The 275,232-nt window shown below is 38.8% G+C and overlaps 3 protein-coding genes and 1 long non-coding RNA gene across 14 annotated transcripts; 1 reads left to right on the top strand and 3 right to left on the bottom strand.

Moving 5' to 3' along the window:
* Positions 1 to 666: 666 nt before the first annotated feature.
* FOXN2 (forkhead box N2) lies at positions 667 to 42,470 on the bottom strand. Its single transcript, XM_014057008.2, has 6 exons — positions 42,317 to 42,470; positions 27,743 to 28,293; positions 14,635 to 14,759; positions 10,033 to 10,097; positions 8,909 to 8,977; positions 667 to 7,046 (listed from the first exon to the last, which is right to left on the bottom strand). Exons 2-6 carry the CDS (start codon positions 28,277 to 28,279, stop codon positions 6,520 to 6,522), a joined length of 1,323 nt encoding a protein of 440 aa, XP_013912483.2. The 5' UTR covers positions 28,280 to 28,293; positions 42,317 to 42,470; the 3' UTR covers positions 667 to 6,519.
* Positions 42,471 to 95,846: 53,376 nt separating this feature from the next.
* LOC106541526 (uncharacterized) lies at positions 95,847 to 97,781 on the bottom strand. The gene is made up of 2 exons (XR_001312975.2): positions 97,327 to 97,781; positions 95,847 to 95,974 (listed from the first exon to the last, which is right to left on the bottom strand). It is a non-coding gene; the product is annotated as an uncharacterized LOC106541526 (long non-coding RNA).
* A 425-nt stretch (positions 97,782 to 98,206) lies between these two features.
* FBXO11 (F-box protein 11) lies at positions 98,207 to 170,937 on the top strand. 2 transcript variants are annotated; one of them, XM_014057006.2, is made up of 23 exons: positions 98,207 to 98,708; positions 146,702 to 146,829; positions 147,027 to 147,108; positions 148,939 to 149,080; positions 150,364 to 150,493; positions 152,118 to 152,201; positions 152,288 to 152,420; positions 157,943 to 158,049; positions 158,142 to 158,253; positions 158,845 to 158,951; positions 159,048 to 159,185; positions 161,444 to 161,661; positions 162,231 to 162,316; positions 162,400 to 162,494; positions 163,554 to 163,676; positions 163,753 to 163,838; positions 165,650 to 165,726; positions 165,816 to 165,959; positions 166,703 to 166,813; positions 167,898 to 168,005; positions 169,264 to 169,372; positions 169,459 to 169,557; positions 169,642 to 170,937. In XM_014057006.2, exons 1-23 carry the CDS (start codon positions 98,471 to 98,473, stop codon positions 169,769 to 169,771), a joined length of 2,787 nt encoding a protein of 928 aa, XP_013912481.2. In that variant the 5' UTR covers positions 98,207 to 98,470; the 3' UTR covers positions 169,772 to 170,937. The 2 variants fall into 2 exon arrangements, with proteins under 2 accessions (XP_013912481.2, XP_013912480.2); XM_014057005.2 differs by having other exon boundaries at positions 98,208 to 98,708; positions 148,936 to 149,080.
* MSH6 (mutS homolog 6) lies at positions 170,907 to 198,848 on the bottom strand. Of its 10 annotated transcripts, none has more exons than XM_087717565.1 (10): positions 198,412 to 198,815; positions 192,023 to 192,225; positions 187,906 to 188,081; positions 184,748 to 187,298; positions 180,768 to 181,030; positions 178,975 to 179,092; positions 177,235 to 177,324; positions 174,309 to 174,463; positions 171,490 to 171,689; positions 170,907 to 171,066 (listed from the first exon to the last, which is right to left on the bottom strand). In XM_087717565.1, exons 1-10 carry the CDS (start codon positions 198,561 to 198,563, stop codon positions 170,991 to 170,993), a joined length of 3,984 nt encoding a protein of 1,327 aa, XP_087573691.1. In that variant the 5' UTR covers positions 198,564 to 198,815; the 3' UTR covers positions 170,907 to 170,990. The 10 variants fall into 10 exon arrangements, with proteins under 10 accessions (XP_087573691.1, XP_087573692.1, XP_087573694.1 ...); XM_087717566.1 differs by having other exon boundaries at positions 184,748 to 187,295; positions 198,412 to 198,813; XM_087717568.1 differs by lacking the exons at positions 178,975 to 179,092; positions 180,768 to 181,030 and having other exon boundaries at positions 198,412 to 198,829.
* Between the last annotated feature and the right edge of the window lie 76,384 nt (positions 198,849 to 275,232).

Here is a 275,232-nt window from a genome sequence, read left to right on the forward strand (position 1 = left end):
CCAAATAAAGAAGCTGCAAACTGTTCCAATTCAAAGTTGGGCTTTTCTAAGGAAGGCTGCCTGCACTTCTCACGGAAGCTATAATTTAGCTCCAGAATATGAAATGGAGAAAGATTTGCACAATACTGACATCAGCTTCTACCTCAAGAACAGGTGGGTCTCCCGCAGAAAGCCCTCCATGCTAATTTTTAGGAGCTGAAGAGGATCAGATAATATTCCACCATCACCTCTTTTTCCCCTGAAGCTAAACTAATTTTCTGAAAGGAATTTACCATTTTTTAAAAAACAAATTAAAGGTAAGATTACACTTTGCATCTGAAACAAAGCATGTCCATCATATCTACTTCTCCTTGACTATTATGTACACAATCACTGGCCAAGGGCCACAATCTGCATACACTTCCTCACAGGTAGTAGACAACATTATAAGAGCCAAGGTGGCGCAGTGGTTAAATGCAGCACTGCAGGCTACTGCTAGATCAGCAGGTCAGCGGTTCAAATCTCACCGGCTCAGGGTTGACTCAGCCTTCCATCCTTCCGAGGTGGGTAAAATGAGGACCCAGATTGTTGGGGGCAATATGCTGACTCTCTGTAAACCGCTTAGAGAGGCCTGAAAGGCCTATGAAGTGGTATATAAGTCTACTGCTATAGTCTACTGCTATTATAGAATGCATCAATGCAGCCTGACCAAGAGCAAATGATTCCATGTTAATAGGGCACAGACTGGCTGGCCTAGGGATGTTCTCTGTGCAGCAAGTATATGTCACACATATCAGTTCCACACTATTAAATCATTGCAACCATCCTTAGCCTTTTGTTTCCTCCCAAGAGATATAGCTATGCTGACAAAGACTGCTACGAGTTTGTAGGACCAGCACAGCTAATCTAGCACATCCTGAGACACATGCAATGGTGCTAAATTATCCTATTTCCCTTTCTTCTGAAATGTACAAAGCCATTAATATATCTGTAGCTGTCCCAAATTCCCAACGTTGGTTCCTTGTTTTTAGAAGCTAATGCATCAGGAAGGATTCTAGGTTCCTAGTTTTCTATGTGCAAGAATTATTTCATGAAGCCAAACTTAAGAGTAGATAACTCTATTGCCCTTCTCTATTGAACATCCAGAGGGTGCAGATACATGCTCCATTCACATCACAGTTACTTCACAATAATAGATCTCTAACCTTGCTGTTCAGAACCCTGACCATTCCCATTTGTTCTGGGCTGACCCTAGAGCGCACACATTTTAGAATGGAGAGAGATGCATAACTGCAATAAAAGCGTCCCAATTTACTAATCAAATATCCTAGCACCATCTGGATGTGTTTCAGACATACTAGAGCTAGGTAACCTTAAGCAAAGAAAATGAGGACTTCTCTGCAAAGATATGAAAACACTTATTTCTCTTTGAAAATTAGAACAGTAAGTTCAGCGTGGATTTTGGCCATAGGAAGACACATATTTTTTGTGAATACGGCTAGTAAAGGCAAAATAATAATAATAATGCAGCTTTTCCCCATATCCACAAGAACTTGGATATGGCAGTTCCCTTCTTCATGGAATTTCCACAATGAATTTAGAGATGAATCGAATCTAACACATTACAACATTGTTCTACCCATTCTAGAGAAAGTACATGTGTAAATCCCTGCTTTAAATCTCTTCAAAATGGGAGGAGGTGGGGCAAGATGTCATATTTTTGCATCTCAAAAAGCACCATGCATATAGTAAACAAGCATATAAGGAGGAAAAATCTAAACCTCTCTCCGATATGCTATTTGCTACCTGCATATATATTACTTCCCATTTATAGGCAGAAATTGTACAATCAGAGGACTTCCCAAAGTCATGTTATGTAAGGTAACTAAGATTGCAAGCATCTACAATCGTAGCTCTTTAAATCTGGACTTTCTGAAGCATCTGTTCTCACCAAATGCTTTTATTGCTCTGCCTTTGGACTTGAAGACCAATAGGGAAAGTGCTACCAATATTAATGATCACTATACATTTTTCTATCATAGAGGTGACACTAGACTTTTTCGCAATGGGAGGACACTGAAAAACAATTGTGCACAAATCAACTTTTATCTGGAGAAAAGAGATTGCAAACAAGACTTTTAACAGGTCAAATGTAAGACGACAAACCTGAGCAAAGGAGCTCTTAGGGAAAGTAGCCTCAAGCATGAAAATCTGGCCAATATGTATTGAGAACTGAAGTCAACTTTTCTCAACTTTCAAGAGATAAGACCCAAAGAAACACATTTCTTTATAACCATATTACCTGCATTGCTATGGAAACAAATTTCACATCACGCAAGTTATTAAACACACATTTTGGACAAATGTTAAATGGGACATCTCTGCACAACATACAGGACTTAAAATGTGCCTCGACACTTAATATACAGGCTTGCTTATAAATTTGTGAGTGGTGACTTTATATTAAATCCCCATGCTGTAGGTGCTCTCTGGATCATGTATATAGTACAATATTCTTCACTTATCCACATGTTACCACATAGAAAACCCTATTTCATAGGAAGGATATATGATTAGAACCATTCAAAAGGTCAGATGATAATTTTGCTTACTATGAATTGATGTAAAAGTCTTCAACTCCTGTGATTTCTAAGGTGAGATTTTTGTGACTCAATTCTACCCAGTAACAACCTGATTGCTGCACAATTATACAATATTTTATTTTCTATTTATTGACTGCTTCTTTTAATTAACGTAGGTATCTTTTGGAAGAAAATACCATACTTCTCAAGCATACAAAGAGCCTTAAATAACCCTGACTGGCATGTTTGCAGGGCATTCTAGGCTTCCACATGCTCTATTTTACAAATGTAAAACCTAGTAACACTGTGAGTTATTTTTTATAGTAGTCATACAAATGGAAGACCCTATTCAAAGAAGGGCAAATATTATTTGACAGCAAATAAAAACAATATACTGAAAGGAACTTTTAATCCATCGGTCTTTTTCCAATCAATTCTCAATCACCATGCTGTGTGGAACTCGCAATATTGATTAATGACATTTTTAAAAAAGAGGTTGTTGTACAAAATCTATCAGACTTGGAAGTAGACCCTACATTACTCCTTCCTTAGCAAAACCTAATCAGCAGGTATTTCAAAAGTGATTCTGGCAAGCAGGCAGTTTTTCACCAATCCAGGAGAATTTCTGGATTGAAGAGCTGAAGCAGGCAATATACAGAATGAGCACCATTTGTGTTTAAACTTGACATCAAAGAAAGTTGTCTACAAACAGGTGAGCGTGCAAACATCCATGCATTAGATTTTTGTTTCTGTCTATAAAATAACAATGTGATTTACAAGGTTGACTCACTTATAGGTTGCTATCGTTTTAACAAAAAAAAAATTCTGAAATACTAAAAACTACATAATTTTCACAAACTTAAGGCCTACACCAGGAGAATCTCTGCTGATATTATTCTAATAGCACTGTCCTGGGTGTGCTGGGACTGCAAATCTCAAATTTTCCATTGTTCATGGTGCCTGGGAATTCTGTGACTTACAGTTACACTACAGCGGGATGTTGCCAAATTAAGGGAAGCTGTAACAGTAGCAGCATTCAACAAAGTAGGGCTGTGCGGTGCTTTGCATTCTAAGGCAAAAGAGCATATTGGAGCACAAGGGGTGTGAACACTACATCTCTCTGCTTTTTTTGCTAGCTCAAAATACCTGCCTGGTATTTATGGCTGGGAAATCTCAGGAAATGATAAATGTGACTTAAGGGATTGTAGATAGGTGCTATGTGATTCTCCCCTTAAGCTCCAAAGGACCATTTTGCCTTTAAATCTAAAACCCTACACAAGCCTACAATAAACCTCAAGGGGGGGATCGCTCCTTTTAGTTCTGGAGCTGTTATAATCAGTCCAGTTAGGATCACTGGAACCTGGCTAAGGCATTGAACTCCTACAGAACATTTAACAAAAATTACAGTGACAGAGTTTTTAGCAGATATAAAGAGACAGTATGCAAGAAAAGGCAGTGAAGTTAAGTCCCAGACATTTACATCTTTGACACTTTTGTCAAAGCAGCTCTATGTCATCAGTAGAAATGTAATGTACAACTCACAAGAATGCAAAATGCAGAGAGGTAATAGGCAGATTTGCTTAAAGGGCCACTAGTGGACTCTCTTCCCTTCATTCTCAAAAGCATGGAAAATGTGCAGATGAAATGCCATTTGTCAAGCTGCTTTCCAAACAAGTTATACTTTGATCATTATGCACAGGACACAACAGCCCCAGCCTGTAGCATGCAAACAATTCTTCCACAAGTGACCACTGAAAAGTAATGTAATTGCATTAATAGACTGCAGCCAAAGATGGCTGTGCCGGCTTGGAGATTCCTATTTTTCTGAGTTAAGCTCATTGTTTCCAGTGCTGTTTGTTCCAACCAGAGACGCTTGCCACATGACTCCAAACTCATCAATATGGCTGACGGTAACAACAAAAAGATATCTGGATGATAGTTTGGCCCTGTACTTCAGACTAACTATTCCACAGGCAAATGTCTTCTCTTATGGCCCCCAGAATTGAGAAGATGCAGAACTGTTTCTGAATAAATGCCTAGGAGAGACAGAAATCCACAATTTTAGAAGTCCACATCTGGATACATTTCCAGATTTTGAATTCCCCAGTACAGTGCACAAGGTAATTCTCATATTACATGGCCCACGCATTGTATATATTATGTTCTGTGCAACTGTCACGCTATATCTGGATTTATCTAAGAGTTCAACAAGGGAGATTATATTATTGCTGAAATAATAAGATATAAAACATAAACAAAATCCATCCCATCTCCAAGAAAAATGGAGGCTGCCAGAAGTGGACAGTATCTATCTCTAAGCTTCCTCTGTTGTTTCCAGGAATGCTGGGTTAAATCAAAGCAAAACTGAAAGCTGCAGGGTAGGCTAGGAAGTAGTCTGTTAGAAAGCTGACACTGAAAGCCCTTGTTCTCACACAGGTGATACACAGCTGAACTATACTGCTGCAAAAAAGAAGAAGAATCTCTCATGATCATCCCATTATAATTTTTAAAAGCTTTACTCATAAAGAATCAGGGAGAAGTTTAGTCTAGAATTGTTCAGCCAACAGTGACTTTTCAAAGCACTTATTTCTGTTGCATATGGAATATCATTCCATTATGGTCTGCGAGGTGATGTGCTAGAGCCCCCAAAACAACTCTTAGCTTATGAAGAACTAGTCAAGTATCAACTACCTTAACCTAAAGAAAATTAAAGATCTCTGTGCAATGGTCATTTGCAATTGAGCAGTTACTCTTTTGCACATAATTTAGATATCAAGACAGAAAGAAGAGCCTCGGATTTGCAAACAGATGTAGACATCATTGATCCAATATATATTAATTACAATTAACACAAACACAAGAGAAAGAACCAGCTCCTTACCTTGTGTTAAAAATAGGAAGAAAATTCTAATTACCCATTCAAGATCCCACTCTCAAAAATAGGAAGATTCACATGTTGTATCTCTCCCCTACCCATCAATTTTATAATTGCAAACACCAGTCAACCTGCAACTGATTATCATGGCAGTTTTATACCATTCATGTAATCACAGAACCTTGGCTTTAAGTTGAGGAAATCAGTTAACAATGGAAGCTAAAGCTGAAGGCTATAAACACATGTCTTTATGTGTCTTGCTCTGCATTCTATATCGTTTAAAAAATGAAGACACTGTGGACTCCATAAGCAGTGAAAAATGGGGACATTACCTGCTTAGTTGCCCAATTTCAGATAGGCCTCTACACCTTTAGGACTACCAGATTCATGCATACTGAGCACCAACTGGGAATTAGACATATATATGTGTTGCTTGCTTAATTTTTATCAACCATTCTGAGGGCTAAGAATCCTATAATTTACGCCTATTTTGCATACATGAAATATACTTCATTCATTCAGTATCTAATCCTCAGAACTAGAATGACAGAGATTTTTCCTTAGTGTGATCAAACTCTGCATCTAGCCTCTTATTCTAAAGTACAACATACAAAAATCTGATAGGCCTAGAAACTGAAGAGGCATATTGGGAAATGGCAAGCAATTGTCTTCTCCACAATATACACGTTTTTAAAGAATCCCTTGTGTAAAGGACAATTCATTCCTCCAATTATCTATTAGACCCTACATGTCACACCTTTAGCACAAAATGACCCAGCCAATGATATCCATGTGAATCAATCATTCCAATGATAACAATGAATATTCCATTTCATTACAATTATTGAGACTTCCTCATCCGTTTCACACAATTTCCATTGGCCCTTCAACGCACAAATTAATTGCTCTTATAATTAAAAATAAAAATAAAATTGTATAAATGGCAAAATTATAATCTGCAAAAATTAAGAACAAACAAAAAGTCCTTTTATGGCTTTGATCTCCCTTGCAAAGGGTAAAAGGAGGAATATTGCCAGCCTAAAAAATAAAACATGTATTTAGATATAGATAGATCAATTATATTCACACTGTGTTGTCATTTTTTTTCCTTCTCTTCTGGGCGTGGCTCTTTGCAGTACTTATTAATGAGCCGAGACAAGTGCTGATCCCAGCAAGATGAAGAAGTGACCCAGCCGCCTCTTTGAGTTCATCATCAATTTCTTGGCAGAGTTCCTCCAGGACCTTCTGATGAGGCTGGGCCTCATCTGTGATACTGACACATGGCTGTGAGGTATAACCACTGTCTGCCAGCGAATCATCATCATCTTCATTGTCATCTGTGTCCACTTCACTCTGAAACCCTTCACTGCCATCACTCCCTGTCCGGGTGGCCTCTGAGACAAATTTGTATACATCATCGACAGAGGACAGGGAAGACATGCTAGAGAGCGATGCGCAACGCTGTGCAGCCACACTGCTGGCACTGTAATTGTGATCCTCCTTGGGGTCAATGTTAGGGACTGCTGGATCACTCTCTTCCTGGGTGTGGTTATGGAATGTGCTACCATATTTCCTTTTCTTGGATAGCTTGAGGGATGGTGGCTTTTCACCTAAGGCGGGGGGAAAAAAGAAAAATCTTCTGAAAACTCAAGGGAGACAATGAGTCCAATAAACATGTTTCCACGTTTAAAGCATCAGGAAGGGATTAAATTAAAACCCAGCTCAAGAATAGGAATGAGATCCTTTCTTTCATTGTGTTTATTTCTTAGCTGAAATTTAAGATAATTCATTTCTGGAATATTTTTCATTATGTAAATCAACAAACTATTCAAGGGTACTGAATCAGGTACTGAACCCAGCTGTTCCTCCTCTTCCTCATCAGGCACCTCCAGACCTGGGGGCTGTTGACTCTCCATCTAAAGGTTGACAGACACCCCATGCTCCGCCTCTGTATCTCTCTCTCTCTCTGTTTCTCTCTCTCTGCCAGCTTCATTTCTTCTTCCCCCTTGGACCTCCCAGGTGGCCTTGATGCTGACCTGACTCCTACACCTCCTCCTCCTCCTCCTCCTCCTCCTCCTCATCTGATTCAGTTGCTGGAAGGCCCCAACAGAAATTTTACATCACTCTTCCAATTAATAGATTGCATGGAAATACTGTAAAACTTTATTGGCAATGTAAATGAATCTCTTGCAGATATTCTGAAATATAGGTAATCATCGACTTACAACCACAACTAGCCACTGGAATTTCTGTCGTTAAGTCATTGCAGCAATAAGTCAAGTTGGATCTGACTTTATGACAATTTTTATGGTGGTCATTAAGCAAATCAGTTTCCCAATAGGTGTTTATTGCCAGAAATTGGCAACATTTTGCAAACCAGGGGAATAGGAAAGTGCAACCATTTGTAAATGTGAGCCAGTTGCCAAGCACCTGAATTGCATTTATATGATCATAGGGTGGTGCAATAGCCATAAATGTGAGTGCAGATTGTAACTCATTTTTCCCCAAGGTCGTTGTAACTTTGAACCATTGTTAAACAAATGGTAAGTTGAGGACTACCTATAAAACTAAAGAGTGCATGAAATTATACCATAGGCCATGTTGCCCACACCTGCAACAGAGGCATCTAATCCAGCATTCCGATTCCCAGAGAGCAACCCGATGCCTTGGGGTTACTAACAATAAGTGCAATAGCTATTTTTGCCAATACTGCCTTCAATTGAAATTTGGAGACCTACTACCTCCACAAGCATGCTGTTAACATAGCAGTTCTCCATGAATGTTTCTAACACCCCTCTGAAATTATCAAAGGTAATGGACTTTGCATACCTCGTAGCTCCTAAATCCATAAAGTAATACAACTATGTGAGAAGGGCTTTCCGTTTCCAGGAATCTCCTGCCTATTACTTTCAGTAGATGATCCTGAGTTCTGAGTTATGAAAGAAGGAAAGGAGGGAAAAGAAAACACTTCTTCCGCTACCAGGAAAACATCAAAGCTGTAACTGGTGTAACAAAAAGTGATTTAAATCTTTCTCCATTCCCTTGTTTAGAAAATGCTACATGACTTTCATCCTGTTTCCTTTAAACAATCCCAGAATTGTTTTAGTTGTCCTTTTCACATGATTTTGGTTGATTTCAAGGTCAGGGTCACACATGGGCGAAATTACTAGCGCTCTAAGTAATCTCAGAAGTTGAAAAAAAAAAACATGACAAGGTGTTTTTGGAAAAGAGAAAAAAATTTCTCTGTAGTTGCCAAGAAAGCTTCATGGATATGTCTATAATAGGAGTTAAAGAAAACTTGAGGGAAACTTTTCATCGTTAAACTTTTCCGGGCCCATAGCAACTCTAAAATGTGGCCTTATCTATCAAACTGTCATTTGCTTAAGCTCAGACATAGTTTTAAAAAATTATAATTAAAATAAAATTTAAAAAACAATATTCTTTGAAAAGAAGTCAGATTTATCTTACTTACAATCTAAAATGTCTTGTTCAATGGAAGTATTCAAGAGCATCATGGCAGTAGCAGCATCAATATCTGAATCTAAAAATCAGAAAAGGAAAAAAGCACACCATCTTAATTAACCTCAATTAAGTTTGACCTGGAACAGTATGATTATCACAGAATAACCAGTCGGAATTCATTCCTAGAAATTTCAGTCGGAAACAATTATTCAAAGAACAAGACTCTTAGAGCTTTGACTAGTAATATTTATCAGAAAATGATTAATAGAACCAAAACCTCAGCAATTAAACTGCTGTCAATGAAAAATCCCTATATCAAAATTGGCTAACCTTTTTGTCCTCACATTTCGAAAGCGCATGTGCCTCCACGCTCATGCGTGCGCCCATACCCATGTGCGTGTGACCCCCGCATTTCCCCCTGTCCCCATACATGTGCACATGACACCTCCCCTGCGCATGCATCTCCCGCATGCGCCCCACCCCCCGCACATCCATGGCAGAGTCCCAAAAATCAGCTGGCTAGCAGGAGGCCTGCACGCATGCGAAGTGGAGCTGAGCTGGGGCGATGGCTCACGTGTCCGCAGAGAGGACTCCATGTGCCACCTATGGCACATGATCCATAGGTGCACCATCATGGCCCTATATAGAACATTTAAAATGGCCGTTCTAGGTTTTTTTCCCATGCTTTTTCACTGCAAAGGCCAATTTCATATCAAGGTTTCCATCTGTTGATTGCTTTTTTTAACTGTGTACAGACATCTTCTCACTGCAGGATGTTATTCTCACGCAGTGATCTAAGGCAACAAAAACTAGCCATACTTCTGAAGCAACCCAGGTAGTGCAAATAATACAGGCAAACCACTATTGAAACTTCAAACGAAAGTTTCCTCTTAGTTTTCCCATTTGCTACCTGTACAAATGCTGTGACCAAAATCTTGCTTTGAAACTAGGAACAGGTTTTGAGTTCAAATTCTTCCTTCTCCTCATGTGATCAAATTTCCCTTATATCAATAAAGTGCAGTTCTAGTCAGATTTATGGAATCTGTGTCCTATCTGCCTACCTTGATGGACCGATCGATTCTGACTTTTTGACAAAGGATAGGTAAAGGGGCAACAGAAAAAAAAAATGCTTACCTTTGATAGATCGTCCCTGACACTGTTTCCGAACTGAGGTTAAATAGCAAGATGATGATGAACCACTGGAAAAGAGGAAAAAGAATCTCAAAATTCAGCGTCTATGCTACGGAAGACAAAATTAACATGAGCCAATCGTATTTTCTTTTATGCATTAGCTATTATGATTTCAATACGTGTAATTAAATCTACATAACAAACACCAGCCTTTTGCTGCATCTTGTCCCAGGCTTTATTCCACATCACACATTACTGTCTGACACAAAGCTTGAAACTGTTGTCCAGAAGTAAATGAAATTTTCTAATGCTGAAAGGAGAGTACAGATTGTCCTCGACTTACGACCACAATTGAGCCAAAAATTGTTAAGTGATTTTTCTCCATTTTATAACTTTTTCTTGCAGGGTGGATTTGATTTAAATCACTTGTAAAAAGGCTTGATTTAAATCAACTTGATTTAAATCATAATTTTTAAAGAGCAACTGTCATCTCTGTCCTGCAGTGGCTCCTCCTCTGATCTGTCGTTGACTCATTTGACCGTCCCAATATTGGAGAATATACAGCCTCATGCTACATAACTAAGCTCCATTTCATGCTGAATAAACTAAATTATGAATGTATCTTAAATAGAAAACTATTTTTAGATAGAATTTTACTTGAAAAGCATTTTATTAAAATAAATTTGATAAAAATAAAAAAATCCAATTTAATTTTTTTAAAAAATCATTTAAAAAAAAAAACATCGATTTTTATCCACCCTGTTTTTTTGCCACAATTGTTAAGTGAATCAGTGCAGGTATTAAGTTAGTAACACAGTTGTTGAGTGAATCAAGTTTCCCCATTCATTTTGCATGTCGGAAGGTTGCAAAATGTGATCACTTGACCTGGGATACTGCAACCATCATAAATATGCATCAGTTGCCAAAAATCAGTTGTTAAAAATCTCTTCGTACGTTTAAAGGGGGAGGATATTTTTGTATTCTGAAACAATTTTCCTAAAGAAATTTCTACTACAGGGTGTCCTCAATTTACTACTACAATTGAGCTGAAATTTCCTGTTTCTAAATGAGACAGTTGTTAAGTGGGTTTTGCACATTTTACAACCTTTCTTGCAACAGCTGTTAAGTGAAGCACTGCAATTGTGAAGTTAGTAAAAGGGTTGTTAAGTGAATCTGGCTTCCCCATTGACTTTGCTTGTCAGAAGGTCACAAAAGGTGATCACTTGACCCCAGGATCATAAATCCGAGTCAGTTGCCAAGCATCTGAATTTTGATCACATGGCCATGGGGATGCTGCAGTGTGAAAAAAGTTATAAATAACATTTCTCAGTGCTGTTGTAACTTCAAACGGTTACTAAGTGAACTGTTGTAAATCAAGGATTACCTCTTCATCAAGTCTATTTTGGGAAAAGGGTCTAGGAACAGCTTGTCCTTCCTGCAGTGATGCACTTATCTCAGGACAGGCCATACTTTAAGATGCCTGTGTAATTTTCAAACGCTTTCTAATCTATAAAGCATACTTACATCTAATCAATGGGAAAGTTCTTGGTTTGATATTCAATTTGCTTGTATTGTAAAAAAAACCTGTATCACCAGAAACATTGTGATATCACTAAGAAAACTGGGCCTACACCTTCAAGCTATTACATGCTAATTTATGCTCCTAAAGACTAAGAAGGGAGTATACCTGAACTATAATATAATAGAGCAAACCTGGACATTTTATGGTCCATGGGCCACATGTAGTCCTTTGGCTGTTCCTGCCTGGCCCACATAAGGTCAATTGGAAATTAGAAATCAAATGTAAGTAAATGTATGCCATGTATGCAATACAACTGCATTGCTTTTATTTTGAAGACAACTGATTTTTTTTTCAATTTACTATAAGAATATGTCTGCGGGCCTACACACAATCACAGCTGTATTAGTTCCACTCTTCACAACAGTCCCAGTTTTTCATGTGGCCCCTTGGAAAAATTAATTGCCTTCTCCTGCTTTTGAGCAATGAGGAAACAAGCCAAGTGATGGGTTTGTAAAAAGTTGTTAACTCTCCAGCTTTAGCTCTTATGTACTTTATTCAATTTAATTTAGTAGCTCTGTTTTACAACATTTCAAATATCTTCTTCAGAATTTAATGGCTAGTGGACAATTATCACTGAAACATTTTTTTTTGTAGAAAGCCTATGTTATGGACAACTTTCCATAGACCTCTTTTTTTTAATCTTTAAGCCTCAGGCAATTTCCTAAATGTATTAACACAGGAGTTCATTTATTTGGTTATGAACCACTTTGCTTATGGATAAGAAGCATCCATTGGTGAACAGGTCCAGAATTAACAACATGAGGCAACTTGATTTTCTTCCAGCCTTCTTTCATTCTAGCACTTCCCAAAGGCTGGTGCTATCTTTGGAAAGTTAGGGCAGGGTTCATCTGAGCCCTTCAAGTCTATACTGACCAGGCTAAGTTGTTGCTCACTCCAGGAGTTCGATTCTGAGCAGCTCAAGCTTGACTCAGCCTTCCATCCTTCTGAGGTTGGTAAAATGAAGACCCAAATTGTTGGGGGCAATATGTTGACTCTGTAAACTGCTTAGAGAGGGCTGTAAAGCACTGTGAAGCAGTATATAAGTGTAAGTACTATTGCTATTCTTTTAATGGACCTAGGACTCTTTCAAATAGTCTTCTGCAAGTTTTTCTAAACTGCTTTTTGAATTACTCATTTCACTTCCTAATTGGCCCATTTTTATACCAGCTTATTTTTTTATCTATTGCTTTCATATATTTTACTATACTAAGTCTGTTACTGTGTTTCAATATTCTTGCAGCCACCTTAAAAATTACATTGATAGCAAAATAAAAGTATCAAGTGTGGTATTAATTTTTAAACAACATTCCATATTTAAAGGCTGAGGGACCTATTTTCAAGGCTAGATATGGCACAAAACAAAGAATGCAATATATGGCAATCTAATATTGTAATAAATATGCGCTTATTGTGATATTCAAGTTGGAAAACAGAAAAAACTCTAACATAAAGTGATATTGTTGTTAGTTGAGAAGTCATGTCTGACCCATCGCGACCTCTTGGACAACGTTCCTCCAGGCCTTCCTGTCCTCTACCATCCTCTGGAGTCCATTTAAGCTCACGCTTACTGCTTCGGTGACTCCATCCAGCCACCTCATTTTCTTTCGTCCCCTTCTTCTTTTGCCCTCAATCTTTCCCAGCATTAGGCTCTTCTCCAGTGAGTCCTTCCTTCTCATTAGGTGGCCAAAGTATTTGAGTTTCATCTTCAGGATCTGGCCTTCTAAAGAGCAGTCAGAGTTGATCTCCTCTAGGACTGACCAGTTTAATCACCCTGCAGGAGTCTTCTCCAGCACCATAGTTCAAAGGCCTCAATTCTTTGGTGCTCAGCCTTTCTTATGGTCCAACTTTCACAGCCATAAATTGCAACTGCTAAAAAAACTGGTAAAAGTGATGTACCAGAGATTTTATTTTTGTGCCTACCTTAATGTACAATGCTCCTAAGAACAGAAAACAAAATTCATGCATCTTTTTTCCCAATTATTGCTAGGCATGAATATAAGTCTGAATTTCAATTTCACAGACCTGTGCTTCCCAAAAAAATCATCTCATCCTTAATACTTCCTCAGAAATGTCAGTTTTTAGATTTTTTTTCTTTAAAAGGTCTTATGCACTAGTGTCTATTTTTAAACTGTATTTTCTTCTAATTTTTTTATTCAGTTGTAATTTCATGTGAAAATGAGCTTTTCTCTCTCAGAGTATTGCCACACTACAAGACACCATGGCCTTGCAAGGAGCGGCAAAGCCTCTTTGTGCTTGTAGGTGCTTGGTACACCCCAGGGGTAGACGGGGCAGAGACCCAGGAGCAAAAGTAGCTCTGTCCTCTTCTCCACAAGGCCATCTGTGGTCTTTCAGGCTCACATAGTGCATTGGGATTTGGGTCATGCCCCAAATCTCACTCCTGATATTACCTCTTCCAAAATGAACTATGTAACACAAACGTTATATCAAAGAATTATTTCTTTGGAGTAATTATACTCCTAAACATGCCTACCTAGAAAATATCTGAGAAATGTGGAATTAGTTCATAGTATGCAAACCTGGGCCGTTAATGGTCTCAACATATTAAGCAAGAAGCTTCATTACCTGGCTTACATAGGTACTCCTAAACATCTTTCAGATATCACAAACAATTACGTTCCTTTTTTTAATCCTCGTATCAAGATCCCAATAACTATGATAAGAGGCAGGCTATTGAGATGAAAAAATAAAACTGCCTTGTTCAGTGCTGGTCTCCTGTATTCTGTGACTGAGGGATGCTGATTTTTTTTGGCAGGGGGGAGCACACTCAATGCATTTGGGGAATGGAGGGACTCTGGACATAGAAAGCATTTCTGCTTACAAAACATGGGATCTGCCATTGAATATGAGCTGTTCCCCAACTTTCATAAAGCAAAAAAAATTATATAGAAAAACAGCTTTTCACCACAGCATTGTCAAAATACAAACTGCCCCATCTTCTTTAGTAATATTATCTGGAAAACCTTTTATTCGAAGGTTGTATTGCTTGAAAAAAGAAATCCTACCTTAGTGGTGATGCTGGTGGGGTATAAAATGCAAACGCAGAGGGGAATGGCTGCTTCTTCAGAGCCTGTACAAGGTTTGGTTTATATTCTGGATCCACACACCACAATGAACCTTTTCCGTTCACCTAGGAAACAACCATGCATTAGCAGTGATTACAGGCAGTTTCAATAGGAACATCAGATCTAAAAGTGTGTTACACTCCACAGGTGCTTGAATAAAACACAATGTATCACTATTTTTATGTCTAAAGATCTTAAGATGAATGTAAACACAGCTGGAGGCACACCTCTCTGAATAAGCATGGTCAACGGATCATTACAGCACCATTACTGCAATCCTACCACTTTGGCACTGTATTCATCACTGGTAACAGTGGCAGAAGACCTCATGAGGGAACTGCCAGCCCTACAGCCCTGTGCCTCTCCAGAAGATTGACTGATCTCAGAAATGTAATGGGAAAAGAAGGGGCTTGCAACGTTCCTCACCAAGTGCTTTTCTTTTCCTCATGGCAGCACTGGGGTCATATTTATGAACAAATATACAGTTAAACCTTTTAAATCTAATGTTCAACTACTTGGAAAGTTTGGATATTTTTTGCCACTATCAAACTTCAAAAAGAAACCTTCTTTTCTTAAAAACAATAGATATCTTGCAGGCCAAGCTTCTCCAACCTGTAACTACATTTTCATAAGACATTAAAAATGAAGCATTACATATGTATCAGATTTTTGTCTTGCTTTTCATTCTGGAGACCAAGATAGCATATTGTCAGCCCCACTAGGCAGACCAGACCAGGAATTCAACTCCACATGAAGGCTAAATTGATTTCATTTAGATCGGCTATAGTAATGAAATTCTGAAAGTTTGATTGTGCTGCACCTCCCCTTCCTCCATCTTCAGTGAATTAGGTTTCTGTCCGAGCTGCTTCCAAACTAATTTTATCTCTTTGTTCTAGACTTCATCCCCTTTTGATTTGGCAATACTTCCTGCAAGACCATCTGACTGACTGATTGACGGGTTTAGCAATTTGCTTTTCAATACTTGATATTTGAAACATGTCAAATTACTTGTATTGATTTACTGAAGTAAATAGTTCCTCTAAAATATCCCTTTCTTTTCATAAAAAAGACCAACTGACACCATTTATTTTTAAAAAAATCAAACTTCATATTAAACAACTGCTGTGACAACAAAGTTTGAAAGCTACTTTTGTTTTCTTAGAACCACCATTCATAATTCTTACTCAAACTATGAGAAATACACTTTTATTAAGGAAAGGAGAATTCTGTAGCTGTTCTCTACAGTATTCCTTATACAAGTAGCCCTCAATTTAGGACTTCAATTGAGCCCAAAATTTCTGCTGCTAAGTGTGGCAGTTGTGAGGTGAATTTTGCCTTATTTTACAGTTTTTCCTGTCATAGTTGTTAAGTGAATCATTGCACTTGTTAAGCTAGTACCACAGTTGTTAAATGGATCTGGCTTCCCCAATGACAGAAGACTGCACAAGGTGATCACATGACCCTGAGACACGGCAACCGTCATAAATGAGTCAGTTACCAAGCATCTGAATTTGATTACATGACCACAGGGATGCTGCGATGGTCGTAAGTGTGAAAAGCAGTCATAAGTCACTTCTTTCAGTGCCATTGTAATTTCAAATGGTTACTAAATGAACTGCTATAAGTCAAGGACTGCCCATATGTACTCTGAAAAAGCTATTTTTTAAACACAAAAACAAAAGCAATTACTAAATTAGTAATTAGTAAAGCAATTAGTAAAGCATTAGTAAAACTGACAAAAAATTGAGGCAAAGTCTGGAATAAATTCCTCAAAAATGCATTATAAAATGATTGACTAAAATTGGATTTTGGCACCTACTCCTTTCCTCATCAGGAATGCTTCCTGCAGATTTTAAGCTGTGCTCTTTCCCCCAATCTCACCCCAGGCCCTGGCAATCTAGTTTTGTTTTTGCAGACCATCCATATTTTGCGTTACCCTTTTAATATCCTCGAATGGAAGAAAATATACTGTACCAGGCAAAGATTCAGCAGGCTGATAAATGCTGAATCAGATTTGAATCCTATTTCTGATACCCAGGGCCAAACCACTTCCCTCTGTTGGTTTAAATATATTTATTTTGTTCTGGGCAATTTGGTTATTCAGTGTCTTTTTCATTTGGGTTTGCTTGCATGTTATATTAATATTTTGTCTTCAAATGCCTGCTTGGAAGCATTAAAACTGAAGTTGAAAACATCAATAGATAGGATTAATAGAGTAATTTCTTAATAGCAGCCCTGCTTGTATTTCTAATTGGCTTTTATTTGGAGAGGCCTTTTGTAAAAGGGTGTTTAGGACATAATGCATGCATTCATCCTCAGCCATCTCTTTCTCTTCAGACAATGAATAAACAGGCACTATTCCAAAATAGCGATGACTTTCCCTATCGGTTCCCAATCTTCCTTTCCAAGTGCTCAAGGTGAATCAACTGGGGCTGTCTTTTTGTTACTCTTAACAACATATCTTAAATGAGGTACATCTGGCCAAGAGATACTGCCAAAAGCATTTAAAAATTGGATTCCACTGGAGTATAGCTATATAATTGGACTTCATATTTTTTAAATATATACTTATTATCCTCCTTTTTCATAGGACTGCCAGCAATTCTTCATCCAGGGAAATCAAAGCTATTCCTGCTTCAACTTCAAACAATGATGCATCAAGATGGCTCACTGGGCATCTCATTATCTATTTTAAAGCCACGTTCTAGTGCATGCAAAGACATCACTGGGTGGTAAGTAATCTCATTTCAATTACTGAACCTAATTCACTTTTAATTTTAAGTCCTATACATAAGACGCTGAAAAAGTAAGAATAACCTCAATGGTCCCAATATGTTACAATATGCAGGATATTTTTAGGAGTCATTGGGTTTGTCATATTTTTGCCATGAACTGGGTAGATTTGAATTATTTATTCTTTTGAATAATTTTATTCGTCTTGGATAAAATAAGAGAATACGTTATTTTTCAAATAATAAAATTTCCACATAGAAAGTCCTAGGTTCAACTATTTCTGAGATAATCCTTTGAATATCTTAATTAACAAATTGGTAAAAAATTACTTACCACATGGAGGGGAGGAATCCTCAAATTTGAATTTATTTAAAACATTTATATAGCTGTCCTTCTTGAACCAAACTCTGGATGTCTCATAACCTCAAAATAAAACAGAATCTATCTACAATAATAAAACATCAAAACAAAAAGATTTGGCATCACAACTAAACTTTCCCATGTAACCTATAAGTTCATCTCCCCAATCTCACCCTAGCCCAATGTTTGGCGAAAAAGACAGATCTTAAGTATTTTTCAGAAGGTTAAGTGGAGGCTGCCAGTCCTCTGCCGGAAGTGTGTTCCATATGACATATGCTTCCACAGAAATGGCATGTTTTCTAAAATAACATTTAACAGAAGGGATTAGGCATGCCCATTTTATCCAATCTGAGAGGCAATCATACGAATAACCCAGTTTTATATCATACAGGGGCATAATAAATATAATTAATAGAATAATATTGGGAGCCAATGCAACTCACACAACACGGGTGTAACATGGCTGATCTTCATGACACTAAACTCTGGATCATCTGTAATTCCAGGCGGTCTTCAAGAGCAATCCCAAATTTCAGTAATCAAAAGTTAGCTATTGTTTATCAAGAAAAAAAAACTCCAACTTGATTCTATCCAGATAATTTGGAATTTAGCATGTCCATATGTGATTTATGCTCATGTGTCCATAGTTTTAGCAGAAATTTTAAAACACCATACCATTTTTGGAATATTGCAAGTCTTTTCTGGATGAAAAGAATTCATTTAGAGGAAGTCTGTGCTAATTTCTATGCCAGTTCCTATGGGCAACCATCCTTTCTACAACATATATAACCCCAGGCTGTTTTTCCAAATTGAACTGCTGAAATTCAATAGAAAAACTAAGAAATTTGATGCACAACCTCTCAATTTAGAGAAGGCTGTGATAGTACTCAATTACAGATTCCCCAAGGGATGCATATTTGTTTAGCAAATCTCATTTATCTAAGCATTGTGTACCCTACCCTGCTTTGTTCAAAATACTTCTGTTAGTAACTTTTTTTAATGATCTGATCCCTTTTAACATTTGAATCAATATTACAAAAAAGCCATTTCATCGATACAGAGACGTTTAACATCTGTGGTACATTTGGGAGATCAAGCATTGCAAAAACCTCTTTCCTAACACTCTCTATATAGAGGTACATCATTTTCACAATGAAGATTGCAATTTTAATTCTATCATTTGAGTTCAACAAACTTACTTTAAAAAAAGGATGACTTTAGGATTAGTCTTCAAATTTCATTATGATAGGCTTCTCTAATCTAGTGACCTCCAGATATGTAGAGACCAAATCCCAGAATTCCTTGTCAGTAATATTTCCCTCCTATTTAGAGGAATCTGGAAATTGCTGGATGAAACAATTCAAACTTCTACGAGTAGCCCTTGGCATACAACCATTTGTTCGCTGTTTGAAGTTATGGCGGTGTTGAATGAAGGTGGCTATAAGTTGGTTATTGGAATTCTTGCCACCCCAGTATCTTCACGGTCATATGATTATGATCTTGGAGCCAGGTCATGCTTACAATTGGTTGCAGTGCCTCATGAAATCATGATTTCTATTTGTGAACTTCCCTCCAACTTCCCCAGAAGTCAATGAGGAAGCCATCAGGGAAGGTCTCAAGCCTGAGGTAGGTTTTCCCCTCATATGCCTTCTCCGAACCTCTCTACCGCACCAGCCATTTGCACATTACACCTTCCTCAAGCCTCACTTCATATCCCCCACTTCTCTCACTCCTTCCCTAAGCCTCCCTTTCATCTCCCTCCTTCACATTTCACCAGGCAACAGCCATTTTACCTGCCTGCCAGCCTGCTTGCAAGCTACTTTGCAAGCCTAAGCAACTTCCCACCGGCTTCCCCAGTGACTTGGTTATTGGAAGCTGGCATGAAGCTGCAGTATCTAATAACGATGGAAGTCAGTTAACAGGCAGAGATGGGATTCAGCCAGTTCAGCCCAGTTCACATGAACTGGTAGTTCCGCCCATGCGCTAGTCTGTCCTATATTTCCTTTGTTTGAAGCCCAGGGTGCGGCAGAGCGGATTGCCGCACCGCAGCTGTTTTACTCACCGGTGCTGCAGTAAAAGGTAAGTTTTAGAGCTGTTTTCAAGCACACTGTGCGCACACAGAGCACATGTTTGGCGTGTGCGCGAAGTGCATGCTGAGCAAACCAGTTGTTACACCAGTTGAATTCCACCACTGACTGCAGGGATTGCCATCATTAAACAATGCAGTTTCACTTTATAACCACATCACTCAGTGATGGAAATTCTGGCCCCAATTGCTCTCATAAGTCAAGAACTACGCATACTCTTGTTCAGGATTTATGTTTCTTTTGTCTCAGTGGATTAGGAAATAAAATACTCTGAGAACATACTGGCTGAGTATTCTGGAAACTTTACTCCGAACATATAGGGAGGGTACCAGTGGAGAGAAAACTTCACAATTAACCTTTATTATACCAACATAGTAAACCAACTGTTTAAAAAATGAGCAGTTTACCAGAAGTTTGTTATGCCAAATAATGCAGACAACAATTGGTAATTTTATTTACATTTTAATATTATGAAACAATTTCTTGTGGAGACATACTCTACCAGGGAAAGAGTCCATTTGATTCCGGATGGGTTTTCTATCACCTGAGTTCCTTATTTATTCTGATAGTGTAATAAAGGAAAGAGACTTTTATATTTTGAAGTGGCGACGGTCATATCTGAGAGAACTTAATAGGGACAAATGTGTGTGACTTTAAACCTCTCCATGAAAACTGGCCTCTATGTAAGCTGCAACATTAAATTAGATGAAAAGCCTTATTACCACCATCATACCAGAGAGAGATACTTGCAATGTAACAAAGCAATATTCAATATATTTGGCTTGCATATCTTGTTTCCATTGCATAAGCAGTTCCTCTTTATTTTCTATAAAACCAGTTCTGCAGAATAACTAAAAAAGCTAGCTAAGTGCCCTCAGATGCTCTTGAGTTTATGTTACATCAAAACATACAAACACATGTGCATTTGGGATCCACCCTTACACCTGAGTTTAAAAAGACAGAGAAGAGAGTTGACATCTCCCACCTCCAGCCAGCAGCACACCCGATCAACACAGCTTCTGCCTTGCACTTCCAGTCACTCATAAGCCAGCCAAGCAAGAGGAAATGCTACCATGGCAACACAAACCAGGCTGCTTAAAGAGCTGGTACTTTACACACTAAGCTCTTCCTACCACAAACAGCATAACTTTCAAATAACCCATTTCTCCTACTTTAGGCAACAGAACTAACGCAACATACAATTTCCAGGTTTTCTAGAACAACCACAATCCTCCTACCATGAAAACTCTGTAAGGTACACATCAAAGAGCCAAGGTGGCGCAGTGGTTAAATGCAGCACTGCAGGCTACTGCTAGATCAGCAGGTCAGCGGTTCAAATCTCACCGGCTCAGGGTTGACTCAGCCTTCCATCCTTCCGAGGTGGGTAAAATGAGGACCCAGATTGTTGGGGGCAATATGCTGACTCTCTGTAAACCGCTTAGAGAGGCCTGAAAGGCCTATGAAGCGGTATATAAGTCTACTGCTATTGCTATATCAAAGCTGGCAAAATGTAAGTCACCTGGATAGGTAGTAAAGGAAAACCAAGTGTGAACATATACACGGGCGTTCATTCTTACAGGATGGTTTACAATAGATACAATTGGATAAATTCTTTATATTCATTTCTATTAAGCTAAATGCATGAAAATTATTAACTAGGCAAAGAACAAATCTACACATACATCCCATCCTTTCCCTCCCCATTTTCTACACATTCAGTTTGGAAGTCTAAAGCAGAGTTGCACTCATGTTTGTTAGAATGTAAATACAGCTCTATAATAAAAGTTGTCCAAGACTCTGCAGTTATATTTATGTTCTAGCTATGTATGGGCCCCTTTTAAATCTCACAGCTGAACCCATGGAGATTCGGGAGATTTTCATCTCTACCTCATCTCTACTTTGAAGTCTTGCAGACTTTCCACTGAATATCTATAGAAGACATAAGGCATTGAAGCACAGGAGGAAGAGTTGCTAGCACAGCAACAGCAAGGTAAGAAGATCTTGAATCTGTAACTGAGTAATAAGAGAGAATGTATCAAGCAAACTCTTTCCTAGTTCACATGAAGATAAAGTGAGGGAGGAAAATTTGGAGGCCTGTCATTATAGATGTTACAATAAAAGTAGTCCCAAAGGCACTTTTTCAAAAGGCAATTGGACTTAGTTTTCCCTTGAAGACAATTCTCTTCTCATCCAAGAAGCTTCTTCAGTTTTGAAGAAGTCCAATGCCTTTGGAAAAAAGTATCTTTGGGACAACCATGACCTGGATGACTGAGAATCTTCATAGACAATAAAAATAGTCTAAGTCCATGTGGTGTTGGTTTCAAAGTCTGGTCTACTTTGCAGGGCTCCAATCCTTCATTTTTTTCAACCAAGTGTGTGGGATCTGATTGCTGCTCTGATTTGCAATCTCTTTGCATCTTCATTTCTCCTAAACATATTTCTGCACTTGCTTTTTCTAATATATGAAACTGTACAATTTTCCCTTTGTAATTTCATGATTGTATGCCACTTCCATCAATGTATAAATATTTCTCCATGTTTCCCACAAATATGTTCATAAATAACATCACAATGTATGTTTCGTGATTGTCAACTTAGTATACTTTGTTTTGGGCTTTGGTTTAAAGAACACACATTTTTGTAAATGTACAATAAAATGGGAAGTTAACTGATTTGCCTCTCGTCCCTAGTTTAGTCAGATATAATTTAAGAATCATTAAATGAAGTGTTAAGCAATAGCAAAAATATATAATGGCAACCCACTATATTGCTTGATTCTTGTAGCTCAGCCAATGATGCCACCTAGCATACGCTTCAGAAATCCCTCTTTACCAAAATTAATCCACATTTCTTATTAGCTATTACAAGTTTTGTAAAATATACCAAAATAATTATAAGAACAAATACAACACATCTAGTTAACTTAAAAATCTCCAAAACGGACAAGCTTTCAGTAGTTTTTGAAATTTCTTCATCAACTAAGGTATTAGAAAAATTAGGTTACGAGAGAATAAAAATAGATTTAACTACACTGTTAAGAGTTTAGCTCAAATGTGTGCAGTGCGAGATCCATATTACACGCAACTCTTGAATTCCTTGGATATAGTTTAAAGAGAATTTGAGAAGTTACAATTAAATTGTCATTTTCAATACACTAGGGAAAACACTACATTTATGACTGGTATTAATCTTATTAACTTGATTTTATTTTAATTAAACTGAAGTGTAAGATACAGAAAATCAATTTTAGTTTTTCAACTGGCTTCATTCATTACTTTTTGGAAAACCACCTTGGCATGTTACTCAAAGAAGTACTGTTGGAGATGTAAGCATTTATATTATACTGTACCGGTCATTGGATACTTGGCTTATTTCCAGCCCTATTATTGTAATTTTGGGATTAAGAAGTAAGCAAAACAATGACTGCTTTCCTGTTCTCAGAAAAAATATAAAATCTTCTTGTAAATTATTTTCCCAGCATGATATTTTTAAGCATTTACTGTCAGATCTTAAGAGGTTAGTTATGCATTCCCAGGAATGTGATAATTTTCTACCCCCCACCCCTGCATTTTTAAGTCTTATCTGAAATCTGCCACACCCTGGCCTGCCATACCCTGCTTACGGGCAATTTCAGTCACAAAGCTTGACTTAGCTAATTTTACCACCATTATGCTGAATGAAAGATGCCTAAGCCTTCCTCCCAACACTGAAATTGCAAATGGGGAAGGGTGGGTACAATTCCTCAACCCCAAAGATGACTAAACACCAGAATACGTTTTCTTTAATTATACCTTTGCTTTGTACAAGTGAAACACCTTGATTCTGAGCTCATAATGTAATTCAAGTACTACAAACACCCTGGATTCACAACTCACATTGTTGTGATGTGGTTAGTTTTAGCTTAGTGGATTGTGTGAAGGAAGAAAGCTGTTTGGAAAACTTGGAAATCGTCCATATGATATAACCAAAACAAAACAGAAGTTGGCTTCACTCAATACACTACTGCTAAACTAGCAACTCAACATGATGAGCTAGCTCCCACAATGTATTAAGGCAATGACTGAATTCCAAAAACAGTAAACTGTGAATTACCAAACAATAATATAGCCCATTGTGTGAACAAATCTAGCATGTTGTGTGAACCCAGTCTTTATGTCTTCAATGCTCTTGACTACATCCAAGCTGGTGAGGGGCAGCAGAAGTATTCAGGCTTGTCCTTAATTTTCATTCTAAGAGACAGAATTCCAGTCTGCTGACTATAAAGGAAGGTATATTCAGCAATGTCACCCCAAATTTGCTGGTTCTTAATGCAAGTAGTCTCCACAACTAATTACTGTTGCCCAGAAAACTATATGGATTCATATACCTTTCTTTTTAGAGCTCAATGTGAGATACGTGGTGCTTCTTCCTCAAACCTAGTCACCTTGTGAATTTCCTTTGCTAAGACTGGATTTGAACCTGCAATGCCAATCAACACATTACCTCTATACAAAGGCAGTATGACTTTATAAATTATAGGTAACATACTAGATTTTATGTTGTTTGCAGCCTTCACATTGATGACAACCTTTCAATATTTCTTCATGATATTAACATCAGAAGGAAAACAAATCATCCAAAATGATGGTGCATATTTAAAATTTTTCCTTTTAATCTGAACAATACAAAATGTATGTCCATCATAAATAAATAAATGCAACAGCCTGTCCAATTATGGCTTTGTCTTTCTATTCTAAATCTTTAATAGTCAAAAAAAATTATCACAGCACACTGAATATTTGTGACAGATTTTCACAGGTGATTTACTGTATGGGTTCAGTCGAGTAAGGATAGGAAAGGTAGTCTTATAGATACCAGCAACTAAGCCATGTAGAACTTAAAGGTTGGCCACCAGTATCTTGACTTGGATCCAGGAGCTATCTGCTATCAATCTGCTATCTTGCCACAAAGATAGAAACTATAAATATGGAAAAGATCTGCTAATGGCAGATATCAAGCTGTCTATGTAAATATATGATCCAGGATTTAAATTTTAAGGCTTTTGCGTAGAGATTTTCAATCTGTGGAAATCTGGCCAGTATGAGGCTTGGAGGCACCTGATCAATGCTTACACAACAATTCTGTCTAGCCTGAGAACCAGTAATCCCTGCCATACCAGTTTCAGGTCTTACAGATTGGGAAAAACCTGTAGAACAAATCCTGGACAACTTTTAACATTAAGCATTAACAGTGCTGAGTTGGGTGGAACAATGGCTGCCTGGGGAGAAGGCAGCTTTCTAGGTATAGAAATGGGAGAGGAACTGATAGTGAAGCCGAGGATGGAACTGGAAGGCATAAACTCATTTCCAGCTGTTCAATGCATGCAAATAGTATTTGTTATCACCACTTTTCTGGGTACAAATATTTATCATTTGAATTCTACCAGGAACTCAAGGGAAAATACAAAGCATTCCATCCTTCCATTCCCTTCCCCCAACAATCACCTTATGACATAGACTGAACTGGGAGACTGAGTTGGTCTTACCTGAACTGTTATTTTAAGAGGTGTTTGCAGGATGGACCAGAGATGGTTATTATCATAGCCAATTGGCCTCGAGACTGGGTTGAATCTGAAGCCACGCCTCTGGGCTCCTCTCCTCTAACTGCAGTTTTAATGTAGTATGCGCTCCCGAGATCCTGAAAACAAGTCACAAAGGAGACACCTCCACCCCCCAATACTGTCTATCTTACCTAGGGTGGGAACTGGCCCATCTTGCAAACATCTCTTAAAATAACAGTTCAGTTAAGACCAACTGTCATTTTCCAGAGTGAGTTTGCAGAATGGTCCAGAGATGGGACATACCCAAGTTTTGTCCCAAGGGTGGGCCCTCACTGATCCGACAGGACCTGCTGCAGGACCCTGTGGCCGAATGCTGCGTCGGAAGATGCAAAGGCATCCAGCCTGTAGTGCCGGATGAAGGGCAACGGGGATGCCCACGTCGCTGCCCTGCAGATGTCTTCTATAGGGGCCTGGGAGGCCCAGGCCACCAAGGTGGCCACACTCCTAGTGGAGTGGGCCATGATGCCAGCCGGAACCAGCAAGTTCTGCGCCTCGTAGGCGAGGGCAATGGCCAGACAGATCCACTAGCTAATGGTGGACGGGGAGACCCTCTTCCCTAACGCCGAGGATTGGAATAACACAGAGCCTCAGACCTACGAAACTCCGCCTTAGGTAAATCCGTAAGTCCTTTCTTACATCTAAACGGTGCCAACTGTGCTGGATGCCCCAGGCACCTGACTATGGCTGGGGGTAGGTGCCAGGGTTGGCCTGGACAGATCTCTACCTCCCAGCTGAGTCTCTAGGGATGGAAACCCCCGATAGTTATCTACCTGGTCAAAATCCTCCATGGAAAGGGGAGAGGAATGGGCAATCCACCCACTGCACTCCCTCAAGGAATCTGGTGACCTAGGGGGAGAATCCTGCCTGGAAGGGCCCCCTAGGGGTGACCTGGACCTGGAGGGGGAGGGACTGCTCCTGAGCCCTCAACCTCTCTGCCCTGGAGAAAGTTCTCACCAAGGCCCTGTGCCTCCTAGCTTCGTCTCTTTGGCTGGCATGGGAAGGGCGAGTGTCAGCCGAGGCTTTAAGCCTCCTGGAAGAGGCAGTGGGATGCTACCTGGTGGAAGTCCCCTCCCCAGGAGACATGGGGGGAAGGGGATCTGCCCGCCATCATGCAACTATTATGACCACTCCTCGTGCTTCCTGCGATTCGCTCTTCCATCCCCACCTCCGCAGCTAGAATGGCAAGGTCTTCACTCCTTTCATCACGCAGCCCAAATTCTAAAACACTGCCAGGGCGCGTTTCAGGGTTGCTGTGGCCTCTCAGGGAGTCTGCTGCTGCTGCGCTGCTCCCCAGCCGCCTCTGCCACTCCTGGGGCTTCTGCGGCCTTCACGCAGCCCACATGCTCCTCTGTGCCCTCTTTTAATGCTGCTGCAGTGAGGCACGCTCTCCTTTTAGGCTTCTGGGCTGTCAGGCTGGAAACCAGAGCCCTTTAGCCCCCACCGGCGCCGATCTGCCCTCTCAGAGCTCCACACGGTCGCCGGCCAAAATGGCCGCCGGGACAGCAACCCAGCCACCAGAGCCTCCCAAGCCTTGAGATTTAACCCTCGAGTAGCTGGAAAAACTGCAGAGACTTACTGGGAAGTGAAGGAAGGGTCTCCTTGTAAGAAGGAAGCAAGTTGAGTCAAGGATGCCCCAGAAAAGTTGAATCAGATCAGGAGTCAAGAATTTACAACCTCTCTTTGGCCAGACTGGATTGAAACTGGAGTCAGAGGAGAGGAGCCAAAGGCGTGGCTTCAGATTCAACCCAGTCTCGAGGCCAATTGGCTGTGATAATACCATCTCTGGACCATCCTGAAAACTCACTCTGGAAAAAGAAATTGCTCTAAAGTTATTCTTTTATTAAATAGCATTTTTTAAATTGGGGCAGTATAAAAACCATCAGTAAATAAATACTCACCCACTAAGCTTTTACACCTTAGAACTGACCAATACACTAACTTCTGAACCACATGGGTTGTACGTGATGTTTAAAAGATGTCAGGTTGTCAAAACAGAATGTAACAGCCTTACGTTTATAAGGAGCAGTTTCCTCAACTAGGTCTCTCTGATGCATTGACACTGTAACGATTAGGCTGTCTAATCAACATAATCTGAAGTCCCAACATATCTGGAACGCACCTGGTTTAATAAAGCCATTATAAGGTAATGAAGATCCCAAACATTCCATATTTATTTATGTTCTACTAAACATCTGAATCAAGGGTTCCACAATAAGGAAAATGGGTTTACAGTAATTAAAAAGACACATGTAAACAACTCTAATCTCACCTTGCCATGGCTTCTCTCCACCTTTCGGAAACACTTATTCAGAGAAAGATTATGCCGGACGGAGTTCTTCCAGCCAGTGGGAGCCGTAGCAAAGTATGGGAAGCGTTCCAGAATCCAGCTGTAAATTTCTTTCACTGGCAGGCTTTTATTAGGAGAATGTTCAATTGCCATGTATATAAGAAGGCTGAAAGAATATGGGGGCTTAGATGTGGCAGATTTCTTCTTCGGATTAGAATAGCAGGAGGATGGATAGGTTGGCACATTATCCCCCTCAATATCATACAGAGGACTAACAACTGGAAGACCTTCACTTCCCAGGCTAAAGTTCGTTAGGAGATTACTGTTTTCATGCAGCCAGTTCAAGTTGGTGAGCTCATCGTCCGCAACTTCACTATCCACAGCTGTGGCTTTTGGTCGAGCAGCATCACCAGCCTCCGGCAAGCTTCCCATTCTTTGGATATGCCTTAGACCTGCAGCTTTCTCTACTCCTGGCGTTTCAGCTTTCTTATCCGGAGTCATTCCTGTTACTGGACCCATTTAATCTTGTAGGCCTAGACATAAAAATAAAACCTTAAGCATTAAAAGGTGGGTTGTTAGTGGCCCTGTATTTAGTTTGATCATCTAGTTCAGTATTATCTAGATTTTCTATTTTAACAAATCTTCATCTATATTTTTATAAAATGCCTGACAAAATGTGATAGACATTCCTTGTTTACTGATTGTTTTACTTAGCAATTTTTTGCAGTTATAACAATGATTGAAAAATACCTTTATGACAAATCCTGCATTTACAACTTTCATAAGTCTTAAAGCAAGTGAAAGTTTATTTATTTATTTATAAAATGTATATAGCTGCCTACTTGCTCATAGCAACTCTAGTGGCTTACAAACAATAAAACCACAGTATAAAAAATAACAATAAAACAATAAAAGCCTTCCACCATCCAAGTTTAAATAAGATCATGAGCAAACCACGTCACAGTTTCACTTTGTGATCACTTTGTTTAATGTCTGAGTTGCCAATCCTAATTGTGGTTACTAAATGAAGACTACTTGTAGTCTTATTAATAGTGAAGTAGTGGTTTGTTTGGTTTTGAATCCATAATGATAGTCCTGATTCTTGGTTTTCAAAAAATGAATTTCATAGCAAAAATACCCCACATCTTCACAAGAGTGCGGGCTGCTTCTTCTCTACAGTACTTCTGGAAACACCATGCAACCACATAAATATTTTTATTATTTATTTATTAAATTTATATGCCGCCACTCTTATTAACAAAGCGATAATATGACCAATATTGATTCTTCACTTGGCCATTCTAGAAAAGACAGCGAAGGAAATATCTCTACAAAGTTTTCCATTCCTCAGTGCTCAGAGGATGTTACAAAAAGAAAAACAAGAGCTCATAGCACCCTCAAAGCAAAAGTTCCAAATGGTAAAATATGCTTATTCTGGTTATTATGATTATAACATTTACTATCCTAACAGCCTGAACATTCAAAGCAGACAAGCTAATTATTTCAGCAACTAGCATGAACTTGTAAGGTAGATCAGTATTATTAAAACATTAAAACATCCATAATCTAGTCCAAAATCCACACAGGCAATGCTTTTATTTAGCCAACAATATTTACAAAATATTTTAAGTTTCCAGGAACTTTATCTTAGGCAAGATAGGAAAAAAAACCTACAGTATAATGCCAACCAGAATCCAGTTAATGTAAGGCTAGCAAATCCACAATTGAGGCTAGCACATCTGCTATTGTCATTGAGGTTTTTAGAAGCCAGAATGGCACAACTTGCCACGGTCAACTTCCTGTGTGAGACAACTTGCCGTCAGACAATTTAACAAATACAAAAGCGAAATTAATTTTCACGGAACCTTGGCCAATAATAATAAAAATTTCAATCCAGAAATACAAGCGTTGCAGTAATTTCGACGAAAACATGGGCACCAATAATAAAAGTAACTGAATGAAACAATTAAATTGTTTGAATTGTCCCATAGCAAATTGTCCCACTAGGAGAGCAGCAGTCTCCTAGCAAGCAGTGGGTGAGCACGCAAAGCTCCACTGGACAGTTCCCCAACCCACAGGGCCAGAAAGGTTAGGGACTGCTGTTTTAGAGGCTAATTATTGTTTGAGCAAAATGGAGAATAGGAAGATTCTGTTGGAGAAAGCTCAGAAAAATGAGACTTATTTTGAAGAACTACAGCAGAATACTAGAGATATTGGTTTATCTTCCAGCATATCCTTTGTTTGCTTGATGTGTTTTTTAAAAATATTTATGAGAACTATAATCCATTAGAAAGCAATAAAAATGCTAAAACCACACAAAAATGACTGAAAGTGGTATTAGTAACAATGTTGCTCTGACTTCCTGCATTATATGTTAAAGATGTTTTTGTCAGTGTAGACTTATCTTTAGAAGATAAGGCTTTAGAAGGTTTAGGCTTATATTTAGAAGGGAGGGGTTTATTTTGTTTTCTATATCTGCTCTTTGACAAAATATATTTAAGATGTAAATATGTTTTTTTTTAATTTTTTACTGTTATATTTCATTCATAAACATATAAAAATATGTTTTAAAATTTTCATTGCCTATTTCCTCTGAGCTGGGATCTATTATCTTATTTTTCATAGAAATATCAGTCTGAGTTGTGCAAATTCAAATAATGAGCATTTCAGTTATTCATTATCAGTATTAGTTGACACCTACCTGTATACAGTTTATGTATTAAATTCCGTAATGTATTTAGGATGCTAGTTTACTTAAACCTTTTATAGCTGCAGGTAAAAGGAAGCTCCCCCTATCTTTCCATCTGTTAATAATTCTTACGATTACAAGCTATTAGTCTAATAATATTAAAACTGGAGGAATCTCCAAAGCTAACCCTTTGGAGTTAGTTGCGATTTCCCAAAAGGTACAGGTGGTGACGTGACAAAAACTTATTATGCACTCCTCTGATTTTGAGAGAAATACAGTGAATGTAAGATAATATGGCCTATCATTTTCATCTCAGAATTAACGTTCAGCTTTCACTGGCAACATGCTTCCATTTAGTGCACTGAAGAGTGAAGACGGATCCACATCATCTGTAATACAACAGGGAGTCATTTAAAGAACTATAGGTGGCTTGATGGAAATGTACCATCACAATACATTCTGAAGAAAAAAATGTTTGAAGTTCAGGGTATGAAGTAAAAAAAAATTGGCGATGGAAAGTGTTAGCTGGCTTACGCATGAAAATACTAATGGATTAAAGGTACATGATATTGCTACTATACACCTGCACTGTGGTTCGGCAGTATATCTGCTTCTATTTCAAAATAAAGGACTTAAAGATAATGCCTATAATCTTTAAGCATATTAAACTATCAAGAAACAATAATAAAAGTAGTAGATCTATCAATAACTAAATGTTGCATATCTGAGACAATGGCTAGTCACAATTTACACACCATGTTTACACAATTTCACTGCATTCAGTGCTCACCACTTTGATGTCTGCAGTTTGGGTATGCTTTGCTGTCAAAATCAGACTTGCCAACAGTGAAAGGAAACATCTTCTACAACCAATATATACTAAGTGTGTATTGGGAGTCCTTGCTGTTCTCTGAGCTTGGTTATTTACTTACACATTTCATTATTCAAATAATCATTATTCAATCACTAGTGCCTGTTGCATTGATAATTGCATTAATATTACGTACGTAGTAATGAAATTTCTACAAGCAAACAACCAAATTCAAGAGATCACCAAGGACTCCACAGTTCAATCCTGAGTTAGATACATTCTTGACTATTGGATACACCAAGCTCTTAGAAAAATAGAAGCCCTTCCAGAAAGATGGTTGGATCATACTGTAAAGTACGTTTAATGCACCGTGCATTTAGTGACATTAAACTGTGAACCAAAAAGGTCTAATAAACATCAAGATTTTTGCTAAACAAGCTCAGTGTTGTTTGGACCCAGTCAAAGAGGCCTCCATTTGAATGTAAAGAACTATTTTTTTGTATATAAGAACACATTTCCCAATGGGAAGGATAAACTCTGTAATACCGAGTTTTTCTCTAAATTAAAACACCTTAAAACCTTTACCACAAATGTATTAAACTTGTAGCTTACAACAGAGCAGCAACATTATGCTTGCTGGTTTGCTGTAACCCACCTTGATTAAATTCTGCATCAAAGTCATTTGGTAAGCTGTAAAGCAGTGGAATTTATATTCTTTCTCTACATAAAAGAAATACTGTCTTCATTTCACAGTAGGAACCTGGAGCACATCAGTGTGAATCAAACAGAGTTATGACATCTAATCAAGTGCAGGTTTCTATAGCAATGGCACTGTGATTTCTTCAAACCTAACTGGCAGCTGATTTGTGGCAAAATACACCGTACTTTACATATGTGAACATCCACAGAAGAAAAAGCATTCTGGGAAGTTGCCGTTTTTTACCACTCTGTCTCTCTCCCACGTACTGAGCTGAGAGAGGGCTGATTTTCTCACAATTCACAATAATGAAGGGATTTTAATTCTAGCTACCTAGTAGTGTTTCTCTCCACCTGCAATGTTATTCTTTGCCACACAGAGCTGATAAAGCCACCTACCTTCAAATAGCTTGGAAGGAATAATATTAGCCAAAGACCGTTCCTTTTCACAACTTCTATTTACTCTCTCAAATACCTAAAAATTGCCATGTAATATAAATCCAGCTGTTGCTGTTTTACAGTATTATTTTATACATAATTTTACAAAGTACTGATTTTACATACATTTCAGAAAGATTTCCACCTACACAACAGATTTATGATAAAGTATTTGATTTCAAATTTCCAAATAGTTATTGTGCATTCCTGCTTTTCAAGCCCTTAACTTTTTCTGTACTAAACAAGTAACAGTAGACCATACTGTTAATAGGTTAACACCTATCCAGTGTTAACTTTTGAGCCAGGTATGCAAAAAGTTGAAAGACCAAAAGAACAAGTCTGAGGACTTGTTCAAAAATATCTTCAATTTTAGCTTTTAATATGATACATTAACATAGTGCAACAGATATAAAACTAAAGAAAATAAAATTCAGGTTGTGTCCTGCTCACTTATTTGGTCTATCCTTTCCCCTTCTGTAGAATTTCAGCCGAACACACAGAAGTTCAAAGCTCCTGCCAAATCAAAGTGGCACATCTTTGTACTATGCTATGATATCAAACCTAGCTTCAAAGTAATCCAAGTTATCCCCAACAAGTTTATTCATGATGCCAAATTAGAAAATAAGCAAACCAAACAAAAAGAAACAGATTGCTAGAGGAAGGTTAGGAGAGTCTGAGCTAGGATACACTGCCCATCTTATCAGAGAATACAAAAAGACATTTGATCAGGTCAGAATATCTGTCCAGCCTAGTCCAGTTTCCTCCAATTAAGAATCCTCCAACTATTATGTGACATTTCTCATAATTCCCAGCTAATATGATCACACAGAGCAGAATTAGAAGACCCGCGTGGTCCAATTGGGAGGAGATCATATAGGGAAGGGCTACCTGTTCCAGTTCAAGCAAATGTCCTTGAACTGGAAATACTTTTCAGTGCCTCCAAGCAACTTGAGTATTTCTCTCTCCCTCCTTGTTTGTGAGGGATATTACGTGAGGGATACTGTGACTTTTTTTTCTTGAAAAGCCAATTACAGCTTTGGAATTGCTGAACTGAACTAGTACCATGGGTAATTATCAAATTCCTAATTATTTTCATTAAGCAGACATTCTATATGTTTTTTTAAAAATCCAAATTGCAAAGCTTTGCCCAAAAAAGTATTTTGCCTCTGTTATGTCTTGGGTGGGAATTTTTCTTTCCAGTGGAAGGATCCTCTCACCTCTTTGCCCATAGTTGGGACATCAGAGAGTTGGGCAGTTTAGAAATAACAAATATAAATAAAATAAAATAAATAAAATCAGACAGCCTGGGAGGGCTGAAGCTAGCAAGTGTGCTGTATTCCAAATAGTGTCATGTTCAGCTTCCATGACTTCCTGCTTGCTCAGCATTGCACGTTCCAATCAGCCTCTGAACAAATGGACTGTGCCCTCATTACCAACACTTAAACCTTTGGCATGTAATGCTAGAGTGCATTATGTTACGATGCTTTTAGGGCGTGTATGTGCAGAAGAGTGCAAGTGGAGGCAGGGAAGGAAGAGGAGGATTGTTACCAAACCTGTAATTATTAAGTGACATCACATAAAACTTGTTTTTGTTGCAGGCTGAACTGGTTTAACAAAATAAGGGAAGGATTCCATGTGATAAACAGAGACAGCTGAAATAGCACTATAAGGCAGCAAGGATTTTCATATACAGAGCAATCAAAACCCAAAAACCAAGAGTGGAATGGTGAAGTTCACATGTCACTTTAGGCTATGGTTTACTGATTGATAGAATTTTACAATAACCTAAATCATAATTTAGAATGACTGGATTCATCCAACAAACTAAGCCAAAATCAAACAAGCACGTGATGGTTTAGCTTGACATGTGAATTCAGCCAGTATCTCTGCTTGCTGTGTTTTTGACAATCAGTTATACAGGGTCAAGTATATTTGAGCCTGAAACACAGAATGTTAGCTTGATCATAGAGACTGCATCTATCCTGATATTTAGCATCTTGACAGCTCATTAAGAGTATTTTACCTTCCAACTTTCAAAGTACATGCAGCTTCTTTGAAATCAATGCCTATTTCGTTCTGATACCTTAATGTTCTAGTGGAGCACAGCATGTACACAGAGAAAAACCTAAAAAAGCAACTTAAGTTTCATTTTGCTTAGCCATCAAGAGCAAGAACAATCATTCGCAGAAAGTAGGATGCATTCAAGAAAAATGCAAGGTATCTAAGGCAAAGAATTATATCCATTTCTTTTTCCCTTTGTTCTCAGAATTTACCACATATGTGCTAATATATACCACCCATCTTACTGGAGCTGCTACTGGGATCAGAGGTCAGATTTAAATCCCAAAATGCACCGCAGAGAGCCTGTACTTGATTACAATCCTACTTACACCACTATGTATCCAAGACAACTGAAACATTATGTTCTCCTCGGGGATAAAAACCCACCTCTCAGTCACAGGTTTAGGCAAGCTGGCACATTAGTTGACCAGATGAAACTCTGCATACTGGAATATTGCTCAGCATCAAAAGATCCAAGTTACTGTTGTTTTTCTGTTGCCTGGTGGCAAGACCTTCTGAATCAGTCTTAAGATTTTAAGCACATCCAGGATGTGCACTCAGCTTTGCCATTTGCATTATTAATGAGACATGTCAACAGTCAGCCTTTTTCTCATAAGCATCAGGTGGCTGGTCCATTTTTTAAAATGGCTCATATATGTTTATATGTACCCATCCTTTATTGTAAACCTTATTTAGCAATTAAAAGAAAGACGCGTTGCAAAACCAGCTATGAAAAATAGCCTTGGAAGTATAATGCTGTCAGCAAAGAACCCAGCTAACTGGGACTTTCCACAATTGCTTCTCCTGGGTTCAAACAGTCCATGCCTTCATATGCTCAACATTGAAAAAAGCAGAAGTTTGCTTTAAGAAAAGGGTGGGGGGGAGGAGTACAGGTAGCCCTCAACTTGCAAAAGTTCATTTAGTAACCTTTAGAAGTTACAATGGCATGAAAAAAATGACTTACGGCCATTTTTCACACTTATGACCACTGCAGTATCCCCATGGTCATGTGATGAAAATTCAGAGGCTTGGCAACTGATTTATATTGATGAAGATTGCAGTGTCTCGGGGTCATGTGATCAGCTTCTGCGACCTTTTATAAACCAAATTAATGGGGAAGGTAAATTCACTTAATGAACCTGTCACTAAATTAACAGAAGGGGTTCACTTAACAAACATGACAAGAAAGGTCATAAAATGGGGCAAACATTCACTTAACAAATGCCTCACTTAACAGCAGAAATTTTGTGTTCCATTGTGGTCGTAAGTCAAAGTCTACTTGTATATATCTGTATGGAGCAGAGCAAGGTTTTCAATGTGAATATCTGTTTTTCACTTTGAAAGCTTCTCCTCAATTTGTACCTAATGATGATACAATCATGCCCTGATAATATCTATTTTTAGAGTGTCTTGATGTTGTTCCTTTCCTTTTACACCCAGACTATGAGTAAGATAGGCTTAATTTCTTCTTAACTTCATCAGTGTTATAATAAACTTTTCCTTCTTCTTCCCCCCATGCCATGTAAAGATAATTCCAAGTTATATAAAACTTACAATGCTTTGCTTTGCATTATGTTGGAGGAAAGTGATGTGGGCAGAGCTGAAGTGGCAATCAGTTTTTCTTTCCTGCCAATTCAAGAATGGGCAGATAATACTCTACAGCAGAGGTCACCAACCAGTGGTCCATGGATGACTGGTGGTCCGTGAGAAAAGTTTGGTAGCCTGCAGAAAAATGATTTGTATTTTTATATTGCACTAAATACTATTTATCTTTTTAAAAAATTCATATTAGTGGCCCGCAGGATCTAAAATTACGAATTTAGTGATCTCTGAGGTCCGAAAGGTTGGCGACCCCAGTATAAGGAGAGAGCTCTGAGTAGAAATTTGGAAAAAGCTGCATCAAAATTAAATATTTCAATGTCAACATTAACAGCTAGGCTTTAAAAGTAGTCCCACTAAGCTAAGAATTAGTTAAACAAATTTTTCAATAAGCCACTGGTATGCACAATATGTGAATTTTTTTCATTAAGTGATTTTCAGGAGGGAAATAACAAGGAAAAAAAGATTCTTGATTTTAGAGGCTCAAGTGAATCAACACCTACACATTTCTAGTTCCTGAAACACTAACATAAATCATGGGCCAAACTAATTACATTGCCAATTAAAATGTTAAATTAAATATCTTTCAATAGCATAAGTCTGTTTTTGTATATATGCAACTGAACATTTATATTCATTCCACCAGCTGTAACTTTTCAGGATATCAGGCTCAGATTCTAGCAAAACTTGGAAGAAAATAGTATATTCTATTTTTGGACAACTATTGAGCCTGACTATAAATGTGGCCTTCTGCCAACACACATAGCATCATTTGTTTGATAAAATGTATAACCAGACAGGCAGTAATTTGTGATGGCTTTGCTTTGCTGTATATATACACATCTACTGGAATGAATAGGGCAAATGCATGAGCACAAAGAACCAAAATACACATACAACTTGATTTGAAAAGTCACAGCTCTATTTGGAAAAACTCTATGAAGTCAAAAGGGTCCCAAGAATGTCTATAACCATCCCATCTCAGTAGTGGCTGAGCACAGAGTAGGGACAGTGCTTTTGGATTGGCATATGTATCTGTAATTTTGCGATTATGCTGTAAATGCTCCCACAAAACGGCTGTTTTGTCACAATGCACCCATTTTTCAGAAGACAATACAAAGACAACCAACCAGAGAGGTTGGGAATTGACAGCATGCAAATATGATACATAAATTAACATGATTGTTGGTTTGGGGAATCTTTTCTGAAATGCAAATGTACAAGATTTACAGAATAAATATCCTGTTTCCCCAAAAATAAGACCTTCCCTGATAATAAGCCCAATTGGGCTTTTGAGCACATGAGCTAAAAGAAGCCCCCCCAAAAAATAAGCCCTCCCTGAAAATATTGCAACACAGCAGCAGCCATGAGGTGACCACGCTTACCTCCTCCTGCACCTCAAAAATAATAAGATCTCCTCAAAAATAAGGCCAAGTCCTTATCTCAGGGGTCAAAACAAAATAAGATCCTGTCTTATTTCTGGGGGAACACGATGTCCAAAAGATGTATAAGAGATGTATACTATGTCTCAAAATGCCCACAAGTCAGAGAACTGAATCGAATGGCCAACAGTACTTTCCAACGCTTTGATATTGTGCTGCTAATTATTCTGGTTTTGATATCTGAGATTTTATAGACATAGTAGCCCTAGAGTGCGATTGGCGGCAAATAAATTTAACAAATAAAAAAATATTTCTCCATAGCAAAAAGTCAGTATGGTCTTTTGATCAGCAACATGCCAGACAAATTAAAAAATCATCCCTCATCCTCAGTGATGGTCACTACATGGTCACTGTGTGGTTATAGTTCTGCACATAAAGAGGAAAACATCCCCCCCTTTATAATCCATGACTTCTACTTCCATAGGAGCTCCCTGTGTAATATCAAACCTAATAAACAGTGAACTCTGTAGTGTGCAGCTATACTATAATAGTCCGAAATTGCAAAGAAGAAAGCAAGAATAGTGACTGTGAGCAAGTTTTTCTCATTTTTCAACCTCTTATCTAACTAGAGGGACAATTACACAGGGTAATTAATTTAACTTTATGCAGCAGGCATGGACTTTGATTCAAGATCTCATATTACAACATAACATGGAATAAGTTAAAACTGGTTTAGAACTACCTACTGTATTATAGCCAACCAGATGCTGGATTCCCTGTTTCAAAATGGAATGAAAAATAATTTCTGCCTATGTTCCACAATGAGCAAACAGAATAGATACTAGGGCCTAGGCTATTTAACCTTATGTACAGTTCTGATATTACATAACTTTATTCACATTTTCTTTCTGAGGCTTAGAAGGAAAACAATTTTGCCTAATAAAATATTCGCTCTCTTTTAGGGAAAGATCAAGCTGACTGTGAAAATGCAAAAGATCTTGTCAAGGTACTAGGAACAGTAATCTAAGTAGTTCCGAATTGCAGGCTCATATGAATCAAACATATCAAGACAATATGAGGAAACTGCATGCTAGATTAAATTTGGGTCTACATGGAGTTGAAATATTGGACAATGTAATGTATAAAGGTAAGAAAAACTCCAATACAAGGTCATGATTTTTCTCCTGGCATTTTCCATGCTCCAAATTCTAGTACTTATTAAAAACCCATTGCCTGTGCTGCACAATTGTTCATTTCCCTAGTTACAACAGGAATTTTTGTTCCCTTTGAAGAATAGATTTTTACGATTCAAAACAATTTGGATGTGGAGTCCTATGCATACTTAATTGCTTTTCTGAATTCAATAGAACACACTTGAATGGATACATACAGCACTGTGCAAAAAGCTTTTTGAATATTATCTACACAATTACTGTTACTTAAGTCATTTGTCCATGTGATTTTAAAACTTTTTATCTTCAAGGAACTTTTTCCATATTAGCACTGGTGAAGCACTAAGATTCAAACAGGGCATGTAAACTATGATTGGAGAATATGGGGCTAAATATGTGTTGGCCCTACCCCACCTATCCATCTCATACCTCATTAAAATACAAGACGTGGAGAGGATAATGGTTTCATTAGTCTTCATTTCAGTGTAGCAAAAGACCTTGATAAAATCTAGTCCATATCACCTGGAAGGTTTGAATTTTCTAGTGAAAAAGTGTGAGAGAGTGTGTGTGTGTGTGTGTGTGTTTTGGCCTACATTAACTTTGCACAGCAATATACATTCTATGCTCAATAGCATATGCAGAAACTTATGATTTTCTATATGTTGCTGAACCACAACAACTGCAGTTCCTTCAGAAAGGCTGTAAGTGAACATAGATAATTAATGAATTACATAACCCTTTTTCCTTCTGGTGAGCTATGCTGGAAGTTGAGAAGGCTTCAAAAGTTTAGTAAGTAACAGTATTCTTGCAAAAGTAAGTAACTTATAGTAACTGAATTGGAAAATGTTGTTTATTTCAAAGTTTAATATGGCTTTCAGTAATAATAGTGAACATCATAGCAAAATGCCATTAAAGCCAAAATTAAACCTATCATTATGAACAGGTGTTCAAAGGTTAGTGAAAGAGGTTTTTCCCATCTTTTAAACAGTGGCACCAAGTACATTGCTTTAGAAGTACATTCCATATTTCAATACTGGGAAATCATATTCCCAGCTTCTCATTACCCAATAAAGAAAATTAGTGCTGTGCATTTAGGGTGTAGACTTTGTCAGCCTTCTCCCATTTGATGCCCTTTGCACTTGTGCAAATATAGTGCTTTTTGAGATTACTGTATTTCAATACCCAAGAGACTGAACTTAATGGTTTAATATGGTTATCAATTACTAAGAGGGGGCACATTAAAATATGTCACTAAGTATTCTCAACTGTATTTTCTAATTCTAAATAAATGATCTCTAGAAAATGCTGCAATTTTTTCATCGCAAATACAAAAAAAAATATAAGCATAACTTAAGTAAACAGTAAACTGCTTAGAACAGTCTTTCTCAACCTTGGCGACTTGGCTCTGCTGGCTGGGGGATTCTGGGAGTTGAAGTCCACCGGACTTAAAGTCGCCAAGGTTGAGAAACACTGGCTTAGAACCTTATTTAGGTTGAACAACACATAAATTGTGCTGATAAATTAAAAGGAATAATGTACATGTATTTTAAAAGAGTAGATACACATACATGTCGTTTATCTATCTGCAATAAAAAAATCTTTATGGAAGAGGGAAAAATACTAGCATCTTCTAGATAACAATGCAACAACCTCCAATTTGCAAGAAATGGCTTCAGATGGCTTACAGTAGATTGTTTTCTCCATTCATGTTCAGGGCTATTAGAAAAGAACAATAGTAAACCATTGTTTCACTAAAGTTCTCTTTTCATACATACAGAGATGGGGCTTAAAAGTGTGTTTAAAACTGAGGATGTATTTTATAAACATTTCAGATATGTTTGCAATTGTGCAGTTAACGATTTTCAAGGGGAGATTGCTATCCTTTCTACCCCTTTGCCCAATCAAAACGAAATGGGTGCAAGTTTGTTTCCTGCACTTCCGTTCAGTTTTATCAATAGTTTGCATTATTTTTTTAGCAGCCGGAAGCGAAGAAAGCGGTACAGAGGGAGGAGGAGGGGTTGATGCAATATTGCAGAGATTGCATGGAGGGGGGTTCCTGTTCTTAAGCTCCCCTGGAGGAGGAGGAGGAGGAGGAGGAGCTTTACTCTGTGTGCCTGGCTTTGTGTTGAGCTGCTTACACAGAGCCACACGCTCCCACAGTCGCCCGTGTGACCCCATGGCCGCCTCTCCCTGCGCAAGGCTTTGCCGGCCACGTGGCTGTCACAGCCTCAAACCAAAATGGGGGAAGCAAAACTGGCGGAACTAAACAAATCGCAGCCGGTGACAAGGGGGAAGGGGAGGGGAGGGGGAAGCCTACTTTAAACTGGAAGAAATGTAACTTCCAAGAGCTAAGTTTTCTGCAATCTGCTGGAGAGATTTTAGCCGCATCACTTGACACGGAAGAAAACTGACGAGCTTGTCAGAGGGACCCTGGTTGTTTTGAGCCTTATAACATTTCAGCGGTCGCTCAAGCGTTTCTCTTCCCCCCTCTTTATTACGACCGTCCGTAGAGAAAAGGATCAGCAGCCACATGGCAGCGGGTCTCCCACGAGAGCAAGGAAGAAAGGAGGCATTTGCGACAGCTGAGCAGCCCCAAGGAGTCCCCCGAGTCTTAAAGCCCAATTCCCTGATCGCGGGAAAGACTCGAGTTGTTCCTCACCGTCACGGAAACTCAACACCACCCGCCGCCGCCTGCCTACTCTCGAAAGCTGTAAAACTCTTCCCTCGAATAGACGCCGCAACGCCTCCGGAGTACAACTCGCAGCAGGTCCTATCAATGCCCAGACATTAGCAGTTATTTCGAGGCTATTGGAAGATATTCCCTCTTTTGGTCTCCGCGTTCTTCGATCAACAGGCAGAAATCGTCTCCAGCAGTTCTCCTTCATCCAGAAAAGAAGCTTTTCTAAGCCTGTTCACATGCCTTTAAATTCACTTCTCCCCCGCGTCCCATTTGAACCGTCGGACAGAGCCGATCTCTCCCCATGCAAAATGCTAACTGCCAATCAACCCAAAGTCTTTCTTTCCCCCAACCTCTGGCCTCTGCAAAAACTGGCTGGAAGAAGCCCTACTTCGCGGCTGGCGGAAAGCGACCCCTCTTTTTTCAAGTCGCTCCTCTGAAATTCTTAACCTTCTTCGTCTCCTCCCCCCCCCTCCCCAAGCGAAGAGGCCACAAAGCTCTGGCTTGGCCATGCAAATGTTTTTCCTCCCAGATGAGCAAATAGAGCCTCTGGAGGTACAAACTCCAATTTACGCTGATCTTCGACATACGCTCGACCCGATCACCTTTCCCTCCCTCCCCCCCCCCCACATTTGCAGCCTTTGCTCGATTCCACCCCTCGCCCGAATTAAATCTTTAGCCGGAGCGCGCGGAGACACGCAAGCACGCCAGCGGCGCAATTTAAGCCTCCGCGTTACCCAGCTCACATTGTGCAACCGAGGGAAGAAAAGCTCAGGCAGCGTCTTCCTCAGATACATCTTAGCCCCACATCTGGATTTTTTTTTAAAAAAAAAGAAAGAAAGAAAAGGAGGGAAAAGGAAAAGAGAGAGAGACTAGCTGGAACTTAGCATTTAAAGATTTGGAAGTTAAAAATAAACGGAAAGAACAGAAAATCCCAGATTTTGGGGGGAGGGGGGGAAATGGAAGAAATTATATTTGATTCCCGCCCACTTTTCCCAGAAATAGTTAATAAAGGAAATATTCCAACTCACTGTACTCATGAAGCAGGCGCATGGGGGGGGGAGAGAGAGGACGGGGGCACAATATGGCAGCAGTAGCAGCAATATGGGAAATGTGTCACAGAACAGCAGCGTCGCCGCCTCTGGCTTTCCCTGCCCTGCGAAGCAGCAACAGCAGCGGCGGAGCCACCTCCTCCCTCTGTCTCCCCATAGCAACAAGGCGTCCGAGCCATTAACTCCTCCTCCTTCTCTTCCCGCATGCTAACCTTCCTTGCTCACCGCCAACTTTCGCCTCCCTTTATTGTAAATGGGCCGCCCGGCTCCTTTCCTCGCTTCTCCTGGGACAGTCACCGAAGAGCCGAATCCATTCGAAAGGAAAAGGGCGGGCAGATATTTTTTTGTCGGGGGGTAGGGAGTGTTTAGTTAATGATAATTCCTATAAGTATGCATAGACAACTGGCACCCCGCGGTCCTCCGAAGAAAAAGGCATGGAATTCCTCTAGTTAGTAGTTCCTTCCACACCTTGACCTTGAATCAGTTCATTCAGGGAACATCCTTAAAGTTTGTCTATTATAAAAAGGGAATTAATCTATTATTGGAATTGACTATTATTGAGAGAAGGAAGTGGAAGAGTTCAAAGAGCTGATGTGGTTCCCATCTTCAAAAAGGGGGGGGGGAAATAGATCCATGAAACTACAGACCTATCAGCCTGACCTCAGTACCAGGAAAGATTCTGGAAAAGATAATCAAGCAATGAATTAGCGAACACCTAGAAGCAAACAAAGTAATAGCCAAAAGCCAACATGGGTTTGTCAAAAACAGATCATGCCAGACTAATCTTATTGCAGTCTTTGACAAAGTGACAAAATTAGTGGACCAGAGGAATGCCATCGATATAGTTTACTTGGACTTCAGTAAGGCATTTCATAAAGTAGACCATAACCTATTACTAGATAAAGTAGAAGAATGTGGGTTAGACAGCATCACCACCTAATGGATTTGTAACTGGCTGACCAACCACACTCAACATGTAGTCCTCAACGGAACTGCATCTTCATGGAGGGAAGTATGCAGTGGAGTACCCCAGGACTCTGTTTTGGGCCCAGTACTTTTCAACATCTTCATCAATGATTTAGATAAGGGAATAAATTGGGAACTCATCAAATTTGCAGATGACACCAAGCTAGCAGGAATAGCCAACACTCCAGAAGATAGGCTAAAGATACAGAAGGATTTTGACAAACTTGAACATTGGGCACTATCTAATAAAATGAAATTCAATGGTGAAAAGAGTAAGGTTCTACATTTAGGCAACAAAAACGAAATGCACAGGTACAGTATAGGTGATACCTTGCTCAACAGTAGTAACTGTGAAAGGGATCTTGGAGTCCTAGTGGATAACTATTTAAATATGAGCCAGCAGTGTGCAACAGCTGCCAAAAAAGCCAACACAGATCTAGGCTACATAAACAGAGGGATAGAATCAAGATCACGTGACATGTTAATACCACTTTATAATGCCTTGGTAAGGCCACACTTGGAATACTGCATTCAGTTTTGGTCACCACGATGTAGAAAATATGTGGAGACTCTAGAAAGAGTGCAGAGAAGAGTAACAAAGATGATTAGGGGGCTGGAGACTAAAACATATGAAGAACGGTTGCAGGAACTGGGTATGTCTCGTTTAATAGAAAGAAGGTCTAGGGGAGACATGATAGCAGTGTTCCAATATGTCAGGGGTTGCCACAAGGAAGAGGGAATATTTTCCAAGGCACCTGAGGGTAGAACAAGAAGCAATGGGTGGAAACTAATCAAGGAGAGAAGCAACTTAGAACTGAGGAGAAATTTCCTGATAGTTAGAACAATTAATCAGTGGAACAGATTGCCTCCAGAAGTTGTGAATGCCCCAACACTGGAAGTCTTTAAGAAGATGTTGGATAGCCATTTGTCTGAAACGGTGTAGGGTTTCCTGCCTAGGCAGGGGGTCGGACTAGAAGACCTCCAAGGTCCCTTCCAACTCTGCTATTGTATTGTATTGTATATATAAAATATATAACTGAACTCTTTTTGGTTTTTTTTCCCCAGAATGCCATCACTCTGCTTAACAACAATTCCTACAACACTGGCAATAATTTACTAAGACTATATTACTATTATTCTTGTCATCCTTCCTAGTATCTATCGCTCCCCGCTTATGGCTATAACCATGTTGCTTGTATCTTTCAATTTATATTGTTTTTTATTTGTTTCCTAGTACGATTTGATAGTTTATTAGTAACCTTGACTATCACTAAGTGTTGTATCTTTTTATTCTTGATGAATGTATTTTGTTCTCCTTATGTACACTGAGAGCGTATGCACCAAAGACAAATTCCTTGTGTGTCCAATCACACTTGGCCAGAAGAATAGAATTCTATTTTATTTTATTCTACTCTAAAAAGAAAAACCTGGCCAGGGACTAATAATAATTTAAAGTTACAACAGACCTCCACTTGAGAAGACTATAGGAATTGATGGAATATCTAAAAAAATGGCAAGCAACAGAACAAGAAATTGTAAAAGTTCTAACAGCCTACGTCATCACACACAGTTCTTACATAGGACATAGCTGCTGTTATCCTGTACTTTCAGTTTTCCAAGAGCATTGTATTTGTTCAGGTCAATATATAGTAGTGTTCGTTTATATTCTCCATGCATGATACAAGATTTCAGGAATATCTTTCTACATTTAAATATGGGGGCAATAAAATAAAATGACAAGAAATAAGTGACATAATCAGCATATTTACAGCATTTGAGAGTACTGTTCTATTATATACAGAAGATAAGGTAGAGTACTTGATTAGTTTTCCAGTTAGATTATGCTTAAACTTCATTTTAACTGGTGGCGCAGTGGTTAAATGCAGCACTGCAGGCTACTGCTAGATCAGCAGGTCAGCGGTTCAAATCTCACCGGCTCAGGGTTGACTCAGCCTTCCATCCTTCCGAGGTGGGTAAAATGAGGACCCAGATTGTTGGGGGCAATATGCTGACTCTCTGTAAACCGCTTAGAGAGGCCTGAAAGGCCTATGAAGCGGTATATAAGTCTACTGCTATTGCTATTTTAGTCTTTATGAGTATGGGAACCTATCATTGTTTTAGAGGAAATCAACTTGATATGAACTATGTGATTAGAATTAATTGCCTAGTTTTAAAAATGTAAGTAGCGCTGTGGAATGCTTGCACATTATGTTTCTATTGACATGGCTGCTTCCAAGATACCAAGAGCGTGATTCTACTAATAATATTCCCAAATCCTACTTACGTAACAATTATATACGTTTGTGTAAACTGAATAATGTTCCCTCTACTTATTTTTTACAGGTATAATATGTCAACCTTCACTGTTGACAATATGGTTAAAACTAAATTAAACAGATCAATCAACACAATACACTATGTCAAAACAGTCACTACGAGCAAGTAAACCATCCTAGTCATAAAAATTATAAAACCAAATGACAAGCAACCTTAAAAATGAAATAACACTGTTTTAATAGTCTTACAAAAAACAAATCACTAACAAGGGTGCTATACTCACCTTGAGGGCAAAGGATGCTAAAAGAATGGAGTTCATTCAAGAGGAATAAATCCTTTAGCTCTGTGTCCCCTGATTTCTTTCAGGGACTGCACCTTGAATGTCCCTTATCTAGGGTCAGCAAGTTTTACATGGAGTGAACATCCCTTAAATTATCCTGGAGTGAAGCCATAAACTACTTTGAATGGAATTCTAAAATGGATACAGAAAAATAGAAGTCATGTTGCAATAGTGATTCTCATCCTGGCCATATTTTATACCAACTGAAATTTTTGGACCACTTTCAAAGTCAGTTATTTATATTGCTCTTGACATTATTGGTAGTCCTTGTTTAGCAAGTTCCTCGTAGAGCAGGAGTGTCAAACTCAATTTCATTGAGGGCCATATCAGGGTTGTGTTTGACCTCACAGGGTGCGGGGGGGCAGGGGGGGGCATGGCCAGCTCAACATAACTCCTGTCGGGGGGTGCCTATGATGGCCCTAGTCCTCTGCCTCTACTAAGATCAGGAAGAAAAGATTTTCTCCATGCCCCTTCACATAAGGAATGTCATCAATAGGGTTCATGAAGTAAGGCTTTCTCAGTTGCTACCCCAGTATCTCTGGAAAGGCAGTCTGCCAGAAATTAGATTGACCCCCCACATTCTTTAGTTTTCAAAAGGAAATAAAGACTTGATTTTTTTTTCAACAAGACTTTGGGACTTGATGATATTATCTTGCTCTTCTTTGCAGGGAATGTCTAGATGTGCATTGTATTATCAGCATCTGAGGTATTTGGGATTGTATATTTTTATACAAATTAGAAATGGAAATCTATTGAAAAATAATCCACATTAATTAAGTGCTCCATTACCAAAGTAACAACCCAAATTCCCACAAGAGAAGCTGTGTAAGAACAAGCTGTGTAAGATGAGCACTAATGCACTGCAGCAATAGGAACACCAAAAAAAGAGAACAGACCAGAGGTGGGGTTCACTTACTTCCCTACTGGTTCACTAATGTGAGTACATGCTCCTCATCTATGCATGTGCACTGCCTTCTGTACATGTGCAGTGCTCACACATTACATCGGGGCAGGGGCTGTGGAGCCTCCCACAGCCGCCGCTACCCGTTTGCCCAAAGCGGAGAGAACTGGCTGAATACCACCTCTGGAACAGACCACATACTGTATACATCTTCCAACAAAATTGGCCCCATGTAACTTTAACAAAAAGTCCTGACCAGTCAATTCACTACAGCACAACAAACAGAAGCTATGAAAAGGATAATACTGCTATACATCAAAAACACAAAGGCATTTTAGAAACAACCAACAGATTATTACAACCACATGGCATCACATATCATACAAACCAACTAAAGCCCTCTAAAACATGTTAACTAACCAAAAACCTCAGTAGCCCAAGTGGAATGGGGGAGAACAGGAATAATCTGTAGTGTAAGGATTATAACAGCCACCAGGTAGGACTGGCAGGTAGGCAGAGTACATCCTGAACACCAACTAGCAAACAAGACACAATGAAAATTCCTTAACCTCACAACACCTGGATAGACTCAAATGGGAAAATTGTGAGCATCCTAAACTAAGCCAATTTTTTAAAAAATGCTAGGAAAGCCCTGGAATCTTAGCAACCATACAAATCAGATTTCAATAGACACAGACATATTTTATAACATTCAAAAGAGACAATAAAAAACTAAAAAGGAAACAAGACAAGAATACATCTTCTCCAGCAGCCAACACCAAGATAACCAGTAATTAACACCAGTCAATCAAGCAGTAAATAACACCCTAATTAAGGAATTACCAAGGAGAAAACCATACCCTTACCAACATTGGCAAGATAAACTAGTTTATATAAATCCGACAAACTCCAAACTCACTACCACTGATTACGTTACCTAGTTGGTTAATGAAATGTCTGCAAGTAACCAAGCTCAGAGAACACTGAGGATTCCATAGTTTTATGTATTTATTTTATACAATTGTTGAAAACCATTCAGGTTCTATAATTACTGGAGTGGCCTATCAATCTACTAAAGTATTAGCTTACTGTTTCTTTACTAACAAATGGACTTTCCAGTAACTTAATTAAGATGTTAAAAAGCAATAGGAAGAAGGCAAAAATACAAGGTATACACATCCATAGCACCCAAAGGTGTGACTGTTCTTTCTTTACAACTATAGACAGGAAATGTCACTATGGTAGAAAAGAAAGATCTGCAAAGGATATCTCTCCTTTTCCCAAATTGAAAGTGATCAAGCAAGAAAATATTATTGATGTTATCAAACACCACAGATACATCTAAAATGATCATTCACTAGGTCTTTTTACCAGAACAATCAATATTGTTTGTATCTGCGACATTCTATGTTGCATCTTAAACTATAATTCAGATTGAAAGTTGGATTATGATGGCAGCCTTTCTTTAGCTACTGTATTATCCCTTGGGGAGATCCAACATGTGATAACCAATAATGAGGATAGGAATTCTTTATGTGAGTGGTGGGAAAAGGGGTTACTTGTATTTTACAGAATTTTCTTTTCCTTTTTTAGTTAAGCATGATTTTTATGTTATTGTTTCAATATTTTAGATATATTTTACTGGTCTCATATGTTTCTGTCTCAAAAAGATGGGAAATTGCATTACAGTTAAATATAGCAATAGTACTACTGCATTTCAGAGAGATCCATGGCATAACCTATATCACACACAGTTCTTTAAAAGCTGATGGCATATTAAGATTACCCTCTCTTACTTTCTTAAATTAGCAATGGGGGGGGGATCTGTCAAAGTAACCACCTTTGGATTGGGACAGTAGGTTGTTGTTAAGTTTAAAGAAGCTGCTGAGAATAGACAAAGAGGCAGGAAGAGCAAATTCCTGCACAAGTAGCTGCTGGAACACCTATTGGTTTCTGATTAACTTAGTTTTCCATAACATTACTGTATTGCATTGGGAGAAGGGAGTGGTGGTAAATGGCCACATGCTTTTACCAAGTATGCATGTGGCCAGAACCTGTATTACTTTGGGATGGATTTTCAAAGGACATCTCTCCTTGCTGAGGATTAACTCCAACCTGGACCTGGTTCTGATCAGGCAAATTAATTTCCGTGAAGTAAACCTTGTACAATGAACATACCTTAAAATAAGCACCAGCAGAAAAGTGTCATGGAATATGGGCAATATTAAACTTTGGCTTTTTAATGTGCTTAAAATCCCACTCTTTTCACTAGGCATCAGAATTGTCCGATGACTAAAATATGGCACTCGTAATCATAAAATGTAGGCAAAGCTTACCCACACTTACACTGCCCTTACAGTCAACACTAGTTTTTCAGTACATTTGTCATGCCTCAGGGCAGTTCTGCTTCAAGTAAGATATACGGAACACAACCACCCTTATGGTTTCTGAAGTAGTAAACAGGCACTGGAATTCCTTTGGAAGAAAGGAGATGACGTACTTTGATTATTCAAAATCATGGTACTGCAGTATGGTGTTGAATTTCTAAGCATTTCATCGTATTCATGCAAACTTTTATTGTTCTCTAATTTATTTGTATTATATTTTAAGACATGAACCAGCTTGTATTTCAGGAAAATATATTTGTTGATAAACCCCTATGGGGTGAATGTATTCAGTAATGTCCTTCCTTGTTTTGAAAGCCACTTTGATAAAGTTGACAACTGAAATGCCTTGTCAGAGAGATCTGTCTTAAAAAACATCTGAGTGCTCAGAGGTTCACCATTTACATATTCTCTTCCTTCTCCAGCAACATTTGGAAGAAAAAACTTCCAAAGCCTGTATGTATTCATAGCAGAGGTGGGTTCCTACCAGTTCGCACCTATTCGGTAGAACCGGTTCGTCAAATCTACTGAACCGGTTAGAAGAAGTTCCACCAGTGGACCCGGAAAGCAGGCCACACCTACAGAAGAGGTTCCAAAATTTTTTGAAACCCACCACTGATTCACTGGCATGAGAGTTGAGAGCCCTCAGAATGACTGCAGGATGTTTTAATTTCCTGGATTGTTTTCAGTGGTCATTATGGATATCATATTGGGTTTTACTCTTATTCTAAGGTGTTGCTAGTTGCCCAGAATGCTATAGTGACATGAGTGGCCATATAAATTGAGTAAATTTTAACAACTAGCAAACAGAGATGGCCAGAAGTCTGCACCAACTGAATGCACCTCCATAGATTTCCCGGAATGCAACAGGAAGAGTTCTACATGAAATCTTCAGGGGTTCATCTCATAACTGGAAAAGATTCCCATGAAACTCATTTCTATAGCAACTGCTGCTAGAACCTGAACAGGCCACGAACTTCTTTCCAAACAGGTCAAGGGAGTTGGATTTTGGTGAACCTAAAAATGACAGCTGACACAACCTGCTGTATAATCTTTCTTTGGCAGAATTACTCAGATGGGTTTTGTTTTTAGAAGGTGTAGATATTCTTCAGGTTTAATTGTCAATAAATCAGCATGACCTACGTGCCTTTAAAAACAATGATCTTTTCAACCAGAGGATGGAGAGCAATTTTTAGTGTACGCAACCTGCCTATGGTAAGATAACAGCTATGACACATGCTGTTTGCTCCATGAAAGGTTTTGCCAGATAATGAAGGAGTCCATTAAAAGCATGTCCTTTTTGTTTTCTGGCTTATGTCCATTTTATATTGTGATGGGCTCACACATCAGTGCACCTATGTGCGGTCATAAAAACATCTGTTTTTAAACAATCATCCTTTAACTTAATAATGTTCCTTAGTCCTTGAGAAATTATTTTGACTGCCTTTTCAAAATATGTTTTAGAAAAAAGGTATACCATTTCAAAGTTTACAGTAAACACTGTAATTTTCTGCCAGAAGAAAAATGCATAATGTTAGTGCTCTACCATAGAAATAGCAGAACTTTATTTCTACAAAACAGAAATGTGGTGTGGTGAGATTACATTAAAAATTTCTAGGATAGCTGAATATTAATAGACAATAAACCAAGGATGAAAGCTTCCTGTTGTATTTTACCATTTTAAGGTGCAAAACATCTTTCTATTCTTGCTGTGTTTGAAAATAGGTGTGTAATGAAGAATAAGTGGCACTTTTTGGAACTCAAATCATAGAGTTTTGCATTGATTTGTTATTAGTCGTAGACCAAGGGTGGGGAAAATTTCAATGGGCAAGAATACACTTAATGTTTTGGTTACATTGTACAGATGGGCAGGGCTGAGGTTTGATGGGAATATTGGAGGAACTTGTTTAATTGTAATCTCTCCCTCCCTCCCTCCCTCCCTCCCTCCCTCTCTGTTTTAGGACACAGAACAGTTTCCATTAGTTTTCACCTCAGCAGTGAAAAATTGTACTTTCTTACTTTCTTGTAGGTACTAGCAACTTCAACATAATAATACCCTCCAATAACAAATACATATAAAAGATCTAGAGCGATAAAACACAAAAACTGCAAATGCTGTGCACTTGCAAACTCCACTTTCTATTATAACATACCCCCTTCTTGTGCAAGCTAGGTCTTGACAATTTTCCTAAAACCCAAGAGGGAGGAAGCTGAGGGAATCTCTGCCAAGAGGCAGTTTCAAAGTGTGGAGGCAGGTACTAAGAACATCAGTTTTAGAAGCCTGTCAGGTGACAATGTTATAAGGACAGGACCTGGAGAGAACTGACCCTTTTGATCTGGTTCAGAGGAAGCTCTAAAGGTCACAAAAGAGGGTTTGAACCTTGCAAGGTTCTCTGGAATTGCAGGTTGGCAACACTTGTTATATCATTGATCAAAGTATGTATTGGTCCTAAGATATTTCATACTCCACTTTAGATCTCAAAGAACTTGCATGATGACTTGCAGAAACATTCCAAGATCAATATAGATTGGCTTAAAATGATTGTGAAATGCTAAACAAAACGATAGCTTAAAAAAGCATGTACAAAGGAGTGGGGGAATCACATGCAAAATGCTTTTATATCTAGTAACTTGAATCAAGCTAAAACTATTATGTATCTGTTAATAATAGAATTCAAAATCCACATGAATTATTCAGAGAAGATTCAATTGTGATTTTCTTTAAAAAGATATGTCATCATCCCAATAAATAAAATACATCAATAATATTTTTATCTAATTTCAATGTGATAAATTCTCTGAGGCTAATTAAAAACAAAAAATGCATCATCCATGAATATTGGTTTCTTATTACAATTAATTTTCCAATGATTAGTAACAGACTCTATGCTATTAGACTCACACTGTAACAAAAAGTCAAAAAGAAAATAGATTTTCTGTAAATCAGGCCCACTAGGGTATCACCGAGTACCCAAGAGGCTTCTGTAGCTGGTTACCTTCCTCATGTGTTGAGGTTACAGTTCCTAAACTGTGAGCCAGGCTAAGTGGAAACTCTAGAAATAGTTAACCCAATACACTGGATGGGCGCTGATATGGGAAAAATGATATAAAAATTACAGTAACCAGTTTTGGAACAAAGACCATATATGTTTTTTCTCTCTCTCTTCTGATTAAAATATCCCTAACCCAGTGGTGGGATTCAGTCAGTTCGCACCTATTCGGGAGAACCGGTCGTTGTTTTTCCCCTTTGTAGGGCTAATCCTGTAAGGAAGGCATGAATGAAACATTCTGGTGTTGTTTCTAGCCTCATATTTATTGCCTTTACAGAAACTGCCTCTCCAGTTAACTAAGGCGAAGCGCCCATCGATGTGAATGATGTTGAGTTGGTCATGCCCACCCAATCACATGACCACCAAGCCCCACCTACCCAGCTGGTCATTAGGGCAGAGAACCAGTTGTTAAATTATTTGAATCCCACCACTGCCCTAACCCTAACCCAATTCTGGGAGAAACAGCAGGTCTTAAGCAGTTTATGGAAAATCAGAATAGTGGGAGCAATATGAATCTAACTGATCTAACCTTCATATAGCCATGTAGTCAACTGACTATAAATCCTATATTGCCACCTTGCCCAAGAAATAATTTTATATACTTTGTGGAAAAGTTCTTTGGATGAGCTACCAGTTCTGTATTTAATGTGCTAATATTATGGGGCAGTTAGCTCCCTGGACAGTTTTCTGCTAGGTTGCTAGCTTTCTGTACATGTTCCTCATTTGGCTGAAATGCCCTCTTGAAACAGAAGCAGAACAGTTGTCAGAAGTATTGGTAGGAAATCAACATCAGGCATGGTTGTGGAATTTGCATTGGTTGAGTCAGCTTCAATTAAGGCGGGGGGGGGGGGACTCTAACTCTTCTAGTTGTGAGATTTTAGGCTGTTCTTCCAGTATGTCATGCATTCTTTTAGTTCTTGATTGACAATAGGCAAAAAGACATGTATTCCTGACAAATCTTTTTACTAATGTAAGGGCTAGCAAAATGTAGGCACAGCTCATCTTTATATAATCTCCCTTTATCTCTGTTGTATAAACACAAACTATTCAGTGTTCACAGCTGTTCTCTGCAACATAGTAATTGGTGTGAATAGAATTAATACTCTCTTTCTTCATTGAACATGTCTGTGCTAATCCGTGCTGGTCTAATTCCCTGCATTTTGTTTAGCAAATGAATTGAGATGAAGCATTTATGGACAAGTAGGAAAAGTAACAACAGCACCAATTTATTTATTTAGGTTTTCTTCTCCCTCAGGAAGTAAAGGTTGAAGAGAGAGATATTGCAGTCATAGCAGGTTCTTTGTTCACATCAACAAGAAATAAAAATGTATATCTGAGCAAATCATGTATTGGATTATAAATATGTTTTGCTCTTCTAAATTGTCAGTGACATTTTAAGAAGATTGTGTATGCAGTAAAGAAGGGTATTCATCCAGAGTTGTGTGGAATAGGTGATATGTACTAACCATTAAGCTTTTATATGAGCAATGCATTCAAATCAATTTATATTGGAAACCTTTGTCAAGAAAAAAATGTACAGCTAGAAAAGGACTTAAACAGTTTTTAGCACTCTTAAATGTATTATCACAGTTGGGTGGTAGTCTGTAGCCAATGTTAGCTGAACATGAAAGTTAAGCAGATCAATCCTAGTTAGTATTTGGATGGGAGACTCACTGGGTAATACTAGGGTTGAAGGCTAGACTGGAAAATAAATCACCCCCCCCCCCAAAAAAAAGAAGGCAATATCAAACTGCTTTCACACCGATGCTAGAACAACTGTATAGCTATCTCCATGAAGCCAGCTAAATTCAATTTGAAAGATATTTTATTTGTAACATATCTTAACCCAACACAAGTTCCAACTGAGCATGGACGGTTCCACCACAAAAGCGCGTAGGACAAAATCGCGCTCGACAAAAGCGCGCTGTGACGTCATCACAGCGCGACGAAAAAGATCGAAAAAATGTAAAAATAAAGCTAAAACCTTCCCCTAACCCCCCCAAACCTAACCCTAAACCTAACCCTAACCCTAACTCTTAACCTAACCCTAAACCTAACCCTAAACCTAACCGTTAAAGTAACGAAAAACGTAACGCTAACCCTTATCCTAACCCTAACGCTAACGCTAACGCTCTAAAGCTAACCCGAACCCTTACCCTTACCCTAACCCTAACCCTAACCCTAACCCTAACCCTTACCTTTATGTGAATCGGCTTGCTTTAATTTAATTTTTATTAATTTTTATTTGAATTTTTCGATCTTTTTCGTCGCGCTGTGATGACGTCAAAGGCGCGATTTTGTCGATCGCGCTTTTGTCGTCCGCGCTTTTGACGGGTCACGGCATGGACATTGTTGCAAATCAGATTATGGATATGAGCATATAACTCAGAGTAAATTAAGAGGTGTGTAAATATGCCAGTTGTAGCTGTGATATCAGAGCAACATGGTCTTGATGTATCTGACTTACACAAACATGCAATTTGTACGTATTTCTGTGCCATTAGGCAAAAAAAATTAGGCATATAAATTTTAAGTTACTCTAAAGGTATGTTCATGCAAGCATTGTTTGATTGGCAGTGGGAACATCTAGTCATTTCAGATAATTAAGGTAGCCGGTAACAATCCATTAGCAGATCAGACCGTTTGAAGACAGTGAAGACAAAACACTGGGGGGTTACTGCAGGTGCTGTGAGTCACGAAGCAAAGATCTCTAATAACTAATAATTACTTCTGGAGAGTGGAGTTATGTAATTCCCAGGAATTCTAAGTTTAAAATCTTTGCTTTATTATGCTTTAACCTATCCATTAATTTCTCATATTGTCTGTTACTGAATTCAATAAGGAACTGGCATATTTCATAGATCCATGATGGCGAACCTATGGCACACATGCCACAGGTGGCACGTGGAGCCCTCTCTGCGGGCACAGGAGCTGTCACTCCAGCTCAGGTCCACCATGCATGCACATCCCCCTCCCACTGGTGAGCTGATTTTCAGGTTTCTGCCAGGCATGCGCGAGGAGTGGAGTATATAGCAATAGCAGTAGACTTATATACCGCTTCATAGGCCTTTCAGGCCTCTCTAAGCGGTTTACAGAGAGTCAGCATATTGCCCCCAACAATCTGGGTCCTCATTTTACCCACCTCGGAAGGATGGAAGGCTGAGTCAACCCTGAGCCGGTGAGATTTGAACCGCTGATCTGCTAATCTAGCAGTAGCCTGCAGTGCTGCATTTAACCACTGCGCCACCTTGGCTCTTGGAGTGCATGTGGAAGATGCCCATGCATGCGTGGGGAGGCGGGGGGGGGGTTCTGCGCATTCCCCACGGCCTGTTTTTGGTCCCAGGAGGCTTCAGGGAGGCTCATTATCAACAACTTGGGGTTCAAGGAATAGATAATTAGCTCTATTCAGGCAGCTTTGGAATTAGTGTGCTACCAAAAACTACATGATAAAATTCTTCTAAAATTGAAATTCTTCCTGGCAGGAAATCACTCTCAGCAATACATCAAAAACTAAGGCTATTCAAATGAGATACAGGAGGTATCTGCTGGCCTTAGGCAATAAAATGTCTGTCTTAAGTCAACTTTGCCTATGGTAAGTTTCTCTCCCCAGCTTATTTATTGTGAGTGAATCAATAATTCAATCAGGCAGCCTCTCTGGGCTAGGCTTGTATGTAATTTTGAAAAATAATTTTACTTCCAGGAAATATAGGTTGTAATTTTTGACAAAATAATATTTTTTGAATTTTGTTCTATAAAAACAAGTAGATAACAACTAGGAGTAAAATGGATCAGGAGTGGAGGCTTAGTTCAAACCTGGACCCATCATACCTTTGATTGAACTTTCTCCTAGATAGATGTTACTTTTGGTGAGGAAAAAGTGGCCTCAGGTTGAAGAAAATAAACCCTATCATTGAATTTATTATACCCCATTGGAAATATAATTTTTAAAAGATGGGACTAAGATGCTTTAAAAATATTGAGGACTTGAGAATCTGTGAATTTATTTGTGGCCTGATGTGACAGAGGTCAAAAATGGAAAGGAACACCTATATTTGGCATTCTTCAATGAAAAATGTAGAACTGTTATTGGAACTGATGAAAGAAATGTCCTTCTGGGTTCGGCTCCAAGTGGGGGAAAAGACACTGGAGACATGGAGGCTGCTTGGAAAGATGGTTTTAATGGTGGACAGGACCACATGGCTTGAGCCCTGAACAGAAAAGGTGATCATGTGCTTCAATGCTGGTGGAGGAGAAGGGAAGGGCTGAGGGAGGGGCTTGCTAGGCTTTTTATAATCTGTTCAGTCCCACCTCTCTGTTTCCCATTCCTGTTTAAGAAAGGTATTCTGATTGGTTGTCAGACTCCCATAGGGCCATGCAGGGGCAACACTCTAGGCTGTGTTTTGAATCCAGGTTTGGTTGAGTTCTCAGATGCTATGTGGTGAGTTGGGGCCAATATTATCATGCTTTAACCACATCCCCCTGCAGCTGAAATGGAGAAGTCTTTATTATGTAAAATGGACTAGCTTGGTCCTCTTAATGGCCCATTGACAAAGTGGGGATGGGCAGGAAGCTACAGGCAACTATTCTGTCTTTTAAAACATGTTTCTTTCTTTTTACATCCAGATAAATATTCTTCCTTTTCAATATTTCCTACGATATTTCATTTTTTCTGGGAGAGGGCTGGGTGATAACTTCCTACAGAGCTAAGTAGCATTTTGTTCTTTGAGAAACATTAAATTCTTAGAGTATAAGCTTATCATTTGACATCCAGAAATGAGAAACTACAGACTCCAAAAATTAGTTTTTACTGTATACATGTACACAGACATACACAAACTAGAAAGCTTTTTTGCTCACTCCATTCAGATCTGTTCTGTAGATCTAAACGTGTGGACACCTTTGCATAGAAATATCAAAAGAAATGTTCTTTCTACAAACATGAACCTCTATTCAACACGTATAATTTTAATTTGATAATTTCAAGATACATTAGGCCCATTTATGTTGGATGTTTATAATGAAGTTCTGCTAGAGGCTAAAGTATCCGTGACCCGTCAAAAGCGCGGACGGCAAAAGCGCGATTGACAAAATCGCGCCTTTGACGTCATCACAGCGCGACGAAAAAGATCGAAAAATTCAAATAAAAATTAATAAAAATTAAATTAAAGCAAGCCGATTCACATAAAGGTAAGGGTTAGGGTTAGGGTTAGGGTAAGGGTAAGGGTAAGGGTTAGGGTTAGCTTTAGAGCGTTAGCGTTAGCGTTAGCGTTAGGATAAGGGTTAGCGTTACGTTTTTCGTTACTTTAACGGTTAGGTTTAGGGTTAGGTTTAGGGTTAGGTTAAGAGTTAGGGTTAGGGTTAGGTTTAGGGTTAGGTTTGGGGGGTTAGGGGAAGGTTTTAGCTTTATTTTTACATTTTTTCGATCTTTTTCGTCGCGCTGTGATGACGTCACAGCGCGCTTTTGTCGAGCGCGATTTTGTCCTACGCGCTTTTGTGGTGGAACCAAAGTATCAAATTCATGGATGGAAGCAAATACTATTCTTATACTGAAAGACGATTCTGATTTAATACAGATAAAGAATTATAGGCCAATATCTTTATTGAATGCGGACTATAAAATATATGCTTCAATAATTGCAGAGAGATTAAAAAGAGTTTTGAATCAATTTATACATGTAGATCAGAATGGATTTCTGCCAAAGAGGCAAATTAAAAACAATATAAGAATTATTTTAAACACATTGGAGTATTTATGAAACACATCCTTAAAAAAATGAAATTGATCTTTCTAGATACACAGAAAGCATTTGATAACATTAATTGGCAATTTATGTTATTACAATTAAAATTCATGGATTTTGGGACAGATTTATAATATGATCAAAGCAATATATCATAAACAATCAGCTACATGACAGAGAATTTTGATATAAGAAAAGGCACAAGACAGGGATGTCCACTGTCCCCTTTACTATTCATACTGACTTTGGAAGTGCTAACTAGAAATATTAAACAAGATAAAGAAATAAAAGATATGGAAATAAAAAAAGAGAAATATAAATTAAAGGGCATTTGCTGACAATTTGATTTTTATATTAGAAGATCCACTAGAAACTGGACCTAAGTTAATTTAAAAAATAGAAGAATATTGTGAAGTTGCAGGACTGAAAATAAACAAATAAAAGACAAAAACGCTACTTAAAAATATTATAGATACACAGAAAAGAGAGCTAATGGAAAAATTGACATGCAGATAGTTAAGAAAGTAAAGTACTTAGGGATATGACTAAGAGCAAAATATGCAACGATTAAAGAGGATAATTATATGAAACTGATGCAACAAATCAAATCAGATTTGGAGAAATGGAAAAGCTTGCAATTGTCATTGACAGGAAGAATAGCTACTATAAAAATGAATATTTTACCAAGACTATTATACTTATTTCAGACAATTCCAATAAAACTGGGGGGAAATATTTTGAAGAATTAAATAAAACAATACTAAGATACATTTGGCTAGGGGGAAAAAGCAAGAATAAGCCTGAAAATGTTGCAATATTCCAAAAAAAAAAGAGAGGACACTTTGGGTTGCCAGATTGGGAATTGTATTATCAGGCCTCGGTATTTACATGGGTGAAAGAATGGATTAATTTGAGGCATAAAAGACTATTAACTTTAGAGGGACCCGATCTTCAATTAGGTTGGCATGGTTTCTTATGGTATGGGAAAAATAACATATATAGCTATTTTCAAAGACATTATATTAGAAATGCGCTACTATCAGTATGGGAAAAAATTAAGGAACAACATTATAAGGAACAACATCTGTCTAGCTTTTCACAATGGAAGCATTGATACATCCTAATGTTATCAATATGGAAAAAATGATAAGATATAAACATATTTTAAATGAAAAGGGGGAATTAAAAACTAAGCAAGGACTGAGAAGTCAATGGATAGCACTTGGCCGCAAGTGCAGATACAATCTCGATATGAGAAAGATGCTAAAATGTATGGTTTTAATAAAGAATTAACAGACTTTGACCAGATATTAATAAAGAAAATGTATAGTTATTTACTAAGCATCAATTTGGAAAGCAAGCAAATAAAGGAGACAATGATAGCTTGGGCTAAAAACTTTGGATATGCAATAGAACTGGATAAATGGCAGAAATTGTGGAATACAAATGTTAAATTAACTATGTCAATTGCATATAAAGAAAATCAGTATAAAATGTTTTATAGATGACATTTCTCACCAACAAGATTGGCAAAAATGTTTAAAGACAGGTCTGCTAAATGTTGGAAGTGTAACCAGATCAGAGGTGGGTTCCTCCCTTTACGGTCCGGTAAGAGGTAGTAAAAATCTGGCATACCGGATTGGACCGGTAGTAATGGTGGCTTGGCCACACCCCCAAATCTGTTCTCCTGTCAGAAGCTTCATCAGAAGCTACTTAAAAAAAGTTTTTTTCCCCCTGCCGGTTCAGGCAAGGGGGAAAAAAGCTTTAAAAAGTAAGAGACAGAGACAGAGGAAGGGAGGGAGGGAGGGAGGGAGGGAGGATGGACGGAAGGGAAGGGAGAAAGAAAGAGAAGGAAAGAAAGTAAGTAAGTAAGTCACTTTTCAGCCAGAAGATTCAGCAAATGAGAAAAACAAATGCTGTTGCTTTAAATCTGAATTGAGCATGCCTGGTTGTGGAATTCTGGGAGTTGAAGTCCACAAGTCTTAAAGCTGCAAACTTTGGAGTCCTGCTTTAAATTGAAAAGCTGCTCGGAAGAAGGTTTGCAAAGTGACATTCAACAGTAATTTTGGGGTTTGCTTCCCACAGAGGGAAGGGAGAAAGAAAGGAAGGAAGGAAGGAAGGAAAAGAGAAAGAAAGAAAGAAAGAAAGAAAGAAAGAAAGAAAACAGCACAACAATTTAGGGCTAGAAGTCTACTCAGAGGTCATCTAGTCCAAACCCCCACTACAGCAGGAAACCTTACATTGTCTGGATTATTTTGGTGCCTCTAACATAGAGGAAAATTGCCAGAAAGGAGAAGGAATTTACTAGGACAAGACCACCATGCAGAGGAAGGCAGAGATAGTCCTTGACTTATGACTACAGTTGAGCCAAAAATTTTGGTTGCTAAGCAAGCGTATTGTTAAGTGACCTTCACCACATTTTACCCAATCCATGACATCTCCTTGTGAGTGACATCAAGTTGGCCACGCCCAACTCATCACATGACTACCAGGCCATGCCCACAAAATAGGCCACACCCACAAAATAGGTAGTAAAAAGTTTTCAAAATCACCCCTGAACCAGATGCCTGGTTTGTATTATCATATGTGGTGGACATGCCCAAAAACAAAAAATGGACAAAAATACATACTTGGTTGGAAAAAAATGATAAAGTAGCATATAGATTTGAAACCAAAAGTATTTTTGTTGGGTATCTGTTCTGACCCCCCCTCCGTACGGTGAGTCATGCCAACACAAGATTACTGCTAGACAATTTATTCACAGTAAATTAACACACCGACAAGACTTTGGCAGCAACCCAGACTTCCATAGATAAGAAATACACACCAGAGCTTCTCCAGCTTTAGTATAATAGTTGAATCCTGCAAAAAGCCTCTTCCCAAAGTTTCTTCTTATATACTTTCTTGGGAGGAGCCTAATTACAACTACCTGGGTCCAATTATCTTCTGTATCTGCATAGTTGCTGTCGGCGCTTATCTGCCCGCCTTTGCCTGGCGTCCAGGACCAACTCGCCTAGGCTCCTCCCCACTGCTCCAAGGCCTGATATCAGGGATCAACTCCCTTTGGCTTTCACCGCTGCTCCCTGCCTCAGGCGCCGCCTGGTGGCCAACCAGCCTCTCTGGTTCCTGCTCGGAATCTGAACCCTGTCCAGGGTCCTACACATCTTCTAGAGCTGACTCATAGAGCCCCTTGCTGTCGGAGTCTTGTTTGCAGCTCCAACGGCTCCTGCTGGGCCACAACAGGTATCCTACCAGGAAAAACATAAAAGGAATATATAATTGATTTTACATGTACTAACTGCAGGCAGTATTGTATTTGCACAACAATGGAAAAGCAAAGAGATCCTGACAGAATTAGAATGTGCAGAAATGGACAGATTAATGCTTACAATTAAGGAAAAAGAAGGAACTGAATTATTTCTTGACATGGGACTTATTTTATCATTGGTTAGAATTAGATAATAAAAACAGAAGTTAGAAATATGGAGATACAAAAAGGACTAATGTTATAAAGGAGATTTGTTAAAGTTGATAAGTAAATATTTTTATTATTATAGAATTAATATCATTATGATGAATACTGTTAGGTAAGCTCCCCATTGGGAGAGCAAGTGCGTTCAGAGAAGCGTTGTGAGAGTTGTGTTGGAGAACACACAAACCAGCATACAGAGACATTACAGCTTAAATAGGCTTTTACTTTCGTGGAAATAGAGGTATCAAAGTCCATCAAACAGTGCAAGTCATACATGGATAAGACAGTCAGTCATCAATGTCTTTTAGTTAAGGGATAATCCAAATAACATAGTCCAGTATCATATAATCCATTCAGTACTCAAAGTTTGCTAGCAGTTGCAAAACTTACAATAGCTCACGTCACTTTCTAACAGCCAGCTTCCAAAACACTCAGATCAGATCAGCCCAGCATCTAACAAACAGAAAGCTAATAGTCATTCCGGCTCCCTCTTATGGCCGATTGAGGGAACAGCAACCAATCACATTTTATAGTATGATGTAAAGAAACAGGTATAGCATTGTTACATGATTTATATTTTGCCAACCCAACCATTAGATTATATTCCTAACATACTACTGTATACATTTTCATTATGATTTCCTAAAAATAATTGTACCCAGAGAACACACTGTTTCATTGAAATTGAATTTTTATGTGTTACAAAATCAAAACAAATAAAAAAATCATTTTTTAAAAAATTTGATAATTTTGGCACCATGGTCTTAATAGGAAGCTGTTTTGTATACTGTATTCGTGTTATAGTGTGGCTCCCCATGACTTATAGGATCTGTTGTGTGAGCAGCTTGTTTTGGGTCCAGGACAGCCATTTGGATTCATTTTTGTCATTGTTTTAAAAAATACAGCAAAAGTTGAGATGGTAAAATGATTTTATTCATATTACAAAATTGATAAGCAATTAATTGTAATCAACTAGAATATAAATCTTCCCAGTCATTGTATTCTATTGTTGTGTATCACTTTGATCTCTGATCACAAAGGAACAGCAAATATTCAACACAATATTTTGTGGTTTGATGCAGCTATATACGGATGATCGTTCTTGGGGTCAATTACTTTTAAGGAAAATAAATTACCTGCTGATTTTATAACATGAATGATTGCAATGATGCAGATAATATTTCTCCTTTCTATTTGGGGCAGGACTATCTTCTATTGCCTTCAGAATATTACAGTAGTATACTTCATTCCTGAGATGCTGATACCTCAAATTCCAACATCTATAAAGCAGAGAAAAGAAATGTCTGGCCTATGAGTTAAACTTTCTTACAAGGTGTTTACATGTAGCCAGCAGAGCCCCCCTTTTTAGACTTTCCATTCTTTATAAAAGAATTTAATAGGAAGGTAGCTTTGACAACAAGTCCCAGAGTTAACTGTTAAAACTTAAGTATAACTCCCAGTAGTGGCCACACTACCACTTCTGTTCCATTGCCATTATAAATATCCAAAACTGACAATTCAATAAAACTAGCACCCTGTTTCAATTTCTTAGTCACAGCTGCCCACTACTTGGTTATGCCTGGCTGTGCACACCCATCAACAACACCAAGAGCAACACAGACAGTAGTCCAGTTATGGTAATTGGCCATCTGGCAGACTGGCAAGCTCTATAGACAATAATGGCAAATATAGTGAGCCCAAAAATCAGGATTGGCAAATGAAAAGCAACATCATTTATAAATATAAACCTAAGCTAGATGGTTCTTCATTTGGAAGCTACTGACAGCTATAAAAAAAATAAAAGGCAGCTGTCCTGGATGTGGTTATTTAAATTCACCAAAATTATTTCTAACTAAAATAGACTTAGGGGAATTTGCATCCGAACAGTATCTTGGCTATTCTGCAAATTATCCTGGAAAATTACAAATTTTGTTTGTAAAAACCTAAAGATTCTCTCCCCGCCCTCTCTCTCTCTCTCTCCCTCCCTCCTCCCCCACTCTCTCTTTCTCTCAATAGAAACTTCATATAACAGAACTGACCAAGAATTCCTAAACAAAAAAGCCAAAATAAATTCAAAACCAATAATCTGTGATAAAATAATCTGATTCCCTCCAAATCTGTGGTGGGTTCCTACTGGTTCAGTCCAGTTCGGCCAAATGGGTAGTGATTTGGTGGCCTAGGTCACTGGAACCAGCAGTGACTCAGGCCTGCCATGTTCCTGAACTGGTTTCCGCGGCGGTGGCGGCACCATCTTGTTTTTCGGTTCTGCACATGCATGGAACAATTTATATTGTAATGCACATGTGTGCACAGTATGCATCAAGCATGCACACACAGCGCACACATGAACGAACCAGCAGTAGTGGCTGCCAGAACCCACCCCTGCTCCAAATGATTAAGAAAATAAATCCCATAATCCCACTCTTCTCCTATTCTGATCAGCTGTTGGGAGCCTTTACCTTAAACAACTGGGATGACATCTGGTTGCCTCCCATCAGCAGTAAGGCTACAAAAAAATCAATTCCATTAGTGAACTAAAGAATCCAGACTTCCCTGAAGTCTTCTAAATGGTGTGTAGTGATTTAAATCAAGAGAGGATCTAGATATGGTTCTTCCAGGGTTGCTTTCCTAAAGATTTAAAATGCCATTGTATAAGAATGAAAAATATTTGATGGCTAACAACCCAAAGCAACCATTCAGTATGGCATTACCAGAATAATACAAAACTAGAGTAATTCAATATTCTTGCAATTGGAGTCAAGAACTTCAAAATGCTTTCCATAAAATAAGCTTTTACTGGCAAGTCTGAAATCATTGAGTTAAGTGCCATTCAGCTGAGTGCATTGATTTTCCCCCCCCCATCCCCTCCCCTCTCCTTGCCTTGCTTTTAATGGCTTCCATTTACTATTTATTGAAAGAACCAGAGAGTACAGTAAAGACATTATCTGGCAGATGAAAAAATAAAGCAGGGGTCTCTATGGGTTCAGAGAGGAAAACTGCATATACTTCCTGGAAATACTCAGCAACAAAACATATCTTGTCAAAAAATTCCAGATATTGAACATCTGACCAAGCATATCTGTTTCTTGCCTTCATAATGTCTCCATTTTGAAAGGCCAAGCAGGAAAAAGTAATTTTAAGGGTGCAGCATTTATGCAAACAGTTGCCCTAATTTTGGACAGCAATTGTTTACACTGTTGATACTTTAATATATACTAATAATTGGTATAGGCAGACTAGAACAATTGGATGTGGGTTGCAAAATCTCCAGAGAATTGCAACATGGCAACAAAGAGATACAAAACTATTGCTTTATTGAGTTCTAGTTGCTGTCCGTATATGTAGAACCCAGATCTGATAGCTCTAGAGTAAACTTCCCTCAGATTCCAGGAGGGCTGGCAAATTATGCTATGTTCCTGCAGATCAAAATATCTGTCCCCAAAGGCTCCCAAATTAGTTCTGAAAACCACATCTCTCTGCATCCCTATTTATAGAAGAATGAATTTTTTTTTTAGGTTATGCAGTTTTCAAAGTGCCTGATATCCATATCAGAGATCCCGGGCAAATATATTTTTCAGAATTTTTGGTGCCTCAAATGTTGCTACGGCAGCACTCACAATATTGGTATAGGAGGCTAGATTTGCAGCACTTGTTGAATCACAAATTAGCCAATTACATATTAGACTAGCTTATGATGTTTTACAGCTATCACTAAGTGGTTTACAGAGTCAAGATATTGCCCTCAACAATCTGGCTCCTCATTTTGGAAGGATGGAAGGCTGAGTCAACCTTAACTCTCTCAAGATCCAACTGCTGGCAGTCAGCAGAATTAGCCTGCAATACTCTGCAATCACTCTGCCACCACGGCATTACCTTAGTATGTGATATGTATATAATCCATGTTATTAGTTTATAGTTCATTGTGTATTCAGAACATGGGATTAATTGAGTAAATGAAGAATATCTGGAAGCTTTACCTAATATTGTTTGCAGTATCATAGGAGTTATGTGTGCTTCTAGAGTAGCATGTTACACCTGTGCTCCACAAGCTGTATTGGTTGCCAGTTTGCTTCTGGGTCCAATTCAAAGTGCTGGTTTTAACCTTTAAGCCCTTCTTAGGTAACCTGAGTTATCTGATGGACTAACTCTCCCCAAGTACATCAGCCCAGCCCACTAAATCTGGCAGATAGGCATATTGCAGGTAGCATCATCCAGGGACCATCATTTGATGGCTCCTGGGAGATGTTTCTTCTCTGCTGAGACACTCACTTTATGGAACATGCTTTGCCCTGAAATTAGAGAAGCTCCATTCCTTTTGGATTTCCAAACATCCCTTAAGTCTTGGCTAAGTTGTCAGAGATCCCAGGTGATTGGAGAACTGATCAAATGGCTGCATTGATGAGGTAGCTATTTTAATCTTCCCTCTCCTGTGATTTGTATTTTATAGTATTTATTTAAAAGGTTTTTATAGTTATATTTTTGTTTTACATTTATTGTTCTTATTTATTCTTGTTCATCTTTGGTGAGATGCACAGTCATAAAAATGTGATTAATAAATAAAAATAAGATTAAATTAAAACACATATAAACATATAGTGTGAACCCAACCTTTTAGAGTACACCAGTGGAAAATTCCTTCTCTTATCCAAACTGGTGAAAATTTGAGAACAGCAGAACTTGCTCTGTATTACAAATAAGATTTGATAGATAAATCTATATTTCATCTCAAGTAAGGATTAATCATAAGTTAACATTCCACACAAATTATTTTTCCTCATCTCTGATGATTTTGCCCCTCTCTAAAATCTGATTTACACTTCATAAGAAAGCAAGGGTTTTTGAAGCAACTATAAATGAATGGATTTACGAATCATTCAATATAATAAATTCTGATTTCAATACCTGCTAATGCAAAACAGCGAATGCTGTCAGGCCTGTGGGACTGAGTAAGAGGACTGTATAGAATTTCCAAAAATAAGTTTTTTCTGCCTCTGACCTGAAGAGGAGGAAGTATCAATTGGACTGAAGCAGCTTTCTGTCGGCTGGATAGCTTTCAGGAGAAGCGTGCTGCTTTTGGGGGGGCACACATATGGGATGTGGCAGAGAGACTTCAAAGACTCTTTAAGTCTTCTGACAAATATCCTCTTCTTGGATCATGTAGAAACAAATCACATAGCCAGATATAACCTTGAAGACACTGCAAGGGACAATAAAATACTAGGCAGGAGACTGAAAGAGCTGGGAACATAGAGGTATTTTCTTTTGTCAAAGGACACTGCGCAAGAAGAGAAAGAATGCTGGAAATGAACATATAGCTATACGAAAAGTGCCTACGGGACTGGATGCAATTCTTTGTTCATTGGATATGTTTCTGAGATCAGAGATTTAGGTAAGAGATGGATGTTGCTTATGAGATCTGAGAAGAACATGTCTGAAAATCACATTGCCAGTTTGATCTAGTCTTTAAAATGAATTGTGTGGGAAGAAAGAAGAGAGGCAGGAAATTAATTTGATGCTTAGTTCTGGAATGCTCTACATACTCTACAGATATGCAGAAAATGGAGGAACCCAATAAGAGCATGGAAAAAGGAGTACAGCATGTAGGTGACCTGAAGATTTCATTTTCTATACAAACGCATAAGACAAACTCTTAATGCGGGAAAGAAAATACTATACAAGTTAGCATATATTACTGAAATTTGATTGAACAAAACTCACAACTGATTGCAAGAACCGAAGAGTAAAACTTACCCCAGCATTGTCAAAGATAAGAACTTTATTCGGGATTTCTAGAGTAGAAACATACTATACACTAACAAATAGCTACAATAATGTACACAGAGAAGCAGACAAAGCGCAAACGAAAATGATAAGAAAAGCTAAAAATTAAAAAAAAAATGTCACTATCGTGTTTCCCCAAAAATAAGAATAGGAAAATGCACTTTATTATTTATTATTATTTATTAAATTTATAGGCCGCCCAATCCTGGAGGACACTTATAGTTGATTCAAGAGAGGACAATTGGGAGGCGAGTTTTACCCAACCCTTCATTTGGAAAAAAGATTGAGAGGTTTACTCTATGTGATAGTTGAGCAAGTGGACTGTAACTGGACAAAGCAATGAGCAGTGTGCCCAGATATGTGTTGGTACCAGTAAGCAGAGATGCAAAAGGAATCAGAAGAGCATAGAGGAGAAAAGAGGAGAAGCTGCTCCATAAGATGCTTGAAAGACAAATAAGGCAATTGAACGGTGTACTTGCATGTTGGACTTTAAAATATTCTGGGATTTAACAATCCTAACTGTTGGGTGATGCTGAGACTGGTTCTCTAAGAAAACATTCCAGGACATTGAGTCCCACTGAGCTGAATAGCTACTGTTTTGCAAAGTTATTATTTTGTTCTTCTGATTTGTAAATCTATGTAGTCATTGTTTGAATACAAAGAGTAAAAGGGTTCACAATATTTTGATTCTTGAGTGCCCCACAATAAAGCAAAACTGTTTATCCTTAATCAGAAGTATACATTGGGTCATACTGGATTAATGCAGAAGCACTTGTTACTCCTTAGAGGTGGTTGGAAGTGACAGGTTTGATGAAACAAAATGTTATGAAATCCAGAAGAAATTCCATTTGGCATATCTCTTGGGTGAGATTCATTTCTTGAATACAGACTGGCTCATGTGTTGTGACACAAGCTACCAACCTATTGATTGATTCAAGTCAGGGTCAACTTTTAGCTACCACATAGATAGATTTTCTCCATGATGATCTATGCCTAATCTGGTGTTTCAGTCTTCGAACAGTGTACTCATCAATACTGTAAGTTAGTCCATTCATCTCACTTCTTCTTGTCCTCTTTCCTTTTCTTTCCCTGCATTAAAGTCTTCTTCAGAGAGCTAGGTCTTAACATAACGTTTCACAAGGATAATTTGATGCTGGTTATTTATACCTTAAGTGAGAACACTGTGTTCATTTGAGATTTGAGATTTGAGAAGTTTATTTATATGCCGCCCTTTCCCCTGGGGGGACTCAGGGCGGCTTACAACTCGAAAAGGGGGGGGAAACAAACATTTAACACGTAGGACAGTACGTCATTAAAAAACACAACATTCATACCATTCGGGTGGGTTACAGTCTTTAGTCCCAGGCCTGACGGGATAGCCAGATTTTGAGGGCTGTGCGGAAGGTCTGGAGGGTGGTGAGGGTACGAATCTCCACGGGGAGATCGTTCCATAGGGTCGGAGCTGCCACCGAGAAGGCTCTCCTCCGCGTGGTTGCCAGTCGACATTGACTGGCAGATGGGACTCGGAGGAGGCCTAATCTATGGGATCTAATAGGTCGAGTGGAGGTGATTGGCAGTAGGCGGTGTTGAATACTAGCGCGGGAATACAAGCGCGGGGATAAGAACTCCTTTTCTGATTGGTTCCCGGGCGGAGCCGGTTCAATCCTCGCCCTGATAGGTCGGGCTACTCGACGCCCCATTGGCTCCTCGTTCAAACCCGGGGGTATAAATGTTTGGCGCGAACCACGCCACGTTGAATCGCAGTTACTATGTTCTGAATAAAGGTTGCTGTTGCATACCCGCTTGTCGCGTCCTTTCCCTTCGCTCCAAGATGCAAAACTGGCGACGAAGGTGGGATTCCGATTCCCGCGACCACGGAGAAGAACAAGCCAGCTGCCACCGCGTCTGAACCAGCACGAAAGCTATCCTCAGGCTGAGAACTCCGGCAGCGAACGCAAAATTTTCTCCGCCCTCTTCCTCCCTCTCTCCGGCTCCACACCACGATGGCATCATCGCTTCCTCCTTTCGCGCCATTCGGAGCCGCCGGAGAATCATGGGACGGCTTCATGGAGCGTTTCGAGTGCTACTTAATCGCCTCGAAGAACCAGGCACAGACCGACGAGGAGAAATGCAGCTTCTTCCTGTCCTGCTGTGAACCTTCCATGTTCGCCTCTGCGAGAGCCCTGGCCGCCCCGAGGCCAGCCTACAAACTTGGGTGGGATGAGCTGATGTCCAGGCTGAGGAACCACTACGCTCCCTCACCCTCTCTGATCGCGCGCCGCTTCACCTTCCGCCGCCGAGTGCAAAAGCCCAACGAATCCATCAGCCAGTTTCTAGAGGCTTTGCGCACAGTGGCCGCCCAGTGCGATTTTGCAGACCTGGAGGAGAACCTCGTGGAGCAGTTTGTATGCGGGGTCCGCGACGTGCATTTGCGCAGCCGCATGCTCCGGAATCACAAAATTACCTTGATGCAAGCCGTGGAGACCGCGCGAGCAGCGGAGCTCTCCGAACAATCCACGGCCGACATCGAACGCCTCCAGCTGAAACCCCCCGCGCAAACCGCCGCGGGGCCTTCCACCCAGACGAACCTCGTCGACGACCTCTCTCCTGCTGAAGACGAGGAGGAGGAGGAGGAAACCGTCGGACAAATGAGGACGCAGCCGAAGCGGAGGCCACCCCAGCAACCACCGACGCCCGCTCAGCCAGCCTCAAACGCACCTTGCCGCGGATGCAGCGGCCGCCACAGCCGCGCATCCTGCCCGTTCCGTTCTGCCGTCTGCCGCCGCTGCCGAGGAGAAGGACACCTCGCCAGGGTCTGCCGGGCCCTCCTGCCAGCCCCATCGTTTATGCAGCCCAGCGACCAGCGCCAGGCACCGCAACGCCGCCAACAGCCACGTCCCGCGAGGCGAGCTGAGGACTGCCACTCAACCTACCAGCCCTCCAGCGCCGACTGCGTGGTCTACCAGGCGTCCCACGTTCCCGCCGGCGATCGCAAAATCAGCACCGCCGTCCGACTCGAAGGTCAGCTTTGTCGAATGGAGGTGGACTCCGGGTCTTCCCGTTCTCTCTTATCTTGGGCCTTGTTTTCCCGCCTTTGCCCCGGGGTTCCCCAGAGCAAATTGCGCCCCGTCGGGGTCTCCCTCCTAGACTACCAGGGAAATGGGATTCCCACGGCAGGAATATTCCACATCCGGGTGGAATACGGAGATTTTAAGGGGAAACTCCCAGTTCTAATCGTCAGGAACGATCTGCCCGCTCTCCTTGGGTTGGATTGGTTTCCCGCCTTGGGCCTCACCATAGAGGGGGTGCACAGGGTAGTCCCCCTCACCGTAGATAGCGTTCTGGATGAGTTCGCAGATGTGTTCGATGGGAAATTGGGCTGTTATAAGGGCACCCCCATTTCCCTCTGCCTCGATCCCCAGGTCGCTCCCATTAGGCTGAAGGCACGCAGGGTCCCCTTCGCATTGAGAGCAAAGGTAGACGCTGAACTTGATAAGCTTATAGAGCAGGGGGTAATCGAGCCCGTAGATCACGCCCGTTGGGAAACCCCCATAGTCCTCCCGGTCAAACCCGACGGATCGGTGAGAATATGTGCCGACTATAAGTCGACCATCAATTTGGCCCTGCAGGCAAATCCATATCCGGTACCCGTAGTGCAACACCTACTCCACTCCTTAGGACAGGGCCGCATTTTCGCTAAGCTAGATATGGCACAGGCCTACCAGCAGCTCCCCATAGACGACGATGCGGCTACAGCCCAGACCATCGTCACCCACCGTGGGGCCTTCCGTTGCCGCCGCCTTCAATTCGGCGTTTCGGTTGCCCCGGGGATTTTTCAGAGCCTCATGGAGCGGTTGCTCCATGGGCTCCCAGGCGTCGTTCCCTACTTTGACGACGTCCTGGTCGCAGCCCCCAGCCACTCGGAACTCCTGAAAACACTGCGGGAGGTTCTCACACGTTTTAGGGAGGCAGGACTGAAACTAAAGCGCAGCAAATGCGAAATTGCTGTTCCTAAAGTAGAATTCTTGGGGTTCCTCATTGATGCCCAAGGCATCCACCCCACTCCTTCCAAAGTCGCCGCCATCAAAAACGCACCCGCACCCACCTCTAGGGCGGAATTGCAGGCGTTCCTGGGGCTTTTAAACTTCTACGCCCCTTTTATCCCCCACAAGGCGTCGCTAGCTGAGCCGCTACACCGACTGCTTGACCGGTCAGCGGCCTGGCAATGGGGTAGCCGTGAAGCGCACGCGTTCGCGGCTATAAAAGACATTTTGACCTCGTCGGCAGTCCTAATTCAGTATAGCGATAGGATGCCCCTAGTCCTGACTTGCGACGCCTCTCCCTATGGTATAGGGGCGGTCCTGAGCCATGCCCTCCCGAACGGCTCAGAGGCCCCCATAGCCTTCTATTCCCGAACGCTCTCCTCCACGGAGCGGAACTACAGCCAAATCGATAAAGAAGCCCTGGCTGCAGTGTCCGGCATTAAGCGGTTCCATGACTACCTCTATGGTAGGAATTTCACCCTTGTCACGGATCACAAGCCCCTCCTGGGGATACTGGCAGGCGACAAGCCAACCCCCCCCATTTTGTCTCCCCGCATGACACGCTGGACGGAGTTCCTAACTGCGTATTCGTATACGCTGTTATACCGTCCGGGTAAGCAGCTAGGGCACGCAGACGCCCTGAGCCGTTGCCCTCTGCCAGAGACGGACACAGCCCACGTGCCCGCTCTCTCTATTTTGTCCATCGCCGAATCCGACCTCCCCGTCTCTGCCGCGGACGTCGCAGCCTGCACAAAGGCTGACCCCGTCCTATCCCAGGTAGCTTCATGGGTTTTGAGGGGTTGGCCCGCGGAAAAGGTAGCGGAAGAATTCCGACCATTTAAAGCTCGACAAGCCGAACTCGCCCTTCACGGGGGTTGTCTTGTCTGGGGGGATAGGGTAGTGATCCCCACAGCCCTGCGGGCACGAATCCTGCCCGCACTCCACAAAAACCACCCAGGCATAGCGCGAATGAAAGCCTTAGCCCGTAGCTATGTATGGTGGCCCTTGCTAGACTCGGAAATTGCAGACTTCGTAGGCCGATGCAGGATCTGCCAAAACTCTAGGCCGAATCCCCCCACAGCCGCCCCTCGTGAGTGGGAAATCCCTAGAGGCCCATGGTCCCGTTTACACATTGATTTCGCCGGCCCCTTCCACGGCCGAAACTTCATGATAGTAGTTGATGCTTACTCCAAGTGGGTGGAGCTGGTAATCATGACCTCCACCACAGCAGAGAGTACAGTGAGGGCCCTTCGTAAGATGTTCGCCACACATGGGTTACCGGATGTGATAGTCTCAGACAACGGGCCCCAGTTTACCTCCACCACGTTCCAAGAATTCCTGGCCGAACAAGGAATCAGACACGCAGCCACAGCCCCTTATCACCCAGCTAGCAACGGCCGAGCGGAGCGCGCAGTCCGCTCAGCCAAAGAAGCTTTGGGCCGCATGGACCAGGGCGACTGGCAAGAAAGAGTGGCGGCTTACCTCTTGAGCCAGCACTCCATACCCTGCCCAACGACTAATAAAAGTCCCGCGGAGCTCTTGATGGGTAGGAGATTGCGAACCCCCCTAGACAGGCTCCATCCACTTTACGCAGGGGATCTGCCGAGCAACCTGGGGGCCCTCCCTTCCCACGCGTTTAAGTTAGGGGATCCCGTATGGGCCCGCTCCTTTTCTGGGGATCCACGGTGGGTTCCCGCAACCATCACAGCCCTGACTGGCCCCTGTTCCTTCAGGGTCGGCCTGGCCAACGGAACACAATGGAGGCGCCACGTGGACCAGTTAAGGCGACGCCTCCCTGCAGAAACAGACGGCCCGAGCCTCTCAGACACCCGCTCTCAGCATGAGCCACCCTCGATGACCTTCCCCCCAACGGACCGCCTCCACCCGGGGAACAGGGGACAAGCCGATACGAACTTTTCGGACAGACGCGCCGCACCCGGCTATTATTTTCCTCGAAGCCCTTATCGAGACTCTGAACCTACACCCCAACCAGACTGCACGGGGCCACTGGCGGACACTCCTGTTGCTACAGAGACGCCACCCGGGCAAACGGACATCAGGCACCGGGCCCGGGGCCAGCGCCATCTCTTGGGACTGCGTCACAGATTCACCGCCCCACCACGAACACACCTCCGCCGGCGGTTTCCCCCCCGACGACAACCGCCGGGGAGCCACGAAGGTCGGGACGAGAACGCCACCGTCCCTCCTACTTGAAAGACTATGTTTGCCCTTCCTAAGGAACACTTTGACTAGGGGGGGAGGGGTGTTGAATACTAGCGCGGGAATACAAGCGCGGGGATAAGAACTCCTTTTCTGATTGGTTGCCGGGCGGAGCCGGTTCAATCCTCGCCCTGATAGGTCGGGCTACTCGACGCCCCATTGGCTCCTCGTTCAAACCCGGGGGTATAAATGTTTGGCGCGAACCACGCCACGTTGAATCGCAGTTACTATGTTCTGAATAAAGGTTGCTGTTGCATACCCGCTTGTCGCGTCCTTTCCCTTCGCTCCAAGATGCAAAAGGCGGTCTCTCACTGATCCATTTGTTTGTTTTCTTGGCTGTCCATGATGTTTTTAGGAGTCTTCTTCAATACCAAAGTTCAAAGCCTAAATATGTTTTGTATCCTGCTTCTTCAAAATCCAACATCCAGTGCATCTCCTCTGCTTTTTTTTTAAGTAGGTAAAATTACTCAGGTAACTGCAGGCCAGTTGGTCTGATGTCAATACTAGACAAAACTATTTAGTGTGTCAACATCATATAGGAAGGACCCATCTCCAACTCAATATTACCAATATCAAATGCCTGTGGGTATTTGGGCCATCCTGATATTGGGATACTCCATCTTGGAACTTGAATGAGATAGTATTTAATCCAGAGGTGAAATTCAGCAGATTCTGACAGGTTCTGGAGAACCGGTAGCGGAAATTTTGAGTTGTTCAGAGAACCGGCAAATACCACCTCTGGTTGGCCCCAGAATGGGGTGGGAATGGAGATTTTGCAATATCCTTCCCCCAGGAGTGGAGTGGGAATGGGGATTTTGCAGTATCCTTCCCCTGCTCTGCACGCCAAGCCCCACAGAACCAGTAGAATTTTTTTTTTTATTTCACCACTGATTTAATCCTTTAAGGAGTATATCAGAATAGGAAAAATCAAAGGAAACCCATACTGGATTAACCCATACGAGGCACCAATACATATTAAAAGGATCTGGTATTTGTCCCAAGCTGAATGAGAACCAACAGTGTGACACAGTTATTTTTAAAAAAAGCAAATGCAATTATCAGTTTCATCAGCCAAAGTAGGCCAAACTCAAGAAAAGTCATTGTTTCTCCCTATTCTGCATTCACCTGACCAAAGCTAGAGAACTCTGTTCAGTTGGAGGTGTTAGGTGGGATTAGTTTACAAAGAGAAGATTGCAATAGTGTCTGAAGGATTGTTATTTTCAAGACAGAATCATTCAGAAGTTTTGCAGAAGACACAGCAAGAAATTTTGGGTTCAAATTCCAGGGAAGTTAATTTCAGATAGGTACCATAATTTTTTTTTTCAAAAATAAGAACTGTCCAACAGTTTGCCTCAGGACTTAGAAAGTGTTTAAATAAAGGCTGGATGATCATCTGTTGAAGATGCTGTCCTGGGCAGGCAGTTGGTGTAGGTGATCTCCAAAATTCATTCAAACCTTACATTCTATTATTCCAGTGTTTCTCAACCTTGGCAACTTGAAGATGTCCGGACTTCAACTCCCAGAATTCCCCAGCCAGCGAATGCTGGCTGGGGAATTCTGGGAGTTGAAGTCCGGACATCTTCAAGTTGCCAAGGTTGAGAAACACTGTATTATTCCAACCCACACTATATGTGACATGTGTCGTGTATCCAGCTACTTCATCATATGTGTACTTTCTGATATTTCAGCCAAAAACCTTTGTTCAACAAACTCAACCGGCCATCACTTATGATATTGGTTGATATTTTTTTATTTCTTCTGTTTTCTCTCCTTGTTTTAAAATCTCCCTTTTTGAAATTTAGATTTTTTTTGGTTTCTTTTTATTTTGTTTCTTAAGAACACATATCTTGTTATATACTTTGTAAATTACATCCATAGCCAACTCTGACTGAATTCAGTCTGTCACATGAGTGAGAAAAGGCAGTCTGTCCTAACCTTCATGTAACAGCATCAGCCAGTTCCCTGCCTCCCCCATCCCCACTCACCTTATATTAAGGAGCAAGGTCGGGGATACAGGATACCATAGTATCTTACTGTTCTATCACTGGGCTTTTAAAGTAACCAGCACATCACTAAGCTATACACTGCTATATTTTCTACATGGGGGAATTTTTTACCAGCAAAGATTGGAGCAAATTAATTTGCTGGTTGTTTCCTCCAAGACTCTTTTGCTTTCATTTACATCAGCAACCATAATTTATGAACAGGGTGGTGGTAAAAAAAAACCTGAATCAGCTTAATGTGCTATAAGTAGGACATTGTCATGGCAACAAGATGCTGAAGGTTTGCTACTATTTATGTACAGTTGGGGTTATTCCCCCCCCCCCCCAATCTTGACATAAATAGATTTTAAAGTATCTTGTTAGGAACATGATTCCCCTCATCCTAACTCTCATTACATTTTTAGATATATATGTGTGCGCACATGCAGAAGTGCTTAAATAAGCTTGACAGTTTGCAAACATTGCCACAAAAATAGCTAACTAGTTGCTATTTAAACCAACTGCACAGAAATCAAAGGTTTTGATTCAGATTTCTCCCTATTTATTTAATTATTGGCATGTATCCTCCTGACATTTATGAAAAGGAACACAAAGCAGGAAAATCAACAATGCTTACGACGATCCTTAAAACATCAATACACATCGATTAGTTTGTTTTAAAATGCAGTTAACTATAAAAGCTACCCATTTAAGATTTATTCACTTTTAATCCATGGGTAGGCTGCTCAAATCTAGAAACCTCTGTTTTAAAGACCTCAGATCCTTCTTCGAGATCAGGTTGCTGAAATTTAGCAAGAAGGTACCAATTTTCAGTGAAATGTGTTTGGGGGTGGATGTTTGGGAGGAAGGCAGTGTTGCATTCTTTCCAGTGAGAATAAGAATAGAAAAAGTGTTTCATTAGTTTTTTAATGACCTTGTTTAAAATACTGATTTTTTTTTAATCAACACCCTACAAACTCCACAAAAAGACACATTTTGTCAGTCCGGCCTTCTCTAGTGACATTATAATGTCACACAATATCATTTGATGATCCTTAATGGTTGCCATTTTTAAGTACATATCTGGTCAAAAGAGAGATGCCCATTTCTATTTTAATTGAGTATATTAATTACATTTTTGCACTTTTCTTAAAACAGTACAAAGCTACATCTGAATGTATCTTAGGTTTACTTCATACTTGGGCATTTAGGATCATGAGACCAGAAAATATGAAGCAATCTCTCAGAATGAATTAAATTCTGCCAGTGAATTGAATGATACCAAAATATATTATTACTGTTGATTAATTTTTTAAAACTTAGAAGCCACAAGATGCAAGGGAATTAGTATCTTTTATTAAAATAAGATTATACATGGTGAGAGATGATGATGATGATGATAATGATGATGATGATGATGATGATGATGATAATAATAATAATAATAATAATAATAATAATAATAATAATAACAACAACAACAACTCCGCCGTTGCCGGTCCCAAGCCCGGATGAGAAAGGAGGAAGGTTGGGAACAGGTTGGCATCTGGTCCCGTAAAAAAAACCCCGCCAACCCATACAATATGGTGAAAAAAACAAATAAGAATTCCATACCGCATCGGTCGTCGCGCGGGTTAACAAGGGCCGCGGCGGATGTTGGGGTCCCTGGACATCCGTCGACAAGTGGGCTACAAGTGGACCAGCCAACAAAACGACAAAAATATAGTGCAGATGAAAACCGTGCCATAATGGCCTGTTACTACAACTCAGAGCCAGAAAAAAGAGGCTATTTAAAGCGAATGTATGAATTATGGAAACAACAATATCCAGATTCAAATGTTAGTGAACAACGACTAGCAGATCAAAGGCGATTTATTATACGGAATAAAGTGTTTAGTGAAGTTGAACATGAGGAAATTCAGGCAAATTGCAAAACCCAAAAAACAATATCACAAGCGGAAATAACTGATATTCAAGACACAACTAAAGACACTATAGTAGAACTCCCAGAAGAAGCTCTCAGGGAGGAAATAACATCACCACCACTAGAACCAGTTATCACTGAACCAACTGATGAACTAACTCAAAAACAAAAAGAATTGAAGGATAAGATCATGGAGCATTTTCTGCTTAATGAGGAAAGGCAACGTTTACCATCACTAAAAACTGTGCCTAAGAAAATTTTGGCCCCTATCATGAAAATGGTTAATGCAGTGTTTTCAACAATTGAACCGGGATCCATCTTGGAAACAAACCAGTTAATGTACAGCGCAGCTGTAATAGTCACTAATGAACTAGGCATTAAAATTAAAGTACCTAGTCACACAACAGAAAAAGCATCAAAGCCAAAGTGGAAAATCCGTCTAGAACAAAAAATCAAAAAATTAAGGGCAGATGCTAGTAACTTAAAGAACATGCATGAGCAACGGCTTAAAAACAACAAAATCATAGATCGGCTAATCAGAAGATATAGATTGGATACAAGAAACATCAATGAAGCTGTAGAGATTGTAAAACAGCAGATAACAGCAACAGCTAGAAAAATTGAAAGATATGAGGCACGAATCATCCAATATAAACAAAATCAGCAATTTCGATCAGACCAACGGCGTTTTTATCAAAGTCTTAATGTGAATGGTGACACCAAAAGTGAAAAACCAGAAAAGCAGGCCACAGTTGAATTCTGGAAAGAATTGTGGGAAAATGCAAAGGACTACAACAAGGAAGCAAAGTGGATACATGACTTTGAGAAAAGCATTGGCAACAAACAAATGCAAGTATTAGAAATAACAACTGAGATGATCAAAAATCGAGTTAAAAAGGTAAAGAATTGGACATCACCTGGAAAGGACCAATTACATGGTTTCTGGCTCAAATATCTGACCAGTTTACATGCAATATTGGCCAGGCAACTGAATGAAATTTTACAAAAGGGCCAAATTGATAAATGGTTGACAACTGGAAAAACATACTTGATTCAGAAAGATCCAACTAAAGGAACAACACCTGAAAACTATAGACCAATAACATGCTTACCAACAACCTTCAAATTACTCACAGGCATTATTGCAGATAACATGATGGATTATTTGGAAACAAACAACATCTTGCCAGTAGAGCAAAAAGGCAACAAAAGAAGGAGCAGGGGCACAAAAGATCAGCTTCTAATTGATAAAATGATATTAGAAAATTGTAAGAACAGAAAAACGAACTTGAATATGGTCTGGATTGATTACAAAAAGGCATTTGACTCACTGCCACATAGTTGGATCATAAAATGCTTAGAAACAACTGGCATTAGCAAAAATATTACATCCTTTACTGAAAAGGCAATGAAACAATGGAGAACTGAGTTGGCAGTAGGGAATGAGAGCTACGGAATGGTTAATATCAAGCGAGGAATTTTCCAGGGTGATTCACTTTCACCTCTTCTCTTCATCATCGCAATGATCCCACTATCAGTAATCTTAAAAAAAATGAAATTAGGCTACCAAACAGCCAAAAAAGCTGAAAAAATTTCGCATTTACTATATATGGATGATTTGAAACTCTATGGAAAGTCAGAAATAGAAATCCAATCATTGACAAATACAGTCCGAGTATTCAGCACCGATATTTCAATGCAGTTTGGCATGGAAAAATGCGCCACTGTATCCATAAAAAGGGGCAAAATCACTGCATCTGAGGGAATTGAAATGCCCAATGGCCAACTAATTAAATGCAAAGAAAATGAAGCCTACAAATACTTAGGCATTCTGCAGTTGGATAACATCAAGCATGGAGAAGTAAAAACTATTGTCAGGCGAGAGTACACCAACAGAGTTAGGAAAATTTTGAAATCTAAATTGAATGGTGGAAATACAATCAAGGCCATAAATACCTGGGCAATACCAGTTATAAGATACACAGCTGGCATAGTTAACTGGACACAAGCTGATTTGGACCTTTTGGACCGAAAAACCAGGAAACTAATGACAATGCACTACAGTTTACATCCACGTGGTGATACTGATAGACTATATCTGCCCCGAAAATCAGGTGGCAGAGGATTATTACAAGTGAAGCAAACAGTTGAAGAAGAAAAACACGCACTGGCTGATTATTTAAAAGACACTCAAGAACATCTATTAATCGAAGTAAAGAACAAAAATCTACTGAAGGCCCAACAGACAAAACAAGAATACAGAAAAGATGTGATAAAATCAAGAATGGAGAGTTGGCAGAACAAAGCACTGCATGGTCAATTTCTGGAAAAAATAAAAGATAAAGTGGACAGGGAACAAACTTGGTTATGGTTAAAAACAGGTACATTAAAGAAAGAAACAGAGTCACTAATCCTGGCTGCGCAAGAACAAGCTATCCGCACAAATGCCATTAAGGCCAAAATCGAAAAATCCTCTGATGATGCCAAATGCAGACTTTGCAAAGAAGCTGACGAAACTGTTGATCACATACTCAGCTGCTGTAAAAAAATAGCGCAGACTGATTATAAATTGCGGCACAATTCAGTAGCACAAATGATCCATTGGAATTTGTGCAAAAATTATAATATTAAAACAGCAACAAACTGGTGGGAACATCAGCCTGAAAAAGTCACCGAAAATCAGATGGTCAAGATCTTGTGGGATTTCCGTATACAAACCGACAAAATACTGGCGCATAATACACCAGACATCACACTGGTTGAGAAAAATAAGGTCACAATCATAGACATCGCAATACCAGGTGATAGCAGGGTCGCCGAGAAGGAACATGAAAAAATCGCAAGATACCAGGACTTAAAAATCGAAATTCAACGACTATGGCACAAACCAGCAGTGGTAATTCCAGTGGTAATTGGCACACTGGGTGCTATTCCAAAAGCACTGGAATTACATTTAAAACAGTTAAAAATTGACAAAATCACCATCAGTCAAATGCAAAAAGCCGCACTGCTTGGATCTGCACGCATATTACGAAAATACGTTACGACGTCCTAGGCCCCTGGGTGGGGCCCGACTAGTAACCAATGCCAAATCCGGCGAAACAACTGGCCGCTGTGATACAATTGTACAACAACAACAACAATAATAATAATAATAATAAGTCATGGGAACATAAAGTGGAAAAAGTTATCGAAAATGAGAAGGTGAAGATCTTGTGGGACTTTTGAATATAAACGGATCATCATTTGGAGCACAACACGCCAGATATCACGGTTGTAGAGGGCTGAAATGTACAGTTTATTAATATCGCTGTTCCTGGAGATGCCAAAGTCGAAGAAAAAGAACTAGAAAAAATCATGAAATTGCGACCTGGCCATCGAAACTACACAGCTATGGATGAAGCATGTAACAGTGATATCCATTGTCATCGGGGCACTTGGCACCATGTCCAAGAATTTTACAAGCTACATTAAAAAATTGCAGCTTCCTGCAATAACACCAGCGGAACTGCAAAAAAGTGCGCTACTAGGAACATCTTATATTTTAAGAAGGTACTTGGTTGATACCTAGGACGCTGGCAGCAAACCATAGCAACCATTAGCACCAGTCACTGGTATTTTTAATGCATTTTGGAATGCTCAGCTGGTTGAGTTTCATGTTTAATGAATAAAGTATATAATAATAATATAGTAATAAGAGCCATCTTTAAGGGAGAAGAGAAGATGAAGAAAGTCAAAAAAAGTCAAGATGGCAATCATGATCATACAATTAAGTCTCGACCCCTTGTATATGTGCATTGTGAAAAAATATTTTGGTTGTCTAGTCACAAGTGTCATATGGACTTTCTTGACCACACTTGATAGTGATCCATAAGGTAGCCAAATCTCAAAATGATCAAGTGGACCTCTGTGAAGAAGTTAGTTCAGTGGTGGGCTCGGTGTTGCACCCCAAAAGACAGGCAAATCTGAAACTGTGGAATAGTTGAGGTTTGAACAAAATATCAGTTTACATTATGGACAAATTAACATTTTAAAAAACCTGTTCATATATAGTTATATAATTCTCTCAATTGGTCAGTTCCAACTTTTGGATGGCTTGGGGGTCCTGATCAGAGGTGGGTTGCTCCCGGTTTGGCCCAGATTGGGCAAATCGGTAGTGGTGGTGGCAGGAGGCTCCCCCCCTCAACCTGGACACTTCTGTGCATGCATCATGCGCACGCATGCATGAATGAACTGGCAGTAAAAAAAATGGAAACCCACCACTGGTCCTGTTTCAAAACTTTGGGTGGCTGCAAGTCACCTGAGATTTCTAGTTTTGTCTGTCTGTTCTGAAAATCTGACCTTGCTTCAGTCCTTTGTTCAAGGCCGTAAAATTGTTTATTCCAACTGCAGTTAAGACTTGGCACCCCTATTATTGTTAGTGTTGGACATGTACTCTGAGTCTTTTTACCTTACAGGGTAACATCAGAGATAACTGAAACAGAACCATCAGCTCTTCAACTGAATCCACATATATCATTTGAATTCCTGGATTGCCAAAGTGATGTTCTTAGCTAATTGACTACAATGTTTTTTGAATCCATTTGAATTTGCACCAACCAAACCTTTTAAAAAAGGGTTTAATTCTAGTAATCATATTACATTATAGTCGATTCATGACAACTCTGTGAATACTCATCCTGAACTGCATTTGCTCTTATCATTGCTGGAGTGATACTCATGACTGTTATTGTGTCAGTCCATCATATTCCTTTGCCCTGTCAGAATTCAAAATCATTTCTGTTTCTTTTTTCACCATCCAACTTAGTCTGAACCAGTTGGAACATAGTATCTCTGCAGTAAAAAATCTTCTATAGGTCCATCAGGAAAATATGCAGCTTTGTTTTATGTCTTTGCATTCTTTTTTATCTCATTCTTTTTGGGCTATTGGTTTTTGATCAACATAAAGTTTGTGATTCCTAGTGGTGCAATAGAGAGAATGCACTGTTGCAGGCCAACTCTGCCCGTAGCCTGGAGTTTGATCCTGATGGGGCTCAAAGTTTCAGCCTTCCATTCTTCCAGGGATGGGGCAATAAGCTGTGATTGTAAAAGCATCAGAGAGTTTTGTAAAGCACTAGTTGTGTCTGTGTGTCTGTGTGTATGAGATGTATGTATGTATGTATGTATGTATGTATGTATGTATGTATGTATGTATGTATGTATGTATCAGTGGTGGGTTGCAGGCAGTATGCCCCGGTACCATTTCGGTATGGTGCTCTGGAGAGCCCACCCGCCCACGCTCCTTACCTGTCTTTAAAGTCTTCGGCGCTTCCGTGCACAGCATGTACAGCACTTGTGTGACGCTCCGCTAAGCAGCTGGAGCATCGCAGAGGCTCGTGGAGGCATCGCTAGAGAGTAACACGCATGTGGCACTGCACACATTCATGTGGAGGATGCTGGGTCCTGTTGCAACCGTACAATCCGGAACCACCACTGGTATGTATATATGTATATATGTATGTATGTATAAAAATCTAAGTGGTATTGCAAAGTTTCAAAGAGAGATCTTTCAATTTTCCAGAATCTGAACTTGAACTCATTGGCAAGCTATTTTTTTTTAAAAAAATAAAGATCTTTGGGATGCTTGAAATACCAGGGCAAACCACCCTGATTTTCCCCCCACTGCATTATCATCAACAGATATCAGAAACTATGAGAATAGTGTTGTGTGTTTTTTCAGTGAATTACTTTGGAGTTCTACTGTGACTTGGCATTTCAGCTAGGTGATTATTGAAGGAAATAATATAAGAAAATTTCCTTTCACCTTAACCAGACTGAATATAACACCTTCAGCTTTCTAGGTAGTCTGAATTTGGGGCTCTGAATTCTCAATTGTTTCTTAGTCTGTCTCCTAGTTTGTCCTATAACAAGCACTTGCTCTGAAATCCTGATTACTGACACATCCCACAAACCATGGCTCCTGATTAACTGTAGGTGTCTGCCCTGGCCAAGGTCTGAGAAGTCTGTTGATTTGTGCTTCAACACTAGCACTAAAAGGTGGCTGAAAAGTGACATTGCTGCTGTTAGCTAATATGAAGTAGTCTCAAGGGGACAATCTGCTTCTGTGAAGCTTCTCATATATCTACTAATCTAAGAAATAAAAGAACAGATTCTAAACCTGTGAGTTAAGAACATATTCCAAAATTGAATTGGCTAACCAGCTGGCTTAACCAGCAGAATGATTAATCAGTAGCAGCTAATCTGAAAGGACCTATATCTGTTTGATCTGATCATATTATCATTTACACAATACCTGAGAATAGTCTTTGCTTCTGACAGAAGCCTGGAGTCAAAATAGAATCATTTTAAAATAGAGGATTGCCATCTACTGGCCGTATAGACAAAATACATGGCAAGAGGAAACTACGGTAAGCACTGTGTTAGATAATGGAGTCAATTTTCCAATTTAACCAAACTGTAATGATGATGATGTTATCCATTCAGTTGTGTCTGGCTTGGGAATTCTATGGGCCAGGTCTCTCCACATCTTCCAATCTGGTACTTCTGGAATTTTTCTATACTCTGTCTGGTGTCATCTTTGATGATGTCCAGCCACTGTATTCTTTGGTGGCCTAATTTCCTTTTACCGCTAACTGCAATCTAACATTTGCTTTTAACTCAGTCACATTTAAAAGAACAGGAAATAACTTTTCAGCCAATGGTGACACAGGATCTTAAAAAATCCTCCAGTTGCAGTTTGTTGCATTGATATTTGGTCTCTATTTTTAGTTACAATAAATAGTAACGCCTAATATATATTTCTAGATATGCAAATATGTTTTGGATAGAAGTATTAAATATGGATATTCAAAATGTTTTAGTTCTGCTTAAGATAATAAGTATACTTTTATATATGATCTAATGTTGCCATTTTTTTTAAAAAAATGCAGTTTTTTATTTGATTTAGTGTTGTGTTCTTCTTTTATTATTTGCTAAACTTATATCCCACTTCTGTTCCAAAACCTTAAGGTGACATATACAACACTCCCTTTTTCACCCTCCGGCCTTCATTCTAACAGCCTTTCAGGAGGTAAATAAAATGGCTTTTCTGGAAGGCCTTTGGAGACTGCAGCTGGGGGTAAATAACTATAATGATAAGAAATATTTTATTTTGTAATGAGAATTGAGCTAGTAGATAAACTGCATAAAAAACAAACCAACTTCTGGGTTTTCCTCACAACCACCACCCTGAGGTAGGATGTGCTGCGAGAGAACAGCTGGCACCAAACTCACACAGTAACCTTGTATGGCTGAGAGTGGGGTACCATAGATTTTTAAAATTAATGTCTCACTCTGTCAGGAATTCATCATTTTGCACATAAATGTCAGGATCACAATTGTGGTCTTCGTAAATGAGATGGTTGAAAATGATAGGCACTGTAGTTCAAGTCGTCTGAAGAAACACAAGCAACTGTATTCCCAACCTTGGATTTTTTTATTTAACCGAAGGGGAAAGTTGGATGAGCTGTAGTAGCTGACAGTAAGATCTAATTCTCTTTTCACTGTTACAGGAAAAGGGTTAGAATTTCTCAGGGTACATAAGAAGGCTGGAAGATTTCTGCATGTAGAGAAGCTCTGCCCTCAAATTATAAATTTATAATAGTAATAATTCAATAATCACCATTATAAACCATATAAATTCAGACTGCATCTCAAAAAAGACTATGCTATTCTAAAAAAAAAGTATATGATACTGTATGAGGTTAATAAGAAAACAAACAAGCACCTTCCATTTTCTTCTTCCTTGAAGATTAGGAAAGATAGAGCAGTTTAATTCTCTGTGCAATGTTATTTCCTCTCCAATAGATGGCAGTAGTGACTTCTCTTGCTTTACTTTCTTGGTGCCAAAAAACCCTTTAAGCCAGTGTTCTCTTTGAGAGTTTTGATTTCAATTTTAGAATTACAGTTTTAGAAGGTACCTCAAAAAACATCCTGTCAGCGTATGAAATACTCTGCTAGGTAAAAGTTATGGCGCCTGATGTAAAGCTGTATTTTAAACTTTCGTGCAGTTGTTGGTACAGTGTAGCATATGGCATCTTGACAGCGGGATGTAAGTTCGGTAAAAGGTTCTGCAGACTCTCAGGTATATTATTGTACCCAAAACCTTAAATATGCCTAAATAAAAAACAAAATTGGTGCTCAGGAAAATGAGCAAAGCCCTTGAGAAGAGTTTTTGACATGAAATACTGTTTTAAAACTGCTATTTTATCCAACTTTGCTTTTAAAAACAAAACAGTAAAATCAATGTAAGCTATTTGTTTATGCCAAATTGCTGAAGGATAAGTCATCTATATGGAAAAATTAAAATACTTCATATCATATTAAATAAAAAGTCCTTTTCAAATCACTGATCAAAATGAGTAATATTTTATTGGTAATTAATGAAGGAAACCATTTCTTCCTTCAGGTGTTCTCCTTTACAATATATATAATACAGATCTATGACTATGGTGCAATCCCGGGGATTGTTATAAAGTTTTTCTGAATGTATTATATGCTGTAGCACTGAGCATCTTTATGGAATACAGATTCCTCCAACTGGTGCACATTTTAAGGCAGAAATGTGGTTAATCATTACAAGGATTGCAGTTCAAACTTCTTTAACTTGGAAAAGCATGAATAATTTTTAAGATTCATTTACCAAAGCTGATTAAAAGTTTATATTTTGAATTACAATCCAGTAATAAAAATTTGAATGACAGCTACTGAGACATTATGAAAATTGTAACTTTTATGAAAAGTATTCATCCCCTTTTGGATTTTCTGAATTTTTGCATATCTTTGTCACTGATTGTTATCGAAGCTTAATGTGAGTCTTACTTGTTACATCAAAAGAAGTGTGAGAAAACAAATAGCAAAGTTTCATGCTTGTTTATTTCATAATCAATGTAACCTACAATTCAGTATGTTACTTTAGAAAAACAATTATACATATGCAGGCACATAGCTCAATCAAGTCAATTAAAATGTTAATAAACAAGTTGTGTAATTACTTTATTCAGTACAAAAAGGACTGATCTTGGCCAGCTCACACCACTATATATCCCATTGATTTTGACACCTCTCAGCACATGATGTTCTCATTACACAGATTCTAGAGGTATCTTCTGCCACGTCACAAGAAATTTCTGAAAGAGTTCTGTAAAAAAAATATTCTGGAAAAGATTACATTAACTATTTTTAAAGTTCTAAGTTTTCATTGATCTATTTTGAAGATAGTCTTGAAATACAGAAAATCTGGGACAATAAATCAATCTTCCAAATAATTATTCTCTTTTGAAAACCGCTTCAATAGCATAGCATAAAATCATCCAGAAACTCACAAATAGAAGAATAAGATTGAAGGAACGGCAGATCTCCCTTGCCTTGGCCAAAGTCAATGTTCACCAGTCTACTATAAAAAAATGATAAAAATGGAAATTATGGGACAGTAGGAAAGTGGCTCACTAAGGCAAACAATGATGATCACCTTTCCATAAGTCTAGGGACAGATGTATCAAACATGGTCTTTTTTTGGCTACATGGTGGTGTTATGACTGTTGGAAACCAAACACTGCATTCCACAGTAAGAATCTCATATTGACTATCAAGAATGGATGTACTACTGCCATGAGTTGGCAGGGACTCTGCTGCCTCAATGCCTTCACTGAAGGAAATATGAATTCTGGAATGCTATAGGAGAATGTTAGGCCATAAACTGAAGTGCAAGAAAGCAACAATATCAAACATGTAAGTAGTTAGGTAAAGGAAGAACAAATTCTATATTTTGGGATAACCAAGTCCAGAAAAAAATCCAGAACTAAACCTCACAGAAATATTGTGGCAGGATCCAAAATGGGCTGTTTATATTGGAAAGCTCTTAAATGTTGCTGAGTGAAACTGTTTGCCAGAAAAGAATGTGGCATAATTCATACACAGTGATATGAGACTGATCAAGAATTACCAAAAATGTTTTATTGCAATTACTAGATCTAGAGGTAGAGGAACCAGTTTTTGAATCCAAGGGACTATTATTTTTTCACACTGGCAAACGGCCCATTGGTGACTCTGTTTTCTTTTGCTTTCTTATTCCTCTTATGTTTTTGTATATTAAATAAATAAAAAGAGCACTAAAGTATGGTGTTATCTATTCACTTTAAGTCCCTTTATATATCTATAGAACACCCATGAAGTTCTGATAACATTTGATATCAAAGTTATATAAAAATCCAAGGAATGAACACTTTTTCATTTAGTTAAACACAACTATTTTGAAGTGTCTGTACAGATAAATGTGACTAGTTCTAGAATATAAATGAACTTCACAGCAACTTGGGTGTGGTTCCTATTCATAAACTGTAATCGCAGTCAAAAATAAAGGTGAATCTATGTGTCCCAGGATAATGTTTCAGGATATAATCTGGGCTGGTCCTGGATTGGATCTTGCAATAATCACAGTCTTTGAAATAAACCCTGGAATTTAATTGAGGACAAGAAATTTCCAGATATACAAACGCTTGTCCTTGTAGTCATCTTATATATACTTTATGTAGAAAAAGTCATGAAAACATATACAAATGGACATACACTTTTCGCCACCCCCACTGCATCAGCTACCCTGCTTTTCACCAAATGTTGTTCCATCTTGTCCCACACATGCCTTCAGATGGTTGTGTTACACATAGACTCTGTCCTGGAGAAGGCTAACATTCAAATGTTTTGAAATTGGTGTAGGGGAAAGGATGAAGGGACCAAACCACACAATTGAGACAAGTAGACTGTTTACAAGAATTCTCTCTATCTATGTATTTATTAAAATAATGTGAGAAATGCAGATTGGCTATACCCAGCACCATTCTTGAAGGAAATGCTGCCATTCATCTTTAGATTCAGAAGAGGAAAAAATCTCCATTCTTAAGATTTCTTCACATGTGGATATACCCTGATGGAAGCAAGCTCAGCTTTGTATAGGGAAGCTCTATGTACATGCATCAGGAAGGGTTTACAGTCAGTAATGTGACAGAATTATTACTAAATGGGGAATAATCACATTAATAGAATTTATTTTAATTTTAATTATTATTTTTTCTCTTGCACCCATGCAATATTTGTAAAAAGATGTAATTTGTAATGAGAGCCAGTTTGATCTAGGCAGCAGGCTAGAAAGCAGGAGATTGTGAGTTCAAGTCCCATCTCAGCCATAACAGCCAGCTGACTTTCGGCCAGTCGCGCTCTCTCTCAACCCAATTCACCTCAGAGGGCTGTTGTTGTGGAGAAAATAGGAGGAAAGTGTGATAGATATGTTTGCCACCTTGAGTTATTTGTAAAAATAATGAAGGTTGGATACAAATAAATAATAATAATCCTCTCTTCATTGTGTCACAATATTAAAAGAATGAGGGTGACCCTCTGACCAAAACAACCTCTATATCCTTTTGGATAAAAAATGACCTTCCCTGATGGAAAGCAACAAAAGATCTGAAATACAGGTACTCCTTAATTAATGACCAGAATTTCTGTTGCTAAGCAAGGTGGTTACTAAGTGTGTCATGCACAATTTTACTTTTGCCACAGTTATTAAGCTTGGAAGGTCGCAAATAGAAATTACATAACTCTAGGCCGCTGTCATCATTGTAAATATGTGCTGGTTGCCATCTGAATTCTGATCATGGGGATCCTGCATTTGCCGTAAGTGTGAGGACCAGTTGTAAATCACTTTTTTCAGTGCTGTTGTAACTTTGAATGGTTCACAACCACTGTAAGAGCTTAGTCTGTCATTTCATATGTCACCACCAGGATGTAGATGAATATTTTTAGAGATAACTCCACCCTACCTGGTTTTTAAAAAAAGGACTTTGGGTGCTTTCTCCATTGCCCTGGGTCCCACATCCTCTTTCCCATCCCTCATTGTTTCCTGGTCCACTTACTTTTTCCATAGACCTCCTTTGGAAAGCAACCACTCCACCACATGATCTTCCTACATGAAGGCTATGTGGTACCATACCAGAAGCGGGAAAGTATCATAGGCCTCTGTACCATATAAAGAAGGCAAGGAGTAAACTGGATCTGAATGCAATCATGCAGGGCCATACTGCTTCATTTTCTCAGCTCACAACTGGCTCCTTACTTAATGACCATTACGACTTGCAGCCATAATGGACAAGCTCCACTATAGTTGTAAGTTAAATACTACCTGTATAGGGAAATCCTGTGCGTTGAAAGTTTAGATAGCAGGAAGAAATGTTTTTGATCTGGAATGCTGATTTATGCAGCTAAAATTCCACTTGCCGCTTCAAATAGGGGATGCACCAGCAAAGTTCACTGACCAGAATAATTTCCCTTTTCAAACATACCAAAGGGCAAGTGACATTTAAAATGTTCAAGCCATGATACTTCCTAAAAAGAAGTATCTTTTAAGGAAGTATCATGATCTCAGGGAGGATCTCCCAATTTATGTCCATCAGTTGTGAGAAATGGCCATAAATTCCTACCTTTTTTCTGTTCTTTCAGTGTCATTGGTTCACTGCCTAAATGCCGTGTTTAATGATGACTCTTTTAAAGAAACTTGTCTAGTGTCTTTAAAAATCCAAATAATAAGGCTGTCTACAGTCTTTTAAATAGGTGCTACTGAAATAGCCTTCATATGGAAGACAGTTGGTGAGGACTTATTTTGCAATCTCTTTTGATAACAACACTGCCATCCAATGGTCCAAATGTCTTTGTAGCCACTTTCTTATTTGTGATGTTCATTGGTTTTATATTATAAGCAATGTGCAGGAATGCAGCATCTTGCTTATTCTTTCTATTTCCTAACACACATAGCTTGATGTAGAAAAGGTAAAAAGATTTCATTCATTATTGTTAGCTGCTAAGTTTGGTATTGAAATTGCTGGAAAACCAAACTATATTACTATATTTTAATTATGGTTAAATCGTCCCTCCAGTAAGAAATGAATTGTGTGTAAGAAAGTTAATCTTAAATACACAATTGATGTATTTTGCTGGGTAAATGTTTTCATGAGCTAAAGGGAAAAAAAGAAAGATCCATATAAATGATTATTCTCAGAATCAATTTACATTGTGTCAGTAAAATTAAATTGAGACTGTCAAGGTGATGCCAAGTGCAAACTAGCTTTTGATTCACAAAGAATACCTGTATAAGATCTTTAATGGAAAGTTATTTGCTTTACAAACTTGCTTTCCAACTGATATGAGAGGAAACAGAAGAGCTCTAGTGGCGGTTTTTAAAATCTTAGCAATGGATCATATAGAATTATTTACGGAAACTAACTTGAACAGCTGCTTTACCCACTCTCTAATGGGACTCATTAAAATCCTGTTTGACACTCCAATAACTCTGTGTGTTTGGTGGTGAGAAAGAGAAAAGTATGTATACTTTAAAGAAATTACAGGATCTGGAAATTAAGATCAAAGGTACAGAATGATCTTGAGGTTGCTCATGCTCCCCATGCTTTCCTGGCGGATTAAAGAATGATGAGGATAAGAGATGAGCATTTTTTTCCCCTGCATATCCAAAAATGGCAGACAGGAGCAGCAGACTTTCTGCAATCTGATTCTAAAAAGGAAGTACGGAATAAAAAAAAGATTCATTCAGAGTGATTTAGGAAGATACTTATGAGGTACCCTTTTGTATCTGGGATTTTGGAAAGCCCAGAATTAGTAGCCCTCATATATCATGTTAAATTAAAATATGAATCTGACTTTCCATATTTTATGAACTCAACTATTAACTCAACTGAAAAGATATCTACAGACCCCTCACATCCTGGACACAAACTGTTTCATCTCCTTCCCTCAGGAGGGCGCGATAGGGAATTGTATGCCAAAGCAACTAGACAAAGAGAGTTTTTTCCCTCATGGAATCAATCTGCTGAGCATCTAATTCTCACAGTGCTTTCTGATGTTTATATTTTTCCCCATGTAGTATGACTGTAATATTATTTATCCTTCTTATCTTCTTTACTCCCCCTCCCCTTTATTGGTGTTATTATTATTCTGTATATTGAGAACTTGTGCAGCAGAGACAAATTTCTTGTATATCAAATCACACACAGTATTCTATTCTATTCTATTTCAAAAACAATATCTTATGTCTTAGCATGTTGTGCAAACCCAGGCAGTTTTGCTTTATTAAACCAGTTAAATCATGGTTAAAATTAGGTTTAAGATAGTGTGAGAGCCCAACCAGTATAAAGCTGAAGAGTATGAGAACAGTTTTATGTAAAGCTGCATGTGGACAAAACCTTCATATCATGTTTGATTCCCAAAATAGTTCTAATATTTAACCATGGTTTGATAAAATTGAAATGGCTCAAAAGAAAGTTTAGGATGCATAAGGGAATCAGAATTTGTGAGGACAGGAATATTCCTTTTGCTCCTATATCAATTTGACAAATGAGAAGCCTGAGCATATGCATTAGTTGAGGCACTACAAGTGCCATTTTAATTACAATTAAATAAAGACAGAATTAGCAATTATTTATCAAATAATACATTTGATTTCATTTTAGATATCTCTTAATTGTTCTAGAAGTAAACATCCAATTTCCTTGGATAGATTCTGTCAACATTGTTTCTGATAGAAAAGAATATTTATAGCTCAGGATTGAGCTGTGGGATTCATGGTGATTTCTGAGCTTGTTTTCTTTGGTTATTTCATTACCAAACGAGTTTACATCATCAGTGCTAGAAGTAGGGTTTTACTCTTATACCAGTGTCTTGGCCTCTCAGTACTGGTGGGAGTGGTCTTTGTGGTTCTTTGATTGTTTACTATTACTATTAGCTTGCTGGTCTGAGTTGATAGTTCTTTGATCAGGGCATTGTTTATTTCTTGGTCTAATGTTAATTTTAGGTGTTAATCTCTCCTCATCTGGACGTTGATTGCTGGTGAGATCTTTTAGGTTTTTTTTTAATTGAATGTTGTGTTCTTTATTTCAATGTACTTGATGTTGGCTGATCTGAGCATCGGGATTCCAGGAATTCTTTAGTGTTTTTGGACTTAGCTTGATCTAGGATCATCATAATTTTCCAGTTAAAACCTGGTTGAATCTTTTCATGTGTTGTGAAATTAAGGAATTTTCATCATGTCTTCTCACTGCTAGTTTGTGTCCATGGATGTCCTCAGTTAGTTTTCTGCTTGTTTGTTTTACATAGTGGCTAAGGCAGTCCTTATGCTATATGTTGTAGGTGACTCTTGTTTTTTCTTCCAGTACTGTTGGGTGTTTGGTTTACTTAGGTTGTTTTCAATGGCTTTAGTTGGTTTGTGTGCTTCAGTGATGCCATGTAGTTGTTATCAATAGATAATACCTCTTTATTTTTATTGTGCTGAATTTTTAAAATGTTTTACGATTGTAAACCACAAGGAAATAGTGAATTCAAGCAGAAATATAAATAATAGATTGTTCCTAACTTCATGGGTATTAAATTTTCAAATTGAAATAAATAAAAATAAATGTAATTTTATAATTTATTTCATTATTTGTCTTTTTCCCCCCCTAGTATTTGTTATTTTCACTTGGATATATTTTAATTTCAGGCTAGATATGAAAACTTGGGTTACTGACTTCAGGAAGAAAATGTAAGTTGATGGAATTTTTGGAAGCATTTTTAAATAATATTTTTCATTTTTTCAGAAGCTAATATTAGGGTTCCAAGTAACACCCACCATGAAAGAATATTAAAGATGGCTTCCAGGTCTGACAGCTTTTGGTCTAAACTGGGTTACTGAATTTGTTAAAGACATTGGAAAAACTACCAATAAGTTTGTTTTGATTTATATATTACTAAAACTCTTGTTCTCTTATTCTTTAACTGGGCAAAATGGTGCATCATGGGGCAACAATTTTTGAACCAAGGTACTTCAAATCGGTTAACTTTTGGAATGCATCCAAAACCTGGGACCTATGACTTACATGAAATTGAAATTTGGCAACTTTTATAAAACAGCTTAGGATATAAAATATTATCATAAAACAGTTTATGACCTAATGCCAAATGTCATAAAACATTTCTTGTACTGATGTTTGACTATGCTTTACAGTTCAGCATGGGTTATTTTCAAGGTAGATACAGTGAAGGCAATACATTAGAAGCTCTTTCACTGTTGAACGCTTTGAGGAATCTGGAAAGGAAATATCTCTGAAATGGCTCATGGGTTGTCTAGTTATTTGTGATTAGTTACAAATATCGAACAACTATGGTACTTCATTTAAAGGTTCAGAACAGTAAGTATCCATTATTTTCCTTAGTTCTTTTTAATACATTGTTTAACTTCTCACAATTCATTCCAGCATTTTTGAATATTAGAACTCAAATTGTCATTGTCTTATTCAGTTGAGGTTACAAACAACCTTTACCCTATATTCCATTTCTGTCTGGAATTCTTGTATACTTTAATGACTAGCACAGATCATTTGAAAATGATCTGCAACTCTGCAGCAAAATGATCTACAAGACAACTGGCCCACAAACTTTCTGCTCATCTTTTGAAATTATTACTATAAGTAGTAATAAAGAACTTCATACAAAATGCAGTACTGTGAGCGGTAATAAAGTTTTACAATCTGTTTTGATCAGATTGGGAAGGAAATCTGTTCTCTCAAAATTGCAAAATTCTGTTAATGTAGCCTTGTAATAGTGTAGAATTAGCTCCTCTAATTTTGTTTCCCGTCTAGTTTACCTGGGAGGGCTGACAAAATAGGATAGACCAGGGGTAGTCAACCTTTTTATACCTACTGCCCACTTTTGTATCTCTGTTAGTAGTAAAATTTTCTAACCGCCCACCAGTTCCACAGTAATGGTGATTTATAAAGTAGGGAAGTAACTTTACTTTATAAAATTTATAAAGCAGAGTTACAGCAAACCCCTACCACCCACCATGAAAGCTGGAACGCCCACTAGTGGGCGGTAGGGACCAGGTTGACTATCACTGGGATAGACAAACAGCTAGAAAGACTGATACTAATGGAGGATCCCCAACCTAGCATTCAACATGCCCTATTAACAGGACCACTGTCTATTGTTATTGTCTTTTTAATGACATATGGCAACTTGGTATCTCAAGTCCTTCAATACAATTTTCTCCTTAAGTATATAAATTTGATCTCTAAATTACTTTTTTAACAAAACTTTGCTCAGTCCCAACTTTCTTTGATTTTAGTCATGGAACTGCATTGTACTTGTGCTTTAATAATATTTTTTAACTGTTTAGTTCAGAATAGTCATTGTGGCTTAGGTTTACAAGTGCTAATTTTTTACTTTTTTAAATAACTACTTATTACACATTTTCTTATTGTTTTTAGGTATTAAATAATAAAGTATTTATTTCCTGTAATTTAATACTTTTTTTAAAAAAAATCACTGTATATTTGTCAAGGTTCAATGTACTTGCTAATTGTTATTGTCCATCCTCACAATCAACCAGGCTATGGGAAATCTTTATTATTCCTAAACAGGAACAGGACAGGAACTAAACTGCATAATTGGCAGCGAATATCATCTCCTTAGCCCAACATTCCATCTCCAGCAGTTGCCAACCAATTATTGCCAGAGTGAGATGGTGGTTCTTGTTTGTATATAGTGGTTGGTTGGAGAGTTAATTCTCAGCTTCCTTAACATAATCAACTGTAATCATGACAACTGCCCTCCATTGTCAGCTGTTGTTCTTGGGATTTAAATGGCATTCTGCTCTATTAATATTATTGTATCAGGAGAATACATAATTGTGGCTTGGTCTTATTAGCGATAGCTTTCAATGTAGAAATCTAACAGTGCAGTATCCATTTGGGAATATCTGTGCAGTATTTTTAAAAACATAGTTTGATTTGGTATGAACTATGTTTGCTTATTGTCCCAGGATATGAGGTGTTAGAAATAGTATGCTTGTTCTAGATAGTATCTTGAAAGTATAGGAAGTCCTTGGATTATGATTCTAATTGGGATCAGGATTTTCATCAAGTGAAGTGGTCATGCAAGACACATAACTATGCTGCTTAGTAAAGCAGTTTCAGCAGTCCCAGTTGTGCTCATGTGATGCTGTAACTGGTCATAGATATGGGTTGTTACAAGCATCTAAATTTGGATCACATTACCAAGATGTTGCAATGGCCAGAATTTCAAGGGCTTATTGTAACTACCATTCATTCAGTAATATCATAACTTTGAAAGATCACTAAATGCATGGATGTAGTTTGAGGACTAATAGTGAAAAAAGTGTTTCATCTAAGTTGTAAATTATGCGTGGATTTAGTGGGTCAAAGGATACACAATTCTCCTTGGCTGAATGGCTGCACAGATTCACAATATTTTGGAGAATCTATGAGCTCTTCACACTGTGATAAGTGGAAGGGTGCAGCAGCTTAGATAGTAAAACATGAAGCATATTCAGTTGGTGAATATAAACCGTACATCCATTTAATATAATCATTGCCAAAGGTTCACTATTACTGTCAGACCTCGAGGCACGATGGCACATCCAAGTCTTCAGGCCCCATCAGAAGGGTAGGTTTCAGTCTAGGTTCTGGGGGAATGAGAGCAAACATCATGACAAAAAAAACTCTCTCTTCCTAGATCTTGTGAGATTACATTTTTTAATAGATAGGACATGTAACATGCCTCTCCTGCTGGATCTGCTAGATAGGATGAGTAGATGTAACTGGAAAGAGGAGGTCCCTCAATAAATATGTTGACAGTAGAAGATTCTTCACCTTTAGTCTTTTAAGAATGATGTCATGTTGCTTGCTTCTGGTTAAGAAGATAGCATTGGATTATACCTATGACAGTTTCTTGGAAAGTTTTATGGATTTTTATATATGCAAAAAATCAAAATGGAAGAGGAAGATAACTTTTAATGTAACAGAATTTGGTGGCACTAAGAGAGAGTTTACCTCCCATAGACACAGATAGTATCAGAAGGATATGGCTGAAATTATTAGGGTTAAAAGCATCAAATAGGATGGGCAAAACCAAAGTAATTTAGTAAGAAATGTCAAACATATGACAAAGAGGCTGAAGATGATTTTGAGATGAGGAATAAAATTAAATAGCTATCTAAAGAAAGACCTACTATAGTAATTTGTAATATTAATTTTTTCTAGTTGTAACATAAATGTAAATATGTTCTAATTATAATAAAGAAATTGGATTTTTACAAATTCTAAATTGTCTTAAGACTAATAGATCATAGAAAAATTTTTGAGGGATAACCTTTGATATAAATCTATTGGTATACCCTTGTAGTTTCTGTAGTTATAGAAAACCTATTGCAAATTTCATAGCTTTTATAATAATCTTTGTGGGTTTTTCATGCAATGGAGTAACATAGTTAACCTTGCAGAGGTGAGGGGATAACTTATAATTAAATGCATTAAAACAAATACATTATCATGAAAACAGATATAAAGGCAGTAAAAATTAAAACCAAATGTTGTAGTCATAAAAGCAATTTGGAAAGGTTAAACGTGATCAGGAAAATAAAAAAGGGAATTTGCCAAAGACACATTAATATAAGCAGCAAGCAAATTTCTAATCCAAGATCACAAAAACTGAGTAGGTTCTCTAGCACAGCAGATGGAGGATCTAACAACTTCAACACTAGGTGTGCAGCTTTAAGAGAGAGGACATTTTCAAATTGTCCAGACAAACTCAACTGATACAATACATTTCCAATGCTGTTATTTTAAAACAGAATAGTTTTAAGAAAAGGGACTGAATCCACAAAATATGTCATATTGGCCCCTCAACTGAGAAAGGCTATGCTCACCTACTCCAGAACACTGTAGTATCCAAACAGAAAAAAGCCACCCAGCAAGAAACATCAAGAATACCCCCTTCCAAATGGAGACCATTTTCCAAAAAGTATTTCATACCTACCCTTTTATACTAGTTCCTTGATATATTTTCAGCCTCCCTGAAAACCGGGGTCCCAGATGAACCAAGCTGTCAAATCAATTTCCCTGATTCAGAATTAAACCACCTTTTCTTTTCTGCTCCACCAGATTCCCCACTCAGGAACTGATTAATGATTTCTTTGAAGCTGAGATAATCATTTATAATAAACTACATCACTATTATCCCATGCTCCTTCACTTCCATTCTTTCTCGAAAGAACGAAATGCTTCTCTTTCTCTGGCAGGAAGACAATTTTTGAACTCTTTGTACTTCTGACCCAGTTCAAAGACGGAACCCCCATTTTCTCCCTCCCTTTCCTGAACCTAGAATACAGCTCTGGACAAACTAAGGGTTTTTTCTGCCCTGAGTAACCCTCCCCAAGCCTTTCCCGCACTTCGTTGGCCTCACGCTTCTCAGCTTTTTATACAGCCCCCCTTCTCTGCAGCCTCCTCCTGCCACCCCACCCCGCGCTCTCTCCTCCCACTAGCTTTCTCGGCTCTCTCCCTCCCTCTCCGCTCCTTTTTTTTCTCCACCTCCTCAATACCAGCCGCCCCTCGGCCTCAACATGCAAGCCTCGCCACGATTGGCCAAGCAGCCTCATCCTTTCCATGCGGGATGCGCGGATTGGACGAGCCAAGGCTTGTCGCCTTGCCCGTTGTGAGAGTGTAGAGAGGGGACGGGGAAAGGGAGGGCCTTTTCCCCTCCTCCCCCTCGCTCTCTCTCTCTCTCTCTCTGGCAGTGTCCATGGCTCCTCCTGCCACGGAGAGGCGACGGGCTTAAGCCGAAGCCGGGCCGGCTGTGGGTGACTCCCTTGAGAGAAACCTTTTTGGGGGGGCTGGGGAGGGGTGGGAGGGAAAAGCGCGAGCTCCAGAGTAGGGGAAAGGGGGTCACCAGCGGCACGAGCATCCCCCTCGTTAACCGCCGCCGGCGGAGGAGAGACCCGGGCGGCAACGGAGGCATAGGAGGAGGCGCCTTCCTTTTCTCTGAGCGAGCTCCTCTGGGCCGGTCTCCTCAGCCAGGAAACCTTCCTTCCCCCTCTCCTCCTCCTACTCCTCCCCCACCTCCCCTCCCCAAGTCTCGTTGCCGGAGGAGCGACCCCCTCTCCTCCCCCCGCCCGAACCGGCAAATGAACTCGGTCCGAGCCGCCAACAGGAGACCCAGGCGAGTGTCCAGGCCGCGCCCGGTGCAGCAGCCGCCGCCACCGCCGCCACCGCCTCCTCCTGTTCAGCCGCCTCAGCAGCAGCAGCAGCAGCAGCAACCCCTGCAACTGCCGCCGCCACCTCCACCGCCGCCGCCGCCGGAGAGGAACAACAACAACGCCGTAGCTGCCGCCGCCGCAGCCGCTATCGCCGCTGGGGAACGGGGTAAGCGAAGGAGGGAGGGGCGGCAAGGACAAGGGCGGCAAAGGGGCGCGGGCAGAGGAGAGACGGCGAAGCGGGTGGGGTTCCTTTCTCCCCCTACCCCCACCCCCTGTGCCAGCCCTAGATACGCTTCCCCTGTTCCGTGGACCTGTTAGGGACATAGGCCGCGCTTTGTTTGGCTCGGGCCCTCCTTGAGCTTTGGATTGCCAATAAACTATGGGTTCCTCTCAGGTACTTTTGGGTGGGGGTGTTGGGGGGGTGTTGAATAGAGAGCACAGAGCCTCCTCTCGGTTCCCCCAAGAGAAAAAGGGACGAAGAGGACGAAGAGGCCCCGGGTCCTTTCCCACCTTCTCCCCGGTGGTTTATTTTAGCCGTGGGAGGCAAAAGCTTCCCCCTGTGTCCGGGACACGGTGTGTATCCCAGTAACTTGTGTTGACACATTTCCTTTTATTCTCTTTAACCATCTCCTCCTCCTCTTCGGCGGCGGCTCTTCCCTCCCTCTCCCCCCCCCTCCCCGGGTTCTCTCTCTTTTTGTAATGGTGTCTCATGGAGACAAGAACTGCTCTCTCACCCCCTCCTCTTCCTCTCTCTCTCTCTCACCCCCTCTCTCCTCCCTCGCCCTGCCCCAGTGTTTTTGCTGCGCAGTTTGCATGGCTTTGGTTACCCGGACCCCCGAAGAAAAAAATGATCCGAGATAGGGAGGGATTCGGAGGGTGGCACGAAAGAAAGGAATTGCAGACCCCTCGTTCCTACATAGGCGGCGTTTTTGTCAGGGGTAGATCATCGGCCATTTATTTATCTGCTTCCTTCTCTTTCCCCTTCTCGCCCCCTTCAGTCTGTCGCACCACTCTCACACACTGGCCTAAATAAAAACCCACAAATATTTGTTCCTGGTGTCAGGCTGCTGCGGGTGGCGGTAGAGAAACCTTCGTCGTTTTTCCGCGCGTGTGAAGGTTTCAGTTCCCTGCTTGTCGGTCGGGGCCTAGCATAAAAATAATAAGATTGAGACCAATTAGACAAGCACCATTGTTTGAAAGAATTGGAAATGTAATCATTAAAGGGATTCCTGTTTTCCCTCATTCTCTAATAGAATATTTACATGATCGCCGGAAAAATGAAATAAAACCCAGATCTGGGGGCGGGGGGAAAGTGTTGGAAAAGGAGGAGGGCGATCATTTTCTCACTAGGCTGCGTAACTGTTGCCATATTAATTGGCTAGGTTTCTCTCCCAGTGTTGGTGTGCTGTCGTCGCAGGGTTATTTTCTAAAGGAGAAGAACGGGTGGGATCGGAGGAGACATTTTGCATGTATTATCCATTGGGTTGGATTTTAATTTTTTATGCACTGGGTGTCGCACCTTTCTCATAAAAGGGAAATGACCTATGAATTTGGTCGGTTAATAAAACACCTTTAGCTGTTGTCAGAAGAATGGCTTTTGTTTGAGTATGTAAGAATAATTTACTAGGGATAACATGCTAAAATTCAGAAGTACATGGTGATGTATTTTTTTTTAAGATGTAAGTGAGGGATTGTTAACTCTGAACTTGTTCATAAATAATCCCAGGATGCTTTTAATTCAGCTCCTCACAATCCAATCAAACAAGAATGTTGCAGGAACCAGATTATTTTTAGAAGATGCGGGTTTTTTTGCCTATAGTTTATGTAAAATGTAAAAATAATTTTGATACAATTACATAATTATTAATGTTCTAATGTATCATTTGAAACAAATCACTTCTTTTGAATATCATGTAGACTTTTTGCTTTTGGATTTATGTAGTAATAATTTCTAAATAGTTTAGCAAATTTTGTGAATAGTGAAAAATACAACTAAAGTAACATTGCATTTCATTTGCTTACTACTTGATTGAGAATTATAACATAAATGAAATAGATACTAGATTTCAGAAGTAGCGTTCAAGCAGTACTGATTAGCTCCTGGAAATTATTTTTCCTGTAACACATTAAAATTGGATAATATCCTTCTGTTTATGTCAAACATAAATATTCATGCTGCAACTAAGACAAAAAGGAGTACATCTAGTTAATCATAGCAGGTCAGGTGAAGGAGATTTTATGAAGCTAGATCAATGATTAACACATAGAAATGCTATACATTAAGACATTTAATTCATTGATTGAGAAAGTGTTAGAGTAACAAATTTATAAAAATATAACTTTAAAGTACTTCTTCTGATTTTAATCTATCATCATTAAAAGTCTTTAGCTGATAGCAGGCTTTCCTTAAGTTTTGATTTTCTGGTATTTTAAATTTCTACTTAAAATCTTTAAGGCTATTGGCGTATGTATGTATGTACATATGTATATATGTATCAGAGGTGGGTTGCTGCCGGTTTGGTCTGGATCAGGCGACCAATAGTAGTGGCGGTGGGAGGCTCCACCCACCTGCCCAGATGCTTCTGTGAGTGAGTGCCCATACCAGTAGTAAAAAAATTAGCAACCCATCTCTGGTATGTATGTATGTATATGTTGGTTGGTTGGTTGTCCGTCCATCTTGTGGTTCAGTCATGAATAAGATTGTTAATGAATGAGACTTGAGTTGTAAAAATGTTACAAATTCAATTTGTTCCCTAAACCTCTTTAACAGAAAATCTACCAAGGGAATGGTTGACAGGAATTTTAAGAGAAACCAACCAAGTGAAAGAGTAAATGTAGGATACAGTTATTAACATATAATAAGATAAAAAGGTAAATTACACCCTATATAGGAAGTTAAAATTTTTTAGATCTACAATATAGCCAAAAATCAATAATTTATTCATGAAAGTTTTAAAAACGTAAATTTGGCCTGGTATTTGTGTCTAAAATTTAGATCTGTTTTTCAGTTTGTTTGGACTGTTGTATTAGTTTGGTTTGAATATTCAAATCGCAGTGATAATTTCATCATATAAATGATTTAGTTGACAGGATTGGAATGAAGTATTCCTTGCTCAATGCATTGTAAAAATAGTGATTTAGATTCAGGATGAACATATTAAATCTTAATAACTTGCAGATATAAAAAAATGAATCTATGTGTAAACCTTGAACATTGTCCAAAAATAGGTGAATTATACACTGAATACAGCATTTTTTGCCTCCTGAAGCCCTGCCCCTTCACCAAAATGGCCATGCATAGCCTTATGGAAGCTTTCAGTGAGCTCCTGATGGCTGGGGAGGACAGAAATGTGTGAAAAATGGGCCATTTTTTGCTCAATTCTGCCTCCCCAGCCCCCAGGAACACTCTATAAGCCTCCATAAGGCTATGCATGCAATTTCTTTGACAAAAAATGGCCCATTTTTGCAAAAAAATGGTTCTTCTTTGCTTGTTTTTGCCACCCCACACCCAATACTCTGCAAGCCCGCCCAAGGCTATTCATGCCTTTAAAAAAAAAAAACAAGCCCGTTTTCGTGAAAAATGGGACATTTTGGGGAGATTTGCAGAGTGCAAAAACTTCCCCCCCTTTCAGAAAGCTGTTTAATTAGAGGGATTGATGAGAATTACATTGGTCAAGTGTTATTCCAGCAGAAACAAAGTTTTAGGTGCTACAGGTTGTCAGAGATTTCCTTCTCCAGCACATAGATAAAATACACCTGGAAACATCTACTACCTACTCTCTCCCTACCTACTGTATTTCTCTCTCTCTCTCTCTCCCCCTCTATCTATATACCTACCTACCTACTCTCTCCCCCTCTCTCCCCCTACCTATCTATTTCTCTCTATTTTTCTCTCTCTATCCCTCTACCTACCAACATACTACTCTCTCTCTCTCTCCCTATCTATCTACTGTATTTCTCTCTCTCTCTCCCTCTACCTACCTACACTCTCTCTCCCCCCCTACCTACCCTACTGTATTTCTCTCTCTTTCTCTCCCTCTCTATCCCTCTATGTACCTACCTACCTTTTAAAAAAAATTGCCTCTTCAAAACCTGGGTGCGTCTTAAACTCCGAAAAATACGGTATGATACTAGAGAAGTAGTTTTTTTAAATCAAGATAAATGTAAAAAAGATGCTTTGATGGTATTTTGAAGAGTTTTATTTTAAAGATTTAAAGTGCTAAATAAGCAACAGTTGTTCAATTTCGCAAAAGAATGTCCACACAACCCAATTTCTCTGAAACTATTAAAAAGTAATTGTTACTTTTGTTAGTTTTTGGACAATAATTTTATTGATTTATTTATCTTTTAATATAAATTATGTGTAGCCAATCAAAAACAGTACTGCTAAAGAAGTGTTGGTTGATGACCTCCATGTTTCATTGCATGTTCTAGCATGTATTCTGATATTCATACGAATAGTTTTTATTTTGGTAAAATACTTGCTGACACCTGTATTTGCACATGGAGCTCTTTAGTTCTGTTGTTGTGATAATGAGAACAATATGATAGAATTTGCTACAGATAAATTAGCATTTCATACATACCTGACAAATCAAAAGCGAATCCAGATTTAATTTATGCAAAAAGTTTCATATTCAATATGTGATGTATTTTCAGTTTGAAAAATATTTCTGCAGACAGGAGGGTGGAGCTTCAACACCTCTGATGGTGACAGATGTAGCCTTTGACTTTATATTGAGATATATTGGTAGTAGTATATAAGAGGAAATTTTCTTTCACAGTATACCAGATATGATGCTCATTTTACAATGCTAAAGTAAAAGTGAAATAATTAGAAGACAGTTTCATGAAGCCAGATATGTACAGATTGAAAAGTATCTGCACTAAATAAAGTTTTAAGATTATTAATTCAGACAAAATTCATGCTATAATGAGTTTTATTTTTCATATTATTTAATATCTATAGTCACTTATTTGAGGGAGAGGAAACTGCATATATGAATTCAATGCAGTGGCAATGTATTTTTCATTAGGTTTGATATTATTTGTATATAGTTATCAGAATCTGCACTTAAAAATAAATTTCTGTTTGTGACATCTAACCTTTCATGGAAAACAGATTTCCTGAATATATATTTCATTAAAAAAATTTAGAATTAAGCAGTGTTTTTAACAAGTTCTGTCTGTCTGTCTGTCTGTCTGTCTGTCTGTCTGTCTGTCTCCCTCTCTCTCACTTACACACACACACACACACACACACACACACACACACTGATTAAAATGGAAGCAAAAGCTGTGAAATAAAGCTTTGGTTGTATATATTTTGTGGTACTGTACATGAATGTAGAAAAATAGGCTGTTTTAACAAAGTAATTTGTGAAACTCAGACACATTTCTGTTTTTAGATGCTTTGTGAAACTAGCTGGCAAAAAGGTTAATAACATCTGTTATATTTTTAGCTTTATGCCAGTCTGGTGGATGCTGTGTAATCTATGCATTTCAATTCCTTGTTCTCATTAAAAAAAACCAACATTCAAATATCTCAAATACTTTTGAGATTGGTGAATGTTTTATTAATTGCTGCAGAATAATTGTTGCTGAATTGTTTTACTAATTATTCTTTGAGTTATACTTCACATTATTTTAATAGAGACATAAATTTAATATATAGAACGGAAATTGAAATTTATAGAGTGCTCTGTTTTCATGTATGCATTTCATTCACTCAAGGGCCTACCTATATGTTTCTAGCACTAGCTCTAAATCCTATCTCCTGATAATCTTAAGTATCTGTACTAGATTTGGAATGAGTAATGAAAGTGATGAATTTACTCACTGCTGTCTATTCTCTGTGCCTATATGGACTATGAAATACCCTACTTTTCAATGGCTTATGATTCTCATAATTGTATGAATGTAGTAGATGAATATTAATGTATCTTATGACATTGAGGCATCTCTTAAGCCATATAGACTGTATAAAGTGAACATAGACATATAAAAGCACAAAGATACGTATTTGGCTTCAGTTAATGAAATTTTCCATCCCTGTATTCCCCAACGATAGAGTTATATTTGATTTTGTACTTCAAGGATGGATAATACATAGCCTGATCATAATGGTCATTTTTATATTTTTTTAAAAAAACATTTGCTTAATTAGACAGGTACAGTCTGTTCTGATTTATTTAAAAAAATCACATTTAATTTAAACAACCATCTCTTGTAAATATGAATATCATCCAACATACAATTAGCACAATGAATAAATACAGGAATACAGCACAATGAATAAATACAGGAATAAAAAAATAAAATGCAAGCTAGGCTCAGACTTCATATTGAAACATAATGTAGTTTTTAGCTTAGGTATAGTATACAATATGTCACATGTGCTAGAATGATTTGAAAATATGCAACTTTGTATGTTGTACAACTTAGCCAATCATGTTTTATTCAATAAACCATACTCAAATAACTTACTGATTAAGGTAATTGTATGCCTTCTACTACCAACAGATGGGAAGAATTTTCTCTAATATAAAGAAAAAGGAGAAGTTACTGCTTCTGCTGAAATGTTGCCACTTTCTTAAGTGTATGTGTTGTTTGATGTGAAGTGCCCATTATACCCGGTATGTTAGAAAATAAATGTTTAAAATGCAAGGTAAAGGTTTCCTCTATCCTGTTGTGTGGGCAGTGCTCATCTTTCTTACTTGGCTGGCCATGTGGCCAGCATGACTATACAATAAGGCACATAGAATACTATTAGCTTCCCACCACACTGGTACTTATTTATCTACTTACATTTGCCTGCTTTCAAACTGTTAGATGGGCAGGAGCTGAGGCAAGCAAAAGGAGCTCATCCTGTCATGCAATGCTCCTGGGCTGTCAGCTTTCCAGCTGATCAGCTCAGCATCTTTAACTGTTGAGCCACCTTTAGGAGGTCATTTATGTTAATACAAAATTTAAAACAACAAAGTTATTGTTGGAGTTATTATAGAGACAGTTTTCAGTATATTGATGTGGCCAATCATTTTTCCCAATTTCTGTGGTATGAGGTACCAAAAGTAATAAAAGGCTTTTATTTATTTCATTTATATAAACATCTAGTTTATGAACCATAATCTCATGCAGCTTAACTATAGCAATAAAGACAGTAAAAACATAACTATCATAATAACTCCCAGTATCACTGGAAAAAACAAATCCCAAATATCAACAGATAACTTTACTGGGCTCCAGCCTCAGTCAATTCTACTCCAACATTGGGCTGAGATTTCTAGAAAGCAAGGAGCGTAGGTACCTGCCAGGGTAGGTACCAAAGAGCAGGAGCAATTGTCAAGAAGGCACACTGCCTACCATTAGATGACAACATTTAATGAAAGGGACCTGGAGTATGCCCATCGTATCTGACCTGGTAAGGGAAATACCTTGAGGGAGGATAGTCAAGAAAGCCCACATTGTTCTTAAAAGATCTTTTGTTTTTAGTTTCAACGAATTCCAGAATATATGTACATTTGACTCACCTGAAACCAGCTATAGTTCTCCAGAGAAATGTTATGCCATTAGTGATGTTACAGTGGAACCTTCTAAACTTTCCAAAATTTCTTTCAGAAATTTTAAATTTACTTATATTGCCCAATTTGTAATATGTAAAAGTTCTTTATTAACCAGTTAAATTAATTGATCATAAAGTTTTAATAAAATGTGTTATGAATTAGAAAATGAATATTTGAGAAGGAAACTAATTTTAAAGATTATATGTATATATATGTTTTATCTGCTTTTATTGCTTTTCTTAACTCTAGAGAGTAACAGATCCAACTTTGGAAGAGAGTCTGCTGAAAAACATTTAGTACTTGAATTTGTGGTTTTTAAAAATGAACTCTCAGGTAATTGTTTGGAAGTCATTACTTAAGGAGTCAAAGAAGTATGTACTATATTTCTATCCCATATGCTGTGAGAATACAGCAATATATAAAACCAACTAGGTCTGATGAACACATTGTGAAGGTTTTACACTATATGAAAAGAAAATCAGTTGTCATAAAGTCTATTAACACCTTTTGATAATTATAATATAATATAATATCTTAAATTCCAGTTGCAATTCTAGATGTGTGTTGAATACATTGAAATACATTTGAATACATTCAGTTAATGTGTAGGATTGCAGATGGTGCTCACTCAAAAATTGCCTTTTTAAGAAACATTTGGGTACTTGTTTGAAATATTGTATAACGTTTGGTTAGTCTTTCTTCCATTTGTTTCTAAGAAAGCTGAAAGAGTGTATAGAATGGAAGATACGTGATAGAAGCATAAATTATGCTTGATTTGGAATACACATAAAACTCTTTTCAACATATTCCAGAATGTAACAGATACATAAGTAACAAGTATTTATTACTAAAGACATCTGTTTGATAACTTCTGGATATGCTACTGTTGTACCCTTAGGCCTTTGGCTCAATTTCCATGGTAAGACATAAAACAGCAAGTGTACAAATGTAACTCCCATGAAACAAAAGGCTTTACCAAGGTAGCATTAAGAATATATGTGAAAAATGCACAATATTATCTGGCAACAGTGCAGAAGTACTGTGCTTAGGATATGATGGCAGGTAAAATAAGCTTTATAAATTGAAATCTAGATTTTATATCCTATATGATTAAGAAAAAATATAGCCTATTTTTCCAGCACCAATGTCACTGAGGGTGGCTGATAAAAATTAGACCTACCTGTACTTATAAAATGCTTTTTTAATATATTTGGTAAATAGAATGTTTATTCCCATCAAGTATACTTATGAGGTCATTAGAATCTAAGATAAGAGGGGTGCCAAGTAATGAAAGCAGTATTATAATGCAAGCCCCTTGTCTTTTGTGTGTGTATTATGTTATAGACAACACCCCAAAAGGCGGAACTGCTTTCATTGTTTTGACAACAGTAGCGGAAGATTGCAGATACCATTATTAAAGGCTATTGATTTTCAGAGTAATATTTGGAGAAAGATTGCATAAATGAAACCCATGTTATAAATTATTAAATTTATATAATTTTTCCCAATCTGGTAACTTTCTAAAATGTTGAGTTTAATGAAGTTAACTAAGGATAAACTTTAATATATCTGAAAAGTACTGGATTTAGAAAGTTTCCCTCTGTTTATACTACCCCAGGGCTTTTGTATTTAGTTGAAGACAAGATATTGATTTAAAGCTCTGACAAACCATGATGTTTGACTTTTTGATCTCCCTCACTAAATATCAAAACTTAACAGTGAAGGGAAATTGCCTTCATAACTATGTCTATGAAGTATATAATTATCTAATTCATAGTTGTCCCAAAAGTTTTTCAGGAGGCAAGTGGACTTACTTTGTTTTCCCTTGAAGATGTTTCGCTTCTCATCCAAGAACTGAAGGAGCTTCTTAGATGAGAAGTGAAGTCAAGGAAAAACAAATAAAGTCCAGTTGTCTTTTGAAAAAGCACCTTTGGGACCGTCATAAATACCTATGCAGACCAAATTTAGGGATATATGAAACCATGTATTTATAGTCTTTGTCACTTTCCCATATTTTACATTTTGTAAATAAATGAAATATTAGTATTTAAGTATTTAATTTCCCACTCTTCTGATTAGTATAAATATGATCACAATTTTATTGGTCAAAATTATACAATGGAGAACATTAGGGGGTATGCCAAGAGGCTCAGGAGGAACTATATAATTTGAGATTTCAGTGGTATTGTTAACTATGTTGATTCAATATGTATTGCTTTTAAGTTAACAATTGTATGAGAAATGAAATAAAACTTGGTTATCGAAATTATGATACTATAAATTTAGGTTATTACATTACTGACAACTAATGTAATTCAAAATTAGGCTTTTTTCATATTTATATAGCTATTATTTAATTATCTATGCTACCTTTTATTGTGTTCCAACAGAATTATGTTTTGAAGTGGGAGGTGGATTGTTTGGAATAAATCTATATAATTACTTTGAGTGGATCAGGGCTGACATGTAGCCAATAAAATTAACTTAGGAGCAGTAGTTTATTTATGTATTTTATTTATTTAGCTTGTCAAGCATGTACAAGATAACAGGTATAAGTTTAAATATGGACAAAGAAAAGAAATGAGTCCAAATAAATGGGGACACTACGACAGGGACAGTAGACATGCTGGTGCACTTATGCACACCTCCTTTATGGACCTCTTAGGAATGGGGTGAGGTCCACAGTAGACAGTTTAAGGTTGAAGCTGTGGGGGTTTGAAGATGTAACAACGGAGTCAGGTAGAGCATTCTAGGCGTTGACCATTCTGTTGCTGAAGTCGTATTTTCTGCAATTAAGTTTGGAGTGATGAAATGAGACAGGGAATAATATTCGTTGCCTTTTTCCCCCCACTGATGCTGCTTTAAGTGGTGTAATTGAGGGAAGATATTTACAAATAATGGAGAACAGCCTTTTTTGAAGTAGGATTGGAGAAACATCACAGTTTGCTTTAAGTATTCCAGATACATTTTTAGCTTCCAATCCAACTCTTAAATTGATCTGAAAGATAACTAAAATGAAAATAATCCTGTTTCATTTAAATATCCTTCTTGCCTTCAGTGTACTTGTGAGCATTGTACTGTGCATTTTCCTAGCATTGTGATCTCCATCATTTCTTGAGTAGCAGAGAGAAGAAGAAAGATGTGTACTGATTGGTTCCTCATTATGAATATAGTAGTTTACTTTACTACCACAGTGTTCACTTTACAACTGCAGCATTCACTTTATGACTGCCACAAAAAAGATTGCAAAGTTGAGTGGACCACATGGATAACTCATTTTATGACTTATTTTTATAGCAACTTAAACCATGATGGGCAGGATCCATAGAGCCGAGGTGGCAGTAGCAATAGCAGTTAGACTTATATACCGCTTCATAGGGCTTTCAGCCCTCTCTAAGCGGTTTACAGAGTCAGCATATTGCCCCCAACAACAATCTGGGTCCTCATTTTACCCATCTCGGAAGGATGGAAGGCTGAGTCAACCCTGAGCCGGTGAGATTTGAACAGCAGAACTGCAGAACTGCAGTCAGCTGAAGTAGCCTGCAGTGCTGCATTTAACCACTGCGCCACCTCGCCACAGTGGTTAGGGTGCAATACTGCAGGCCACTTCAGCTGGCTGTTATCTGCAGTTCAACGATTCTAATCTCACCGGCTCAAGGTTGACTCAGCCTTCCATCCTTCCGAGGTGGGTGAAATGAGGACCCAGACTGTGGGGGTGATATGCTGACTCTGTAAACCGCTTAGAGAGCCCTATGAAGCGGTATATATGTCTAACTGCTATTGCTATTGCTATTGCTATTAGAGTCAAAAGTCAAGGGCTACCATATGCCAATAGCACTATATATTCATAATGAATGACTACATACAAGAACGGGTTCCATATCTGTCTGTCTGTTTATCTAATCTATTGCAAATTTAAACATTCAGAGTTTGATTTCATGGGGAAAATAATTAAAGAACTGAGTTTAGAAATATGAAAATATTAAATCTATTATATATCAGTCAATGCAATAAAGGGGATATGTTTTTAGTGGATTTTTTCTTTTTTTTTCTAGGTGATTTATGTTTAAATAATAAAATATTAGTGGAATTGGCATTCAGCTCAAGAGTTTTAAAAAACTTTAAAACCTTTTTCTTCTTTTTGGTTTAAAAAAATCATATTCTGTTTTTTAAGATTAATCCTTTCTCAGTGATATAATAAGCAGTAACTGTATAACTTTTTCAATTTCTCTGTCTACTTACTGATACTATATGTTTACATTAACTTTTTAATTTTTCTCCTTTTTAAAAGGTTTTTATATAAAATGATTAATTACAAAAGGAAGAAAAGGGAAATAATATTTTAAAAATATGACAGTGATTTAGAAACCATACTGTTGGAACAAGCAAATTTTAAAACTTTATTTCTAAAAAGCTTAATGACAGGCAAAGGACAGATTCTAGCTTAATTGTGTAGAATTTGTCTACTGTTTAGATAGGTGCTATATATTCTACCAACATATAATTTGTTGTTATTCAGTATTTTTTCTTAATTGTAAACATATATTAAATTTAATGCAACTTCCAAAATTTATTTATAACTTTTTGCTAGGGATTATAAAATATGCTCTCATTTCTTTAAAATTTGTGACATTTTACTGACACGTAAAATATGGAGTACCAATAGGGCAATTAAAAGATATTGAGAGGAATAATACATCAGTTCATTTTTTTATGAAGGCTTTGTAAAATGGCTGAGTATAAAATATTGCCATGGAACGAGAGCGAAACACTGGAATGTGTCTCTTAATTTTTCAAGCCTTTTCCTACTTTTTGAAAATTACACCATTTGAAATTTCGAGTTTCAATGATGTTAGGTTAGAAAACGATACAGAAACAGCAAGGGAAATGTGGGCAGTGCAGTGTAGTGTTCTGGACTGTATGCAGTTTCTTTGGTAAACTTAAGATGCTAGTCTTATATGATCTATCAGTCTATTTATATAATGCAGGTAGTCCTTATCAACCATTTGTTCAGTGACTAAGGTTGAAGTGGTGCTGAATGAAAGATGACTAGTCCTCAAAAGTTTCAGGTATTGCAGCAACCCCACAGACACTTGATTGTGATTTTGGCACTTATGATGGTTGCAGCATCCCGCAGTCATGTGATCACCATTTGTCACATTCCCTGTCAGCTTCCCACAAGCAAAGTCAATTGCCATTGTAACCCAAGGACCCACCTCTCTATGCTCTGTTGTGTCTTTAACATTCATGTATTCTGTTTAACAATACCAAGTTTGAGTCTAAGTGATTTGCAGAAAGTATCTTATCTGCCTTTTTCTATATTTAATAAAAATTCTGTATGCAGTAATTGCCAAGGACTGAATTTGAATATTGTCAAAATTGATCCATTTAAGGACTTTTTTTATTTTAACTCACTTCAATAAACTAGTGGTAGATTGATATTATCCCTTTTCCTTAAGAGAGAAATCTAAAATCTTTGGAGTTTGCTATTAAATGCAGCACATGCTTAGCAGAGCATACGTGGAAAATAACTGTTCAGTTATTTAATAGGTTTTAAGTTTGTATAAATTATAGAAGTGTGGTTAAATAATTTAATGCTTTTCTTGAAGTCTTCAAAAGAGCAGCGTGGTGGCCTAGTGAGGAAGTTGCTTGCTCCCACTCAGAAAATTGAGAGTTCAATGCTAGGTAGCGGCAGATGCTTCTCTCCTAGGGTGCAATAGAAAAAATATGCGATCTCCACATGGCATCAGGAAGGGCCACCAGCCAGTAAATGCTCAGCTCCATCCAGTCACCCCGACACTACCCGGAATTAAAGGATTACAGGATTGTAAAAAAGGAGTTTTTGAAGACTTGAAAAGTGTTATTAGCAATATTACTACTGATGCACCATATTAAATCCTAATGAAGAAACATTGATCCATTTATTTAAGTTTTTTATTTTTCCATTTTCATAACATATAATCACATGTGTACTATTACATAGTCAGCATCATATTGCATTATTAAATGTTTACATCAATTCACCTTACCATCAGCTTCCAAAAACAATTATTGGCTCTTCTGCTTTCCATACACCATATTTGTACGTTATCCATTACTTTCTTCCCCCTCTCTCCTCCCCCTCCCTACATACTTTCTTCCCTCTGTCATCCTTCTCTACTTCCCCTTCCTCTCTCCTTGTCCTTTCTTCCCTTTCCACTCCTCCTTTCTCTTCTCTTCCCCCTGCCCTCTCTTCTTCCCTTACCTCTCTCCTCTACTTCACACTCTTCATCTCATTTACTTGATGTATGTCAGCTTCTGAGGGAGCTCCATTTTATATTGATGGTATTTATAATTCCTTTTCAGTATACATATTTAATTTTCCTCCTTTTTTCTAAACAGAGAACAAAAATGTATACATATATAATTGTGCTTTTAACTCCCCCCCCCCACCCGCGCGTATTTTTGGCCGAGATGTAGACCTGGTTACAATTTCCAGCTATTCCATCATTATATTTATATAATTATACATCCTTACATGCCCCCAATTTGTGATTCTGTCTTTAAATCTCAATAGTTTCCCATTGTAAGTATATTTCATGTTCCCTCTCCATTTTTCCATATCTTGCATTAGATTACCCTTAATTGTCTATAAATCGCAGTCCTTACTATTCATTGTTCATTATAATTCCCTTAATCTACTATATAGAATAACAAATGGTACACATCTCACTTTATTCATTATCTTAAAGGGTCTCTATATATCCATGTTTCATATATTTTAACCCATGCTTAATTGTCCTTCTATTATCATATTCAATCAATTAGCAACAGTTTAATATTGTAAAAAAGTGAATCACAAACCCCTGCTTTACAATCTCCCCATATCAGTTTCATATTTGTCCATATTCCATGTATTTTGACCTTTATTTAATTATCTTTCCATTAACATATTCAATCAGTTAACAACTCAATTTTATTGTTATATTTAGGAATAAACCCCTTATCTTAGCTTTATATTTTCCCACATAACAATTTCTAGTTGTCTGATTTTTTTCCTACTAAGTCTTTTGTCCCACTTCTCTGTTCTTGCCTTCTCCCTTTTCTTTGTTTTGACACATCCACCCTCTTCAATTTTCCCCACTCCTCCTTCAAAGAAATATTTTATATTTCTCTTTGTTGGGGCATAACCTATTTCAATTTTCCTTATGCCACTGTCAACCTCCGAAACATCTTTTGTCTGCTTTTTATTCTTTATTCCCTTTTGTGGAAACATCCCCCCCTTACCATTTTCCTTATACCACTGCCAAACGCAATTGAGTTTTTTGTCTGCTTTTTATTTCCCACCATTTCTACCCCTTCATTATCTTTCCCCCATTCTTCTTTCCCTTCTTTAAATCCCTGCTTCTCTGGGTTCAGAATTCTATTTAGGCTTGATTTTAATGATTTATGCATATTTTTTAATAATTTCACGTAGTTCTTAAAATTCCCAGTTTTTCATGATGTCCAGTTCCAAAGTTACAGTTAGTTATACAGTTCTTCTTTCAGAGTTCTTGTCCACCTTACGTTTATCTACTTCAGCTGCTATGGGGAAGAGCGACGGGAGCCATCTTGGTCTTTTGTTCTTCCTTAAATGTCCATTTTCAAAATTGCAGTTAGTTATGCAGATTTTATTTTGAGGATCTGATCCACCTTAAATTTAGCTAATTCAATTTATGTAAAAATGGAAGAGAAGCCGGAGCCATCGTGATGTTTTACAGGAAAAAAAAAAAAGAATTTCATAGTTTCCCATTTTTTCCCCTTGCTGCCTTTCACCTCCGGTTGGTTATCGCTGCTCAAAATATATTAATTGGGACAACTTGCAAACAGCCACTCAGGTATGTTCTTTGCCTCCTGCTTTTCCAAATTCTGATTTATGGCAGTTGGTTAATTAAAACTTCCTGCACAGTCAAGTTTAGGTTATCAGTGAAGATGGTGCTTTTTTCTTGATTTTTCTCCCTAATTGGAGTTGCTTAAGATATATTAGTTGGAAGAGGTTCAGACGAAATCCTTCGGAATGTTTGGTTTCTATTTCAAATCCAAAACCAAATTTAGAGTTTATATTTGAATGGGTTTGTCACCTCTCTGCTTTCTCACTTTCTGTCTGAATTATTTCAAACAAATAGCTTTTTTAGGGGCTAGTGTTTCAACCCTCCATTTCCCTTTCTTTCTTTCCTTTTGCCAAAATCCAGATCTGTCTATTACTATTATTTGTACTCTCAAGATTCTTTGCCTTTTCCAAGTTTTGATTTATGTCTGTGGGTGAAATGAATCTTCTTACCCCTCTTTCATCTCATCTCCTGTACGCTCCTGTTCAGTGCTTTGGCTGGAAGCCAGCTTCTGTGCAGCCATGTTACCATGCTGCTGCCCCTACTCCAATTCAGAGGGAAAATCTTCGACCTGTGAGGGACCTATTGCCTCCCTCTGGGTCTGATGAGACTCTGCCCCTTTTTCGCCCCCCCCTCTAGGGGGTTTCTGATCCCAAAAGGATCTTGGAATAGGTTTGTCAGACAGGGTTCATGTGAGGCTCTTAAGAGCTCACACATCCCACGTCTGTCCAGCTGGAGAGCTTCCAGTCGAATCAAAACATTAATCCATTTATGTTGCTGTAAATTAGAATATCTTTTAGGGGGTACTTAAGAGTAAAGATTTAACTATCAATCTCTTCCATTTCTTCCACCAGTGCTTCCATCTAATATTTGTTGGCATCTCCTTAAGTCAGTTGCGTATGGCTGCTATCCACAGCTGCCACTTGATTCTGAAAAAAGACATAGTTGGTTTAAGGATTTGGAAGTATGCCCTAAGTGTGCACCAATGTGCACTCCAAAGTGCGTTTTCCTCCTTTGAATCCAAAGTCCAGTGCAGTACTAGTATTTTGAACAACTTGAGCGATGCAACACTTTGCTGCTTTAAAAAACAGTGTTAGTTTAAAACAGTAACAACAGCGCTGGGTATATATAGAATACAAAACTGTCTTGAGTTTTAAAAGCCCTTTCTGATGTTCCCCATTCAAGAAGAATACAATATTATTCTTGAGTTTTGTCCCAAATTTGAGACAAAATGAAATTTCATTTTATATTATTTAAGATTTCACTATTCAGATATTGATGTTTTCTTTCAAGCCACAGTAATTTAAAGCCAATAAAGCTGCAGGAATGAGCTCCGTTTTTTTTTTAATGTGACTGGACTTTATTGAGAGAGAAAGGAGGAGTGAGAATTGGGAATAATTTGTTATGTATACATTGCTGCCAATTAGTAGGTAGGGCTAACTGCTGCTTTTTTAATTCTGAAAAAGAGTTCATGCTTTCCTTTTCAAAGAGGTTGCCAAAAGCAAAAGTTGGTATATGCATTACTAAGAACCCAGCCAAAGCCACAGAAATGTATTTTACTGAGGTAGTGCTGGTTAATTGTAGGTACTAACACTGTTAAATTGAAAAAAAATGTTGCTGTTTGTTTGCTGAAATCTTAGTTATGCAAACAAGCTGCAAAAAAGCCTATTTAGCTGTTGCTTTCATTGTTTATTATAAAAAATTCCTAACATAGTTTAAGTTTTTTTAAAGAACATCCTTCTCTGCTATTTTTTGGGAGAGGAATTAGTAATATTAAACATAAATTATTAAGCTGCTTACTTTTAGGCCATTGTCGTGACATAATTATTTAATGATTTACTATATTGTTGTACCTGTCACTGGCTTGAAAAAAATAGAAGTGAAAGGATGAGGTACAAATATTATTTTTCAGTCAAAGTTGGGAGTTTAACAACTATATTGAATATTAATTGCATAATAGGATCATTATTCTGTATTTATATATTTAACAAGCTGTTGCTTTACTTTTTAATGTATAATTTAATTTACATGTTATTGATATTGTTTATCTGCGTTAAAATAATTTATACATGACAAAGGCATTGGATATTTCCTGTTGTGATGAATTTCTAGCATACATATATACTAGCATTTGTCTAGTATTTTAAATCTACACTATTGCTATTATATGTATTATTAATTTCTCTCTGCCATTATGAAATCAGATACTGGAAGGCATGTTTGTCACTAGCCCTTGTCCTATAAAATGTTTAGATTACAACTAAAAAAGTCAGTATCATAAATAGCTCAAACTGTAAAACATATTGGCTAGATTGTTCTTTTCTGTTTCTATTTTCTATTTCTTGCTTAGAGAAAAATGTACAGAAATCCCAACCCTTGATGAGGATTGGAATTTTCATTGTTTATGATGTGGTCGCTAGGTGAAACAGCACATGATCAAATGGCATAGCAGTGGCAACTTGGTAGGTAATTAGACTAGGACTATGTTATTGTTAGATGTGGGTCTCATGCTTTTCTGACCTGCTGTGCTTGCCTCCACTATAACTCCCCACACTCGCCTATCTCCGCCAATCACAGCCCCCCAAAAGGGCACATTATTTATATGTGTGTGTGTGTGTTGGGGAGGAGCACAGAAGGGGTGTAGGGAGAAAACAAGTGGTATGGGGCAGAGCACAATGTAGCAGAATGAGAACAGAGCAGCAGGGCAGCAGAGTGCTGGGTGTAAAAGGCCAGAGGTTAGGGAGAGATGGCAAGGTAAATGCAGGGAGGCTGCTAAGTGCCTGAATTTTGATTAGATGTTTACTGGGGCACTGGATTGGCTGTAACTTGGAGGACCAGTTGTAATTTTGAACCATCACTGAATGAATAGTTGTTAAGTGAACTCTATGTATACTGAAAATTCAGATGAGGGGGGATTTATATTTCCATCATTTCTGAAGTTATATGGATTCTTTTAAAGAATGTATATCTTGCTTATTTTAGCTTTTTGAAGTTTCTATACTATCACCTAGAAGTGAAAAAGCTAAACAGCGAACATGGGAATTCAAAACAGTGCAACTGACTGAATTTACACAGATCAGTTTGAGAATTATTGTTGTAAATGTATAGAAAATACAAATAGATACTTAGTTATTTCAGCTTCCATAACTAAAAATAATTTGAATTTGTTGAATTATATAAATTTAGTAAATCATTTTAATGTCTGATATTTTAAGGAAAAATAGTTATTTAAAATACTATAAATATAACTTTAGTATTGTTGTTCAACAACAATAAGTCATGTCCAGAGGTGATATTCAAGCAGGTTCAGACCAGTTCTGGAGTACCGGTAGCAGAAATTTTAAGTAGTTCGGAGAACTAGTAAATACCACCTCTGATTGACTCCGCCCTCATCTATTCTCTGCCTCCTGAGACTGGGAGGGAATGGGGATTTTGCAGTAACCTTCCCCTGGAGTGGGGAGGGAATGGAGATTTCTCCATAGTGGGGGAAGTAGTATCCAGACTGGGTTGACTTCATCCTCTCTTTGATTGGACTGAGCCTGACAAGACCTTTAAGCCACGTCCCTGTTGCCAGGCAATCCCAGTTTTGACTCAGTCCCTCAATTTGAATGGCTGTGTCATCCTAGTGTTCCAGTGGAATTCGTGAAATATTGGATTTGTCAAAATTCAGTTTTGATTCGGGCTTAGTGAGTAGCTACAGTATCACCAGATATCCCAGACTGGTGTGGTGTTAATTTGCCATTAACCCTTAGGGGTGGCATGCAGGATTGGTCATAACTGACAGACCAACTATCAGTCTGTGAGGGCTATTCAGTCTGATAGCATTGAAGATCCGCGCCTCTACTTTATTTCAAAATTGGCTAGCCAGGCTATTGAAAGGAAGACTTAAGTCAGTGCAGGAGCGCTCCGTCGTCCCCTTTAGAGGTTGAGTGATGAACTGCAGCTTGTCAAGACACCGCGGAGCGCCCGCACTCCTTTAAATTGACTGTCAAGTGAAGCAAGCGGCTTGGAGAGCTCTCTAATGAGCCGTTCCTTCGTCAGAAGCAATTTCTGAGGCTTTTTCAGCAGCGGAGAGGCACGCGGCAGCTCTGAGCAGCACAAGCCGCTTTTAACCATTTAACTGACAGAGCTGTCAGTTGCTTTTGGCGCCAGCCCGAGCCGCGATCCAAAATGGCGGTCGCCAGCAACGCAGAGGACACTGGCAGGAGTCAAGTCCTCACAATTTCAACCAACAGCCTGATGGGAAGCGTGGAGGTTTCCCCACCTGCACCTGTCATCCCAGTGGATGCCTCCCAGGGGTGGGGGCATGCCGCAAGGCAAATTCCAAGACAAAGCATGTATCCTCTCAAGCCTCCAAAGTGGCCAGACCTAGCTCCAAATCTAAGCCCATTTCAAAGTATGAACGAGAGAGACATTTCATTTCATTTCATTTATTGAATTTCTAAGCCGCCCAATCCTGAGGGACTCCGGGCGGCTTACAGAAATGAAAAAAAATTTAAAGAATTTTTTAAAAAGAAGGCCACTTTGAGAGTGTGTAATCTGAGAGACACTGTCCGGTAGCGGTTCAAAGGGGTCACCCATTAGTGTGTCCAATACCTTATGCAAATCTCAAGAAGGGTACCTATGTACCGTGGGTGGCTTAAGATTAAAGGAACCTTGAGAAACCATCTGACCATAGGGTGATGAGTCAGTGTTTGTGACCTACCGCACAATAGGAAAGAAGAGATTGCCGATACCTGTCTCCTAATAGTATTAGGACCCAACCATTTATCCAGGCCTGCTTGAAGGAAGTCCAGGATCTGTGGGATTGTGGCTCGAACAGAGTCAAGATTGTTAGTGGAACACCACGTGCAGAATGTGCTCCATGTAGCATTGTAAATTCGCTCCGTGGATGGTCTATGAGCAGCCTGAATAGTCTGTATGACCCTGGAGGAATATTTGTCCTCCTTCAGGACGCTCCACTCAAGCGCCAGGCGGTCAACTGGAGCCACTGAGGTTCCAGATGCTCCAGCGACCCCTGGCTGAGGGAAACAATCTCTGAGGGATCATCCAGGGCCTGTCCACTGAGAGAGACCAGAGGTCAGCAAACCAAGGCCGCTGGGTCCAACGTGGGGCAACCATTATCACCTTCGCCCCCTCCTGCAATATTTTTTGTATTACCCTGGGAATCAAGTGTATAGGTGGAAAGGCATAAAGGAGACCCCGAGGCCATTGGCAGTGGAGAGCATCCACCCCTCCGCTTCCTGCGATGGGAACCAGGAATAAAACCTCGGGAGCTGAGTGTTGAGAGAGGTGGCAAACAGGCCGACTTCCGGGTGGCCAAAAAGGTCCACAATGGCCCAAAAGGTGGCTGGCTGCAGCTGCCACTCTGAATTGTCCACCTTGGTCTGGCTGAGCCAGACCACTCTTGCTACGTGTTCCGCCGTTATAGATAGTAGGTTTCTCTTGGCCCAAAGTCCCAGTCTCTTGGCTTCTAGCATGAGGGACTTCGATCTGGTCCCTCCCTGTCTGTTTATATGAGCCTTGGTGGCTATGTTGTCCGTTAGGACCAGAATATGCCTGCCAGTGGCAGAATGGCGAAATTGTTTGAGAGCCAGGCAGACCGCCCTGAGTTCCAACCAGTTTATGTTGTGAGCCTGTTCCGCCTGGCTTCATTGTCCCTGCACCATCTGCGTGTGTAGATGCCCCCCCCCCCTCCAAAGAGACTGCCATCCGTAGTAACCAGCACACGGTCCGGAGTCCTGAAGCATTCCCCCTTGGTGACAGCTGGGGACTTCCACCACATCAAGGATCAGGATACCTCTGCTGGTAGAAGGACCTTGATCTGGGAGCAGCTCATAAGCCTTTGCTGAAATGGTAAAAGAAACCATTGAAGGTCTCTTGCGCTCATGGGATAATGCCAATTGCAGACACCATGGTGCCTAACAGCTTGGACAATGTAGCTAGGGACACCCTTTGCTCCCTTCTGACCTGGGAAGCTAGCTCCTTAAGATTTTGTTGCCTCTCAGGGGACAGAAAGACTGCCTGACACTGTATCTATCAAAGCCCCTAGGTGAATCAGCCTCGTGGTTGGTTGCAGATGGCTTTTGGCCAGATTGACAGAGAACCCATGATCTCTCAGGGTCGATATGGTAATGTCTAAGTCCCTTGGGGCACCATCCAGAGGAAATGATTGCAGTAAAAGGTCATCTAAATAGCATTGGAGTTGTAAAGGCACCTGCCTTAGGTACGCTGCCAATGCCGCCACCACCTTTGTGAAGACTCGGGGCGCAGATGACAACCCAAAGGGTAAAGCTCAATACTGGAAATGGTGCCCTAAGTAACAAAACCTGAGATACTGCCAGTATTCATGAGCTATGGGTACATGCAGGTAGGCCTCTTCTAATCTGTTGGCTGCTGGCTCATTCTCCAGATGTATTGGCATAGTTTAGCTTCAATTTCTATTGATTCTTCTTCCATTGCTTGCCATGGTTTTGTAAATATTCTGACAAATCCTATAGCTATCAGCCATCCAACGTAGAGGAGGCTAGACATCCAATGTCATGTAGGTCAGTACTATTTTTATTGAAAAGCTGTACCAATAACATCTGGATGCTATCTTGCTAGCAGCTCTTCCTCTTTTCCCTCAAAGCCATTCCGTCTTCCCTCTACAAAAGCTTTTGGACTTGTTAAAGAACAGACTGCTGGTCCCACTTTATCTTATTAGAGCTACAGGTTTTTGCAAATAAGAGAATATCTTCTATTATATCTGGGTGTGGATATGTTTACTGTAATGAATTTCAATATACTCCTTCCATCTGTGTTTCATCTTTTATGAATCAGTTATTGTTACTAATAACTATACAGTCCTTGGGCATTTTTTCACATTCAGTTTGAGATTGGAACTTTCTTCTGAGGTGATCAGTTCTTTCTCTTTTCTTGGTAATTTCAACAAATTGCTTTCTTATATTTCTTGGCCTTTAGCAGTCCTTTTGTGCGCTCAGTGTTAACAATTTTCATTTCATTCCATACTTCTTTTGGTTTCCTATGAGTTTTAGGACTTCAGAGTAATTCCTGGTATTTTTCTTGGAAGACGAAAGGTACATGCTTAGGAATATATTAGGGAAACTGGTTAGCTTTGTTGTTTTGCTTTAGCTTGATTTGGAATTTGTACATGAGGTGTTGTTTTGTTTGTTTTGAACACTGTTGGCAATGAAAAAAGAGCAGATTGGCAGGAACAGATAAGTCATTCTGCTTTATTTCTGTTTCCCAGGCCATATAGTTCAACTGTTTTCTTTCTTACTGTTTCCAGCTTTGACATTCCTGTCTCCAACCATAAGCAGCATATTAATCAGCCTCGTCTTTTTCTGCCTCAGTGGTTCAAGCATAAACTTGGATAAAGGTAAAGGTTTTTCCCCTGTCCAGTTGAGCCCAACTTTAGAGAGTGAAACTCATCTCCATTTCTTAGCCAAGGGAGCCAGCATTGTCCGAAAACATTTTAGTGGTCATGTGACCACCATGACTTCAGTATACGCCAAGGCACATGGAACACTGTAATCTTCCCACCAAAGTGATACCTATTTATCTACTCACATTTGCATGCTTTCGAACTGCTAGGTGGGCAGGATCTGGGCCAAGGATGGGTGCTCACCCTGTTATGTGGTGTTTGGGTCTCAAACCCAGGCTGTCACTTTCCAGCTGAGAACTCAGTGTCTTTAACCACTGAGCTCTTGTGCCCCCATAAACTTTGATCTATCATATTAAAAATTGTCCATGAAATCTAGTTGATATTGTCTATACATGTAAGATCTCTGCTGTGTGAGCTGCACTGGATGCTTGTTTGATTCCAGGTCTGATTCCAGGCATTAGTTAATACCTTTAAAGCTCTTTATGGCATGAGGCCATGTTATCTGAGGAACTATCTTGTCCCAAATATATCAACTCATCCCACCCAGGAAGGCCATGTTACAGATCCTGTTAGCTAAATATTTTATCAGCAGAGTCCAGGAAGAGAACCTTTTCTGCTGTTGCCCCCACTTTTTGGAACATCGTGCTGACACAGTGGTTAGAATGCAGTACTGCAGGCTACTTCTGCTGATAGTTCGGCAGTTCAATTCTCACCGGCTCAAGGTTGACTCAGCCTTCCATCCTTCCAAGATAGGTAAAATGAGGACCTAGATTGTTGGGGGCAATATGCTGATTCTGTAAACTGCTGCAAAACACTGTGAAGTGGTATATAAGTTTAAGTGCTATTGCTTTCTTTCCATCTGAGGTGAAGCAGACCACCAGTTTTCTGGCTTTTCAGAAGATCCTTAAAACCTTAAGTCAATTAGCATGGGGATCCAAGTACTGGAATGTAACTGGGATGGTTGGTGGCTTGAGGGTGCCACCTCAGCCTTTTTAACTTTGTCTGCTTTTGTATGAATTTTATGATGTGAGATGGGTAATTTATAAATCTGACAAATAAAAAAGTATGATCATTGACTGTATGACATCCAAGTATTGTTTATGTTATAACCTTACAGTTTATGAAAGTAGTGTTGTTCCCTCTTTTCTCTGTGTGTTTGTGTATTCTGAATAGTAAACAGTATGAGCTTTCAACTGAAAGTGTTCAATTCCAGTTCATGTTTAAAATATCAATATGTCATTGATTCATTTTATCTTTCATCATGATAAGCTTTCCCATGTTCATGCTTATTACATTCCATATTCATGCTGTAAACTGTGGATGGATTTTGTTTTCCTGCATGGAACTATCAACAACTAGGTGGAAGGTATAATTACTGAATTATAAACAGGATCAGTAGTGTACTCTGAAAAATCGTCAATTGTTCCTTATAGCATCTGAGTTCTATCCAACCTGAAGGTGTCATCATGTGACACTATCATTAATCACTTTATCCTTTCTGTGTAGTCTTCTTCGTAAAATAAACAAGTAATTTACTATTTCTTTCTTCTGTGTAGTATTTGTTGTTGCCCCTAAAATGATCATTCATCTCTAGCATCACTCCTGCCAGATACAGTATAGGTGCTTGTTTGTTTAACTGTGCAGCCAGGACAACCCTAATGCCTTGGCTACAGTATTCCAAGTCGCATTCTTGCTTCATCCTTCCTAGGAACCACCCCCTTATCATAAGGAAGTAGTATAGCAGAACTTGAATAGGAAAGAAAAAGATGAATATGAATCCATATCATTGTTAATAAAAGAGTTCTAATGGAGCAAGACCCTGCTTATAAACACCTGGGAATAGCTAACACTTTAAAAGACAGACTCAAAATTCAGAAGGATCGTGAACACGGCTATATACAACCAAGTTCAATCCAATGATGAGAAAGGCAAGGTCCTACAGGAAAGCCATTTGCACTGGTATAAAATAGATGGTATCTGGCTTAACAGCAACTGCAAGAGGGCTTTAAGTGTTGTAATAGACCACTACTTAAGGATAAGTCAGCAGTGTGCTGTATCTGCCAAAAAAGCTAATGAATCTTAGGTTGCATGAACAGGTTAGCCCCTAGAACAGTGATGGCAAAACTTTTGGTAAAGGCGTGCCAAAATTGTGTACACATGTGTTATCACGTGCGCGCCCACACCCACAATTCAGTACACCCCACCCACCTGTGCATTCGTAAGCGACCACTGTGCATGTGCACACAACTCCCCCCCCCCCAGCTCTAGAGGCTTTCCTGAAGCCTGGGGAGGGCAAAAAAGAAGCCCAATGGGCCAACTGGAAGTTTGGAAACAATTCCTTTCCGGCTTCCGGAGAGCCACCGGGGAAGGCCGTTTTCATCCTCCCCAGACTTCAGGAAAGCCTCAGGAGCCTGGGGAAGGTGAAAACATGAAAAAAAATCAATTCTGAACTTCTGGTTGGCCCTTTGGGCCTGTTTTTCACCCTCCCCAGGCTCCTGAGGCTTTCCTGAAGCCTGGGAGGCAATGTTCCCTCTAATTTTTTTTCAGTGTGAGCGGAAAAGTATAGTGTTTGAGCGGCACATTTTCATGCCTGAGCACCTGAATTTTTTTCACAGATGTCACCTAAGACAACAACGAAATCAGTATTATTTGAAACTCAAAGTTATGTTTATTCAAGGTACCCGCTTAATTAAAAGTGTTATATAATATCAGTATCACTTAACAACGGTCCTGCTTAGCAACCAAAATGTTGGCTCAGAAACTCTGGCATTGAAGCGTGCAAGTCTTAAAGCTGTCAAGTTACAAGACCCTCGCACCCCTAGCCCTTTAGGAAAAAAACCCCAGGGGTCTTCAAACCTGACAGCTTTAAGCCTTGTGGACTTCAACTCCCAGAATTCCTCCTCCAGTCATGTTGCAGCAATGTCATCTGCGTGGATCTGCTCCATCTTCGGTTTTTTCACAGGAGGCAGGGCTGCTGCTGAAGATGCCAGCGAGCTCCCGCCGCCACTAGAATATGCATTTGTTTAGCATGACATAGAATAGTCTTTCAACCAGAAGTATGGAATAAAAGAGAGACTGATAAATATTTAAAAAAATAAAACCAAAAAGCAGCTATTTATTTGAGTTCTAGATAAACATTTAGTTCAGAAGAGATTAGAATAGAACAGAGAAATAATAGAATATAGAGAATACAATAGAAATAGAATTGGAAGGGACCTTGGAGGTCTTCTAGTCCAACTCCCTGCTTAGGCAGGAAACCCTACACCACTTAAGACAAATGGCTATCCCACATCTTCTTAAAGACTTCCAGTGTTGGGGCATTCACAACTTCTGGAGGCAAGCTGTTCCGTTAATTGTTTTAACTGTTAGGAATTTTCTCCTTAGTTCTAAGTTTCTTCTCTCCTTGATTAGTTTCCACCCATTGCTTCTTGTCCTGCCCTCAGGTGCTTTGGAGAATAGCTTGACTCCCTTTTTTTGTGGCAACCCCTGAGATATTGGAAGACTGCTATCATGTCTCCCCAATTCCTTCTTTTCATTATACCCAGTTCTTGCAACCATTCTTCATATGTTTTAGCCTCCAGTCCCCTAATCGTAGAATAGAATGACAGAAGGGACCTTGGAGGTCTTCTAGTCCAACCCCCTGCCTAGGCAGGAAACCCTACACTACTTAAGACAAACGGTTATCCAAAATCTTCTTTAAAACTTCCAGTGTTGGAGCATTCCCAACTTCTGGAGGCAAGTTGGTCCATTGGTTAATTGTTCTCACTGTCAGGAAATTTATCCTTAGTTCTAGGTTGCTTCTCTCCTTGATTAGTTTCCATCCATTGCTTCTTGTCCAGCCTTCAGGTGCCTTGGAGAATAGTTTGACTCCCTCTTCTTTGGAGCAACCCTGGGCCCTGAGATATTGGAAGACTGCTATCATGTCTCCCCTAGTCCTTCTTTTCATCAAACTTTTCCATTTTTTTCCTTATATTCTTTTCCATTTCAACATTGTCTTTGTTCCTTCCATTCTTTCTTCCTTCTTTCAATCCTTCCAATATTTTTTCCTTCATTCCCTTGTCTGTTTCAATATTAAGTACATTTCTTCCTTTCTTCCTATACTTTTTTCCATTTTCTTCCTTATATTCTTTTCCATTTCAACATTGTCTTTGTTCCTTCCATTCTTTCTTCCTTCTTTCAATCCTTCCAATATTTTTTCCTTCATTCCCTTGTCTGTTTCAATATTAAGTACATTTCTTCCTTTCTTCCTATACTTTTTTCCATTTTCTTCCTTATATTCTTTTCCATTTCAACATTGTCTTCCTTTTTTCCTTCCTTCCTTCCTATACGTCTTTCCATTTTCTTCCTTATATTATCTTTTCTGTTTCAACAGTCTTTGTTTCTTTCTTTCTTCCTTCCTTCCTTCCTTCCCTTCCTATACTTCTTCTTTCATTCATTATATTTTCTTTTCCATTTCAATATTAAGTGTAATTCTTTGTTCCTCCTTCCTTCTTTCAATCCTTCCAATACTTTTTCCTTCATTCTCTTTTCCTTCAATATTAAGTGCAATTCCTTCCTTCCTTCCTTCCTTCCTTCCTTCCTTCCTTCCTTCCTTCCTTCCTTCCTTCCTTCCTTCCTAAGTTATTTCCATTTTCTTCCTTATATAATATTTTCTGTTTCAACATAAAGTGCCTTCCTTCCTTCCCTCCCTCCCATCCCTTTCTTTATGTTTTCTTCATGCTTTCTTTTCTTTTTCCTCTGCTCTTTTTAAATCCCCCCCCTTCTTCTCCTCCTCTACATTTAGGTTGGATTAGTTTGTACAACGGTCATCAAACTTCTGAAGTAAAAATAAATAAATAAATCATATTTAAGAAGAAGAAGAAAAAAGAAGACATTTTTAGTTAAGTCAAACGTTTTAATAAAAGTTTCATCTTTTAAGATTTGTCCAACACATCCAATTGTAACCTTAACAGTAAAGAATATCACCCCAGCTGCTAAAGGTTCAACCAGTCTGAGAACCATTGAAAAGACAACAGTGCAAAATCCAAAAGACACAACTTCCTCACCGCCATTGCTTTGGTACCAAATCTTTGAGGAAGGGGCTCCAGAAAGAAGGAGGAGGGGGAGGAGGGGGAGGAGGGGGAGGAGGAGGAGGAGGAGGGGGGAACCAAAGAGAGCTTTTACCGAGTCTGCGTCTGCGCCCCACAGCCAGGACCGTCCTTGCGCCCCTCAAGCCGCGTTTCTTCCCGCAAAGCCCTTCGGGCAACCCGAGAGTTCCGCTTGACGCCAGAAGGGCTTTGCAGGAAGAAACGCGGCGTTTCTTCCTGCAAAGCCCTTCTGGCGTCAAGCGGAACTCTCGGGTTGCCCGAAGGGCTTTGCAGGAAGAAACGCGGCTGGAGGCGCCAGGACGGTCCTGGCTGTGGGGCGCAGACTCGGTAAAAGCTCTCTTTGGTTCCCTCCTCCTCCCCCTCCTTCCACAGTTTGTGTGACGCTGCCGCCAGGCTGAGAGCTGCCGCTGAAACAAGTTTGGGAAGGTCCTTTGCAGGCAGCCAGTTCTAGCTGCCTGCAAAGGACTTCCCCACGTTTGCTTTGAAAGAAACCTCTGCGCAGGAGTTAGAAACCTCTGCGCGGGGGTTTCTTGCCATGTGCGCGGCCGCGCGGCCGCACACCTTAGAGGGAACAGTGCTGGGAGGGTGAAAACGGCCTCTTCCAGCCCTCTGGAAGATGAAAAATCAGCTGACAGCTTGCGTGCCAGCAAATATGGGTTCGGCATCATTGCCATAGGTTCGCCATCACTGCCCTAGAAGGAGTACAGAAAAGAAGAACAAAGATATCTGTATGCATCTGTATGCTAAACGATACAAAGAACGATTAAGGGAACTAGGTATCTCTAGTGTAATGAAGAGAAGGGCTGGGGGTGGTACAACAGCAGTCTTTCAGTACTTGAGATTCTCCAAAGCTCTTGACATAAGGACAAGAAGTAATGGATAGAAGATCATTAAAATGTGTTCCAACTTAGAACTAAGGAGAAATTTCCTGTCTATGTGAATAATTAATCTGTGGAATGGATCTTACCTCTGAAAGTTGTGGGTATTCCACCACTGGAGATTTTCAAGAAGAGGCTGGACAGCCATTTGTCCCAAATAGTATAGGGTCTCCTGCTTGAGCTTGGACTGGAAAACCTCTAAAGTCGCTTCCATGTACTTGATAATAAACCTGTAATAAATAAACTGTGTAATTTTCTTCTATTTGCCCCTGAATTTCTTACAATTCAGCATCGTTGTATGAAACAATATTTGAGTATTATGAGAGATTATATAAATTTATTAAATTAATACTCCCTTTAGGAGCAAAAGTGACGTACAAAGCACTTTTATGCTATTTTCCCCCACAGCAGCAGCCTGCAAGGAAGATTGCCTTGAAGAGTAGTTGGCTCAAGACCATGTAGGGAGTTTACATGGCTGAAGTAGAATAGAACTGGATCTCACATCTTTGAATATTACCTTCCTTCTTATATAAGTCAATACTATTTTTTTTATATATTGTGAAAATTAGTAGAAGGAATACATGGAGCCAATTTGGTATAGTGGTGAAAGTTCTAGTTTAGAAATCAGGAGATTTAAATTGTATGCCTCCCTTAGGCATGAAACATGTTGAGTGACTTTGAGCCACTCTTTCTCAGTCCAACCCATCACACAGACTTATTGTGAAGAAAATAGGAGAGTGGAGTGGAGGTAGATATCACTCAGCATCCATTTATTCAGTGGCTATTCAAAGTTATAGTGGTGCTGAATGAGAAGACTAAAAACCAGTCCTTGAAGTTGTACATTTAGTCACATGATTGTGATTTAGGCACTTGGCAATTGGCATGCAATTATGGCCACATCATCCTGTGATCATGTGTTCACTATTTATGACCTTCACCTCCAAATTCTGACAAGCAAAGCCAATGGGGAAAGCTGATAGGAAACTCATATTATGGTGAAGAATTGTGCATGTAGTTAACAACTGTGTCATAATTTGGCACAGTCACATAATGTTTCGCTTTACAATTGCGTCAGTGATGAGTTGCCAGACCCAATTACATTTCTTAACTGAGGGCTACCTGTATTGGGTATTGTTGTTGCCTTCAGTTGATTCTATCATCTATATATCGTATTGTCCTCAGCTTACAACCACAATTAGGACCAGAAGTTCCACTGCTAAGCAAGATAGTTATGTGAGTTGTGCCCACTTTTATGACCTTTTTGCTATGGTTGTTAGTTTAAGTGAATGATTCAGTTATTAAGTGAATCTGGCTTTCCTCATTGATTTTGCTTGTGGGAAGATGGCAGTCATATGACCCCAGGATACTGCAATTATCGAAAATGCGTGCTGTTTGCCAAATGCCCAAATTTTTATCACATGACCATGGGGATGCTGCTATGGTTGTAAGTGTGAGTATGGTTGTAATTCATTTTTTTCAGTGCTGTTGAACATTCACTGAATGGTTGTAAGTCAAGGACTACCTTTGTGTTTGTGTATTTGTGTGCACAAAAGTGTATGCTTATTTTCATTAATGTGTAATAAACTGGCCATGGTGGTCCCAGTGATTAGATGCATACTGGGTGTCATACAAAAAATAATCTTGGATGGCACTTAAGAAAATCTGCATATTGACAAAATTTCCATCTATCAGTTGCAAAAGGCACATTGCTTGGATTGACACATCTACTATCCCAAAAAATTGTAATATCCTAGGCAAACCTTTTTGGCACTGAATGCCGAAATGGGAGTGCATGTGCACATGCGCTGGAAACTGGAAGAGTAGCTGCCTGGTGCACATGCATGCGCCATGTAGATGATCTTCCAGTTTCTGGTGTGCACATGCCCACTGGCTACCTGGTCTTCCAGTTTCTGGCGCATATGTGCGTGAACATCAGCAACAAGATGCGGGTGCAGGGCTTCATGAGGCCAAAAGTGGCTATATTCGATGTATAAGATCCACCAACGTTTCCACGCTCTTTTGGGGGGGGGGGGAAAGGTGCATCTTATACTCTGAAAACCATTGGCTATTTGTGCTGCTACAGACATGCTGCAAACTGGGGATATCAGGGAATTCAACCCTTCAAGCCTGTTTCAGCCTGTAAGACAAGGGCAACCACAACCAAAGAGGGGGGGGGGGGATTAGCTCCAGAAGCCACATTTACCCCAACAGCTGCAGGCCTTTGCCCAGAGGGATCCCAAGGGCCGTAAATGATGGATCAGATGAGGAGGATCTCAGAGGCCCTGACACAGGCCATCTCAGCAGCCTACAACAGGGGCAGCACATGGGCCAGCCTATGGCTCCTTCCCAACAGAGATAAAGCCTTCAGAGATCAAGCCCAAGACACTCATACGCGCAGAGTGAGGCATCTAATTCAGGTGAGGAAGAGATGCAGGAGGATGAACTTTTGGAGGATGAGGGCATGATCCCAGATACCCTAGTTTTTACAGGGCTGTTTCACTCTGCTCTTTTCAAATCCTTGCTGTTCAAGGCCATGGCAGTGACAAGCCTGGGGGAGGATCCCCCAAAAATCAGAATCGGCATTGGATCTGCAGGATCCAGGGGAGCTTCTTTTTGCAAAGTTAACCAAGGAGAGTGAGGAAATCCCCTCGCTGGAACTATTTAGGGACGTGGTTCAAGGCCAATGGACCCAACCAGCAGTACCCGGAGGAAACAAAAGAAGATTTTATAACATGGCACATGAATTCTCCAAAGTGCTAAAATCACCAACCATTGACGCATCAGTAGCAGCATTGACATCCTCCACTATCCTGTCCAACGACGTTGAAGACGTGTTGAAGGCAGAGGACAAGAAGACAGAACAAACACTCCGCAAAGCACATCAGGCAGCTGTCTGGGCAGTCAAGGCTGCAACAGCCGCATCATTCTTCAACAGAGCATTGATCCTATGGCTGAGACAGATGCGGGAAAAGATTGTCCCGGGCGACCCTCATTCACAACAGGATTTCAACAAGCTTATAGCGGCATTGGAGTTCTTGTTGGATGCCACCCTGAACGCATCCAAGTACGCCTCAAAGGCCATAACCTCCTCAGTGACGGCACGCCACATGCTGTGGCTATGCCACTGGCAAGCAGACCTGAAGTATAATGGAAACTAATCTCTGCCACCTTCAAGGGCAGCAAGCTGTTTGGAGAAGCCTTAGAAGTCCTGCTTGTAGAGACGAAGGACAGGGGAGAGTTTGCCCTCAGGATACAGGCAAGCAGACAAGTGCCTCTCACCTTACTTCTGGAAGCCACCGTTTCAGTCTACGGACACGGGATCCAATATCCTGAAATTCCATAGAGCATATACTCACAGGCAAGACAGATACTTCAGAGACAGGATGGGCCAGCAGTTGCAAAATAAGCAGCCATTTAGGGGCACAGGCAGTCCTACCTTCTATCATAATAAGTGACAGCAGGTCAGGGCCACTCTTTGGGGGACGACTAGGCTTCTTAACCAACCAATGGAAAATCATAATGTCAGATGCCCGGATTCTAAACACAGTGAGCCTAGGCCTCACCCTGGAGTTCCTCTCCTCACACCCAAGGTTTTCATAAGCTCTCCCTCCCTAAGGTACAGAGCAAAAAGGAGAGTCGTGGAGTCAGAAATTCAGCACCTGCTAGAAATTCAGGCCATCCAACTGGTTCCCAGAGAATAGCAGGAGCAGGGCTTCTACTCCATCCTATTCATAGTACCAAAGGCCTTGATGGGGTAGAGGGCAATTCTGAATTTAAAATGGCTCAACAAAGATCTAATATTCAGGAAATCCAAGATACAGTCCCTGCAGTCAATACTGGAAAGCATCAGGGAGGGCAACTTCCTAATGTCCGCTTAACGAAAGCATATTTCCATGTTCCAATCCCTCCATCCCATCGGAAGTTTCTATGATTCCACTATGTCAGCCATCACTACTACTTGGCCTTCCTTGGTGCCCAGAACCTTTACAAAGCTTCTGGTGGCAGTAGCAGTGAACCTCAGGACAACCCCGATCTGCGCCCAATGCTATCTGGACAGTATCCTGATCCAATCGTCATCCTACCTCCAGTCAATAGAGGATCTCAGGGTCACAATCCAGGCCCAGCAGGATCACTTTGACAAAAATCAGATGGTTCCCTCCAACAGGATACTGCACCTGGGGGCAGTGATAGATACCAATGCGTACAATGTCTTCCTGTCCCAGGAACGAAGCATAAGGAAACTGGTGGAACAAATTTAAAGAGACAGGTTGGTACCCCTGGACCTCCTTTCTCGACTTCTAAGCAAGATGATATTGTATATATCAATAGTGCCTTGGGCACATCTACATGCCAGGACCTTGCAATGTTTTCTCCCGCCTTACCAACAATCAGGCAGGAACAACTCCAATACCAGGAGCCGCATCCCTCAGAAGATGTGATGATCTCTCCAATGGTGGAGATCAAGGGCACTAGAGAAAAGTTCTGGGTTCAAGGAGCCTGACCGACAAACCATCACCACAGATTCCAGTCTCTTTGGCTGGGGGGAGGCACACTGCCAGTCCCAGACAGCACAGGGACAGTGGTCCCAACAGGACCTCAGGAATAACATCAATTAGCTGGAACTAAGGGCAACACACCTAGCCCTAAGACAGTTCCAGGAGATAGCCTCAAGGCAACATATCCTCATCCTGATGGACAACTTGGCCACAAAGGCCTACATCAACCTCCAAGGAGGTACCCACTCCAAGACACTCATGCAGGAGGCCAAACAGTTAGGCCTCTGGGTGGTAAAGCACCTGTTATCCATCAAAGCGGAGCACATATCAGGCACAACCAATGTGCAGGCGACTGGCTCAGTGAGGTCGATCACAGAGTGGCGACTACATATGAACCTATTCAAAGAGAGATCAAGAAGGTTCAGGGACCCGGTAGTGGACTATTTGCAACTCCAGAAAACACTGAACTAAACAGGTTCTATTCCATATACTCAACATCAGGGGCAGAGGGCATCAATGCCCTCCACAGCCAATGGCCATGTGGCCTGTTCTATGTCTTTTCACCACTCTAGTTCATTCCAAAAGTAATCAAGAAGATACTGATGGAAGGAGCAGACATTCTATTAATAATGCCACAGTGGGCCAGATGGTCCTGGTTTGCAGACCTAGTCAATCTATCTGTGTCCCATCCCTGGAGGAAACCACTGGACAGGATCGCATTCAGCCAGGGGGCTGTTGCTCACCCAGATCCACAATGGCTACAGCTGACCATCTGGCACTTGAATGGGCAGCCTGAGACAATGCAACTTCAATGATAGGATCATACAAACAATACAGGCTGCGAGGAGACCCTCCACAAATAGGATCTATAATGTTACTTGGAGAGCCTTCTGCAGCTGGTGTTACAAAATGAAACTAGATCCAATGAACTTATCCATACCCAGAATCCTAGAATTTCTTCAGGAAGGGCCTCTCCCCTAACATGGTGTGCAGGCAGACGGCAGCCTTAGCCTCTGTACTATCATGTGAAGATCTAGATTCCCTGGCACAGCACCCAGTGGTACGCAGCTTCATCAGGGGTGCCACAAACCTGAAACTCCCAGTAGTGCACAGATACCCTACATGAAACCTGGGTAGGGTACTAGAAGCATTCACCTCGAGACCATTCGAACCATTAAGATCATGTAACCTAGGCCTACTTACCCTCAAAGTAGCCTTCTTAATGGCCATCACCTCGGCCAGCGAATATCAGAACTAGTGGCCCTTTCCATAACAGAGGACCAGTGCGTAATCCACACTAACAGAGTGGTCTTACACCTAGACCCATCTTTTCTTCCCAAGCGCCTCCTTTCACTGAAGGCAGGAATTAATATTGCTGGACTTCTGTCCAAACCCAACTCATGCTCAGGAAATGGCACACCCTGGATGTGGGGAGTGCATTCACAACCTATATCAAGAGAACAGCCTCAATCAGGAAGACAGGCCCTCTTCGTATCAGTTAAGCCCTCCATTCTCGCAACAGCATGACACCATTGACCATAGGTTGGTGGCTAAGGTCCTACATCACCAAAGCTTATGACAGCCATGGGCTGCCACAAACTGGTTCAGTGATAGCGCACTCAACAAGAAGCGCAGCCACAACAGCATCACTTTTTCTATTTGTTCATTTTGTATTTTAGTTTATATGCAGCCATCCTGTTTTTTTCTGTAATCTCTTTATTTTCCTTTTTTAGTGGTATTGTGCTAGGCTGGACTTTTATCAACCCCCTTTGCAGCATTTCCCATGGTTTTTGAGTTGTTTTTCTCTTTGGGAATTCTTCCCAAGCTCTCCTAGGTTTGTTGAAATCAGCTCTTTTAAACTCTTAAGACACTAGTTTGTTTTCGTTGTATTGCATGTGCTTGCAATAGTTAGGATAAAATGTAGCAGTAATGTCCAGTGATTTATATAGAGTGGTTAGAATAAAACAAAAAAGACTTTTATCTGTATTTGACAAATCCTGCATCCAGTACAGCTACCAAGCACTCCCATGATCAGCTTAATGAATACTTATATTTAATCTGATTAATGAAGATGTTAAGTTTGCAGATTTGAAACCCACCACTGCTCCAGAGGGCCTCCAGGGGGCGGGGGAGGCTGTTTTTTCCCTCCGCAGGTTCCTAGAAAGCCTTAAGCCTGGGGAGGCCAAAAAAAGTGACCCAAAAGGGGGGAGCGCTGGTCACGCGCATGCACACGGGGTGGAGCACGTGCATGCATGCTGGGGTCATGCACATGGAGTTATGGGTGTGGCATGCCCGCGTATGACCCTCCCCCCGCTTTTGGCACGTGAGCCAAAAATGTTTAGCCATCACTGTCTTAGAGCCTCATTACAATATTCCATCGCAATGCATCACGAAACCTCTTCCAAATACTACCTTGTTTCCCAAGTCTTAAGGAATCTTTAATCTGCTTTGATTATTTAATGGTTCTTGTTAACTTCCCTCAGAACAATGGTAGGTTGCAGGCAGTACGCCCAATATGGGTGTACCGGAGCCTTCCTGGAGCACCGGGTACCATTCTGGTATGATGCTCTGGAGGGCCCGCCCACCCGCCCGAGCTCTTTACCTGTCCTTTAAGTCTTTGGTGCGCACAGCGCCTGCGCGACACAGTCTTCCCTCTTTAGTCTTAAATTCCACTATCCCACATGCACAGAATACCTCAGGCCAAAGTGATAGGAATGAGCAGGAAACGTGAGGTCTTCTCTCTAATTGTCTATACACTTCCCCATACAGAGTTGATGGGCACCCTGGGAGTCCTGAAGAGCATGTGGCAACTATGGCTAGGATGACTTATTCCAAATGTATCTTATGCATCAGCCCATTGGAGATGGATTGGAAAGCTCTTGTCACTCATTCTTTAGTCACTTCCCAATTGGTTTACTGCAGTATACTCTCCATGGGATTGCCAAATGTGGTTTGTGCTGTGATTTTGTTATATACAACTGGAGTCATTATAATTGTTTCAATGGTGCTTTCTCTTTTTTTTCTAGAGATTGTTTTTCTTGTGAATGGTTGCTAACCAACCAGAGTTATGTATGCAAGATGTGTGGTCATATACATTTTTTAAAATGCTTAACTAGAAAGTGATAAATCATTTCAAATGTGAACGTGTTTGTTTACTCTTTTAATTGAAAGTTAATAAATTATATATAGCATCTCTTCAAAATAATCTATTAAAATCAAACACCAGTGTTAATAACTGTAGAACTCTATTTTTAAGTATATAGTTTCTAAAAGCCCAGTCATCTATTTATAGTTGTGTATTCTTTCATAACCTACTGGTGCAACTATATTAAAGAAATAATACTTCTGGGGATTTCTGGTGAGGAAAATGGTGGTTTAGAGAGCTCCAATGTACTCAGAAATGACATCACAGCTTATTTTGCCCCTTGAACAACAGAGAGGCCATATTTTTTCCTCTGGGTTGAAAGAAGGAAGTAGAAATCAACCTACTTGATCCCCAGATGGTTCCTCCTCGCAAATTTCTGAAATGGTGGTTTCCCCAATTGACTTATTAGTTCAACAATGGGGAAGGGGAGACAGATTTTCATAAACTTTACAGCTTTGACATGGCCAATTTTATGGACAGTAGAACCACCCTTCAGTGTTTCTGAATCTCTTTTTGACTGTATTCATCTTTGTAGATAAATAGGGACTTTATCTGAATTTTGATCTCACGACTATTGGGGTGCTGCAATGGTTGTAAGTGTGAAAAACAGTCCTAAGTCACTTTTTTCAGTGATGTAATTTTTAACGGTCATTAAATGAACTGTTGTAAATCAAGGACTATATGATATATAAGATTAAACTTCAACAATAATTATGCTAACTATAAGATAAATACAGACAACATTGAAATATGTGAAGCAGAAGAAATTTTGAATTTGCAAATAAACCTGGAAAATGGTTGGCATGTAAACTGAGAAGGAAAAAGAGAAAAGAAAATGATACTATAATTTAAAAAGGAGATAAATTATTAGTGGACAAAATTAGTGTACAGAAAACTTTATTATTTCAGTTTGTATAAAGCATAAGATATTTTCTCAGAAAAAATGAATAATATGTTGCAAAACAAAATTTACAAAAAATTTCAGAATCCCAAATTATGAACAGTCCCATATCTACTATGGAGAAATCAGAAGTTATAAAAATTAATTAAAAAGTATACAAAATCAAAAAAATTTGAAGACCAACTTTTACAGCAATTTTCTGATGATATCTGTTTTACAAAGAGAAGTAATGCCAGAATTTTGGAAGAGGCCAATATTGCACTATTACTAAAGGGAGGACAAGTTTTAACTTCTATTAAAAATTGTAGAACAATTTCTTAATTGAACAATTATTATAAATTGTTTTCATCAATTTTGCCAGACTAAAGAAAATTTTTATAAGAGCTTATTAATGAAGATCAATGTGGATTTTTACCTAAAAGACAACTAAAAGATAATATGAGGTCTGTACTGGATGTAATATAATATCTACATACCAGAGTTGGTATTCAACTGGTTCGCACCGGTTCCCCGGAAGCAGGGGCGGACATTTTGCCCAGTTCGACAAACCGGTTGCGATGGCCAGCTGCCCATGCCCCTGAACCAGTCCCCGTGTCACCGGTTGCTCACCCTGCCCTCCCGGTCACCGCTCACTTATCCCAACGCTTTGCATATCAGCTCTCAAAGAGGTGGTGGCTGGCTGCAGACTGCTGAAAAGTCTTTCTACAGCGCTTGCAAACCATGTTGCTGGTTTCGCGCCATTTTCTTGTGCTTATTTTCATGGCCATTAGTGCAGGAATACGGATTCAAACTTCTAACTATCTTTTCAAAATGGCGTACCTTTCCTTGCCCGCAAGCAGCAGCTCGACAGAACCTTCCTCCAGGCAGAAATCTTCAAGTCTCAGGCCCGAGAATCAAGGAAGATCTTATCTGCTGCTCAAAAGGATGCAAAAAGGAGACAAAAGGTGCTGGAAAAAACAATTCTCCAAGGCCCAGAAACAGGCAGAAACAGACGGGGCATCTAAGATTCCAGTGTGTAGACCTGAGATTTCTCATCCCTTGGAGACAGAAACTGCTATCGCAGATTCTGGAAGAGTCAGCTAGATTGGTCACCCAACACCAGTGAGATGCACCCCTTTCATGCAGTCCCTTATGAGGAGGATTTCGTTCCTCTCTCTTGCTTATTATCTGCTTCCTTGGGATCTGCTGCTGCTAGGCCTTCTGTACCTTCAGCTACCTTTACTCCCACAGCAGCGGGCCTCCTCTCTGGGAAGGATCAGGCCCTGGTCTCTCTTAGGAATGGTGTGCCATTATTACTGAGACCTACACAGGGCATTGAATCAGCTCTTCTCCAGAGAGGCCTCCCATGCCATCCTCTGGCAGGACTCCCTCGTTTATCAGGTCTGCAATTACAGCCTCCAATTAGTTTCCCTTCTAGACAGGAAGCTCATTCCCCTCTCCCTTCCCTTCATAGGGAGGTTTTGATTATGGGAGACAAGGAGCCAGGGGACCAGGATCTGTCGGAGGATGAGGGCCTCATCCCAGACAAGCCTTCTTTCATGGGGCTATTTCACCCTGCCCTATTCAAGGCCCTATTGTTTAAGGCCAAAACAACGGTCAATATGGGAGTGGCAGATAGACCGACAGATTCGGCTCCAGTTACTCAGGACCCTAATACCCTTCTGTTCATGGAGGCAGTGATGGAACAGGAGGTCCTTCCTTTCTCCAAACTGTTTAGGGATGTTATTCAGCAACAGTGGCACCAGCCAGGTGCCATAGCGGCCCTTCGTGGGATTGATCAGGAGCTTGAGCTCCTTAAAGTTCCAACTGTGGACGCTCCTATGGCTACCTTGGCCTCCTCATCCATCCTCCCTTCCGACACAGCGAAAGGCTTGACAGCGGAGGATAGGAACAGAGATGTCTTCTCACAAGACAGCCGCCTGGGCAATTAGATAAGCTACATCAGCTTCCTTCTTTGCTAGAGCATCCTTATAACTTCGTCAAATGCTGACCAGAGCCTCCCCAGAAGACACCAGGTTGTTACACGATGTCAACAAACTGATAGCAGCTGCTGAATATTCAGCAGACACCACCATCAATGCGGCTAAGTTCGCTTCCAAGGCTATGGTGTCCAATGTCACCTCTCATCACCTCCTGTGGCTATGCCACTGGCAGGTTCACATGAAGTGTAAGTGGATGTTAGTTTCAGCCCTCTTTAAGTATGGCAACCTCTTTGGAGAGATGCTAGACCCTATCTTGGTGGAAGGTAAGGATAAGAGAAAGACTTCCGCACATGTACAGGAGGGCGGAGCGAAGGATCACTCCGTACTATCACAGGCAGTCCTTTTGGATCCCAGAGACAGGGTTTAGCTCCCCGTCATATCAAAGACCTTACCCCAGAGTGTTGACAGACCTCAGGATAGGTCTTGCCTTAGGGATAGAGTTAGGCAGCTTCAGACCAGGCGGCCCTTTCAGGGGTCTAACAACCGGTCTTGGCCGTCAATTGGCTCTTTTTGTCAGCCAATGGCAAGAGTCCACTACAGACACAGTAAAACTTGGCCTCACTCTTAGAATTTTGTTCCATCCCCTCAAGATGCTTCGTTCGATGTCCCATTCCCAGGGACAAGGTCAAAAGGGCATAGTTGGAATCGGAGATCCAGCATTTGCTGGACATCCAGGCAATAGACCAGTGCCCCAGGAACATCAGAAAGTAGGATTTTATTCCATCTTTTTCCTGGTTCTGATAAAAAATAATAATATGAGAAACCAGTATATTTTTATTGTCATAACAACCAAGGAATTGTATAGGTTTATTCTGAGGAAATATAAACTAGATAATGGCAAATTTAAATTTAATTATCTTGCTTTTGAACTACTTATTCTGGAATTATCAGTCTTCTGTATAAGTCCAGATTTTATTAGTCTCAGCTTACTTCCATTGTGCTATATGTAGAATTACCTTTTATCAAATGTTTCTTAATATGATAAACAAGTACAGTAATTGATTATGTAACTATGGGTATAGCAAATTGAATTTGTTAATTCTAGCATTACTTTTGTTACAAAATCACTGTATATACTTACCACAAAGTGGTTATTAAGCGACACATCATGTGATTCCTTTGCTCAACAAATCCAAGTAGGATTTTAAGCCTCTAAGCAGAGAGGCACTTGTGCGCACCCTGTGGCTGGCCGCCCAGGGCCTCTCTCTCTTTCCTAAGGCACTCCTCTCTTACCACATTGACTCTCCACTATATTTGCTTGGATTTTGGCTCCTCCTTACTGGTGACTGACTGAAAGAACTGCCAAAAGAGATCAGCTCTCCTCCATACACAGAAGGGAACTTCTTTACTGGAGTGTAGGAACATGAGTGAAATCGTCAGGGTTTGGGTTTGGGCCCGATTCTGCACCCACAAACGGAGTTCAGCTTCCCTCTGTGCCTGGAAGGAAACTCCTTTGATGGGGTGCTGCAACAGAGCTGTAATCGCCAGAATTTTGGCTGTTTCTGCACCTCTCTGAAGGAGATCAGTTCCTCTTGAGAGGCAGCTCTTTCAACCAGCCCTTTTTGGCTTCGGATTTGAAGCTATCTCTGGGGCCCTACTTGGTGAAATCTTCATGATATAAAATAGTTGTGTCAGCATTCTTGAGGTGTACTGAATTTATTTATATAGTTTTTTAAAAAGGTAAAACAAGATGCTAATTTAATGTATAAGTAATACAAGAAAATTATTGTTTTCTTAAATATGTAATAATGAATATGGATGTAAATCACAGAGTGCATTTTCTTAAAATTACAGAAAGATTGTACAGTGGAACTAGCTGTAAATAAAATAACTTTACAGTTGTTGCCAGAATGGCAACATATTAGCAAATATAAAGTGAAGGTTTTAACATTTCCTAGCTGGTGTTTGCCTGCATATGTATAACAATATTTATATGCTGCATCAGTTGGACAAATTTAGCATTAAAATCCTTATTCCCCAGTCCAATTATGATACAGGATTTGCTTAACTCATTTAGTTAGTAGCAAATTTTCATTCTGTTTGGCCTATCTTTCATGCACTGCTTTGATAAATCTAAAGAAATTAAATACCAATAGGTATAACTTTCCATTAAGTTCACTTAACTACTACAACCTAGTCTACAAAAGTGTATTTTGGCTTTATACAGAAAATATTGTAAATGTAAAGAGAATTTATTATAACATATTAAAAGACGTAAAAGCCCAGTTTTTCCCAGAGGCTGTCTTATAGGGGGGATTTCCCCCCCCAGGGCTCCTTAGTGGAAAAATGCTGTACCTGAGATGAAGAATATTCAAGGAAAGATGAAAAATTATTGAAGAAAAAAGGAAGGAGTTTCTTCCAGATTATAATTAGATATTTCACAGCAGTGCTTTATGGTAGCATTGTTAAAGTCAGTTCGTGTTTGTGTGTGTGTACACACACACACCAATACGTGTCTGTGTGTATTAATGTTGGTGACTATTTATTTGTTTGTGTATTGAATTTATTTGACTGTCCATTCAGCACACAATTTGGAATGCTATTTTCCTTTGACTGGCTACTTTCATATGTTGAAGAATTCAGATGATTTTCATAATCTTGATATTGGAGTATAATACTATATGTAGCGCTTAAGTTATGACAAGAATTGAGCCTGGAAATTCCATTGCTAAGTAATACACTTGTAAAGTGTGATGTTATATGAGCATGTTACTTATTGATGGCAATCCTAGTCATCACCATTTCTGTGGTTAACCAAAGACCAACAGGTTGTTAAATAAGGACTTCACGTGACTGTGACATGGGAAGAGGTGTTAAAACCATATCCCAGGGTAAATAGGCCAATGGGTGATTGCTGTGGGTAGGTGTTAGGAAGTACAGCTGAGCAGGGAGTGTAATGGATGCTATGGAGTATGTGTGGGTAAGTGGCTGTCATGGGTATTATAGAGTGTGGGCAGGGATTGTGGGGATCTTGGGGCATTGAAGTGTAGACTGAAGAGCGCTAAGGAGTATGTGATTTCCATGCCGTCTTGCAGCTCCTCAGGAAAAAAAAGCAGTAAGAGCTATTTGCAGGGGTGGCTTGTGACTTTCTTCCAGCTTCCCAATTGACTTTGCTTCCCCCTGCCAGCAGGGAAGGATGTAAATAGTGATCACATAACTGTAGGATGCTGCAATAGTTGTGAGGGCCAGTTGCCAAGCATCCTGTGGCCATAGGGATGCTGAAATGGCTACAATTTCTGAGGATGGGTTATGAGTCCCCCTTGTTCAATGCCATTATATGTTTGAACAGTCACTGGGCAAGTGGTTGCAACCCAAGGACTATCTAATCATATTTGTTTCCTATTTTCCCCGAATTCCTTGTGTATGAAGTAAACACTGAATGCCTTTTTTCAATTAATGTAAACATTCTATTTTCAGAATCTAAGAAGTTCAAAGTGAGAATTGAGTATAAATTTCAGTCCACCAAATAGTACTCTATTGGTTTTGATCAAATTAATTCTGCTGGTATTTATTTCCATTGAAACGTAGAGATAAATGTGGGTTTAGAAAGTGAAATTCATTAATGTTTTGTTATTAATGATTTAAGAAAGAGTTCATTTATCAGTTAGCATATTACATTTTGTTGGAAGAAGGTAGATGTAATCTATTCAAATTCAGTGCTGTAATTCAATTCAGATACTCAACAACTGTGATGGCGAACCTATGGCACGCGTGCTACAGGTGGCATGTGGAGCCCTCTCTACGGGCATGCAAGCTGTTGCCTCAGCCCAGCTCCACTGCACATGCACACGTACCTCCTGCCAGCCAGCTGATTTTTGGGTCTCTGCTATGCATGCGTGTGGTGCAGGGCTCATGGGGGAGACACGAGTGCATGCGCGGAAGGTGCGATGCATCCACCCGTGGCCCATTTTTGTTCCCAGGAGACTGCACAGAGGCCTACTAGGCCCAAAATGGGGTGCGGGGGTGCATGTGCATGGGGTGGGATGCACAGGGGGTGTTGCATGCAGATTTCATTATGGGTGCGGTTATGTACGCATGCTGTTGAGTGCGTGTGTGCGCTTTTGGCACGCAACAACAAAAAGGTTAGCCATCACTGCTCTTTAAGATGTTCTGTGTCCTAGTTATAAAGAAATATTTTTTTCATGTTTTTGAAAAAGCCTTCTATGTTGGTAACATTCTCTCCATTTTCGCCTTTCGTTTTGAATCCTTTGTTCCAGATGTTTTACTATATTTTCATAAAGTCCTTCACTAGAACATGGGTGAGCAAAAACAACTGGGAAGGAGATGTTTCAGGAATGCAAAATGACTTGAGATATAATATGTGCATAATATGTTTAATATTTACATAAAGTTGCTAGAGAAGGCTATCTGAGAGTAGGGTATGATACCATCAGTGTTCATTACTACCTGAGCTGTTCAAGAGATGTTTATCTGTTTCTTGAAACTGTCAGAGATGGGATGAAACAGGTTACAGTTGAACCCAAGCAAGATAAGAGTTGCTGTTTATGTAAGCAAGATGCTTTGTTAGCTCTGATATTTTCTCTTAACCACTTGGTACACCTGATCTGTGAAGCAGCCTTCATCCAAAGATCAGACATGCCCCCATGTTGTGTCTTTATAGAAGTTAATGAAAACTGAGTATTTTCAGACAGAATATGGAGGTGGAGATGCTACCTCTGTTGCTGTTGATTACAGATACATAATATATATTATTCTGATATTATTTGCTCATTTATATGTTATTTATGTTATTATTTTAGTTTTAATTTAATTTTTTTTGTAGACATTTTGTTTATATTACAGATAGTCTTTGATTTACAGCAGGTCGCTTAGTGGCATTTGGAAGTTAGGATAGGTCTACCTGGGACTATTTGCAACCTGGCTCCAGCGTTACACTGGCATCCCCCACCCACCCCCATTGCATGATTGCACGCTGGGCACTCCGCAATCAGTCTTCATTTATATTTCCAACCTTTTTCCTTAATGACTGCAGTGTTTGCTTAATTACTGTGATGAGCACTTTATAACCATGTCAGTCGCTTAATGACCACCGGAATAAAATGATATAATTAGGTCAGTCATGTTGATGATCCATTTTACAACCAGCAGGCTCTATTACAGTTATAGGATGGCCACTACCTACACTGTGGATTATATTGTTCAGATAATTCTCAATTTACAATCATTTGAAATTGCAATGGCACTGAAAAAAGTGATTTATTGACCGGTTTTCACACATATGACCCTTACAGCATTCCCATGGTCACATGATCAAAATGTGGGCACTTGCCATCTCGCATGATGCTGGAGTTATGGGATCACTATTTGTAATCTTTCCAGCTGGCTTCTAACAAGCAAAGTCAATGGGGGAAACGAGATTCACTTAAAGATCGCATGATTCACTTAGCAATTGCAGTGATTCATTTAACAACTGTGGCAGAGAATGTAAAATGGGGCAAAATTCACTTAATAACTGCCTTGCTTTACAATGAAAATTTTGTACTCAATTGTGTTTGTACATCAAGGACTACCTGTATTTTTACCAGGCCATTTTATGCATCACTGTAACGTTAAATGCTTGGTAACATTTAGCTTCCTTTCTAGCTGTAACATTATGATAATGGAGTTCTTACCTTTAGGAACATAGATGCAATGACTTATATTAGCAAGACAGAACATTTTGCATACCTTTTTTTAATTCTGAATAACAGACAAATCAAGATTAATCAATACAATACAATATTATAATTATTATAATAATCTCCTTTTATATAATCCATCAGTAACAAGTCCTGGATTTCAAAATATAGAATTTCTTTGTTTTTGCATTAGCAGTATTGTAGTAATTAATAACAGAACAGAATAACAAAGTTGGAACAGACCTTGGAGTTATTCTGGTCCAACAATTCCACCCCGCCCCGCTTTGCTTAGGCAGGAAACCCTACATCATTTCAGACAAATGGTTGTCCAATCTCTTTTTAAAAACTTCCAGTGTTGGAGCATTCACAACTTCTGGAGGCAAGTTGTTTCACTGATTAATTGTCCTAACTATCAGGAATTTTCTCTTTAATTCTAGGTTGCTTCTCTCCTTGATTAGTTTCCATCCACTGCTTCTTTTCCTGCCTTCAGGTGCTTTGGAGAATAGCTTGACCCCATCTTCTTTGTGGCAATCCTTGAGATATTGGAACTACTGTCATGTCACCCCTAGTTCTTCTTTTCATTAAATGAAATCCCAGCAACCGTTATTTATATGTTTTAGGCTACAGTCCTCTAATCATCTTTTGTTGCTTTTCTTTGCAATCTTTCTAGCGTTTCAACATCTTTTTACATTGCAGCGACCAAAACTGGATGCAATATTCCAAGTGCATTATAAAATGGTATTAACACTTCATGTGATCTTGATTCTATCCCTCTGTTAATGCAGCCTAGAACTGTGTTGGCTTTTTTGGCAGCTACAGCACACTGCTGGCTTATATTTAAGTAATTGCTCACATAGACTCTAGGATCCCTCTCACAGTTACTACTATTGAGTCAGGTACCACCTATACTGTACATTATGTTTGTCTTGCCTAAATGTAAAACCTTACCTTTTTTTACTGTTGAATTTCATTTTGTGTTACATAACTGTCCAAGTCTGTCAAGATTCTTCTGTATCTTAAGCCTATCTTCTGGAGTTTTGGCTATTCCTGCTAGCTTGGTGTCGTCTGCAAATTTGATGAGTTTCTCATCTATTTCCCCATCCAAAATAATTGATGAAAATGTTGAGTACTGAGCTTAAACTAGAGCCTTGGGATATCCCACTGCATACTTCCTTTCATGGAGATGCACTTCCATTGAGGATTACATATTGAGTGTAGTTGGTCAGCCAGTTATGAATCCATCTGATGGTGATGCTGTTCTAACCCACATTTTTCTATCTTATCAAGTAGTTGGTTGTGGTCTACTTTATCAAATGTTTTATTGAAGTCCAAGTAAATTATATCCACAGCAATTCTTTGGTGCACTAATTTTATCAAAGAATGCAATAAGATTTGTCTGGCATGATCTGTTTTCGACAAACAGATCGTGCCAGATGTTGGTTTTTGACTATGACTTTGTTTGGCTGTAGGTGTTTGTGGTTTGTTGCTTGATTATCTTTTCCAGAATCTTCCCAGGTATTGAGGTCAGGCTGATAGGTCTATAGTTTCCTGGATATATTATCCCCCCTCCCCCACATTTTTTTTTTCTTTTAAAGATGGGAACTGCATTAGCTCTTTTCCAGTCCTTTGGTATTTCCCTGGTGCTCCAGGATCTCTGAAAGATATAATTCAGTGGTTCTGAAATCACGTCTGCCACTTCCTTCAGAACCTTGGGATGTAATTTAGCTGGCCCTGGTGATTTGAACTCAGCTAGGGTGCTCACTTACCATTTTCTTGCCCATTTTAACTTAATAGTTAATAGTGAAAGATGCACAATTCAAATGAGATGTTGTGTTTATAAATATACACTGATTCACCTATTAATAACAAGTTGCATTTTAAACCAACATACATAATTGCAAATGGAAAGTAATCAGCATCTTTGAAACCTTAAGTGTACAATATACTTCTTTGAATTAAAATTAATTAATTAATAATTTAAAATAATTGCAAAAATTGAGAGTCATGAATCAAGACAAATATATGTGTTCCAGGATAATGTCACAAGATCCAGTCTGGGTTGGTCACCAGAGGTTTAGTCTTCTGAGCTTTCAGACTCGGGTTGGTGCATATCCTTAGACAACTTCTCTCTCACTAAACCGCTGGTCCTAGTGACCAACCCAGATTGGATCCTACAAATTTGAGACTGCCATCTGTTTCACTGCAGACTGCATAAAAGACTAGAAGACTACAATGTTCTCTGGGGAAAGATTAGTTTTAATATATATTTGTGAATTAAGAACAGGAAAATCTTGTGCTCCCAACTTTTGTATTGCCTATGTGAGCGCTCAATAGATCAGTTAACCTGAGGTATATCATTGTGTATATTCTATTGCAAACTGCTGCAGGGCAATACTCAGCTTGAAATGTTAGATCGCTGATTTACTGTGACCAACTTGGAAACATTTCCTTATATCAGAATTATTCATTTGTTTCAGAATTTCTGGCTTTTCAAGAAAAAGTCAAGACTAGCAGAGTAGCTTTTACTTACCTATTTTTGCGCTTAGCTAGTCTAGAAAAAAGAAGAATTAGGGGTGATATGATAGCAGTATTCCAGTATTTGAGGGGTTGCCAGAAATAAGAGGTCAAATTATGCTACAAAGCATCAGAGGGCAGGACAAGAAACAATGGTTGGAAACTAATCAAAGAGAGAAGCAACGTGGAATTAAGGAGAAACTTCCTAACTGAGGACAATTAACCAGTGGAACAGCTTGCCTTCAGAAATTGTGGACGCTCCATCACTGGAGGTTTTTAAAAAGAGGCTAGACAGCCACTTATCTGAAATAGTGTAGGTTCTCCTGCTTGAGCAGGGGGCAAGAGTAGAAGACCTCCAAGGTCCCTTCTATTCAACTACTGCACCAAAACCATTTTTGTGGTATCTGAAGGGTTCCGAAGAACTAAAAATCTTTTATTACTGCAATTGAAATATTCTACAGTTTATTTGTAAAGTGTATTTCTCTGATAATATAAGGATTTTAAAAGTTTAAAATATATTAATACGGTGCAGTTATGTTTACTAATATTAAATATAAATATGCAGCATAATATGTAACTAAAATGGACATGTGACAGATAACTGCATTAATATATCAGTTTTGACTTTCTATAATTACAAGCAGAAAAGTTTTCCTATTGTAATAAAATAATATGTTATTTTTGTGTGACAAACTATTATGTGTACTTTGTTTCTTGGTAGATGATGATGTACCTGCAGATATGGTTGCAGAAGAATCAGGTCCTGGTGCACAAAATAGTCCATACCAACTTCGCAGAAAAACTCTTTTACCTAAAAGAACAGCTTGTCCTGCAAAGAGCAATATGGAGGTATTTTTTTTAAAAAAAAAACTTTTTGGAATAGATAAATAACAACTGTGGGCATAATCTAGTCCAGAGAGTCTTGTGAAGGGAGCATATGTAAGAATACAAATACCAATAAAAATTTGAAGAAGATGGGTTGGGATGCTTGACTGAATCTAGTAGCTAAAAGAACTGCTTAAATGTTTTTACTTTTTTCTTCTCAGGGTGCTTCTACTTCAGCTACAGAAAACTTCGGCCATCGAGCAAAACGTGCTAGAGTATCTGGAAAATTACAGGATTTATCAGGTAATCCCTGTTGTATGTGAAAAAATAGTCTTCCATGTTTCCTTTGAATTTTTTAAATGGAAAGCAATTAGGATGTTGACTTTAGACCACTTTGTTTTAAGTAATCTGATTTTAATGTCAAACAAAATAGAAGTACGGTCTATGTATAGCAAGTAGTTCTGTTTGCCATGTAGATCAGAAAGAATTTTAACTGATAGATACAATTAATAGCACTTCTGAACTAGTGGTGGGTTGCAGGTGGTACACCCCAATACGGGCGAACCGGTGCCTGCCGGGAGCACCAGGTACCATTCCGATACAGTGCTCCGGAGGGCCCGCCTGCCCAAGCTCCTTACCTGTATTTGAGCTCTTCAGCGCTTACGCACACAGAGCCTACGGCACCTGCGCAACGCTCCGCCAAACAGCTGGAGTGTCACGGAGGCGTTGCGGAGGTAAGGACACATGCGTGCGTGCTGCGCGCATGCATGTGGGGGACGCCGGGCCCCATTGCACCATACCGGTTGCAACAGGATCCGGAACCCACCACTGTTCTGAACAATGCAATCCTATGAGTCGTTTTATAAGGAAGTAGAAAAATCTCAGCCTCTAGAGATATAGTAAAGATTACAGCACTATAACCTTGAAATGTTCCAACCTCAAAACACCTGTTTTTGAGTGTTCTGAGCATGAATTGTGTTTTCTAAAGTTATGTTCCAAGCATGAGACAACTTAAGTTGTTTTAAGAGGTGTCATTTTGAGGCTGTTGCAAGCACCCTGGTTGAGCTGATATTCCTTAGCTTGTGATTGGCCTTGCTTGTTTTCTCAAATTTATTGTATTTCCCAAATTGCAACAAAAAACAGCAGCATGTTCCCCCTATTATTGGCTTAGACAGGATGACATTATATGGGGAAAGGAAACAGTTAAACATAGCAGACAGAAGATTTTAACAATTGCATGTTGCTAGCCTAGTTTTTATGTTACTGCTGTGATTCTTCTGAGGAAGTTAAAGTTAATGTAGATTACTATTTTCATGAACGTTGCATGCTGCTTTATTTTTCAGGTTGATAATGCAAAGATGTAAGCGTACACTAATTTACTTTGCACAGAAATATTTCCAGTGCTGTTGAATAAATGACTAGCACGATGCTAGTTTGGTTGATGTGTATCTACACATTGTCTTTGTAGTAATGCTAATGTTGTTCATGCATATTATTTTATTATTATTTTTTGCTGTTCTGTTCATCTCACTATCAAAGTGCCTGTGTGCAGCTTAAGTACCAGCAAGAGTCCCATCTATCCTCCCCTCTTTTCAGTCAGTTACCAATTATACCTGGAAGTAACTACAATAGCCTGGAAGAGAAACTGGAAAAAATAAAACCCATAAATCCTGCCTACAGTAAATTGGACACGAAGATTTTTTTTTATTTTCAAAACTTTAAGCAAACCATTTAGTATAAAAGTATTAATATCAATTATTAATATAAATATTAAGAATTTAGTTGCTCTCTTTGTAACCTCTTGACTGACTGTTACAAAGAAATTTATTTGAAGAATTTTTAAAAAATCAAATTCAGTGTTGTTCACTACCTATATTGATTGCTAAGCATGGTTGTTTGTTGTAATTTACTCAAAATTTATCATCATTTTTATAGTTTATAAAGGTTGATGCATACCTATGTTTTATGCTTTCATATGCTAATGTTTTATGTTATAAGAAGCTGCTGCTTCTTATAACATCTTTTCAGTCAGTTCATGAGTATAAGAAAGATACAAGGTGTCCATGATCTTTCTTAATGAAAATAATCCAGACAATTCAATCCTGTTATTCACATTGTGTATTTTAATAGCAGCACCTGCAGAACAATATCTTCAAGAAAAATTACCTGATGAAGTGGTTCTGAAAATCTTTTCATACTTGCTGGAGCAAGATCTTTGTAGAGCAGCGTGTGTATGTAAACGCTTCAGTGAGCTAGCTAATGATCCAATTTTGTGGTAAGTGAACAGATAATTCTTAATTATTCTGAAATATGTTATCAAGCACCATAAGAAAAATGAATTCCTAGTTAGTGGTTCTTATTACTTTGAATGAAAATAGATATTTGAATTGCAAGAAATTTTGTTTGGCACATGCTTCAAATGGTCTGACTACTCTTCTTTAATGCATCCTGTCAGTCTAATTTTGCCGATCACAGATATTTTGCTATTGTTTAAATAGAAACCTATTTCTATACTCAGAGTTGTGGAAATACTGTTTAAAAAATTCAGAAAAAAAATCTGAATTCTTCATAGTCAATAGGATTTTTGCTTTTTCTAATTTTGTCTTCATCATTGTAAAATTATGTTAATAATGTTCTGATTATCTCCATATCAATATATATTGAATACTAACTGTTAAGTAAACTGCTTAAATCAAATTTTACTACTAATTACTTTAGGGACATATATCCGTGTAGCCTTTACATTTCTATTTAGCTTCCAAGCTTAAATATGATTGGCCAGATGCTGCCACCTGCTGAGATGTAAAGAGTGTAGTTTTTGAATGATGTTTTAAACAAAGATTTGTAAAATAGAAAAAAATCAGCAACAGGGAAAAAATAAAATAAAACAAGAAGCCATTAAAATAAAATTGTATAAAAATATTTAGCGGATTCTAAATATTTAAAAGGGCAGTTCATTTATCATAAAAACTTGATTTTAGCTATCACCTAAAAAAATAAACAAAAGCTCTAGCTCTAAACATTAATGAATTTGAACAGAATAAATCATGAATCAGCGCTAAAATGTGTTAGTTGTTTCACCTCTTCAGACATTGATTTAAGGACCATTTTGGGTAATATACAGTATATATTTATTTGCAGAATGCATTCTTTCATATATTAATCATCGTAATTCTATGAATAATATTCAGAATATGATTGATCATATTCTGTGTATCAATTGATACTCACTATTGATTGATACACTCAATTTAATTTTCGATTTAGAATTCCAGGTAAACCAACACATTTTGCTTTTATATAAGAATCTTTAGTAGAAAGAGATGATTAATTTGTGAAGGAAAAAAAAGAAGAGTTGATGAGCAAATATTTCTGTTCAACCAGATGCTTCTATAGACCCATAACCTTAATCCCTTGTTCATGTTTGCCCTTGTATTCAAAGTCATATCAAAAACTACTCTTAATGACTATGATTTCATATAATTTTTATCTATATAGTTTATATCTGTGTTCTCTTAAATGTATTCACAATTTTCTATTCATAATGCATTTATTCAGGAAGCGATTATACATGGAAGTATTTGAATACACACGTCCAATGATGCATCCTGAACCTGGTAAATTTTATCAAATAAATCCAGAAGAATATGAACATCCAAATCCATGGAAAGAAAGCTTTCAGCAACTTGTATGTATATGTTTTTAAAGACTTCTTATTTATGTTGCCTTTTTACAATGGTTGAAATGCTGAAGAACAGTCAACATTACTTAACATTTATTCATCTGCTTTCTTTCCCACTTTAATCAATTTATAGTTTTGAGATCTTGATTCTCTCTTACTGACATGATAGCTTTATTTCTTAAGTCTCTGCTTCAGTTCATTACATTACAATAAAATTACATTAAAATTCCTCACCTCTATGCAGATGAAATATAATTCTTAAGATGCTATTTGGTGCATTCAATATACTATCTGTTGGGCTAAACTGCAATGAAAAGAATGTCTTTTATTTTGAGAAGAATGTTCTATTAAAGGTAAAGGCAAAGGTTCCCCTTGCACATATGTGCCAGTTTTTCCCGACTCTAGAGGGCAGTGCTCATCTCCCTTTCAAAGCCGAAGAGCCAGTGCTGTCCGAAGATGTCTCTGTAGTCATATGACTGGCATGACTAAACGCTGAAAACGCTGGCTCTTTGGCTTTGAAATGGAGATGAGCACCACCCCCTAGAGTTGGGAATGACTAGCACATATGTACAAGGGGAACCTTTACCTTTTAATGTTCTATTAGGAACATATCAATAGAAAAACTGTAGAAGGAACTGATCAAAGTGTATGGGAGAATAAAGAAATAAATGTATGTCTATATTATAGTATACAGGTAGTCTTCGTTTAGTGACCACATTTGGTTCCAGACACTGTTGTTCATCAAACTAATTACCTCCATGACTTAGGACCTTATTGCAGCTTCTTTTGCTTTACAGACCTGCAAAGGTCGTAAATGCAAGGATTGGTAATCAAATTACTTTTTTATCACCATTCATAACTATGAACGGTTGCTAAATGAGGCAGTCTATAAAGAAGGATTACCTGTAATAGTAATGAAATATAACTCTAGAATTTAAGTCAAATGTGATTGAAAAAATGGGAAGCTTTAGTATTCAATACGCATACTTTCTGTTCTCATATAATTTGTGAAATCAAGAAAAGTGATACAAGTAAAGCAAATGAATAGTAATTAATATAACTAATTCAACGGGTTGAGAATTCTTAGAAAATCATTTTATTCATAGTCTATTTTATTCATAGTCTTCCTTATTTTTGCTGTCTTATAGCTGTGGCTGTGTGTATGTGTGTTTAAAGTAATGTGTGTAATGTGTAAAGCAATAATGTGTAATTGTGTGTGTGAAACAAGCAGTAACACAGCTTCGGCAATCTATAACAACAAAATGCATTCTTCATACATTATTGAGCAATTTTATAGCAAATTCCAGTAAGTTCACTGCTTTTTAAGAATGAAGTTCATGTATTTCAGACCAAGGGCACATGCCTAGTGTTGCCTGTTAAAGTTGGAAGCACCTTAATAAAATTCTAATTAGGTCTATTTCCTAACTCCCACCAAATTCTTTTTATATTTGTTCTTGAACAAACAAGCCTAAAATTGGACCTATCTACTGATAACAATTATGTATTGAAATGACATGAATTATTTCCAGGAGTTTTGCAATGAAGTATGTGTTATTAACTCTCTCTTTCTCTGGTGTAGCTCAAAAAGTACAGTTTACCATAATTTAACATTTTTTTCCTCAAATTTTAGTATAAAGGAGCCCATGTAAAGCCAGGATTTGCTGAACATTTCTATAGCAACCCAGCAAGATACAAAGGAAGAGAAAACATGCTGGTACATTTTAAAATCACCCTAATTGATTGCTAGTATACTTTTTCAATATCTATTTATCTCTAAACAGTTCCTTTGTCTTATTTTAGTATTATGACACCATTGAAGATGCATTAGGTGGTGTACAAGAAGCTCACTTCGATGGACTTATCTTTGTTCACTCGGGCATATACACAGATGAATGGATATACATTGAATCACCTATAACAATGATTGGTGCAGGTACATCTTAATATCACTTGCTTTAATTGGCTATTGTATTTAATTTTCATAAATAGAGCCCTGGCTTTATGGTCATGTGAGAAATACCAAGACAATAAACTACAAAACAAATAAGTTATTTTTACTACACCAAGTTCCAACAGCACTCTTTATTTCATTTCATATTGTTTTGTTTTTCTTTCTGAAGAAACATTAAAAACTTGAACAAGCTCCCCCATTCTTCTCTTTCCCAATAAAGTCCACCCTCATCAGATTTCTTTCTTAGAAAGAGACCAGCATTTAAGTTGTTTACCTCCTTACTTTTAATCCAGTATTTCAAATAAACCTTACTTATTTTGCAATAGATAATTTCTCTTTTTGATAATTGTTTTATTATTCTTCCCTTTTACTCCTGAGCTAAAGTAGAAATGATTATATATTTTGCACTTTTGGCTCCTATATACTTGATACTGAATTTTTTTTGTTGCTAAAGCCTTTCTCCTAACCCTTTATTAAGGATCAGCTTAATAAACTTGAGTTTCCTTAAGAGTGATGTTATTATAAATTTCCTAATTGTGTTAGGTTTTTTTACTTTTGTATTCTGCAATGGAAAGGCTATGCCAGTGATGGCTAAACTTTTTTGGATCACGTACCAAAAGCGGGGGGAACCCAAGGGGGGTCCTGCGTGGGCATGCCCACACCCATAATGCTATGTGTACGACCCCAGCACGCATGCACACGCAACCAGCACTCTCCCCCCCAATTTTGGCAAGCTTTTTTCACCCTCCCTAGGCTCCAGAGGCTTTCTAGGAGCCTAGGGAGGGCGAAAAGCGGACCTACAAGCAACCTGGAAGTTCGGGAACGGTGACTTCTGGTTTGTATGTAGGACTGCTTTTCACCTTCCAGAGGCTTCCCTGAAGGCTCTGGAGGGCAAAAAACGGTCTTAAAAGAAGGCTGAAGTCAGCTGGAGTTGACAGGGCAATGCCTTGTGTGCCCTAACAAATGGCTTCATGTGGCACACATGCCATAGGTTGGCCATCACGGCTCTATACTATAATGGAAGCGTCCATACAGTGTTTTGCTCCATTGTTTTTCTCCATTGGCTACAATTTCATTGTCAATAAATTTTCCTTTTGTCTTTAAATATGTTACTTAGTTTAAAGATGCTAGTTTTGCACATTAACATAGAATTGTCTTGCAACAAATCATGAGTGGTTCATGTGGTTCCCATCTTCAAAAAAAAAATAGATCCAGGAAACTACAGACCTATCAGCCTGACCTCAATACCACGAAAGATTCTGGAAAAGATAATCAAGCAATGAATTAGCGAACCCCTAAAAGCAAACAAAGTAATAGCCAAAAGCCAACATGGGTTTGTCAAAAACAGATCATGCCAGACTAATCTTATTGCATTCTTTGACAAAGTGACAAAATTAGTGGACCAGAGGAATGCCGTCGATATAGTTTACTTGGACTTTAGTAAGGCATTTGATAAGGTAGACCATAACCTACTACTAGATAAAATAGAAGAATGTGGGTTGGACAGCATCACCACCAATAGCAATAGCAGTAGACTTATATACCGCTTCATAGGCCTTTCAGGTCTCTCTAAGCGGTTTACAGAGAGTCAGCATATTGCCCCCAACAATCTGGGTCCTCATTTTACCCACCTCGGAAGGATGGAAGGCTGAGTCAACCTTGAGCCGGTGAGATTTGAACCGCTGACCTGCTGATCTAGCAGTAGCCTGCAGTGCTGCATTTAACCACTGCGCCACCTTGGCTCTTTATACACCAGATGGATTCGTAACTGACTGACCAACCGCACTCAATGGAACTGCATCTATATGGAGGGAAGTATGTAGTGGAGTACCCCAAGTCTCTGTTTTAGGCCCAGTACTCTTCAACATCTTCATCAATGATTTAGACGAGGGAATAAATGGGGAAGTCATCAAATTTGCAGATGACACCAAGCTGGCAGGAATAGCCAACACTCCAGAAGATAGGCTTAAGATACAGAAGGATCTTGACAAACTTGAACATTGGGCACTATCTAATAAAATGAAATTCAATGATGAAAAGAGTAAGGTTCTACATCTAGGCAAGAAAAACGAAATGCACAGGTACAGTATAGGTGGTACCTTGCTCAATAGTAGTAACTGTGAGAGGGATCTTGGAGTTCTAGTGGACAACCATTTAAATATGAGCCAGCAATGTGCAGCAGCTGCCAAAAAAGCCAACACAGTTCTAGGCTACATAAACACAGGCATAGAATCAAGATCACGTGAAGTGTTAATACACTTTATAATGCCTTGGTAAGGCCACACTTGGAATACTGCATTCAGGTTTGGTCACCACGATGTAGAAAGGATGTGGAGAGACTAGAAAGAGTGCAGAGAAGAGCAACAAAGATGATTAGGGGACTGGAAACTAAAACATACAAAGAACGGTTGCAGGAAGTGGATATGTCTAGTTTAATGAAAAGAAGGACTAGGGGAGATATGATAGCAGTTTTCTGATATCTCAGGGGTTGCCACAAAGAAGAGGGAGTCAAACTATTCTCCAAGGCACCTGAGGGTAGAACAAGAAGCAATGGGTGGAAACTAATCAAGGAGAGAAGGAACTTAGAACTGAGGAGAAATTTCCTGACAGTTAAAACCATCAATGGAACAGCTTGCCTCCAGAAGTTGTGAATGCCCCAACACTGGAAGTCTTTAAGAAGATGTTGGATAGTAATTTGTCTGGAATGGTATCGGGTTTCCTGCCTAGGCAGGGGATTGGACTAGAAGACCTCCAAGGTCCTTTCCAACTCTGCTATTGTATTGTATGAGTAGGTTTTGGCCACTACTTATTTTACATCTTTTTTCTGATAATTTGTTCCCCCCACCCCCCAACAGATAGGACACAAAAAGAAATTAGAAGTAATTTAAGATCCTAAGCAAGTCAGGGTTTTGATAAAATGTAGTGGCATATAAAAAAATAAGCAATAGTTTCCTTTTGGGACATGCTACCATTGTTCTAAACAGAAAACAAATTACATTATGATGTAGTATTAAATGCCAAAAATAGAGGAGTGCAGTGGCTCACATGGGTTGTGAGGCTGGGTTGACTAATAGCAATAGTGGGGTGAGCTCTCATCATTCACTCAAGTTCCTACTAACCTCACAGTTTGAAAACAAGTTATCACAAGTATATAGATAAGTACCACTTCAGTGGGTGCATTAATGGGGACATGAAAGAAATACCTAATCGGACGTCCCCCAGGCAACAGTGATGTCACTGGCTAATCCTTTCAACCCAGAAGTGCTTTAGACACAAACATGACATGCCAAAAAGAAAAAGACAACTTGCCAAGATTGAGGCATTAAGAGACTAAGGTATCGTGATTGGTTGTGCAGTCAGCCAGACGTTTAGACTGGATTTGGAATTTTATCTATCAAGTCCTTCCCAAGGACCTGGATAGACATATGTTGTTACTTAATAATATTAAAGCTGTCTTTTGCAATTGACTGATATAACTACAATGTTAGTTAAACTTCAACTCTTCAGTCATTCATTTGCAATTGAAATCAACTTATGCCCAAGCTAACTATTGTATGAAGGGCCTAAACTTATCCCAGTATCACAGCACTTGCAGAAGTCAAATTGTTTAGTTAAGTGTGTGTTGGTTGGAGATAGGAAGATATAACCTTTTTCATAACACAATTTACCATTCAAAATTTATGAAATCTGCTTTCCTCTTTTCTGAAGGAGAGAGAGGGATGGTTATATCTCTTCCCCAAATAGCTTATAATAACTCAGATGATATTTGTAGGTAGGAAAACACCATGGGAGAAAGAATAATAATTTCCAAGTGCTAATTTTCTAATCTAATACCAATGTAATGTAGTGATTAAGGAGCAGGAAAATTAGGGTTCTAGATGCTGACCCTCAGTCCAAAATGTGTGATGGGATTAAAATCACGGGAGGAAGTATAATATAAAACACCTTGAACTTCTGCTTCAAAAAAACAAATAAATATAAATCTAATGAATAAATAAACATGCATTTATATGCATATTCCAGTCTTGTAATCAAATACATTAGGAGCCAGCAAAAGTATATTATCATCTGCTTGGCCTTCTCCAAATCAAAATCTTCTGGTATACCCTGAATTACTTCCGTGGATGTTAATGGATCTTCTGGGTTGTATTCCATTTTTCATGAATTGATCATTGCACACACAAGAAAATATTTGCTGCAAAAGAAAGAGAATGCCTTTAGAGGAACATTATTTGATTAAAGATACTGTTTCCATGACACTCTTCTGTTTGTTACATGTTCATATCAGTTTGCTTACAATTCCTTCTCTACTGTCTACTGGGTAAGTGGTAGTAGTAGGATGAACAGTGGTCACACCTCTATAGCAGAGCAAAGGAAAAGGAATGGAGCCACTTGCCCTCAATAGGCAAGTGAAAGGATCAGCCACGCTCAATGTGTAGTCTTCAATGGAACTATATCTACATGGAGGGAGGTATGCAATGGGGTACTGTATCTTAAATCTATCTTCTGGAGTGTTGCCTGTGTCTGCCAGCTTGGTGTTGTCTGCAAATTTGATGAGTTCGCCATTTATCCCCTCATCCAGATAATTGATAAAGTTGTTGAAGAGTACTGCGCCTAAAACAGAGCTTTAGGGTATCCCACTGCATACTTCCCTTCATGTAGATGCAGTTCCAATGAGTCCAAGTAAATTATATCTACAGCATTCCTCTGGTGCACTAATTTTGCCCCTTTGTCAAAAAATGCAATAAGATTTGTCTGGCATGATCTGTTTTTGACAAAATTGGCACTGCTGAGATTAAAATTAAAATGACTAATTATAACTTTGTGCTCCTTCTGATGGCTTTTCAAATAGATATTCATTTGATTAAACATAGTGCAGATGTAAGTAGTACTATAACTTATTTTGGTTTTAAGAATTCTACAAAAATATATAACAGCCTGAACTGTTTAATACTTTACAATCACTCCTGTGTTCTGCCTTGAATGAGATTATGTTGTGAAGTCAATACTGGCTCATGGCAACTCTATGAATAGTTGTTCTCAACCCTCTCTACAGTTAGGTGACTAATCATTATTAGAGTAGCAACCATCACTGTTGTTGTTATATTAATCCATTGCATTGCTGGTTTTCTTTTGTCTGTATATTTTCTTAAATCTTGCCGAGCACAAAGATTTTCTCTTTGCTTGCCATGTCCACGGCTTGAAAGTCATTGTTTGTCATTTGAGCTTTGATTAATGGTATAGTTCTTTCTATTAAAACTAAAATTATTGTCTGATTTAATCTGAGGAAAAACAATTTTTTAATTTCTGTAAAATAAAGTTACTGGGCTGAATGTAGACTAAAAACAATTCAAATTGTCATCTGAACTGTTCAATATAAAGTTTGATTTTGAAAAAAATATATGATGTCAAGTCTTGTGATACTACTTTTTAAAGGAACTAGAAACTATGGTTTGTAATTTTCATCTTGTAATTTATTTTAAAAAATTATATTTTTTGTAAAGCTCCTGGGAAAGTAGCAGATAAAGTCATTATTGAAAACACAAGAGATTCAACCTTTGTCTTCATGGAGGGATCAGAGGATGCTTATGTTGGTTACATGACAATCAGGGTAAGAAGAAACATGGGCAAATATGTGCCTTGAACCTATTCCTCTGAAAGAAATGAATAGCTAATAAAGGGATTTATTTTATGTTATTTCAGTTTAACCCTGATGACAAATCTGCACAACATCACAATGCTCACCATTGCTTAGAGATTACAGTCAACTGCAGTCCAATAATAGATCATTGTATTATTCGAAGTACTTGTACAGGTATGCAATTTCCTTGTAAAACAAAAAGTAGAAAATATTTGTAGATAATTTCTGAACTGTGTTTATATGTGTAATGGAACCTTGCTTTCCTAGGTGATGAAATTTCATGTGTTAATATGAACTTTCCACCTAATGACAGTCTTTGGATTCTTGGAGCTTTACTTTTTTAAATGTTTGTTCACTTGTTCCCAGGTATCCCTAACTGATAATTTATGGTAGGGGTGTGCAAAAGTTCCATTCTGGGGAATACTTGAAAGTGTTATGCTTCTTACAGCTCATCCCAATCCAGCTCTTCTAGGAGTGGTCTGGCAGACTTCCAGAACAGGAGGTGGTTTGTTGTATTCCTACTCCACAGAGCTCAAAGCAGAATATCTTATATATCCTTAATTAAGAATTATATAAATTGCTATACTGCTCTTTGTCTTCTATAAGATGTAATTTATTTAGCTTAGTATTGTATTTTGAAAGCCAAGATTACATAATTGGCAAAAATTATCCAATTGCAAAAATGAACTGGTGGTATTTGTTTCACATATACTATGAAAGACAAACACATATCTCATTTTTTATATGTACAAACTTCATTTTCAGTTGGTTCTGCAGTTTGTGTTAGTGGCCAAGGGGCTTGTCCCACTATCAAGCATTGTAACATAAGTGACTGTGAAAATGTTGGACTCTACATCACAGATCATGCACAGGTAATACTTCTTCCATTTTTCTTTTTTGCTATCTCTTTTTTATTGTTTCTTAACTATTATAACTCATTCTAAAGTCATTCTTTTCTAACCTTTTAGGGGATATATGAGGATAATGAGATTTCTAATAATGCATTAGCTGGGATTTGGGTTAAAAACCACGGAAACCCTATTATAAGACGAAATCACATTCATCACGGGCGAGATGTTGGTGTTTTTACATTTGATCATGGCATGGTAATGTATATTTCTCTATGTGCATAAATACACAAGCAATATAGACAAGTGTATTTTGCGAACAGATTTTTATGTGTATGTATGTCTCTTGGGAAGAAGCTTTGTGAACATTCAAGATGTATTTGTTAGTTCATTAGTCTCCATTACCAAAGTAATGAAATCTCTTGCATCTATAGAACAAGTATATAGTATGGTTAGCAGGAAAAATTTAAATCAAGAACCTTGGGAGGCAATTACCTTCATGATGTCCTTACATTCCATAACTCTTACTCTCCGTGTATTTAAGAGACATAATCAATTACTACTTTAAAACATTAACTCTTCTAAAGCTATTTTCAATCCTTCAATGATTGTTCAGAATTGTTTCTGTGTAGGTACTTATATATTAGTATGGCAGATTTTCTATTGTATCAACTTAAAAATATAACTACAAATTCCCTTTCCTCCCCCCTCCCCTTCCAAGCATGATTACAAAGGCACTGTTGTTTTATAGTCCATCAAGACATAAAGTGCGAACTGCAAGCAGTGGAAAGCTTGAAATGAATGAGTTTTTTCTCTTTATTTTTTTATTTGGATATCAAGTGCAATTGGGACGATGTTTGCATAAATCACTTATCACAATATCTTAGTTTTACTATTTTTACAATTGCACCTTGACCTAACTGGGAAACTATCATATATTACTTATGTAATGAATTGAAATTGTCCACAGTTCCAATTCAGAAATATTTAGTATTTTGAGGGGTGTGGCATTATATGAATTTCTGCTTCTTGGTGGTGCTGCAACAACACGACACTTTATGTGTTAAAAGTTGCCAATATTCCTGTTAGTTTAGCACTAGTTGGAACTGTTTCTTGGTTGCCAGTATAAGTAGTTACTTTTAAATGTGCTTCCATGTTGATTGTTTCATTTCAGACATTGGACATTATTGCCAAGAACCTGACTTGAGTTCTCATATTTCTTATATAAATTATATTTATTACATTCCCTGAGTGCCAGAAACAATATTTATTTACTAACCTTATGTCACTGCAAAGCTTTGATGCTGCTTCTTGCAAAATATTATTGCTAGACAGAATGTCTGACTTCAGAAAAAGAGCAGCAGACTGTGACAAGTCATGTGATTTTAATTCAAAGACAATGTAAAATCCTTTTGTTCAAAATTAATAATCAAGGGGCTACATTGACACTTTCCTATAAAATAAAATCTGATAAAAGTCAGTTTATTAAAATCATATTTCATTTCAGAACTAAAGGAAGTTTGGATGTTATAATTTAAAATTTTGTTTCAAAATACTTTGTTCTCTATTTGAATGGATTTCCTGCATTTCAAAAATTTATTGTTCAAAAATACTAGCATCCCCCAAAGATCTTTTGAAACAAGTTCAGGTATACGCAGGCTAAGAATAGAAATATTTTAAAAAAAATATTGTGCACTATTGAGCTTTTCTTATCCTTTAGAGATCACAAGTCTTGCGGATAACATGGGAACTTCTCTGGGAGAGTCAGAAAACGTTGGTCTTTTGTTTCAGAAGTTAAACTTAATAATGCATCTACATTAATCTTAATATTTAAAAATTAAAATAGCACACCAAAAAAATCTTCAATGTATTGTGGAATTCAATCAGCAGAATTGAGAGAGAAGTTTGAAATGTTGCAAAAACAGGATTAGAAACTGCATGTAGTTTGTAAGCCAAGGTTATATATATATTTTGTTATATGAACCTTTCTTGAGAAAATAATCTAGGGTTGGTTATATTGAATTAAATATAATAGCTACATAGAAGACTCTTTTTTTCAACTGAAAAAAGGGGCTTAATATATTCTGCTATTATTAAGGGTCCAACAGATGGTGTGAAAGAATATGAAAACATTTTTCTTAATATTATTTTCATGCCATAGTAATAAATAATAGCCAGATTAGCATAGTGGTTAAAGCACCAGGCCATATAAACGGAGAAAGTGAATTCTAGGCTTGCCTTCGGCACAAAGCCAGCTGGGACAATCCCTCTCTCCGGGACCTAGAAAGAAGACAAAAGCAAGCCACTTCTCAAAATGTTGCCTAAAAAAGTGGAGGGTCTAAAAAGTACCATAAATAAATAAATAGTTTTAATAGTATTACATATTCTTGTGTACAGACGTGTTTCATTACAACCATTAAGTAGGTAGCCAGAAGATAATTTCTTTCTATTATTTCTCCTTGCCTCCCAACATTCTCTCTCCCCTTTCTCTTCTTCTCCCCTGGTCTTATGTTTAGGGTTATTTTGAAAGTTGCAACATACATAGAAATAGAATAGCTGGTTTTGAAGTGAAAGCATATGCAAATCCTACTGTAGTTCGTTGTGAAATCCACCATGGGCAAACTGGAGGAATCTATGTTCATGAAAAAGGAAGAGGACAATTTATAGAAAATAAAATCTATGCAAACAATTTTGCTGGTGTATGGATTACTTCAAATAGCGATCCAACCATAAGGTACTATCTTTATTTTAACTTACAGAGTTTTACCCTAGGAAGTATTGCAAAATGTTTTCTGTATATTATTTTAGTTATTTGGGAATCATCTACTCTTTAAATTAGCATTTGAAGCAGGACCCAGAAGTTGTCTGGATGTGAAACCGTGTATAAACTATTCTAAGCTCTCCAGATGAAGAGCACATTATACCTGCAATTATAACATTTGAAAAATAAATTTAGATAAGAGACGGGTAATCTTTTATTGTATAGAAGACTATATTGCATTATGTAGTTTATTGAGGAATGTGTGATATACAGAACTGAAGCAACTATTGGTGGGTCCAGGGCTAAAAATGTTTGACTTTTTTTCTTCAATGATATCCTGTTCTCTTGCTTTCTCTGTCCCTCTTTTCCCTAAGCAGCAGACTGCAAAAAGCAGAAAGATGGTTTGAACTAGAAGTTTGGAGATATCTTGGGGGAGAGGCAGAGGAGGGAGAGATCAGGTTGAAGCATTTGGAATTAATGTGATGACCCTATTTAAAAAAGTTGATACCTGACAATGTTATTTTCTGGTTTTAAACCTTTAGGGGCAATGCAATTTTTAATGGAAATCAAGGTGGAGTCTACATATTTGGTGATGGAAGAGGTCTTATTGAAGGAAATGACATTTATGGTAAACAAATATTTGCTCAGTTGCATTTAATATTCTTTATGTCCTACATGCCAAATTTACTTACACTTTTCTAATTCCGACAGGGAATGCATTAGCAGGAATACAAATTCGGACTAACAGCTGTCCTATTGTTCGGCACAATAAGATTCACGATGGCCAACATGGTGGTATATATGTGGTAAGCATAGTTTTGGAGTAAACATTGGAAGATCCATTATTTAGCTTTATTTACAATATTAATTTTGTAGATAATTGAGAAAATCATAGCATGAACTCCAGGAACTATAGGAGTTCTAAAATGCATGAAAAGGATGGATGAGTTTGCTGTCAACATGTGCTCCTCCTTTGCTCCAGTCTGCATACAAATCTTGTGCTGCTGACAAAGTGAGCTGTAGTTAGATTTAACAGTAGATGGAAAATACCATATTCAGGAAGCAGTGATGCAAAACATCTCATGGATGTCATACTCGTGTTGTCACGGCAGCATCATGTTACATATCAGGACTTTTCTCCCCTTCGTTAAATCGAGCATGAGCGTGGCCAGCACCTGATGCATTCAGCCCATGGGCAAGGAGCTTGACACTCCTGATCTATCTGGTTTTTATGTACTCGACTTCCAGTGACTCTGGGCAGTTGAGACAGCAGAATAGTACTATTCTCAGAAAGCTGGTTGGTTGGAGGAATGGGCAAAATATTTCATGTATGAGAGCATGTAGTTTTACCTGATTGTGACCACCAGACCAAAATTGTGCTTAATTTAAGCAGTGGTGATTTAGTGTGTGGAAAATTAGTAAGGAAGCAGCAAGGTGAGGTGAAAGAGAGGAAGCATCTGACAAACTTGAGAGAGATGGGTTAGTGGCATTTGAGAACAAAGTTAAGGGAAAAAGGGCTATGAAGATTAGTAGGTTGCCTGCCTGGCCACACAAAGAAGTGGTGGAATGAGAGAAGAGGTGCACCAGTCTTGCTTTACCTGCCACACAGAATTACTCTGGATTTTTGCTTCAGGCAAATGCTGGCACCCAAAATGCTTGATTTTGGTTTGGTTAGACCATGGTCTATCTTGCTCTCCAAATGTTTGCTTCAGGTTTGAACAAAACATATTCATTTTGTAGATAACAACAACAACCCCCCCCCCCCCCCAAATTTGTTTGTACTCAGAACAGAAAAAACCCTTAGAAGGAATTGACCAAATTGATTGCAGGTTGCATTTGATTTGCATACTTCTGTTTTCTTTCAGCATGAAAAAGGCCAAGGTGTGATTGAAGAAAATGAAGTTTACAGTAATACCTTGGCTGGAGTCTGGGTTACAACAGGAAGCACTCCAGTTTTAAGAAGAAATAGAATACATAGTGGTAAACAGGTATGTTGCTTACGATTGTGTAAGTTACAGCAATACTAGTTTCAAATGTTTTACTATTTTTATGTTTATGCTTCAGGTTGGTGTCTATTTCTATGACAATGGGCATGGGGTATTAGAAGACAATGATATCTATAACCATATGTACTCAGGAGTTCAAATCAGGTAAAATATACTTTTATGTACTTCCTTAAAAGAGGCTTAGTATGTATTGTTTTCATTCAGTGACTTCCTTCTCCTTTAAAATGATCCACACATGGGATTGTGTCAGTCTGTGTTTGTATGTCTTATTGCTTTCTTCTTCTGTTTAATGAGAGAGATTTTTCAAATGGTAATTCAACTACAAACAGGGAAGGACAGGTGTCATTCATTAAATGTAATTGAGACTTAGGACTTAAGTGGTTGACTTTGAATGATTAACTTATTTGTAGCTATATGAATAGGCTATCATGAAACATGCTCTACCTTGTCAGCACACTGTGGCTTTTTTCAGAATTTTTCTTTCTTCAAGTTTAGCACATTGGGGGTCTGTCAGAGATACATTTGATACCATGAAGAATTTCACTGAAAGTGATAATTCCTTAAATGTGGGGTGGGATGAGTGCTGTAGTTATAAGACTTTATTACCACTGGGAAAACAGACCATATTTTGGAAGCAAAAACATAACGACATAGGAGGCTCAGATAAAACACATTCAATCTAGCCATATCTAAGTCCTATTAAAATAGTGAAATTTATCACACTGTTTAGGAATTCTGCTTGTAGTCAGATGATAGGTATTCAAAGCTGAGCCAGAGAGGAGGTGGTTATGTTCTTTAATGCTTTCATTTTCTTTTCAGTCTTTACTTCAAAATAAGATTGTTTTATCTGGAAGCATCCCCTTTGCTTACTTTACTAAATGAGATTAGCTTGACTAATAATATTTGCATGAGAAGGAATTGATTTATTGTGTGGTACCATGATATCCACTATCAACCACATATAGGATAAATCTGCCAGTCAATTGAATAGCTTCAACCTAGCCCACTGCTTGTGCTTTTGTCCCAATGTCTTGCCCAAATGAGTCAAAGGCTGTTTGGAAGGATTATTGGAAGTGGAATGAGACAACTTGGCACAGCCAACTTGCTGCAGCCAACTCACCAAGGGACAATTTGCCATGGCCAATTCACTGCGGACAATTTAACAATTATTTAAAATAATTTTTAAATTATTTTAATTTTTGTGTTTCACATTTCATTTTGTCCCTCCTTTTGCATCCTTTCTTTAATATTTCTATTTCACCATTTCTTCAATATAAGTTTAACTCTTGTCCCACAGCAAGTTGTCCTGCAGCAAATTGGCCATGGCAAGTTGGCCGTGGTGTGTTGTCTGCAGCGAATTGTTATAGATCCTCTTGAAAAGAGGAATTTTTTCCCCCTCTCTGCAACAATCCTTCCTCAAGATAGCTACTTCCCCACAGCTCTTGGCAATGATTTGGAACAGGGCCATTGAAGGAAGCAAAATGAAGCAACTCTTGGGCTGAAAAGAGTGCATTACCTTGTTCTCTGTGACATAAAATCATTTAAAGATAGAACACGGGGGAAAAGTCTCCATAGTGAAAGTGCAAGCAAAAGAAAGCAATATGCACAATTCAAGTTTAAATATGCTAAATAATGCTATGAAGTAAGTAGTATGTATGCATATGCTGTTTGCCCTAAATAAATAAATTCCCTGTCTGGCTGAATTCATTTTCTTTAGAGACCAGTCTCAGAGTATGGAAGATTTGGCATTGAGATAAATGCAAATAAATTATTTTTATGTGTGCCAGGATGATGTGAGAAGAGAGATTAACGTTCCATTTCTGGTCTAAACTCATCAGACATTCGTAACTGAAATGTTAACATTTCTAGCAATGCCCTTCCTCTTACAAGTGAATTTTATTTTATCAGTAATAAATTATAAATACATTTTGACTAACATGTTTACTTATACACAGAACTGGAAGTAATCCCAAAATTAGGCGCAACAAGATTTGGGGAGGCCAGAATGGTGGAATTCTTGTTTATAATTCGGGTAAGTTCAACTTTACTTTGCTTAATTTTTAAAAATGCAATTTTTTTCCACATTGCTGATGTCTTAAATTTTGCTTTTATCTTATAAAGGGCTTGGTTTTATAGAAGACAATGAAATTTTTGACAATGCAATGGCTGGAGTATGGATTAAGACAGATAGTAATCCTACATTAAGAAGAAACAAAATCCATGATGGCAGAGATGGGGGAATCTGCATATTTAATGGAGGCAGAGGTTAGTGTCTTATCATTTTTGTATTTTTATTATATTTTCTAATAGTCTGGTGCTGATAAAAATAAAAATTGAATTCCAGATCGAATTCTGTGATCAGAATCTTCGCTTCCATAGAACTGAAAATGCTAGTCCCAAATTTGCTGATTACTACTTTCCAAAGCATTTCCAGGCGGATGGGGTTGATACTAATTTACCATTTGCCTTTAAACTATTCTTTGTAACAGATGGATGATATCTGTTCTTTTCTACCCTTGAATGACCATAAATTTCTTACTTACACCAGAGAAATAGGTTCAAATATTTTTGGTTCTACTAGTTTGGCCATGCAACCACCTTAAGAACTCTTCTAAATGTAATTGTTTTGATTAAGAAACTGTTTCCACTTACTATAAAAATGGAACTGAAGCTTTTTTGATCCATCCAAAATAGTTTGGTGTGCAATATTCAAAATTCCATTGGTGTAATTGTAGCCTTTTTTTTTTTGCATTATTATGAAATTGATTGAAGAAAACTCTATGCAACATAATCCCATGTAGGTCTGTTATTCAAGATTTTTTTTTCATTAAACCGTATTGGAATTCAGCTATGCTAGTTTTCAACATAAAAGGCTTATTCATATTATTACTGTACTATTATTGTAGTACTAATATTAGCATATTATAGGAGATGTGTGTGCCCTTTTCTTTTTCTGAGGAAAAAAAAAGGATTTCGGACTGAAATTAATGTTCTTGTTTTGGTGTTAGGCCTTCTTGAGGAAAATGATATCTTCAGGAATGCACAAGCTGGAGTTCTTATCAGCACAAATAGTCATCCGGTGTTACGGAAAAATAGAATATTTGATGGATTTGCGGCAGGTTTGTGTTTGATTTGTATTGATTTTAGTTCAGAAGAGTGGCTGTTTTAAGCAGCTTAGTAAGGGTGCCAGGGCCTTGCCAGTATTGAAGATACATCCTGGGGGACACATGCTGACATTTTAATACATTTCAAAAACAACAATTTTGGTATTATATCAAAGTTGTGGTTTTCCTCCTTTTTTTCTTTTAGAAAGTGTCATAGCCAGAGCACCATGTTTCAAACAGCTTAGCATTCTTCATGACATTTGCAATTACTTTTTCCAGAATGTTAGTGGTAGCTATGTTAATTTCTTTAAGAAAAAAAAGTCTCTTCTGGCACCATCCCAAGCCAACATTGCCATTGTGATTAGCAGCTGAATTGCTTTATATTGAAATCAAAAGATCTGTAATTTTTCATGAAATGTAGTTATCTGCCCAGTCCCCAGATATATTTACTACCCTGTATAAATATCTCCTTTGGGGAATGTTCAAAGAATAGCCATAATTACTGAGTTTTACCAAAGTTAAAATAGCACTTTGCTTTTGTTGAATATCTTGGCATACAAAGTCATATTACTCTTCAAGAATAAACTTGCATATAAACATACCAGGCTGCAATACTGGAGTATCTCAAAGAATATGGTAGGCTACACATATTAAATATGTAGAATTCCCAAGTAAAAACTGCAATGCTACTGACACAACTAACTTTTAAATAGTACACTTTGTGTACAGCAGGGTTATATGTTGAATAAAAATAAATGCACTCATGCAATTGAGTTGCTTTTTAAGGAAAATTTCATTTGAAAATAGATCAAATGAAGCCCATTATATAATCCCAAAACTCAATTCTTGCCCTGCCCTGTTCCCTTTGTATTCATGGGATTGAACCTAACCATCTGTTTCCTAAAGCAGTGCTTCAGTGTTTAATAAATATTACAAAATGTTGATACTTGAATACTGAAAGTTGTAATCAGCTTCAGCGTGAGTGCATCTAATGAGTGCTTTTTCCTAGTTGGCATTTTTTAAAGCCATGTGGAGTTTATGTAACTAGTAAAATACAAGTTTTGTGATTATTAAAATATTTTTTTCTTTTTAACCTAAGGTATTGAAATAACAAATCATGCAACTGCAACTTTAGAAGGCAATCAGATTTTCAATAATCGATTTGGAGGTTTATTTCTAGCCTCTGGGGTCAATGTGACAATGAAAGGTAAGTAAATTATACTTATTTGTAGCATACTAAAACTGTTGGAATATTTTATTTTTGCACAATTATCTATTTTCATAAGTATGGCTGTTTAAAAATAAGGAACCATCTTAATATTTAGAACAACTTTAAAAACACAACCCAGTCACCATCCACTGAAGGAAAGGTATCTCACAATAGAACAGGCTTTTCCAGTAAACTCTTAAATCTACTTTGGAGGGTTGGGTTAAAAGATTTCAAAAGGACAGAATGGGAACATTTCTTCATGCTTCAGGGAATAGTTTGTTGAACGAGCAGAAATATACTGGGGTAAGAGATATAGCCCTAAGTTTTTGTAATGAGTACTGTGGTAATTTGTTGTAAACAAAAATCTTTCATTCAGAGCTAGTTCTTGTTCTGACTGCTATGGATTGTGAACATAAAATAATTTCACTCTTTAGATACATCTAGATACTTCACTGATTAAACTTTCACATATATCATCAGTTTTATGAATATTTTTCTGTAGTTCTATATATTTGCATGAACTTTTCTCTGGAGTAGGCTTTTTCCTTCCTTGAATAAAAGGTTCTCTTGATTTCTTGCATTCATAACCTCTTGTCTTTGTTATTTTGTTGATCTCTGATTGCATTGCTTTTTTAGGCATAATATCTATCTCCTTGCTCTTGCTTTCCTGGCACTTGTCCAGGTTTCTGGCCTCTTTTTCACTTAAAAAAATGGTGGTAGTTCTTCTCAAAAGCTTTTAGTATTATGTTCAAGAATGTATTTGGCCTCCCTAAGCTTTCTTGCAAAATAAACAGGATAGGCAGTTTCAGCTCTTTGATTTGTAGTCATTCCTCAAAAGAGAGATACAAAAATTGATTACATTCTGATCATTCAGAACTTTGTAACATCTCTGAAGGCAGTCATGTTGTGAAGATCTAGGCTTCAGTTTTTGAGTGTTGACCATTCCCAAACATTGGGGACAACATAATATGCAGTATCTAATACTCAGGACCTCAGAAAAATAAAGAGAATACAAGCCAAAGACATATGGGACAACTATTGACAAGGAATGAGGTGCTCCTGGATAGATTTGCTGCATTTAAGAAATAAGGCATGCATTAAGACTTGTATTACTAAATTCCTTTGAAATTACAATTAAACTCTGAAGGAATATTTTAAGAAGTAGAATACTGGAAGGTTTCCAATTCAAACTATTTTAGTGTTATCAAACATCAATATGGTAAACTAATACTGTGAAATCTGCCATTTAATATAGATAATAAAATAATGAACAATCAAGACGCCATTGAAAAAGCTGTTAGTAGAGGCCAGTGTCTATATAAAATATCAAGTTACACCAGCTATCCGATGCATGATTTCTACAGGTAAGCAACTAAACATGATAAATCCTTCTGCCCTGTTGATTTGGATTTTGGAAAGTCTAATTATTTCTTTCCTTTATTTTTTGTAGATGTCATACATGTAATACCACGGACCGCAATGCTATATGTGTAAATTGTATTAAGAAGTGCCATCAAGGACATGATGTCGAATTTATTAGACACGATAGGTATGTTGCATAACCTTTGCTGAAAGACTGTTAAATATAAGTTGAACTTTTTCAATAAATATTTAAAAGATTTCTCTCTTTCAGGTTTTTTTGCGACTGTGGTGCTGGAACACTGTCCAATCCCTGTACACTAGCTGGAGAACCGACACATGATACAGATACACTATATGACTCTGCTCCTCCTATAGAATCTAATACACTGCAGCACAACTGAATTACTTTTGAGGAAAAAAAAAGTCCTGCCATTCTATTGTAACTATTATTTTGGTTTTTTGTTTTTTTTTGGAGGAAGTTATACTTGCCCATTTCTGCAGAGACTTTAAAATGGATAATAAATGGTGACACTATGGAGCTCAACCTACCAAAAAGAAAGTGGCAATATGTTGACTCAGGATAACAGAACTGGGCGTTTCAGCATTACTGTGTAAAAGACTAAGGGACAGGTGTGAAGAAAGTGAGCCGTGTATTTGTACAGATGGCAACTTCCAAAAGACTGGTGTTTCTACAAGTAGCATTGAAACGCAGTCCCATTTGCAGTAGTCCTATTCTATAGACGAGCAGCAGTCTTTGTTGCTGCCTTTATGGACATGGGTACCAATTGCTTTTTGTAATATGGTAAAAATGTGAGCTAGCACTTCCGCATTTATTTTGGTTTTTTAACATTTATTCAGATTGAGATGATTTTAATGCTTTAATCTCATGTAGTTTTTAATTTCAAGCAAATCTTTATTGTACTTGAATGTGTCCTGTTTTGTTAGCACACCTAGACTTGCTGTAACTGTACTCATGTCCCAGTATGTATGTTCTTTCTATGAAAGAGAACACTAATCTTAAATTATATCCAGCAATTTTTCTGGTATCCTTTGCAGTTAGAATCTCCCCTTCCCTTTTTTCCAATCCTCATGATTTACATCACCTCACAAAACAATGTTTTAATGAGACTTTTTGGGAGATAATGCACTATAAAACAAAGTACACAGGTGACAGTTTGCAAGAGGAGGTTTTACTGTGTTTTAAAGTACACTGTAAGGATCTCCCTAAAAACAATCCTGTATTTTACTCTGTTCACAGTTTTATTGAACAGTCTAGACATTACTCTTATGAACTGCTGACAATTGTAATTTCCTGCTCCAATGAAGATGAGAAAAAGTATATAGACGCCCTATACAGTTTCATAGCTTTTTTCCATTTATGTGTATTGGTGACAGTGGGTAATCAACAGCCTGAAAGTGTATGCATGTACCATAACATCTAGACTTAATATATTGTGGAGTATTCAATAATCATTATGTAGAGGGTAGCTAAGAATTAAAAGGGTTTAATTTCCTAGGAAAGACAATGGAAAATGGTCATTTTTAAAAAATAAAGTTTATTAGATCATTGTGTTGTTTACATACTGCCTTTGAAAACTGCTGGAAAAACTATACAGGGTCTCAAAAATGAAGCAGAGTTAGTTTGTCAAGATAGTCTTTGGCTGCTAAAGCTCCTTCAGCTATCCAACAAAGATTCCTGCAAAAGCAAACATGCAATTATTCCAGCACAATTACTCAATCCTCAACCCATTTTAATATGCAGAAAATGTATAGCTCTGGATTTACTGATCCAGATGGTGCATACATTTTTCCATTGAAGCCTTAACACAAATCTGACATTGCACTTCAGGTCCAAAGCACTATTTTTAAAACTAGTTGAGAAATGGGTCTTCTAATTAGTTATGAATTACAACTCTCTGTAATTCTAGCCAATGGTTAAAGATACTGCAGGTTCAACAAAAGTTGGAAACTAGGGTTACTCCTCCCCCCCCCCCTCAACATCTCTCCCCATGTTTGTTTTAAGCCTTCCCTTGGGTTGCAGAGGTACTTTAAGGAATATTTGTGACCACTTTTCTATTTAAAAAATATATAATGAATAATTGAAAAATGATGAACTTACCTAAATACTTTCATTGAAAGAACAGATTTTTCAAACTCTTTTGCCTTTTTGTGGCCTTTCTGAATCACTTCTTCTGGAATGTCAGCAAGCCTTGCAGCATTAAATCCATAACTTTTAGGGCAAGCCCCCTTAACAAATTTATAAAGGAATGTGATTGTTTCTTGACTAGGATCTTCACACTCATTTTCTACCATACAAGCCTGGAAAGAACAAGACATTAGCAATTTAGGCATTTTTTTTTAAAAAAAACCCTCCATTATTATAGCAACATAGTTGTTTAAGATAGGCAGGCCACCCAATATATTTTAAAAAATAAATTCCAAACATGCAGAATTCAAGCAAACAAAAGTAGAAGACATGTCTGACAATCACAATGGCTGGGGAGTTCTAGGAATTGAAAACCACACATCCAGCAATTGCAAAGGTTTGAAAACATTACATAGAAACATTTAATTCTCAAATGACCCTCAACATAAGCATTTCATTTTTCATGATAAGTATGATTAGCCCATAATGACAAACCATACGTATATCAAGAATGAAAGAAAAAGAAACCAACCACTTTGAAAGATCACTTTGTCCTTAGAAGTGTTTCAAGCTTGATAATGGGATCGTTTAAACATTGGAATATATCTTGTCACTGAATAGTGAGCAGAATGTATTTTGCACCCTTTTAAGTACGTACATTTCACAGTGGTGCTTAAAAGTTTGTGAATAATTTTGAATTTTCAATATTTCTGCACAAATATGTCTAAAACACGACCTGTTCTGTACACAAGCCCTAAAACTAGATTAGATCTTGTTTAATTAAACAAATGTCAAAAACACTGTTCATTTATTTATTGAGGAAAATTATCCAAAATTACATGTTTGTGTCTCAAAGGTGCTTGTTCAAATGGACTTTGTTTTTCTTTGAAGATGTTTTACTTCTTATCCAAGAGGTTTCTTCAGAACTGAAGAAACAAAGTCCAGTTACCTTTTGGAAAAGCACCTTTGGGACAACCATGACCTGAATGACTGAGAATCTCCATAGATATTTACATATTTGTGTGCACAAAAATATGTGAACCTTTGCTTTCAGTAACTGGTGTTCCTGCTTTTGCAGCAATAACTATAATGAAATAATTCTGATCAGTCTTGCACATCAGCTTGAAGGAATTTTAGCCCAATCCTTACAGAAGAGCTTCAATTCAGGGAGGTTAGTGTGTTCAGTTTCAGGTGTTTCCACAATGTTTCTATAGGAATTAAGTCAGGATTTTAACTTGGCCATTCCAAAATGTATTCTGCTTTAACCATTCTTAGTCCAACTTATGGCTTAGGCCACTGTCTTACTGCATGATACACATTCTCTTGAATTCAGTTCATGACGAACCTTGATATTTTCCTGCAGAATTTGCTGGTACAATTCAAAAATTATAATTCAATCAATGACAGCAAGCCATTCTGGGCCACAGCAAAGCAGGCTCAGACCATGATATTCTCACTATGTTCCATAGATGGGATAAGAGTCTCCTGCTGGAATGCAGTTTGCCTTTCATCAATTTTTATTAAAGCCACAAGAACCATGGCGGCACGGTGGTTAGAATGCAGTACTGAGGCTACTTCTACTAATTACCGGCTGATAGCAGTTCGATTCTCAGCAGCACCAAGATTGACTGAGCCTTTTATCCTTCCGAGGTCGGTCAAAGGAGGGCCCAGATTGTTGGGGGCAATATGCTGAGGGCTGTAAAGCACTGAAGCAATATATATAAGTAAGTGCTATTTCTATTTTGGTCTCATTCACAGACTATTTTTCCAATAGTGCTTTATCCATGAAGTCTTTCACAAATAGTAAATGGACAACAATGTTTTTTGTTTTGTTTTGGGGAGTAGTGGGTTTCTCTTTGCAACCTTAACATGGAGAGCATTATTCAATGTTCTTGTGATCATAATCTCATGAATACTGACATCTGCTGAAGTGAGAGAAGCTTTTAGTTCTGTAGAGGTTACCTGAGCTTCTTTGAGGAGTCCTGGAATGATACATGCCTTGCTCTTTGTGTGATCTTGGTTGGTTGACCTTTCTTGGGTCGATAATAATGATATTGAACTGCTTTTATACATGATCTGCCTAAGAGTGGAGTCCAAACTCTTTAGAAATAGTTTTCAAAACTTTTCCAGTCTGGCGAGCATCAACAGCTGATTTTTTGGGAATTACTCAGGAATGTCCTTTGTTTAAACCATGACACACTTTCACCTACCTGTGTTGTGAAGATCTGACTCTGATAGTGAATACCCAAAATTCTATTCTTTAAATAATGCAGCACCTCCCATACTCACATCAAACTGATCAAAACATCCAGCTCTTAATTTCTCCTTCAAATGAACTGGTATTGCTACAGGTTTACATACTTTTGCCATACAGAAACATGTTGCTTTGTATCACTGCTCTCATAAGTATAATATTTTTAACATTTGTTTAATTGAGTTCTCTTTGTTTAGTTTTAGGACTTGTATAGAGAACAGCTCATATTTTAGATCCTATTTCTGCAGAAATATTGAAAATTCAAAAGAATTCACAAATGTTTAAATATCATTGAATCTGTACCGCATTTGATGCAAATTAAGGATAAAGATCAGAAATTTGCCACTATTTAGGAAATGAAGGGAAAACAATTTTACACATTTTCTTGCTTAACAAGAATTTCAATTCTTGTTAATCTATTCTTGGAAACAAGGGTAGTTTTCATTTAGCAGTAATCTATTAACAAAACATTTTTAAACATTGAATATGTCTAATAAAATTGCTGAAGCCGCTATTACAAGCATAGAATATTACATACCATGTGTCCCAATCGTACAGAGAGACTGTGAGAATAATCTTCTACTAAAGAATGGTAATGTGTTGAAAACATTGTACGGCACTTAATATTCTCTGAAAGTTCTTTGACAACTGCACTAGCAATAGCAGTTCCATCAAAAGTTGCTGTTCCTCTCCCTGGAAAATTGAGAGAGAACTGTAGCAAACCTATTGCAACAGACATGTCTTGATTTAAGCACCACAACTGAGCCTAGAATTTTGGACAAAAGTCATTGCAGTCGTAAGTCGAGTCATCACATGACAGAGCTTTTTTATAATTGATGGTCATTAAGTGAGTCACTACGATCATTACGTGAATTGTGGTTAAGTCTGAATCCAGTTTATCCAATGGGTGGGATTTTTTGGCCAGAAATTGGCAAAAGGGTGGTACAGCAATTATAAATTTGAGGACAGATCGTAAGTAACTATTTTTGAGTCCATCATAACTTCAACTGGTCCTTCAACGTAAGTCAAGGTCTCCCTGTATCCAGCAATTTGGATTTAAGAACATTCGGTTGTTAATTTCCAGGAAGCCAACCCATATACCTACTGCATGTATGAAGCCTGCAAGTACCTGACCATTTTACAGGGATAACAATCATGGACATTTTACAATATTTCTTGCCACAGTTGTTCAGTGAATCATTGCAGTTGTTGAGTTAATAACACAATTATGTGAATCTGACTTCCTCATCAACTTTGTCAGAAAGTCACAAAAAGTGATCTCACAATGCCAGGACACTGCAACCTTAATAAATACATGCCAGCTGCCAAGAATTTAAGTCACTTTTTCCAGTGCTGCTGTTAACTTCGAAAGGTCCCTAAACAAATGGTTGTTAGCCACCAATACCTTTAATATTATTAGCAACAAGATCTGCCTAACCCAAGTCCTTAGGAAGGACTCAACAGGTAGATAAAAATGTCAATCTAATCTAAACATCTGGCTGACTATGCAACCAACCACAATATATAAACTGACTGTGGTGGTCATGGTTAGAGGCATATTGTGTGGCATATCAAAAAATCTTGCATGGTACTTAGAAAATCTGCACATTGACAAAATTTCCACCTATCAATTACAAAAGGCACACATTATACATTATGCCAATACATTATGTCAGTCTAGGTTCTTTAAGAAGAACCTGATGCTTATGAAGCCAAAGCCAGCTAAAGAACTGGCAGGTGACGTCACATTATTATGAACAAATAATAATCTTAAATTTTAATTCTAGGTTTATTCAAGTATTTGCTAAATTAAAATTATTTAGAAAATCAACTACAATAAATTCAGTTATGAAAAACAAAGATACAAACCAAAGGTTCCGTAGGAAAAGGTTTTTGTCTACATATGGAATCAAGAATGGGCCCAAACTACTTTTTATTTTGATTTTTTTAAAAATCATTTTGCACTACTTGCAAGTCCCACCTTGTAAACAGAAGTTGGAAGTTTACAAATTGGAGGTTTAGGATAAGAAAATGTATTGCTTTTCTGGATGGCTGGGCCAAATATTTTAGAACTATTAAATAAAACTGTTCAATGAGAGCTTAGTCAATGAAGGGGGGTTCTACTTGCCAATTAAAACTTTGTCAGTATTCAGGTCAGATAATTTCAGAAGCATTAATTATTGTTTTTTAGTTTGTACTTACAGCCTGTTAATCACCTATGTTATCTTAAATCAACATGGAATATACCATGTTCCAAAACATTTGGGTGTCTCCAGGGAATCGGCAGAATATGCAGGCAAAGGCCTTCATTGAAATGTTTAAGCACAAACTGAGCAGTCACATTGTTCTAATAATCTTGCCTTCTGCTTTATATGCTTCACCTTACATGAATGTGAAGATGCAACTCTGCATCTCTGTAACTGTGTATATGGTTAGCAACTCTATATATGGTTTCAGTTGCCTCTTAATTTTCTCATTCACTGTCCTTGCAAATCATGTCAATTTTGATGAATTAATTTATAATATTACTATAGTTTATTTACCCATAGTTATATAGTATATATATTTGGAAAAATGGGTCTGACTTTTAGATATGGCTGGGCAAGAAAAACCCACCATTAAGCATTGCAAGCATTTATTGTATCCATATATTGTATTGGTATCCAGAAAATATTAGATGTTTGCATTATTATTACCCAGGTTGGAATGGGACTGTTCTCGTACCATTTGTCGCCCCTTGTTTGCCCCCAGGGTTCTGCCCCCAGCCATTGACCCCTACCATTTCACCTCCACTGAAAGGGCCCTAGTCAATAACCAATTGTGGAAATGTGGGCAACCTCCAGACCCCAACCCAGTTGTGTTTAACTTTCCTGTAGCCCTTGTGTTGTCCTGTCACATTGGGGGGGGGGGAGGAATGCAAACGGTTTTTTAGCTTGGAGTCCTTTGGGATTGGGCAGCCTATAAATTTAATAAATTGAATTGAATTGAATTGAAAGAAACCCCAGAGAGGAAACTCGACATGAAACTCCCTCCCTCTCTCTCCCTTTCCTTCCTCACATTGGCTGGCGGTGAAGTATCTCTTGAGCCCAAAAGGTCAGGGTAAGCAGTATTTCTCCGAATGGTCTGTGACGAAGTTTCTGGGACTAAAGAGGCTGGGTCCCATTGCCCAGGGCAAACAGCTAGGGTCCTTTCAGCTGTGGCGAAATGCTAGGGTTCAATGCCTGGCGGCAGAACCCTGGGGGCAAACAAGGGCCAGCGAAAGGCACAAGAACATTCCTAGACCTACCCAGGTACTAGCAAAGAGACTTCATTTAAAAGAAAATGCATATCATGTTATACATTACTTTGCCTTTCTAAGCCACATTGAAGTAAGCAAATATATGGGCAACACAAATCTGATTTTGAAGCAACAGATTTCACGAAGTATTAAAATTATGACACTCTTAACCAAAAAACATACATACCTAGCTCGTCCATAAGAACAAGGGAATGCTCTGTTGCATGTTGCAGTATACTCGAAGTCTCACTAAGCTCAACAAAGAACGTACTTTCTCCTAATGGAAAGCATATTAAGATATTAACAAAATGTAGCCAGAGGCAGGAATATCACATGCCATAAATCTAAAAATTTCCCAATTATTGGTTGCACATACTGTGCAATGCACAACCACAATTTCTGTTTACTGCAGTACCAACAAGTCACAAAATATTATTTCAGATTGACCAGCCACATAGGGAAAGATCTACAAACTGTAAAAGATGAGAAGAGTTACACTCCAATACATGTGGAGAAAGCCCCACAGGTAATCGAGGTATGACAGTTTACTTAGCGATCACTACAAGCGAAGTTATGGCATCACCCCCTCAAGTACTTATGACACAGTCCCGAGGTTATGAATGTTGCTGCATCATGGCAGTCATTCATCCTTACGAATAACTGCAGAGGCCCTGCAATGAAATTCACCCTGTCTATATCAGACACACTTCCACGGGATCTCCACAAGCACTGGGCCTGTGGAGATTCACCTTTCAAAGATCTAGCGAGCTGTCTCCTCTCCAGCCTCTCTGCTACTATGCTTCAGGCCCTCTGTGCATTTGCAGAGAATTTGTTACTGATCTCACATGATCTCGTACTGCTTCAGATCTCCATTCTCTGCAAATGGAGACCCGAATTAGATCCATGCCACAAAGCTTAGCACACAGACAGGAAGCTTTGGTGTTTGAGGCCTTGCCGAAGCCTGCAGGGGCAAGAGATTGTATCCCTGCAGGCTCCGGTTGTCTTTGTAAAAAGCTTTTGATGCCAAGAATGGAGACCAGGAGCCCTCTGTTTTTGGCGGCAAAAGCCTTCAGCAAAGACTTGCCAAAGCCTGTAGGGGCAAGAGATTGCATCTCTGCAGGCTCCAGTTGTCTTTGCAAAAAGCTGTTGCTACTAAGAATGGAGGCCAGGAGGGCCATGCACATCGCTCCCAGCCTCTGCTCTTTGTGCCAAAAGCTTTTTCCAAGGACAACTAGAATCTGCAGGAACACAGGCAAAGAAACCGTGGCAGAGGCTGGAGATGACACAGCTCACTTGATCATCGAGCTCTTCAAAAGTTAAATGAATCTCCACAGGCTCAGTACCTGTGGTGACTAGGTGGGGCACTAGCCCCCACCCCCCCCCGGTCTTCCCAATGCTGATACCTCATACACACTTAATGACCTGAGCATTTGATTAGTGAATGCATTGGGCAAATCATTCACTAATCATTAAGTAAACCATTAAAGAATTCCTCAGGTTACGCATGGCAGGAATTCTATTACATTCGTAAATCGAAAACTACCTATAAGAGTTTCTAGGTTTATTTAATTCAAGCCTTGGATTAAGGCAATATTCAACTCTGTAGATTTTTCATGCTTCTCTTCATTATAATGCTGATATTTTATTAATCTACTAGGAATGCTGTAAATGTTCAACCAGAAAATAATAGTATCTTAAAACAATATACTTTCACCTGCCAGACAATTGAAAGCATGCTGTGTATTTAAACCCTGTTATTTTCTAATCAATAATAGAGAAATTGGAATTGATTTGTACTTTCTAGGTTTGGCATGATAATTTTTAGCTCAGACTGAACTTGGAGGTAGTTTAGAAAGAAATCCTTCAATTTGATCATTACATATTGTGTTGAGAAGGCAATTAATTTACAAAAACACATGGAACCCACCTGACATAATTCTATCTGAAGCTCCTAGTCTAGTGAACACTCTATCAACAGGAGTAAGCCTGCAAGATTCAGCAGGTACAAAGCATCCCAACTGAGCCATTACTACCAAGAGACCAGCCTGCAAAGGCAAAAGCAAATAACTCTTTTTATTAACTTGTTCTGCAACCAGAGAAATTTCTCTTCATCTGCTCCTCCATCTGTATTGCCACTAAAGTTGAAATTATTCCGCTGAGATCGGAGAGCCAATCGTGTGTAGTGATAAAGGCACCAGGCTAGAAAGTGGGAAACCATGAGTTGTAATTCTGCCTTAGGCACAAAGCCAGCTAAGTGACCATGGGCCAATCACGTCTTTGGAGATTCTCAGTCATCCAAGTCATGGTTATCCCGAAGGTGGTTCCCCCCCCCCCCCAAAGGACAACTGAACTTTCTGGAGGGTTTTTTTTTTTGAAGATGTTTCACTTCTCTCCCAAGAAGCTTCTTCAGATCACATAGGTGCCTTGACTTACAACCATCATGACCTATGATGGAAATGCCAGGCTCTATTACGGTCGTAAATTGAGGACTAATTACACTAAGGGCCTTAACTACATCAGCCCTAATAACTGATGGCAATGGGACACTTTTTTCCCCAATGTTCAAATTTAATACTAAATTATTCTATTTATTTTAGTCACTCTATGAAGTCAAATTCTTACACCCACTGGTGAGATTTAAAAATAGAAGACATTTTGAAAATCTTTAGTAGATAGCTTTAAAAAGGGCATGTGAAACTAAAGGTAGTCCTCATTTAATGACCAGCCCTTCAGCAACCATTTGAAGTTACAACAGTGCTGAACAAGGGGGTTTTACATCCTTGTACCTGTAGCTTGGCAACTGACTTAAAATTACAACAGTCATAGCATCCCATGATCACAATTGCCCTGTAATCTTTTCTGTTGGCTTCCCATAAGCCAAGTCAATCAGGAAGCTGATGGGGGTTGCAAATGGCAATATGACCGCAGGACACTGCAACTGCATGGAATTTGCCTAAAGACAGCAACCAGGACAGTCAGAATTGCCATTGTAAGCTGGCATGCTTACGTTCTGTCATGTTTTATGAGTGTGTTGTTTAGCAATTGAGTTCCCAGTCCCAATTATCTAATCAAGGTTTGGATGTAGTCATTTAATACAGAACTGTTCATAACATGTATAGAGCATACTTGGGATCTCACAAGGCTATTTACAATTTATCCCACATGCTCCAAAAGGAGATATTATCAACATTCTAGCAATTTCATTTTATTGTTTAGGCATCTTTCAAAAGAAAATGGAACATATGCAAGGCATGTTCAATGGTGTGTTTCTTTCCTATGTCTGGCACAGTCTCATCTGAACAATCAGGAAGCAGTTTATATAAATTCAGGGATTTCCTTGAAAAGTTAAACAAATTAAATTCAATGAAGCAAAATTCGTTACTCCAGTACCAGAATCTGGATCAGTAAAAAAATGTGACTAACACTGAGTCCAGTCCTCTTTTGAAAAGTGTCCTATTTTGGAGCAGTAGTTTTCATTTGAAATATCGTTGTACGATAGCATGTAACTAATACTTACATAAAAAGATGTTGGGGGTGGGGGGAGACTATTTGGTTCCAACTTATCTTCAACACAATTCTGTTTGCACAAATTATATTAGCAACTGAGCAAACTAATATTGGAAATACCACAAAGAACTATAAAGTCACTGCAAATACATATAAGATTAAAAAATAAAGGGTGTTAAAGCCAGACTATAAGGTGACTCTGCCTTTAATCACCTGTCTCATGAGCGTAGATTTTCCTCCCATGTTTGGACCAGTCACAAGGACACAAGTAGCTCTGCTTTTTGTTTTTTCATCTTCTAAGCCTATCACAATATCGTTAGGGATGAAATCATCTCCAAAGAATGTTTTTGTAATGCATGGATGGCGTGAACTTTTGAGCTCCAGAAAAGTTGAGGTGTTCTCTGGCAACAAGATTTCTGGGCGGCACAATGGTCCATCACATCCCTGACTATAGCGTGCAAGGCATAACAAAACATCTAGAAAATAAAACAAAATAGTTAACTTTCCTCCTTCATGTGTTTCTTGTGAAAATTTCCTATTTAGCTATACATTTGGAATTATGAAACATTTTGATTGCAGTACAAATCTCTCAAATGACAAGGCACAGTGCCAATCTATGCTCAGCCAGGGAAGCTCCCCTTTCTGTACTAAGTATACAAATTCTTACCTGTAAGTATACAGTACTGTGCAAAAGTTATAGGCAGGTGTGAAAAAATGCTGTAAACAAAGAATGCTTTCAGACATATAAATAATGATAGTTTATTTTTGTCAATTTTCACAATGCAAAGTGAGCAAACAAAAGAAAAATCTAAATCAAATCAATATTTGGTGTTACTACCTTTTGCCTTCAAACCAGCATCAATTCTCATAGGTACACCTACACAAAGTCCGGGATTTTGTAGGATTATAATCAGGTGTATGATCAACCAATTATACAAAAAAGGTGCTAATGATCATCAATGTCACACATAGGTTGAAACCCAGTCATGAACTGAAACACAAACAGCTGTGTAGGATGCTTAAAACTGGGTTGAGGAACAGCCAAACTCTGCTACCAAGGTGAGGTTGTGAAAGACAGTTTCATGTCATGGCAAGATTGAGCACAGCAACAAGACACAAGGTAGTTATACTATATCAACAAGGTTAGTCTCCCAGACAAAGATTTCAAAGCAGACTGGGGTTTCAAGATGTGCTGTTCAAGCTATTTTGAAGAAGCACAAAGAAACAGGCAATGTTGAGGATCGTAGACGCAGTGGTCGGCCAAGGAAACTTAGTGCAGCAGATGAAAGACACATCAAGCTTATTACCCTTCGAAATCGGAATATGTCCAGCAGTGCCATCAGCTCAGAACTGGCAGAAACCAGTGGGACCCAGGTACACCCATCTACTGTTCCGAGAAGTCTGGCCAGAAGTGGTCTTCATGGAAGAGTTGCAGCCACAAAGCCATACCTCCAACGTGGGAACAAGGCCAAGCAACTAAAGTATGCACGAAAAGAGAAATCTAAATCAAATCAATATTTGGTGTGCCTTCCAAACAGCAGCAATTCTTCTAGGTACACTTGCACACAGTTTTTGAAGGAACTCGGCTGGTAGGTTGTTCCAAACATCTTGGAGAACTAACCACAGATCTTCTGTGGATGTAGGCTTTCTCCAAAGTTGGTGGAGACAGCGGTCAAGCATGGGTTAACTCAGCCAGTAACCAATAGAACTGAGTCTACCAAAGTGATGTCATCGCCTCTGAGGAGTGTCCTCCCGCTTTTTTAGTCGGAACTGGCTGTGTTAATTGCTCTCTCCTCAACTTATCTATCTTAATCTGTTTTAATTGGCTTCTCCTCTGAAAAGTTTTACTTCTAAATTCCTTGCGAAGGACAGATCTTCGATAATAGCTCCTCTCGGAGCAAGGGCTCTCAATTAGCCCCAGAGCTTTCCTGAAAGGGACTGCCAGGGTTTCTTTGGGGGCTTTCAGCCTCTTGGCTTCGCTTCCCTGGACGCAGCGCTGCCTAGCACTGGCCGTTGGAGGCTCTGCTTAGCACTGCTGCCTCTACTGGCTCTCCCTTGCTGCTGCCGCCAGGAAAGTGCTGCCGCCGCAGCTACTAAACGCTTCTGCCACCGCTAGACCGCCACTGCTGCCGCCATCGCCTCTGCAGCTCCTCAGGGCCCTCACCGCCCTCGTTCCTTTCGCGGCCTCAGCTATCTCATGGCGCCTGGCCCATAGGCTCTGTAGCCTCAGTGGCCATTTTGTTTTTGCGCAAAGAAGCTCTGGTGGCCATTTTGACTCTCTCCTTCGGGACAACAAAGTTATGAGTACAGGCCATGGCTTCCTTTTCTGCCCATGAGCCACAAGTTCCTCCAACTACCCTGGCCCCTGCTTCCACCACTGAGTCTCCTTCATCCGGGACCCACAGGCGCAGACCTACCCCAGAGGCTCCCCCCACTGAGCTCTCTTTTAAGGCTCCCAGATCTAGTCACAGGACCACAGCCAATCCACCTTCTCAGGAAGATGGCAATGCCACTCAGGTTCCTCCTAAAAATACCAAACACATGGAATCCCATCTGTTTCAGTCCCAGAGGCCTGTTCAACCTAGTCGTCCTCCTGACCTATCTACTGATTCGGAGGATGATCTCTCCCCTGCAGCATCCATTATCCAACCTGAGGAAGCCAGGGGCACAGGCGATCTGGCCTGTAGTGGGGATGAATCCGAGGGTGGCAGGAGCTTCACTCCTGATGGGAAGCCCTTATACAAGGAGGATATCTCTCCCCCATCCCACCATTGTTCTTACTCACCTGGCATAGCTGATATCATATCTGAGGCCATTGAACGAGGCATAGTAGCAGGACTTAAGCACAGCCACTAACAGAAACTATGAATCAACGTGGTATATTTTCATTACTTGGTGCCATTCTAGAAATGCTCCCCCCTGGAGGCTTCAGTCCCCCAGGTTTTGGAGTTCTTGCAACAGGGGCTTGATAAGCTTTGGTACATCCCATGCATGACTGCTGTCTCCACCAACTTTGGAGAATGGGGCGTTGGTTTTTACCTGAAACGCCCCTTCTCTGGGCAGGTGGAGACAGCGGTCATCCCCACCCTTTCAGGCTTTAACCTAGTTCATAGAGGGAGATCTGGGAGAAATGTTGGAGCATCAAGGGATTTAGAGCAATTGAATAGCACACAGCAGTCTACTTATCTCCTTCGTCAAGAAAGCGGGAGGACACTCCTCGAGACGATGACATCACTTTGGTAGATTCAGTTCTATTGGTTACTGGCTGAGTTAACCCATGCATGACCACTGTCTCCACCTGCCCAGAGAAGGGGCGTATCAGGTAAGAACCAACGCTCCATTCTCACATCCTTCTGTCTTCATGCAATCCCAGAACACTCAATGATGTTGAGATCAGGGCTCTGTGCGGGCCATGCAATCACTTCCAGTACTTCTTGTTCTTCTTTACGCTGAAGATAGTTCTTAATGACTGGCTGTATACTTGGGGTCCTTGTCCTGCTGCAGAATATATTTGGGGACAATCATATGCCTCCCTGATTGTATTGCATAATGGATAAGTATCTGCCTGTATTTCTCAGCATTGAGAACACCATTAATCCTGACCAAACCTCCAACTCCATTTGCAGAAATGCAGCCCCAAACGTTCAAGGAACCTCCACCGTGCGTCAATGTTGCCTGCATACACTCATTATTGTACTGCTCTACAGCCCTTCGATGAACACACTACATTCTGCTACAGCCAAATATTTCAAATTTTGATTCATCAGGCCAGAGCACCTGCTGCTATTTTTCTGCACCCCAATTCCTATGTTTTGTTCATTCACTGCGTTTTGTTCATTTATGAACATAAATGTTTAACACTTCCATTTTTGAAAGCATTCTTTGTTTACAGCATTTTTTCCCACCTGCCTAAAACTTTTGCACAGTACTGTAGCACTTTGATGAAAATTTATGTCATATAGCTTAAACTTTTGTATCTGAGACTCCACAGCTGAAGTAGTCTCAAAGCTATGCAGAACATATAACGGTTACTTTGATGGCTGAGATATTACAATAAAAAACCAAACAAACTCAGCGTAATTGTATGATTATTTTTTCTTAATAAATAATCCCGTGAGCACTTTTGGATAGTCCCAATCAAAGTTACATCGATCTGCCAATATGATTCTACTTCTGCACAGAAGACAACTTACCTAGAACAGCAATGCATTCCACCGCAGATTGCCAATCTTTTCTGGTTTTATCGAAGTCATAGAATAATCTTTTCATGCAATCTTTTTGTGCTGAATCTCTCCGTTCTTCAGCACTGATAATTTCATTTAACATCTTCTCTATGTCTTTTGTCCAGTAACGTTTATAGCCCTTTCTACTGGACTTCATGATATATTCATCAGGCAAATCCTGAGGCACAGCAGTTTCTGCAATCTCCATTTGGTAACGGTTTCTGCCTGCTCCCCAATACATCACGGCTCTGACACCAAGTATTTTGCGTTGTTTTTCCAAATACTGACGAAGGTTTTCCTCAATTTCATTGATATTTGCTAAAGCTTCATCGTAATCGGAATCAAAACCAGTTCTTGGATTAACCACACCTGTCCTCCGTGCTACGGTATGATCAAAGGCAGATTCCCATCTTTCAAGTTCTGCTTTCAAGTCTGGGAAGCAGCCTGCTGGATTTTTTGATTTCACGGTTGTTATTTGTTTTAGTATTTTAGACTTAAAGCCACCAACAGTATCTTCCAACATTGAGATAATGTCAATTATTATGTTAAATCCTTCCAGTACAGACAAGAAATCTATAATCTTTTTCTTGCTGTACCTAGCCTCCTCATATAAAATAGCCTTATTGTCTGGATGGCTATTGTTCTTAAGAGAAGATCCAATACTGTGAATTTTGCTCAAAAGCCTTTCAAGATCTGGGAGCTTTTTGAGACGATCACGGATATCAGACATTTTAGCAGCCTCAGCTAGGAGATCTTCAACTGCATCCAGGCGATCGTTAATGGCACAAGGATTACATAATGGTGCACAAAGCCATTGCTTCAGGAGTCTTCTTCCAAAAGGTGTACAACAAGTGTCAATTTTTTCCAATAACGTGCCCTCTATTGAACTCCTGGTTGCATTCTGCAGTATTTCCAAGTTTGCTAGTGTTACCCCATCTAATACCATGTGCTGGTTTGTTTTCTCAAACACACTACTTGATCTGGTTCTGTTAACTATATCAACATCCACAGGAATGTATTCTTCAAAATTTGCCATTGATAGAAGTTCCTTGTCAATTATACATTTTTTAAGGTAGAATACACAACTGCCTAGAGCAGAGAGAGCAAGTTCCCTGTTTTCTGCAGGAGTAAGTCCAAGTGAATCATTTTCTGCAGTCATGGATCTGATTACTGGGGGCAGAGTGATTCCACTATTTGCATTCTCTTTGTTCTGAAAATAATCTTCTTCAATGAGAGTTTTTAAAGTTTTAGATGCATTCCAGAACTGAGAACCAGGAGTCAAGCTTTCTTGAATAGTAAAAGAGATTAAGCCTTTAAGTATCTTTTGTGTTTCTGCAGAGGGGTTTCCTCTCTCAAAAAGTATCTGTACAGGAGTATAATGAGCCAGAAGTGTTCTAAACCTAGAACAATGACGGTCATCTGGAAACTGGCCAATATAAAACTTCCCAACTGTTGTATCAACAAAGCAAACTCCGTAAGTACGATGCAAGCCAACAGAATCATCTGTTTTTTCTTTTATGCAAAGAAGGTATTTGTTGTGGGTCTCTGAATAGTCACCATCAAGAATATTGTAGGTCTGTGTGCCTTTGGAAATTATCCTGCATATTTCTCGGCGCACAACTCTGTCAAATCTTGTTGGGTGCGCCAAAGATTTACACCGTGCTTCCATCATCTCGGGAGTCTCCATCTGCTCGACTCGTACAACTTTATGACCTTTTTGGATTAAGACATTGGCAAATCTATCAAATGCCATTTCTGGAAAACCTGAGTGAGCCCAAGTGCCTTTCATAAATACCAATCCAAGCTTATTTACACCAACAACAGCATCCATATGATATAATTCATAAAATTTTCCAACTTTATAAAAAATCACACCATCAAAATTTTGACTCTTCAACTCCCACCATTTCCGCATTCCTGGAGTGCAGTTTTTAAGATAATCCTCTGGCACAAATAAAGTACTTGGGTCGTAATCTGGATCATTTTGTCGTCTTCTATGACCATCCTTCCTTTTGCCATCCTGAAGCCAATCTATTTTTTCATGCTCCCATACGGTTGGATTACCATCTCCTCCACCCCCTCCGGCTCCTCCTCCATTAATGCTTGGCCGAAAATCAAAACTTTCAGGAGCAGCATAAGATGCTAATTTTTGCATGAAGTCAGGATAGAATTCCCTATTGGGTGTTTCAGAGAGGTTGTTTTTAAGATTAGCCTCTTGGGTGGATTTACATGCCTTGTCCTGCATTTGTTTAGGAGAATGTTTAGTAAGTACTTTAACAGAATTCTTCTTTTGAGGGACAGTTTCAGATTCAGAAGTTTCATTGTCACATATTTCAATACTATTTTCATCACTGCTAACTTCATCTGGCTGAAATTCCATATCCGAACCCTCATTTTCTGTGCCTGAATCTATGAAAATCTTTCTTTTTTTGGCTTTTCCATCAGAATGCTTTCGTCTAGCTATCCTTTTATTTCTACTTTTTACTTCTGTGTCGAAATCATCGCCTTCATCACTCATCTGCTTAAGGGGAAAAAACCAAGAAATATAAAAAAGAGATATTTTAAAGACAAGCCGATAATTAGCAATCTAATACTTCAACTTTGCAACTTGCAAAAACTTGATCCTTTCCCCAATCTCCTATTTGTAAACAAATGAGTGGATCAATGTTCTTTACTTGCTAAGACAAATGTATAACCAATAAAGGAAAACTATACAGCTTTATCAGTCTAAGATAACAGCCCACATTTTTCTACATTAACCAATCAATCATATCCAATCTCAACTTAAATAATAAATATGAAGCTCAAAAGATAAAATAATTTATCTACCGGACTTTCTTCAAGAGACATGCTTTCCTACAGATGCCTAATTGGATCCCAAGCAAGTGTAGGGGATGTATTGATGTTTTCACAGGGAATTCAATTTGATTCTTTTAACTGAATTGATTAGATATTATGTTTTATTTTTTGTTTAGAAAGGAACTCAGCGTTCCATTGATAGAGGACTTTGTGAAACTTTTATTTTTTTAAAAAGACACAGATGCATTCACATAAAAATGTATCCTGAGAAATGAAGAAAAAATATTTCTCCTAATATTTCTGAAAGCTACAATTGAAAAAAAAATTACCTCCATTTCTTCTTCCTCCTCTTCTTCACTTTCTGAAGGTTTGTCACACACAGCTAGACCTAGTCGTTCACTTTTATCCTTTCTCATAGCAGCATCTGCCAGTTCCATTGCTCTTTTAATTTCAGGTCTTGAACTGTAAAACATACCTCCCCTCTGGGTGTCTCTACCTGAAGAACCTTTAAAATAAAGGAAATAGAAAGATTGATGATTCAGATTTCTTTTTTTCTAAGTCCATCCTATGTTTTAACTTTCAATATCTTCATTTAATCCTACTGAATCTAAGCTATTTGAAATCTCTTTTTGAAATTACTGAAACACCATAGCCAGGAGAAACTCTGGTTTGAATCCCTAATTCAATCATTTATCTCTCTGGCAGGGCTCCTGCTTTCTATACAGCACACATTAAAACTACTATAGAACTCAAGTGTAGCTTTAAAAATTCAGAGGGTTTTATCAAATTTATACAGTAATTGAACTTTGGAAACGCACTGTGTTCTTTACACTCCAGAGATGCAAACATAAAGCAAGTAGAATCTATAAGCTGAAAGGGAAGAGTAGATAACAGCAGTAAAAGAAAAATGGCTCTGAATCAATAAGTCTCTTCTACCAGCTGACCATGAAGAGCATACATTGTTTAAGAGTATGAGACATTTTGAACGCATTTTAACATATACCATTATTTTTTTATGTTTGAAGATGAGAGAGTAGGAGAAAGCAAAACAAAGCAAGCCTAATTAGTCTGGATTGAATTTTGCTAATCTACTTGAGTTTGAATAAATCTTCTCCTTTGAAGGCTATCTAACATGTTCCCCTGAAAATAAGACCCGGTCTTATACTATTTTTTGCCTCCAGAAGAGGCACCAAGTTTTATTTTCGGGGGATATCTTACCCGCTTACCTTAGGACCACCTCAATGAGGCCTCCCACACTCTTAACACCTGTTGCACCTCTGCCTGACTTCTGCTGCCACTTGCTGCCAGATGTCATGTGTTGCATCATGCTGATGACCCCACTCATGGCAGGTGCTGCACAGCTCATTGCACCAGCGCCACTGTTTGCAGGCTGCATGGTGCATCGCACCATTGCATGCGCTCTATGCAGCACCAGCGCAAGGAGCCACATGGCTTCCTGCTGTGCAACGCACCACAAAGCATCTTACAAGCAGTGGAATCACGTGGCATCCAGCCGCAAGCAGCAGCAATGGCATGATACGCCACATGGCTTCTGGCTGGTCAGGCAGCAGCGCAACAGATGTTGGGGCATGAGAGGTCTGGCTGCAGTCATCCTAAGATAAGCAGGTGTAGGGCAGGTGGAGTAGCTCCACCCAACTCCAACTTCATTTTTGTGCATGCGCCTCACCCCCTCATACCACAAGACAGTGGGATGGAATGGGCGGGGTGTTAACTAAGATTTATTTATGGGGTAGAGCTTATATTAGACGCAGATGTAAAAATAAACTAGATCTTATTTTCAGGATAGGTTTTATTTTCAGGAAAACATGGTAGGACTGATCCTGCCTGACACTTCATCTAGATCTCAAGTTCTGTAATAGAGCAGGAACATTCTCTATTCTTTTTTGTCTTTTCAGAGGGAACAGATGGTTTTGGTCATAATTTTCTCATTTTATTTCTAGAAATAGCTTGAAATAATTCTGGAAGACCTCTTCTTTTATGCCTAACTATAAAATCCATTCAAAGTAGGTATTTCTTTACCTCCATAAAAAGAAAGTTATCTGCATGTTCCTACACAAGCCAGCATTGTTTTTCAAATCACGTGGGAATTAGTTTGTGGAATTAGCACCCTTTCTTCTGACCATATTAGAATGCTTCCAAACCACTCTTCCACCAGATGGTCATAAAAGAAAAGAATCCCTGGAGTCAATCATAACAACCTGGTTATTAGATAACATGATCCCTCCATCCCCCTGCCTAGCCCACACTGTTACTTGTCTTCTTTTAAAGTATCAACCACAAAAATCTGCAAGGAGGATCAGATGACAAAAGCAGTGTAATGCCACAAGGCCCACCTTTTTGTACATGCACTATGATACTCTACAAATGTACAAAAGGGATGGAGCCTTTGACATAATGGTACAGTATTACTTTTATCATTTTGATGAAAACGTCCTCCAATCCTATAAATGCCTCCGGTACTATCCAGATACAAATCAGCTTAGATTTTTTTGAAAAGACATTATAGGGTAGACAATGCCACATGATGTAATCATGCTAGCTCAGAATTATGAACGTTACAATCCCAACATATGGATTCATTATTTTTCACATCCTGTGCTAAGCATGTTGGGTTACAAGGATACTCCATAGTTCTCAATCAGCAGCTACAGTCTCCGCATCCTTTCATTTAAGATTGATGTTTTTCAGGTCTTCCTGAAATGTTTGGCACCAGGTTTTCTTTGGCCTCCTTCTTTTTCTCCAACCATATGGTAGTATCTGATTGCAGTCTTTGCTAGACATTGCTCACTCTTGTGGAACAGTGTCCAGCAAAGCCCATTCTTCGTTCTGTCACTATCTCAGAGAGTCTTCAGGAATTCCTTCTATTTAGAATTTCCTCATTTGGTCCCAATATGACATACGAAGAAATTTTCTGAGGCAATGTTTTTAAAAGACATTGAATTTATGAATAATTCTTGTTGTAATTTCCAGGTCTCATCAGTATATAGGGCAGTCCGTGTAACAATGGCTTAAATACTCTGATCTTGGTTGTTGTGTTTATGGTAGACATGGTTCATATTAACTGCATTTGTTGGAAGACAGCAGTTGTTTTGCCTATTCAGCATTTCACATCTGCTTCTGTTTCACAATCTGTATCCATGATACTATCAAACTAGTTGAATTGTTCCACAAATTTAAGGCCTGTCCTCCTAATGTCATATTGGGGTGTTATCTTGAACACTGCCAACTTGGTCTTATCTTCACCAATGTACTTGCCCACTGTACTTGCCTCTCCTTCAAATGCCATGCTATATATACTATATTTAGGAAAAAATGTTTTAAACCAGGATATTTTTTCTGTACTACTTGTAAACAGATGTGTAGAAATCTATGTAGGAAAACCAGATAGCAGTTGAATGAAATCTTGTTCAAACAATAGTTGTTTTTCTACTTTAATGGAAAAGCAAAATCAGTTTAATATTTTCTGTCATACCTTTTTCCTTTTTAAAAAAATAATTTTTATTTAAGTTTAAAAATACAAGTATAAAAAGTAACACAAACTAAGAAAAATACAAAAAAGGAAAAAGTGCAGAGGAAAAAAGAAGGGGAACAGGAAAAAATGTTTTAAAAAAGGAAATACACACACACCTCCCTTCACCAAGACAAATACAATTTCAACAATTTCAAGATCTCCTCCTGTATTTTGCTCTAATCCATTCTCCCAGAGAAAAAAATTTCATGCATAAATTCAGTGTCTTCATATATTTTAATAAGATTTTAAACAAGCCAAGTACAAGAAGCGTTCATATAATTATTTGAAAACCTTACTGCTAGTTAATTTAACCTCTTAATATATTTATAAACTTTCTAAAATCAATGTTCTAATAACCCCATTGTTGCTTATTTCCAAATTTTAAAAAATTTCTTAAAATTACATAAAACTTCTTTCACTGAGGATTGAAAGAAAATAACTGAATGTAATAAAACTTGTCTTCTGAAGGTTCTTAATATCCAAAAAAACACTGTACAATTTATTTCTAGTGAAAGTAATTAAGAAACTCAGTGTCCCTTTGGAAGAGTCCTTATGCAGCTTGGGCAAAGCTGATTCTACCAGCTTCCAAAGCTCTAAAAGGCTGATCATTTATGGTGCATCACTGGAAACATCTACATGAAGCACTATGGGTGATCCTAGGTCTTCTCTTTAATCCAGAGTGTTCAGGCAGTCAACTCATTCAGTGGCTCCTCTTTCCACCACAGTTGTTGGCTCCACTCCAGAGCCATCTTCAATTTGCCATACTTCCCAGGAAATCTATCATACCTTTTTCCCAATTAAAGAACAAAGGGGTTTTTTTCTTTGTCTCTTAGCTATCAAGGTGAAGCAAATAACAGCATTAAGTGCAAATACACCTAACTTCAGCTGTAATACTCTGTTACTGCATCTCTTACCTTTATATGGTCTTATATATCTAATGCTAACCCAGCCTCTTGAAGGGTCATCTTCAAAAAATTGTACATGGATACGTGATGCTCTTCCTCTCCCCCTTAAAAGGGATCCTTCTGTTGGGTGTGCATACACAAGGCATGGCCACCACGGGTAGCCTTCAAGTTTGGCCCAAACTAAATCACCAGGTGAATAGTCATTCAAGTCACTGCAAAAAAGGAGAAAAATAAGTGTAATTTTAACACTAGCTTGCAATTCTTTAAAGCATTTGAATGTTTTCTAGGATTCCCCCAACTGATCTCTGCCAATGCTACATGATTTTGAGAACTTACATGGCTTCTTTAAAGATTTGCAGAGAATGTGTCTTTGCACATTCCATCTTTCAGAATTTTATCTATGCAATATCTATAAATAAAAAAATTAAATGTTTATTTTTGTTAATTAAGGATAAGGAATTAGAATTTATAGGTCCTATTTTGGATAAATGTTTTCTTAAAATCATTAGACCGTACAAGCCTGATTCAGGGCCTCTTTGTTTTAGACTGTCAGTGTACTGCCTTTTTCCCTAATAGTCAGACAAAAGATTATCACCAAATCACTTGAGCAGCAGGAAAATCACTGGAAAGGAAACTTGCAGCTGAAATGTTTGTTTGTTGGAATTCATTCCGGGTGTTTGTGTGCAGGGCAGTTTCTGCTGCCTGAAACACACATACACAGGGATGCAAAAACATCGCACCAGAAACATCTCTCTGGCCTAACAGTCAGGACTCACTATGCAGCTCATGTAACAAGAACTATGTGAGCCAGTTACTCCCACACCTGCCCTTTCTCCCCCCTATGCTGTGCTGTAACTTTCTATTCCCCCTCTCCCCCTCCCAATGCCATGCAGCTTGTAAGTTTCTATTCCCCCTTTGCCCACCCTTTGCCATGATGTGATTTTCTATTGGTTTATTTGTAGAATGCTGTGATTTTTCATTAGTTTACTTGTACCATGTGTGATTATATATGCCTTTTGATATGCTTCTTTTTGATGACGCTGTAACTAACTTTTTCTAATAAAAGAGCCCTTCGAAATTCATTCGAAGCTTAGCTCATCCCGAGGAATTTTGTCTGTGTTTTCCTTTTGATTAGGCAAGGACACATGAGCAGCCCTCCAGTGTGGCGACAATGCCGCATTTGTTAAGTGAATTTTGTCCCATTTTCCATTCTTGACACAGGTGTTAAGTGAATCAAGATTGTGCAAGGCTCCTTCTCTGAAACCTTGGTTAGAAACTTAAGACATACAGGATTTAATTACAGTGGATTATCAAGAGCAATCACTGGCCTTGAAACTGTAGAAATGGAATTTAGTGATGCACTGAACACTGTAAACATTGACAGTGATTTAAAGCAAGCAAAGGGGAAAGTAGCTGAAAAACTTTAGTGATAAACTGCAGTGTGTGCTGTAATTGAATCTTAATTATTCAACACTTTGCAAAATAAATAACATTCTCTCAAAGCAAAATTTGAAGACTTTGGGCCAGAATTTTCTCTGGATATCTCTTTTCAAATTTATTTCTATAACCTCTTGTGATGTCAAACAGTTTCTCCAGATAAAGAACATACTGGGTTAAAAGGAGTTTTGAGTCTGATAATCTCAAGATGCACATGGTCATCTAATGCAATTCTGCTGTTAATGAAAACTAATCCAGTTTATTCTCAAAATGTTTGATTCCTTCAATGCTTCCATGTCTACACTGGAAGTGAAATTGTAGAATAAAGTTTTTAATGTATGTGTGAATATAAGCAGAGATGTTTAAAAATTGGATGCTAATTTCAGAAACATTGTAATCATGTTTTTGCTTTAAGAGTCATGTTTGTTTTAATTGGTCTTATTTAATCAATTTTTAAGGTCATTAATCCTTGCATTTTTCTAACATTTTAGGTCATAGAAATCCTTGCCCTTATCATGACAATACCTTTTTTCACTTCCCCCCCCTACTACTTCCCTCAATTTTAGGTTTCCAGATCTATTGTCTTCTTGCACAGCAAGCCCAAAATATGTGCATTTCTATTTCTGACCATCTTAAGCAAATGGCTCAGAATGGGCTGATTTCTGTTAAAGAGCATGTATGTATGTATGTATGTATGTATGTATGTATGTATGTATGTATGTATGTATATGTATGCGTATTCAGGTCTTTTCCCGTGTAAGATTGAGAGTATCTCGGTGATGTTTTGACGAGGTCCCACTCGCCATCTTCAGGCTGGTGCATTCGGCTTTGTACTTGTGCGAGCAAAACGTGATCGGAGCTGCAGTCTTTCAATAAATATTGGTGGGGGTGTGTGGAGTGCTGGCTTTGAGGATTGGTTGGCTGTGTCGTAACATCTTGATTAGTTGATGGTGTTGATGTTCGCATATTAGTCGGCTGTTTCATAACATCCTGTGTGGTTGTGCGGTGTGCCTATTGTTCTATTGTGTTGTTACAACCTGGGTAATGGGCTGTGTGATGACATCCTGAGCTCTATTGTAGTGATATCCTGAGTCCTGTGCTGCAACCTCCTGGGGGGTTGGCTGTGTTGTAACATCCTGAGCCTTTGCGGTGTAACCTCCTGAGTTCTGTGATTTAATGTCCTGAGCAAGATGGCTGTGGTGTAACATCCCGGGCTTTGGTTTGGCTCCAGGTTTGCGGTCTGGCCATATGTCGTCCTAATCTACAAAAAACCCAATGCTCCCTAGGACACACCATCTACCGGAAAAAAACGCACACCAAGAGCTACTTAAATGCATAATCCCATCACCACCCTGCACAGATCAACTCCGTAGCCAAGACCCTCATCTCCAGAACCAAACACCTAGCCGACAAAGACCACCTGAAAACTGAATTACACACTCACAAACGTATTAATTTCCAATGGATTCCAAAGAAACATAATTACCAACCTAATCCAAAAGGAGACACCCTCCAAGAACAGAGACACAAAACAGGACAATGGCATCACCCTCCTCCCTTACATCAAAGGCACCATAGATAAAATCAGCAAAATTCTCCATAAACATAATATCAAAACAGTCTTCGGCACTGACCAAAAAATAGCCAGCATCTTAAGAAAGCCCAAAGACAAGATCCAGCTAGAAAACCAAGGAGTCTATGAAATACCACGCAAAATCTGCCCAGCCACGTACATTGGACAAACTAATAGGAGAATAAACGCACGCATCGCAGCACACAAGAACGCAGCCAGAAAAGAAGAAGAAACTTCCTCCCTCTTCCAGCACCTTAAAGCAACAGGACATGAAATTGATTTTGAAAGAACCAAATTAATCTCCAATACTAAATACTTCAACAAGAAAATAATTATGGAAGCCATCGAAATAGAGAAACACTCCCACAACATGAATAAACGTGGCGATACCTCCTGCCTACCAGATATCTGGAAACTAGCCTAGTCATCAAACGAGTCTCGAGGGGAGACGGGCCTTGACGTCGCAACGACACGACATGCAAACTTGGGGCTCCAGAATCTCTGTTCCTGGATGGTCCTTTTGGACCTAAACTGTTCTGAAGGAACAGTGATAGAGAAGAGCATGTCCTGCTGATCTCAGGGGCATCACAAAGCCTGATTGATCCAGGAGAAAACTCTTAATTTTGTAATTTTTGTAATTTTAATAAATTTATATGCCGCCCAATCCCGTAGGCCTCTGGGCGGCTTACAACAAATTTAAAAGCAACGCACCATACACTCAATCATTGGTGGGGCCAGATCTCGCTCGTGAGGTCAACAGCCCCAGGCCTGCCGGAATAGCCAGGTTTATCACCCCAGCCTGCTTCTCCAGGCTCCGCCGCTGGAAGTCCCGGATCGCCTCTGGGGGAAGACTGGGTGATAAGCGGAGCAAAGCTTTTCCACGGCCTCCCGGCGCTGTGCAGAGGCTCTCGCAGGAGCGTGTGCCAACGACTGGCGGCCCGGAGCGGCCCCGGCTGCGAGACAAGGCAGCGCTTAAAGCAGCCGCTGCCGCCACCACCACCCCTCCTTCGCCCGGCAGGGCGGCGGCGGCGGCAGTGGCTACTTTAAGCGCTGCCTTGTCTCGCAGCCGGGGCCACTCCGGGCCGCCGGCCGCTGGCACGCGCTCCTGCGAGAGCCTCTGCGTAGTGCCGGGAGGCCGCGGAGAAGCTTCGCTCCGCTTCTCACTCAGCCTTCCCCCAGAGGCGATCCGGGACTTCCAGTGGTGGAGGTTGGAGAAGCAGCGGCCGCAGGCCGGGACAGCGGGTGGGCGGCAGCATCGGGGGCGGCGGGGCACTTTGCATCGCAGGAGCCGCCAAGCCCCTTTGTTGCAGACCCGGGCGCTTGGCTGCTCCCGCGATGCAAATTCCCCCCCCCCGCCGAGGCCGACCGCTGCCCTGCTGAGCTGCTTCGCAAAAGGATGCCCAGCTGAGCCTCACCAGGTATAAACCTCACCGCACATCACTGCTTGTGACGAGCCGATGGACAGAGAATGGAAGCAGTGCACTTCCTCCCATATTTGGGCATACCAGGGGTTGTAACTCTAAATACATATACATATACATACATACATACATACATGTTTGTGTGTTTGTGTTTTTGTGTGTGTGCGCACGCATATATACACACACACACATAATACATAATTACAATTATAATGTAAAATGATTTAAATTTTAAAATTCAGCATTTCAGGAAGTCTGTTTAAAAAAAATATTTTAGCCACTTAAAATAGATCTTTTTACTATGTTTTGCATCTTCAAGTCATTTAAATATTTAAGAAAAAGAAGCAGATACCTCTTGATTGATTAAAGCAGTACAGTACAACTATCCAAAAAGCACTGAAGGGGTCCAGAAACAGAACTGTCAATTTGTTGGTAACTAGAGAGTGAATTCCTATAACTGATATTTCCACAAAAAGAGCAAGGAAGGATTAAGAAAGAAAAAGATTATTATCCTCCATGTCTAGTTCTCTGGTCTTTAGATAAATAGGAAACCCAAGGCCCAAGTTTCTGCAATCAACAGGATACATCTTTAAACATCCTGAATAATTATTCTGAAACTTACGCAATCGATCAAAGGACTAAAAAAAGCATCTTGCTTTTGAATATGAAGACACCTTTGTTGGAACACAAACAATAAAGTACAAAAGGATATAATTCTGCTTTTAAAAAAACCTTTATATTCTAAAAAAACAGATTTTTTTCATTTCATAGCAAATAGCTTTCAAATATCTTCAATGAATTCTTAATCTTCCTGTTAATTCAATGCTAGACAGATGATTGGAAAAACTTTAATCATGCAAATTACACTACAATCATGCAAATTATTGGCAACATTTTTGGCAGTGGTTTCTACTGCTTCTGCCTAGAGCTGAGTGACTGGTCCAAAGTCATCCAGCTAGTTGTTCTTAAACTAGAACTCAGTCTCCTGATTTCTACTTCAATGCCCTGTAAATATATCATCAAACTGGCTCTTAGGCTAGATCAGGAAATTAAAAAAACACTAATACAAAGCATGTATTGCCCTATGACAGTTAATTGTTATGCATATTTATGATTGTAGGTAGCAAGGCAGACAAAATGAAAAGTGGATAAACGTAGAGAAAAAAATTGAACTGATGATAACATGCTATTCCAAAAATGGAACGATGGTAAATGGAGAATTCTGGATGTTGAAGTCCACAAGTCTTAAAGTTGCCAAGTTTGAAGACCTCTGGTATATACTATGCTACCACTACCCACTCTTATATTTTGCTTTCCAGTAGCTCACTTTTAGATCACACTGTTCCATTAAGCTAACTTTATGCAACTCGCAAGATGGCCAATTTAAATACAATCTGTACAATACCACACGTCTCAAAAGCTACACTGACACTCGTATTATTACCGCGATCCGCCTTTTATTCCATTGAAATGCACCCCAATAGTTGTGCACCCCAAATAAGGCCAGGTCAACTCATGCACTCGTGAACGAATTGCGAGTTTGTCCTCTGCAGGCGTGAGTTGAAGCATTTTCTACGGTATTCAACGTACAAGAATCCAATCCCTTGCTTTCTGCCACGGAAATGAACGGAGAACGAAATAAAATGCGAAAGTCTTGCTGGGCCTAGACATAAATCTCGCTGGACTTAGATATGCGGCGCACTTTACCTAGGGCCAAGCGATTGCCGCGATGCCCTCAAGCAACGAAAAAGCTCCGAAGAGTTGCAAGTTAACTGTCAACTTATGAATTAAGGGCCTAGCAAGTGCATCTGCGGATCAGAGGCCCCGCCCCCCCGCCCCCAAACTCCATTGTGCGCTTCCCTCGAGAAGGAAGGAAGCGGTATAAGGCCTAAGGTGGGAAAGCTCGGGAAATGAAACCACCCCCCGGAGGGCCTTGGCTGCCTTTCCCACTGGACCACGGAGCTCACCAATCCGCCGGCAGCGTTGGCGTCCTGCCCCGGCTGCTACTAGGGGCACTGGCCGAAACCTCGGTGTTTCTTGCGGGGCTATCGCTGCCACCGTCTTGACTCTTCTCCGCAGGCTTTGAGAAAAACGTGAGGAGGCTGCTCTGGCGGGACATGGCGGCGGCTGGGAAAAAAGAAAGGAAAAACCAGCAGGCAAAGCCGGGAAGACGGTGCAAGCGGTTCTGCGCCTCCTCCCTCCTCCTCCGTCACGCTGGCTGAGCAACGCGCGAAATCTGGCTCCCCGCCCCCTCAGCTCCGAGGGGACCCTCCCAGCGCAGTTCCGGCCTAAGAAAGAGCCCGCCTTTTGCCCTACTTAAAAGCGCCGCGACTTGGCTGCAGGCCGAGCGAGCGGGAAATGATCCCATTGAGGGCTTCTCGCCAAAAGAGCCTTCTCTAGCTATGCTGGAATCGAAGGACTCTTTTAGCAACGGAGAGCCGGGAAAAACGAGCCCTTCCGGGTTAGGAATAATTAGCTTAATCGGGAGTGTCTTTCTCTTCATATGTCTTCTCGTTGGATTGGTCTACACAGCTCTCATAGTCTGCCTTCCCGCCTGCATGGGCCAGAATGGCGAGCGTTGTAGGGCGTTTCGCCCAATAGAAGCAAAACAGTGCAGCGGCAAAATGCCTTCCGGGCCCCTATTTTTACCGCCGGAAGGAAACAGAGTAGGTTCTGTTCTGAAGCAACGAGGTGGGGAAGGAGCTCCTTTAGTGCCAGTCTCTGGTCTTTTTATAGTTATTTTAATGATAGTTTGTTGCCTCCACACAAAAAGCCTTCCATCAACAGAAAGCAACAGATTGGAATGTGCATTTAAGCATAGACATCAAACACTAATTTTACCCCCAAGTCCTGCTTTCTTTTAACGGTCGTATACATTAACATACATGAAATGTGTGTTCAAGTGTTAATACCACTTTATAATGCCTTGGTAAGACTACACCTGCAATACTGCATTCAGTTTTGGTCGCCACGATGTAAAAATGATGTGGAGACTCTAAAAAGAGTGCAGAGAAGAAGAACAAAGATGATATAGGGACTGGAGGCTAAAACATGAAGAACATTTGCAGGAACTGAGTATGTCTACTTTAATGAAAAGGAGGACTAGGCTAGACATGATAGCAGTGTTCCAATATCTCAGGGGCTGCCACAAAGAACTATTCAAGCTATTATCCAAAGAACCCGAGGGTAGAACAAGACACAATGGGTGGAAACTAATCAAGGAGGGAAGCAACTTAGAACTAAAAAGAAATTTCCTGAAAGTTAGAACAATTAATCAATGGAACAACTTGCCTCCGGAAGTTGTGAATACTCCAAGACTGGAAGTTTTTAAGAAGAGATTGGATAAACATTTGTCTGAAGTGATGTAGGGGCCTAGAACGTCGTAACGTATTTTCATAATATGCGTGCAGATCCAAGCAGTGTGGCTTTTTGCATTTGACTGATGGTGATTTTGTCAATTTTTAACTGTTTTAAACGTAATTCCAGTGCTTTTGGAATAGCACCCAATGTGCCAATTACTACTGGAATTACCACTGCTGGTTTGTGCCATAGTCGTTGAATTTCGATTTTTAAGTCCTGGTATTTTGCGATTTTTTCATGTTCCTTCTCGGCGACCCTGCTATCCCCTGGTATTGTGATGTCTATGATTGTGACCTTATTTTTCTCAACCAGTGTGATGTCTGGTGTATTATGCGCCAGTATTTTGTCTGTTTGTATACGGAAATCCCACAAGATCTTGACCATCAGATTTTCGGTGACTTTTTCAGGCTGATGTTCCCACCAGTTTGTTGCTGTTTTAATATTATAATTTTTGCACAAATTCCAATGGATCATTTGTGCTACTGAATTGTGCCACAATTTATAATCAGTCTGCGCGATTTTTTTACAGCAGCTGAGTATGTGATCAACAGTTTCATCAGCTTCTTTGCAAAGTCTGCATTTGGCATCATCAGAGGATATTTCGATTTTGGCCTTAATGGCATTTGTGCGGATAGCTTGTTCTTGCGCAGCCAGGATTAGTGACTCTGTTTCTTTCTTTAATGTACCTGTTGTTAACCATAACCAAGTTTGTTCACTGTCCACTTTATCTTTTATTTTTTCCAGAAATTGGCCATGCAGTGCTTTGTTCTGCCAACTCTCCATTCTTGATTTTATCACGTGTTTTCTGTATTCTTGTTTCGTCTGTTGGGCCTTCAGTAGATTTTTGTTCTTTACTTCGATTAATAGATGTTCTTGATTTTCTTTTAAATAATCAGCCAGTGCATGTTTTTCTTCTTCAACTGTTTGCTTCACTTGTAATAATCCTCTGCCACCTGATTTTCGGGGCAGATATAGTCTATCAGTATCACCACGTGGATGTAAACTATAGTGCATTGTCATTAGTTTCCTGGTTTTTCGGTCCAAAAGGTCCAAATCAGCTTGTGTCCAGTTAACTATACCAGCTGTGTATCTTATAACTGGTATTGCCCAGGTATTTATGGCCTTGATGGTATTTCCACCATTCAATTTAGATTTCAAAATTTTTCTGTTGGTGTACTCTCGCCTGACAATAGTTTTTATTTCTCCATGCTTGATGTTATCCAACTGCAGAATGCCTAAGTATTTGTAGGCTTCATTTTCTTTGCATTTAATTAATTGGCCATTGGGCATTTCAATTCCCTCACATGCAGTGATTTTGCCCCTTTTTATGGATACAGTGGCGCATTTTTCCATGCCAAACTGCATTGAAATATCGGTGCTGAATACTCGGACTGTGTTTGTCAATGATTGGATTTCTATTTCTGACTTTCCATAGAGTTTCAAATCATCCATATATAGTAAATGCGAAATTTTTTCAGCTTCTTTGGCTGTTTGGTAGCCTAATTTCATTTTTTTTAAGATTACTGATAGTGGGATCATTGCGATGATGAAGAGAAGAGGTGAAAGTGAATCACCCTGGAAAATTCCTCGCTTGATATTAACCATTCCGTAGATCTCATTCCCTACTGCCAACTCAGTTCTCTATTGTTTCATCGCCTTTTCAGTAAAGGATGTAATATTTTTGCTAATGCCAGTTGTTTCTAAGCATTTTATGATCCAACTATGTGGCAGTGAGTCAAATGCCTTTTTGTAATCAATCCAGACCATATTCAAGTTCGTTTTTCTGTTCTTACAATTTTCTAATATCATTTTATCAATTAGGAGCTGATCTTTTGTGCCCCTGCTCCTTCTTTTGTTGCCTTTTTGCTCTACTGGCAAGAGGTTGTTTGTTTCCAAATAATCCATCATGTTATCTGCAATAATGCCTGTGAGTAATTTGAAGGTTGTTGGCAAGCATGTTATTGGTCTGTAGTTTTCAGGTGTTGTTCCTTTAGTTGCATCTTTCTGAATCAAGTATGTTTTTCCAGTTGTCAACCATTCATCAATTTGGCCCTTTTGTAAAATTTCATTCAGTTGCCTGGCCAATATTGCATGTAAACTGGTCAGATATTTGAGCCAGAAAACATGTAATTGGTCCTTTCCAGGTGATGTCCAATTCTTTACCTTTTTAACTCGATTTTTGACCATCTCAGTTGTTATTTCTAATACTTGCATTTGTTTGTTGCCAATGCTTTTCTCAAAGTCATGTATCCACTTTGCTTCCTTGTTGTAGTCCTTTGCATTTTCCCACAATTCTTTCCAGAATTCAACTGTGGCCTGTTTTTCTGGTTTTTCACTTTTGGTGTCACCATTCACATTAAGACTTTGATAAAAACGCCGTTGGTCTGATCGAAATTGCTGATTTTGTTTATATTGGATGATTCGTGCCTCATATCTTTCAATTTTTCTAGCTGTTGCTGTTATCTGCTGTTTTACAATCTCTACAGCTTCGTTAATGTTTCTTGTATCCAATCTATATCTTCTGATTAGCCGATCTATGATTTTGTTGTTTTTAAGCCGTTGCTCACGCATGTTCTTTAAGTTACTAGCATCTGCCCTTAATTTTTTGATTTTTTGTACCAGAACAGGAAATATTAAAAGCCAAACTGCAAGTTCAGCACACGTATGAGTCAAGAGTACAGCTAGCCACAAAAAGTTACTGGAAAACTTAGGCAAGATATTTAGTAACAGGAACTATGAACCCATCAACGCTGTTCTGCTGCTTTTGAAAGATATATAAGAACTGTATTTTCTATACGTTGGTGTTCAGATATTTAGATGTCTGTTTTGGCTATCTTTCTGAACCTTTGCGCAAATAAAATACTCCTTTTGATTCTGAAGTATGAGTCCCTTAATTTTCTGCAACAGGAGAAAAATCTGTAGGGGAACTCCAAGCTGGGAGAAAGAAGTTGGAAACAACATGGAGGCTGATTGGAAAGACGGTTTATTGATGAAGCAGAACCACCAACCATGTGTGATTCTGGGCAATTGACAAAATCGAGTTGAGAATGGGGAGTTTTATACCTTCTTTGGGCTTTGTATTTGAGCTTCCTGTTCCTGTGCAAGAACATATCCTTTAATATTCTATTGGCTGTTGTCAGATTCCTATGGGGTCATATAGAGGTTATGTAGTGGTCATAGCTGGCTCATTAGGCAAAAGAAGAAATGCAAGTCCTAGGTCTGAGCTAATTTGATTGAATTTGGTTGACTGTTCTGAGGGTGTGCAATGAAGAGGCTTGTGTTCTGAAAAGGAGTTGGGCAATTCCTATTGTACCTTAATGGCTTTCGTCCTGTTTTGGATCTTGGGAAAGGGGCTGTGAAGGATCAGATGATGGAATATATGCACAGATGAGGCCCTGGGGATCAGAGGAAGGGTCATATGTGGTGATAAGACTCAGGTGTGGATGGAATGACATGAGAGTGAGGAATATGATTTCTGATAAAACATTTTCTTTGTCTTCATTGCCTTGACAATTAAGAACTTTGCTCCTTTCCTGTCTCTCACTGAAGAGGGAGAGGGTTGCGGGGTAGCTGCCTCAGATAAAACTGTTCTTTTATTCTGCTCTGCAATAGGAAGGAGGGGGGCTGCACATTAACAGGGAGACAAAAGTTAGCACCTTAAAACCACTAGCCAGAATGTTAGGAACAAGAATAGCTGGCTTATAAGAAAACCCCCAAAACCCACATAGAGATGGAACACTTTGCAAGATACCCCTGACCTGGGGTGAAAAACAAGTGACGTGAAATCCAAATAACCAATCAATATTATCTGTTATACATGCATTATTAGGGGAAGGGCAAAGGGTTGAATGCGACCATCCCTTGACTATAAAAACTGCTGTAAGATTCTACTCTTGGCCCTTGGTTAGCTTTTCAAACCAGGGTCCTTATATCTTGGTACCGAGATAAAAGTACAATTCTATATCACACCTTGTATCCGGTGACTTATTGGTTTTGACACCAAGCAAGAGCCCAGTTTTGGGGACAACAGCTGCTTCTAATCCTACCTTCTGCCTTTGTTCAGACTTTGTTGCTGGGAGTTTCAAAATATCCTATCTTGAATGGATTACCAAATCTGAGTGGCTCCTCGGTTTCTGCTTAAAGGCAGGGAGACAGGCTGTTTCCTGCCTCTAAAAAGCATGTTTCTCTGTTTCTCATTTAAGGATATATAATACTCTGCCTTTTTAATATTCCTCAAAATACAATATTTCATTCTTCTTGGAGGCGGGGATTCCCACACTATTTTTCTTTATATTCTGTTATGGTTTTTATTTTGTTCAAAAGTTTTTCAATACTTTTTTTATAAAAAAAGGAAGGAGCTGTGGATCTGCTTTGACCCCTATAGAGGAGACAGCCCTTGCCAATGCATATATCAGATGAACAAGAATATTCCCTATTTCCCTCACTGGAAAGAAGGGAAATAAAAAACAATGGATGGCTTGAATAGGAAATAAGTGCAAATATATACGGGTAATGTTCATTTAACAACCATAATTGGGACCAATAACTTCATTGCTAAGACACACGGTCATTAAGTTAAATATCATGTGATTACACCCGAGTTATGGTGTCCATAGCCCACAGCAGATGTCAGCACTTAAGAGATAAAGAGATAGTTAGCTCTATTCATAAGCAAATTCCCTGCAGCAAGGTCTGAACAAAGGTAGGATTAGCCCTTAGCCACAATAGGAATTGCCCAACAAGCCCCTTCATTGCATCAGCCAAACTTCAACCAAACCTGGGAACTGACACAAATTACAGAGACAGCTATGACCCCTAAAACAGCCAATAGAATACATGTTCTTGCACAGGAACAGGAGGCTCAAGTTCAAAGCCCAAGATAAGGTATAAAAACCCTTCATTCTCAACTCCATGTGGCCAGCTTCCCAGAACCCATGTGCTTGGTGGTTCTGCTTCACCATTAAGCCATCTTTCCAATTAGCCTCCATGTCTTTCCAATTAGCCTCCATGTTTCCAGTGTCTTTCTCCTGGCTTGGAACTAAACCAGATGAATATTTCTTCCAACAGATTTGTTATGCAGTACTGTTGCCACAGATTCTTTCACTAGTTATGGATCTATGAAGAGTGCTGTGACATTGAATGAAAACATAATTTCTCCTATTTTTAAGTCTCTGGTTTTTTTGGGAGGCACTCCAATGGTAAGTTGATAGAACATTCACTCCCCTCTGTGAAATATCCAAGCTTTATTTTTATACATTCTTTGGCTATGTTGCATTTTGGGATCCCTGGCAACAATACAATTGGATAAAGAGGTATGTTGAGCGTCTTTATTTTGGGGTACCCATAAATAGTGAGCAGGCCCACTGTTTTTAATCTGCCATTGTTCTTCCTTTGGATTTTACCTTTCTTGGTTAGGCTGTTGAAAGTTCTCTTGATTAGGTTGTCCAGTTTTATATTGGGTTGGTGTTTACAGGGATGTAGGGTTCTTTTTTGGCTGTTTGTATGTATTACTGTATTTTTCAGACTATAAGATGCACCTTTTTTCCTCAAAAAAGAGACTGAAAATCTGGGTGCATCTTATATACTGAATACAGCATTTTTTGCCTCCCGAAACCTCGCCCTTTCACCAAAATGGCCATGCATAGCTTGTAGGAGGCTTTCAGAGAGCTCCTGGGGGGTTGGGGAGGGGAGAAATGAGCAAAAAACAGGCTGTTTTTGCTCATTTTTGCCCTCCCCAGAGCACTCTACAAGCCTCCTAAGGGCTATCCACGCCCTTTTTTTGAAGAAAAAAAAAAGGCCCGTTTTCGCAAAAAATGGGCCATTTTGGGGAGGTTTGCAGAGTACAAAAACTTTTTTAAAAAATTTGCCTCTTTAAAACTTTGGTGCGTCTTATACTCCTGTGCGTCTTATACTCCAAAAATATGGTATATTCTGTCTATGATAACCCTAGTTTGGCCTTTGTCTGCTGGGAGAATGGTGATGGTTTGGTCCTTCTTTAAATTTTTTTAGATTGTTCTGTCCTCTGCTTTGAGTTGATTCTGTTTCTGGGTTCTTTTGGTCTATGTGTGATTATTTGTCTTATGTGTTCTTGTGTCCCTATGGCAAGTCCAATGGTTTTAAATATTGCTTCTAACACTGCATAGAATTTTTACTGATTCTGCATTTGTATACATCCGGGATGGTGAACCTATGGTACGCCTGCCACAGATGGCACACAGAGCCATTTGTCAGGGCACACAAGGCATGCTGGCCAGCTGAGTTCAGCCTTTTTTAAAGCCATTTTTCACCCCAGGTTCCAGAGGCTTTATAGGAGCCTGGGGAGAGCGAAAAGAGCCTCCCCTGACCCCCCCCCCCCCCCGAGGCCCTCCGGAGGCGTCATGAGCTTCCCTGAAGCCTCCGGAGTGCAAAAAAAACCCGGCCCTATGGGCAAACCGGAAGTTTAGGAATGGACTTCCGGTTTGCTCGTAGGGTCGGTTTAAGCCCTCCGGAGGCTTCAGGGACCTTCAGGAGGCTTCCCTGAAGCTTCCGGAGGACTAAAAATGACCCTACAGAGGCTTCAGGGAAGCCTCCTGAAGGTCCCTGAAACCTCCAGAGGGCCTCCAGGGGGCAGGGGAGGCTGTTTTCACCCTCCCAGGCTCCTATAAAGTCCCTGGAACCTGGGTAGAGTGAAAAAAGCATGCAAAAAATGGGGGGGAGCGCCTCTCATGCGCGCATGCTCACTGGGGGGATCGCGCGTTGCATTATGGGTGCGGCACACCCGCGCACAATCCCCCCCTGCGCTCTCCCCCTTATGGCACACGAGCCAAAAAAGGTTAGCCATCGCTGGTATATATGTATATAAACCCTACATAGTTGCTTATAACTGCAACCTATCAATCCTATTTGGAGTCTGGAACTAGAACAAAATGCCAGGTGAAAGTAATTTTATTATAATCCAGCAGAGGGAGATAGAAGCCTTTGAGTTGAAGCCTTAAATGATTTGATATTTAAAAATGAAACCAAACCTCTATCCTTTCCAAGATACTTAATTTAAAGATCTGACATTACAATATTTCTCCATTCAGAAGAAAAAGCGTAATGACTAGATGTTACTTGGAAATGATCATTTCATTGTCTGGATATTCGTTTTGTACACTTGATTTTATAATTTGCATGTGCATTCTCTATTCCATCCTAAAATTTGATTTTTCCAGATTTTTAACACCATGAAATTTTATTTAATGCCCAACCTAAGACAAAGTTTTATAAAAATCAAAAGGTTGCTTATGAATTATAATTGTAAACCAAAAAGGCTAGTCCTCCTGCAGCAGAAAGCACTATTTGTACTGCGCTGTTCAATGATCTCTGAACTGCTGTACACATTAGGTATCTTCCAGTTTATATTTTGAGATTCTAGGAAAGGACCAGATGGATTCATTCTTATGGATGTACATTAATTCTGCCAGTAGCCTGTGGAGTTCAGCTGACTGTTTTTTCCCCTGCTGGAAATGTGAGGGAACCTGAATCTTGATGAGATTGAGCCCAAGTGGCCTCTCTCTGCACACAAATCCCAGATGGCACCTTAATTTACTAAGGGACTCTGGGAGATGAAGCAACACCTAGAAAACTGGTGGCTAAAGATGAGAAGAGAATTTGTTTAAGTTTGTTATAAACTGATCTTATACCATAGCAACAGAAAAGGAAGACTGTTACTACTTTTACACTTAATCAGCTGCCTGCCCATTAGATAGAACTTTTGCCTAGCTACTGTGAGAGGTAACACAGCTGATCACATTTATCAATTTAAGGATATTCTCAGTATCTGTTGTTCAAGCTAGAGCAAATGAGGAAGAAAAGAAGTTTTCAACCTTATCTCTTAGGTGAGGCCTTAGTCTGTCAGTTATAGAATACAAAGACTTGAGCTTAATACCATTAATATTGTTTTCTTACTTAATTTCCAAAGATTCTGTAAGCCTCTTGTCTGAGCATTCAACCTGAGTAACAAGACTGTACATTTTGCTTCTTTGGTCTGATATGGGTTTGACAATTCAAATTCTCCAGCCTCTTAATTCTTTTTGAGTAGAATCTGAATAATTGGCAAGACCTTACCATGTTATATGAATCTCACTTGGCCCTGTGGGGTATGAGGAGATAGACAGGAGGCTCTAGTATGTCCTTGGCTGTTTGAGTTCTGAATAACTGGCCCTTTTGGTTTCTGCATAGAGAAAGTGTATGTCACTAATGCTTTATTTCAAGAAGAGCTGGTCCTTACAGTCTTGAAAGAAACTGTGCACTCTCTTTTTAAGAAGCCCTCCACGGGTACAGTCATTCTTGACAAACATTGTCCACTGTCTAACCTTCACTTCAGAGAGAAAATTATTGAGACTATAGTCACAGGACCTCTACAGCTCAATTAATGTTCAAACCCGGGCATAGGATGACTTGGTTGCTCTTATCAATGACCTTTGTCAGAATCTGGATGGAACAGTGCATCCTTTTTGTCTTTTTCAATCTCTTGGTGTCTTTCAGTGCTAACAACTATGTTATTCTGTAATAATTTAGAATTGTTCTACCGTTATTCCTCTCCTTCCTTAATGGACTATTCCAATTAGGAGGTTGTTTGGGTAAAAAGATCAATCAAGCAGTCACTCTCATGCAGAGTGCTCCCTCTCATGCTTTTTACTATGTACATAAACCTCTGAGAGAGGCCACCTATCAATTTAGGATGCTGAAGCCATGTAAGATAGACTTGCTATTTGTTCATCATGGTATTCTGATGACTGTGGCATTGCCTTATGAGGGAGCGGGGTGTGCTAGCCTTGAAAGAGTCATTTGCAGTCATTACGACTGCTTCAGGACTTGTATTTGTACTCTACTTAGGAGAAGAGGACCTTGCAACCGTAACTCATGACTTCATTGCAACCTGAGTGAACAAGGGCAATGCATCCTGTGTGGGATTCATTTAGTAGCTGGCATTAGTACCATGAACACCCTTGCTCTGAGTATCACACTGGCTTTTGATATGTTTCTGAATGCATTTCTGATAAACTGGCACTGAAGTATCTTCAGAACTGCTTTCGTCAACTAGGATTCATTCATCATATTTGTTTGTCCCAGGAAAAATTATAGTTGCCCTTGATTTCTGAAAAATATATACAGTGGTGGGATTCAATTTCTTTTTACTTCCATTCTGTGAGTATGGCTTGGCGGGTGTGGCAAGAGAAGGATACTATAAAATCTCCATTCCCTCCCCACTCCAGGGGAAGGTTACTTCAAAATCTCCATTCCTTCCCAATCAGCTGGGACTTGGGAGGCAGAGAAAAGATGGGGACAGAGCCGGTCAGAGGTGGTATTTACCGATTCTCCAAATTTCCTCTACCGGTTCTCCAGAACTGGTCAGAATCTGCTGAATATCACCCCTGCTATAGAGGCATATAGGCACTATTTTATTGTGCCTGTATTTTGGAATAGTCCGCGCTTGTGTATTTCAAGCAATCTTTGCCCACAGTCTGGACTTCAATCCTGAAGAGGCTCACGGTTGACTGAGCTTTCCATCCTTCCGAGGTCAGTAAAATGAGGACCTTAGTGATCGTTGGGGGCAACATGCTGATACTCTAAACCACCGAAAGAGTGGTATAAAGCACTATGGGGGTATATGGGGTATATTGCGACTGAGAATGAAGTTGCTCTGATGATGATTATACTACCACTTCTTTTGACTTTATGTGTTTTATAACTGCATAATGTTTTCTTTTTCATTACTAAAAGCAGCAAGAGTCTTGAGACTGCAGCAAGTAATAAACCTAATATATAAAAAATAAAATACCATTAGACAGGTCTGCAATGCTATGTGTTCCCTGACAATCAGTATGCAATCATTTAATTTTTTCCAGCTACTAGACCACTAGAAATCATATGCAGTAATGAGACTGCTGTGAGTGGATGTGCCTAATATTAAAATGCCTGAATTCCTCAGTTTAGTTCCTCCAGATGATTTGAACTGTAATTCATCCTATTCTGCAAAAGCCATGTTCCTTGTAATCATAGGAATTGTAGTGGTTAGAAATACCCATCACAACTTGCTAATCTTAAGCGGTAAAACTGTGTGGTCAGGTTCCCTTTTCTGCCTTTGATCAGAGACATATACTGTACCTATGGAGCTCCTACTCTCTGACTCTCCTCTTAGTAATACATAACTATTAGAAGTTTTGCCTATTCCGATCATGTACTTCCCTTCTGTTCTAGTTATGAAACCTGCTTGACTATGGTCAGGTGAGATTCTCACTCTTAGGAACATTCATTCACATGCACAGACATTTTCTTTCCCAGCAATCAGAGATGCCTAGAGAATATCAACTTGGATAAGAACAGTGTATTGTAATTTCCTAGTTCACTAAGGTTTAAACAGCACTGAAGCTCAAACACTGAGTGCTGGTACTCTTAAAGTATTGTTAAAATGCAAGTCTACATCACCAAGAAACAAGGAAGATAAATAGTGCTTATATAAGGGAAGCAAAAAACTGTAAAGATATTATAGTGATTAGAATCAATTAAATACAACCAAACCCCCTAATTAACAGAAAAAAGATCCATATATGTACAGATACTAAATAAAATTAATTCATTAAGCTTATCATTAAATCTAACCATATAGCAACATGCTGATGTTTAAAAAGGGTAACAAACATTCCTTAAAATCATAATTTTTCAATTATGTAAAATTCTGTATCATGCCCCTTGTTCAATAAAGCCAAATCTCTTAGGAATATAATTCAATACTCCTTTGATATAATTAACTACAATATTTAGTTCTCAAAGTTACATTAACATATGTAATTATTTGAAATATAAGTTGAAGTATAAGTAATCCAATGTACATTATTTGTGACCCACTGAATACTGGTTTTATATGACTTGTACTACCCTTTGAATTAATGACAAATTCAATGTTCAAATCTAAGACAACCTTCTATTTATTCCATGGGTAAACAGCTTAAAAAGTTTTTAACATTTCTCTTCACTAGAGACATGCCATAAATGCTAAGCTTCAAAGCTTTAGGTGTTCACAATGATACAGTGCGGAAAATAACTGTGCCCTCCTCAATAATTATATTTGAAGTGGAATGTCATTTTACAATTGCAGGATAGAAGAGAGAGTAAAGGTAAGGTAAAGAAATCCCTGTGGATTTTACTCCACTAGTCATCGCTATAAAAGGTGATGTTCATTCTATTTCAAAGGTCATTGAGCAAGTACTGTCCAAAAATGTTTCCTCAGTCATGTGGCCAGCATGACGTCACTGAGCACTGTTACCTTCCCACTGAAGTGGTACCTGGTTATCTAGTTGCATTTGCATGTTTTCGAACTGCTAAGTTGGGAGGAGCTAGAGTGAGGACAGGAGCTTACCTTGTTGCGCAGCATTTGGGTCTCGAACCTGGGCTGTTGGATCTAGTGAATGGGAAAAGCCACAGTCCCTGCGTGGGCTCTATAGGTCTGAGAAAATGAGTGCTGTGCATACAGCCAATGGGGAATCTGTTAATTTTGCAAATAGGGTACCTTATTATATAAACCAGGGGTGTCAAACTCGCATCATCACATTGTCGTCATGTGATGTATCGTGACTTTTTCCCCCTTCGCTAAAATGGGGGTGGGGTGGCCAGTGCATGATGCATCTGGCCCATGGGCTGCGAGTTTGACACCCTTGGTATGCACACTAGCCAGAAGCCACACTTCAGAAAAGGTATTAATTTAATTAATATACACAACAGGATATATATATATATTTGGTCTTTCTCTAACTTTTTGATTATACTGTAATTTCTGGTCAATGTACATATTCACATACACACACTTAAATACACAGGTGGAATTTGCATATCTTTGATGGCACAATGGCAAAGCCAAACACTATGCATGATTTGGGGAGGGGGATATTTCTAATTTGAAGTCATCTTAAATTCTGTCATACACTTTTCAGATAAGTACTCTGTGTGTTTGTGTGTGTATTAGGAAACTTTTCTCACTTATCAGTTCCCATGGGCATTTTTTCAGTCATCACTTTTATAATTGATTAATCTTAAAGTTTAATATCTGGATCTTAAACCATATATCATTCACTCTTACTATACCACTTTCATTTAATAATCATAAAGTGTATATATCAATTAACCAGGAATCAGCAGTTGAACTGGGAAGAAACCATTTAATAAGCCACATTTCCAACCCAGATGTGACAAAATAGTAACACCATATCAGTTCAGACCTTAAGTCTGAACTGGTGGCCCACGGGCCAAATGCATCACACACTGGACATGCACACCCCTGTTTTAGCAAGGGGGGAGTCATGATTTGTCACATGACAATGCGATAACACGAGTGTGACACCCCTGCCTTGAGTGATTTTCTGCACTTGCATTAATACCTATCTCAATAATTTATACCCAGCAATTAAAAAAGAAAAAAATGAACATAAAATTAGGATGTTACCTGGGGAAAATGAGATTAGATATACATACATACATATGCAGGTCTTGCAAACTGACACACGCCATGAACACATGGCCAGACCACAAACTCGGAGCCAAACCAAAGCCCGGGATGTTACATCACAGAACTCAGGAGGTTACAACGCAAAAGTTCAGGATGTTACGACGCAGTCAATCTCCCAGGATGTTGCAGCACAGGACTCAGGATATCACTACACTAGAGTTCAGGATGTCATCGCACAGCCCATTACCTAGGTCATTACAACACAAAAGACTAATGGGCACACAGCTAATACCTCAGCCACACAGGATGTTACGAAACAGCCGACTAATCTGCATACATCAACTCCATCAACTAATCAAGATGTAACAACACAGCCAACCAACCCGCTTACAGCAACAAAGCCAACACTCCACACACACACACACCAATATTTATAGAAAGACGGCAGCTCCAATCACGCTTTGCTCGCACAAGCATGAAGCCGAAGGCACCAGCCTGAAGATGGCGAGTGGGACCTTGTCGAAACATCGCCAAGATACTCTCAATCTTACACGGGAAAAGACCCGAATACACCAAGACCTACATACCTGTACCCCTGAAAATCTACGAAAACAAACACACACACACACACACACACACACACACACAATGTCAAAGCACCTGGTATGCCCAAATATGGGAGGGAGCATACTGCTTCCCTTCTGCCTTTCAGCTCCACCCTAGGAGCTTTCCAGCACACATGCAATATATATATATATATTGTGCCTTAAATGGCTTCTACTGTACAGTGCAGTGGAATTGCCATGGTAACGGCTTCATAGTATTCCACAATATCAGAAATTACATTTGGTCCAGACATTTCCCCCTTATAAATAAATACCTGGGCAACACTGGATTATCAACTAGTATTACATAATATCATGGCATCATTACATTGCATAATAGAAGGGACCAAATAAAATCATAGCTGTAGTATATTCAGTTGATAAACAGTTTTATAATAAATTGAGCTCAAACTATCAAATGTTTAAATATGCTTACATGTTATCATCCTGCTTGAACTTTTAATTTTTTTTTTATTGCATGGACCATAATGTAATTTATGCATTTTCCTTTGTACATTTTTGTAAATGTTGCCCTGTACATTTTATAAAGAATATTTCTTGTAAATTCATGTTTACAAGATAGCTTATCAATGAATAGACTTGAATTCAGTCGTGTTCATTTTGTGATATTTTAAGAAGTCATTCTGGAATAATCTGCTGGATTGTTTCATTGAACCAGCGTGTACCAGGATTGCTAAATAATTGTGTTCTCTCAACATGAATTTTCTGGAATCATAAAGGAAAATATGGCTTAGATAGCATATTTTTTAGACAGGCAGCTGATCAATGAACAGCATCTGAACTTGAGAACTTGAAAGATCAAAGCTGAATGAATTGCTGCCTAATAAACTGACTGCCTCTTTCAATCAATGTTTCACAGTGACCGTGCATTCTGCTTTTTCAACCCTCCCCCCAACTTCCTGAAAACTTTAATCATCCAAAATTTGGTAGAACTACTTTGCAAAAAGAAAATGTATTCTCTATGTTAGGAACCCATTTAGCATTAGAGAGTTTTCCTCTAATGACTTATGATGCCTTTCAACCAATCATCAGTCAATCATTGTAACAGCAATGAGGACAGGCTTTTTCTCATCTCCGTTATGACTAAGCGATGATAAAAGATGTTTTGAGTCACTGGTTGGAAAAGCCCTTTGGATGACATGCTAATTGGAAAATATATTCTTACAGCTAACATTTGAGTCTTATGTGTTAAGTAAATTGCTGGTCGATATCCCAAAATGGTTGATTTGCAATTTCTCAGTGGAAGCCACTTGGGAGATAGTTGTCAATCACACTTTGTGGGAGGGGAGAAAAGGGGAGCTAGCCAGCTGTCATTGTTTTAAAAAGATTGAGATGAGGCTAAGGATACTTCCTTACTGTTCAAGTGGTATCTATCTATCCTTCAGTCATCACATGCACACCTGAACGAATTATTGCCAAAAAAAGCAATTCTTTTTACCAGTCTCTCCTATTTTTTGGTTGCCTCTGTTCTGAGTCCTTACCAAGTTATGTTCTCCTGGTTGATGAGTATGCCATTTTTGAAGGAAAGATCATCGATTTCCTTTTCTGGTTTGTTTGATTCCCTCTTCTTTCAGCTTGTCATCAGCAAGTGGGAAACGTATCTAGCAATCAAGGCACTGCAGCAGGAAGGAGCTTTGTCTGACTTCTTAGGTTGGTTTGCCCGCCTGCCCTCCACCATGCTATTTAGCTATCTCCCAAGTTAAAATAATATAAAATAAAGAAACCATAGAAACCTTTCAGGGCAAAAATAGCCCAGAGAAGAAGCAAGTAGAACATCATAGCTAGTTAGGTCCCTTACAACAACTGCTTTGTTACTTTAAGAGGAAGAGAGGAGGTGTTTGAAACTGACAAATACCAGGAAAGTAAACAAAAAAAAAGCAACAAAACCCCATCATTCTCTGGAAAAAGGTGAAATAGTAGTATCTTAAAGATATATATCAGAATACCTTTAAAACAAATGGAGAAAAACATAGATATCCCTTTCACAGATAAAACATCATTCTACTTTGCTGGTGGTCTGGAGAAAAGGTAGATGAACTACAGAGGAAAAGGTAGATAATGGATATGAATTCAGAAAACTAAGCCACTATGCTAAACCAGGTGTGGGAATCATGGAGTTCGCCCAACATTATGAAGAACTGCTCTATGATGTTTGGGCTACAATTCTCATCAGTTGAAGCCAATAGAGTATCTAGCAAAAAACTGAGAACTGTAGCCTCACGTAGGTCAATCCACCAATCTGGTGCTCTCCAGAGATTTCAGACTACAATTCATATCCTTCCCAGCTAGCATGTCCATATGTTCTTGGAACTGATGGAGTTGTAGACAAAAAAAAATATCCATTGCTAGATTGAAGAAGCTTAGGCTAAGGTTTCTTTTCTCTCAGCACGGCCAATTCCATCTGGTTCTGTACTAGAATGCCACAACAATAGACCATATCATCCTTGATTAGATGCTTGATCATTAGAAGTAGAGAAATCAGGGTGATGATCTTTTGGGGGATGTTTTGTTTTCAAAGTACACATCCCAATTCTGCTTCTGTTAGTGCTATGTTAATTTTTCAAAAATATATATATAGTTTATTCCGGTAGTAACATTTCAGCAACCCGAAGATCTTTCTGCTGGTCTATTACCCATTTCCTATCATGCCCAAAATAAAAAAAGATAAGAATGCTTCAACCAGGGAAAAGATAATGATTTGTAAGTCAGCTTCTGCAAGTGGCAAGAATCCTTGCTATAAGGCATTGGCAGGGCAGGGCTGGACAGAGAGAAGCAAGAGATTTTCCAGCAGGCAGGGCAAAACATGGCAAAATTACTGCATGGCAATACTATAATTGTATTTAAAAAGTATGATAGCAATTCTGTAAGGGGTTGCTTTCCTGTCTATAGATTTGAGAAATGGGGGAAATATATAGCAATAGCACATAGACTTATTTACCGCTTCACAACACTTTACAGTCCTCTCTAAGTGGTTTACAGAGTCAATATATTGCCTCCAACAATGTGTGTGTGTGTGTGTGTGTGTACACATACCAGTATATATTAAATAGTATGTTTGGTTTCTTAAGAACTAAGATCCTGTCTAGATTAGTTTGATTTAATTGTATAATATTTTTTCTTATAAATGCATATTTGTAGCTTCCCTCAAATATCCTTTATATGTCCCTTATTCATTATTATACCTGTTTCACCTTCAAGACAAAGGATGTCTTTCTTCACATTGTTCATAGTTAAAGTGAAAAATTCAGTACCACAGATGTGCTAGTGGCCACTAATTTATATGACTTTCAGAAATGATTAGATAAATTCATAGAAGATAAAACTCTTGATGGATACTAATCTTGCCATCCACAATGTGCCTCTTAATGCTGGTTACTAGGTAACAATAGTAAGATGGCTCTTGTGTTGTTTGTGGCTCTCCTATTAGAAAGCCAAAGTACAGTGTAGTTTACTGCAGACATTAAAAAAAATAGCCTTCCCCACCTTCAGTTCTCTCCTGAGCCAAAGCAGCTTCTAAAAAAGAGTCTGTTTTCAGGAGAATAATACTAACTGCATTGTCTATGAAAAAAGGAGAATACAGATAGTGCTCGGTTACTGACTATTCAAAACTACAACAGGCCTAAAAAGTGATTTACGACCAATCCTTGCACTTATGATCATTGTAGCATTCTTGTGAACACTTGATTGCGATTCAGACTTTTGGCAACTGGAATGTATTTACAATAATTGCAGCATCCTGCAGTCATGAGATCATCATTTGTGACCTTCTTAGCCAGCTTCTATCAAGCAAGTCTATGGGGAAAACTGAATTCGTTTCATGACCACGTAATTTGCTGAATGAGCATGATGTTTCACTTAACAACCACACCAAAAAGATCATAAAATTGGCACAGTCACATAATGGCTCGCTTAACAACCACATCATTTAGCGATGGAAGCTCTGATCCCAATTGGGGTTGTAAATTGAGGACTGCCAGTAGCACTGTAGTTAAACCTTATCCTTTTTGGTTAACCTTTCTGCACCCTATTAGTCTTATAACTTTTTGAGCTATTGAAATTACTATAGGCATTTTTTTTTCTTTTGGTTAGGAAATAAGAAATGTAAGATGCTTCCAAGCTGGGAATGACAGCCAACTGTAGCATAATGTTGGATAGTGCTCAGAAATACAGTGACAGCTCAGAAAACACCAGCTTCTTTAAACAAAGCTCTCAAAGTGGAATTATTTATAGACCTTTGGCAGCAAGACTAGAAAAAAATGGTATTTTCCAAGGTCAATCACACAACTGTATGTAGAAAACCATTATTTCTTGGGTTCAAACGATCTCACAAGAAACAATGAATAAAATTCTACAATGTGGGTGGCAAGGGGAACAGACATATTATAGCTGCAAACTTTTGCAGGTCATTCCTAGAAGAACATAAAAATATGACTGCTCATGTAGGCTCATTGAGTTCAACCTTCTGTTCTAATTGCTGCAATTAGGAACTGTTTATTTGATGTTTTATATATTTATTTATTTCTTCTCGTTCACCTATAAGGAATTCTGAAGTTTTTGCTTTTTAAAGGCAATCTTAATTGCTTTTACATTATAAATTGTATTTATAATGCATTGCAGATTAAGAAAAACAATTATAGCCATAAAAGTAGATGAAGAGAGAGCGATACCATCCTGCAAGAAACAAACAAACAAAATAAAAATTTGTTTAAATGAAACATTTAAGGCTCAACACCAATTGTAATTCTTATATCATGTTAATACTAATTATAGTATAAAATAAATTCTTGGTTAAAAACTGCCTGGACTAAAGAAAAATTCTCAGCTGCACCTTCAAGTAACCCAGATATATTCCAATAACAATGTTAGGGCCTAACAAAGATTTACATAATCCATGGAGTTATTGTATGCTTGATATTGTACAAGCAATTAGATTGCCAAGCAGTGTACCAGCCACAATGTATGGCTCTTTAGGGAAGGTACTGAATATCAAAAATGATACAACAATATTTCTTTATTTCTGTGATGCAGTTTCCTTGCCATAGGTTATTCATAAAAAGCTGCAGGATAGCTTACAAATATGAATATTAAAATGGTCCATATCACAGCCTTACATTCTAAAAGAAATGACCCATAGAAGAAAAAGGGCTGGGGCAAGTTTCAAAAATTAACTCACAACTATTAGGTTTTAGAGGAAAAGCAAAAAATCATTAGTATTAAAGAGAAAAATGTTTTAGTCCTAGAAGAGTTCTTATTAAATTACCTATTACTATAAAATATAATTTTATTTACCATGTTTGTAATTAAGACAAAATCTTAGTTACTTTCTGACTGCCAAATATTGGAGTTACATCTTTGAAATATGGTTCACACAGTATGTCATGCAGTATATCACAGTACTCATCACTATAAACAATGAGAAATTACTTGGATTTATTGTTTTTCTTGATCTATGTTTATTATTTTCGGTTTGAAAAATGGCTACCATTGCAGTTAGAAATCACAGATATAATTTCTGTTGAGAATGTGTCTGTTAATAGACTGCACTGATTCTTCCAGTCTACTAATTAGAAAGTGTTTTGAGAGGCAGATAGTTAATAATTTCTTTTCTGTATCTCCTAATCTGCTTGCTTTTTAGGAGAGGGGGAATTCTAAAACTCAAAGAACTCTCTTTCTGATTGGTATATATAAATACTTGCTTAGTTATCTCTTTGAAAAGAGAAGCCAGAGTTAGGCTTGTGTCTACTCTTTATGTATTTCCTGCAATAACTCTTATTTCTGTTAACATTATAAAGCTTTTCAAAAGTTTTGCTGAGAATAGATCACTGCTCTCAGGAATACAAATTGATTCCTCCAATAATTTCAAATTATGAAATGTTGCTTTAGGTCTTTCTCAATAATACATTTACAAATTTATAGGAGAACAGCTCCTCTGACATGCTGTCATTGTGATCTTTGTAAAGTTTCACAAAAGACATCAAAATGTGCAAATTCATTACTAGTCCTTTGGTTTGTCAGTCTTCTATGTACTCACAAAATTAGCTGCAGATGAACAGAGCTGAGAAGTATTTGTTCTAGAACAGTGGGTCCCCAACCTTTTGGACCTCAGGGACCATTAAATTCATAATTTAAATCCTGCGGATCACTAATATGATCTGCCTATGAGCTGGGTGGGCATGGCTAGGTGGTCATGTGACTGGGTCGGCGTGGCCAACTTGATGTCACTCACATCGAGGTGCACCTCAGTGGCCTCTACTTGCTTCTCCCCTCCCAGCCACTCCTCACTTCCCTGCCCAGGCTCCTTAGAGCCCCAACAGGAAGCAGTTGCTGGAGCTAAGCGGCCATCACAAGAAAGAGTTGGCAAAACAGTTGGTTCACTTCAAATTGGATCTGATCGAGAAGGAGGCTCAACAGAAGCACCTCACTGAGAACTACAAGCATAGGCTTTCCAAGCAGAGGGAAGACCTGTAAGAGTGCAAGACCAGGTACCAGCACCTGGAGGCTCAGCAGGCTGAGATGGTCAGCCAGTTCCAGGCCATGATGAACTGGAGCAAGGCCCTCTGGAACAAGACTCTTTGCCACCAGCGGCACTTCCCTCCAGCCTTCACCCAAAGCCCCACACCAGGAGGCTGAAACATACCCCAAGTTGGAATTTCTGCCCCCCTCCAACTCACACAAATAACCCCAAAGGAGGAGACTCTCTGCAGCAACACAAATGTTCATTGCATGTATCTGACCCAGGGGCCATAGTTTGAGGATCCCTGATTTAGTGCAATATAAAAAATGCAAATAATTTTTCTATGGACCACCAAAATTTTCTTGCAGACCATCAGCGGTCCATGGACCAACAGTTGGTGACCGCTGTTCTAGAAGATTAAGAAATCCAAATTGCTCATGCAGCTATTCTGGCACTTAAGGACAGAAATAAAATGACCAACATCTGGAATGTAACTTTCGGTGCAAAATTTCTCCTTATGTCATACTATCTATTTTACCATATACTGGATTAAACATTAATGGATTAGAGCCAGGTGAACTAAGTTCAGTAATGTCCTACAATATTCCCCTTGTCTATGATCTTTTAAGAGTAGTTAAACCTTTCTCTTTAAATGGGCTTTTGGAGCTGGGGCCTAATATTTACTATTCTTTTAACTGAACGTGTTCAATTTATAAATACTATGAGGCTGTTAGGTAGATGTGAGAGATATGTTATAGGATACTGCTTTTAACTTTGTGTTGTAAATCTCAGAGAATCACATGGTTGAGGCCATTCAAAAGAGAAAGACAAGAATGAAATATACAATACTGGGGGTGCTATGAAGTATTATAACAATCATCAGCTGAATTTCAAATCAAAACTTTCTATTCCATATCCTTTTAAATTTAATCTTTCAGGCTAGGGTTTTCCAACCCAACAGAGAAATAATTAATTAGTATAGTATCCACATAATAATAATTGATCACAATTTTCATAATTTATCTAGTAAAGATATTGCCTTTACGGATTTATTTTTTTATTTTTCAGCTTTATTTTTCAGCTGTTTTTATAACATTCTACATGCTGAAAACTAGAATTCAAATTGGAATCCAATTCTGGGCTTACCTGATAATTTGACAGGGTTTAAATTAAATTCTGAATGAAAAGAACTGGGTTTTCTCTATCAAATTTGAGCTTATACCTGGGACAATTCACAAATAGCCCTGAATAAAGAAATGATAGTGATACTGATGGTTTGGAATAGCAAAAGGAGTTATGCATCTTGAAAGTATATTTTGAGGACAATAAGTATAGAAAATGAAAAAGTGTTGATAAAAATACTTCATAGTGTCTCAAAGGTTTATACAGAATTTTATAGCCTTCTGCTTTAACAGGCACCAATAAATAAGATTCCCTTTGAAAAAGGTATACTTGTGACAATATTCTAGCACATCATCACAGAAAATGGAACTGTGGCTAATGAGGCTTTCAGTCTATGGGAATGAGGCTATGGGAATTGGTTTTTGGAGAATGGCCAAGAAGCAGAAAAACAAACAAACCACAGACAAACAGCAAAAGAGCAATAAAAAAAAGGAAAGGCAAAATATTGTTCTCTGTTCACCTCAAATCTTCTGTTTTGCCATTCTATTTTATTCAAAAGCAGAAAAAAATAGCAGCTTTGAATAATTAATTAAAATCAAATAATATGGAATGTAGCATAAATAAGCAGCTCCTGCACTCCACTGCTGGTGCTGGATGCATCTCATCATCTGACCTTCTCTGTCCTACACAGCAAAAATCAAAATAAGAAAATAGAGGACCACTGATTTTTTTCCCCCAAAGCCCAGAAAGTGCCAATATTATTTTCTGATGACTTTACAGCTACAGTGGATATATTGTGTTTGCATAATGTCTGATGATAGTGCTTTCTCTGGTTTTGTTGTTTAAGTGTTCTCCAAAGAGTGATGCTATACTCCAGTGATGGCTAACCTTTTCCAGACCGAGTGCCCAAAACATGTGCATCCGTGCGAACCCCCAAAATGCAATGCACGCATGACCCCCATGCACACACATCGCCCCTGTTATGCATGCATCCCCCCCATGTGTCCCTCCCAGATGCACAGCAGAGAGCCAAAGACCAGTTGGTCAACGGGTGGCGCACGTGCATACGCAGTGGAGCTGAGCTGGGGCAGCAGCTCGCGTGCCTACAGAGAAGGCTTTGCGTGCCACCTCTGGCACATGTGCCATAGGTTCGCCACCACTGCTATACTTCATAAGAAGTCAGTTCAAACACTTTGTTTTCAAAGATGCTCTCAAGCTGAGGTGAGACCCCTGGGATGATGAAGGATTCAGGGGATGTCTCTTTTTCTCTCTGGACTTTCCTGAATGAAAAGTCAAAATGTGTATGTGGCTCACTGTCTTCCAGATCTTCCTTGTTAGAAGTTCCTTACCTCTTGGCCATCATTTGAAAAAGCAATAAATATTGTGCTTTTCCAGATAGTCTTTCAAGAGGAAGCTAATAGGATTGGTCATGACAATGTATATACTGTACAAAGACTAAGTAGTTTTTCCCCCCTCCCATAATACAATTGTCTTTTATTAGTGTTTTTAATGTATTGTTTTTATTTATGATCCTAGTAAATCACCCAGACACTTAGATTGGTGAATTAGATGATTCCAGAAATTTAAATTATAAATACATAATTTAGTAATTAGAGAATTTGTGGGTGAAAAAAATCAGAGAAATTGTGTATCAATTTGTCCAGACATACTATGAATTTATGTTTCTGTTTTTATATTGCACACTCATTTTGTTATAAACTGTCTTGAGTCTTTAGTATGAACAGCATAAAATCAGGTAAATCAAATAAATAATAAAGGCAAAGCTTTGTGTAAACATTTGCCACTTTCCTCAGCAAAGCAATCCACTCTGTCCTTGCTTATTTTTACTATGGAGGAAGTAGCATGTGGGTAGACGAATGCCACGGAAAGAGTTTTAATGTTTATTTATCAGCCATGGATACCCAAAATTGCAGATAACAAGTTTATAGATAATGAGGTCCACCTCTATTGTTATTTAGCAAAAAAAATCTAAAATATGGTATCAAAAGCTCCATTTCCCAATTGAAGAAGGCAGAGAAGAAAGATAATAATTTCTGTCTGTCTGTTCATCAAATCAGGTCACACAACATTTTAGATTTCAGAAAGTCTCCTGGGGAATCAATTTAATTCTGTTACAAGATATTGTTCCTATATTCAGGAGAGGGACTGGATTTTACATTTAAAAAACCCAACATGTGCATATCAGACTAGCAGAATACTGATGCTAGCAAATGCTCTGAAGTCAGGCATTATTTGTTTATCTGTTTAATGCAATAAAGAATTTTTAGTTGATGGCAAAAGCTCTGCCAACATTTGAAGTGCAACAGAATGCCATCACAGTTCTTTTAATAGAAGCCACAGATGCATTGCCAAAATGATAATTAAAATGGTTTAAGAAAAGTCAAAGATTTTTAAAAGGCAAGTTATATACTTAGACTAATTTAAATAGCATTATAAAGCACCCCACAATAACAAGGAAGGTTATGAGTCCATAACCTAGAAATATGTTTTTGCTCAGTTCATTGTCCAGGTACTGACTGAGGAAGAACAGTTGTGTGGTCCTGTTCTGCCTATGAAAAAGCCTCCAGTAGAGAAATAGAGGCCCCACTAGAGACACTGAGAATTGAGTGATACATAAATTTAATAAATTATTATTTTAAACACAAAACTATGAAATCATAGCTGCCAGTTATTTAGCTGCTGGTCTTCATACCAACTCTATGAACATGGCAAGATGGCTGCCTAGAAACCACAGTATATCACAAGGGTACCAATACTCCACACATTCTGAGAGGTTGCTATGGGTTGGGTAGGGTTGGGGATAGCGATATTGATACATAGAAACAGTGTAAATGAATAGATCTAAAAGTCATGGTTTTAATGCCTCAATAAAGTATTACTGAATTTGAAAATCTTATAATATTTAATACTAAACAGTTGTTAGGCATAATTTATAAATTACTAATGAAATATGACTCACAATTTGAACAAGTCAAAGAATGTGTGATTAAACAGATGCAGAATATGGCCATAGAGATGCAACAGTGGGAATTTCAACAGAAATTTAGTTGGAAATAAAATTGAATTTAGTTCAGACACTATATTCACAGAGAAATAGTATAAGATGTTTTATTAGCATATCATTTGAGTTTACACTGCTAAAATTAGTACAATAATTCTTTTTTACCAAAAAAAATTGGAAATGTAACAAACAGGTTATATTTTTTAAAATATGTCATGCCAGTGTGGTTACTTGAGAGACCGCCTACTGCCAATTACCTCCACTCGACCAATTAGATCCCACAGATTAGGCCTCCTCCGAGTTCCATCAGCCAGTCAATGTCGACTGGCAACCACGCGGAGGAGAGCCTTCTCTGTGGCAGCTCCGACCCTATGGAACGAACTCCCCGTGGAGATTCGTACCCTCACCACCCTCCAGACCTTCCGCATAGCCCTTAAAACCTGGCTGTCCCGACAGGCCTGGGGCTAAAGACATCACCGTACCCGAATAGTATGAATGTTGTGTTTTTTAATGAAGTACTGTCCTATATGTAACTATATGTTCCCCCCCTCCTTCTGAATTGTGAGCTGCCCTGAGTCCCCCAGGGAAAAGGGCGGCATACAAATATTAATAAATACCTAAATACACCAAATACCTAAAATATCTTTTAAAAAACCCCATAAGAATACTACAAAATGATTCATTGTGGGCTAGAAGACATTTTGAAAGTTGTAATCCTAACTTGATATATTCTTACTAAATTTTACTAAATCACCTCTCTCTTTGAAATACACTGACTTGGCACTATATATGTCAATGGCTGCAAGGATTCTATTTGCCTTTTATTTGGAAAAGAATATTGATTCCCTCTTCAAAAGAAACAGAGATGAGCACCACCCTCTAAAGTTGGCTTCAGAGTAAAATCCGCAGGGACTCCTTTACATTTCAAAAGAATAGCTAATTAAATTGTGGGAGTATGCCTTGATGTAGAATTTCATTCAAATTGGAAACCATTTTTGGACTACAGATTTACACATGGAATGATACCATATAGAGTTCATATTTAAAATATAATGCATATTTTATCATATTGGTCTTTTTTAAAATGACTTGAATCATGTTAACTAAACATTTTTAGGGGCATGTGAGTTTTAATTAGAGAGCTGATATGAAATATCTTATATTGTAATTAGAAATATTAGAATATATGAGTTTTTGTAATATTTCAGATTTGTTGTTTAACCACCTGTATTTCACCATATTTACCTTTCTTTTATTATATCATCAATTGCTTATATTCTTTCAAAATGTATAATAATAAAATGTAAAAAATAAAAGGAAAAGTGACAATTACATCTTAATGAAACCAAAGCACTGATTGCAATTGAACTTCCCATATATTAAAATGGTGATATGTTGTAAAATTTAAAGGAAAAAATAGGTTTCTTTCATTGGTAATAACAGGAGAGGGGAGCTTCCTCTTCTCCAGGAGGGAGAAGACATTACAGATGGAGTGGCTGATCATTTAAACCAGTACATTAGGCATTCTGAAGGACCTCTGGAAGTATCCTTGGTCTTTATAGTATCATCTCACTTGGAAAGAGATGATGCAGATATGAAAGTCTTATTATATGTGCTTCCACCAGGAAGGTTTTCCATGAAAAGCAGATGTTATGCCATTGAGGTATATTTTGAGATGTTTATCTAAAGCATGAGACATCTTGTTTATGATAAATTAACTCTGTCTAAATGTGACAAAGAAAAATATCTTAGTTGGAGGCTTCAATCCCTTTTTATTTATGCTGCTCTCATTTTAGCTCCTCAAATCCAAACCCAAAACGAGTTTTAGGGATTTTTTGGCATTTCAGTTCACCCCTGCCTATTAGCAGCAAGGCGAAAGACACAATATAAAAGTGGAAGTAACTTGGTTTAAGCCAAGTCATATTCGCCCTGTTAGGTTAAAGATGTTAAGGAAAGATAGAGAACCGAAAGCTCTGCTTGCACAAGGGTGAACTGTAAAAGCAGGTCACCTCTGTTGAGTCAGTCAAGCAAATCCTATCTTCTCCACCCAAATTTCATTTTCTACAGGATTACTTGTTCCCTAGAAATTCCCGAATTTGAACTAGAGCAGGGGTGTCAAACTCTATTTCATTGAAGGACACATCAGGGTTGTGTTTGACCTTGAAGTGTGTGTGTGGGGCTTGGCCGGGGTGGACATGCCCAGCTTGACGTCAGTTGTGTCAGGGGTGCTTGTGGTGGCCCAAGCGCTCTGCCAGCGAAAACTGACTCCCAAGCTCCATTTTCAGTTGTGAGGGCCTCCTTTAACCCTCTGCCAGCGAAAACAGAGCTCAAGGTGAGCCACCCATGGCCCTCACAAGCTCCATTTTCAGCTTCAATAGCCTCCTGCAGTGAAAAGAGCTCAATGGGGCTATGTGTAGCTATCGTGAGCTCCATTTTTGGCTGCAATGGCCTCTTGCAACCCTCTGCCAATGAAACGCACCCCCCTCCAGCTCCCTTTTCGCTGGCAGTTGCACTACGGGACAGTCCTTTACTGTTTCCAATGTGGCCCCGTGCGCCAGTTCTAAGCACCCTACAGGTCAGATCCAGCCCACAGGCCTTGAGTTTGACACCCCCCGATCCAGAGCATGTGATATATGAAAGCAGGAAAACATATGCTGTATAAAAAGTATCTTGCTATATAAGGTACCTGATTGAATCTTCCATTTGGTGTGCTCTGTCATATTTTTTTATCAATACAGCAATTAGGAAAGCATAGAAAATAGTGACTTGTTCAAATTTGTTAGCTGCAGTATAATTTGCTTACACTTATTCATCTTAACTGCAGGCAGCCACCTATAGCTGAAGCTAATTGAAGCCTATGAGCATTATGTTTGGAAACTTACTGTAATTATTGTAATATATTTCTTCTCCATGTAACTTTACTCTTACTGATTACTTTAAAATAAAAAAGAAGGGAAAATCCAGATTATTGTTTGAACACAAGAATGTACTGCCTCCTGTCACTTTATTGAAAATACAACACAGCAAAGATCAAGATCAACTCAATGCAGCATGTAGAGATAGATACTACCTTGCTTTTAAAAAATAGGTTAAACCTGTTATCACTACAAATGATGATATCAAGAGTGATATTCAGATAGAAAGGTAACTAAGCTTGACCCAGTGAAATTAACAGATTAGCTACACAATGAGGCTGTGGAGAACTTTACCATGATGATCTTTTCTGGCCTTGCTCCATCTAATGTTAATTCTGGGAGCTTTAGATGCAACATTTGAGGCCATCAGGTTGGAAAAGCCAAGTCTGTTCCAGAAGTAAGAATCTGGTGGATTCAGATAAAATGTTGGGAACGTGTCAGATATTCTCATAAAATAGCTAGCACGAGAGTTACATGTTTATCACAAACTCTTAAGTGATAAAATGATTCCTAATGTTCTCTTTGCAAATAGTGAGTATATGTTCAAGATCATATTTTGGATACAGGGTGGCTTGTTCTGCTTTAGCTTGACTTGGAATTTGCACATGAGCATTTCATGATCTGTTCTACAGTTAGCCCCAGGCCACATTTTGGTGTTACAATTACTTCCTCCTCCCTTGTACCAATAATATAGCATATTTAATTTTTCCCTGCCCCTTTCTGGTGATGTCCACATGTATAGATGTCTTTTTGGTTCTATGAACAATGTGTTAACAATGAAGGAGTTGCTGGATGGGCAGAAACTGATAAATCATTTGCCTGTTAATTTCCATTTCTTAACTCCAAATACATATTCCTCCTTACAGTTTCCAGTTTGGGGATTTCAATCTCTAGCCACAACTAGCACATCTCATTTGCATGTTCTATCAATTTCAGATTGAATTTGGACAATAAATCACCAACCTTCCCTTCTTCTGCATCAGCAGTTGGAACATGAAGTTGAGTAACAATCTAACTGAGGGATTGTCCATTAAATTTAGTAGAAATTATTCTGTCACAGATTGCATCATACCAAAGTATTATCTTTGCTATATTTTTCTTCCAAAAAACAACTCAATTTCTTCTTTCTTTTCTGCGTCTTGAGTAGTAAAGAATATGATCATCTGACTGAAAGTGTCCAATTCCAGTTTTTCATTGTGTTCATCTTTTTTATGCTCCAAATTCTCACTATAATTTTGATCTTCTTTTCTTTTATGGCAGCATCAGCATCTAGATGCCTGGAAAAGTTTAATTTAATTGGATCATGCACACCATTAGGGCTCCAAAAAATCCACAGGTCTTCCTCAGTATCATGTTGAGTGCTATTTGACCTGAGGGGCCATCATCTAGCATTATACCATCAATCACTTTATCTTGTCTATCCAAGTGGCTTTCTTGGGAAACCACATGGGCGGTTTACTACTGCCTTCTCCACACAATATGAAATGATGCCTTTGCACTTGACATTGAAGTAATCATCTTTCTCCAGCATCTTTCTATAACAATGCTGCCAAAATAGGAGTCTGTATGATTTAGCTGGACAACTGGGATGACTTTTACACTTTGGGTGATCCTACTAGGAACTTTTGCTCTTTTTGTATGTTCCTGACATTCTTTGTACATCACTCTCAGGAGCATCTTGCGCTGCAGTGAGACAACATTCAGGATGCGGGTAGAGGGTGAGAACAACAGCTTTTCAGTGTCCACCTATTCTTTGACTCTGCTATCTCCTTGCTGTTTCTTTTAAAATTTGTTGAACTCCTACAGAAAATTCTCATTTTTTCTCAGGAAATATAGCACCTGTCTGCAAGATTCAGTGATCTGATTTTGCAGTACAGAATAACACAATACATTCCAGAGTTGAGTCAGTTTGTAAGACAATTTTAGAGAACAATTCCTATTGATTGCACATCTACTGAGGAATTGGGGGAAATGTATTATCTGGATCCATTTCAGTCATACTGCAGGTCAGGGTATAGTATGGTGAAACCATTGATTGAGGAATTCTTGGTGCTCCCTGAGCTTGGTTGTTTTCTTGCAGATGTTTCATTACACAAGAGAGCACAAAGGACTCTTCAGTTCAACCCTGAGCTACAAATACTTTCCTTTATGGGCACCATTGATTGTACTTTTTGATTATCTTGAGCCACAGTGGCGCAATGGGTAGAGTGTAGCACTGCAGGCTACTTCTGCTGACTGCTGGCTGACTGCAATTTGGCGTTCAAATCTCACCAGCCTCAAGGTTGACTCAGCCTCCCATCCTTCTGAGGTGAGCAAAATGAGGACCCAAATTGTTGGGGAAAATATGCTGGCTTAGAGAGGGCTGTAAAGCACTGTAAAGCAGTATATAAGTCTAAGTGTTATTGCTATCTTTGGTAGAGTCAGGATGGGAATATCCACTCTTGCGCTTCTTGATTTCTCAGCACTTGGATACTATCACATTATCCACTGATCTGTCTATGAGGCTTGACAGCAAGAAATACTGTATTGCAGGGGTTCACTGTCTTTGTATTTTATTATAAGGGATATGGTTCATTTTCAGGCTGGACTGTCTGTTTTATTTTATGTTTTTAACTGTCTAAGTCCTTATTTAGATTTTGTAAGTCACCCAGGGTCAGCATGAGTGGTTGGTCATAATTCTTTTAAGCCAACAAATTCCTTGTGTGCAGTCTTACAGGAAAAAAATCCACTTATTTGCTTCCATTGCTCACTTATGCTAGTGATTCTTTCTACATGATGAGATCAAAAAAAATGGAAAACATGGGGGTGGAATGTGGAATGAAGATTGAAATTGATGTCCTGACAAGCTGAATGCTGAAAAAATCAATTTATCATAAAAATTGCTGAAGGGTTAACCTTTTTTTTAAAAAAAAGAAAAGAATCATAATGCTGTCTGATTCAAGAGGGATTTTATACTTTCATGAGAAAACATGGCTATTTCTAATAAAAAATAAAATAGTCTGCATACCAAATCTACGATTGGTAGCTACAAACCCTTTCTGGGAATGTGCCTCATTTAGTATGTCATTGAAATTAAAAATTGTTAATTAGTTCATTAAAGGCAACTTCCAGTAATAGCATAAAAACATAAAAACCTAGTTCAAAGTGAATTGTCTAAAGTATGATAACTTGCTAAATAAGATAATAGGTTTCATTTACACTTAGATTATTTCTTCATTAGGAACTTTTAATGCTGCTGAGGCATGGCTTTTCCACAATCAATTAGAAACAGAATTATAATAGAGGTTATAATAGAACACTAACTTGGATTTGGTCCAGCACAAAATACTTCTGTTACATATTTAATGCGATGTTTTCTCTGACTTCTCCCTCTAATTTATTCTTATAAATGAATATATCTCACAGCAAAATTTCTTTGGATAATACATAAAACTTTAACATGCAATATGAAAAAAATAATATTAAAACTAAAAATACAGTTAAAACCACGTAAGGATTTCCTTGCCAGAATGATTCTGCTTCCTTCTCTACATCCTGTCTGTAGCTCAATGATTGATGTGTTTTGGGACTGTCAGTTGAGGCAATAGTCCTCTCAGCTTCTTCTGCTGTAATTTCTGTCTCTTTGCTCAAGCAGTTAAACATGTGTCTCCTTTCATGCAAAGCTTGTTCAAAGAATGGATGACTTCTCTTCCCATTTATTTTCTTTGTGGCAGTGTGTACATTCATTTGTGGATTCTAGGCAATTTAATGAAGTGCTCAGGAAAGGAGCCCAGGGATTGCTTGTATTATTAAAACTATTCGGAACCCTTCCATTTTAAGACAAGGTCACTTGATATTTAGTAATCATTAAGAGATAGGCATGACTTCTGCTGCAGAAGAACATACTCATTTGCACTTTTTAAAGATAGATTAATCAAAGTCCTGGATTCAAACTGTCCCCTCTTATATTGAAATATAATAATTGGAAAGCCTCGATAGATGAAGCATGTCAATACCTTGGTGCCGAGCTTAAAACTCACTGCATTTTGGTTGGTGGCAATGGACTTTGTTAATGTAAAGTTTATTCTATAAAACAATGTTAATTCTCCATTATGCCTGACTGGAGGAAAATATTCCAATATTCTTTTAATCAGATTATATTTTCTTCTCTAATTTGGATTTCCAGCCACCATTTACCTCCACTTTCTGCTGTTGCCCTCTTGATTTCCCCCTGTTTAATCAATCAATAGTTCCAGACACTGAGTTGTTTTTCATAGGGGGGGCGGGTAGGTAATATTTGCTTGTATCCAAGTCAGGCAAGAACACAGAGTGTGTGTGTGAGAGAGAGGGAGGGAGGGAGGGAGGGAGGGAGGGAGGGAGGGAGGGAGGGAGGGAGAGAGAGAGAGAGAGAGAGAGAGAGAGAGAGAGAGAGAGAGAGAGAGAGAGAGAGAGAGAGAGAGATGCAATACCTATTAAAAGGGGGGCAGGACTTCCATTCAGCGTCAGCTGCTATAGCAAAGTTTTCTATACCATCACCTCTGTGGACATTCCTGAATGTGAACACTGAAGAAGACTTATACAGTGCATGTGGTTTGTGTACCAAAAACAAAACAATGGTTACTTTTTAAAAGGCAACCTTTTATGGTTCAAGAAAAGAGTTGCGGTGAGTAGGTAGAAAGCTCTGTTTATTAGATTAAAACACAAATCTCATCTGAGCAGCCATAGAAAAGAGCTTGACCAGCTGCCACAAAATTATTTTTCAGCTGAAAGCACAAAGTGCTTCTCCTATGTTCTGTATTTGGAAATCTGGTTTATTAATATTAAAGTCACTTTTTACTGGAACTGAAGCCTTGCTAAATATAGCTTTCCTCTCCCTTAATATTGAGTTTGCAAAAGGTGATAAGAGGTAAAACGGAAACATGAGATTACTACAGATAGGGGAAATTTTTAAAGCAGTTTGTTCTTCTAGTGACCTTTAAGCAAGCTTCTTCAAGAAATTTTTCTCTCTGTAGAAATCCCCAAACGGAACTGAATAATGTTCTTGGAGAAAACAATTGATTTCAAGTAAAAAAATATTTCTGCATGAAGACCGTATAACTTACATTTCTAACGAAATGAGAAATTGCTTCTAGGATTTGTTTTCCGTGTATCTTGGAGTTTGATTCATAAAACCGCTATGAGCACAAAGTCATACTTATAACCTAGTTGTTACGTGACTGGGTCTTGTCAGTGGGGTCTTTCAGATAAACCGAAAGAACTATTGATATGAGATAAGCTCCTAGCTGATCATCTAATGCTAGTGCTCATGATTACACACACTTTGGTTATATTCCTATGCTATCAGTACACGTACCGATCAATAGAATTTCAAGGAAGAAAGTGATGTTTCAGAAACAGAACATACAGTATCTTTTCTTACACTTGAAGAAGAGGTTATTCTTCTTCACTTCATTACAGAAGTGCTTCTTCTTCTATTGCCTAAAATCCCATCATAGGTTAGTTTACTCCCATCATAGATTGGGTTAGGCTCAAATGGAAAAAGTAATATGCAAGAATTAAGAAAACTAAGATAATGGCATCCGGCCCTCTCAATTTCTGGCAAATAGATGGAGAAGAAATTGAGGTAGTGACAGATTTTATTTTCCTAGGCTCCAAGATCACTGCAGATTGGGACTACAGCCAATAAATTAAAAGAGGCTTGCTCCTGGAGAGGAAAGCTGTGGCAAACCTAGACAGCATACTAAAAAGCAGAGACAATACCCTGCCAACAAAAGTGCGTATAGCCAAGGCTATGGTTTTCCCAGTTGCAATTGAGGTGGGTAAAATGAGGACCCGGATTGTTGTTGGGGGCAATATGATGACTCTGTAAACTGCTTAGAGAAGGCTGAAAGCCCTATGAAGCGATATATAAGTCTAACTGTTATTGCTATTGCTAATGTATGGCTGTGAAAGTAGAACCATAAGGAAGGCTGAACGCCAAAGAATTGAGGCCTTTGAACTATGGTGCTGGAGAAGACTACTGCGAGTCCCTTTGACTGCAGGGCAATCAAGTCCCAGAGGAGATCAACCCTGCTCTTTAGAAGGCCAGATCCTGAAGATTAAACTCAAATACTTTGGTCATCTAATGAGAAGGAAGGATTCACTGGAGAAGAGTCTAATGCTGGGAAATATTGAGGGCAAAAGAAGGTGACGACAGAGAATGAGGTGGCTGGACACAGTCACTGAAGCAGTTGGTATGAGTTTAAATGGATTCTGGGGAATGGTAGAAGACGGGAAGGCCTGGAGGAACATTGTCTGTGGGGTTGCGATGGGACAGACATGACTTTGTGACTAACAACAATGACAACATGCCAGAATTAGGTGATTTGAAGGAAATTGATGTTTCCCATCATGTAAGCACAGAAAATTATTCTGTGTGTACCTTTGTGTGAAAGGAGAAAGTCATTGAAATAGTTTATGCATCTTTCAGATATTTGTCACATAAATATATTTAAGACTGAATTGCTATGTAAAGCTCATAAACACCAAATAAAAACCTTATCTTAGAGTAAGAATGCCTTATTTTAAATCAAGAATTAAAGAAAAACACGAGAGAGGCTCTATCCTTTTATTTCGTAAAAGATAGCTTGAACGAATAATTTAAACAGAGAGCAAATTAAAAGAATTGAATCATATATAAAAGATAGTGTCTACATTTCCAAGTTGAAGTACTCTACCTCATTTGGCTGAAGAGAGTGAATTACAGGCTTGTCTCTCATTCTAGCAACAGCTTTTTAATATAATTAAAAGAGGGTCTTTTCTTAACTTCAATTATTTCTTCTAAGTTATTCTTTCTTAATAGGTAATCTGCACAGGTAATGTAATGGACTATCAGCATGGCATTTTTCTTCTCTTTTCTTCCTCACAGTTGGAACTAGTTTTTCTCTTTCTTCTTTCTATCCTATTTCTCAGGTAAGCTCTAATAACTTTTGACTTTCACAATCAAACTGGCCTATCTATTATGAATAGCGACCCTTAATACTGCAAAAGCAGAGTCTACTGGTCCTATTTTTGTCTGTCAATATTTCAGTGAATAGATCACATGCAGTTTCAATATTTTACTAACTTTTTTTCCTACTCAGGGCGAGGACGCTAACAAAAGAAATGCTCTGCCTCATCCATTGTTGCTTTTCCTGTTCTGTGACAACCAAATCTTGAAAAAAAAAACAGGATAAGACACTTAGTTCCTGGCTGGCCAATGAGCCCAATCAGCTTACAATTCTATGTTCATTAATTAGCCAGAAGGCATAAATGATTGGATTCCACAGACTTTCAAATATATAAAATATGCATATTTAGTTTTTTTAATGTCCAAATAAACATGTACCAATAGCCCAGATGACTCTGATGTATCTGAAACTGGTTTCAGAAGGATTAGTGAGGGAAAGACAGATGATTATGCTAATGTATAATTGTACGTGAACTGTTTCATTCTTGGAACCCATAACAATGCCCCAGCTTGATCTTCGGATAGGAACAAAAAGAAGCAAACCTATGTAGCTCAAAAGAGGGCTTCAGTCACCTTCAACTGGGTAAAGATACCAGCAAGTTCATTCAAATTTCTGAAGAATCTCAAGCAAAATTGTCATGACTCATCTGATTCCCCCATCATATTAGGAAATATAGATGTTATTTGGGTATTGTGACGCTGACTTTACTGGTAGAAAACAGTCATGTAGATATCTGGGTCTTAAGCCATTTAGGTTTTTTTTCTAGCACTCAGCCCAGAAGAGAAACCAATGAAGAAAACACAACATAAAAGGCAAACAATCCTGACCTTTGGTTCCATTCAAACACTTTCAAGCTTCATTCTGCAACAAAAGAAATTTCTGAATCATTTTCAAAGTTAGCACCATGTGCTGGTATTTTATAATTTTATTTTCTATCAATAAAAAAGGCACATCAACAATTTTTTGCTCCTAGGCAACATCATTTCAAATCCATATAAACTCTGACATCAGATCCATAACTTAAGCTATTAAGACGTATCGATTCCTATGTGGTGTCATTCCCCAGCATTTACAATCCTGGGGAAAATGTTCCAAAGAGAGACAAAAAAGGCAAAGATGATGACCACCAAAGAAAGGGTTGAAAGGTCTCCCATGTATTTGTAGGGATTGTCATTTTAAAAAACAAGATATAGATAACTCAATTTTCCAGTCAATCAGCCAAACGACCATTTGACCATTTTATTAGCAAGTTTGATTATGTATGTGATTATGCTTTCAGTCCCACAAAACAAGAGAGGGGACAGTGTGTGGCCCATTGTCCAAGAGTTGTCCACTGGGTTATAAGAATGCTGTGGTCAAAATACTGGCAGGAACAACCTGTGATTCTTGCTATTGTACTACTGAAATTCCATGTTTTCTTGTGTTTTCTTAGCTTTTAAAAAAATTTCTGCCTTTTCTTAAGGATTAAAGAAAGATTTTAGTATGCTTTCTGGACAAACAGCCCATTAATCAGGTTCTGATAATTTAACTTCATGCTACAGTGAAAAATTGTAAATGCAAAAGCCTTTCTGACCTTGGAAAGAGAACCTAGGATTTTTCAACCTTCTCTTCATTATTTTTTCACACTGCTTGCAATGTAACATTCATATTACCCTTTGCAGAAATGCCTGCGCCCCCTCCTCTTGCTTCTTCTTTTTTAATTAACAAGCAAAGTTCAGGTATTCAATCCAGGGTTTGAGAAACATCACCACTTTAAAGAAGAGACAAACCTAAATGCTATTTAATAAGCGAACAAGTGACAATAATTCTGCCGATTGTTAAAACAACCTAAACATTACAAAATCTGAATTTGTGTTAAAGGGTTGTCAAAAAGCATCTGAGTGAATGTCAATACACTACATATACTTTGTACCTAGTACAAATACATCCATATTGTGTCAGCCTGCAGGCCAGTCTCTATATTAGAAACCCTAGCTCTCATAAAATAGTATGGACATGCTTTGGGTAAAACAATTGCTCAAAATGTGCTAGAACAGCCTGATATCATCCTTACAGTTATGCTGCATATTGTAAAGTGAAACTAAGACGAATAATCTAATCTGCCTTTTATCTTATTAAAAAACATAATGTGAAAAACTCAGTTGATCTAAATTATCTATTTTTAAATTGGTATACTGCCTTCACTATTTTTATAAATAACTTAGGACACCAAACACACCTAATATTCCTTCCTCTTATTTTCCCCACAACAACCTTGTGAGGTGAATTAGGCTGAGAGAGGGAGTGACTGGCCCAAAGTCTCCCAGCTGAGAGAGATAGGACTAGAACTCATGATCTTGTAGTTTCTAGCCTGATGCCTTAAGCACTGGACTAAACTGGTGTAGTTCCATCTGAGGATGACCATGCCTACAAAAGTTGGAATGTAAGAAAAGGCACCTGGATCTCTTCAGGATTGCTTTATCTACCCAGCTGCAACCTGACTGATTAGATGTAAATAAAAATATTAAACATACTTACTATGTTTATTTATTAAACATATTAAATATGTTTAGTTAGATCTTAATTAGATAGTCTGATTTTATGAAGTTGAACTGAATGAATGGATCAATGAATGAATAAGTGAGTGAGTGAATGAATGAATGAAGGAAGGAAGGAAGGAAATGAATGTAGAGGTTTAATTGAAATGAAAGAAGCTAAAATGGAAGTATGAATTAGTGTCACCTAGATTGTGATGCTTATGGAAGACTGGATATAGTTGCATATTATAATGGAGTAATCTGAGGTGAATTTGTGAAAAAAACTATACAGCATTCTGAAAAAATGTTCTGCCAGATGGTATGAATAGGTGCGTAGGAAGAAGATAAGAATATAGAAAAAGTGACTGAGCTGTTCAGAAACCCAAGAATGAATAATTTTTAAAATATTGCTTAGCAAAAGGTCTGTCAAATGCATTTGGGAAAGAAATTGGCATTGAAGCAAAGATATAAAGGGAAAGAAAAGAGAGTGAATGTAGAAAGGCTGGAAGAAGAGAAACTATAGTCCTATATGAAAACATATTTATTAATGTTTCAACAGAAGGGAGGTAGACATAGATCGCAATAGAGCATTCCCTACTGCATATGAATATGCTCTCCTTCCATCCTTGAATTGGAAAGATATTATATGGACATAAACCTCTTTCCCCTACAGCCATGATGGCGAAACTATGTCACGCATGCCATAGGTGACAAACAGAGCCATATTTGCTGGCACGCCAGCCGTAAGCCCTGGCATGCATGCACATGCAGCTAGCTGATTTTTTTGCCCTTCCGGAGGGTGAGTGAGGCTGTTTTCACCCTCCCCAGGGTTCAGGAAAAACGGCCCAACAGGCCAACTGGAAGTTTGTTCCTGAACTTCCGGTTGGGCCATTGGGGCAGTTTTTTGCCCTCCCCAGGCTCCAGGAAAGCCTCCGGAGGCTGGGGGTGGCGAAAAATGGCCCCAACAGGCCAACCGGAAGTTCGGGAGTGCAATTTTGGCACACCGTAAGAAAAGGGTTCACCATCACTGCCCTACAGTCTATCTTTATCATGTCTCAGAAATGAGGCTAGGCAGGGTTGTTGACTTCAGACAACTTAATGTGAGACAGTTTCAGAGCAACAACTAGTGGATTCCCTACTTCTTCTGATAGGACAATTGATAGTCCTATGAAATGATTTCCTATATGCTGACATATAGAGGTTGTTTTGGGTACTGTAGAATGGAAGCAGCAAAGATCTCTCAGTGCTGTTGTGTCTGTAAATCTTTCTTTCCTTTCTCTCTCCTGAAGCCAATTTCCATCCTCCCAAACTATTTATGATTAGACAAAGAGCCTATCCAATCCCCATCCCTCCATCCTACATTTGTTGTGTGCATGTATCTCACTTTTCCTTTTCTTTAAGATTTCCCTAGCATGCATTCACATGCATCTGTTTCTCTCATGGCCAAAGTGAAAACAGTCATGGAGGTGCACTGTTCAATGAGTAAACAGGGAAAAGCATTTCCTTAGCACATTTACTAGGTCATTTCCAGGTGGCCAAATCACTAGCCCTGACTGAATCATTCTCAAACTTATCCTCAAAGTGCCCTAGATAATCAGAAATGAAAATGTAGATACCTTTTACATTTAAAAAAAAAATCCGCTACAGGTAGACTTCTCATTTCGTCCTACTGAATTAGGATTTTAATTTATCATTGAATTTTCAGCATAGTTTATCTTGTGGGGAAAATAATTCTGAAATGCAATAGAAATACAAATATGCAGATACAGTTTCTTGGAGATTATATACTGTATATCAGTGGTGAGATTCAAATTTTTTTACTACTGATTCTGTGCGTGTGGCTTGGTGGGTGTGGCATGTCTTCTTGGTGGGTGTGGCAGGGGAAGGATACTGTAAAGCCTCTATTCCCACCCCACTCCAGGGGAAGGATACAGCAAAATCCCCATTCCCTCCTGATCAGCTGGGACTCAGGAGGCAGAGAATAGATAGGGGCCAGTCAGAGGTGGTGTTTACTGGTTCTCTGAACTACTCAAAATTTCCGTGTTCAACCTTGCATTCGCTTTACTCTTTGTCTTGCATCACAATAGTCTACCCGTTATCTACTGTAAAAAAAATCAATGGCAACCTTTTGTTATGCAATCTGGCCAGGTGAGAGGGGAAAAATGAATGTATAGAATGTGGCTCAGAGTTTTATAGCTGATGTTTGAAACAGCAAGGGAGGCAAGGAGAGAAACAAAAATAGAAGAATGCTTTCCTGCTGTAGCAGCATGGTAGAAGGCAGGAATGAAAATGAGAAATTGCAAGGCTCTTTTTGGAACCTTTAAAAATGAACTACGAAATGAAATTACATGCCAAGGAAACTGAAATAGAATGATGTAAGTGTGCACGGTGAGTGAGTACCAAGGAAGAAAATATGGCATGAGAAAAACACTTCAGATTAGTATTCTGAGAACTAATCAAGATGAGTCCAGAAGTGCGATATAAGATGCATGAAGACATTACCACATGGGAATATGGCAGGATTGTTTTAACAACCCTATCTTTTTCAGAATCAGATAAAATAATGCCACAGAGGTTTCTGTCATAGTTTATGAACTGCTTGGGGACTATAGCATGTGGGTCACTTTCCAAATAAGGTCAATAACCCACTACGGTTAGTATAAGTCTCTTGTGTGGAAATGGCTTCAACTTAATGCCTAGACAATCACCCACATTTTAAAAAATTATTATCTGCCTGATCAAGAATTGTACTGAAACATTTCTATGCCATTCTATTATCTTTACTTTCAGAACAATTAAGCAACAGTTTGTTAAAACAAACAAACAAACAAAAGCCCTGTTTTTTTTTTTAAAAAAAAACTACCATGTTTCCCTGAAAATAAGACCTGGTCTTATTTTCTTTTGACTCCCCTAAAAATAGCTTGGGCTTCTTTTTGGGGTATTCCAATTACTGACTCACCTTGCATCGGCGACACCAAGAGCCCTGTCCAGTAGGAGTCCGTTGCCGCCCTACTTCTTCTGCGGCCACTTGCCGCTGCTCGCACACATCACCACCCCCCAGCTTCCATTTCTTCATCAGAGCCTTCTGGAAAGTCCTCTGCAGCTGAGAAACGGGCTCTAGATTGACACACATAGCTCCCGCTGGCTTCGGTTTTACCTTCAGAGGCCTTCTGGAAATCCGGAGCTCTGTTATCAGCTGCAGAGGACTTTTTGGAAGACATCTGCAAGGCGAGGCAGATATCAGGGTGTTTGGGGCCTGGTAAGCTCCACCTCCATCATCCCCACTCTAACTTAATTTTACCCATGTGCCTTGCCCCACCCCCTGCACCCCAGGGTGTGTAGGTTTTAATGAGGACTTAATTTGGGGGTAGGACTTTTATTGGGTACACGTAAAAATCAAGCTAGGACTTACTGCAATGTGCTCTACATGGGGCTGCCCTTGAAGAGCATCCGGCGACTTCAGCTAGTCCAGAATGCGGCCGCGCGAGTGATTGTGGGTGCACCTCGGTTCGCCCACATAACACCTATCCTCCGCGAGCTGCGCTGGCTACCTGTTGATCTCCGGGTGCGCTTCAAGGTGCTACTTGTCACTCATAAAGCCCTTCATGGTAGTGGATCTGCGTACTTGAGAGACCGCCTCCTGCCAATTACCTCCTTGCGACCAATTAGATCGCATAGATTAGGCCTCCTCCGAGTTCCATCTGCCAGTCAGTGTCGACTGGCAACCACACGGAGGAGAGCCTTTTCAGTAGTAGCTCCGACCCTTTGGAACGATCTCCCCGTGGAGATTCGTACCCTCACCACCGTCCAGACCTTCCGCACAGCCCTTAAGACCTGGCTAGCCCGTCAGGCCTGGGGATAAAGATTATAATCTGTCCCCCACCCGAATGATGAATGAATGTTGTGTACTATTTTACTCTTATGTATTGTTTTGCGTTTATTGTCTTGTACCCTCCCTTCCCGATTTTATGTAAGCCGCCCTGAGTCCCCTCAGGGAAAAGGGCGGCCTATAAATATTAATAAAATCTAAAATCTAAATCTAATCTACTTTCAGGTTAAGTCTTATTTTCAGGGAAACACAGTAAAATGTATTAAGATGAATTCAGCACAATCCAAACATTTGTGTACATTTGTCCATTGCCCATTCTTATTATGTTCGAATAGTAATGAAGTCAACATCATCAATACCAACAGAAACTCAGGGAGGACAGTATCTCATCACGCAGACACTATAGTCAAGAACGTGCTCTCAAAGATTCTGCAGGATCCCCAATTGATAGCTATAGAGAAGGGCTTGAAAATATAGCATTTGAAATGCCACCACTAACATTAACTGTGATTCAGACATTAAAGAGCCCCTATGAGCTTCTTTTACAATTAGTGTAATATGTGTTTCTCCAGATATTCCAATGCATTATCTCACAGACTGTAGCTAACCTCAAAAAGGCTAAATAGAATCAAACCTTATTATGGTTATTATGTAGATGGGAGATTACTCAGAATTCCCAAGCTGTAAATTAAACTGACAGCTGAAAACATCCCACAAGAAGGTAGTGACAAACCTCTGCCATATGGCTGCTAACAGTATGACAAAACTGAGCAACGTGGTATATGCAATACAATGCAGTGGGACATGTGTATATCTGTACACTGGAGAAACAAAACAACCACTTCATAAATGCATGGCACAACATAGGAAAACAAACCTATCAGGACAATTTAAAAGGCAGAGGCCATGCTTTTGAAGGCAGCAAAGTCCACATTTTGGACAGAGAGGACTGCTGGTTTGAAAGAGGGGTAAAAGAGGCCATCTATGTTGAAACTGAACAGCCTCTCAAAAGAGAGGGATACAACATCATCTATCTCCAGTCTACAACAAAGTACTTTCAGAAGTTCCAAGAAGGCTCCACACCCATTTGCACTCCTCAGGTGAGCCTGAGGACAGAGATAAACCTCCAAGTGGCCTCAATGACTCTCTAAAAGAATACAAATGACCAGCTGTCAGCAAGGAATATAAATTCTTCCATTCTCCACCAGCCAGTCAGAGTTGAAAAAAGCTTCTTGTATGAGAAGCAAAATGTCTTCAAAGAAGTCCAGTTGACTCTTGAAAAATAACCTTTGGGACAACCATGACCTGTTTTGACACTCTTTGTCGCAAATTTCCTGGCCAATAGATTGGACTGACTGGGGAATTTTAGAAGCTGAACTCCATATATCTTAAAGTTGCCAAACACTGTTTTAGAGTCTCAGCTACAATTTTGAATTTATAGTCTATGGTACTTGCTCAGCTTTATCCATTGGAATATAATATAATAACAAACACAGATTTATATCACTCCATGGACATTGTTACTGAAAAGTAACTGGAGACTACTGAAATACTCTCCAAGAGTGTGAATAATCTGAAGAAGCCACTATGTATTAAAATTCTTCTTATTTTTAAAAGCACACCATGGCACTCCTATTTCACCATCGGCTCTTTGCAGAGCAAAGACAATTTATTCATGTGGCAATATCCATCTGTGACAGTTGGCAGGACAATGACATAGCCGTACGCTTTTCCTCCCCATCTTGATGTCTTTTACAGCTTTTTTCTTCTTGTGCATTTCAGCTGGTATTATTATCTATATGCCCTGTGTTTGAAAACATCTCTATGGATGTCAGTATAAGAAACATTTTATAGAAGAGAAACAGCAGGCAATGAAAAATGGTTAATGTATCAGAATTATTGGAAAATCACCAAGGGAAATATAAAATTAATTCTAAAGAGCAACTAATAGCAGAAGGATATAGTTGTCAACAGTTTACTATTCAAAGTTATCAGAAAGATTTAAAATGAATTTTAATTTTTTTTAACAAAATTAATTGCAATTGCAATTGTGTACCAGTGGTAAACATGCAGGTTTACAAATGTATTATGAACTGGGCTAAGACTTTTGGTTATAATATGCAGATGGATCAATGGAAAATATGGTTTAAAAAGGTTGAAATTTACCTTATGTTATAATCGTAAAGATATTTTTTATGAAATGATGTGTTGTTGGTGTTGACACCAGAAAAATTATTTAAACTGTATAAAGCATTTCAAATATATATTGGAAATGTAAACAACGAAGTTTTGGATTCAAATACATACATCTATACAGAGTATTTTAAAGATTAACATTCAGTTGAAGCCAGACCTTTTTCCTTTTAGGATTGGAGAATAAACCGTTAGAAAAGAGCCATGCAAAATTATTTCAATATATGAGTACTGCAGTGAAATTACAATATGCACAAAGTTGGAAAAATTCAGCAATACCCACAATGCTTGGTGAAACTGACTGAACTTCCTAGAGAAACTTGACTTCTTTTATTAGAAAAATATCATTCTTGACATTATCATGGTTTTTTTATTATTAGAATGAATAGGTTATAAAAAGAGAGAGTTATCATGAAATCTTAGAGAGAAAGAGAGGTATATGAATTTTGTATGGCATAACAGAATACAGAATTAATGCATAAATATTATCTTGGATTACAGTATCTCATTTTCGAGGTTTTCCCAGTAACTAATACTGAGAGGCAAACAATCTCTAACACTGGCAGTATTTATGACTAGTAGCCGCTGATAATTTTACCCTCTATGAATTCCATTTTAAGGTTGGGTCAATTATAACAGTGTTCTCCACTGTTCAAGAACATGTGATGTGAAGAACCAACTTTGATGAGGAAAGGAGAAGTAAGTAATAATGGGAAAGAGAGTTGCAAGGAATATTAAGAAGATTGGGTGAGGCTAATAATTCATCAGAAATGCAGATGCAGTCAGTTTTGCTCAGGAATTCCTTTGTATAAAGAAACTGAACTCATGAAATCTCATGTTTCCTATATACTGTTGAGCTTCTGAGACACTCAATGAAGTGGAAATGGGGCAAAAGAATAGTAATTATAAAACTTTCAGCCACTCCAATCTTAAAAATGAACCCCATTGAATATTATCTCATTTCTATGGAGGAAAAATAGTCCTATGAGTCATCTGTTGATTCTAGAGTTTGGGTACTGATTTAATACAAATCCTCAAGGATATCTTGCTAGAGTAGAACTAAAAAAATTCTAGAAAGGCTGGAGACTCTGTGGTCTTCTAGTTTCTGTTGAACCCCTCCCAATATGTCACTACTGAGTACATAGCTGGGGTTAATGAGAAAGGTAAGTCTATCAATATCTAGATGATCACAAGTTCCGCTACTTGATCAGAGTTCAGTGCTTCTTTAGGATTTGACTCATGAACTCATTATTTGTAGGATTGCAGCCCATCCTGGAATTTAACTCCACATTTAACAGTGTCCTGGTGTCCTTGCTTCAGCTGTATCTGGTGATTAATAAATTAAAGTAACTCTCACAGGTGGCCTATCTGCTTAAGTATGGGCTCAATATTTTGACACTGATCTCTTGGTCAAGTGCCTCACCTTTTGTGCTCATAGAACTGAATTCCCTTGGAAGCTTGCCTTGCTATTATATTTCTGGCCAACTTCCCACATATTTTGTTTTAATGCTTTGTCAGTGGAGATTGCCTTCAGTGTGGTTCTCAAGATTGCTTGATGGAGGTGATGAGCCCACTCTGAGAATGCTATTGCTGGTGCTGCTTTCTGTTCAGCTTGCCATCTTCTGCTAGCCTTCCAGCTGAAAAAGCCCAAGAAATTCTTTCTTGAGTTTTTCCTGAAGATTTAATTGAAGCACAGGAAGCTAGGCAGGATTGAGAGCACTCAGAGGATGATTGTAAATAAAAGGGTATCCCTTGGCAACTTCTCATTAAATAAGTGCAAGAAAGATATCCCCCGTCTGTAAACATTTCACCAACATTCTTTTTCGTCACATGAGAACTGGTAAGAAAAGCAAAGGAACAAATCACCAGACAATTTATTTCTGTAACTCTAATTGTATGCAAGGAATCAACAGCAGTGGGTCAAGAGATTATCAAAAAGATATTAGGCCACAAGAGTATTGGCTGGCAGTTTAAGAGTCTTCTGCATGAAACTGAATCTTCCATTCCACAGTAATACAAACTACTTTCCCTTTTCTCCTCAGAGCAGCCTCAAAAGGCTTAGAGATGAGCAGTGCAAACTGAAAGAAGAATGAGTAAGGAAGAGAAGACTATCCAAAGCACCTGAAGGCAGGACAAGAAGTAATGGGTGGAAAATAATCAAGGAAAGAAGCAATCTAGACCTAAGGAGAAATTTCCTGACAGTAAGAATAATTCATCAGTGGACGGCTTGCCTCTAGAAGTTGTGGGTGTTCCATCACTGGCATTTTTAAAGAGATTGGACAGCCATTTGTCCGGTATAGTATAGGGTCTCTTGGCTGAGCAAGGGGGTAGATTAGAAGACCTCCATCATCCCTTCCAATTCTTTTACTCTATAATTTGCCTGATAACAGAGATCTACAACCTGGAAAAAATGGAAGGTATGCTCTAGATCAGGGATATCAAACTCACGTTGTCACGGCAGCATCACATGACATATTGGGACTTTTTCCTTCTTCACTACAAGGCATCTGCATGATGGCCAGTGTGTGATGCATCTGGCCTGTAGGCCAGGAGTTTGACAGCCTTGCCCTAGAGTCCCTGAATTTTAGTATTTCAAATTCTACCCTCAAATGTCTTCAATTCATGCTTTCCTTTGGAGTAGTAGCTCCTGGCCTCAAATAAAGAAGCCAAGTAAATGGGGTACCATGCTAGTTATAAGAAGGAGAAAGATGGCCCCTGTCATTATTATTAGCAATAGCACTTAAACTTACTTCATAGTACTTTACAGCCCTCTCTAAGCGGTTTACAGAGCCAGCATATTATCCCCAGAAATCTGGGTCCTAATTTTACTGACCTCTGAAGGATGGAAGGCCGAGTCAACTTTGAACCATTCAACTTTGCTCATTCTTGGCAGTGATCAATCAGTTAGCCTGCAATACTGCATTCTAACCACTGCACCACCTCGGCTCTAATATATAATTTAATACAACTATATAAATCTTTAAATAAATAAGTACATTGTAATGTTGAATATTTAAGGTGACAGAAATTGACATTATTAAATAGTGGAAATAAAATGTGTCTATGAATTATATATTACTGTATAATAGTATTATACAATCTCAGAAGAGGTTTAGGAAGGCAGTGCAAATGATTAAAGGGATGGTGCAATTCCCTATGAAAGTTGGGTGTAGTAGTTGGGATTATTTTAGTTTGGAAGAAGTAGATATATTATAGACCTATTGTGTAGTATAGAGAAACTGCCTAGGAAAATGTCTCTGTTGTTCAAAGTCCTTTCCCATTCTGACATTGTCTGGGGAATCCTATGAATTGCAAGTTCAGGTTGAAAATCTTGGATTATCCAAGGAAACAAGGATGGTTGCTATGAGATTCCAGACAGGAAAAAGATAACCATCAATCTGCACAGGTTTGAAGGTAAAAAAAAGAAGGCGGAGGCTATAACTCAGGAGAACTGAACTATATTTAGAGAAGGAGCAACTCTACCCTGGTACTATTGCATAAGAACATAAGCAGAGACCTACCCTTCCATTTCCCATTGGATTGGCAAGCATTTTCAAACTATTGCCAAGAAAAATGTTAATATAGTCCTTGTGGATCTCAAAAACAGAAAGTTTTGTTCCGCATTGCACTTTCCAGATAAGCAAGGCATATGGTAGGAAGTCAGCTTCTCAATCTAGAGACAAAGAACTGGAGGCAGCAAAGAAAAACATTTTCCTCCCAGCGCAGAGGGAAGTGAGAAGAAACTAATTGCATTTCCAACTTGTAAGCAGGCAGAACTGCCAGCAGAATACACATAAAAACAATAAGATGCCTTTAGGAGAACACTGTTTTTCTTGTTTATGGTTAGAGCTACTATTGTGCTCATGCTTTGTTTATGGTTTCCTGTAGTTATGCTTGCCCTTTATTCTGACCCAGTGGAGCTTTCCTCTATTTTTGCAAGTTCAGAAATTAGAGGTGTGTGTTGCGCTGACTGAAGAACATGCAAACGAGAAGGGTTCATTTGCATGGAGAAATTCAGGAACTTTGGAAAGGTCAGAGTTTCAAAGAGCTGGCAACTATAAGTGCTATGTTGTCTTAAGGATCTGTTGTATTTATATCTGCCACAATTAACTGGATTTTTTGATACTTTACAATAATTAAGAGCAAACAAAGACCAGGCACTCAATACTAAAACATTCATGCTAGGAGTAAAATAAAGTCTAGAAACCATGCCATAAAATACATTGAATTATCTTGGGCATTCTATCATTCCATATAAAATTATCAAAATAAGTAAGCTGTTACAAGTTCTCCGAAGGCTAAAATATAAGAGGATATGTTTTTCATTTACCTCCCCTCTGTTACAATTTTGGTCATTGAACTAAACTTGATTAGAAGTATAGGAGAGATTAGGTTAAAAATGGCCACTTGGTGGAACTTCTTACTACACCTTAATCTTTCCTTATTAGCATAATTTGATTGCTGGCTATAATATTTGACAACATTTAAGCAGTGAAAGGCAGGACAATTTATTTTTTTCAAAAACATATGCCAGATAGATTGGAAGACAAATGAAAGTCTTAAACAAATTGCCAGGTAGCTATTTTCCCTGTGATATATAGTGCTACTTTGTTTTTCTTAATCTCTACGTACCCTCTTATCAATAAAACTAATCATTGCAAAAATATGCATATGTAAATGTGACTTAATTTTGTTGATGTAATATTGCAAAATCACTTCATCAAGGAAAAAAATACAAACAGGTGATATAAAATCAGTCCTCAAATATATTTGATCTAGTACCTTTAATTTGTTTTTAAAAAACTAATTAAATATATGAGTCATGGAAACTCATATGTGGATTTCAAAGATGAGTGCTGGGGTCAAGCAGCTTCCTTGGTAAGTAAACCATGTCACCCTTGATTGAAGGGTAAAAAGTTATGATTAAATCACTTTTTTTCTTTTTAAAATGTAATCTTGGACACTTCTGAATTAGATGAGAATTTCTTTGCAGCAGAACACATTCTAAATTCTTCTTTTTGTTAAGTGTGCGACGAAGTTTGACCTAGTCATTTACAGCACATTCCATTCAATTAACACTTTTGCCCACTGAATTCTAATTGAATTGAAGAGCTCCTTTCCTCCATCTTCATTGTTGGCAAATGACATTCTTCTGTTGTTTTTTTACAGAGTACAGGATATATTAAGGACAGGGACTGGTGAATTTCCTGGCTTCCCTCTTGCTAAACATTGCCAGCAAATTAATATTCACCAATCATTCTCCTTAATGTGGGTGGGAGAGGAAGCTTGGGGTTGTGGGAGGAGGTAAATTGCTCAACTGTGAGTTCCCATGAGATGAAAATAAAATCATGAGGTGGTAGCTAGCATCTTCGTGTTTTGTGTAGATATAGGTGCAAAGACAGGCCTACAAAGGGAATCTTTTGTTCTTTCAACCCATGGCTAATATGATAAAAGATGTAAAGAGATGATGATTCTGGAGTTGCAGTTTTGTCAGATGCTTCACAGAGTTAACAGCAGATGACTTCAATTTACTACAGGTGATATATGCATTAACAGAAGGAGCCACAACATAACTTTCCAAAGGTTTGGATCTGCTGGAGCCAAAGTCCCTCTCTCCTTTGATGAAACTGGCACAGGATTAGTAACTAATATAACAGCCTAGCATGGCAGCAATTTTCCTTCCATTGATTTCAATGATAAAACAAGAAAGAATGAACAATAAAGAGTGGGAGAGAACCTTGAATCTCTTGGCGTAATGGCAAGGAAATGTAAGGGCTTGAAAGAGATGAATCATCTCAAATTTTACTTTCCTTCCAGTTGGGGTCCCTTTTAAGATCGCCTAATATATTTCCTATATGTGTGAAGAAATACCATTTTCAACCAGGTAGCCAAATGTAATTCTTTGTTACCCTTTAGAATTTTGCAGCCCATGTCTGGTAACTCTTGGTTAACTCCTTAAGACAGAGTGGGCAATGGTGGCAGATGCTCAATCTTTCTTGCTAATGCAGAGGTTGTCTTTCTTTTACCAATTTGGAGGAGCTTCTTACTGGAATGGGAGATGGAAATGGAGGGGAAATTCTCTTTCTTGTCCATTTCCCAACCGATAGGTAGAAGGATAGAAATATTCTACACATAATATAAACACACAGCCAAAAATGTTTAGAATTACTGCATATTGCTTCATTATAAAAGAGCCATTTAAAATATTAATTCCCCCTGCCTACCTCTCTCTTTCTTTTCATAATTTTTGCCCAGCACTCTTGAGAAATAAACATCACAATTTATTCAAATGAATATATCCCAGTGTTTATTCCTAGAAATCTGTCTACCTTATAGAAACCACAAGGGAGCCTTTCTGATCCCAAATAATTTAAGGCTCTCTATATTAAAAGGGACATGGTGGCTCAGTGGCTAAGACGCTGAGCTTGTTGATCAGAAAGGTCGGCAGTTCAGCGGTTCGAATCCCTAGCATTGCATAACTGAGTGAACTTCTGTTACTTGTCCCAGCTTCTGCCAACCTAGCAGTTTGAAAGCATGTAAAATGCAAGTAGAAAAAATAGGAACCACCTTTAGTGGGAAGGTAACAGCGTTCCGTGCACCTTCAGCGTTTAGTCATAGTGGCCACATAACCACAGAGACGTCTTCGGACAGCACTGGCTCTTCGGCTTTGAAACAGAGATGAGCACTGCCCCCTAGAGTTAGGAACAACTAGCACATATGTGTGAGGGGAACCTTTACCTTTATATATTAAAATAGAGCTTGCTTGCTAAATGGCAATCAATGCAATTACACAATGTGCACAAAAAGGTGCTCAGTTCAGAACTGTGGCCATCACTTTCTGTACCAGCTAATGCTTCTCAACTAAGGACATGGGCAGTTCTACATAAAGCATATTTCAGCAATCCATACAAGAGGCAGCTTGTTGTGTGCAAGAGCTAGGCTCTGCTTATCTTAGGAAAGGCCCCATTTACATACCAATAAGGCTGGTAAGATTAGTCAGAGAAATCATATTCTCCCACCCGTGCAGTGCAGGACCCATGGGGCATTTTCCTGAGGATGTGCAACCCCATTCAGTAGAGATAATCTTCCCCATTCTTATGACCATGAAGTATCCTGTTACAGATTTCTACCATATCAAAATTCAATCTCATTTTATTAGGTCTCCCTCATCCAGTCCACCACTATATCCAGACTCACATTCATAACACGTAGAGCCTCTCCTGATTCAGATTACAGACAAAGAATGTAGTCATTCCAATTTATTTTAATTGCTTTTTCTTTTAAAAATGTTTTTAAATTGCTCTATGCTACCTAGCCTGGCAGTTTACAGGTGGGGAAAATAGCACAACTACGCAGCAATGTCATCATTCCAATACTACCCCTGATATACCTGCATCAGGAGTTCGGGGAATAAGCATGTAATGTCTGAATTTGCACAGCAATGTTACCACACGTGTCATCATCGTGCTGGAATCATGGCTTGATGCAGATCCCGGCACTACTTGGAGTAAAGTTGGAATGGTGGTTGTTTCTCTGAAAGATAAGATATATATGACATACATGAATAAACATGAGACCTGGGAAAAGATATATTAACTTCATTAAATGCCATTAGTGTGGCAGCACTATTAACTGAGAACAGGAGGAGAGATGCATTTAGCCACTCACAGCAGGTGTGTGTATGCCTCAGTTCAAAAGCTACAAAACTCTGGCATGCTGACATGACTGAGCTAGTTTTTTTGGACTTTTCCAAAAGGTAATTTACATATTCAGATTAAAAATGTTTATCTTCAATAATGTCTTTGGGCCTCATACAATTCTTGGTGCAGCCACGTTTCCTCCAGACTTGGCTTACGTCTTGGCAAAAACTATCCTACTAGGAAAACTGCAGGTTAAGTTTATTTTTTAAAATATGCTTTCAAAAACTCTCCCCAAAGCCCCATATGCTAATTAATCTGCAATAGAAGACAGGAAAATATGTTCTGACATTTCAGGGGAGGCAAGTCCTGCCATATGCTGTCTCCAGCAAAGATTTGTAAAAGATGTAAGGAATGTGTACATAACAACAAAAAAGGTTTATGGATACCATTTCTAGCACACTGATCTTCAAATGTGGGCCAAATTTCTAATAGAATTAATACCTGCTCTGCTTTAATCAAGTGTTTGTTTGTTTGTTACACCATAGCTGTTTATTTGCTTTGAAATAACATATAAAGTGAATACAGGATCTGGATTTTATTTAAAATGTTGAGCTGTCAGAGGTAAGACCAGGCATGACTGCAAGCTCTACTCTTCCAGAAATGCAACTCAGTTATATTATCACAAACTAGATAAAAGCAGAAACTTCAATGGTGTGAACCTAAAAGAAAGGTTGTTTTATGACAGACTAAAAAGAAGAAATATCTGCTATATAGCTTGCTTCCCTTCCCTTCCCCTCTCCTCTCATCCCCTCCCTTTCATCCCCTCCCACCCCATCCCATAGAACAGTATATCTGTAGCTCATAGTGGAACTGTGAATTTCTTGGTGGTCTCTGTGCTTGGTTGTTTGTTTGTGCACATTTCAACAAAGAAATGTTGGATATTTTATATTGAATGTTGCACTGATGTTCCACTTATTAGGTAATAAAACTTCTACAAGGAAACGAGCAAACTGAGAAAGCAACACAAATTCCACCTTCCCGCCCGAGGTGGCGCAGTGGGTAGAGTGCAGTACTGCAGGCCACTTCAGCTGACTGCTAGTTCAGCAGTTCAGCGGTTCAAATCTCACCGGCTCAGGGTTGACTCAGCCTTCCATCCTTCCGAGGTGGGTGAAATGAGGACCCAGATTGTTGGGGGTGATATGCTAACTCTGTAAACCGCTTAGAGAGGGCTGAAAGCCCTATGAAGCGGTATATAAGCCTAACTGCTATTGCTATTGCTTCAATTTCCTGAATGGATGTCTGAGTTCAGTTGCTTCCAAGTACTGCGTAACTGAAAATTATGTATGTTTTGAGGATGGTATTTTCTTTGCCTTTTGCTCAAGAATGTGATCAATTTCTGAACATCATTCTGAATATCACAGTTCTGGAAAATTCTTTTAAAAATACTTTCATATGGTAATATTAATATAAGTCAGGGCATTTAAAAAATAAAGACCACTGTTTATCTGTGCACAGTCAGGAATCTCATGATTGTTTGACATATGCATGTAATGTATGTAATACATGCAATGGTTTTCCCAGTGTATGTATGGCTGTGAAAGTTGGACCGTAAGAAAGGCTGAACACCAAAGAATTGAGGCCTTTGAACTATGGTGTTGGAGAAGACTACTACGAGTCCCTTGGACTGCAAGGCGATCAAACCGGTCAGTCCTAAAGGAGATCAATCCTGACTGCTCTTTAGAAGGCCAGATCCTGAAGAAGAAACTCAAATACTTTGGCCACCTAATGAGAAAAAAGGACTCACTGGAGAAGAGCCTAATGCTGGGAACGATTGAGGGCAAAAGAAGAAGAGGGTGACAGAGAATGAGGTGGCTGGATGGAGTCGCTGAAGCAGTAGGTGTGAGCTTAAATGGACTCTATAGGTTGGTAGAGGACAGGAAGGCCTGGAGGAACATTGTCCATAGAGTCATGATGGGTCAGACATGACTTCACAACTAAAAACATCCTTCCGAGGTGGGTGAAATGAGGACCCAGACTGTGGGGGCAATATGCTGACTCTGTAAACCGCTTAGAGAGGGCTGAAAGCCCTATGAAGTGGTATATAAGTCTAACTGCTATTGCTATTGCTAATACAGACTTGTTTTATGTTTATTAATATATCAATAAAATATTCCAATTGTTTCTTGTCCTCATTATTACTGATCAGTTATTTGGAATATACAGTCTTCCCTTCACATTGCATGAAAAGGTCTTTTGGATCCAATTAATACAATTGGACAATTAATTAATCAATGGAATGGCTTGCTGCCAGAAGTTGAGGGTGCTCCATCAATTGAGGTTTTTAAGAAGAGATTGGACAGGCATTTATCTGGAACGGTATAGGGCTTCCTGTGTGAGCAGCAGTTTGGACTAGAAGTATAGCCTAGCATTATCATTTAGACTTATATATCACTTCACAGTGCTTTACAGCCCTCTCTAAGCGGTTTACAGAGGCAGCATATTGTCCCCAACAATCTGGGTCCTCATTTTACCGACCTCAGAAGACTGAGTTAACCTTGATTCTGGTGAGATTCGAACTGCCAATTGCAGGCAGCCACCAGGAAGCAGAATTAGCTTGCAGTACTGCACTCTATCCACTGTGCCACCATGGGTCTTGGTGCCTTCCAATTATTATTGGAAGCCCTCCAAGATCCCTTCCAACTATTATACTGTATTCTGTATCTCCTTACAAATATACTGTCAGTAGGTGGGACGGTGAGTCTTGGCGGCTGGCCCAGTCTTCTCCCCTAAATGGCAGCTCCAGGCCTCTGAGCTGGCAGGAGCTGACATATACCTTATTTGATACTCAGCTGTTCGCACATTTCATTTTTTGTCCTCCATATATAGTCCTTGTTAGACTTGCCCAAAGTCTCCCTATGTTAGGAAATATCTCATGCTCTTGTTTCCTGGAATTTAGGAAGGCAATTAAGGAAGCCTGTGGGGCACAAAGCCAGACCACCCTCATGTAGGTATGGTTTCTTTTATTTCAGGATGTACTTTCATGACCCCTCAGAATAGTTATTGCTAACCTTATTTCATAGATTATTTTATTATAGAGCTGGAGTGTGCACCATATAGTAGTGTCTACAACTGAAGCAGCCTACTAGCCAACATAATAAATAAATATTTAATAAATTCTCCTTCAGAAGCATTTTTTGTCAGAGTGATCACAGTGTGACTATGTGAGAGAACTCAGGAGCAAATATGGTAAACAGAGGTTTGTATTTAAATAGTGGTTTTATCTACAAAGAATATATACAGACACATACTTTAGTTAGACATCAAACAACCATCAGCAATCACAGCATGGAAGCACACACTGAGAGAGATATATGTCCCAACAGGGCCTCTTCTTATTACAGGCTCTTAAAGTGATATCAGTCCAAAAATCTTGCTGACTCATTCCCAGCATTACATCATTGTAGCAGCTGATCAGCTCTTAAACCCTTACCCTGACATTTTTCACTTGGGGAACGAGCAGGATGTCTGTTCTGGCCATGTTCCTTCACCTTTATTGCTTGTGCTAACAGGAAAAAAAGCCACAAGAACTACATTACACTAATTCAAAGTTTCCTGTGCAAAAAGCACTGTAATTCTGCCCAACTAAATATGCCTAAAGTTTCATTCCAAATCTTGGCCACTAACCCTGGGAAGTCCATTATAGTGTTGCCAGGATTAGAACACGTTTTTACATTTCTTTTTAATTTCTACAATTTATATCTTGCTTTTCTAGTATAAATAATGTTTAAAGTAATTTTTAAAATGGTAAGAATAAACATCTCTGTTAAGTGGTCTAAACTGGTTTGATTTAAGATTAACTGAGGAGCATAACTGCATGTTTGGCAGAATATTGAACAAAAAGATCATCTTCTCTGTAGCAGATTTTTTTTTAGTGCTTGGGAGCTTTCAGATATGTGGTATTTCAATTTTGTTCTGAAGTGTTTCAGCTTTAGGACTGCATCCCATCTGATTTTGCTGATTGTGTGATTTAGTACTTTTCTACTTGGGCTGGCAATGGCCATGGACATTACTGATTCAACCTATTAGAAGGGAGAAAGGTAGTACACATACAGATGTAATTCTTGTGTACAGAAGAGCCACTTAGAGAGCATCCTAACAGTTGGACCTTTGTAACATACAAGCACTGTGTTTTTCATTAGCACAGATTTAGACAGCCATCAATCATCAAATGTATTGCAAGAGAAGAAATTGTTTTGAAAAGATTTCTATATTGGCAGGCATCCTGCAGGAGAAATTATCCAATTGCGTCATTTGTTATCCAAGCAAGGATCTGCCTTGCTGTACTGTGCTCTGATTTGCTTTATATTATACTTATGCCAATTTTGTACATAAAACTGAAGTATCTTCAAAAACCATCCAATAATAGCATGATTTCAAAATATATAATTGCAAGTTTCAATTAGTTTGTGACATACATTAAAAATACAAGGCAATATGATGTTGCAAACATATTAAGTCCAAACCCTCCTCGCTTTCTACACATAATTACTTTTTCAGAGACCATTCTGACTAGTGAGCCAAGAAAAACCTAAAAACTGCAGTGATTTGTGAGATTAAAAAAAGAAAAGAAAACAGAAATAATTATTTTCAAAGATTTTTTTTAGACATCAAAGGCATAAAAGACAGCAGGAATTACTATATTTCCAATGTGTTTCCTTTTAAAGATAAGCATTGGTTGATTAGGATTCTCTGCATTTATTTGGCAGAGCTTTCCTCTTATAAAAGTCTTTAAACTGTTGGCATTAATTTCTTCTATGGGTAGGGGAGATGACATTTCATCTGAATTCTTGTGTAACAAATTGTCATTACTCAGCTGAGGATGATGAGAGTTGCAATCTGGTACCTGAGTTGGGGAAAATTTAGAGGAAAAAGTATTGTAGATAGAAAAAGCTTGCTTAAATATGTATTGGAAAATGTGTTCATTGCTAGTTGCAACATGCTGATAAGTACTTCTCTTGAACTACGGGCAAGAGATATATAGCTTGGCAATAGAAAATAGCTAGCATAAGAATGAAAAGTTCAGCATTTTAAAGTGGAAGTTAAGGAAATATTATCTCAGTAGACCCTTCCTAGCAGAGAGCAAAGAAAAGCCATCCAATGCCAATTTGTTTTAAACCAAAAGAAAGAGTGTTGTATTTCATACTTATTCTTCATAATGCTAGCTAAAATGAGAATTTTCCAATAAACAACCTCCAACTTCTCCAAACAATTCTATGAAAAAAAATTGGCAGAGTTATTGCATTGTTTTAAAAAAAAAAAGACCACCCAACCAGCCTTGTTTCCTTCATTAGTACATTCCTGGGTGAAAATCAAGGAATTCCAGGGCTATGTACACTGAGAGCTTATTCACCGAAGACAAATTCCTTGTGTGTCTAATTACACATGGCCAATAAAGAATTCTATTCTATTCTACTCTACTCTACTCTGTTCTGTTCTGTTCTGTTCTGTTCTGTTCTATTCCATTCTATTCTATTCCACTCCTCTCTACTCTTAATATATCAGGAAGCCAAATCAAACAATATCAGAAAAAGGCAATGGTAAAACTATTTCTATGCTGTTTCGATCCTAACTGGCTCAAGGTTGACTCAGCCTTCCGTTCTTTTGAGGTTGGTAAGATGAGGATCCAGATTGTTGAAGGCAATACACTTACTCTTTAAACCACTTAGAGAGGCTGCAAAGCATTATGAAGCAGTATATAGGCCCAAGTGCTATTGCTATTACTACTTTGGACTAAGTCTTCCATTGATACCTTTCAAATTATTTTTATTAAAAGCTTACACCTTTCTCAGCCCAACCTATCTCACAGGGTAGTCACAGGCAAATTAGGAGGAGGAAGGAGTGCATCCTAACGCCAAATAGCAGTCAGAAGACATGATGAAAACTCCTTAATTTTGCAACACATCATATGAAATCATAGTTTGAAGTGGGTAACTTTCCTAGACCAAGCTAAATCTAAAAATGCTAGGGAATTCTTAGAAACACTCAAACATATCAGCCATCAACAGGCACACAGAGTTAAATAACTTTTACACATCAATCAAAAGAGATACTAAAAAGATAAGAAGGAAACAAAACAGCAGCCAATATCATGATAAGCAGGGAATAATACCAGATAAAATATTAAGCAGAAAACAATACCCTAAACAAGAAACTACAAGGAGAGAACTTGTAGTTTCTCGACTGGCAGAACAAGCTACTTTATATAAACAGGGAGAAACCCCTACTCACTACAACCAATGATGTTAACTTATCTAGTCAGGTAATGAAACATCTGCAAGCAAACAACCAAGCTCAGAAGTCAACAAAACCTTTATTTTTCAACCATTGCAGCAAATAGAATTATAACTATTCTGGGAGGAAATTATTCTGCCATCTTGTTCCTTGGGGATTCAAAATTCAGTTAAGTGCTTGATAGTACATCACACCTCTTTGCTTACATGTTGGCTTTATCTGAGGTCACACATTAAGAAGAGTTCGGTTAAAGACAAATGTACATCATGGAGAAGCACTTCTGTATTGTTTGCTAGCAAAACAGCATGGCTCTATTGTTGCAGCCTCATGTCTGACAGGAATTTAGCTCAACTTCTGGGAATTTTTACCTTTTTTGCTTTGCAGCAGATCAGTTAGCAAAATGTTACAGCAATTATGTTCATATCCATTAAATGCTAGGAAAGTATAAAGTATTGGGGCTTATTTTTAATTGTGCTAACAGCTCTGACTAAATGTTATGCTTCAACAGTTTTTCTCTTTTTGAAATATATTCCTCTAATTAAATATCTTTCATAAGGAAATGACCTTCCCAATGAACTACAATTCTTTGAGACTCATTATACCTGACTGGAATAAAAGACAATTCGCACTATTTGCCTTCAAATCCAACAATCAGAGAGATGCAAGAAGGCAATGGCACTCTGACTCTCACCGTTTCCTCCTTCCAATGAGGTTTTCTTTTTCCAAATTAGGCCTATATCCTTCATTTAACATTTTTTAAAATATTTATTATTTTATATTTTTTCCTACTTAGCAATAGCAATAGCAGTTAGACTTATATACTGCTTCATAGGGCTTTCAGCCCTCTCTAAGTGGTTTACAGAGTCAGCATATCGCCCCCACAGTCTGGGTCTTCATTTCACCCACCTTGGAAGGATGGAAGGCTGAGTCAACCTTGAGCCGGTGAGATTAGAACCGCTGAACTGCAGGTAACAGTCAGCTGAAGTGGCCTGCAGTACTGCATCCTAATCACTGCGCCATCTCGGCTCTATGCCTAACCCAGTATCTCCCCTGTTACAGTCTTATTTAAAAGTAAATAAACATTTTGATCATCAGGACCAAATGTCTTTTGTTAAGAAAAGAACAGTAACTACTTATTACCTGATTCAAATCTGTCCTCACTGGTCTAGTAATTATTATACCATGTGGCAGTTTGCTCTTGTCATTTCTTACCCACTAGCATATAAGGATAAACATGAGTCTACCTCATCTCACTGAACATGATCTTGCAAGGAATGTATCTATGGATGAGACCCTCTAGGACTGCTGTCAAGAGATGGGAAGTTGTCTCAGTTCAGCAGTGCAAGTTAATTTGGTAGTTTGGCTCACATCTAAGAATGAATCGTATCTTGGGCTTTCTAAAAAGCTGAGGTTTCCCCAGTGATTATAAGCAGGAGATCAACAAAAAGCTGTCAGATTGTTGTTGGTTTTTTGGTTCCTTGGCAGAAATAGGCAGGCAGGCACTGTGGAACATTTCAGTCTAACAAGTGCTTGATATGGGGAGATTTGTTTTCAGCATCTTTCTATTAAAAAATACTTACTAATAAAAAAAATCAGCACAAGAAAATAAAAGGCTGTATATCTCTGTTCAGGTTTTATGGTTTTTGTTACTAGATAATGTGTTGTATTATAAAGATATCTCATGCTCTGAAATGGAGCATTTCACTCTACACAGATGATTTTAGAATAAGGTAATTTGGAATTTTAAAGAGAAACACAAAAGAAAGATTTGAGCATCCGTGGGTTTAGATGAGGACTGGAAATTTATGTCAGTGAAAAGAACCTTATCTCAGAGATAAGCAAACATTATCCCTTCATTTGCAGAATTTGGATTTGGCTAGTCTAGAGAAAAGAAGGACTAGAAGGGACATGATAGCAGTATTCCATTATTTGAGAGGCTGCCACAAAGAGGAGGAGGTCAATTTATTTTCCAATGCACGAGAGGGCGGGGAAAAAAAGTAGATGGAAACTAATCAAGGAGAGAAGCAACCTGGAATTGAGGAGAAACTTCCTAACAGGGATGAAAATTAATCAGTGGAGCAGCTTGCAGTCAGAAGTTGTGGGTGCTCATCACTGGAGGTTTTTAAGAAGAGATTAGACAGTCATTTGTCTGAAATGGTATAAGGTCTCTGCTTGAGCAGGGGGGCTGGATTAGAAGACCTCCAAGGTCCCTTCCAGCTCTATTCTGATTGATATCTTTCCCTTTCCAACACTACCCTCCCAATGTGGAATTCTGCAGCTGGTGATTATGGGAACTGTAGTGATGCCAAGTTTGTCTGGAGAAGGTTAATGCAACGTAACCAGGTAATGCATTCAACCCAATTTTATGCAGATTTTGGAGCTCATTATTCACTAGCCTTCAGATTAATACCAATAATCTTTTCCTTAAAGGATATATAATTTTTTAACATTCTTAAGAACTTATCTTAATAAAGCACCATTTGACTAACTTGTAAGGAAAATTATATGAAATGACTGAATTATCTCTTTAGTCTTTATCCCAAGTGAGGTTTGATTCTCACAAATAACAGATGGTGATAAACTGATTTGGGCTCACATCCTTCTGTTTGCAGCTCTGGGCTAGATGATGGAAAGCCCCATGGTCCAAAAAGTATCTTTGCAGACAGAATAGCAGTAAGCTGAGAAGAAAACTCAATAAAAACATCTCTCAATAAAGGCGAATATTTGTAGCTCAGGGTTGACATCAGGGGTCCTTGTTCTCTGAGCATGCTTGTTTTCTTGCAAGTGTTTCATTCCCTAACTAGACAATATCATGAAGATTTTACCTAGTTAGGGTAATCAACATTTGCAAGAAAACAAGCAAGCTCAGAGAGCACCAAGGACTCCTTAAAAACCTCTCTCATCTCCCACATCTAATATAAGCGAAATACCACTCATGTATCATCACAAAATCTCCAGAACTGTAAACGCTACAAAATTTGAAATTTGGCATGTATGTTCCTCTTGGCTTCTAGGAACTTGCTAAGAAAGGATTTTTCAAAATGACCATCAGATCATTAGTATTTCTTATAGTATTATTAACATGCTCTGATGCTAAAGAGTTAGACTTTCTACTCCCCCTCCCCATCTGAAAAGAACTCTGTTCCAACTGCCACTTGGGTGTGGGTGTGGCCGGCGCGTGACACATCCAACCTCTGGGCTGGGAGTTTAGACATTCTATTCCCCTTCCCCACCTGAAAAATGCTCTGATGTTAAGGAATTAGACTGAGGGAGAGAAGGGGATAAGATAGGAGAGGTCTCTGTGGGATAAGCCTGAGGGAGAGAAGGGCTAGGAGAGGATCAATGGGGCCAGCCTGAGGGAGCGAAGGGGATAAGATAGGAGAGGCCTCTGTAGGGCACGCCTGAGAGAGAGAATGGGATAAGATAGGAGATGTCTCTGTGGGGCAAGCCTGAGGGAGAGAAGGGGATAGGAGAAGATCAATGGGGCCAGCCTGAGGGAGCGAAGGGGATAAGATAGGAGAGGCCTCTGTAGGGCACGCCTGAGAGAGAGAATGGGATAAGATAGGAGATGTCTCTGTGGGGCAAGCCTGAGGGAGAGAAGGGGATAGGAGAAGATCAATGGGGCCAGCCTGAGGGAGAGAAGGGGAGAGGAGAGGAGAGGTCGTAACTACTCATTTATTTTCAAGCTGTAAGTGTCAATTTATCAAGCCCATCACATAGTTTTGTAGCGGAACATGGATATTCACCTAGTTTTTGTATGAAGAGAATCTGTGTCATGCAAAGGGACATATTTTCAGTTTTAAAAAGCAATGTGAAATATTGCCATTTCTTGCTTGATTATTTTGAAAATGACACACCCTCATACATGCCTTTACAATACCTTTATATAACCCCCCCTTCTCTGCCTGAGGCCCAATTAATCAGTTCTGGGGTGCTTGTCTGCCTCTATAAAAACAGAGTGAAATTTAATATGGCCCAAAGGTTCAACTTGGTGGCTCTGCAAACTGACTAATATAAATACAAGTAGTCCTGGACTTACAGCCACAGTTGAGACCAGAACCTCTGTTGCTAAACAATGGAGTTGTGAAGTGAGTTGTGCCTGAATTTAATGACCTTTTTTCTGTGGTGATTAAGCAAATCACTGCGGTTAAATAAATTGTGCTATTGTTCAGCGAATCCAGTTTCCTCTATTGACTTTGCTTATCAGAAGCTGGTTGGGAAGATTATAACTGGCAATCACGTCAACCTGGTATGCTGTATCTGTCATAAATATCTGTGGGTTTCCAAGGGGCCAAAATTTTGATCACGTGACCATGGGTAGGCTGCAATGGTTGTAAGTGCGAGGACTGGTCATGAGTCACCTTTTTCAGCATCATTATAACTTCAAACGACCGTAAAAACAAATGATTGTAAATGAAGGATTATCTGTAATTGCACCATGATATGCCTCCTCTGTGATCTCTCTCTCTTAATTCTTATTCCACCATGATTTATTAGCTTTTCCCTTCCCTTCACCTTCACTAAATTTAAATTCGGCATTCGTGGTGGCAGGGCCTTAACTTTTGTGCACTTCTATCAAGTAATATGATGAATGATGCCATATAAATATTCACTATCTTTGCTGCTATCAATCAATGTGACTAGTGGAGTGGGTGAGGGTTTGAGGTTGTACTATATTGTGAAATAGAAGACAATACTTCGGGTTGGTCATGAAAATTTATAGTCACAGGAAATTTTTCATCCATAGTTCCAACTAGCCAGCGATGTAGTAATCCAGGCAGATTTTGTTCAACAGTATGAGAAAATAGAAGATACAGTAGACTATCTGATGTTTTCCAGAAATATTTATATGGCAATGCCATGTATCTTACTACAGGTAGTCCTCAATTTACAACCATTTGACAGTGACTTTTCAACATTACAAAAGCATTGAAAAAAGTGACTTATGACCATTTTTCACACTTACAGCCAATGCAGCATTGCCATGGCCACATGATCAAAATTGGGGCACTTGGCAACCAGCATGCATTTATGACAGTTGCAGTTGCCGGGATTGTATGATCACTTTTTGTCACCTTCCAACAAGCAAAGTCAATAAGGATGCCTGATTCACTTAACAACCGTGTTAGTAACTTAACAACTACAGTGATTCACTTAACAACTGTGGCAAGAAAGGTTGTAAAATTGGGCAAAACGTATCTAACAACCATCTTGCATAGCAATGGAAATTTCGGGCTCAATTGTGGTCATAAATCAAGGACTACCTGTAACTATTAGTGTTTTAATTGTTAGGTTATTGTTGTTGGATACATCATCCCTGTCCACTGAATTGTTTCTTTCACGTTGCAGAATAAAGGAGGGATTATCTACTTTCCATAAAAGAATTAGAACTGGAAGAACCAAATTTATTTGGCACTCTAGAGACATGGGCTGTTGCCTGAAGCTCGACATGTGATACGTTGTTATTGAAACAATATTTGTAGGGTGGAGAAGATCCCACTTCCTCATTCTATTCTATAAAATGGCAGTGACAAAAGGAGAGTTGTATGTAAGACTCATGATGGCTGTCCCCTCAGCCATGAAGTCATTTATTGATCAGTAGACTCATCTTGCCACAAAGTCAAGACTGAGTTATTAGGTGGCACCCTCTTCATTTTCTTTGTATCCATTTTGTGCCAAGAGCAATATCTGTGAAAGGAAGTGTCAGATCAATCTCTGCATCTTCAAAGAAGCCTAAAAAAACTCCTGCCAAAATGCAAGAAAAGAGCTGCCACTCAGAGCTGGCCTTATTAGACAATATTGACCAATGGCCTGACTCAATGTAAGGCAGCTTTCTGTGTTGCTATGACGACTGAAAAAAAGACCTCAGCACAATAAACCCTCAATTTAATTTAATAGTTTGATGTTAGCTTTCTAACATTAAAGTGAGGGTTTACACAGTGGTGGGATTCAAATAATTTAACAACCAGTTCTCTGCCCTAATGATTTCTTCCAACAATCAGTTTACTAAACTGCTTAGAAAGTTAACAACCGTTTCTCCCGAAATGGTACGAACTGGCTGAATCACACCACTGGATTTATGTCTATTGGAGTAGCCTGTTTTTAGTGTTAAGATAGGGAAATCATGACTTTTCAATGTAGTACATTTCTCATCAATCATAGAGAGCAAATTTGGTAATCATTTGAGAGAATTGAACTGTGGTTCAACAATTTTTGGAGGTCTTATAGTTTCCCACATCTATTTTAGGAATTTAAGGAAGATGAATGTATTTAGACACACTATGAAAAAGTAGTGAGGAAGGTGATACAAATCTTTTACATTTTACTAATGTTCAAGTTCCTGAGCACAGAAGTTATTTTCTTGCTCTTTTAGCATGACATAATCCTTCAGATTTATTAACTCATCTCAGCTATTCTTTTGCAAGAGAGTGCTTGTATGAATAAAATATATCAAATTGTGTCACTTGACAGCATTGCTATTCTCATTCATTAAAAGGAGAACTTTTCCAGGAAAATGGAGGACATAATGGAAACACATTCATTTGAACCTGAATATTCACTAACTGAAGCTTCATTATTAAGAAACCATTTGATTGCTATATTGGTCAAGAGGGTATAATGATTAAAGTTAAATCATCAAATACTAATCAAATCATTATTATTACGAAAAATGAATTGAAATTGAATTGTTTTTATTTGGGTCACACTGGGCAACATTACTCCATGTAATTAACTTCATGTGTGATTATTTCTGAAATCCTTCATCTTGGCTGCTTCATCAGCAGTAGAGACTGTCACCATTGGATCTGATGTCATTGACATAACTGCTTGCAAAGTGAGTCTTAATATAAAACTGCTTTGTCTGTCTTCATTAACAAGGGGAAAAAACCCTGATCACTTAACATAACATGTAGAGACTCACCTTGGAAAACTTTCTTGTGAAAGAACTTGTAGAAGTCCACAATACCAATAGTCATATATCTCTGTTTCAGAATAGCTTGTCTGAAGCTCCACTCCTCTATATGCACTTCTTTTGAAATGCTATCCATTTTCATAACAGATGGATTGGCAAAGTTTGATTTCAAGAGCTTTGAACTCTTTGACACTCTTTAGGCAGATTATTAAGGATATGCATATTCTTTTCAGCACTATGGTTCAACCATTCCTAATGGCTTTAGGTCTGAGAAATTAGCCAAGTTGCCAATTGAAAGTCTGAATGTGGTATATGCAGTACAATGCAGTGAGACGTGTGCACACCTGCACATTGGGAAAACAAAAAAAATACTTAAATGCATGGCACAACATAGGAGAACAAATCCATCAGGAGAAGATTCAGCAGTCCATCTGCATTTAAAAGACAGAGGCCACTCTTTTGAAGACAGCAAAGTCCACATTTTGGACAAAGAGGACCACTTACTTGAAAGAGGGGTCAGGTCAAAGAAGCCATCTATGTCAAAATTAAACATCCCTCTTTCAATAGAGGGGGAGGGATACAACATCATCTATCTCTACAACAAAGTCCTTTCAACAGTTTCAAGAAGGCTCCACACTCATTTGCACCATTCGGGTGGCCTTAACGACTCACTAAAAGAATGCAAATGACCAGCTGTCTGCAAGGAGTCTAAATCTTTCCATTACCCACCATCCAATCAGAACTGAAGAAGCTTTTTCGATGAGAAGCAAAATGTCTTCAAAGAAAAAACAAGAAAGTCCAGTTGACTCTTGAAAAAGAATCTCTGGTCTGGGATATGATTGTCTTGCTTGTCTTTCCTGTGGTTTTAAATGCTGCTTCCAAGTCTTCAAAAGATTCTAAATGATGTGCTAATGCAGTGGATAGTAGGTGGCAGGACATGTTGACTTCCACCCAGGCTCAGGTGCCTCTTTACTTCTAAGGTTTTGTTTTACCTTTTTAACTTGTCTTAGAGATATCATCTTGATGGTGGTTGTCAGCATTTTGTGTGTTCTATGTAACAGTCACTATATAGGGCAGACAGGCAGGAGACTAGCAGCGTGCATTCATGAATACCAACTAGCAGTCAGAAGGCATGATACAAACATTTTAATATCACAACATATGGGCAGACTCAACACAATTTCAAATAGGGAAACTGTGAACATCCTAGACCAAGCCAAATCCAAAAATGCTAGGGAATTTCTGGAAGCTTGGCATTCAATCAAGTTAGGCATCAATAATCACATGGAAATAAACCATAACACTCAGAGATAAACAGGGATTAACACCAGACAAACAAGCAAAAAGCAATATTCTAATCAAGGAACTACCAAGGAGAAGATCTGGCTGGGCAAGCTATTAAAATCTACATCACTAGCATTGATGTTACCTAAATGGGTAATGAAATGTCTGTGAGCAAACAATCATGCTCAATAAGCACCAAGTACTCCACTATATCCTATTCCCATCTGACTCAAAGGCAAATAGTTAGCAGCCCAAAGACAAATCAAATCAAGTTCCACATTTAAAATATTTTCATTCCTATAGGAAATAGTAACTCCGAGTCCAGATATTGTTTCTATTCCAATGGGTACTGAAAATTCAACTATTAATGGGTGCTGGAGGAGAAGTTTATTCCTCTGTGACACACAGCTTCTTGCTTCTCTCTATCACCCAGAAATTTGGCTCTGATCTCCCCAATGAATACATCTCTTTCTTTCTATATAGGCAGAAAAGAATTGAAAGGATTGACCCTGTAATCTGACAAAGTTCCCTGTTTATGTTGATGCTACATCCCTGTTATTTAGACTGGTCTGTTATGAAGTCAAGCTTAAAACCTGCCCTTAAAATTAGGTGTGTTTTACTATCACAATGTGGAAATTCAGGGGTGCAACGTATTACAAAAAAATTGCTTCCTTATGCAAGAAGAATCACAGGAAATTTAATATTTGATATACTTAAAGATATCTATAGAGATAGCTAAACATTCGCCACAATTGCATAGCTAAACATCTCAATAAAGCAAGTCAATTTTTAAAAAAGTAATCTTTATTAGTTATACATTTTTTAAAGAGTAAAACATACAAATACAAATACAATTTTAAACATACAACCTCCCCCCCCCCCGCGGTGACAGTCATTCACAGCCCAACTTTTTTTTTTCTTTCCTCATTGTTAGGTCTCTAAGCCACATCTTTAAAAAAATAAAAAAATAAATAAAGCAAGTCAATTGATACAAAAACAAGCCTCTGGGCAGTGGTAATTTCCAGGGTTAGTACTCTGTTTTTTATATCTAAACAGCTAGTGCGATATGCCTCCTTTCCATCTGAAAAGCTTTTAAGGTGAAACAGGAAGAAAAGGTGAGAGTCAACTTGAGAGCTCTGCTTTTAGATCATCTTCTGGCTCTGCCATTAATGCTATGGGATCAAGGCTGAGAAACTAGCAGCCAAAAGGCACCCTCATTCTGATCATACCAAACAGTCTGTAATGATAGCACTTGATAGGTGCTTTTTCTGTTGCTATGGTTCTTTGCTATCAAAACAGGATTCTGAATCTCAATTGCTCATTTTCAGCAACATTTAGCATAATCCATCTTCTTAGTTTCCCCAGCCATTCTGCTCTTTTAAGGTAATGGGTTCTTTAGGTTAGGAGATAATGTAATACAGTCCTGAAAACTAGGACAAAAAGTAGGGAATCATAAAGTTGGTGCAAGAGTGATTCTCTAAAGAAGAGAATCAAAAACTCTTAAGTTGGTGCTAAAATAAAATAATAAACAATGATATTTCATCTCTATTCTGGGTGACCCAAATATGCTGTGGCTGACCTTTTGTGGTGGCTGGAAATTGTGTGGGGTTGGATGGAGGACAACAGGTTTCAGTTCAACCATGGTGAATCTGGCTGGTAAGTCCCTAAAGCTTCAGGATATGGAATTTCAACATCTTTAGTTCTAGATGTAGCTGTACTGCCCAAGAAAGACTCAAAAGGACAATCGGGGTGTGTGTGTGTTTCTCCTATACCATAACCCCTGCACAAAGAGCAGATGGCAGTTGTGGTAAGCAGAATTTCTCTTCTCCATTCCCCTCCCCTCTCCTTTTCCATTCCACTCTTCCCTGCCCTGCCCTACTCTTCCCTTCCCTACTCTTCCCTTCCCTTTCCTACCGTACTCTTCCCTACCCTATCCTACCCTACCCTACCCTATGCATTGTCATTGGAAGTTGTGCCAAATATGATTATGATTGCCTATTGTAAGATAGAAGGATAGGTAAATACATAATAAAATTCTTTGGAATGCTAGTATATTTTTTTATTGCTGGAATTGGTGAAATATATATGACCATGACAAGAAAATAGAATTACACTCCATGAGGTTGGACGTGAAGTTGAACTGGAAAGTAATTGCTTCAACTATATCCTTTATCAGAGATTTTGATCATACCATAGAAGGATAGGGGAGTTCTGAAGGCCAAAACTTGCCAATCATTAAACAGTTATTTAACATCATAGCTAAACATAGTCACTATTGCAAGCAAAGTTGGGAAAACAAGAAAAATATCAATCATTTAGAAAAAATAGGTGCCTAATAGGCTAATGTAATCATATGTAGGAATGACTGTGGGAGACAAATAGAAGAGCTGCAGATGAAACAATGGTCTGGAAATGGCAGATAAATGGCAGCTAAGTCTGCAAAAGGAATGCGAATGTGGCAAACATCTCAGAAGGGACCCTCCATAGAGTCTTGGACTACAAAGATGAGGAGGGAGTGATGTACTTTCAGAAGTGCAAGATTCTATTAATATAATTTTATAATAAACTTCTTGCCTTGATTACTGTGTAAGATTGACATCAATCTTGCAAGTCTTATCATTACAGCTACAGGAGTTTCTTCAATGGACCAATTCCACAGATATTTATTTCCCTGAGGCATTTTCAAATGATCAAGATATAATTATTAAATCACTCATTTCCTTATGGAATAGAGTGTATTCATTCAAGTACCTGTACATGCTGGAACATTGCTAACCTGACATACTGGCTAAAACTGAATTATAAAATTCCTAGTTTGAAAGTCAACAAATTCCCTTGACAAACCACTGTAGCTCAGCTTATTTTCATTTTGCAGTACAAGATATGCAACACAGATCTTTCTTCCAGAACTATTATTAAATTTGTATGTATATAGTAATTCTCCTTACTGAAATGTTTTCATTGTGAACAACTAATAGCTGAAATGTAGAATAATTATAATTAAGAGTGTAATCCATTTTTAGCTATGCTTGAATTGAATCTGTTGAAATAAATTGGGTTTAAGTTTATTCTATTTATGTGTCCATCTATCTCATACAAGTGACTCTGGGCACCAAATAGAAATAAAAACATCAATGCTATATACATAACAATTCTCTTCAAAAGCAGAAATAAATAAAACAGTCACAAAGAAATTGAGCTCAGTAAGTTTCAATAACACATCCCTAGTTTTATAGTCTATTTTGGGCAGAGGGTCTTTCAACTCAAACTCAATTCCAATGAAAACACGATAACAATTCCTTTTTAATTAGAAAGACAAAATATTTTAGATACTCAAACTGTGATGTGTATAAATAGTATTTCATTATTTTCCTGACATCTTTAATCCAGAGGCAATCATATTTCAGAGATGTTCCTTTTAATAAGGAAAAAATGTGAACATGTCTGGCTCACAGTTTCTCAGACCTTGCTGGAACTGTGGTTGCTTTCAAAAATGGATGATTTTTCAGTAAATTAATAAACTTTAATGTTACTATGCTCTTATTTATTTATGTATTTATTCATCTTGGACATGCCGGACTTCTACTGACATTGGAAATCTCACAGCATAAACACAAACAATGATATATTGTTAGATAAAATTAAACAATGATGTTGACAAATCCAGCCAACAGCAACAGGCACCCAGCAAGAGCTCCCAAACTTCCTAGCCTAAAGCCAGAACTTCAAGGTCTTGGAGATCACCAATAGGGTGGAAGGCATCCAGATTTCAGGGAGAACTTCATTTCAGAGGGCGGGCACCGTGACAGAAAAAATATGCTTATGGGGACTTGTCTGGTGGCACTGCTTGATTGAAGAAACCCGGAGTGTGCAACCCTGTCAGATGAACAGGTCAGGATGACACCACAAGAGATAGGTAGTCCCTATGCCATGTAGATCATTATTGGTCTTAATGAGCATCTTGAGTTGCATTTCAAAGCAAACAGATAACTGGAGCAGCTTAAGAAGCAGGTGCATGACATGGACACACTGAAGCATAACCAGCTGAGGGTCCACAGCTAGAGCACTAGAATGGTTTGCAGTTGATCAACAAGGATTGCTGATTACCCGCTATGAAATCCCTGCTGGTAAATAATTTTCACATACAACAGAACAACTGCATGCAGGAACTGGGAACTAATCCCAGGAGTGATGTTGGAATTGGTCTTGTTAGAAGAATGATGAAATAATTCGGCTGTAACTCCACTTTTCTTTCTGGTTAGTCATTTCAGCTGCTGTAGCTGGCAAGAAGAGACAAGCAGGGTCAGCATACCCAAGCCCTCCATGGAATAATAATAGACCAGGATTGTCTTGTCTTTTTCCTTGCTTGTTCTGTGCAAATCTGGCTGTAAATAAGAATTCACATTTCATTTGATTATAAGAATCTTTCTTTATGTTCAGTAATATCTAGAGAGGCCATTTATTGCCCATCCCTAATTTATGCAAATTCCTTAGAGATTAGAAGCTTGCCTTGGGAGAAATGCAGTAATAAAGGACCACTATACTGTAGAAAGAAGCTGTAGGATAGAACCTGCTTTCTATGAAAAAGCTCCCAGATGTCATTCCTACCAAGGCCTGTTTGGAGGGAACAGTGGTGGAATGGCTCAGAATAAGCCTGGGAGAAATCTAGTAGGGAAAGAAAACAGTATTGAGGTAGAAAGACCATTGATTTGCTAAGGCATTATATGCTTACATCATCAAAGACTATTTCACAATCTATGACAATAAATGCAGTTTGTTTAATTTTTTCCACACTAAAATGATTATTCCTGACTGTTAAAAATGGGGCATGTGATTCTTGACATAGTTGGTCAATTAATCAACCCATAGGCAGCTTCCTCATTTGTATTAAATTGCAAAGTATCATTGTCAGAAATAGCAGTAGACTTATAGCAGTAGACTTATACCGCTTCATAGGCCTTTCAGGCCTCTCTAAGCGGTTTTACAGAGAGTCAGCATATTGCCCCCAACAATCTGGGTCCTCATTTTACCCACCTCGGAAGGATGGAAGGCTGAGTCAACCCTGAGCCGGTGAGATAACAAAACAAACATGGAATTAATTTTAACTATTCATTTGAATCTCCCTACAAGTCAACCATGTACAGGGAGACAATAATAAATAAATTCTGGTTGTTCAATGAAGCCAAATGCTTCCTCCACCCAAAGGTAGGTTATGATCTTCCTCCAATTTCCAATACTGTACATCTTGTGAGCGTTTGTCTGCTTATCTGCCAAGGTATTTGAACAGTTACTATAAAGAGATAGCTGCAATTGTGCCAAGCCACCATTCCTTTTTTTATACTCAAAAGCCTTAGGTTAGGTGGAAAGACAGCAGGAAAGTAAATCTGTAACCAGGCAATTTTCCTAATAGTTGCTGTCATGGTTACATTGTACAGCACCCATCAGAATGGGGAAGAAGCTGAAGATTGTTGTATGTGTGTTGAATGTATGTGTGCAAGTTGTGTGTGAGAGATGGCCTTGGGGAAAAAAATAAAACAAGAAACCTGATACTGTGCCCAAGGCTGCCAAATACTGGAGTGGAACAATTTCATTGTCATTCTTCTCTCTTTCTCTATGTCAACTTTTGGGAACAGTTCAAGGAACTGCAAACAGTCAAAGCAACCCAAATCAACTCCAGTTGTATTGCAAAGTAACGTCTGTAGAATAATGTGTATTTTCCAGGTTACTTTCCAAGCAATCAGCATAGTTGCTATTTGGGCTGGGAAGTGGGTATGTCCAACTCTCCTGCCATCTTTTATCTTTAAGGATCCGAAAATAAAATGCCTACTTAGCTGAAGCCCAGGAGCCACATGGCAGGTAGAGCAAGCATTGTTTACAGTGGGAAAACAAACCCCTCAAGAAGTTTTGCAGAGCTTCAGAGATGGGTAGAGTTTCAGAGATGGGTTAAACCTTAGCTGAGTCAGAAATAAATCCGTGTAACTATTAGGAGAAAACAGTGAAAGGAAGCTGATTCTAGATCAATGCAGAGACCTTGAGGAAAAGTGCCCTCAGTCAAAGAGTTGAATTCACTTACAGCTAGTTAGATCAGATGAGCAAGGGGAAGGAACTAGGTGAAAGTAGCTTTGCCTAGAGTAGGTTAAAGAAAAATCAAATGATACCCAAAGGAGCATGTAGAGTCATATGCCGTGTGGTCTTATACATTCAACTCTATCAGAAACAGAAAGTATCCACTAATATGGTAGAAGAAATATTATAATGTCAAGTGGAAAAATGCAAATAAAGTATCTGTTTCAAAGTAATTTGTAACACCATGCTAAGAAGTTCTCCTGCCAAGACATTTGATACGGTACCACAGTTTTTGCCAGGCACTAGCTGTTATATTTCTCCTAGAAGAGACTTTTACTCTAAGTTACTTAGCTACTCCTGTTTTCCCTCAATTTTGTGTCCTGGCTGGTGAATTCTGGGAACTGAAGTCTCCAGAATTCTTGATCAAATCTTGATCAATGAAAAATACACAAATACCTTTATTTCTACTTGGAAACCGCTTCTGAACTTTTTGCTTGAGATGGGAAAAAATGAAACTTTGATTTGGGGTTTCAATGATTAGATAGATTCGTTGTTATTGACTAGTTTGGCTAGTTAATATTATTATGAATAAGTAAAAAGATGAGGGTAGATGTTAATGTCTTATTTTATTGCACCAAAGGAGTTGATAGTCAATGCCTTTTTTTCTTTTTCCTTTGTTTTCCCCCACTATCTACTTCCCTTTTTCCTTCCTTAATTTCCCTAATATTTACTTTTGTATTCTCTTTGTATGCCATATTACAAATTAATTAAAAAGCTATATAATAATAATAAGCTATCATTAAATAATAATAAGGCAGCTTTACTTGGAACAGCTTACATCCTGTAATGCTATCTGTAACACTATCAAACATTCAGATCTCCCTATCCTACGTCCTTGGAAAGGACACAGTAGGTGGATGGAAATGCCAAATCCAGCCTGAACATCTGGCTGGCTGTGTGATGAACAACAATAATAATAACAGTAATATTTCTCTATCTCTTAATCAATCTAGCTTACAGAGTTTAAAGTTATGAGGAAATAATGGAGGAAGAAATGCTATATAGGTTTTCTTGAGCTCCTGGAGGTAAGGCAGGATATCAACTGAATTTTCTTTCTTAACACTTGATGAATGTGTGTGAATATATGCGCTTAGTTAGACCACTGGAAATCAAATTACCAACAGTTTGCCAAGCATGCAGTTCTATAGAAAATAAAAAAGTAGCCCACAGATCCTACTTCTGTCCTCATTAGCTTGTTATGAAAGAGTATATGGCATTAATAGCCATTTATATAAAGAAAATAAAACCCAGTATTGCTGTTTAGTTAATAAGGCTGTTATCTCTCCCAGTGGGTACAGCCACTTTCATGATGTCTCTCGATAGGAGTTATATTTGAAGATGAAATCTTGACCTTACTGGTTCAGCCCCCTCATTAAAAAGCCGAGCTGTTTCATCTTCTTTCATGTGGTACCTCCTCTTTTTAAACATTGGTATGAATTTTAAAGGATCACTTCACAATATTTTGTATCTGACTCCTTGGTAGCTTCTGTTTCCAACATTCAGAAGGTTGTTTAAGTTTGCCCCTTGAAATTCATAGCATCCATCTTCTCTATCATAAAGCCCAGGTTTAGAAGCATCAAAGATATAATTTCCTTTCAGCGGGTAGTTTCTTTCTGGAAGCCCACTGGGCTTAGTAGGAATCATTGCCAATCAAGAGATGAAGTGGAGGGCTTCAGTATATCTACCTTCAGATTTATGATTTATCTGCCTTCCATTCCCCACAATTGAATCAGAACTGAAGAAGCTTCTTGGATGACAAGCAAAATGCTTTGAAGGTAGCGGAAGCATGTGGAGTGACAAGGTAGATTTTGCATCAGATGAGTGTCTGAAGGATTGTTAGGCCACATTTTTACATGGCCATCTGAATGTGCCCTTGGTCAACAAGAGAACAAATTATCATAATGCCATGGGATCAGAGGAGCATGGCACCATTTAAGGAGCAGTACAGCTTGCCCTGTGGAAGCACTCTTAAGTAGGCTGTCTGTAAACTGGATGCTTTCCAGCATGCCTTAGGGTGACATGATAGTAGTCTTCCAATATCTAAGGGATGCCACAAAGAAGATCAGGTCAACTTATTTTTCAAAGCACCTGAAGGCAGAACAAAAAGCAATAAATGGAAATTAAGCAATAAAAAGAACCAACCTAGAACTAATTGTTCCTGACAGAACAATTAATCAGTGGAACAACTTGTCTCCAGAAGTTGTAGGTGCTCCAACACAGGAGCTTTTTAAGAAGAGATTGGACAACCATTTTTCTGAAATTGAATAGGGTTTCCTGCATGAGCAATCTTCCAACTCTGTTATTCTCAGAGATCCATGAATCTTGGGCCAATTACTCTTTTTGAGGTGCCTAACGATAATAACAATAAGAAAAGGTCCTTGAAAAGATAATCAGGCACCAAAGATGAAAAAGAGAAAAAAGTGAATTATTTTGAGCACAAAAATACAAATGAAAAAAGCAAGTTAAGTTGAAGGGTCCTTCTGAGCTTGCAAGCCTGACCAAGTGATTTCCCTCCTGCTCTTCTTCTCTGACTGATCCTCCAGATGAATAGATTTGAACTCCCAGGATTTTAAGTAAAGCCAATTTTTAACAAAACAACAGAGTTGAAAGGGACCTTAGAGGTCTTCTAGTCCAACCCCTGCTCAGGCCGGAAGCTGTATGCCATTTCAGACAAATGGTTATCCAGTCTCTTCTTAAAAACACCCAATGTTGTGGCATTCACAACTTCTGGAGGCAAATTGTTCCATTGATTAATTGTTCTATCTAGTTCTAGGTTGCTCCTCTCCCTGATTCATTTCCATCAATTGCTTCTTGCCCTGCCTTCAGGTAGACTCTTCTTTGTGAATATTGTAAATTAGATATTGGAACACTGCTATCATGTCACCCTAGTGCTTTTTTCATTCTTATTGGCAAGGTTCACATTATAGGGGATTTAAAATAACATCTGAGCAAATTGTGGAGGAGCCGAGGTGGCACAGTGGTTAGAGTGCAGTACTGCAGGCCACTTCAGCTGACTGCTAACTGCAGTTCAGCGGTTCAAATCTCACCAGCTCAAGGTTGACTCAGCCTTCCAACCTTCCGAGGTGGGTAAAATGAGGACCCAGACTGTGGGGGCAATATGCTGACTCTGTAAACTGGTTAGAGAGGGCTGAAAGCCCTATGAAGCGGTATATAAGTATAACTGCTATTGCTATTGCTAAAAGCATAATGTAGAGGTATTCATGAAAATGAAATATGCCATTTGTCTTTCAGAAATCTAATAGTTGGGACAAAGCTTGTTACCTCAAGATCCAGTGATGTTTTGCACATTTCCTTCTCTGTTGAAATATATATTTGTGGAGCCGCTTCTTTACAAGAGGACATTGAAGAGGCCAGGTGATTGTATAGGAAAAGAAAGGTTCATAGGTCTTTGTATGTACGGTAGTTGGGCCAAAGTGACCTCTGTCCCCTTTGCAACTGGCACCACAGTTCAGCTCAGCAAACAGCATAAACTTTCCCCTTCCCACTGCTACACAACGCAAGGCCTCTTTCAGAGAGAGCAGCACTTCGTTTTTCTGTTGGCAGGGTGGAAGGAGGGAGTCTTCTCTCAGAGTGTCTTCCCTACACATCTATTCTCCTCAACATGTGTGCCAAGAAAATATTCTGCTATGTTTGTGGAAGAGGGCAACATAGCATTGGCCACTTGCATAGGAATATAGAGCTGCCTAATGATCTACCAACCTTCACTTTAAACAATTTATTAGGTTTAATACAGTTCTGATGAATATTGAAGAGGCATACAAGTGCAATTTGGTGAATTTATGAATCATCCTTGGAGTCTAATGTTTTCCAAGTATTCTAGTCTAGGATTGTTTCCACATCTTTGAAAGAAACAAACGATGTGGGAGATTTATTTATGGAGTCATTAATATAAACCATATAGTTATTGTCTCCCCATCATTTCATTGCTTACAGCTATCTTTGCTACTGTCTCTTATCAAAATTAGTCCTAACTCCTTATATCTGCAGTTTTAAAAAAACCGAAGAAAAAAATAATACCAGGGAAATGAAATGCTTTTGCTAAGTAACTGTCAGGTTTCAGTAGTATTATATACACCATGAAGGTAGCTGAATGCAATTATAGAGAAATGGATAGAAGATATTTGTTTTTTTAATATATTTTTATTTTTAAACAAACAAAACAAACAGACATAGACACACACAATACATAAAAATCATCCTCCAGTTACATACAGTATGTCGATTGGTTACAAAGCTTTGTGCTTCCCCACAATAGTCCCCACTTGCAATTTACACAAATTCACATACATACATACATACATACATACATACATACATACATACATACATACATACATACATTTATATATCTATATATCTATATATCTATATATCTATATATCTATATATCTATATATCTATATATCTATATATCTATATATCTATATATCTATATATCTATATATCTATATATCTATATATCTATATATCTATATATCTATATATTTATATATTTATATATTTATATATTTATATATTTATATATTAGATTTCTTTTACAACCCCCGGTAGGCCCCAAATATGGGAGGAAGATCACTACTTCCATTCTCTGTCCTTCGGCTCGTCACAAGAGACCATCCAGGCAGAAACCCAATATTTTTACTGTTGCCTTTTTGTTACATTTTTGTTGTATTTGTGCTGATAAATAAATAAAGGGAGACTAATATAGATCTATTTCAAGCTATTTAGCTCTCATCAGCTAGCCATACCCTTACTGGGATTTGAACCTGGGCTATATTACATACTAGGCAGACTTCTTAGCCATTACAACCGGGGGTTGTAAAAGAAATCTAATAGATACCTTTCACCCTGGCTTCACTGATAACGGATAAGAGCCTGTGGCCTAATGGCTAAGAAGTCTGCCTAGTATGTAATGTAGCCCAGGTTCAAATCCCAGTAAGGGTATGGCTAGCTGATGAGAGCTAAATAGCTTGAAATAGATCTATATTAGTCTCCCTTTATTTATTTATCAGCACAAATACAACAAAAATGTAAATATATAA

The sequence above is a fragment of the Thamnophis sirtalis genome, unplaced genomic scaffold (genome assembly GCF_051295495.1).
Source record: "Thamnophis sirtalis isolate CommonGarterSnake01/CBP01778 unplaced genomic scaffold, rThaSir2_p1.2 scaffold_6, whole genome shotgun sequence".
In the NCBI taxonomy this organism is placed as follows: domain Eukaryota; kingdom Metazoa; phylum Chordata; class Lepidosauria; order Squamata; family Natricidae; genus Thamnophis; species Thamnophis sirtalis.

Bases quoted from the DNA above. Each gene is read 5' to 3' on its own strand.
- FOXN2 (XM_014057008.2), bottom strand. From the start codon at position 28,279: ATGGGTCCAGTAACAGGAATGACTCCGGATAAGAAAGCTGAAACGCCA. The intron at 10,098-14,634 runs GTAGGATTTCTT...CCTCTTTTCCAG, and splicing joins CCACCAGCATCACCACTAAG to TGGTTCATCATCATCTTGCT. The intron at 7,047-8,908 runs GTAAGTAAGATA...CCCCCGCCTTAG, and splicing joins TGAACAAGACATTTTAGATT to GTGAAAAGCCACCATCCCTC.
- MSH6 (XM_087717565.1), bottom strand. From the start codon at position 198,563: ATGTCCCGCCAGAGCAGCCTCCTCACGTTTTTCTCAAAGCCTGCGGAG. The intron at 188,082-192,022 runs GTAAGAGATGCA...TTTATTTTAAAG, and splicing joins ATATATAAGACCATATAAAG to GTTCTTCAGGTAGAGACACC. The intron at 179,093-180,767 runs GTGATTAAAGGC...TTGCCTTTGCAG, and splicing joins AATCTACGCTCATGAGACAG to GCTGGTCTCTTGGTAGTAAT.
- FBXO11 (XM_014057005.2), top strand. From the start codon at position 98,471: ATGAACTCGGTCCGAGCCGCCAACAGGAGACCCAGGCGAGTGTCCAGG. The intron at 162,495-163,553 runs GTAAGCATAGTT...GTTTTCTTTCAG, and splicing joins AACATGGTGGTATATATGTG to CATGAAAAAGGCCAAGGTGT. The intron at 163,839-165,649 runs GTAAAATATACT...ACTTATACACAG, and splicing joins TACTCAGGAGTTCAAATCAG to AACTGGAAGTAATCCCAAAA.